General features: G+C 39.5%; 2 protein-coding genes and 1 long non-coding RNA gene across 9 annotated transcripts; 2 read left to right on the top strand and 1 right to left on the bottom strand.

The window, feature by feature from the left end:
- Positions 1 to 93,818: 93,818 nt before the first annotated feature.
- LOC119257973 (uncharacterized) lies at positions 93,819 to 194,080 on the bottom strand. 2 transcript variants are annotated; one of them, XR_008554027.1, is made up of 5 exons: positions 193,576 to 194,080; positions 176,495 to 176,590; positions 164,538 to 164,650; positions 157,616 to 157,815; positions 93,819 to 93,978 (listed from the first exon to the last, which is right to left on the bottom strand). It is a non-coding gene; the product is annotated as an uncharacterized LOC119257973 (long non-coding RNA). The 2 variants fall into 2 exon arrangements; XR_005128147.1 differs by having other exon boundaries at positions 93,819 to 93,982; positions 157,620 to 157,815.
- Positions 146,912 to 166,854, top strand: AADAT (aminoadipate aminotransferase). The gene is made up of 13 exons (XM_037526432.2): positions 146,912 to 147,112; positions 147,731 to 147,899; positions 148,852 to 148,984; positions 152,214 to 152,288; positions 155,637 to 155,846; positions 157,347 to 157,412; positions 159,017 to 159,099; positions 159,550 to 159,646; positions 160,825 to 160,886; positions 161,453 to 161,517; positions 162,715 to 162,821; positions 165,444 to 165,545; positions 166,599 to 166,854. Exons 1-13 carry the CDS (start codon positions 147,046 to 147,048, stop codon positions 166,638 to 166,640), a joined length of 1,278 nt encoding a protein of 425 aa, XP_037382329.1. The 5' UTR covers positions 146,912 to 147,045; the 3' UTR covers positions 166,641 to 166,854.
- Positions 194,081 to 194,884: 804 nt separating the features above from the next.
- Positions 194,885 to 236,910, top strand: MFAP3L (microfibril associated protein 3 like). 6 transcript variants are annotated; one of them, XM_037526437.2, is made up of 3 exons: positions 194,885 to 194,926; positions 215,862 to 216,287; positions 230,493 to 236,909. In XM_037526437.2, exons 2-3 carry the CDS (start codon positions 215,993 to 215,995, stop codon positions 231,422 to 231,424), a joined length of 1,227 nt encoding a protein of 408 aa, XP_037382334.1. In that variant the 5' UTR covers positions 194,885 to 194,926; positions 215,862 to 215,992; the 3' UTR covers positions 231,425 to 236,909. The 6 variants fall into 6 exon arrangements, with proteins under 6 accessions (XP_037382334.1, XP_037382331.1, XP_037382332.1 ...); XM_037526434.2 differs by lacking the exon at positions 194,885 to 194,926 and adding an exon at positions 195,499 to 195,550; XM_037526435.2 differs by lacking the exon at positions 194,885 to 194,926 and adding an exon at positions 196,638 to 197,989.
- The last annotated feature ends 51,448 nt before the right edge of the window (positions 236,911 to 288,358 follow it).

Genomic DNA, 288,358 nt, shown 5'->3' with positions numbered 1-288,358 from the left:
GCCTCAGCCTCCTGGGAGAAGCTATTTTGCACTTTCAGAAATAGGCAACACAAACGCCAGGACTGTAGCAATAGAGACAGCTGGCTCGGAGGTGTCTCACACTACTGATTTGGTCTCATGTTCGATCCAGGGGACCAATGGAGCATAGCTCCTAGATCTTTCCCAAATAGCTGACAGAATTACCAGCCATTAAAAATCCCTTTGTGAGGGTTTGTGGCTTTTGATTCACCTCTTCTAACTACCATCCAAGAAAGAGAACTCTCCTGGGATGGGAAATTGACTTCTTGCTCCACAAGAAAGTAAGCAGATGGGACAACTCAATCTTATCTTCTTCCTAGAAACAAATAGGGCTCTTTATGGCTTCTGTTTGCTTCCCTGCCTATATTTCCAAGTTTAATAAAATAGCAGTCAGTGAGTCCAAGTCCAGTAACAAAGTTAGGAGATAATGAATTACAAATCATGTAGAAAACATGAATTTCAGTCATAAAGAATATAAGGGCAGTAAGAAATTTTCTATAACCTAACTTTGCCATAGCATAATCTTTTTGAAGGATCAGTGAATTCAGAAACAGGAAGATAAAAATACACAAATGTTTCAAATCCCCCAAAATGTGTGGGTACACAGACCTTCTAGGAGAAAAAATTTACCAGAGAGTTTCAAGTGAACCAAAAAGGTTTCATTAGAGGCTCACACATGAGGGCACTGGTGGTGGAAAGCAGAATTTAGCCTGACTCTGTAACAGCACAAATTTAAAAGGGGAGGCTCCATCTTCCTTGCCACAACCTAATGAAGGGTAGAGCTGAGCAGTGAGAAGGAGCTAAAAAGACTTGGGAGAGAAGACTTGGAGAAGGTATGTGGCGCAGGACATGGTCTTGGACTTGCATCAGAGACTTGGGGGACATGAAGGGAGACACTTGGGAAGGCAGATAATGGCCCTTTATCTTGACTTGTACTTTGATGTTGATCCTTTCCTTCCAGACTTGCCTGGTCCTTCTGCCCCTTTTCTCTGTTTCCCGGCCAGAAGGTGCCTTACACTTATGGCAAGTTTATGGGTCTCAGTGGCCCACTTTACGCCAAGACTGACTGGGCATTTACCCATGAAGGTATGGGTAACTTCAGGTGTTTCATTGGGAAACTTTACCCTTTCTCTTCTCTCTCTGCACACTAATTCTATTAAAATTCTTTTCTACTGAAGGTCTTATGCACTAAGAATATGCTTTGTCTTTATGTGGCAAATGGCAGAACCCATTTAGAGCATGCAAGTTTAGGTGTGTTAGCGTGCCCTTCGATCTGCCCTCCAACAACTCCTTGAGGGGAGTTAGGAGAAGGCATTTAAAGGTAGAGCCATGAGACAGGACAGAGGAGAACAGCATTATAGGTTGTTCTGGGTTAAGCATGCACACACAGGTTACATTCCAACTGTGCATATGGAGTTCTTGGTTCTCCCCATCCAGGAAACTGAGATAATCATTAGCCAGGATCTAATGCTTTTGTCTCGCATCACACCTTTGGTCAGTCTGGTGGGCCAAAATGGACAAGATGTTAAGCTAGAACTCTCTAGTCCATAATTTAGCCCACCTGTTCAAACAGGTAGTTGAGCAATTCGGCCTAGGACAGCCCACAATTCAATTTCCTTATTCAAATAGGATGTTGCACTTGCTATTTTTCTTACCTAGACTGTCTGTCACCAAAAGGTCTGTGATCATCATCGCTATCAATCAGCATCTCACTCTGTCAACTCAGTTAAGTATCTTACTCTGCTGGAGACCAGGTAGGAATTGTTGTACTATACTGATACCTCTTACAAAAGGCATCAATATAATACAATTTTTTCCTCCCCTGGTTTTCAAAAGATAGTTTAACTGACCTCTAAAGAATGAACAAAGAAATGTACCCCTAGAAGTCTCCCCTGAACTCCCAAGGCTTGTTACCAGTATTTAAACTTCTCCTTAAATTTACCAGTATTTATACTTCTTCCCTCCCCTGGTGCTGGCCCTTCAGTTCAGATGAAGGGAGAACTTTTCAGCATCTATTCTGAGTATATTCAGCATTTTGCATATGGGGAGGAGAGACACTCAAACTGGAAGGAAAAGGCAGAGACAGGAGAATTCACATGTGGTTTTGGGAGAGAATGGTAATTAAAGAGATGGGGTGAGGTTTGTTGAGGAACAAAAATCTGCCTCCCCAAATTATGTATTTGGCAAAAGGCTGATTTCATAAGAGAGGCTCTGAGACTGGGTGGATATCGCTTTGCAAACTGTCACGTATATGTAAATTATTCTCACTACACTGCAAGACCTAATGTTCTTATCTCTTTTCATGGAGAAAGCAGAACTTAAATCTGCATACCTTTATCTACTATGCTTACCTTGGTAAACTTCCTTTTTTTTTTCTTTTTTTTAAAGATTTGTTTATTTATTTATTTATACAAGCACTGGGTATAATCAGAAGCGCAGGAGGGTGAGAGAATCCACCAGAGCAGAGCTGGGAACAGAACAGGCAGACTGACAAAATACACTGCTAAGGGGAGTAGCGGGCGGCAGGAGAGGTCTATCGCACCATGTGGGACCCTCGCTGGTGGCTGGGGATTGAACCAGTGCTGCAGAGGCTGCGGGCAGCTTCACAGCCCAGCACTCAACTGCTGTGCCACCAGGGGAGGCCCTAAACTTCCTTTTTTTTAAAGATTTACTTATTTATGCATAAAAGAACTGGGGAACAGGCCAGAGGTGTGGGGGTTGAGAGATTCACCAGAGACAGAGTGGGGAGCAGAACAGACGGATCCACTGAAATACACTGATGTGGGGAGCAGCGAGCCAGTCAGCTGAGGTCTGTAAACTTCCTAACAGATCTTCACCTTTCTTCCCTTCAACCACCCTTGTACTAATTAAGGTATTTAACATGGAGTCTGAAGCCATGTGATAAGTACTCAGTTTTTCTGGTACTCTCCCTGTCTCAATATGTAGGAGGAAGACACGTTATATATGATATTTTTTTTTACTCTTTCTCTTATCAATCTATCTAATAATTGTTTGACTATGTGCCAGAGTAGAAGAACATAGAGGGTTACAGGATGATATGTTTTGACCCTGACGGGTTAGAGGTACCACCTATGGAGAAGCTACTGAGAGACAGAGACAGAAAGATTAAAGTAAGTAACAAATGGGGGAGCACAGGTTGCAGAAGTATTCAGGTCTTTTCCATTTGGGCAGCATTTGGTTGGAAATAAAAAGGTGAATAGAAAAATTTGGAGCAGAATTGACGAGTTTCACTTCCATTGGCTTCCTCACTCCAGAATAGATACTGACCCTTCCTCATCTGTCTGTTCCTTGCAACCGAAGATCTGGATATGTTATCAGCAGCCTGTCAAGACATCTAGTTTGGGGTCCAGGCAAACTCACTGAAATTCACTTGTCAAATCCTTGTCCTTAAAACACCCCAACCACAGGGCCTCCCCTGGTGGCGCAGCGGTTGAGCGCTGGGCTGCGAGGCTGCCCGCAGCCTCTGCAGCACCAGCTCGATCCCCGGCCACCGGCGAGGGCCCCACAAAAATAAAAAAAAATTAAAAAAAAACCCACCCCAACCACAGTGTCCTCCCTTCCACCTTGACCAGTGTAATCTCATATGGCCACAAAAGGACACCCCCCATGACAATGTTACCATGTTGGTGCAAGTAACAGAATGTTACAATGACTCAGAATATTACAACGGTAACCTGAGTAATCTCAAATCCAAATATATAAAATGAGAAAATAGACTTAGAGAGGAAAAGTGACTCACATTATGGGAGAATGAGCATTTGAGCTCAGTTTTTAAAAACTCCAACTTCTGTAATTATCTTTGCTACTTTCATCTTTCCACCACCTGGCAGGAAGCATTTTCTTCAATTAGGCCCAATATCAGTATTCTTTTTGTGTGTGCCAATTTTGTCACCACGTCCCAATGAAAAGTAAAGTCAATTTTGACTAAAACCAAACAAAAGCAAGATCTAAACCCTCAAGTCAAAATGCATGTGACAAGATCAGGAGAAGTACTTAAACTCTGGCAACTTCATAGTTGATTTTCCACCTGTTCATCCTAAAATAAAAACCTGCCAACCCAGTTGACAAGCTCTAATCCTTTACCTGGAACTGTTGATATTCCTGGTAACAGCTGGTTCATGCACTCTGCACAAAGCAGAAAACCACACACCACCAGGTACTTGGACAAGGAATGAATTTAATATCTGGAAGACACTCACCAAGAAGGTGGGAGGCAATCCTCAGATCCAGCACCCTAATCATGGACTGAGAGGTTTTCTTTTTAAAGATTTATTTATTCATGCATACAAGAACTGGGGTACAGACCAGATGTGCAGGAGGGTGAGAGGACTCACCAGAGACAGAGTGGGGAACAGAACAGGCAGACTGACTGAAATACACTGCTGAGGGGAGCAGTGGGTAAGATAGGAGAGGTCTGTCGCACCATGTGGGTGTTTCCCCGGCTGGCCAGGATGGAACCCGTGCTGCAGAGGCTGTGGACAGCTTCACAGCACTGTGCTTAGCTGTCTGTGCCACCAGGGGGACCCAGGGACTGAGGGTTTTTAATAGGGAGGTTTACATGCAGCAAAACAGGGAAACTGGGGAGTTGTTTGGGAGGGTGTGGGTACTGGTTTCACTTTTGAAGAGGAAGGGACTCAGTGACTGGCATTTTTGTGGCTTTGTAGATGTGAAAGAGCCATGACCAAGGACTAAGGGACTTGGGTTTTGCCATCTGTATAACAACGTGCTGTAATGGATTGCTGATTTTCTGAAGAACATGGTCTTTATCTCACAACTGTGAGAGAGCAATAGACTGACTAAAACGATGCCCAAGCAAAAAATGCACCAAAGTTAAACAGGAAAGCAGGACTTTATCTAAGGCTATTGCAATGGAAGCAGAGAGGACAGACTTAATTTGAACTCAACTCCACTAAAATCAAGGATCAGAGAGTTTTTAAGAGCTGACAGGAGCACAGGCCATCTGAGCTTGCTCACCAAACTTAAAAAAGAAAAGTAAGCTTTCTCTTATCTATCTTATCTATCTTCAAGACAGTTTCACAACTTGGAGTGTGGTGACCACCCAGAATAAGACTCCTCCCCAGTCACAGTACTAGGAAATGGAACTGCTATCTTTCAAAAAAGGATCCTAGGATACTTGAGAAAGACAATCCTGGTGTAAAACTGGTAGGAGGCTTTTAGGATGATCTACATCTCAAAGATGGAGAAAAAGAATTTACAATTACAAATTTTCTAATTTAAATACTCTAAGAAAAGGGAGGTCCAAGAGCCTAGAGGGAGAATTAAATCTGTCTTAAATTTAGTCATGTTGAAAGGGAACTTAAGTCCCTTGTGGTCACAAGCAGACCAGCAACAGAATGTAACTGACTCAAGGACACGAATAAAACAGAGAAACAACAGGGCAACAATTTCAAAAATTCAAAAGTTTTAAATTGTTTTGCAGAAGAATGTATGAATATACTGCATCTCTGAAACAAAAACAGCAAAGTCAGAGTGCCATTGTCATCTCTTGTTCAAAATAAAAATAATTAACAAATTTATTGTTACAGGAATTCCCCAGCATAAAGAAGGGGCGGGGGAAGAACAATAAGGTAGAAAATGTGAATCTATTATTTACCAGGATCCTTCAAATCCCCAAAAGCTGTAAACACAAAATGTGCTGAGAAGCAGGACACAGAAAGCAAATTTCATTACTAAGGAAAACCTGAGCAATAAAAAGTTTTGGTTATAGTATATGACTTTGTTTTTTTACAATACTTTCTACTGAAATAAAAGGCCATCTTCTTTTACTCTGTCATCAAGGAACAATCTTGAGACAATAGATGTTACAGACACTTAAGATAGGTAGACTTTTTAAGAAGGGGAATGCTTGAGTTTTTCATTAGGTATGTCTGAATTTTTAGACAAACACCAATATTTTTTTATCACATATCACCTGTGACTTGGCCTCTAAAAATTATAGTCATACTGTGGTTCTGTCAAGTTAGAATGAGAAAGCTAAAATCAGGTGTTTAAAAGTCACTGTAAATTTTTAACTTATCAGAAAAACTAGTCATTGGAAATCACACTTTGAAGATATTACAGAAAGGCAAATGCAAAATGTGGTAGAATTCAAACATTCCTTTTTTGCGTGATTTTGTAGATTCAATGACTATGCTGAGCTATAAACTGCTAGGTGGGGCTCCTTAATACTTTTACCAGGGAATGTACTTTCACTTTCTTGAGCTGAATTATTTTAGATAAGATTTAACCTGTGTTAAAATAATGACCAACTGGCTTTACTGTATCAATTTTGTAAAATCTATCCTTGCCTAGAAAAATGATAGAATTTCACACTACCCTCTGATTTACTGGAATTTCTATTTAATGAACACACCTGAGATAGTAAGACCAAACAACACAATCTTTATTATCTACGGTTCAATGGATTTCACCCCCAATGTTCTACCCAACATTCTGTTAGCTGACAAGCCCTTCCTGAGGCTCAGCCTGCACGTGGGAATCAGGCTGAAGCATCAGCTATAGGGCACTTCATAACTACAGAGATGATGACACAGAGAAGAAAACATGGGCCACTTTCCATATCAACTCTGTCATTAGATTTGAAGGAATCAAAAGTACCGAATAACATATTTTAACCCTAACTGCACACTGGAACAACCAGGGTGTTAAGCCAGGCAAGGAAATTTCCCATAGAATCTTAAGAGATTCTTTGTGCAAACAGGCTTGAAGCTACTGTGTTAAGAGGCCATTCTTATATTTTCGGATCAAATTTGTGTTCATATAAGTTTTTGTGACAGGACAGCCCTCATAAGGAAATAAAGACCCAAAGAAATAGTTAAGCCTGGGTGGTTTTGTGCTGCTTTGATGAAGACTGAAAAGTTGTAGAAAGATGATAAGAGAGTAAATTAGGTCTTATAAACGTGGGGAAACATAGCAAGACCTGTTCATTTCAATTCTAATCGGTGTCCCTTAGTCTTCAGAGACAAGGATGCCACTTTCTTCTAGGTACAGGGAAGAAGCTGCTGATTGAAACCCTGAACTATCTTTCTTGAAGTAACCCGTGAGTCTTGGTTTTATTGAAATAGAGTAAAAGCCTAAAAGAGTTCTATAATAATCTGAGTGTAAGACCTTTTGGAAATTTAAAATATTCCCCAATCCTCCATAGTCATCTCATCCATACATAATTCAACAGGATTATTTTTTTACTTGCCTTTATCATCTTTCCAAAGTATTCAATTTAGTCTTCACAGAAACAATATCTTTTTTAAATCCACATTCAATATCATTAACTCCTATTATTTTTACTAATAATATATATAATTATAAAAAAACTGTCATAAATAGTTTTGGGAACCAACAATTCATTCTTAGCAAGTAGTGACTCAGCAGTTATAGAAAGAAGCAAAGAATACTGTGATTGTTCAGTATATCCTGGCCATAAGCTAGTATATGTTTCCAAAGAACTGGGAAACTTAAAAGATTTCAGGAGTTAGTCTAAAAGAAGTGAATTTAAAGGATACCAATTGTAATCTGTCAATATTTTAATGTCAATTTAGTGACCACCTGCCTCTCTTAATTATGAATTCCATGAGGACAAAGCTTCCCAAGAAATTAAGTTATACATCTCCCAAACCAAGCAAAAGCATGCAAACTAATTTTAGTAAAATGTATTTAAAAAGTAAATACATTCAGGGAGTGAGTATACATGACTATAAAGTTCTGGTTCCCATTTTCAAAATCATTTTACGTCTCTGTTTTTAAACTACAAATGATGTTATGTTTAAATATGCTTTAAAATTTATGTTATAATAAGCTTGGACGGTAACTGAACACAGAGTGAAGCAGATGCATGTTTGTAAATGCTCTGGAAACCTTTTAGGACCATTGCAAAGGTAACCAGCAGAGCCGTATTTAATGAGCAAACAATACCTTTATTTTCAAATTAGCAATAGCACACTAAGGTAAAAGAACATTGAAATGAAACCGCAGGGAAGCTGGTGGTGGTGGTGATAAAAATCATAAGGGGATTTGCAGAAAAGAACAAACTACACAATCATTTCTTCCTTCTTCTATGCTATCAGAGAGAAAAGAGGATGAAAAAGAGTTCTCAGAAGACAGCAGAAACCTTCCAGCAGCCGATCAGTAACGCTGAAGCACCTGAGAAGGCCCTGCCTCTGCCAGCGAATGGCCTGGAACAGACAGCGAGCTGTAAATGGGAAACAGCTGCTTGTTATGGGTCCTGGCGAGAAGGACCCCAAATCAGGATGGTTTCAAAAAAGTTAGTTTCACTCAAGTCTGGACAGATGTAGCATGAGACAAATTAGAGAGACAAAACTGGGAGAACTTGGCATTTTCTCACTAATTTTCAACTAGTGTTCACATTTCAGTAAAACTTTGTTTTTAAGCTTCTGGAATTACAAGCTTGCAAGTCAAGGCAAAAACATTAAAAAAAAAAAAAATCACACAGCTCTTTTAATGACTCTCTAGAATTTTTGCTTCCTGTCCACATACTTGGAATTTTCTGACTCATCCTATGATATCACTAACAACTACAATCACCGAGGGAAAATGAGGCTATTTAACAGAAGACAAATGGAACCTGTAATTAAATAACTAATAATAAAAATTGTAAAACAATTTAAGCAAATTTTCTATAAGACATACAGTCAACACCTCTATTAATAAAAGGGTCATTCTTAAAACAGGTTGGTGTCATCAGTTTTCTTATAGAGGCACAGAGAACCGTATGAGAAGAGGCTAAGCATGAAAAATAATGCTGAGTTCTTACTAAAAGAATATCAACTCTCAGGCCTCCCCTGGTGGCGCAGGCGGTTGAGCACAGCACTGTGAAGCTGTCCCCAGACTCTGCAGCACTGGTTCAATCCTGACCGGCCGACGAGGGTCCCACATGGTGCAGCAGACCTCTCCTGTCGCACCCCCTGCTCCCCTCAGCAATGTGTTTCATCAGTCTGCCTGTTCTGTTCCCCGCTCTGTCTCTGGTGAATCCTCTCACCCTCCCGCGCATCTGGCCTGTACCCGGTTCTTGAATAAAATAAATTAATTAAAAAAAAATCAACTCGAGGGGCCTCCCTGGTGGTGCAAGGGGTTAAGACGCAGCACTATGAAGCTATCCGCAGCCACTGAAGCACGAGTTCAATCCCTGGCCAGGGAGGTGACCCACATGGCACAGAAGACCCCTCCTGTCTAGCCCTCTGCTCCCCTCAGCAGTGTATTTCGGTCAATCCTCCTGTTCTGTTCCCCACTTTGTCTCTGGTGAATCCTCTCACCCCCCATACCTCTCATCTGTATTCCAGTTCTTGTATGCATAAATAATCTTTAAAAAAAAAATCAACTCGTGCTGGAAAGGTCATCAGATAGCTACATGAGATGTATAGATACCTCCCACATAAGGAACTACATTTTCCACCCTAAAGCAGCTTTATAGAAATCTCCTCTAGTTTTGTTTGCTTGCTTGCTTGTTTTAATGAAGTACCAATGTTTTATATCCTTGTTGATTTTTTGACAGTACAGGATCTCTCCCCTCATGTGTGGTCACCGTAGCTCTCCCACCACCAAAGCACCCATAGTCTTCCACCACAGTCCATTGAGCAACCCCCCCTCCCCTGTAAACCTCTTCTAGTTTATTAAAAGAATGTCTCAATTAGAATAGGCTTTTGATCCTAATTCTATTTGTTGGATATAAATGGAATATGTACATCTTCCAATATAACCATTTCACCTCCCTAACCACACACACACATTCATTTTCATCAAAATCTATATTGCCAATGCCTGCTAAATTCTTCTAGTGCACAGTGCATCTTCCCCATGACTCTCTTTAAATCTCTTCACCTAGTGCATGTTCCTCCCATCCTGTGGCACTTGGGCTAAAAGCAATCAGTAAAGTGAGGCCTGATATCCAGATTGGAGAAGGGCAAAGTCTCCCTCATTCTCTGAATTACATTTCTATTAATTCAGTCAAAGTTATACCAGCTCTATGACAATCATATCAGAAGATCATGTCAAATGTATTGTCAATTAAAATTTCAATTCCTTGCAAAAGCAAGTTCTGTACCATCTCTGTTCCTACACTCAGTTTGAGACAATAAGATTAGGATCTTCCTTTCATCTTCAATGAAAGCAATCTTATTATGTCTAACACACTATTGCAACTGGATAATTTTTATTTATTTATTTTTTAATAAATTTTATTTTTATATTCCCCATACAATTGCAACCCCCTTATTTTAACCCCAATCCCTCCCCTCCCCACCCCCACCCCCCATACAGTGTCTCTGGTTCATAGTTTTTTGTTGATTTTTTGATTTTCACTTTCTCATAGTTATTCATTTTCCTAGTCCCTTATCTAAGTTTTCTAGATTCCTGCTATGAGTGAGACCATCCGGTATTTTTCTTTTTCTTTCTGGCTTATTTCGCTGAGCATGATCCCTTCCAGCTCTATCCATGTTGCTGCAAATTGCATGTGTTTATCTTTTTTGATTGCTGAGTAATATTCCATGGTGTATATGCACCACATCTTCTTGATCCAGTCATCTATTTTTGGGCATTTGGGTTGTTTCCAAAGCTTAGCTATTGTAAATAGTGCTGCTATAAACATAGGGGTGCAGGTGCTCTTTGGAATTGATGTTTCTGTGTCCTTTGGGTAAATACCTAGGAGTGGAATTGCTGGATCATATGGAAGCTCTATGTTTAGTAGGTCCAGAAATCTCCACACAGCTCTCCATAGTGGTTGTACCAGTTGCAACTGGATAATTTTTACATGGACCCTGAAGCCCCTGTACACCGTGGGCTCATTCTCCTTCCAGGCTGCACATCACATTTAAAAAATAAAGATTTTGAGCAATCCTACATGTGTATTAAACGCATTAATTATAAAAATAGTGTAAGGAAATGCAAGCATGGCTGTAATCTATATGAACAGAATTTTTTTCTTTTTAACAAAAATTCATTCATAGGGGTACTATACACTACAGATATAGACATTTGATTGTTAATCTACCTGGGGTACTGGCATCTAGTTGTATTTTTGTAACTAAGCCACAAATATATCAAAGATGCCTGGCAAAATGTCTTGATGAAGTCAAGATCCAAAGTAAATATATTTTATTGTAATCTATCAGTGTAGTTGTCATGTCAAAGAAAATAATGAGATAAGTGCATCAATTGGTATTCATGAGCCCGCAGGTAATTGCCATTTTCTCTCCAGGGGAGATTAGATTACGATTAGCAAGATACTGAATACCTGAAATGAATAGGGAGGTGGTACTTAATAGTGTAAAATAAAATAAAAAACAAACAAAACAAACAAAAAGAAGTAAATTGGAGCAACTAGTAATCTAACCTACTTTGCCATTCTACTTCAATTAGCCCCACCCACACCCATGTGGACAAATAGGATCCTATACATAGAGAATATTCTGTTCTAAAATGCTAAATACATCCAAAATTTATTAAGGCTGTTGAAACTTTTCATGAATCAATAATTCATATAAATTGTGGAGATAGTTTTTAATAAGGATGTCAACATAAAAACTTTATTGGTATCACTGTTACTGCACATGAACACAGATATACATAGATAATTCTCTTATCTGTAAATGTAAATAATACTAAATTTGGAGTTAATATTTTGATTAACTTTAATCAAATAACATGATATATTTTTAGTATACAGTAAAACATTTATGTAGTTATAATAATAAAGCCTTCAGTTGAGAAGTTGATCTTTCCCTTTTTAAAACCTAAGCCAATAAAAATGAAATAATAAAGAAACAAACTTTTAATGGCCTATAGATAATGACACCCCTGCTAAGATACCAGTTTAGTATCCTGCAGTTTAAACAGCTGCCATTTGTCAGATAATTGCTATGTTATTTCCCATCTTTGCATTAAAAGCAGAATGCTATATTTGCATCTTTGACCCACTTTGTTTTTGTAAGCAAAGTTGGAATATAAGAATCATTGAAATACCCTAACCAATTATATTCAGTAGTTGGAAGACTGGAAAAGAGGTCCAAGGAACACTCAACATCATAAAAAGAGATTGGTTGCATTTATTACCTAATTTTCCATCTCACCTCCTGAAAATATAACTCATCTCCTGCAATATGCAAAGGGATAATTATCTCAACATCCTCCAGTCTCATCTCAAGATTCCATATTTACTTTCTGTCTGCACAGCTAATCATTCTGTCCCAAATAAACTTCATTTTTATACCTTTTTTAATATCTTTTGACCTAGACCAAAAGCCCAGTGGAACACCCTCACAGATTCACTCTGCATGTAGAACTCAAGGAGAGAGAATATGCTCTCTACCTCAATTTTCAAACTCTCCAACAGCAGCCTGAATACTTTGCACCATGGCTTATGTTGCCTTATACCAGACCCTCTATTAGCTGCAGTTCTACATGGCCATCTTTTGGGGTGTCTCTTGGCTCAACCTATGCCAAAAAGCAAGTTCAGCTGAAAAGTTAAACAAATAAGGAAGACTTTCTATTCAAGACAATTGCAATAGGGAAAAGACATCAAAGTTATTTCCACAAAATCAAAAAGCGGGATGATTTTTAAACCTAGGGTAAGATAGTAGCAGAGTGCTGGGGGGAGAGGGGTTCCACAGAGCCTGGGAGTTAGGGACAGGGACTGTCATTGGTTGTGATGATTACTTCTCAAAAAGAATGACTCCCAGGTTCTTGAGAAAGGTATTCCTGCATTGTAAAACTGGCAAGAGGCATTAAAAATATTTTATATTCAAAGGGCAGAGAGAGGGCCTCCCCTGGTGGCGCAGGCGGTTGAGCACCGCGCTGTGAGGCTGTCCGCAGCCTCTGCAGCGCCGGTTCAATCCCGGCTGGCAAGGGTCCCGCACGGTGTAGCAGACCTCTCCTGTCTCGCCCACTGCTCCCCTCAGCAGTGTATTTCATCAGTCTGCCTGTTCTGTGCCCCACTCTGTCTCTGGTGAATCCTCTCACCCTCCTGCACATCTGGCCTGTACCCCGGTTCTTGTATAAAATAAATAAATAAATCTTTTTTTAAATAAAAGGGCAGAGAGAGAGTTTACACTTGCAAGTTTTCTAAGGTATATACTGTAAGAAAAAAGAAATAAGGGACCTAGAATCTAGAAGAAATCCGTTTGAAGTTTAGTTGAGCTGAAGAGAAATTAAGCCATCTTTATTACCTATCACAATTAGATGTGAAGAGCTGATTTGTTTTAGAATCCATCTAAAAGTCAGAAGTAGTGAGCAATGAAGCAAAAAAATAGCCAAGAGCAGAAGCTACCATCCACCCTCAACCATCTTCTGTACATGCCTACCATCTTTCTGGAACCCCCAGTTAAAAGCATCCCTTCACAGAAAACAGGACCTTCTTTGTTACTAATTTTTAGATTTATTTTTATTATATTTACATATAACCACCATTAAATAATGAAAAGTGACAACATGTAATTGAATATACAATTATAGTAACATGTAATTGCTGAAATTGCATCATTCCCAAAGGCAGAAAAATATAACTAAAAAATTCCATTTCCCCAGAAATTACTATTGTTTTATGAAGCTCATGCAAAACGCAAATAGGCCAATATCTGGCTTTTCCAGGAAGACAAAGGCAGGGCCACTACAGGCTGCCATGCAGGTGTCTACTCTACAAATGCAACATGACCCATAAAGTCACCAGCTACACACCAGAGAAAACTATTAAAGGTAATATTCAGCAGATTAGTTCTCATTTCTGCTTTCAACTCACTCATGTCTCAAACTTGCCTCTAATCACTGTATTTCAACCCTCATTTAACTCCCTGCCCTTCCAGCTAGGCAATTCATTCTATGGAACACTCAGTTCTCACTCATCTGTTTCACTTTCACTTTATGACTGGCCCCGCATTTTCTTGGGGCAGCAGTTTCCTGGAGGTATCAGGCTGTTTGATAACTCTGAGCCAATCTGCTGCCGGGATCCTTTTATGCCTCTTCATCTAGCCACCATGAATTCTTTCTTCCAAAATTGAAACTCAAACCTCACAGGATCCACGGAGCCTCCTTTGACCTCCCTTTCTGAATAAATGTCCCTCCTCTCTGATTCTCCAACAATCTGATTTGCTTCTATTATAGCACCTATCACACTATACTGTAATTATAGTTTCATTCATCGTTTTTCTCTCACTAGACTGTGACTACTTATGGAAAAATTACATATTTTATTCATCCTTCTGTCCTTGGTCCCTTAAAGGCATTCAGACACCTGTTGAATTGATTAAAAGTGTATTTTTGAACACATTCATATGCATGAAATCATGATGAGCCCTAAGTAGGAGCAAGTCAATACCCTGAGACCTTTCTCTTTGCTATTTCTGGACATAGAGGGTTAGACCAGCTTTAGAATTTATTGTATTTTTTTCATTTCAAGAAGATATACAGTTAGCACTCCCTTAATCATAAAATAAAGAGAAAATAATTCAATAGTTAATGTGATTTCATTAATATAGTCTATAGAGCTAACAGACCGTTCATCATTTAAATTCCTCTTCCCTTTCAGAACAAATAGTTCAAATATATTTTGACCCATTACAATTTATAACCATGATAACCACTATAGCCAATAAAAAGACAGAAAACTAGAAAAAATAGTAATTAGAATTTATTTAATTTCCATGAAAAGAAATCAGCCTGGGTATTTTCCTTTCTCACTTTCAGCCTAGGCATTTGAGGCTAGCATTTACACTATTTCAAGCACTATAGATATCATCTACTCAGGAAATGTTTCCAAACACACTCTGCTATTCACTCCAAGATATCTTTTTATCTACTCCATTTGGTCTGATATTAAAAAAAAGAAAGATTGTTTCCAGGTTTTAACTATTGTAAATAGTGCTGCAATAAACAACGGTGTACAGGTGTTCTTTTGAATCAATGTTTTGTGTCCTTTGGGTAGATCCCTAGGAGTGGAATTGCCGGGTCGTATGGTAGCTCCATTTTTAGTAGGTTGAGGAACCCCCACACAGCTTTCCATGGTGGCTGGACCAGTTTGCACTCTCACCAGCAGTGTAGGAGAGTTCCATTTTTATCACATCCTCGCCAACATTTGTTGTAGTTTGTTTTTTTTGCTATGTGCCATTCTTACTGGTGAAAGGTAGTATCTCAGTGTGGTTTTGATTTGCATTTCCCTGATTATCAGGGATGTTGAACATTTTTTCATATGCCTATTGGCCATTTGCATTTCCTGAAACAACCCAAATGTCCAAAAATAGATGATTGGATCAAGAAGAGGAGGCATATACACACAATGGAATATTATTCAGCAATCAAAAAAGAGAAATTCATGCCATTTGCCACAACGTGGATGGAGCTAGAAGGAATTATGCTCAGTGAAATAAGCCAGAAGGAAAAAGAAAAATATTGGATGGTTTCACTTATAGCAGGAATATAGGGGAACCAAATAAGACATCGGTGTAAAAAAATAATAACAGTACAAAACACAACAAAGCAAAAACAGACAATTATAAATGAGAGACATCCTGAAGGGGAGGAGGCAGGAGAGGGATCAGAGGGAGGGAGGGAGCAGCACAGGGGACTGAGGTGATGGTGCACGGGTGCCTTGGTGCATGGAGTGGCGTCCATGCAGTCCAGAGGGTGATCGTCCAGAGCCTGCTGTGAACTCCCCCGCCCCCCGCAGTGAGTGTGTCACTCTCCAGAAGGCCCCGCTGCCCCTCACTGTACAGCACCAGTTTGAAACACTGCCAATACTGAAAGGAAGCCGGCTGTGTGGACTCCCAGGCTGAACCCGTTATGTGAAGTCTTCTGTCCTATTGTACTGCCATCCCCCCCCCACCCCGTTCCTGTCCAGCCGCCCACACAGCAAGGAACCCAGACGCCTCTCCATCTTGCCAGTCTCTTCTGGAACATTCTCTATCTTTGTGTTGTTCTTTCCTTGGATTGGTTGGTTGAAATGTTTTTTAATCTGATTCCAACACCTGAATTCTTTCCTTAGCTGCCAATTAAATTAACAGCTTTTGAATCTTCATTAAAAAATTAGAAAAAAAATTTCACAAAAAGAGTGGAAAAATGAAGTGATATCTAACATCCATTCCATGATTAAAAATTTTAAATGACTTATTTCAAGACACAAGTGATTTATATTTTATAAATATAAATGACATATTTCAAGACGCCGTGATTTATATTTTAGGAGGGTTTCTTTGCCTTTTTTCTGCTGTATCTTTTTATCAGCTCATTCTCAATTTAAAAAAAAAAATATTAGCTTCAGAATGAAATTAGTCCATTGGTCAATACTAAACTATTTATTTCATCAGACACACAGGAAAAAGTACCATGAGGCTACTTTTAGAAAGTTGTTGACACTGCTGAACTGCAATTTCTCTTTTCCATGCTTTCATTTCTTTAGCGTAATGGAAGGCATGGCTTCCTTCCTTCTTTTTCTTAAATTTCTTTTTTAGTTTTCATAAGTGATTGGAAATATTATCTTGTTTTTAGGCTTTAGGCTCCAAACTTATCTACATCCACCAGACAACTTCTGCCTATTCAAAAGCAGGTATAGTTTCCCCTCTGAGACTTAATAGCACCACTGGGAAATTTTTTCACTCTATAACCTATACTGACTATGTACTGAGGACTAAAACACCAACCTGTGCCATCTTCCCACTTGTATAGAGCTCTGCTAGAGATTTGAGCAGGCATCATACAAATAGGGAGCAGGGGTCTCAGATTTAACTAGGCATTGCAGAAGACTTCTTAGAACAGACCGATACCGGTCAACTTCTGAGGAAGAAGTAAGAGAGAGAAAGACATGGGGAAGGGGTGACTGAGCAAACCTCTCTTCTGGTCCACTTCCCTACAGAAGACTCTTGGTTTTCAGTTCTTATATTTCCAGAAATAAACAGTGACTTTTCCTATTTTTTATTGGGAATTTAAAACAGGAATTTATTTATGTTTCTTTGTTACAGCAAATGATTTTGACACTCATTAGAAAAATCAACCATAAAATCCACAACACTGAGAAATAAATAGCTTTCTAAAATAACTGACATTTTAAAAACAGATAATAGTGAATGTGTGCACTACTTATTGTCCAGACAGCATGTGTCTATGCCTTATATTGTGAAATAAGCAGAAAGGAATACACATAGATTTTGATGTGTTTTCCTCCTGAAGCTTAATGTCAAGAGTGGAGATTTAACTTTGATAGAATCAAGTAGGGGAAATGTAAGTTTACACAAAGTGTGTTTAAAATATGATCATTGGATATTCACCTACTACACAATTCACTCACTCACACAGGAATATATATCCAAAAAAAGTAAATTTCCTCACTCAAGTCTGAATATTTCATATTACTTGGTAAAAAGACATCCACAGCCCATTCTGTTTCTTTTTCCCATAGTTATCGAAAGGAAATTACAATCCCCACTTGTAGGAAAGTCCAGGATAGAAGTTCATCATTTGCTCATTTTAATATCTTTGGTTCTTGTTTTATTTTTCTTTTAATTTTATCATGGAACGAACAGATGGCATCTACTCTTGAAGTGTAAAGTAGAATTTTGTTCACTATAGGTACAATGTTGTAAGCAGATTTCTAAAGTTTGTTCATCTTACCTGACTGAAATTTTATGCCTGCTGATTAATAATTCCCCATCAGTCTCCTACAGTGCAACCACCTCTCCCCTCTTTGATTCTGTGAATTTTACTGTTTTAGATATCGCATAAAAGGGAACTCATTTGTCCTTCTGTGACTGGCTGATTCCACTTAGCACAGTATCCTCAAGATTCATCCATGAATCTTGGTGGCAGAATAAGTTTTACCTAAACTTTTTATTAAAATATACCATACTTTTAAAAATTATTTTCCTAGAACTTAATAGATGATGCAAAGTAGTCACAAAGTGAACAAAATATCAACTACATAGACCAAGAAGTGAAATTTGATCAGCAACTCTGACCTCCACATCCCCCATTGAAATCACTACTATGTACTACAATAAAACTAACTGGAAAAAAAAAAAAAGGTAAATAGAGCATCCCTTCCCTGCTTGTCTTCACCCAACTCCAAATGGTTACTCACCAAAGCAAAATTCTGGGGTGCTTCAATACCTTCAAACAGTAATTTCAGTGCTTTGAAGAAGTGATTTAAGATCTCATTTTTTAATTCCTTTGCACAATTTACACTTTGACCTTAAATATTGTGGCTGAGTTTCTTTTCTTCATTTATTTTTTGTATTTATTTTTGCTCTTTTGGGGGAGAACATGCAGAGAAGTTGAAAATCCATAGCAACATGAAAGAAAGTATGAGATTGAAGAAAAGAAGACAAATACACTTTTAAGTGTAAAATATACTCCATGTCCTTCAACAATGGAACTTTTCATGGACCAGGGTAATTGGATATCCTGCAGTGCTGGGGTGCTACAGTTCACAAAAGCTGTTTCACCCCAAAAAGAATGTAACTTGTTTCCTTGATATTTTCTATCTGCCTTCATCATGCATGGCTGTGTGATGTTCCAGCAATGAATGTTGTCTTTGTTATAAGGAAAATAATATATATACATACAGATGTCAGGAGCAACAGGAGCAACATATTTGCATTATGATCTTCCTCTGCCTGGCAAATATGGGTTTGAATTGTCAAAAAATAAAACAATATATGTATAGCAATATAGGTAGTACAAGAACCAAAAAAAATGGCATTTATTTTAAGAAAGCTTGATTAAAGAACTTAATTTTTGTATACATTATGTTTTCTTTAGGTCAACACATACTGAGCACTCTATACCAGTTACTGATCAGAGTACTTAAATGAATTATTTTTTTATTTATGCATATAAGAACTGGGGTATAGACCAGAGGTGCAGGTGATGAAAACATTCACCAGAGACAGAGGGGGGAGCAGAACAGGCAGATCTACTGGAAATACACTGCTGAGAGGAGCAGTGGGTGCAGCAGAAGAGGTCTGCTGCACCATGTGGGTCTGCTCCCTGACCTGGGATCAAACTTGTGCTGCAGTGACTGCTGATAGCTTCATAGTGCTGCAACATAACCCCCTGCGCCACCAGGGAGGCCCCCAAATTATTTTATTTATTACCACAACCCTGTGAGATACGTACTATGACCATCATGTCTATACAACATTATCAGTGAAGACTTGCCTAGCATATAGTTCACTGGTTCACACAAAAGTTCATATTTCAGTGCACAATTCACTAACCTCCTCTCTTAATTTCACATAAGCAGTGATGTTTCTTATATGTTGAACAAATGGTTAAAAATAAACTAGTAGTGTAGCTAAATAGTAATGTTGGTCTCCTTCAAACAAATAAAAAATTATATCCCCAAAATATATACCAAATTTGGTGTGTGAATTATTTGCAGATGATAAGAGTCATACAACCCATTATATTTCTTTTTCCCATCATCATCATAAGCTAACTGCAGTACCCAACTGTAGGAAGGAACCATGTTTACAGAGGGAGATAGGTGCAGTAATTAACCCAAGATTATGCACTAGAAAGTAGAGTAACCAAAATTTAACTGAGACTCCAGAACCTGTGGATTTAACTGCTAAGCTATGCCTTTTGTGAGCTTTTATTAGTTGTTAAATGCCCCCCAATTAATTCTTAAGACACTTCCTCAAGTATGTGTATATGTATCTGTGTATATAACACAAAATACATACATTTGATGTCTCCAAACACATCGGCAGTTTTGTAGATATATATTGACCCAGATTTTAAAGTCTGAAACTTCAGAACTGCCAATTAGACAAGTTTCAAAAGTGTTAAATTTATACTATAAAAAGTGGTGGAAAGCCTCAGGATATTCCCCAGAAACTTCCATGCTACAATTCTGTTATTAGAGACTAATTGCAATGGATGAGCAAGCAATTTTTCCAACATGCAAATACCTCAAGAAGAGGTGATATGTCATGCATTCATTCAACAAATATCTATTGAGCATCTGCTATGTGCTAGATGTACTATGAATTTGGGGTACATCAACTAATAAAAGTTCCTCCCTCCGTAGCTTTCTAATAGGCAGTAAGAATGTGAAAGTTACAGTAAATAAAAAGTAAACTAAATAATATTTAAGAAAAAGATATGTGTTGGGGGAGGGGGGCAAAGTAGAGCAAGAAAGGAGATATCCGAATAACGGAGTGGAGACCAGATCAGAATCTTCAAAACCTTGGTCAAGAAAAGCCTTGTTGACAGAGAGATTTTTGAACAAAGATTTGATGCAGAAAGTTAACCAAGAGGATACTTGGGGAGAAGGGGAGTAGGCAGGGATTCAGACAGAGGTACCAATGAGATTGAAGACCCAAAAGACAGAATATGCCTCTCAGCCTAGTATGCTGTCGAAGAAGCAAGTATCTGAATGGAAATTGTGAGGGAGAATAAAAGCCGTGAGTGGTTGGATCAGATTGGAAAGGGGTAGAAATTCCGATCAGATAGGGCTTTGCAGCACATGGAACGGATAATGACTTTATTCAAAGTGAAGTGGGGAGCCCCTACAGAGTTTTAAGTTATGTGAACCAACATTTTTAAATCCTCATTCTGACATCTGTGTTGAAAATAGTCACAGATGGATGAAAGTGGAGGCAGGAGATCCTGTTGGGCTTTAATTGCTTAATCCAATACTCCAGGCAAGTAATGATTTTTTAAAAATCGACAAGATGGTAGCTGTTAGAATGAGCAAGAAAGGATCAAACCTTAGATAAATTCTGAGGTTTAGCCTGATGATTGACAATAGATGGGAGAGAAAGGATTTTAGAAAATGTGGCCAGTAGTATAGAGTTGCCATGATGAGATGAATTATGACTCTTGATGGAATAGGTTTGGATGAGAGGGGAAATCAGAAATTAAGTTTGGACATGTTGAATTTGAGCTAATTATATAGCCAAGCAAAAGTGAAATGTGGAGTATATGAGGCGAATTTGGCAAGTTCAGGTTGGATAATATAATGTTATGAGACTGATCATTTCTATACATATAAAGGCAAAGGAATCAAGAAAGAAAATATTTCCTGCATGGGTGTCCAAGGAAGGTTGGTAATTTTGATAGTTTGGAGTGCAGGAGGGAGAGAAATTAAGAAAGATAGTATGACTTCTGCCCATTCAATCACCCTTGATGCATATCCAAGAGCAAATTGTTTTCCTGTGCCTTTATTTCAGCCCTAAAGGACACATATTATGGCCATTACTGCCATGGTGTGATGGAAGTAAGGGGGGGCTGCAGAGTGAGGTGGCTTGGCAGAGGGCCCAGAGGAGGAGATTGAGCCAGGACTTGCCAATTGTCTATATTCCTACTTCTCTCCACTTTGGTTTCCTTCCTCTAGCCACATACCAGGAAACTAGAAGGCAAGGTACAGGGGACAAACAAAACGGAGAAGAAAGGATGCCTTGGCAAAATGCACATATCTCATTAACTTCCCCAGTGTCAACCTCTGTACACTAGGAGACATCGAATTAGACTGTGATGTTTCCCTTCTCTGTGGATTTATATGATAGGTATCTGTCTAAATCAGTTTCAGCCCATCCTAAATAGAAGAGGGGGAAATATCTAATTAATGGATACAACTAATTTTAATATCTACATGAATCAATGAAAACGTATTGTTCAGCTTTCTTAAGTTGTATTTCCACCAGTAAACTTGCAATTTTAAAAATTCTTTTATGTTTTTAAATTAGGAAATTAATGCCAGTGAGAAAATCATTGTATTTGGATAATGTTTGACCTATGAACTTCCATCATCTATTTAATAGAAATTCTTCCACATTCCTATACAATTTTGTACTAAGCCAGTTCAAAGTGTATACTAAGAATAAAATATATTTTAAGAATAGTATTATATATCATATTTCCATATATTGTTTCTAGGAAATTGTTTATACTGAATATAGATTTTTTGGTATGTTATACCCTTTGGTTTTCATTTATATTTTCCAAAATAACAAGAAGAAAAAGAAGGTTTTTAGGGAGGAAATGGCAAGTGAAGTTTCCTTTAGAAAGCACCCTGATTATGCATATATAATATAACTGGAGGAAAACAATATTCAAAACAAGAAAAAAAATGTTAAATTATGAAATTTTCTTGCTTTCTTGACAAATAATGTCAAGGAAAATTATTTGTCTGTAAATATTCTGACAAAATTATATAGTCATTAGTATCTAGGAATCTATTATGTTTAACTTCACCACTAGATTTGAATAAATATATTTTCTTAATAATCCAGTCAAAAAATGGGCAGAAGAGCTAAAAAGAAACTTCTCTGAAGAGGAAATGCAAATGGCCAACAGGCATATGAAAAAATGTTCAACATCACTTGTCATCAGGGAAATGCAAATCAAAACTACCATGAGATACCATCTCACACCAGTGAGAATGGCACATATTAAAAAAACTAGCAACAACAAATGTTGGCGAGGGTGTGGAGAAAAAGGAACTCTTCTGCACTGTTGGTGGGAGTGCAAACTGGTCCTACCACTATGGAGAGCTGTGTGGAGATTTCCGGACCTACTAAACATAGAGCTTCCATATGATCCAGCAATTCTACTCCTAGGTATTTACCCAAAGGACACAGAAACATCAATTCCAAAGAGCACCTGCACCCCTATGTTTATAGCAGCACTGTTTACAATAGCTAAGCTTTGGAAACAACCCAAATGCCCAAAAATAGATGACTGGATCAAGAAGATGTGGTACATATATACCATGGAATATTACTCAGCATTCAAAAAAGATAAACACATGCAATTTGCAGCAACATGGATGGCGCTGGAAGGGATCATGCTCAGCGAAATAAGCCAAAAAGAAAAAGAAAAATACCGGATGGTCTCACTCATAGCAGGAATCTAGAAAACTTAAATAAGGGACCAGGAAAATGAATATAAGAAAGTGAAAATCAAAATCAACAAAAAACTATGAACCAGAGACACTTTTGGGGGGTGGGGGGCGGGAGGGGAAGGATTGGGGTCAGAATGGGGCGTTTGCAATTGTATGGGGGAATATAAAAATAAAATTTAATATTAAAAAATAAATAAATAAATATATTTTCTTTTTTTTTGAATAAATATATTTTCAAGGTGATCACAGAGGTCTCGTTCAATACCGTCAAGTGCTAACTTCTGCAAACCAAGCAGAGATGAACAAATAGCTTTTCTTTCTATAAAAATATAAAGTGGTACGGAGCTATCATTTCTTTTTCATTACCAAGATTATCAGCTGGTATTCACACAATAACACATGTAACAGAGACTTACCACTGAAAATAATTATGAAATAGAGAAAATAAACTATAAAAACAATGTGGTTGATACACAGGAAAGAAAATAATTTCAGCAAAATCATATGCTTAAAATGTCAGGTTCACATGACAACTATAGAGATGTGTTTGAAGCTGGCTCTTAGGCTGCCTAAAAGTCACATTTAGTTCTTTGCTTTTTGTTCAGCAAATCAATAGAAACTATGCTGGAAGAGGAAAAGCTTTAAAAAATATAGAAAAAGTATCAAATAAAATTGGGAAATTATCTACGCAGACAGGAGGTTGTTATTCCAAAGAATTCAATACAAAGTCATAGAACTGGAAGGAATTTCAGTGGTGCCCTCTGACAGGTAAATCACTAACAATGATAATTTAGAATCCTATAATTAAAACTCTTCAGGGAGTTTCTATACCAGTCCTTACTAATGTTTAAATGCCTTCCTTTTAGCTAAAATCAATAACTTCTTGGAGAATCTGTGAAGAAAAATGTTCCCAAATAAACTTAAATTTTCTCCCAGGATTTACAATATATATCAGCACAGAATCTGCAAAGGCAGGTAATCAGTGTTTGTTAAATGGTTAACTGAAAGAATTCATTTGTACCAGTAATAAGCAAACTGTTGTTAATTATGGAGAAACAGAATATATTAAAAGGCACAGGCTTACTAAATTAATAGGTACTGTTCCAAATGTTGAAATGAAATTATAAAGATAAACATGCAAAAATGTATATTTTCATTCTAGAAATGTTAGCAATAATTAAATGCTATTCATTTTTTTCTGATTTATGTCAGTATGTAACAATTTCATTAATAACTGAGAATTTCTGTTTTCTGTATTTTAAGACAATAATATTTTCCACCAAAATTATGTACTTATAAGAACTTCCATTATACTGCATTTATATTTATATTATATTATCCTTGAGTCAAAAAAACCACACATAAAGCATTATCAACATTAAACTATAAAGGCTGCAACACAGGTGTCCTGTGTTTAATATGGTGAATCTTCATACATGTCAGCACAAAGAAATTTCTAAATGAAATTATTTATGTTAAGAGAACTTTTATAAACATAAAAAAAAACTCTTTAAAAAGACATGCCACAACACAGAGTACTAACTACTATACGAAGATGTGGCATATATACACAATGGAATATTACTCAGCAATCAAAAAACACAAACTCATGCAATTTGCAGCAACATGGATGGAGTTGGAAGGAATCATACTCGGAGAAACAAGCCAGAAAGAAAAAGAAGAATACCAAATGGCCTCACTCATAGCAGGAATATAGAAAACCTAAATAGGGACCAGGAAAAACACTAATTATAATAAAGAAAAAAATCAAAATCAACAAGCAACTATAAACCAGAGACACACTACAGGGGGAGAGGGGACAGGTAGGAAGGATTACGGTCAAAATAAAGGGGATGGGAACTGTATGGGAAATATAACCAAAATCAAAATGCATACACTGTGCAAAAATGAAAAATATTTTAAGAATTATATAAAATAAAATATATTCTTAAAAAAGACATGCCAACTTCTAAAGAAACATTCGTTTATCCTCAAAAAAATAAATGCAGTGCATTTTATTCAGCAAATGCATATTGAGCATTCATTGTAAGTCAGATCCATGCTAGGCAGAGATTATAAGGTCAGAATCAAGGTCAGGGGTTCCCAAGTTTTCTCAGTTCCTAGCTTCATGGCAGCCTTAGTGTCTTAATCATTTTTTCCCATAGTGCCCTTAAGTCAGAAGCAATCTATCAGTGTCCTTCATTAAGTAGTTAGATGCAAACAACCTAAAAAAATTCATGTCTAGCAACTGTCTCAGTTTTAAAAATTAATGTACATAAATTGAGGGAAAAAATGATCTTTTTTACTTCATTTTTTTTAAAGATTTAATTTATGCATACAAGAGCTGGGGTACAGTCCAGAGATGAGGGGGTGGAGGGAGGCTGAGAGGATTCACCAGAGTCAGAGTGGGGAGAAGAACAGGCAGAATGACTGAAATACACTGCTGAGGGGAGCAGCAGGTGAGTCAGGAGAGGTCTGCTGCGCCATGTGGGTTGCTCCCTGGCCAGCTGGGGATAAAACTCATGCTGCCGAGTCTGCAGATTGCTTCATAGTGCGGTGCTTAACCCTTTGTGCCACCAGGGAGGCCCCTTTTTTACTTCATGTTTAAATAAGCTCAATTACCTACTAATAACAGAACTTCTCACACCTTCTGAAACTTTCCAAATAACGTCTCATGTCTTAGAATCAAACCTTGTACACCACCACCTTCACTTCCTGTTCTATGTTAATTTTCATATGGACTATTGCAGAAAACCCAACTTCACAAAGCTATGTATCACCAAAGGAAATTAGGAGCCTCTAGTAATGACACTGCAAATGACTTTGAGCCAGTAGTTCACACAGACCTGACAGACGTCATTGTGTTCCCTCAAAATTTAAAATACCCTGGAATTCACTGTGGTGCCACAGTTGAGGAGCCATAGGTCTAGGTTAATAACTTGTTCCAAATGTTCAGGGGCAAAGACAAAACATAAAAACAAATCATTACAATCCAACAAATGAAATGCCACATTGCAAGATGACAGAAGTGAGAGCAATGTGCAAAGCTGGGCTATGGTTTATAAAATATTAAGTAGCACATGAAAGTCTTCTGTCTTTCTTTAGTTTACCAGTTCAAACGGTTTTTATTTATGGAAAGGGAAAAGTTTTTAAAAATCAGTTGGGGGTAAAAAAAAAAAAAAGAGCGTGTGTGTGGGTTTCTAAAATGAAGGCAATATACAGATAATCATTTGGTCAATTTACAATATCGAAACACCCATGTACAACCACAGGACACTGGATTTGCAGCAAGATAAAAGAGAAGCATTCAATGTCCTCCAATTTCAGCCATCTCTTGTGCATCCTTTGGGCAATGCTTCTCAGTGGCAGGGCTATGAGAATGGTGCTTGGAATACAGTAGGTGCTTCATCAATAATTTTATGGTAATTAGAAGATAAAGAATATATAGGAATAACTTAAGATGTCACTGGTACAAAATATCAACATGTGCATATACTGTTCATTACTTATAATTTACATTCAGCACGTTTCTAAAAAAAGAAGCATAAAATAATATGCCTCACATGTCAATAGGGGGCAGATAATCAAAAGCTCTGCTGTTGGAAAAGTTGGCGAGGATATGGAGAAAAAGGAACACTCTTACACTACTGGTGGGAATGCAAACTGGTCTAGCCACTATGGAAAGCTGTGTGGAGGGACCCTCAAAACACTGAAAATGGACTTATCTTATGATCCAGCAAATCCACTACTAGGAATCTACCCAAAGGTAGATTCAAAACACTAATTTGAAAGAAAACCTGCACTCCTATATTTATTGCTGCACTATTTACAATAGCAAAGACATGGAAACAACCTAAATGCCCCAAAACAGAGGAATGGCTCAAGAAGATGTGGTCTATATACATAATGGAATATTACTCAGCAATCAAAAAGATAAACTCATGCCACCTGCAGCAACATGAATGGAGCAGGAGGGGATGCTAAGCAAAAGGAAAAAGAAAAGTATCAAATGGTTTCACTTATAGGTGGAGTATAGGAAAACCAAAAAAAAAGGGTTAGGAAAAAGACAAAACTTGCACGCTGAACACAGATGAAGCACACAGCAAGGAAGTGGGGGTCAAAAGAGGGCAGGGAAGTACACAAGGGACTATGGTGAGGCTCAGAGATGCCACAGTGGTGGGAGATGTACAGGGACTACACCTGAGGGAAGAACAATGATGTAAGAAAATAAATAAATAAATAAATATTAAAAAAAAAATTTGCTGATGGAAGAATTAGCATCATTGTATATAATACAGATCCAACCAACATCCCCAGTCCCTACTCCCAATCTCAAATCCAAATTCACATTTGGCAACAACAAAACCCATCAGCATGCTCAACGAGAACCAAAAGTGACATTTATAGAATCAGCAACACAGAAGATTGGCAAAGGCCGCTTTGAAAAACAGTTCATATTTTAATATCAATTTTCTTTTTCACAATTTCACAGATTTCAGCATATTAACTTTTTTCTGAAGGCCTGGTTCTGTCAAATGTTAATGTTCTTTCAATCTTTTCTATGAACTACTTTCCAAACTGGCCTGTTTCTCAGCTACCACCCTCCCTCCTCCAAACCCCTGAGGGAACTTCAAGAAACTTAGCCTCATCATTCTTCAAATTCTATCCCAGCTTTTACAAAGAAGAAGGAAAAGAGAAGCAGGGTGAGCAAAGAGGGTGGGAGAGGGGAAACACTGGCTCCTTACATCCTGTAGTCTATTTTTCAAGAGTGAAGGAAATAATATTGGGTTATCTGAATTGCATTTTGATAGAGTCCTTGTCATGATAGGGCATGAAATTATCCCATCAGTCTCTAAAATATCCCGTACACAATTGCCTGCTAGTTTATTTTTCAGTTGGAATGCACAAACAATTCCATCTACTCCCCTACTTCTGAATTAATAAAGATGTATTTTCATCTGCTATAAAGGTCCCATCAGACAAGGTCAGTATTAAATGTAAGTGAGGGGGATCCCCAAACCTGACAGGAGAAAGCTGAGCCTATTAGAAAGTGAAAAAGAAAGGAGGTTGTTGGAAGACAAGTCCCTGCAATCCCCAGTAATCCCCAGTTTGCAGCTAGGTGAGTTAACAGTCACTTCTGATCTCGGCTGGAACCAGCTAGTGCTTGCAATTCATTTTGCAGGCAATTACCAGTAATAAGAAGTTTCGCCAAAAACATAGCAACTGCTTTTCAAGACTATTTTAAATTATCACAGCAATAGTTACCTGTCAGGACATTACGAATAGATGAGTGGCGACAGGAATATATTAACAAGCAGAGTTTAAAGATGAGAGAATTTCATAAAGTTCTTTCTCTGTTACATTCTCAGGGAAAATCAATACACCGTGCAAAGGGAGACAAATGGATCAACAGCGGTGATTATGGTGCGTGCTGTTCTGACTCACATGTTATTAATCCATAGATTTATTAGCGGGATTTGAAATACCATCCACTCCACTGGCAGGAAATGGTTTAATTATAAGGCCAGAGTACAGGAAATCCCTCCAAGTTTTTATGTTTTCTTGCTAATACAATACTGCCCTCCTATGGGAACAGACAAGCCCCCTACCCTTGGATTCTGAATTTCTTTTCACATGCTTCAGGACTGCCACCACATATTTCAAGAAAAGTACAAGAGTTTTAGAAAGCTACGAGAAAACAAATACCGTATACCTCAGTATCATCCTGAAATCCACCATAGTGTCAAACTTAGTCGAGAATGCCATTTAAAAAAAAAAAACTAGCAACAACAAATATTGGCGAGGATGTGGAGAAAAAGGAACTCTCCTGCACTGCTGGTGGGAGTGCAAACTGGTCCAACCACTATGGAGAGCTCTATGGAGATTCCTCAACCTGCTAAAGATGGAGCTTCTATATGATGCAGCAATTCCACTCCTAGGTATTTACCCAAAGGACACAGAAACATTAATTCAAAAGGGTACCTGCACCCCTATGTTTATAGCAGCACTATTTATAATAGCTAAGCTATGGAAACAATGCCTAAAAATAGATGACTGGATCAAGAAGATGTGGTACATATACACCATGGAATATTACACAGCAATCAAAAAAGATAAACTCATGCAATTTGCAGCAACATGGATGGAGCTGGAAGGGATCATGCTCAGCAAAATAAGTCAGAAAGAAAAAGAAAAATACCAGATGGTCTCACTCCTAGCAGGAATTTAGAAAACCTAAATAAGGGACCAGGGAAAAGACTAATTATAATAAAGTAAAATCAACAAGCAACAAGCAACTATAAACCAGAGACACTCTACCTGGGGGGAGGGGGGGGCGGGGCGGGGAAAAGGAAGTAGGATCAAAACAAGGGTGGTGGGAATTGTATGGGGACTATAGCCAAGATGGAAATGCATACATTGTGCAAAAAATGAAAAATGATGTAACAAATATATAAAACTTAAAAAAAAGAAAAAAAATGTGTAGTCACCCGAGGTCTGAAACATGCCAAGATTACTACTATTTTTGAATAAATCTCTGTAACTAGGCTATCATCAACATAAAAAGGCTTTTTAGTGTGCTTCAAAAGCTGATATTGCAATGAGGTGGTTTAAAATATGATGCTATTCCTACCAGATCAATTTCAAAGAGTGTGGAGTAGAAAGCCCATCTCAGTAGACTTCTGAAACAGCAACATTTGGAGTTTGAAATATATAACATTGCAGGCAAGTCGTCAAGTATGTACATCATGTGTAGTTTATATAGATAAAAATCATAATGAAAATAGAGTGAGATGAGTGCATTATAGGACATATCTGTTTTAGTTCTTGTATGATATATGCACTTATTATCATAAGCCATAAGATGCAATGAACACATCCATCACCTAAGCAGCTTCGATATCACACACAAAGTGCTGCTCATGCCATAAAATAAAACAAAGCTATTAATTTCTTTGCCTCAGCCAATGAGCCAAAACCATGAAAATGAATTGTCATTGTAAACACTTGCTAATATCACTCCTTTAATATTTATTAAAATATGTGAGGGTGGCAAGTCTAAACATATGAACCCTTGATTTTCTCTACACAGCAGTTGGCCTCACTCGATTCCCCTTGACTGAGTTTTTTTCTGTCTCATAAATTCTAACATGAGAAGTTTAACTCCGGGAAAAAAAAAAAATCAAAGTCCAGTATCACTATTTATGATGTATATAAATCTAAGTCATTTCACTTGTTCATATAAGAGGAGAACAAGCTCTATTGATTCCCACAGGTCTAACCGAGTGCTATTTCCCTTTGGATCTAATCAAACCCAGGCATTTCCCTGCATTATAATGACTGTCTCCTCAATAGCAGCATATTCATTGCTGTCTCTCAGTAGTCTACTAAAGTTTATGGCTCTTTTACTGATACTGCGATAAATATTTGGTACAGCATAATAAAATAGCCTATAAATTATAATTTTACCTTCTGCTCTGCATAACTGTAGTTACTTCCTTTGGGAACACAGGCTAGTCTTTGGCCAATTTGCTATTCCCTAATATTTTCAATTGAAACAATAAACAGTTTTGCAATGAAGGACGGTGCGTGGAGAGTTTTTGAATCACCAATATGAAGAGGATAAAAAGAGTAAAAATAGCTGTAGCACTTACAATGTAAAGAAATACAGATGGATACTCAGATATCTGTGGTCAGGACACATTTTAAGATAAGCTCAGAGTATACTCCGATATAGATCTAAGTCAAATCGCTTTATTAAATTTTTATTTCAGGGCTTAAAGTTCAATGACAGCAGTGCATATAGCTAATAGTTATTGAGTCAGTTTGTTCCAGGCTCTCTGTTAGGAACTTGATAACATTATCATATTTAATCCTCAAGTAGCCCCACGAGGCAAATATTATTATTGTTACCATGTTCTAGATAAGCAAAATAAAATGATAGCAAAAAGATTTCTGTTATAAAGAAGACGCAATTGTAATTCTCACTCAGCATAGTCCTCCTGTTCAGTTTTTGTGGACCCATGTCTACCTCTTAAAAGAGAACCATAATATAGCAGTAGACGCTAATATTCAAAATATCTGTGAGATACCAAAAGCATATGACTGCAATTCTTTGAAGTCTTTAAAGGAAGAATACAGTCCAGTATTATATATATATATATATATATATATATATATATAGCATTATATATAGCAAGGGGCATGAATAGGTTGTCAGAGCATGAATATTAATAGTCGGGCTATACTTCAGATATCCTACAAGTAGAATAGAGAAGTGGATGCAGTGACATGGGTATACATGAGGCCTTCTCAGATGCACCTACAAAATACCACAACACCAGCCAACTCCGCAAAGTCAGAACAAGTTGGAAGAAAGTTGTCTCCAACAAAGGACAACTGATAAGTCTGCTTAAGAGTATATGAGAGAAACCTTATAAAAGGATTCTCAGAATTCAGGGAAAGAAACTGAGAAGTAGACTTTCTTATGGAACAGGTGTATATAAATAAAAAAGACAGAGGGCCTCCCGTGGTGGTGCAGTGGTTGAGCGCTGGGCTGCAAAGCTGCCCGCAGCCTCTGCAGCGCTGGTTCGATCCCCAGCCACCGGAGAGGGTCGCACATGGTGTGCAGACCTTTCCTGCCGCACCCGCTGCTCCCTTCAGCAGTGCATTTCGTCGGTCTGCCTGTTCTGTTCCCTGCTCTGGCTCTGGTGAACTCTCTCACCTTCCCGTGCTTCTGACTGTACCCAGTGCTTGCATAAATAAATAATCTTAAAAAGAAAACAAGAAAAAAAAAAGAAAAAGAATACTGCTCCTTTTATTGTGATCTGTCCTGGTTACTACTGTTGAAAAACAAATCACCTCAACCTTTTGGCCAGAACCACCATCTTCCAGTAGTTAGTTCATCAAAGTGACAAATCAAAAAGAAAGAGACCCCCTGTATCTTCTCTGGGTCTTCTGGAAAACTTGGAATTTTTCCTTTGTCTATATGCATGTCCATCTACAAGGAAGGTGATGCTGTAGACATTAAGGGATTAGACCCACAACTATTACCTGAGAAAAGCTGGAAGTGTCTATGATGCTACCTATAGCTGTTGGTATTGATGTAAACAAACAGGTTAAGAGCAAGACACTTGCCAAGAAAATTGAAGCAGATATTGAAAACATTACTTGCTCTCAGACCTGAGATAATACCCTGAAAGAGATGAAGGAAAATGACTACAATAGAAATATTCCTAAGAGAAAGGTACCTGGATTCAACCAAAGAGTCAGCCTTTTACCCAAAGGGCCACATTTTGTGAGAACCAAGGAATTGAAGTTGCTAAAAACTACTCCTGATGAATTTATAGCATAAAAGAACTCTGAGTGGTTCTGGCTTTGGGTCCATTATGAAGTGTGAGAGTTGGAACAGAGAGGGTGGGGCTGTGGCAACTGGAGACCTACCAGGCATCTCCATCTTCATGAAGTCTCAGATCCTTTCCAAGTGGCCCTCTCTTGTATTTCCTCTGAGCATGACAGCCTCTGGCATGCAGACTGCCCACACAGAGAGGACTAAAAGCAAATATTCCAGAAATTCATTTATCTATGTGCTTGTCTAGATCATGGTAACAATAACAATATTTGCTTCATGGGGCTTCTTTTTTTTTTTTTTAAATATTAAATTTTATTTTTATATTCCCCCATACAATTGCAAACGCCCCATTCTGACCCCATCTTCCCTCCGCCCCCACCCCCCAAAAAGTGTCTCTGGTCATAGTTTTTTTGTTGATTTTGATTTTCACTTTCTTATATTCATTTCCTGGTCCCTTATTTAAGTTTCTAGATTCCTGCTATGAGTGAGACCATCCGGTATTTTTCTTTTTCTTTTTGGCTTATTTCGCTGAGCATGATCCCTTCCAGCGCCATCCATGTTGCTGCAAATTGCATGTGTTTATCTTTTTTGAATGCTGAGTAATATTCCATGGTATATATGTACCACATCTTCTTGATCCATTCATCTATTTTTGGGCATTTGGGTTGTTTCCAAAGCTTAGCTATTGTAAACAGCGCTGCTATAAACATAGGAGTGCAGGTGCTCTTTGGAATTGATGTTTCTGTGTCCTTTGGGTAAATACCTAGGAGTGGAATTGCTGGATCATATGGAAGCCCTATGTTTAGTAGGTCCAGAAATCTCCACACAGCTCTCCATAGTGGTTGGACCAGTTTGCACTCCCACCAACAGTGCACAAGAGTTCCTTTTTCTCCACATCCTCGCCAACATTTGTTGTTGCTAGTTTTTTTAATATGTGCCATTCTCACTGGTGTGAGATGGTATCTCATGGTAGTTTTGATTTGCATTTCCCTGATTACAAGTGATGTTGAACATTTTTTCATATGTCTGTTGGCCATTTGCATTTCCTCTTCAGAGAAGTTTCTTTTTAGCTCTTCTGCCCATTTTTTGACTGGATTATTTTCTTTGTTGTTGCTGAGTCTCATCAGCTCTTTGCAGATTTTGTGATCAGTCCTTTATCATTAGTGTTGGGTGCAAAAATGTTCTCCCAGTTGGTGGGGTTTCTCTTTGTTTTTGTTATTGTCTCTTTTGCTGTGCAGAAGCTCTTTAATTTGATGTAGTCCCAGCTGTTTATCTTTCTCTTCACTATCACTGCTTTGGGTGATGTGTCTTTAAAGATGTCTTTGATGTGCAAATCCGTAGTGTTTCGCCTATATTCCTTCTATGTATTTTTATGGTTTCAGGTCTTATGTCTAGTTCTTAATCCATTTGAGTTGATATTTTTGTATGGTGTGAGGTAGTGGTCAAGCTTCATTCTTTTGCATGTAGCGACCCAGTTTTCCCAGCACCATTTATTGAAAAACTTCTTTGCTCCAATGCATAGTCTTTGCTCCTTTATCAAAGATTAGTTGACCATAAATCTGTGGGTTTATTTCTGGATTTTCTATTCGATTCCATTGGCCTGTATGTCTGTTCTTGTTCCAATACCATGCAGTTTTGATGATTATGGCTTTGTAGTATAGTTTGAAGTCTGGAGTGTGATGCCTCCATTTCCTTCTTTTTTTTCAGTAGAGATTTGGCTATTCGGGGTTTTTGGTGATTCCATAATGAATTTCATCAATAATTGTTCTATTTCTTTGAAGAATGCCATTGAGATTTTGATTGAATAGCATTGAATCGTATATTGCTTTTGGAAGGATGGCCATTTTAATAATGTTTATTATCCAATCCATGAGCAGGGATGTCTTTCCATTTCTTTGTGTCTTCTTCTACTTCTCTTTAACAGTGTTTTATAGTTTTCTTTGTATAGGTCTTTACCTCTTTGTTAGATTTATTCCCAAATATTTGATTTTTTTTGTTTCGATAATAAAAGGGGTGGTTTTTTTGATTTCTTCTTCTTCAGATTTATTGTTTGTGTATAGGAAGGCTACTGACTTTTGCGTGTTGATTTTGTATCCTGCCACTTTACTGAATTGATTGATGAGTTGAATTAGTTTTTTCTGTGGAGATTTTGGGGTTCTCTATGTATATTATCATATCGTCTGCAAATAGTGATAGTTTGACTTCTTCTTTTCCTATTTGGATTCCTTGGATGTCTTTCTCTTGTCTTATTGCTCTGGCTAGGACTTCCAGTATTATATTGAAAAGCAGTGGTGAGAGTGGACATCCTTGTCTTGTTCCAGATCTTAATGGAATTGCTTTCAGCTTTTCACCATTGAGAATGATACTGGCTGTTGGCTTGTCATAGATGGCCTTTATGATGTTGAGGTATGTTCCTTGTATCCCAAGAATTTCAAGGGCTTTTATCATGAATGGGTGTTGCACTTTGTCGAAAGCTTTCTCAGCATCTATTGATATTATCATATGGTTTTTATATTTCTTTGTTGATGTGTTGGATAACGTTGATTGATTTTCGGATGTTAAACCATCCTTGTGCCCTGGAATGAAATCCAACTTGTCGTGGTGAATTATCTTATGGATACATTGTTGGATTCTGATAGCTAAAATTTTATTGAGGATTTTTGCATCAGTGTTCATTAGGGAGATTGGCCTATAGTTTCCTTTTTTGTGTGTCCTTATTCGTTTTTGGTATTAGTGTAAATTGGCTTCATAGAACGTGTTTGTATTGTCCCTTCCTTCTCAATTTTTTGGAAGAGTTTTGTGAAGGATAGGCACTAATTCGTCTCTGAATGTTTAGTAGAATTCATTTGTAAATCCATCAGGTCCTGGGCTTTTGTTTTTGGGGAGGTTTTTAATTACCATTTCAATTTCGCTGCTTGTAATTGGTCTGTTTAGGTGTTCTATTTCTTCTTTATCTAGCTTTGGGTGATTGTAGAGTTGTAGGAATTTGTCCATCTCCTCTAGATTGTTGAACTTGTTTCCATATAACTGTTCATAGTAGTTACTGATTATTCTTTTGATTTCTGCTGTGTCGTTGTGATTTCTCCTCTTCATTTATGATTCTGTGTATTTGTGCTTTCTCCCCTTTTTCCTTTGTGAGCCTGGCTAGGGGTTTGTCTATTTTATTGATTTTTTCAAAGAACCAGCTCTTGGTTTCATTGATCTTTTGGATTGTTTTTTTAGTTTCAATTTCATTTATTTCTGCTTTGGTTTTTATTATTTCTTTTCTTCTACTGGTTTCTGGGTTTTTTTTTGTTCTTTTTCTAGATCTTTGAGCTTCGAGATTGTTGTTTCTTTGAGTTCTTTCTTGTTTTTGATGTGAGCTTCTATTTGCTATATATTTTCCTCTTATTACTGCTTTTGCTGCATCCCATACATTTAGGATATTGGTGTCCTCCTTGTCATTCAATTCAAAGAATTTTTTATTTCTTCTTTGATCTCCTCGTTAGTCCAGTGGTCTTCCAGTAGTGTGGCTTTTAGTCTCCATGAGGTAGGATAGTTCCTTGCCTTCTTTTTATGATTTATTTCTAGTTTGATGCCTTCGTGGTCAGAAAAGATGGTTGGTATGATTTCAATCTTGGTGTATCTGTTGATGTTTGTCTTGTGCCCCAGTATGTGATCGATCCTGGAGAATGATCCGTGTGCGGTTGAGAAAAATGTGTACTCCGTTTTTTTTGGGTTTAGTGTTCTATAGATGTCTGTTAAGCCCAAATGCTCTAGGTCCTTATTTAGAGCTTTAGTTTCTTTACTTATTTTTTGTCTTGTTGATCTATTCATTGTTGATAGTGGTGTGTTGAAGTTCCACTACATATGTGTTTTCTCTGATGTCTGTTTTCAGAGAGGACAACAGTTGTCTGATATTATTTTGGTGCTCTTTGTTTGTGAGTATATGTTAATGAGTGTTATTCTTCTTGAAGTATTTCCCCTTAATCATAATGTAGTGACCATTGGGGTCTCTTTTTATTTTTTGAGTTGAAGTCTGTTTTATCTGATATAGAGTATAGCTTGTCCTGCTTTCTTTTTTGGCCCATTTGCTTGTAGGATTGTTTTCCATCCTTTGACTTTGAGCCTATATTTTATCTTTTGTAGCTAAATGTGTTTCCTGGAGACAGCAAAAGGTTGGGTTTTGTTTCTTAATCCAGCTGCAACTCTGTGTCTTTTTATTGAAGAGTTTAGTCCATTTACATTTAGAGTTAATATTGATATGTTAGCATCTGTATTTGCCATTATGTTTGTCTTTCCTTTGATTTTTATTTATTTATTCTTTTAATAACTTTTTTTTTTTTTGGTCTTCTTTGTTGTTATTCGTCCCCTGAGGTTCTGGCTTTAGGATTCCTTGTAGTATTTTTTGGAGTGGGGTTTAGTCGCAATGAAATCCGGAGTTTCTCTTTGTCTGGGAAGGTCCATATTCTTTCTTCATGGAGGAAAGAGAGCTTTGCGGATAGAGTATTCTTGGTTGGCATCTGTTTTCTTGGAGTCTGTTGACTATGTCCCTCCACTCTCTCCTTGCCCGTAGTGTTTCTTCGGAGAAGTCTGATGTCAGCCTGATTGGTTTTCCTTTGAATGTTATCTGTTTCTTCCCTCTTGTCAGCTTCATTATTTTTTCCTTGTCCTGGATTCTTGGGAGCTTTACTATTATGTGTCTTGCTGTTTTTTCCTTTCGTCATGGAAGTTTGGTGTTCTTCTTGCTTCTTGTATATCAATTTTCAGCTCCTTCTTCTCATTTGGGAAGTTCTCTTCAATTATATCCATGAATATTTCTCTGTTCCTACATCTCTCCCTCTCTTCTGGAATTCCTATAACTCTTATATTCCTTTCCTCATGGAGTCAGATAGTTCGCGAAGTCTTTCTTCATTCTTTTTCCTTCGTACTTCTCTTTCCTTTTCTGTTTTGGTTCTTTTTATTTCTGTGTCTTCAAGATTACTTATTCGTTCTTCCATTTCATCTATTCTGCTTTCATTGCTTTTCCCAGAGTTCTTTAGTTCCTCCATTAATTCTTTGATCTCCTGCATTTCTCTTACTTCCCTCTTTAGGGACTCAATTTCCTTCTTCTGATCTATCCACTTTTTTAATCATTGGCAATTTTAAATTCTCTTTCTGGAAGGCTCAGAAGTTCTTCCAAGTTGCTGTCGTTGCAATCTGGGGAGTGGTTTTCTTTTTGTGGTGTGCTTCTTTCCTGAGGAGTTTTAGGTTGCGTGTGGTTCTTCTACTCCCTACTGTCTGTTTTCTAATTTGTCGTATGCGTTGGGACACTGTGTTGCTCGGACTGACTGACATCTTGGGTGAACTTCTCCGCTCCCTCTGGCTCTTCCAGGAGCCATCTCTGTCTTCTGGGGGAGCTTTCTGCTGGTTTTTAGGCAGTTTTTACTGAAGAAATGTCCCTGTTCTCAAATGGCGAAGCGGGATGCAGTCCCTGCGCCTCCGTTTCAGGCACACTCTTCTGCGCACCCGGTCTGCCCCGGACGTGGGTGCCTGCTCCCTCTGTGGGCTCAGACTGCTGGTCGAAGGGGCCTGGCGTGGAATAACTTCCCGGTGCCACTGGGTCCTCCAGAAACCTTCTGCCCTTTTCAAGCAGTCTTAAGAAATGTCCTTTTTATAGGGTGTTAGTGACTTTTTTTTCCTGGTCGCTAGGTGGCGCCAGAGATCTCTCCTATTGGCCTTGGGGGGTTTTTTCGCCTCCCCCCACCCCGTGGACAGAGAACAGAGCGGGAATGGTAGGGTACACCTCAACAGCTTTGGGGTGCTGTGTCTGCCTTGTGCCCCACCGTCGTGGAGAAACCACGCCCCGAATTTTCGTGCCCCGGGTCTCAGTTCAAAGCCCTCAGTTCCAGGACGCGGGCTGTAGCCCAGTTCAGTGGCGAGGATATGGCGCCTTTTGCGCAGCTCCCGTGCTGCCTGGGCGCCTGGTTCCTGCTCACTCAGGGAGGGACCTTCACCTCAGTGAGGACCTCCGCGCGTCTCCCCGCAAGCCTAGGTCGTCTCCCCGCAAGCCTAGGTCGCAGGCGCGGACCTGGGCAGCGCGATCCAGGTCTGCACTTGCTTTTCAAGCGCCCGAGGCGCTGCGTTTCCGCGCCAGCTACCGCAGGCCGGGCTGGTGCGCGTCTCCCGGGTCTTGTTCTTCTCTAATGGCGCCCGGAAGCCGGTTCGTCGCCGCTGCGGCGAATCCTGCAGGGTTCGCCTCAGCTCCCGTTCACGGGGTATGGTGGCTGCAATAGTTCCTTTCCACGCACAGTCCGCTTGCTGCGTCCGTTTTTCTTGTTGGCCGTTTTGGTTTGTTGTTTCCTCCCCTCTGCCGGTCGGAGAGTGCCGCCTCTGTGGGCGGGGGAGGGGAGCAGGGTTCTGCGCTTCCCTCCCTTCTGGTCTCTTTTATGGAACTTCTTCTTTGGGCAGTTTGCTGGAGTCACCCGTTTATCTTCCGTGTCCCAGTTCTCACTGGGACCTGCCGCTTTTCCTCTATTCACTTTTTTAATGGGAGATCTTACTCGCAGCGTCTCCTCGCCGCCATGTTGCTCCGCCCCCTCCTTCATGGGGCTGCTTGAGGATTAAATATGGTAATGTTATCAAGCTCCTAAGAGAGAGCATAGTACATACCGACTCAATAACTCACTCAACTTACAATGGTTAAGGAAGGAGTGAGATGAAAGAAGTTAGAGGCATAGGCATGTGAATTAGTTTGCTAAAGTCACCATCCCAAACTACCTCAGTGGGATGACCATGTGAGTGGCTTAGACAAAAGAAATTTATTATCTCACAGTTCTGAAGATGAGAAGTCTGAGATCAAGGTGTCAGACAGGCTGTTGTTTCTTCTGAGCTCCCCTCCTGGGCTTGTAAATGGCCATCTTCTCCCTGGGTCTTCACATGGTCTTCCCTCTGCATATTGCTGTTTCCAAATTTCTTCTTATTGTAAGACACCAGCTATATTATATTAGGTCCTAACCTAAAAACCTCATTTCAATCAAGATACCTCTTTATTACCTCTAAATGTAATCACAATCTAATGAACTAGGGAGTTAGGACTTCAACGTATGAACTTGGGAGAGACACAATTGAGCCTATCACAGTATGCTAAACAGGCTACTAGGAATATTATGTATTTCCTTATGTGTAGGGAATAGATTCTAGAGAGGAAAGAAAGAAACAACAAAGACTAATTAGTAGTCTAATGTAGGCTCCAGATGAGAGTTGATACATGCTAATTTGTCCCAACCCTTATCTTTACTGGCACAATCACGTAATGTTGGCAAAAATACCAGATATATAACACAAGCAGTATTTCTTTTTTCTGAACAATTTTCAAAAATGTGTGCATTATCAAACATGTAGGAACAAATCTCAAGATTAAATAAATAATTGGCACATTAATAAGCATTTTAGTTATTGTGAATACATTTAAACATCTTTAAAAAGAAGCTGAAATTAAATGATTTCACCTGTTCCTTTCAGTTCTACAACTGTATATTTGAAAATCTAAAAAAAAAAAAAAGATAATTCTTGAAATGCCAAGTCCAAAGTATTCGAGATATAGTCTATGAATATTTTAATCAGTTCCCTATCAAATCTAGAAGAATTGGATCCAGAGTTCAGACATAACCTTGAATTAAAATGAATACCTCTCAAGAAATCTAAGAGAATCATTATAAACCATTGTTTCAGCCTCACCAAAAAAAAAAAAAAAGGCTTTTACAGCTTTTTAGTTTATCATTGTTCAGCTACTGAATCTGAAATGGACCCATCAACCTCATCTATGAACATATCAAAGGTGTTTTTAGACTTATTTCTTGTCTTGCAAAATCATATTCACAATCACAGGCTTGAAATCATGAGTTGTCTCACGTCTTTTCAAATCCTCTCATAAAGACCAATTGCATCCTTCTTCCTAGCTTGCACTTCTGTTCACTAATGGTGCTGTGTTCTGAGAAAGTCTGCCTGTTGCAGGTGACTAAATTCAGCCTTATCATTACAACTTCCTCACTTCTGATTTCATTAGTCAACAAAATTATAAGTTTTGTAAGGGAAGTTGACCAAATGCAATTAATAATAGTAAAAGCCGGAGCTTTCTTATTCCTTATCTCATTGAGGTATTTCATAGTTCCTTATTCCTTAATTTAATTGACCTAAGGAATGCAAACAGCCATATAAACTGAGGGAAAAGCAAAGAGTTATCAACTTTCCCCCATTGGATCAGCTAGTTCCGAAAGAAAGAAAACATATTAGTGTATAGATCAGTGTCCTGGGTAGTGACCTCTATCATACATTTATTCCAATACCCCCATGGAAAAAGGGTTAGCCAATTAGGCAAAACCTTTACATAAGAGAAAATGCACAAGAAAACATACAACTAGTCATTTATCCCTTTACTCCACAACCCGTTTATTAGGTGGAGCTATTAGGTAGAATGATAATTCGAGGCTTTTAGTCAACATAAGCTCTTATCTGTTGTTGATTCAACTGTTCACACTGTTTTCTTGCATCATCATTCATTATTATATTTCTTAGAGGACAACCCAGAAAATTTCCCTGTTACATGCATATTGAGTGAGTCCTACTCTGAATTCCTACCCTACTGCCTCTTCTAGTTCAGTCAGTTGCAGTAATCTCTCAGGACAAACTTCTCAAGTCCTGCTACAAGACCTGAGCATCTCACACACTGCTTGTTAGCCTCTAAGCCCTACTTTTTGCAACTCTGCAACATCAGTATGATCTCCAAAAAGAAAAAGACACCTCAAAATTAAATGAAAGAGTAAGAAGGAAACCCTCCCAAAATTCTCCAAGGCACACACCATGTCTTTACTCCAGGCCTCCCAACATTTCTGAGTGAGGGATTCACCCTCACGCTTAGTATCAACACTTGAAAAGAAAAAGTGGAAGTATAGATTTCAGCCTCCCCTCCCCATCACACACACACATAAGGACAGGACATTTTTATCCCTTCCTGCATTTTCCAATTTCTATTATGATAGACATTTTACAATTATTCACTCTTATATAGCTTCTTGCCAACTTCGCCATACCATATTAACTACATGCTTTCCACGTCTAGCACCTCTTTTCCCTGAGTAGGCTGAAAGGTGTATGGTGAAATAGGTCCAACAGTTTTCTAGTCTTTCAAAAACCTATGTCTAGAAAACTTAAGATTCATAAATTCTACTCGTTATAATGCAACTGGTCAATTCAGTGGAGACACAAAGATATCCATTTTACCAGTGGTTTAGCACAATGGACTAAAGGGCTGGGGATATAATGGAGACAAGAAAAGTATCATTAAGTGAGTACTAATCACTTGCCAGAAACTGAGAGAAGTTTTTTATCACCTTATCTTACTTAAACTCAAAAAAAGCCTGGGCAAGGCTATAAAGTAGGGGTTTCTTCACCCCTGTGTTACAAATAAGAAGAATAAGCTTTAGAAACTTGCCCAAGTTCATATAACTAACAAAGAACAGGGGATGAGTAATTCAGTTGCCTTTGCGATATGTAAAGCCATATCTAACAAATAGTGTGGGACATACATTAATATTCTAGAAGTACCCAAAGAGACACTATTCTGACTGTATTTTCTTGCCTCAGTCTTCAGTCTGTCTGCCAATATAGGAACACAATCCTTAATAAGCCCCATTCTAAAGGAGTTAAGATGAACTAAATGTAGCCTCATCCAGACAAGAAAAAACTGCCTAAATATAGGACATCACTGATAAGAGAAGTAATTAATGAGTTATTTCCTTATTGTAAAATTGCTGAATATATGAATGCATGAACTGAATGAAACCAATTGGGATTTTCTGAAACAGTTAATGTTATAAATAAAGTTAAAAATAAAGGTGTAACAAGATTCCTTTTGCATTTTGGAAATACCTGACTGATTAAAGGCAGTGATTTGGAGAGGAAAAAGGGTGAAAATGAAAAAAATCTGACCTATAAAAATCAGGACTTCTGTGCAATGGTTTATTTGAGAGGGAGTATCCCAGGGAATAAGAATTTGGGGCACTGAAAAAAGTGAAAGAAGAAAGTCCATCTATGAAAGCATTACTGAGTAATGCTATAGTGACTCGAGCTTACTGAATGTCCTGAGGAATCGGAGAGCTTCCCCAGAGAGATGTTCTTTCCTTCGTATTTCTAAGTTTGAGAAGCAGCAGTTGACTGAACTCCTGCAGGAATTCAAAACAGCGGCAGCAGGGAAGTTGCAATGTAGAAAAAAAAAAAAAAAAAAAAACTTCCAGGCAACTAGTTGTTCCAGCAATGGTAGAAGCAAACACTTGAGCAGAATGAATCCAAAAACTAATGGTCACTGTAATCTTTCATTCTGCTTTTTGGATTCATTAAGTCCAGTTCATCACAGAACCTGCAAGTTGGTATGTCCACAATTTCTGCAAGACATCCTATAAGAAGTCTTAATGGAACAATTCTTGATGTTTCAACATGGAACCAGCTGCATGCTACCCATTTCAAATTTCCTCTCCCAGCCAACACATTACCTTCAAGCAACTGAAATCCATAATAACTTGACCCTTGTAGCTGCATCTAGCCATACGCAATTATCAATGTGCATGAAGACACAAAAAGACACTGCAGTTAATCCCTTAGCTGCAAAGAATATTCTGTTTTGCTCCTATTGTGTGACCACCAACCTAAATCCTTGTGATAAGCAGGAGCAACTTCTCTCTTTATCTGTAAAAAACGGAGTTAATAATTATAAATTTCAATTCACTTATTACTACCCTAAAATGAGCAAATAGTAATAATACTACAGATTTAGTGAAATTGTCATATCCACCAGTAATCAAGATTTCTAATCCAGCAGAATTTAAGAATGTAATGACCCAAAGGATAAATTCTGAAAGATTATCACTGGATGTGACAGCTGAGAAGCTAAAAATCTCTGTTAGTCCCTTGGATGCAGGACAGAATACCATATATCAAAGATATAATACAATGGAAGATTGCTTTTCCAACACCATATGGCATTGTTTTTGACCTGGTACCTTAATTAAGTCTTTAATAGACCATTCCATCATTTTATTAGGCCAGCTGCCCTGGGCAATGCAGTATATGGTTGGATCATTGAATCTTATGATTATGTACCCATTGTTGTACCTCCTTCAGCCCAAAAGAGGGCTAAAGCATATTAAATGGGATCCCATATCAGTAAATCAGGTATTAAGTCCTGAGATGGTACTTCTTCTAGAGATAATTCAGGCAAGGAAGATAAACTGACAGAAAGAGTAAACATAAATCTTCAGTGAAAAGAAAATGCTGGCTTCTCCAGTGACTTGCTGGCTGAATGGAAGAGAAAGTGGAGATAGAAGACTCAGTGTCAGTCTCTGTCAATAAATCAGAGACGATCTGCTGTAGGCAGCTTGGACATTCACTAAAGGTATAGTTTCAGACACTGTTGGATACATTCATGGCCTGCATTACTGTCACAATCCCATTCCTTGGACTATTGCCCAAGAGCTGGACTGGCTAAGGAGAGACTGGTTGACATCCACATTTATCTGAATGTTGAGTACCTCATCTGCAAAAGATGATTTCCAGTGGCCATTAATGTGAGACACACAAATTAATGTACTTTATTTCCATTCAAATGGCCCATCACCTGTCTCTGCTTTAAAATTCTTTATCTTTGCTCTTCCAATTTACTTATTTCAAGACCTCTGACAAAGCAGGCAAACCACTTGCTAATGTCCTGGCATCTGTGATATCCATCTCTCTTGTCATTTCTCCCTCCAAACAAGGAAAACAACCAAGTACATTACTCACAGCTCAGTTTCCTGGAGGATTTTCCTTCATTACTGTCCAGAGTCACTCCTATGTAGTGACACAAATTTGTAGTGGTACATTTTTAGCTACAGCCAACATAGTAAGCCAATCAATCTATGAACTAGAGCCAATTTTTTTGCTTGTTAGTTGATTATAGGGATTCCACAGGGAATCCTGCATGATTCCATAGGTGACAGCATTAGGCATTAGAGCAACAGAGTTTGGTGACATAGTCTGGGCCACCTGTCAAGCAATTTCCTGCACTTTCAGAACCATCTTGCATGTATTTCTGAATCTACTATGTGTACTAACCCACAAGCTACTGATATATCCACTGAATCTTATGCTACAATAGATCATAAATTACCCAGTTAGTGAAAGACAGCTCCAATTTCTTAGTATTTCACATCCATGATCAGGTGGTCAGTCTATTGGGGCCTAGCAGGATGCTCAGGGATGCTTTTTAAATATCAAGTAGTAAATCTTTGCTACATAACTTACCAGATTAAATCATGACTCATTATTCAGCATCTTTATTCATTTTAAGTGTCTCTAACATGGTCAAATCGATATATGATCTGGTGTGGATGAGTGGACAACCTTTACCCAACCCAGATCTGCTCTAGGGCCCTCTGTTACTCTGGGCCATTCTCAAAATTGATGACCTTCTGAATTCATCAATAATGTGGTAAGAATATTATCCCCAAGTATACCTACATTCAGAATTTCTTTAAAAGTCTGCCAAACACTGTACCTCTTTCTTAGTGGCAAGAAATAAACATTCTAGCAAGTTGTCCTCCAGAGACAATGTCAAGGATGACAAAGACCACTGAACATCTTAAAGTGTTACTACTATAGCCATGTCCTGAATCTTCAGGGGGCATATCTCCTACATTCTGGTATGCATAGATCTTACTGAGGTACTCAAAGTACATTTTATTTCTTGCTCACCAAATTCAATTAGTATGATATTCTTTAACAAAGCAAAGTAATATGATATTTTGCAGAATTTTTAAATGATCAAGGCTACTGAAGACTATATTGTGATGGAATTTTGGGGTAAGACAGTAAATGTGTATTGTCATTCTTCTTATGTAAATACAAGCTTCAAATTGATGAACTGCTATATAACAAGTACCTGATTCTATATTGATTTGCTATACAGTACAGATCTTACATTTGGCATAATGTTTGTGATTGGAACAAACAATGGTTTACATTTACAGTTATCATTGTTATCTGCCACAATCTATTTGCAAAGGCCAACAGATAAACTGAGTGAGGACACAAGAGGCATCTTCTGAGGAACTATGTAAAATGTGCTTTAGAATTTCCTACCAAATCACCAATACTCATCTGTATTGTCAAGGTTTGCACAGAGCATGTCAACTACCTCATACTTCCAGGTGTGCATATTCATCAGAATGAACAAGACTCTAATGGGAACCCCAAATCACAGTGACAGAGAAGACCTAGGGCAGGTATGGGATACCCCCGTGATGGATGCTTGCATCCGAGGCCACAACAGCAGTTGGAGCACAAAGATTTTTCAAAAAAATGTTAATATGGAAAAAAAAATTCATATGACCAATCAATTGGCCAACAAAAGCAATATTACAGGCATGACTCTGTGAGGGTCTGACTAAGGTAATGGTGGTAGATATAATGAAAAGGTAGTAGTTTGACCAATGTTGATTTTTTTCACTAGGCTTATTTTTTAATAATTTTTTAAAAGAGAATGGTTACAGATGTTTTTGAGAATGTTATCAGAGAAGCAAAATTAAAAGTAACTAATATATCATTTCCTACATACTTGCCCTCACATTTCAAGATGCCCTGTGACAAAAACATTCCTTGGAAAACTCAAAAAGTTGAGAAATGCTAGTTTATACACCAGCAGCCTTCCTTCCTATAACATTTCTATCTTAAAATGTAAAATCTTGTAAATAGATAGATATCATCTACACCACTGATTCCAAAGTATCAAGAGGAAATCCATGCCACCATGTTTGGATCTAAATCAATTTAATTTGGCCAATTCTTAAAGCATTCTTGTTGCTACATCATAAGAAAACATTAATTAGCCCAAATAGAACTCAAATCAATGAGTAAACATCACTGTAGATATAAAAGGACATCAAATTTTACTTCAAGTAGATTGTAAAGTAAATGAAAGCACCATGGTAGCTTTTACTTCATGAGACTATTCAGAGCCAGGTTGGGTTTAGGTCTAAGATTCCTTGAACTTGTGGTCTTTTAAAATCTTCTCTCTTTTTTAAAAATTTGTATCTACCTACACTTATTTTCAAGAATAACTTTTGTGGGGGAAAAAAATCCATGCCACAGATTCTTTTTTGGAGTCCCCAAAAGGATTCCCAAGTATATAGTTCAGCAGCATAATAGCAATATAAATTAATGATGGCTAGACACTATCTTTCCTGCTAGAAAAACAATGAAAAAAAATCTCAAGATGTTAAAACTGGGTCATAAACAACATTGGGAAAGGAAACTTCAGTTGTATAGTTGTGAAAATTGGAAGTAATTTTTTTGTGTATAGTCGGAAGAGCTGAGCCAAGGGATGTAATAGCTTGTTTTAACAATGTTCAGGGAAAATTTACTTTACTCCCTAGTCAGCTGTGAACCTATTTGCTTTAAGAGAGTTGAAAACAAACTTTCTGAATAATCTTAAAGTGTTCTTACCAATTTCCTTCAAATAGAACAAATTTAAATCACTAGAGATAGTGACAGGAAGAGACTCAAAAGTCCTAGACAATTCTCCAAGAAACTGTAAAAATCAAAAGCAATCAGAATTTAGTCTTTTTCCCCCAAACCACTGGTGATTTATAACAGTTTTATCAAGCTTTCTATATTAAAGTCGGCCATCATTTCGACTTCTGAAGAAATATTGCTACAACACAATAATAATAGCATTTTTAGTAAATTGCAGAATGCAACTTAACCTTCCAGAAAAGAGTTGAGAAGAAGGGAGGACAGTGTGCTAGGACAAACTTTTCTATTTCATGTCAAGGTGCCAATTATTTTTAATTACAAAAAGGTGTAAGAAAGCAAATACTCTTCCTCTGGACATGTTTTTCTTCTACTAACTTTCCTAATGACAACTGAGAAAAAGATCTAAACTGATTAGATAAAACACCATGAATATTCATTATCTACTATATTTATGATAATCTCAAAACACATTTAATAACGTCTTAATTTTTGCCTCATATTTGTCACAGGAATTCAAAATTCTGTTACACAATTTCTCTAATCAAGACAAAGGATATAACTCATAAAATTGCAAAAGGCTATAATGAATGCCTTCAAACACAAAACATAAGGGTGTTGTGAAGTGACTGTCACCTCATCAGTGACATGCATAAGCTAATTATTCCTGGGTCTGGGATCTATAGTAGAGTTTCCAAGTAAGACTGCCTGGCATTTTGCACACTGGCCAATGGGCAAAGAATTTCCTTAACACTAATCTGTAATATGAAAATAACAGATTAAAGTTAAATTATTAATTAAATAATTATTAATTAAAGTGAAAATACTATTGTAGGAATGAAAAGCAAAAAGTGAAAGTCTTTCTGTTCACTCTGTTTCAGCTGAGGTCACTAGAACTCACACAAATTTATAAGTGTCTCCGCATTCTAAAGAGGATACCGCCCCCTGACATAGTCCCCTAAGGTTCTGGAGCAGGCCCATAGCTTCTACGGTAAAGAACTACTACTTGATACTTTAAAAACATCCTTTGGCATCCTACTAAGCCATGGACTGTGCACCTAACATGAGACATCAAATGAGTAGCTTTAAGATTTACCAAAAGGTAACAAAACCTTAGCATTGTTTGAGTTCCTGCAAAAGGAGAGTCTGAGAAAAGGACTTGGATCAAGGTCATTCATCTCACAGTTTAGATAAGAAAGCAGGAGAGAAGGCACGGGAAATTGAGACAGAGGAGGTGGAAATATCAACTGGCACAGTAGTGAGGCTGTCGCCATGGTGACAAGGCTTGTTTTGCAGGAATCTCCGAGGTACACGTAGAATACTTTCCAGAATGGTCCACCCATAAGAATAATTATTTTAAGTACAACTTTTACTTCCCTTCATAGATGCCTACTAGGATACTAAAGACTGTTCATAGAGCCAAATTACTCTATATACCAATTACCACTTTGCAATTACTACAAGATTGTAAAATCCTTAGCCACAAGGGTTATGTCGTGTTCCTAGCCAGAGATTGTTTATCATTCAACAATTACCAAATGAGATTTTTCTTTGAATAATAGAGAATAATTAACATTTCTACATTTTTATCTATGGGAATCTGAATACCTCAAGGTAATAGCAAAATTATGAGGAGCATCTTTTAGAATTAATGCCCATATTTTCAAATATAGGTATTTAAAATGCTGGTGTGTTGTTTTTTGTTTTGTTTTGTTTTTTAAATCTTGCTTCCATTAAAATTTGGCTTGAAAAAAATCTTTGGATATGCTTCCTATTTTTAAAGAACTTCCTTTTTAAGTTGCATGGTGATTTCTTGCAAACTACCATTATTCACAGAATTGGATATGCTTTCCTTCACTTCCTTATATCCCATTAAACTTTATTAATGTTATTCTTCCTCTGTAAAGTACAGGTAGTAAGGGAGGGTAGAACGAAATATTTAAAGGAAACTCTATGCTCATTTTGCCCTGGGCCCCACCTCAGGGAAACGTAAAAAGCCTAGAAGTATAAGCCATTTCCAGTTTTAATTGAGAACAACGGTAGGCTAAAAAGGACCTTTCTTAAAAAATAAATAAATAAATAAACATCTTTCAAAATTTATATAACTTCAAAATGTCCATTATGAAAACACTTAGATCTCAAAAACTAACAAGTCCAAAGAGATCATTAACAGTAATAACATGATGACCCATATTCTTCCAATTGCCCTGGAGTCTACATTCTCTTCTTCCTGTCAACACTCTGAATGTTGCTTCTCTCTTTCCCAAGATGAGAGACATATCTACCAATCTCCTCCAACTTCCCTGTCGGATGTTAGGAAACTGTCCTCTCTGTGGCAGCTCATAATCCTCCCTCAGCTCTCCCTAGCTTGTCACACACAACACTTTCTCCTAGGACTCCTCTGTCAGGAGGCTGAGATGAAGGAACAGTGTGTACAAGACAACGACCTAAGGAAGGCAGTACAGTTGTGATGATGTATTGGTCAATGTCAGGACAGGGCTCCCAAAATCCCTACTACCATGGACAGTGTAGCCCACACTGCCAGTGTAATGCAGGGCCATAAGATGCCATGGTTGACCCAGCTCTGCATCCAGCATCCCCTCCTGAATTGCTCTGCCAGTGAAATACTGAAGTACTGTTTGGAGACTAACATACACTCATGACACTGACATGTTGATGAATGTGTGGCTTAAGCACACACATCTCAGACTATATTACCACCTTAAGCTGAAACCAAGTCTTATTTGACCCTGAATTCCATAATCCCAGCAGAGCAAATAAAATTAAAAAGGTTTTCATTTCATTTTGCTTGGTTTTACATTAATTGAGTCACTGAATGAAGATAAGAAAATTTATCTTCTCCCAGAACAGACACCATCACTGCATGGGTCTGCGATGTTCATTCTCAGTCAGTGAGACCCCCTGAGAGAAAGTTAAAACACCAACTTTTCCTGCTCTCCCCACCCTCTGCCTGGCCAGCTACCAAGCTTACTTCCCAGTCTCACCATTTGGCTGATCTGGGGCCGCTGAGAAGGGCAGAGACTGAGAGGTCCTTAACCATCTAACTCCTTGTTCAACAGTCCCTTCTGCATGGCTAGATGCCACTGAGAAGCTATCTTGGGTCACTGGATAGACCTGCCATTTTCAAACTAACAGCCTTCCAAAGAGCTCTCATTTAGATGAATGAAGTAATTTATAACCAGATAGGAAAGACAGAAAGAAAGATGGGATAAAGAGTGCTGCTTCAGCCTTTCAGTGAGGTCCAGTCTGAACCCCCGTAGCCAGCCTTGTCAAGTGCTCACTACATTTACTCAGATAAGCTGTTATCCTGCCCCGGAAAGTACTGCAAGTTTTTTTGGCCCATCGCCATTCATTACCAGGAAGAAAAATTACCTTCTTATTTGAAGCTCTTTTTTTTCATCATGGCCCATTGGCCATGACTGATGTTGCTTTAAGTAAAGCAGTTAAAACTGCTTAACCTCGGGAAACCTTATACATAGAAAGTGCTAGCTAGAGTTAAGATAAAATCCCAAGGAGGCAGAACGTGAGAGGACAGTGAGTGCCATTTTCACACTTCCCCTTACCACCCTGATGATAGCTAAAGAGACAAGATCCTACTCTCAACATACAGTTTTTGATTACTCTCATTATTGCAAAAATGCGCAGAAAATAAGAACAGTGATCTCACACTCCCTGAAAAATGCAAAACACTGTTGACTTCAATCTACCTTTTACATTAAAATTATACCAAAAATAAAATACAGAAGTTATTTCCATTATAAATAATGAACACATAATTTTATAGTGCACTAGCTAGAATTCCCATTAAAATATTTCTCAAGAAATCTAACATGTCATTTTATACTTCAATCTCCATTTCCATACTGTTCCAATTATTCTTAAAGTAATTAGAATATAGCTCATCACTTCCCTCAGCAACCATATTCTTTCAAGTCACTTTTTTTAATAAAAAACATTCTGCAATTTTCATCTTAAATAGGATAAGAATTTCTGTTATACCAAAGTCATTCTTTCTTCATACTCAACTTCCTGTGAAGAAGGAATCCATAAAAGGAGGAAAATTCTCAGCAGTTTATTAACATTTAGCATGTTAGCCATCATTTAAAACATGTTCACCTGGTATCGTCCATTAGTTCTGGTACCACATTGCAAAGGCTAGGATAATAGTGGCCCAGCAATGGAAAAAACTTGAAAGGAGACTTACTTAAATATTAGACCAAGGTGCATGAAGTAAACAATTTCAAAAACCCATAAATAGACAGCTAGCTAATAGTTATTACATTCAATAATTTAGCATGATATGCATGATGGTTTTGACCTCCAAAATAATTTAGCGCCTTGAGCCGAGATTAAATGCAGAACATTAATTCTTCCCTCTGGTTGTCAAGCCAACCAAGAGACCCGTCACATCCATTTAAATAAAGCCTGCATCATGTAATAATATTAAAGGGAATAAAATATTAATATGGGCCTGTGGTAGAACATTGGCCAAAAGAGCTGCAGTGAGGTGCCTTTAATTTATTACCCTGATAATCTGTCTTTGTACTGAAACCAGGAGTTAAAGCACCATCGAAGAATTATTTTTTATGCTAGAAGATGGGCCCATTTAAGAAAGGTTACAGGTCCTCCAGCTGCTGAAAATTTTTAATATAAAAGAAACTCGTGAGTTTCATTTTAATTGTATTAATTTGAAGAGATAACAAAGTACAAATGCCAGAGATCCATTTCAATGAAAATGAAAGTTTCAAAGAAAAAAAAGATGCTTTCTCTTATTAAGAAAAAAAGAATATCTGTATCAATGTATTATCTACATGACACATACAGCAAACATAATCAGTGTTTCTTGATTCCAACCCATTCTAACTTTTATCTCTGAAGGTTATGTTTTTCTGGATCGTTTTCCAGTGAGCATGCTTCTGAAGCAAGGACATTCTAAGTATATATTCCCATTCTGAAGGTGATATGTATCCCTGTGAAAACCACCCCTGTTTCTTTCAAACATTTTGTACTGATGGGAATGGAGGTTACTGATAGAAATAACAATGTAAAGAAACACTGACCATTGACTATTCAATGGTCATTTTAGTAAGTGAGAACTATGTATAAAGTTATTAAAATACAGTTTTCCATAAAACTTATCTTAAACAACCAATATATTTCTTTATAGCTAATCATGTTATTTTTCCAGTGAAGTCATCAGTGACAAATGAAAGCCTGAGACTTCATTCTTGCTTCCCCATCCTCCACCCCCTACACAGCAGTCCATCTCTCTTTAAGCTGAGCTTCCGCGGACTTCAAAGAAGCATCTGTATGGGGAAGCCAGGCATAAGACATGGGGAGAAACACAAACCTGACCACAGGAAAAGAACCTTTTAAAAATTGTAATCAAAGCATTGAATACTCCAAATAAGGCAACTGCTCAGTAACAATCAGATGAGACATGCGATCACAAATGTTAAAACTGACATGGGACAGGTTGCCTGCATGTGAAAAAGGAACACAGCCCAGAAATGAGACAAAATCTCAACTGCAGAGCCCTCAGGCTGACGGAGTCACTTGACAAAATGCAATGGGTACCATTCTGATGTCTCAAAGGGTGGTTATAATTTTTTAGGGCGTGGAAAGTCACTTGTATTCAGGGAATCAAAGGGTCAGCTCAGCTCCTTATCTCTGAACTTACTACTTTATTATATTTTAATGTCTAGGAAACAAGCTCCCTGAATTCACTAGAGGTATAGCTGTATTATAACAGCAGGCTAGATAATTAAGCACAACAGAGTTTGAAGAAAACCCAGTTAGCCCCATGAGTGAGATCAAAATTAACCCTAAGGGAAAGACAAAAAGGTGTATTACGTTTACTTGCTCAAATGGAAGCATAAAATTATAGAATAATGTAAAAAGTAGCTCTGTCTCTAAAGGGTTATTAATTTATCTCCTGGAGCAAAGACAAGCATGGAGAGATTTATAATTGTCTTCCTCGGCTAACATTCTGTAGAATTATCAAAGTGAGTGTACTCTTTCTAGTACAGCCTCCCTTAAAAACTTCCAAGAAGTGTTCATTAACAAGTAACTCAGAAAGTCCTTACTGGACTCAAAAAACTCCCAATGGACATTATATTTGAAATATCATATTGTTTGGGGTGCTTCCCAGGAGACTTGCCCATCAATCAATCAATATTACAAGCCTAACACTGCTCTTTGCACAGTAAGGATATAAGTGTAGCAGCATGCACAAGCCTGGAATTCAGAAACCTTGTAATCTAGTGTTTCTAATAATTGAGATAATGTTGGTTCACAGCACTGTATGCATTTCCAGTGCACACCTTCACACCTCCACAACTGTCTATGCCACATCACAGAGACCCTTGTCATCTAAAGTGATGGAAGAAGCAAGGTTGCCACATAAAATACAGACTACCCAGTCAAATCTAAATTTCAAAGAAATTTACACTAGAAGACCCAAATATTTCCTAGGACACACTTAGGTTAAAAATTATTTGTTGCTTATCTGAGATTCCAAGTTAACTAAGCATCCTCTATTTTTATTTTCTTAATCTGGAAATCCTGGAGGGAACTAGGAGGGGAGAGAGAAAAATGAAAAAAGCTTGCAGTAGCTAAACAGGAATAGTACCATTTCTGGAATGCGTATCTGTGCCAAGAAGCAAATTTATTTTTTTAAACTTTATTTATGCATACAAGAACTGGGGTACAAGCCAGAGGTGCAGGGGGTGAGAGGAATCACCAGAGTGGGGAACAGAACAGGCAGACTGACCAAAATACACTGCTGAAGGGAGCAGCGGGCGAGACAGGAGAGGTCTGCTGTGCCATGCGGGTAGCTCCCTGGTCAGGGGGGATCGGGGATCTAACTTGTGTTGCAGTGGCTGCAGATAGCTTCATAGTGCTGCGACTTAACCCCTTGTGCCACCAGGGAGGCCCAGAAGTAAATTTAAACTTACAAAAGAGGAGTGTGTTTAGTGTGTATGGGCAAATACATTTAATCAAGACTTGATAAATGCCAAGGTAAGTTATTTTAAAAGAATAAAGCAGTACTATGGGTAAACTCTATGTGACTTTATTAAGTAATCAAGTTAAGCTGTCAGGCATTTAACACAGCACTATGTGTAACAGACATAGTCTAGTTTAATTATTAAAAATCCTCCTTGCTCACATACCAATAAACATTTCTCACCAGGTAGCTAGAGTACCTTTAAAAATACTATCTATTCAGATATAAAGAGACGGTCATCATGATGATGATGATGAAGGTAATGAAAAGACAGAAAGAGATCTTCCAGATGCATACACATGAAACAACCGTGGAGGGTCTGGGGAGGGATAATGGAGAATTGGGGGATGGCGAGAGAAGAGATGAGCCAGAGGAGGGCATGGAATGGGCTCAATTGAAGTCAGTTTCATGGACACACTGACCTGTGCACTAGTACAGGACCCAAATCTTAGAAGGATCCTGCATTTAGTTTAATGCTCTGCTGATATTGCCTTCAAATTCTGAATAATTTTTTTAACAAAGTTCCCTGTATTTTCATTTTGCACTGGGTCCTATAAACTATGTAGCTGGTCCTAGGAGGGAGTATCTAGATTCTTTAGAAAACAGAGTCTGTAGCAAAACTTATGTGCTATGAATTTACTGAGAAGTGTACCCCAGAGAAACAGGAGTGAGTACAAAGGGAATGATACAGAGAAAGAAGAAGAGGACATACATGAAAATGTTACACAATTGTCTCTATGGTAACAAATGTAGATGATGCCTTAATTTCCCAGGATATCTTTTGAGAGGTACATAAATACTGCATCTCATGTGAGCATGTGTATTCCGGTTGGAAGATAAAAGCACTGTATCGAATGCTGCTAATAAATATATCTCACAGTATTTAAAACCATTAGATTTGAAACTCCAGCGGAGGTCAGTGGCTATCTTGGATTATTTGTAATGAAGTCAAGTGGTATGGAGAAAATAGCTACAGTAGAAAACTATTTCAAGAGGTTTACTTGGAAAGGATAAATGTGGGACTGTAATAGAGAGGATAAGAATTTGGTTGAGATTTTTTTTTTTTAAGTTGGGAAGTGAGAAGTGTGAATCTATTAGAATAGTAAGGGGAATTATCTAGCAGATATGAGAAGGTACTGAAACATTAAAGAGGGAAGGATTTCTAGGACACAATGTCTATGAGGAAGCTAGAGATGATGGGATCTTGTTCGCAAGTGAAGGAATAGGAGAAACTTGAATGATTCACTTGCAGTTTCAAATAGAAAAGATTGAGTGTAAGTGTCCAGACATAGGTAAGTAGGTCCTGTGGTCATGGAAGTCACAGAAGGTCTTTCTTGATTATAAAAATAAAAGCCAAAATAGGGATGAGACTGGGAAAGAAAATGTTGAAGTTGTGAATATAGAAATGAGGTAAAATAGTCATTTGGAAAAAGCAGAAGAAATAAGCACTAAGCAAAAAGGAAAACATCATTGCCATCAGCACTAAGGATCTAACTGAGATTAGTAGTCATGACTTTAAGACCCACAGCAGCTAGCACAAGCAGACAGAAGTAAAGAAGGAAGGCAGACAACCTCTGGAGGGAAAAAAAAAACAGAAAGTGTACAGCATTTTCCCAGAAAATTTCCAAATCAGGAATAGAATTTTGGACTTAACAGTAATTAAAAGTAAAACAAGAAAACAAATCGCTGCCTAAACGAAAATAAAACCAGACCAATAAAAACTCACACCTTAATACTGATCATTTTAATAAGGTAATATAACTTAATGGTATTAAAAACTATTGCAGGATTATTTCTAACAGGAATTAAGAGCTCTAAGAAAGTCTTCTGGGATCTAAGAGTACAGACTATCAATTCTCTCTTTGATTTAATCCATAGTTTTGGTATCTAAGGACAATGTAAAACAGCAGCTATTAAACAGAAGACTAGTAATTGCTCTTATTCAGGTAATTAAAAGGAACAAATAAGGAAATAATAAGGAGTTTGCCATTGCCTGCAATATTATTACAAGGGCTATATTTAATTTAACAAAAGAATATTCACTATTAATAATAATAGTACTTATTTTCTTGAAAAGAAATCACAACTATTTGGGGAGTAGCAAAACCTCCAGATTTCAAATCTGTGTAGAAAAGTTTTCTAATACATCATGAACGTATGTATTTCTTATTCAAAAATTACTCTGAAGTTTCATCTGACCATCTGTTAGAGAAGTGTACTATTCATTGGATCACTATCTTCCCTCACCCAACAGTCATTGGTAAAGATGTAGTGCTTCTCTCTCCCAAAACACAGTGGTTTCAGGACAGACAATCATTGATAGAACAAATGTTTATACTGCCTCAGTTCAAGTTTATGCAATGAATAAAACAAGCTGATAAATGATCTGCTGTCTTGGATCATTATAAAGATTCTGTTGGACCACTGGAGAAAGTGATGTTAATGGTTGTGCAGATTTCAAACAAAGCAAAAGTCAGTCAGAAATTCAATTCACTGATCATACTGGGAATGAGTATAAACCCACAAGACTGTTTCTGCATTGTTTCTTATTTCTTTATAGAAGATATACTTTGTCACCCACTTACTTAGTTGAAGCAAAATGTCAACGAAAATAATACCATGTCAGTAACAACACAATAATATTTGTACGTTCTTGCTATTGTCATTCCCCATTTTCACTCCTTCACATCATCTCATGTCCCTTTAATGTGGTCAATAAACTATGAAGTAGATATTATTATTAGCCCATTTTACAGATATGTCAAAGTGAAATTCAGTGCCTTGTCCAAAAACACTTAGAAGGTTAGAGTTTAGAAACTAGGTGAGACCTCCTCTCTGGCCTGTTCAGAAATGAGACATCTAAGTGGTGTATGTTAGAGTTACATATAATACATGTACTCCTGGCCCCAAACTTAGGGACTTTGAGGCTTAATATCACTATTGTCACTTAATATCAAAACCACAAGCATATGATTTTAAGGTCTTAATATCACTAAATTGAAAGTTAAGTTCTACCAAGACAGATTTTATGCACACTAGCCTACAAAATTCCTAGACTAAAAGTGGTAATATGATTAATGAAGGTCATTTTCAAACAAGTTCCTACTGCTTACATCACAAAGGCAAACTGAACCATTTATATAACAGCTCTTTGATATCCCATGATAATTATTTTGTCTATATGTGTCATTGGGTTGAAGTATTTTCTACACAGCATTTTCAACTAAAAAGGAATATCCCATTTCTTAAAAAGCTAACAAAATCACCTTTATAACCCACTTCTAAAAATGAGCTGAAATTTTATGGTTTAAAAATATTTTTCCGTTGTTCATTTCAAAAATGTAAATATGATTACAGAATCCTGTCAATAGGTGTCTGTTGAGAGTCTGTTTTAAGCTAAATACTGTATAAGGCACTGGGAAAAGTATGAGAAGAAAAGTCCTTTCCCTCACACAGTTTACATTCTAAAAGGAAATGCAGACTAATAAAAGAAGTTAACAACTGGGGCTTCCCCTGGTGGCGCAGGCAGTTGAGTGCAGCACTGTGAAGCTGTCCACAGCCTCTGCAGCACGAGTTTGATCCCAGCCGGCCGGCAAGGGTCCCACATGGCATGGCAGACCTCTCCTGTCTCACCTGCTGCTCCCTCAGCAGTGTATTTCGGTCAGTCTGCCTGTTCTGTCCCCCGCTCTGTCTCTGGTGAATCCTCTCACCCTCCTGCACTTCTGGCCTGTACCCCGTTCTCGTATGCATGAATAAATAAATCTTAAAAAAAAAAGTTAACAACTGAATTAACTAATCAGATGTTATGAATGTCATGGCATTGCTTAGAGAAGAGCAGGGAATGCAGGTTCAAAGGAGACAATTCTGACAAATAGAAATAAATAAGGGATAAAAAAAATACTGGCCATGTGAAGAGAAAGAATTCTAGGGAGAAGAAAGAGGATGTACCAAGATCTCAAGGCAAAAGAAAGATGACCGGTGTTGAGAGCGCACATGAAAGAGCATAACTGAGTTTCCATAGCAATAGACATAATTACTCTATTTGGGCTTCTCTGTACTCTTTCTATTATTTCATTTATCTGCATTGTGAAGTTCTCAATTACTGATATGAGTCAGTTACTATATTTCCATTCCTTGACCAGGGGCTAAGTTACGAATAGTATTCCTCATTAGACAATTTCCTGCAAATTTGCCATCTACAGGCAGCAAGTTATCCACTCAGAATGTGAAGATGCATGTGATTTTGCAGCAGGCCTTTGGAAGGTCAAGTGGAATGTACTAGCAAAAACGCCAATAAACATAGGTGTGAGTGTCAAGTATTCAGAATGTACATGATTGCTCAGAAGAAGGCCATAAAATAATGGAAAACCGAAGTGAGAGCATCTTCCTTTGTGAGTAATGCACAGAGGGGATTTTCAGGGTTTCCTTTCTAAAACACTGTACCCTCATTTAGAAGCACCTGTCACCTCTGTTTACAAGTCCAAACTTACTTCCTAACGAAGACTGTCAGAATGTACAGTGCTTGATTTTACAATGATCTCTGCTAGGGCTGAAAATCTTTCTAAACCATTCTTGGCATTTCTTGCTCTCATAGTTTTAGCAAGTTAATTACTCTTCCATAAGATGTGATTTCCTGGGATTCAGTGATCTGACATTGCTTCACGTTAATTTATTCAAGGCTGAACAGTTACATTGATTAGACAACTCCATAGCACCAGGTCTCAGTGCTTCTGGAGTTGCTCTCTTTGAATTTCAATGCAGTTAATGACAGAGAAGTGAGATTAGTATGTCTACTGTTAGCACCTCTGTAGAAAGTGCAATAGACATTTTTAAGTTTTATATTAGAAATAAATGTTGTCTTTAAGGAGTATTCTGAAGAGGGCCCTCTTGATAACTTTGATAACCAAAGCTCAAGTGGATCAGGCCTATTGTAGGATACAACTTATAACCTTTAAGGGTGCTGTGTGTTATGAAAATATTTCATTAAATATGGCATTTTGAAGAATGATGGTAGCGTGGTATGCACCTACCAAGTGACATGGAAAAAGTACTAAGGTGAATTACTGACATTTCTACTTGAGCTGCAAACAGAGTGATATAATATATAGAGGCTAACTGTAGAGCAGGACAAAACATGAAGGAGCCAAAGAAGGTAAGGTTGCTTACAGTTGATCTGCTCACACCCTGTCCCATTGTATAAGTGTTGCAACTTGGTGATTTCCTTTCTTAACTCTGCACATCTCTATCTCATGTCATGCACAAGAACTGTTTTGATCATTTTAAACACACTTTTTGAAGAGTACAGAGACCTTCAAAACACCACTCCAGCAAAAATTCACTAGGATTTTTTATTCAGAAGGCTCCTGATAAAATAGAAAAGATGCCTAAGAAAGAGCCTGAAGAAGTGATGACCTTTTAGGACTCTAATATCTGAGGTTCCATTTCCAGGAGATACTTACAGTAATTTTTGCTGTTATTCTCCTCCATTACCATAAAACTTCCTTTAAAATCAGCTACTCTCCTAAACTTTGGTTAGTTATACATTATAGGAACAAAGGAAATAGGAAATTGGTGTCCAGTATACAGAAAAAAAAGAAGAGCAGTTAGCAGAAAGGGAATGGAATTTAGTTGAAGCAATCAGAATGAGTGCCAAGAAAATGCAATTCCCAAGAATACTCAGATATATTAAGGATCATTAAATTTTCTACAATATAAAGGCTAGAGTTTTGAGTAATTCTATCAAGATATTAAAAGAAAAGGGACTTCAGAAAGTTGGAGGACTTGAGGTCACTCAGATACATTTGGTTCATTTATAAATGCACAGTATGCAAATTTTGGTCCACCTATTCAAATGTGCAATTTTCTCTTATAACTGAATTTAGTTGCTGTTGTAAGTTTTTGCTCTGCAGTGAAAAAGTAATCATAAGTGCTTGCCAAGATTTATGTATGAATTCCAGGTGAATTTGCAATGCCCATTTGTGAGAGGGACATCATCCTATTCAACATAGTATTGGAAATTCTAGCCACTATAATCAAGCAAGAAAAAGAAAAGAAAAGATATCAGAATTAGAAAAGAACATCTATTTGTTAATAATATGGTTATTTTAAATATAGAAAATCCTAAAGAATCCACCAAAAATCCCCTAAATCTAATCAATAAATTGACTGCAGTTGCAGGATACAAAATTAACATGCAAAAATCATAGAATATCTATACAATTACTTGTAATTATCTGGGAAAGAAATGAAGAAATTACTCTATTTATAATAGCACCAAAAACAATGAAATGCTTAGGAATAAACTTAGCCAAGGAGGTGAATGATCTCTACATTGAAAACTATAAGATATTTATGAGAAAAGTGAAGAAATCACAAGCATGGATTAGAAAAATTAATATTGTTAAAATGCCCATAATGCCCAAAGCTATCTATAAATTCAATGCAATCCTTACCATGGGTCCTGACATGCGTCTTGGCTATAATTTTTACATATCCCACCTAAAACATTAGCAACAAAATAAATAATAAGCAAACTGGAAAGTTTCTAGAATAGCACAAGAAACTATCAACAAAATGAAAAGACAACATACCAGATAAGGATGAAATAGCTGCAAATCATATCTCTGATAAATGGTTAATACCCAAAATATAAAAAGAATTCATGTGACTCAATAGCAAAAAAAAAAAAAAAGACAAATGCTCCAACATGAATAGACATTTTCCAAAAAGGATGTATGAGCAGTCAACAGGTACCTAAAAAGATACACAATATCATCAACCATTAGGAAAATACAAATCAAAGCCAGAATAAGATATCACCCCATGCCTGTTACAATGGCTATCACAAAAAGACAAGAGATAACAAAGGCTGGCAAAGACGTAGATAATAAAAGGAATTCTTGTTATGTTGGTGGGATTGTTAATTAGCACAACCTCCATGAAAACCCATACTGTTTCCTCAAAAAATTAAAGATAGAACTATCATATGATCCAGCAGTTACTCTTCTGGGAATATATCTGAAAGAAGTTAAAACAATATTAAAGAAATATCTGCACCCCCATATTCATAGCAATATTATTTACAGTAACCAAGACATCGAGACAACCTAAATGTACATCTGGATGAACGGATAAAGTAAATGTACTATGCAAATGGAGATTTATTCAACCATAGAGAAAAAGGAAATTCTGCCACTTACGGCAACATGGATATATACCTAGAGGGCATTACACTAAGTGAAATACATCAGAGAAAGGTAAATATGGTGTGACCTCACTTATATACAGAATCTTAAAGAATTCCTAAATGTAGATCTGTATTTCAGATTTGTGACAGCTATAGGGAAATTGATCAGATGCAGATGGTCAAATGGTACAAATCCCAGTTATAAATAAGTACTGGGGATATGAGATGGAGCATAATGACTATAGTTAACACAGCTGTCTGGGATATTTGAAAGTCATTGAGAGAGTACATCCTAAGAATTCTCATCACAAGGAAAAGTCATTTTTCCTTTTTTGTACAACATAATTTACACAGTACTATATGCCAATTATATCTTCATAAATCTAAAGAAAAATATTTTTAATAATATCCTTTATATAAGGAAATTCTTTTTCCATTATTCATTAAATTGTTAGTTTGCCACATGATGCAGAAATATTCCATCATTCCTTGGAAATCTTTGGTTTCTCCCTTGCATACTTAGAATGCATGTCAACAGTCCATTAATTTGATCAGGCCTGAGCACCAGCACACTCCCTGAGTCTGCAAAATTCACTTTTCCTGGAGCAGTCTTTCTTCCGAGGACTTAACAAGGTACTTTAAGCATTATAATTCCTGAATTGGCATTTGTTAAAAACTGAAATTAATATGCTAGTTTTGATATTCATTAATCCATTCAGAAATTGACTGAGAACCTAGTCTCAAAAGTGAAGTGCTGAGGAAATATCAATAAGCAAAACAAAGTACTATCTATAAGGAGCATCCACAATATCCTAATGAACATGAACGTAAGTAAGGTCGCAGGTGGTGAGGCGTGCTCTGGAGAAAAGCAGATTGTAAAGGAGTAGGTAGGTCAAGAGGATGAGGGGGCAGAAGAGGGTTGCCCTTTTATTTAGGATGGATAGTAAAGGCCTTATTGAGAAGGGAGCATTTGAACACGTGGTGACTGACCCAGCAGACAGAGAAGCAAAAGCAAAGGTCCTGAATCGGCAGGCTTAGCAGGCTCGAGAACAGCAGCGAAGCCAGTGTGGGCAGAGCAGGGTGCACAGGAGAGCAGTGGGGGATGAGGGCAGAGAACCTGGCAGAGCCAGACTCTATGGGCTGTGTAGGTCATAGTGGAGATGTCTTCTTTCCCCCTCCCACAATAGTTTAATGGGAGCCATTGCAGGGTTTTGAGAAGAAAAATGACTTAATTTTCCTTTGCATTAACAGGATTTCTGCAGTTTATGAAGAATTAGGAAATAGTGAAGCCTCCCATTCATGTACTAACCAGGTCCCACCCTGCTTAATTTCTGAGATCAGGCATGTTCAGGATGGCTGTAAAGAAAAGATACTCTGGGGCCTCCCCTGGTAGCGCAGCTTTTGAGCGCTGGGCTGCCGGTTCGATCTCCGGCCTTCAACGAGGGTCCCACATGGCGCGCAGACCTCTCCTGCCGCCCGCTGCTCCCCTCAGCAGTGTACTTCGGTCCTTCTGCCTGCTCTGCTCCCCTCTCTGGCTCTGGTGAATTACCTCACCCTCCTGCGCTTCTGACTGTACCCAGTGCTTGTATAAATAAATAAACAAAACTTTAAAAAAAAAGAAAAAGAAAAGATACTCTGGTGGGAATGCTATGATGACTATCCCAGAGGGATAAATCTTATACTGTCAAAACTAGCAAGAATATAAAATAATGGCATTTCAATGGAGAGAAATAAAAAAAAAAATGAGCTCTTGCCATTTGCAGCAACATGGTTGGAGTAGGAGGGGGTTATGCTAAGGGAAGTAAGTCAGAAGGAAAGGACAAATACTGGATGATGTCACTTATAGGTAGAATACAGAGTTACTTATATTCAAAGGGTCAGATAAAGCCAACTCAAAATAAAATCCTAGAAATCTGACTGTAGAATTGAGGCTACCAGAGGGGAATGGAAAATGGGAGGCGAAGTGGGGAGGGGGCACAATGGACTTTGGTAGAGAGCTATGGGTGCCTTGGCGGAGGGAATAGTATGGTAACAACATCTGAAGGGGGGTCCTATACCTCCAAACCACACAGAGAGACCAGTTAAGTATCTCTGCTGTCATCAAAGTGACCAGGTGAGGTATCCTCTTTCAAGGTGACAACAGAGGCAGTGGTGAGATGCAGTGGAATCTGGATGTGCTTTGAAGGTAGCACCCATCTAACTGGCTTTTGATACAACTATTGGGTATCACAGCTTCATGGGTATGTGATTGCACCTTCTCCTACCCAATCATCACCAAGTTCTTAATCCACAAGGGAAATTTTCAATTAGCACTAATTAACTAATGAGTGCTTTAACTGACTTTAACCAGTAAGAACAAACTTTATGGATGTTCCTGACAGCATCATACCAAACATTTCCTCCCCGCCTCTTCCCAGCTTCACTTTCTGGCAACTAATTGTTTCTCTCTTCACTAGAGGCCTCAGGGTAGCAATGCAAGAATTACAGCATTCTCCAAAAGAGAGCAACATCTGTCCCAGAAATTATAAGGCTAGCGGTCTCACTAAGAAAGGCAGAACTTGCAACTGATTCCTATTTCTGTTTGGTAATAAAATTCCTGATCTATGCAATACCTTTTTCCCATTTTTCAAAACTACATGTTAACAAAAGGTCACAAGCTGGCTCCAGCTCCCTGTGTACTTTGCAAGGTAATATAGTTCTGAAAAGAAAAGCTTAACTTAAAGGTCAAGATATGAAATCTATTTTTTCTGCCTATAAAATATTGAACAGGTCCTTAGATTCATTGACCTTGCCTTAGTAGTCTGGATGATATCAACATTCCCTTAAACAAATGAGAATTTTTAAATATCAAAAATCAGGGAATAAAAGAAACAAAGAAAAATACACAAGAGGGAGCTAAGATCCTTACGATTCCACAGTCTTTGAGGCTTACTTATATCTAGCATTCCATTTCACCAAACATACTCACATACAGAACCAAACACAGTTCACATGGCAAACTTTACAATTTTCAGCGTTGCCTTTAAGTATGAATACAGTGAATTCTAGTATCAAAAACTGAATTCTGTTTTACAATTAAAACGTAGTCCCATTGGTCTTCCCAGGGTGGTGCAGCAGTTGAGCACTGGGTTGCGAAGCTGCCTGAAGCCTCTGCACTGCCGGTTCGATCCCCGGCCACCGGCGAGGGTCCCACATGGCACGACAGACCTCTCCTGCTGCGCCTGCTGCTCCCCTCAGCAGTGTACTTCGGTCCTTCTGCCTGTTCTGCTCCCCGCTCTGGCTCTGGTGAATTCTCTCACCCTCCCGTGCTTCTGACTGTACCCAGTGCTTGTATAAATAAATAAATAAATCTTTAAAAAAAAAAACATAGTCCCATTAAGGAAAATAAATCTCAATGAGATGAAGGTGCACGTTTTTAACAAGATTGAAGTTAAATGGCACAGTCCTTAGTATCTCTATCTTACCCTCCCATTTCCCCTCCGTCCCTCTCTTTCCAGACAGACAGACAGAGAGACAGACAGGTAGACAGATAGATATCCACCTCAGCCAGCTCTTTGTGAGTCTAGGTCTGCTCTCTAGACTTCAAGGAGATCCCAAGAATTGTATCCATCTCAGGAAAGTTCACTCAGCCACTGACTTAGACCTAAAAACTTTACAATTGCGTTGGCATTCCCTGGCTCCCCTTCCCACTTTCTAGCACCTTCTTCCCCTTTTCTTGTTTTCTTCTGGCTCTTTCCACAGCTCACATAGCTGCCAGAGCAATACATGTCTTCAATAGGTCATTACTATTTAGCATTCAAGGATACTTTCCTTCCTTGGTTAATTCTCTAAGTTGAAAATTAAGAATATGTAGTTTGCTTCATGTGTTAATTATTCATGCAAAGACATGGCAATAAGCCACCTACAGAATGAAAGGTTTAATCTTCTTTCTTAAGCTTTATCATTTGGGGAGAAAATCATGACAAAGAAGGCAGAAGGAGTGTGACTCATGGAAAGATGAAGTAAGGATAATAAAAATGGTAAAGACATAGATATAATTTCACAGATTATTCGTTTTTCTCTTGTTTTTTCTTTACCAATATTAGGAATGCTATAAGACTCCCTTCTCCTCAGTTCTCACAGAATTTAAGATATCTGGGAAAACTAATAACATTTTAAAAGTGACTCCCCTTGCTTACTCTTATCTCTGTAGTGCAAATAAGATGCATATAATGAAAAATTCTTCTCAAATTATGTATTTTACAATAAAGATCCATCCACCTATGCAGAAAATGACCATTTAACTTAGGACCCTAAACTAAACAAAAACAATTCTTTTTTTTTTCTTCCATTCTCACTGAAAATGGTAAAATGAATTGAATCTATACTTTCATTTCCATTTGAAAAATTGATATTTATCCAAATTATTACATAAATGACTTCTTGGCAATTTGATAGCTATATGTTAGGAATAATATACATACATAATGTAAATGATGTATGCAATCATTTGATACAAATCAAGAACTCTCTTGTCATATTTATGGGGACAAGAATTTATTCAGTTATTTATACCCACTCACACACACAAAAAAAGGCCTACCACTTATTAGTACTCAATAAATACTGGTTTAATGAAATTTCTACATACACTGAATTCAAGTAGTTTATTCCTTTACTAAGACTTGCCCAAAGCAGAACTCTGTATGGTCCTAACACCTGCTTCCAAGTTGAACCTTTATAAGCACGTCCCAGAATAAAAAGTATTTAAAATAAATACTTACAAAAAAAAAGTATTTTCAATATTAAATTAGCGGGAAATGTAGATTGAAAGATACCACTTTACTCTATCTATATATAGAGTGGAAAAAAAAAACTGCAAACTAATCCACAGACTTTTATTTTTTTTTTTTTGGGGGGGTGGGGGTGGAGTCCACAAAGCCTGTATGGAATTTGCTTTGGGACATCCTTTTCACAGACTTTTATTTTGCAAGAAAGAATGGGAAATGATTAAAAGGCAGGCAGGAAAACTGTTGATTGTTTTTCAATTTTCATCATCACTCTGACCACTAACTGTACTTGGTGATAGCTTAAATATTACATGAGTCTAGCAAGTAAATCCTCCAAACAGTAGATATTATAACAATTATTACTTCTTTCATTCAACTGCTTGATACATAGAGTCACTAAGCATCTAAGAACTAAAATCATCCATGGAGAAGCAGTAGATTCAAACAACTTTAAAGGGTGAAAGAATAAGTTTAAGAATTCACTGATCAATTATTCAAGGTGCTTCTGTTGAGATAGATATGAAAACCACATTTTAAATTTTCATTAATAATGGAATTTACCTTACTAGCAGGTAAATTTTTCAAAGGAGTGAACATTTGATCAACAGACTTGAAAAATAATAATTATTATTTTTATAAAAACAGGCTCAATTATAGAAGTTTTCACTCTAATATTTCACAAACATATTATTATTTAAATTATCTTAAACAGAAAATAGTTATCTTAGATATTATTTCAACAATAATTTGATGATGGTTAAGTGTGTTCCACTACCCAGTTTAGATAGCTGCCTTCTATGCCCTTTGAAATACTTTTAAGAGGTGGAATAGTGCAGCAATTAAAAAAAAGCTAGAAACCAGGTAATTATTGCTTTGAAAAACGACAAAAATGCAGTTGATTATGAAAAGAAAACATTGTGTAAGAAAAATGAAGACTAGCTATTATTTATTACCACTTTGAAAGATAAAAACAGCTTTAAAAGATGAATTGGGGGGCCTCCCTGGTAGCGCAAGGGATTAAGACACAATCTATGAAGCTGTTCACAGCCACTGAGGCACGAGTTCGATCTCTGACCAGGGAGCTACACACATGGCACAGCAGACCTCTCCTGCCTCGCCCGCTGCTCCCCTCAGCAGTGTATTTCAGTAGATCTTCTTGTTCTGTTCCCCACTCTGTTTCTGGTGAGTCCTCTCACCACCACCACCCCCCACATCTCTGGCCTGTACCCCAGATCTTATATGTATAAATAAATCTTTTTTTTAAAAAAAAGATGAATTGGGGGATATGTTTTTAAAACTCAGTAAGTCAACCAATCACTTTATTTCTACTGTGAAGATAAATACTTATTGTACAACGAAGGCATGATTTTTGATATAACTATACATAACAACAACAAAATTTTCAGAAATGAGAAAACATGCTCTTTGGGTAAGATCCATTGTTCTGTACCACATGGAGAGCAAATGAAAGGAAGATATTTTCATTACTGTTATAATCTTTACATATGTCATCTCTGTGGTCACCAAAATTAGCACCATGAAATTAAGATAAATGTTGAAATCAGGATTTTTTTATATTATACTTTTGAAATAGCTTGGTAATTAGAACATTTGTAAAAGGGATACCTGCTTTCTAAGACTACAAAAAAAAAGCAAATCATGAAGCACTATTTGTTTAATTTTTTCTTTTCTACCCCTTCTCAAAAATAAATTGAAATAGTATATAAAATGCAGGTTAAAATAGTGGAAAAGCTGCAGTAGCATTTCAGTACCACGAAAATAAAACACAAGCAGACATATCATAGTAAGATCCTGTATCAAAAAGAAAAAATGTTTAACAATGAGTTCCTTGGGGGAAATGAGGTTTTTTTTCCTGGAACCAAATTCTAAAAGAATGTATCATTTGAGGATTTATATAGGACACATTAAATAATGTAATAGAGAGCATTAGAATAAATGAAGGAGCAAATTTCACAGGCCTCTTTTTTGTTGCAACCTCCATAAACTGAGAACATGCCATTACATCACAATGCAGGGAGGGCATCTGGGAAAGGTAAAGCTGATAACCAAGCACATTGCTTCTCAACCACAGAATCTGACTCAAGGACACAACTGAAAGGCTACTGAGGTGTCCATGTCAATTAATTCCCAGGATGGTCTTTTTGAATACATGCGTCTTTCAAAGGGATGTTTTCAAAAGGCTGTAATATGGGTTTATATCCTTGGATGAGAACCTAGTAAATGCCTTCATTGCAGCTTAAGGGCATACCTGTAGATACTGCAAACATCTTAACCAGTCTCGTAACCCTGAGAGTACCTATCCAACTCCTATATGAGCCACAGAGCACAGACGAACCTGCTAAGCTGAACATTCATGACTAATACAGCCCAATCAGAAAATAACTTCTTTGCCCTGACCTTTAAACTTACTCTGTGAACCTAGTTCTTTTCCTGGCCCTGTGTGAAATCTGATAAAGTCCATAACCTCTGCAGTCACCACTAAATAATAAGAGGCCCTCCTTTCTCCTTCAAGCACAAGAAAAGTAATAAATGTCTCCAGCCTGGTGCATTTTTCTAAAAGCCTGAATTATATTTAAAGTTAAAGCATCTTAATTCTCCTAGGTTAGGAAAATAGGGGGTCTCCAAGGGGCTGTATTTGATTCCTTTTCTATTTCCTACTGCACTGCCTCTCTTCCCAACTGATTTTCTAACCAGATTTGGATCCCTCCACGTTTGGAGCAGAGGTAAAAAGAAAGGTGAAGGGCTTCTGATCTCTCCCAGCAGCTGCAGGTGTCTGGAGTGATCTCTCACTGGCAGGAATGACCACAGCCCATTTCTTCCTTGGATGGTAAGTGTGGTTCCTCAGTCTAACATGACAGCACTTACAGAGAGAGTAGCAAAAAATTTCTCCTCCCAACAGGCATGTTTGCTCCTCCTGGCCCTGTACAGCCAAAATTCCACACCCTGTGGCACAGTCCTCTTGAACAGGGTTCAAATGGCTGCAGAGCAGTGCTCTCTCTCTTTGGGGCTCACTTCTAGTCTACAAGAAACACTCTTGAGTATGCTGGTCCCCACTACCAGAACCCAATTCATGCGGTCTGCTCTTTTCTCTGCTGTGCCAAGGATCAGAGCCAGCACCTCTTGTTCTTTTTTTTTTTTTTTTAAGATTTATTTATTTATTTATACAAGCACTGGGTACAGTCAGAAGTGCGGGAGGGTGAGAGAATTCACCAGAGCCAGAGCAGGGAACAGAGCAAGCAGACCGACGAAATATACTGCTGAAGGGAGCAGAGGGCGCGGCAGGAGAGGTCTGCGCTTCATGTGGGACTCTTGCCGGAGGCCGGGAATCGAACTGGAGCTGCAGAGGCTGCGGGCAGCATCGCAGCACAGCGCTCAGCCGCTGTGCCACCAGGGGAGGCCCAGCACCTCTTATTCTTAAAAGTCCTCAGACTTGGCCTCTCCTATTTCCTTGCAGGCCAACTTCATCCACTCACAGCAGGACATCAGGGAGATTGTTTACTCCTCTTTTTCTGATCCTCCAGCACCCTCTTCTGGACCTTCACTGCCCCAACAGCTTTGCAATTGTTTAAGAAACCTCCATCACTCCCTGGTCACTGCTTTCCTGATTGAAGGAAACTTCACTGGCTTAGGTGGTGCTGAACAGCAGCAGAGATACACCTGCTACATCCTATCATTTATCCCTGAAGTTAATTTCAGCTGTAAATCAGTTTACAGTTTGTACAGTTTGCCCCTGACCCAAAAAAGCAGAGATGAGCGGGCACCTGAGGTTTCTGGCATGGCATCAGAATTAAAGGAAAATTTCAATGGTCTCCTTCTTGTGTATTAGAAGCAATGTAATCCGAATACCCTGTGATGGCTCCATCAACACTTCTGGTTAAAAGAATATCTCCTCAATTTCTTTTTTAGTGTTCAATAAACTTGTCAGGTTGGCAGTCTTTCTAGGGAGAAGTTCCAGTTACTTCTACAAAGACTAGGCCAACTAATTACTAAAGCAACCGGGTTTCAATGAAATATCTCCTTAAGGGTGTCTGACAACTTAGTGCTTCCTATTAACCCATGACATAAGTCTGTGCATGATGGATGAAGTTATTCATCACTATGAATATATTTCTTAGAGTCTACCTGTTGATTTCCAATTATTTCCAACAGCTTCAGAGCCACATGAACATATGTGCATGGATTCTAGATAAGCAGACCATGCCACTTGGTATGGGATGCACAAAACTGGCTTTTGGAGAGATTTCTTCTGCTATCTTACTATGTATCATGTAGAGAAAGAAGATTGAATATTTTATGCAGTGTACTCTGAGGGCCTCAAACTATAGAAAAGTCTGCAGCACTGAGCAAACAGGAAGAGTTCCATGTCCACCCTAAAGGTAAAGAATCAGAATTTCTAGGGCTTGAAAGCTAGAAACCATATGTTGAAGAAACACATTAAGGAATCTTGTGCTCACCAAAGTTGAGCAAAGTTGAGAACTGTGAGGTAGAAAATCAAAGAAGTAAAATCACAGAGAACGACAGATCAGAGCAATTACACTGTTTAAAATGGTGGTATTTTCTTTATACCTTTGCTGCCTACATCTTTGCCTGACAACCTTGTGATCGCCTCTTTTATGGTTGAGGTTGACCTTAACAATTAAAAGCAAAAGTTCTGATGAAAAATGTAGAAGAGGGAAAAATAAGGACAACAAACATAATATTACCATTTATAAGGAAGGGTGTTAAAAGATGCCATTTATAGGTGTTTGAAGCAATAAATAAAAGGACAAACGTACAGTCTAAAACAACAAAGGTATTTCAAAGATCTATAAGTAGTGAACAAAATCATATATTGGCAAGAGTAGCAATAGTGTTAAGCAAGCTAAATCTACAGTGGGATTTTTTAAATACAAATGTGTGTTATTTTATAAATGCTTTTAACTATTCTGTATGAAATAAATTTTACTAAACATTTGCTATACAATAAATTCTAACTGTGTTGTTGATATGGAATCACCCTCCTCAGGACCTAACCAATTTGTCCTCGGCCAGTCTGAAATCTTTGTTGAATATTCCAATACCCTGCTTTCCCTTTAAGTCTGGAATGCTTTGAAATATCTGCTTTTGTGCTCATATAGTTAGTTACTTCATCGGTGAAGTCAGCATTCTGCTGTCAGAAAGCAAAGAGAGGAAGAAAATTAAATGTTTTTAGAAAGTAGATGAAAAGGAACTCCCTGTTCTCACGGAACCATGACGCTATCCATGAGGCGCCATTAAACACCCCTATGTTAGCAGCATCACAGAACATAACCATTCCATCATTTCATGCCTAATATAGCAGGAGTTGTGTGTCCCTGGAGCGCTGATCAGGTAAGGTAAGACCCACCATTGATCATAAGCTTTTATTTCTTATTTCCACTGGATTCTTTCCAGTGTGGCCAATGATACATATGTTATGGAAGCTCAGTCCCGAAGAGGCTCTGTGAAAGAAGGACAATTGCCTTATATTTAATGTAAATTAGGAAGAATGTGGAAAAGGAAACATCTATTGAGTTCAGAGAGTAGGCTCAATATTTTAAATTACTTTATTTCATTTAATTTTCACCCTGTGAAGCGGATTATTATTAATTTTCCTAATTTATCAGATTGGGGAGTCTGAATTGAGAGAGGGTAAGTAGTGTGACTAAGATCCATGTAGAAAGCAGGGGAGTAAGAATCAAACCTAGGGCCTCCCCTGTGGTGCAGCGGTTGAGCGCTGGGCTGCGAAGCTGCCTGCAGCCTCTGCAGCGCCGGTTCGACCCCCGGCCGCTGTGAGGGTCCCACATGGCGTGCAGACCTCTTCTGCCACGCCCACTGCTCCCCTCAGTAGTGTATTTTGTCAGTCTGCCTGCTCTGCTCTCCTCTCTGACTCTGGTGAATTCTCTCACACTCCCGCGCTTCTGACTACCCAGTGCTTGCATAAGTAAATAAATTAATCTTTGGAAAAAAAATAAAAAGAATCAAACCTAAGTCTGTCTAAACATCTATTCAGAGCTACTGGCTATGGGTTTATATGGTGTGAGAACTCCCTGTCCCATCATTGGGTCCTTTTGAGGATTAAGTATCATATAGTGAAAGTAAGGCCCCTACTGAAAATTCAGCAAAAGTTACTTCCCTTCATTGTAAGTAAGGCCTCCTGCCGGCATGTCTTGGAGTTAAGCAAGACAAAATTATCTATTTACATCCCCAACTTCAATTCAGACTCCTTGAGACACGGGAATGTATTCATTTGTGAAAGCCATAATGCCTAGAATGGTACACAGACAGTTGATATTCACTATGTATCTGCTAAATATTAAATAATAGCATTAAATAAGAAGACTGAAGAAAATAGTATTATAGAGGGCAAAAAGGATAAAACTGGATGTACAGACTTAAACAACTTGAGAGACACATAATGAATGATAGTACATAGTCAAAGAACTGTGTTGAAATGAAAATCATCTTATTCCTTCTTATTTTTTAACCAAGTAAAGAGAAATTCCCAGTCTCTTTCTCCACCTTTTTGGAGGGGTCCGGTCACCCATATTTTAATTTACAAACTCTATCATCATATCCATGAATCTGTCATAGTGTCTAAAATCTGTAGGGCTATGTGTGACAGTGTGTGTGCAAAAGCCAGGGTACTTGTGCATAACTGGTGAATTCCCAAGAATCCTTGCAAATATTAGAGTCATTATAATGGTCATCAATAGTATTCATGAATGTCCATGGATGCACAAGCTTTGAATTCTGCAAGTTTCAATAGGGATCAGCTTGAGGTGTAGGTATAACTCTGTGCTGTGCTTCATGGACTCCACCAATGACACTCATAAAAGTAACTGTAAAAGGGCCTCCCCTGGTGGCGCAGCAGTTGAGCACTGGGTTGCAAGGCTGCCCGCAGCCTCTGCAGCGCCAGTTCGATCCCCAGCCACTGGCGAGGGTCCCACAAAAAAAAAAAAAAGTAACTATAAAAAACCCTCCAACTAATCATTGTATCTATTATCTCTCTAAGTAAACCTGATTAACTGTACATTCCCATTCACAAGTTCACATTTTCTTTACATGCACTCCAACATACATACATAAATGCATATTGACAACTACAAATGAGTATGGCTGGTCAATGAAAAAGAAAGAAATACCAAACATACTACATCTAAGGTTGGAAGCAAAAAATCAGTTATTAAGGAAGAAATGTTCATATTGTGGTGATTATTCTGCCCATCAGTCTTTAATCAATTAAGACATTCTTTGCCTCAATTTTCTAAAAGTTTCAGTCAGCTGTATGTGAGGTATTTTTATGCTGAAAATTAATCCAAAGTCTCTGCAATGACCAAAAACTTCCCTCATTGCCAAAAGCATCTGACTATTGATTTAATATCTATTCCCATCTGCCATAATAAACCTTAGGGGCTTTCTAAAAATCTTTCTGATATTTACCTTTTCCCCCATGGCTAAAAATGAGTCAAATCTACAATGGTCACAGAATTCAGGTGCAATTTTACTTGTCATTTTGAAAAAGCTCATTTGGTTCCAGACCCCAACTTTCTCTTAAACTGGGATGTCTGTTTTGCCTGGTTTGCTCTTCAGCAAGTTATCATTTCTCTTGCTTTAATGCAAACCCTGCAAAATGCCAACTTAGCTGCACTTTTTACTGACTACATTTGAACAGAAGTCTGTTTTACTACTCTGTCGACTAGCTCAATTTGTCTTCATGACAGCTAGTTAAATAACAGCACTGTTTTTATAGGGTAGAAAAGAAGGGATTTTTTAATGAAAAAAATGAGTAATGTTAAATCCACAAAGGATTGTGGGAAATAGATCCATATTGTTTCTCTAAATTTTAAACACTGAGCACTTCACTCTTTTTATCAGTAGATACTTATCTAAGTTTTTGGAGAATAATCTCTATGCTAGAGTGAACAATTAAAGTTATAGATCTATTGGACTATACAATCCACTCCCTTATAAGACAAGATTTCTTTAAGTAACAGATTTGCAGTATGAGGATTTCATGCTAAAATAGCTGCTTTAACTTCACTTGAAGAAATGAGAATATAAACACTTTAATATCTTTTCCCTTAATTTCCACAACCTCTTAACAAATAATACACAAATGATTTGATTTAAATTTGTGCCTAACCTCCATGAAACTTGAATTGGAAAAAAATCTTTATTATTTTAGCCTCTAGGTGAAATTTAGCATTACATTTAACTATAAATGCAGGGAAGAAGGATTAGTGCTATTGGTCTCAATATTATTTGTGTTTATTCCTAATTTGAAATCATTATAGTTATTAAACCCACTTCCAGATTACATTCAACTTTCTGTCTCAAGTCATTTGTGCAAGATTTAAAGTGGCAGATTAATGTGAGCCTAAAATCTTCATTCTTCACAGATTCATGGACTTATTACAGGATGCATCACCTTGAAATGGGGAGCAGTACAGTGAACAGGTGCCGTTTTCTCCACCCCAACTTAACGTGCAACTGCCTTAGACTACAAGTCCCATTATGCCATACGCCAGACTTCCTGAGTAGCAGAGTTACTGGGAACTAGGAGTGAAGTTTAGCAGCCATGATTCGTGCATAACTGAACACATGTGTGCTCAGCACTCTTGTTTTCCTGGCTTTTACTTGCACCTGGGGACTTTGGAATTTGGAGGAGATATGTGGAAGAGACACATATAGGGACTTGGAAGAGACATGGGTGAGAAGCACACAAGTGGCTGCCTTTGCCAGAGACAATGGCAAACATTATCTTGATGTGGTATCTCCTTTTGTCCCAGCTCTTCAGGACCTGCTAAATACCTCTCCCTGCTATAAGGTATCTTAAACTTGTGGCAAGCTTTTGGGCCTCAATATCCCCACTTCAGGTTGACCCCAAGAGGACGGGTAATTTGGGAGACTTGGGAAACTATTATTAGGAATATCTTTTCATTTCTCTTTAGCTACACCAATTCTATTGAAAGTCTTCATCACACTTAAAGTATCTTCCTTTGCCTTTGTGTGTGGGGACAGTCAGACCCCTTTCTGAGCATTTACCCCTTAACCGTTTGGGATGCCCTGCTATCACGCACTAACAGACTGTCGTAAACAAGGGAGCCACTGTGCTTGGAAGAGAACTGAGGACTTGACGATCAGAGTCTCTATAAAAGATGAAAGAGACACCACTGAAAAGGGTAGGGAAGCCTGAGAAACAGTCCCGCCAGGAACAATATCAGGGCAATGGATAGCACCCACCCCTTTCCTGCTCATATACTCCCAGGGCTTCCTCTGCCTCCTAACCCACTGCAATGAGATGAGTGCTGCTTGACATAAAAACACTAGTTGGTGGGTAGTTGTGGAGCTGACACATCTGGGTCTACTAGTGGCTAACACAGTGGTCCTGAGATGTGCTCACACTTAACCTGCCAAGATTTCCAGGGCTTCCAGTGGCTCCTTGAATACTGTGTCAGGATAAGCACCTGCTTCCCTGAGAGATCATGGATTGCTGGGCAGCAATTGAGCCAATGGCACCTAGGGGTATGGGCAGCTACCTTGGCTGTCCTGAGAAGCAGCAATAGCAAGAAGCACCAGCACTTTCCCCATGTGGGCTTGGCATGCATCTGCACAGCCTAATTACTATACAATCTGTGACTTCCCATGGTGCCTGATTGCAGCCGAAGTCTACAGTCTCCTAGCTACTCTGCTCATGTCTGAGCCTCAGGAAAAAGCACTGCCAGCACAACCTGCTGAGGCCAGAATGATGCTGCCACTGAAGGGTCAATTGAGTTTCAGGCATTTGGAAGAACACATACAATGGAGTACGCCTTAACCTGCCTCATCAGACAGTGATTGTATATCCCTCCCTCAGCTCAAGCAGCTTCAGCACCAAGAACAGCTTAAGCCCTTGACAATCTACTTATGTTCTGGCAATTTACTGCATCAATCTAATACCCCACATTTCCAGCCCTCACCCTGTAGGTTGAGTTCGTGTATTACAACATCACACTGGCTCTTGAGTTCCAATCATACGGATTGATGACAAGGTTTCAACCTACACAACAACAGAAAGCACAGCACCCAAAACCACACACTCAGTCAATATCCTATGACCTGCAATTCTAACATCAGACCATCATAACAGGACTGGGAAGGAAAGCAGTTTAGCTTAATCCCTAGAAAAAATCACAGAGCATCAAACAGAACGAAAAGTCATATTCATGAATTGACTAATCAAGGCAAAACTATGGGCAAAATCCCTAATACAACAAAATTAACAAAACTACCAGAAGAAAACTTCAGAGCATCCATCTTAATCATGCTTACTGAAATTAGAATAATAAGGATGAACAAAATGAGAAATACAAGGACAGAGAAAACAAGTTCAGAAAGATTGAAATCATACCAAGTATATTCTCTGATCACAATGGTATCAAACTAGAAATTAATCACAAAAAGAAAATGGGAAAACCTCAAATATGTGGAGACTAAACAACATGCCACTGAATGACTACTGGGTTAATGAAGAAACCAAAAGAGAAATTTTAAAATACCTATAGACAAAACAATAAGCATAATTTTAAAATATTAACAAATTTGCTTATGCAACACAACTGGCCAACTATTAGATAATTCCTCGTCTCATAGTTATTCAGTCACTAGTGAAATTACGTATGTTTATTTTGGTTTCCAGACATCGACTTTATTTTCCAGTATTTCACATCTACAAGTTTGCTGATCAAACTTGTTGTATGCTTCAAGTCTAGAGCCAGCTTGCAAGTTTTGTCTTTTTCCTGACCCTCTGTTCTGTTTCTCTATATTCTCTATATTGTGAAACTATCCAGTATTTATCTTTTTTCTTCTGACACCTTGGGAGTTATTATCCTTCCTACTACAGTGTTTTTATAACACACACACATAAGTTAAGTACCCCTGTTCTGTTTCCTACTACCCTTTCTTATATTACAAAGATATCAATGGTACCTGCCTACCATAACTCAAAATAATGTGCCATGCTCTTTAATTTTGCTAAAAAATTTATTAAACGAATAACTGCTCTTGAGATTTATAATCACCTTGTAGAGAAAAATGCTGTAAACCCAAAATCTGTGACATAACAAATCCAAACACTCAGTGGAAAATGATTATATACATAGATCTAAGATGTTGAAAAGTCTAGAATTTATACAAGTTTAGAGTGCAATGAATGAGGCAAAATTACTATAAGGAGAACATTCATCTTATATCCCTCTGAGGTATCAGGAACTTCAGTGAATAAGTCAGAAGTCTTTTTCCTCCCAACAAAAAGACCCTAAAAACGATGTCCTTAAATAACATCAAACCTGATTGACAATAGGAGTGTTACAAAAAGCAGCCAACAGAGTTAAATTTCATTTTTTAATTTTATTAAATTTTTCTCTATTTGCCACTTCACACTGGAAACTTTATACAATGATCATTCTCAGAGCACTGAGTGTTTGTAACTCACACACCTACTCTCCCCTACATACCTGAGAATAGAGATTAGTATGTCAGCGATTGATTTTCCAAGAGTCTACCTGATGTGATGGCATGAAACATTTCTTCAGCATTGAACTGATGGTCTCCATTTATGTTTCCTTATAAATACATGATTCTATAATGTGTTTAAAAGTGTAAGTTATATCACATCTTTTTAGACATTTTTGTTGATGATCTTCAAACAATAATCATTCACACAAATTATTTTAACCATGTCATTGGTTCACATGATTTGAAAGTTCTAATTTGTCATATTTTTGTGAAGATCATACTTTTGCTCTTTTATAATAATAGTTTTATTATTATATGCATAGGTACATAGTCACACATATCTATATCACACATGTATACATCACATCAAAAAGGTTAGATGAAAAAAAGAACAAATTGCAGAAATGTCCCTGCACCCGGACATACATGGTTATAATACTGCGGCTCAGGCAGGCAAAGTTTTCAGATACTTTTCACTTTTTGTGACTTTTTTATTATAAGCTACTGCAGAATTCATTTTCCTCTAGAATAAAATTCCCATTATTATTCTCAAAATAAAATAATTTTAGGATGAAATTCAACAGCTATTCTTAAACACTTTTGTAGTCATGGTTTCTTAATCAAACTTGAAGCTTCCTAGAATCCAATGGACTTTAATAACTGATTTTTGTCCTTTTCCTCATTAACATACAAATTCTTTTCTCCTTCTTAAATGCCATCAAGTTATCTTAAATTAGTGATGAGGTGGGAAAATAGGAAAGTAGAATTTTCTAGGAGATAAAATAATTATTGCTGTTGCAATTCAGCACAGCTAATTGTCTTTGGTGCTGTGCTATTTAACAAGAGAAGCTCAGAAGGGGCCCTCTGTCTACCGTCTGTGGGCACAGAGACGCTATTGCCATCTCAAGTAATTCATTTGTAATTCTCTCCTGAGTAACTTTCTAAAGCTAGCATCATAACATGATTATTTTGAACAATTTTGCCCCATTAAGTTAAATATGTGAGTTTTACAGTGTATTTGTTTATTTGCTTTTATTATCCCTTACTAGAAGAAAAGCTAAAAGAATTGAGAGGAGCTAGTCTGAGATGAACAACTACTATAATTGAGAGTCCCAGTCTGAGATGAACAACTACTACGACCCACAGTGGTGGGTACTTGAGTAAACAGTCACCTCTCAAGGTCTCTATAACCTCTTTGAGCCTCTGCTCTCACCTACCTCCCACCTATAACAATGTTCCATGGTTCTAGAAAGCCATAATATGCAGGCTTCTGTCTTTGACGCTAGTTATCAGATATATTGCTTCTCAGACATTTTAATAAATCTTAAAACAAAAATTAGAATAAAGCTTCCGATAGGCCCTCAGTGAGAATGCTTTTTGTTTAAAGATCATTAAAAAATGTGTAATAATATGGGAAATGCAATGCTATTAACAGCTGCAACCAGGTTTCCTCAATGGAAGTAAATGTACCCTGAAAATACAAATAAGTCTCCAAGAGATGTTGTTGTAGACAGGTAGAGCTGTGGTAGACAGGAAGAGACGTTTGCCAGATACTCCAGTCAGGGAGAGAAACAGGCACACAGAGGAGGGGGAAAGGAAGTGTGTGGTGGACTCAGGAGAAAAGGAACAGATCATGACGAAGGTGACCTCCACAAATCACACAAAATGACTAAAATTACTGATGTCTGGGTGGAAGTGCACCCTAGCCCAGAGATCAACAAACTTCTTTTCAAAAGGCTAAACAGCAAAATTTCTCATTTTTGCAGCTCATAGGGTCCGTGTTGCAACAACTGAACTCTGCCATGCCATAAGCCAGTGGGTTGGCTGGTATCAGTTCTAACAAGACTTCATTGGTGGACACTGACATCTGAATTTCATGTAGTTCATAAATGTTTCACAAAATCCATACATAAATAATTCTATCTTTAATAAATAAATAAATATCCCAATAGGTTATCTGGTGCTGTCTCCTTAGCCTAGAGAATAAAGAAAAACTTTCCAGCTTGGCCCTTAGAAAATAATCCACATCTTTTTCCATGGTGTGCCTCAGGGAAAGGCCCTCTAGACACCTACCAGGATGAAAACAGCATCTGTGCTGGCACCGTAAGGATAAAAATAACCAGAACTATCAATCGTCTTCCTTAGATCATAAACTGATTATTAGTTGGAGAGAGGGAGCAGTTTCCGCCCACCTGGGATTATGCAATTAGACACAGTCTGGGAGGTTTTATGCTTTTCTCCCAGGCAGCCACAGGGATGAAGCAGAGAAATGAAAAAGAACGACATGGGACACACTCTGCTCACAGCTCAGCACAGAGTTACTGGCAGGGCACCTTCCTCACTCATGTAGGAATGAGCTCTGAGGTGCTTAGAGACCCAAGAGCATGTGACAGACCAAACTGGTATTCCTGGGAAAGACAAAATACTGAGTACAACTTATGCTCAAGAAGAGAGAGACTGGGCCTCCCTGGTAGCGCAGCGGGTTGAACCCAGCACTGTGAAGCTGTCCGCAGCCTCTGCAGCACTGGTTCGATTCCTGGCCAGCCAGGGAGATTCCCACATGGCGCGCAGACCTCTCCTGCCTCGCCCGCTGCTCCCCTCAGCAGTGTATTTCAGTCCTTCTGCCTGTTCTGCTCCCCACTCTGTCTCTGGTGAATTCTCTCACCCTCCCGTGCCTCTGGCCTGTGCCCCAGTGCTTGTATAAATAAAGAAATCTTTAAAAAAAAAAAAAAAAAAGAAGAAGAGAGAGAGCAACTTCAGTGCTCAGATCTCCCCCATTACATTGTGTGGTATTAGGTGTGGAATAGAAAAGAAAATGCACAAGAAAAAAGTTACAGTGAGCCCTCTGAATGTTTGTTACTCACCGGAAGCCCTAAAGAATAATTACTATGTGAGCTCCACTGCCAGTTCCGGAAGGGATATGTAGGTTATTCTCAGACTGAAATGATCAGAAATGAGCTTTACCAGGGTATCCTTCAGAACAACTTTGAAAGTCATTGGTTCAAGAGCTGTATTAAGGAAGAATGAGGGCCTCCCCGGTGGCGCAGCGGTTGAGCGCTGGGTTGCGAAGCTGCCCGCGGCCTCTGCGGCGCCGGTTCGATCCCCGGTTGCTCCCCGGCCACCGGAGGAGGGTCCCACATGGCGCGCAGACCTCTCCTGCCGCCCGCTGCTCCCCTCAGCAGTGTACTTCGGTCCTTCTGCCTGCTCTGCTCCCCGCTCTGGCTCTGGTGAATTCTCTCACCCTCCCGCGCTTCTGACTGTACCCAGTGCATGTATAAACAAACAAACAAACAAACAAATAAATAAATAAATAAACATGCCTCTATAAAAAAAAAAAAAAAAAAAAGGAAGAATGATGTTTTCTGAGCCTACTGACTGTAGCTTTGTCTCTGGAACTAGGCTGTATATAATTATTATTCAGTGGTCACTCATTGTTCCCAGCCACATTTGGCATGTCTATGTTACATAAATATCCTCTGCTGGACATAAACTGTGTAACATACATGAAGGGGCTCAGAACAGAAGCACGCCAGATTCTCAGGGTTGGTCTTGTCAAGACATCCCGCTCTGGCATGCAGATTACGTTGAGCTGCAAACAATAACAACCCCTGGAGACTGAAAGAGCTCTTGGCTTTCCCTTAACCCTTCTGCCCTACCCCAATCAAAGAAGTTATCACTGCTCCCTAAACCTTGGCTCTACCCTAATTGAAGAAGCCACCACTGCTCCCTTACCTAGAAAAATTACAGTTTGGGGGTATCATCCAGGTGTTGATTATCTGTAGACATGTTCTTTCTACCTGAGAAACCCATCTTTACTTCAATGAGGCCATCCCCTCCTTGTCACATGAAGCATGGGAAGCCCCCTCCTCTCTGCACTGAATCCCCTTACCTCCTCCCTTGGTTTAGGTTCAAACCCTGCTCTCCCTGACAGAAACTGGGACCTGCATAATCATTGTATCTCCCCCATGCACATGTTGTCAAAATTGATTTTGTTCCTCTGCCAAGACATCTGATGCTGTTTTGATGACCTGATCAGACAAAAGAAGAACACAGAAGGATGGGAATGTCTTTCCCTATGCACCAACACACACACACATACACATACACACACACAAACACACACACACACACATACTCTCTCTCTCAGTTCCTTCCTTCCAGGGGTTTACAAGTGGTTAGTGATCATTACTGTCAATTATTCAGTAACATAATACATCATAAGCCACTTCCAAAGTTATTTTTTTAGTCAAATCTCTCAAAAGCTAATTTTAGACATTAAAAAATCAATTTCAGGGAAAAAGTGATTGGGATTTTCTAAAAACACAGAAAGATGATATAAACAACAAGGGAGTCAAGAAGCAATTTAAGTTCTTAGACCCCTTATCACCACTGTAATCCTTCAGATTGGTCAATTTGGGATATAAAATGATTAAACCAAAATCATAACTCAAAAATATTCCTTCAATTACTCTAATAACAAAGTGCCAGTTCTCTTTGTAATCTAACATTACTATCTTATTTCAGAAGGCTACTTGTTTTGTTGAAGACTAATCAGTTGTCTAGTTATGCAACTGAATATTCCTTTTTCTTTTTAATCTGTTGCTATATATTTAGCAAAACTATAAAATTAATTTTAACTTAAGCACCTATGATAAACTCTGAGCCTTGGCAGAAGTGGTTAATCATAATGTGGAGAAAGCAAAAACTATCAACAGCTTTAGAACGACTTGAAAACTAGAGCTCAAGAACACTTAACCATCACATGGGGAATACTACCCAATCTCTTATTCTATTATGCACGTTTATCTTCCAAATTAGGAAAAGAAAAATTATGATCAAATATTTAAGGTTAATACTCATTTTTTTAAGTGATTGGTAGGGGACTGCAAAGAAGAAATGCAAGGGAGGAAAGGTAAAAATAACATATTTCACCGCACATTTATACAGAGTGATGTCCGTGCCAGTCACTATACTAGAAGCACATCAGTGAACAGAACCTGGACCTGTCTCCCAGGGACCAACTGCTTGCTCACTGGAGGAAGCACTTTCTGGTAAGGAGATGCCCATCTCCTCTCTGTCCTTCTTCCCAGGCCACACCTCTAAGTTCCACCTGCTGACTGGATATCAATTAGTAGATCAATTACCAATAATCCTTCTAACTCCATCTATTCAAACTCAACCATGTACCTCATACCTCACCTAACACATCAGTCCTAGTCCTGCGGGCTGGAAGACCCTGGATAACTGCAGTTCTTCACATTTTTTTTTTCTCTTAACCTCTATTACATGTCAAATCCTGCCCATTTTACTGTAATAACAGCTCTTCTGTTCACCTTCTCGTTCATCTCTCTGCCCTTTCCCTACTTAAGTCCTCATGGTCTGGTGACACACTAGTGAAAATGGCCACTGCTTCTTCCAATCGCCACCTCCCTTCCCAGCTCTCTGCACTAACATAAGCACTATCTTCCTAGAACAGATAAATATACAGTCATAACTATACAGTCATGTCTATCTTCCTTGAAACCCACAAGTAAGCTCTTTTGTGTGTGTGGCACTCAAGCCCCCCACAGTCTGGCAAGGCTAAACCTTTAGTATCCATAGCACTACATCCACTCACATAGCTTACCTTATTACATCCTACTCTATCAATAATTAGCTAGTTGTTCATCATTCCAAACCTTTCTTTCACTGGTCCTTCTGCCAAGAATCCTCTCTTGCTTATTTTGATAAACAGGTTGGTTTAAAGTGTTTTTGGTAGCGTTTGTTTCATAATGTTCTCCAAGCACTGGGTACAGTCAGAAGCGTGGGAGGGTGAGAGAATTCACCAGAGACAGAGCAGGGAGCAGAGCAGGCAGAAGGACCGAAGCACACTGCTGAGGGGAGCAGCAGGCGGCAGGAGAGGTCTGTGCGCCATGTGGGACCCTCCTCCGGTGGCCGGGGAGCAGCCGGGGATTGAACCGGTGCTGCAGAGGCTGCGGGCAGCTTCGCAACCCAGCGCTCAACAGCTGCGCCACCAGGGAGGCCCTCTAAGATTATTTTTTAATCAAAAAAAAAGTTATTGCTATGCAAGGAAAAACTAAAAACAGCATATGCAATTTTATATAATCAGGCTCACTCTGGCATGTCAGGTCACCTTAATCCTTCAGTGAATAAGCAAAAGTGGAACCACTGAGACATTTCCATTCCGTTATTATCTCATCTCTTGAATGTCTGAGGCATCTGTAACCAAGAACCAGTTACCATTGTATGCCATTAATCATCAGTGTTTCTTAATGCCAGGAGCAGAAGGGAGGCTGCCTGTGGTCTTTTACTTAAGTTTTCCTCCAAGATGCCAATAAATAAAAAGCTGGCTCTCAAAGGGTAAATCAGCCTCACGTCTAGGCTCCAAGTTAACTGCATATTAGCCTTTAAAAAGTTTCTTCCAACAAAATGTTGTATTTCAAGTAGCCTTTTTTTTAACTTTTCTAAGGTTTAGTAAAAATAAAGCTTAAATTCAGATATCATATATATTTGTATATATATAAAGACTGCTAAAAAATATTCAGTTTTTACTGCATCAAAAGATAGATTATGGAAGTGATTTTTAAATGCCAGTGTGTACTGGACAATTTTTCTTTGAATTTTGGGAGACAGTATGAGCCCAGAATATATCTGGATTACCATTTACTTACCCAAAATTTATTGAGCACCTACTATGTGCCAGCCACTATGGAGGCTTTGTAGATAAGGTACAGTGAGTTGAGTAGAATGACAGGAGTAGAGTAAGTAGGGAAAATCCATAGGTAATGAGGCTGGAGAGCTAACAGGGAAGAAAATAGGGCCCTGCCAGCCAGGAAACCACTTATGGAGTTGAGGAGAGACACCCTGACATGGGAGCCAGGACTGAGGTACAAGTAGAGGAGAAACACAAACTGACTTACATCTTACCAGATCTATGTCCAAAGGGTAAAAATTGTCATGGTCCAGATAATGTTTCAGTCAACAACTGATAGCATATCTGACAGTAGTCCCAATATTACCTAGTGACAGAGCAGCTGTTCCAACCACATAGCATTTTACTCAGGCTGCGGCCTCATGCATTTCGTGTTTACCATGTCTCTTGATAGCTTCATTTCCCCTGTGCTTCATTGAAACTTGTGTTATTTTGTTCCTCATGGCCCCTAAGTGTACAAAACTCACTGCTAATGCCTCCTTCACAAAACACAACACATTTCTCAGAAGGTACCCATGATGCCTGTCTGTAGTCTAAAGGGAGCAAGAGAAGAAACTAGAAGACCTGGCAGCAGTCTTCCAGGTGAGAGAGAGCGGCAGGATGCAGGCTCACAGAGCAGGTAGTGAGAAAGGATGGAGTCTAGAGAGAAAGGCTAAGAGGACAGCACTTGCTAATAAATTGGATCTAGGGCCCAAGAGGAAGAAAAGATTCAGGGTTTTTTAGACTCCGAGGTTTTCAGGCTAAACAGCTGCAGAACTGGAAATCAATTCTGATTTCCTAATCAGGGACTTTTTACTCTGCCTTAAGGTCTAGGGGGAGACAGGATTTAAAATGTACAAGAGGCAACATTAGAATATGCACGGATTTCTCAGGCACAGTAAGCCTGTTTCCTTCCTCCATTCTCATCCTGAAATACAAAGAAAGGCAAGGTTTCTGTGTTTTTATCCTGCTAAGAGTTGAGGCTCCAGAGTTTTTAATAGTATTTGAATTGCAAATGATAACACTTGATGAGTGTTTTCATTAACTATAACTAACATCTTATTTTGATTTGACTGTAAATAAGTTTTGAGCAGATTTGCATTATTTGCCATTTTCTCATTTGGAAGAAAACTGCCTTGATCTATAAACCATCTGTATAAATTTACAAGTTCCTTGGACAGAGATTAAGGTGGCTCTCAAACGTGCCCATAAGTCTGATGCTGCATTAATTCTAGAGTAGAGAGAAAAAAGGAGAGAGGAGAGCAGGCAGCAGGTTATTACAGCTAGTTTGGGTCACGTAAGGCCAAGGCATACTAATCACAGGGTCTGTTTTCTGATTTGTAAACTTAAAGTGGAAAATGTATCACAGGATTAATATGAGGAAGTATCATTTTTTTCAAATAAAAGCATTTAATGGAAGTACTTTGATATGGCCAATGTTTGGAGTATATTTTTACGAAGCAATAAAAGAGCACTGTGGTCAGAGAAACAGTGTGCTGCTTGGCAGCTTCAACCTGAGAAGCCCTAGGATTTGCTTCCTTTTTGAGAAAAGTGGCCATTTTTAGCCATGACTAAATCCACTGGCTCTTGTGGGGAAGGGGGTGCTCTTTCTGGAATCATACAATGCTATGGGCACACACTACTCTGTGATGGGTGCAGGGTTCCCAAAGCCGACTTTAGCCAGCGAGCAACAGACTCACCCCCTGCAAAGGAGACTAAAGGACAGGCCAGTTCCAAACCCTTGTTATTACTGCTCTTGTTTCTATTTCAATGATTGTGTTCCATCCACCACTATTATACAAAACACTTATACTTCCTTTCAACTGCTCTTCAACTTTCTTGTCCTAGGGGACTGTGGGCACTTGAATAGTCTATGGGCCTGTCTCAAAATCTTGTTTTTAAATTCATTAGCATAAAATATGCAGGATTACTGAGGAAGTCAACTGTACTGCAGCAATTCCATCCTCAGTGGAATTGGTGGTCCATGGACAAAGGAATGGTGATTACTTTTTAGTCATCTTGGAAATCTATTTTAAAGTGCTTACATTTGAGCTCTCAGTTTTTATGTCCCAAAAGTGTTGCCCAAAGTAAGATTGTTCATCAGGGGCTTTATAAATGGAAAATTAATATAGATTTTTCCAATTTGGATCATTACACAGGTGAGGCTAAACTGTCCACACGGCGGGCATGGAACATATTTCTCCTGTCAGTCCATGCTCTAGCACTTCTGCCCTCTCACTCTAACCCACACTCACATATGTATAGTGATTTAATAGCAATTTTATTTTTTAAAGATTTATTTATTTATGCATACAAGAACTGGGGTATAGGCCAGAGGTGTGTGGGATGAGAGGATTCACCAGAGACAGAGTGGGGAGCAGAAAAGATGGATCAGGGGCCTCCCTGGTGGCACAGGCAGTTGAGCACAGTGCTATAAAGCTTTCTGAGGCCTCTGCAGAGCAGATTCGATCATGGCCGGCAGGGGAGCTACCCACATGGCGCGGCAGACCTCTCCTGTCTTGCCCGCTGCTCTCCTCAGCAGTGTATTTTAGTCAGTCTGCCTGTTCTGTTCCCTGCTCTGTCTCTGGTGAATCCTCTCACCCTCCCACACATCTGGCCTATACCCCAGTTCTTGTATGTATAAATAAATAAATCTTTTTAAAAAAAAAAAAAGAAAGAAAAGGCAGATTGATTGAAATACACTGCTGAGGGAAGCAGCAGGGAAGACAGGAGAGGTCTGCTGTGCCATGTGGGTCACCTCCCTGGCTGGGAATTGAACTCGTGCTGCAGTGGCTGCAGATAGCTTTATAGTGCTGAGACTCAATCCCTTGAGCCACGGTGGGGTGGGGGGCGGGAGGTGGCGCTAATAATAATTTTAAAGTAACTTAATTTGGAGGAGCAAAAGTATAGCCAGGGGAATGGCGGGAATACCTTTGCCATTTACAAGGAGCTAAAGCCCCCAAAGCTTTTGTAAGTTTGAATGCAGAACAGTTTGAAACACAGAAGTGGTGCAATAATTATGTCTTGAATGATGATGAATGTGTATCCTTTGTTTTATCGATTCATATATTTTACTTTAATTTACAAAAAGTTCTGGCCTCTGTTGTACAAATTCTAATAACCTACTGTTAGAGTTTAAGTACTGCTGGTACTTAAAATTTATACAATTGCCTAATTCATATATATGTGTATATACACACAGACAACCTGTATATAAATATAACCTACGCTGTGTTCCATTTCAAACTAATTTTCTTAAAAACATTACAGAAGGCCTCTGTCTGCAGTTTTCAAGACAAAGAAGATTCACATCCCTGGTCGATACCACAGGGTCCAATAAAATCCAAAAAGATTTCAGATATTCTAGGATGAGTATGTTCAAAAATTGTATATTTCTCTCAACTCTCTGGTCTGTCAGATATAAGCAGGATAAAGGAGAAAAATGATGCCCAATAGCAGAATGGAAATAGAACAGAAATCAGGCTTTTCCTGTGAAGTGAATATTACCTATGTCATTATAAAAGGAGGAATAGAAACGACCTTCATTCATGGAAATTATGAAAATAAAGGACCTAGGCTGAATCTATCCCCCTACATCCATAATTATTAATCCTACTGTGTAATGTACTATGTGAAACGAACAGAATAAACTAGAAATTTTGCTATTTATTGGTTTATTTTCAAAAGATCTCAAAACCCAGTCTATCTTTCTAACAAGAGGCAGGAAGATCACCTAAATTTTAGACTCTTAAATATTTACTAAATTCCCTACCAATGTACAAACACCGTGGCATTCTGCTTTTGGAATAAAATTAAGCTGGTGACCATCAGCTAAATTTTATTAGAAAACATTTTTAATTGCTCAATTTTAAAAGAAATATGCTGAAGAGTATTCTCCATCCAATGAAAAAAGTGGATTAAATATCAGCTTACACCTTTCAAAACAGACCGATTAATATATGACAATAGCATTCTACTTCTTGGGTTGGCTACTTTTGACTACAGAATACAGGAAATCTGACTCTGAGTGCTTTAAAAGTAGGGTATTAATAATTAACTCATAAAAGGCTACATGTAGCCTTGCTCCACGGTTTGCTATGTGGTTGCTCCATCGTGACATGAGGACCCAGATTCCACCTGGAACTCGCATCCTGTCTTGGTTTTTCTTATTCGGTTTTGCCAAAGACAGCTAGCTGCTGGTACACATTGTGAAGTCCAGAAGCAGAGAGAATGTTTCTTCTCCCTTTTTCTTTCCAGGGTGAGCAGTCTCCACTAGAAGTCTCAGATTTCTTCCCCTAATATGTCATTGTCCAGAACTGGATCACATGTTCCCAAATCCTTCACGGCAATGGAAACTGAGATCGCCATGATGGCATTAAAATAATCATGACTGGGCCTCCCCTGGTGGCGCAAGCGGTTGAGCGCCGGGCTGTGAAGCTATCCGCAGGCTCTGCAGCACCGGTTCGATACCCTGTCTCCGGGGAGGGTCCCACATGGCGCTGCAGACCTCTCCTGTCGCGCCCGCTACTCCCCTCAGCAGTGTATTTCATCAGTCTGCCTGTTCTGTTGCCTGCTCTGGCTCTGGTGAATCCTCTCACCCTCCCGCGGATCTGGTCTGTACCCCAGCTCTTGTATAAAATAAATAAATAAAAATAATCATGACTGATCCCCAGACCCTGGGCACATTGTCATTCAAATAGGCTCAGCATTCCCTTGGCAAGGAGTCAGGGAACCCCCATTATGTCTACTTCACACAATAGGTGCTACACACTATATACATAGACACTCTATACCTCTGTGCCTATAGCACATATATTAGAAATACATCATAAATGTAGCAATTAGGACTTCGAGAAATCCACAGATCTGTTCATCAGCAGGCAAGCCCAAACTGAGGTCTGGCTGGCTCTAAAGCCTACTGGAACCAAACAGTCGCTGACACAACACCACCACAAAGAAAACAACGGGCCAGGTTATCTTGGCTTGAAAGCCAGTGATGTGGGGCTGTTTGCCAAATATGATTAGAGCTTTGGAATGTTTCTTAAGATGCTCGAGGTTCTTCAGTATATTGTCCCAACACAAATATGTTCTGACTCTTCCAAAGAAAAATTCTCTCTGAAGTTGAGATGACAGCGACCATCAGTACCAGAGAAGAGAAAATATTACCCCTTCCAGACCCTCCATAAACTGGAGCCGTGTGTCTGGAGACCAAGGCAGGTCATATGTCATCCCAGGCAGCTTTTTGGTGATTTGAGAGCCTCATAATTGTGTATTGACTCGTACCCAGCTTCACTCCACTTCTGCTCTGGGAGAAACTATTTTTCTATAATTTAGTGGTAAATGATTTTTGAATAATGAGAACTTGGAAGGAGGAAAGAGGAAGTTATATGAACTCTGAAAAATAATTGAAGATGTTCATAATGTAAGTCATTTTTCTCCAGATAGCACCTGCTGAATTTCCTCTCTTTTTTTTTCCCCTGGGTGGGGAGACAAAATAACAAAAACCAAGCTCTCTGTTATCTTAGGATATTGATGCTTGGGTATTAAGTGGGATGGCAGAGCAGCTGCTATTAATAAAATTATGCAGTAGCAAAATTTAATGTTCTCAACAAGATGCTAAGTTTTTTCTGTTGATATAATCTTACTAAAATTGCTTATTATATGCCTTATCTTCTGTCTTCAGTCTTCCATCAAAGAAAAATAGATAGCCATCTTTCTATGTTGTTAACATAATGTTTTAGGGTAAATGTTTACTTTAAGAACATTTTTAATCGCAAGTGCTAATGAAACTATAATTATATAGATAAGTGAGTTGAAGTGGAAAAAGATGGCACTGTGGGGCCATATTCCCAGCACTGCTTTGAGCTTGATAATTGACATTCTGTGGTAGCTCTTTATGCTGCATTCCCTTTTTCATGAAGTAAAACTTGTAAAATCTTTTTTAAGAAAAGCGTTTATTTTGGTAGTAGTGGCACAGGAGGTTGGTGAAGGAAATGTGTTACTTATATTTTATTTAAAACAGTCACACAGTGGACCTGTCCCTAATGCCTTCATGTTACTTTTGCCAGCAAAAACACAAAAGCAGCTCCAAGAGACAGAGTTAGGAACATGGTGAACTGAAGAGTCCATGGGAGAGGAAAAAAAAAAAAAAAGAACTAAGCAACCTGCAGTCTGAAGTTACGTAGAAAAATAAATTTCATTTTTCTGTCATTTCTATGTGCCATGCTTTTGCCAATCTAGGCCAAGAAAATCTTTCTCATAATTGATGTAATGTCTAAGGAAATTTGTCAATTCTTCCCAATTTTTATTTTTATTTGTGTGCCATAGCTTAGAACTGTGTTTTGAAGTGCTTTCTGTAGCACTGGTCATCAATCATAGGTAGGTTTGGAAACTAAAATAAATATCAGTTCCTTGAGCACTTAAATAGCCCTTTGAACATTTATAATGAGCACAGAGTTCTGTTTGGGCTATATAAATGCCTTCCCTTTTAGAAGTTAGCAGATGACAAAGTAATGTTGTTGTATGACCCCAACTCTTGGATAGGTGATGAAGATAAGATTCCAAAATACAGGGCCTCCCCTGGTGGTGCAGGAGTTGAGCGCTGGGCTGCGAAGCTGCCCACAGTCTCTGCAGCGCCTGCTCGATCCCTGGCCACCTGCGAGGGTCCCACATGGCACGCAGACCTCTCCTGCCATGCAGGCTGCTCCCCTCAGCAGTGTATTTATAGGTCTACCTGTTCTGTTCCCCGCTCTGGCTCTGGTGAATTCTCTCACCCTCCCGCACTTATGACTGTACCCAGTGCTTGTATAAATAAATAAATAAATAAATAAATAATCATTAAAAAAAAAATCTGTGAACTTCTGGGTTATTATCACATTGAATATTAAAAAGAAAAAAGATTCCAAAATACAGAGTGGTGGGATGTGTTGGAACCTCAAATAGGACACAGGTTTTAAGCCCAAAAATAAGCATTCTTGCCATTATATATTGTATGAAGTTAGAATAAAAGATAGCTGGCAAAATGTCTTATAAATACAGATGAAAAATCATAAGAGCTTCATTATGGTTTGTTTACACATAGACTTACAAAAGTTGCTTCAGACAAATATTTTCTTCAGTATTTTCTCTAATTCATGGAAATTTTTAAGATCACATTTGACTTTGTTTTAAAAACAAATTAGTAGGATTTGGCAATCCCCCAAATATTAAATATTCAAATATTTGGCAATCCCCCAAATATTAAATTTTATGCATTTTATGCAATGCATAAAATCCAATAGTTCTACTCCTGAGCATATTCCCATGAGAAATTAAAATACATGTGCGTGCAAAAACTTGTCTGCAATGTTCACAGCAGTGTTGTTCATAATAGCCAAAAAACAGGAACAACCTCAATGACCATCAGTTCATGACTACATAAATAAATGTGGTATGTACATTCAACTGGAATATTACTTGGGCAGTAAAAAATTACAAAGTGCTAAGTCATGCTACAACATGGATGAAACTTAAACCATTACCACAAGTGGAAGAAGTTATTTAGAAAAGACTACATATTCAGGCCTCCCAGGTGGCCTAGGGATTAAGTCTCAGGGCTATCAGTGCTACACCCTGAGTTCAATCCCTAACCCACATTTGGAGCAGCAGACCTCTCCTGTCTCACATGCTGCTCCCCTTAGCAGTGTATTTCAGTAAATATGCCTTTTCTGATCCCCACTCTATCTCTGGTGAATCTTCTCACTACCTGCCCCCACACACATATCCCACTCTGGCCTATACCCCAGATCTTATACACAAAAATTTTTAAAAAACAACCTACATACTATATTGATTCTGAAGATCCAGAAGAGGCAACACCATAGAGGCAAAAAGTAATTTAGCACTTGCTTAGGATGAGGGGCTGGGGCAGTTGCTTAGGACTGGGGGTGTAAGGGCAGTTGTGGGGTATGGGGAGTAATGGATAATGGGCACAGGTTTCCTTTTGCAGTATTGAAATGTTCTAAGACATGGTCATGAATATGATAAATGCCACAGAATTGTTAACTTTCAATTAGTTAATTTTATGGCATATGAAATAAATGTCAATAAAACAGTAAAAAAAAATGTAGTATCTTAGTCAGCTGCTATAACTGCTGTAGAAAGGGTGGCTTCAACAAGTAACATTTCTCACAGTTCTGGAGGCTGAAAATCCAGGATCAAGGTGCTGCAGATGCAGTATTTGGTGAGGACCTGCTTCCTGGTTTACAGTTAGCTGTGTTCTCTCCATGTCTTCACAAGATAGAAGGGTGTGAAAGCTCTGTGAGATCATTTTCATAAAGACACTAATCCTGATCATGGGGGTTTTACCCTCATGACCTAATCACCTCCAAAAGACCCTACCTCCAAATGCCATTACATTGGGGATTAATTTTCAACACATGAAAATGGGGGGTGGGGTGGAGAACAAATAGTATAGCTAAAGCATCTAGGACACTCATGTCAAATTTTCTGATTTGATACTCAAGACCAACTAAATCAGAAGACCCGGGTTCAAATCCTAGCTTTGTTATTAAATAGGCCATGATCTGGGCTATCATTTCTCTCTGCTGCTGCTACTTCCTCCTTTTATGCCAACTGCAATTTCAGTATTGATGTAAGATTAAGTCAAACTCCACAAAGTTAGTCTTAGGTTGATCTTCACTTTAAGAAAGGAAGAACTTAAAAAATGTTTTGTAAGAAAGACAGAACAGGATGGCTTGCTCTGGCTGCCTTTCTCTGGGTGCCTCGGGCAGTGAGGGGAGGCCACTCTATGGCTGGGTGGCCTCCCAGCTATGGAATATTTGTGTCACACTAACCATATGAGCCAAGATGTGTGCACCAACTGGCTTGCAAGACTTTCAAAATGTGACTGTGATTACTGGCTGATGGGTCTAGCTCCTGGCTGAGGATTGAACTCAGGCCACAGTGGTGACAGCGCTGAGTTCTCGCCACTAGACCACCAGGGGGTTACAAGTTTGTGTCTTAGGAAGCCACAGAAGGAATTTCACCAAAGCTCAAGCAAGCAAGCAAGAGGAAAAGTTTATTTTGAATATAGAAAAGAGATATTTAGAAAATAGACATAAAGTAGGACTTCCAAGCCCATAGTGCCTGCAGAGGGGGGAAAACTGCCCCCCCCAAAATTGGTCCATTTCTAAGGCATATAAACTCTCTTCCTCTAATTATTCAAAAGCCCCATTGATCTCTTTGTGATTGGTTCTTTCTCAGTGGTCTCAAAAACGTCACATTTTAAAATCTACCCTCACTGATGTCTGACATTCTTTACCATAAAGTCATCAAACTTTACAGACTCTGCAGACTTATGGAACTTGAATGGGAAACATTTCATCCTATCATGTAAGTACTGCATGCTAACCAACTGCATTACTGGAGCCCCTATAATTTCATTTGAGATGCCAGTTGCTAATTCTGATTATTTAAGAAGTGAGAGAAAAACACTTTCCACAGCTGTGCAACAACCTGGCTTTTAACTTGTAATAAATTAGCATCCCTTTGTTGCTTGCCTATCCCTATTTCCATCTACTTCCCCCAAAGCAAAAGGAAGTCTAGAAATCAAATAAAAACAGAAAGAGTTTGTTATTTGGTTAGTTCTCTAACCGCCCCCACACACACACACAGAGAGATAAGTAATTAAAATGAGTAATAATAAGTGTGCAGCAATCTGAAAGATATACAGATCTATTAATGACACTAATATTTGCAAATGTTCACAGCAGGTATTTATCCTAATGCATAGGAGACCCCGCTCCACAGGTGGACAAGTTAGATAAGACAATGCAATGCATACTTTTTCTAATCCTCTAGAAGGAATAAATTTACTCACTTGTGAGGGAGGATTATGGCACCGACAGGAAAAGAACCTGCCTTTCCATTGCTCTGAAACCACATCACATGTCTCCCCTTCAAGTCTTCATTATTCAGATGCCCACAACTGAAGCATAAAGCATGTACAAGGAGCCCTGAAGATAGCGTTCTGGAAAGCTCATCTACCTGAGAAAGAGGCAAAGCAGGTTATTAAGGCTCCGGTCCCCAGGACACATTCAATTTGATATATAAAATGAAAAAACAACAACAGGGTAACAGAGATACCGAGAGCATGATTTGATTGTCATCCCGGTAGTAAGCAGGCTCCAGCTCACTGCCACAAGAGGTCCTAGCTCAAAGTGCCAAAGTAATGACTATTTCCTATATTTAAAACTTCATTGTCAAGAAGATGCACATGGGTACCTGCCATAGATCACAGAACAAGACAGAAAATGAACATGGCACACCCTTTCTGCTGCACATAATAAAGACTCCTTTCCTCAAGCTGCAGGAATCGTTGTTTGCAAAGCCCTTCAAGGCAAGCTGGGGAAGCATGTTTGGAAAACAAAGGACTTTTTAATTGCTGCTGACATGAATGAACTCTCTGAAACAACAGCTGTGTCTTGAGATTACATTACAAGGCATGTGAGCAGGATGCAAAGCATCTTCATAAAAAGACAAAGCCAAAAGCGCCCTTTATTGTTTCTGAAAAAAAAAAAAAATTCCCAAATCTGGAATGCCTAATTTCAGTTCCTGCAGGATACAGCAATCACATGTGTACAGAACGATATTGAGAAACAACCTTTGTATTTACTATGGCTGATTAAAAAAAAAAAATCCAGGTAGACAGTTTGGGAAGGAGGAGGCAATCAGCTGTCAAGGTTACCCGTGTGCAAAGCCTAAAACTTGGTTAGTGGTAATGACATCTGGCTATTAAAATATTGTCCCAGGAGATTATTTCCTTTCTCTCTGTCTAGTCACAGAATGTCTGCTGCCAGGTATAAATTATGGACAAAAGAACTCATTTGGAGAAATATTGACCCAGTCATACTTCATAGGTTTATTACTACCCTGAGAGAAATGAACCTTGTGAAATTATAACTGCTGAACTACAACCAAGATCTTTTCAAAGACAGACCTCAAGGGGAAGGGAAGAGAAGGTTAAGGATTGGGGAAGGGGATGAAGAAAGTTTAAAGAGGAAAGAAAAGGATCAAAGTAAGAGGGGTGTGAGGACAGACTAATAGATGTAAGAGTGATTATAATACTTTTCCAAAATTCATCAAACAGCTTAACTTTAGATATTTAAATCTTCAGGGTAAATAGTTCCACCAAAACTGTACACAAAATATGTTAAGAGTGCATTTTTCATGATAACTTTCATGAGATTCTCAGAAAGCCCCAGAAACTAAAATATTCAAAAGTCACTACATGGAGGATTAAAGTTGCAAAGTCATTGACCAGCCTTCCATGGAAAAGTGAGATCCATTTCTGACACAGTGAAATAGGACGGGTCTCTCTTCCTGCCCTGTCAGATAAGCATTCCTAGCTGGTGCACTTAACAAGTTTGTCTTCTTGCATTCTAAGAAAAAGGACATCCCTAAGAGGATAACAAGGAAGCTAAACTTCTAAGAAGTTAAACACCAGGTGTTAACGCTAATCTCCATATGTCTGCATCAAAGGGACACGCTGACCCTCACCCATCTCCCTTCTGCTTTACTCCTTTGTATAAACACCCCTGCCCTCTGCCAAAGAGCAGGACTGTGGTCTTCTAGACACGAGTCTGCTGCCCTCCTCCGTTTGTCAACAAACTAAACTACTTTCCTTGTCCTCAAACTCTATTTCCTTTTATTGGCTGAGGGAAACTGAGGCTGGCGTTCAGTATCATTTCCCCTCCCCTTGAATCTAAACTGAACTGTGACTGCTCTCACCATAAGGGGCATGGTCAGAGGTGATATGACCCAGTACCAGCCTGTAGGACAAGTGATTTGTGATTAATACTCTGAACTCTAAACTGCTAGCTGGAGATTACTGCAAGCAATAAGCCCAGGCCACATATGAAGGTGCTGGGGTTGAGAAGCTGAATGCAAAGGAAGAGAGGTCAAGGAGCACCAGAGCCTCAGATTTGCGGATGGAGAAGCCATCTTTGGGTAGATCCTACAAATTGACCAGTTGACTCTCCCAGACCGACACTTCCAGAATTCCTGACTCACAAAATCATGTACAAAATGACATGGTTGTTTTAAAGTATAGAATGTAAGGGAAAATTGTTTTAGAGCTAGATATAACCATAATACAATGTTACAAAGTCTGTTAGATACAACTCAAAACTCTGGACAATCTGTGAAATTATAAACTAACACATAGTTCTAAGCCCAAAACTTTTCAAAATGTGTTCCTGGATTAAGTTCTGCCCTTCACATTGCTTACTAATGAAGCACTTAACAACTCTTTATGACATATACACACACACATATATATATACACATATATATATATAGGAAAACATTTCAAAAATCAGAACACACCATTTTCAAACTACTTTCTTCCATGCAAAATGATATTTAGTCTTGTTTCATTTTCTTAACTTTATATCATGCCTGTCTTTTTTCCAGTCCTCTATTTAACTTCCTTATATGTCCTGCTCACTTGTTCTTGGTTGACCTTGCTTGTGGATACCTCACCGCATTAATTAGTTCATAATTATAAAATGTTTTTGTTCTCAGAGGACTTTCAGTTAAGGTTCTTTCCTGAATAATCTGCAGATGTTTTAGTCTCAGATATTTCTCATTTTATTTTTGCTAAACACTGGTGTAGGAAATTTACTCAACACAAAAAAGATAGAAAATCCTGATAGTTTTACTTGTTTATGTTTAGATTCTATTGCTTCTCTGTAATTTCACATGACATTTTCCTTATACTTCAAGACAAACAAATATTAACTAAATAATTCCCTACCTAACTAAAGTGAACATAGATATTTACCAATAATGTCCTTTCCTTTCATTTACTCAGAATGAAAATTTAGGAAGTGCCATAACTCTTAGATCAATCTTAAGTACAGTCCTATAACCAACTTAAACTTTAACCAAGTGAGGTGTTCCAAAATGGAAAAATGCAAATAGGACAGCTCCAGGTAGAGGCAGCATCAGGTGGTGGAAAGTGCTAAAGGCCTGAAGTTAGAGAGATACAACTGGAATCATGGTTCTGCTGTAAGTGCTGGGAAAGTCTTTTATTCCACTGAGTTTTATTATCCATAAATGTAAATTTTCATACCCACTTTGCTGGGTTTACATAACGAGTGTAAAGTATTTCAACACATAACTCATTTAGACATATAATTAACTGATGTCGATTTGTTGGTATTTCCATTATTATTTTATTAATTCCTAGCCCTGAATAAAGATCTAGGTGGTAAATATAATTACACCTTCTCAATTCTTCTACAGTCTACCTTGGAAGCATAAAACTAAAAGCAGGGGTCACCATTTTATAACAGGATGCTCCCCAGAAAAAGGGGAGGTTCCAGTTTTCCTGCCCCACCTGAGGAAAGGTAGAGCTGAGTAGGAAGGCAGAGAACTGGAGAGGAGACTGGAGAAGGAAGGAAGCAGAATGGAGAGCTAGAAGGAGATCTAGAGGAGTCACTGGAGCAGAGAGACATGTGAAGATAATGTGCTGGCTTCTTGGCCTTGGACTGGTTGAAACAGATGTGGGTAAAAGACCAATGGGGAGGTTAACAATGTCAGCTTTTTTTTTTTTTTTTTGCATATGATTTTTATTCATTTATTTATTTTGAAGTAGGTTACCTTGTTCATCCCCAGTTTACAGTTGAAGAAACTGAGAGTTTATAAAAATTGCCTAAAGTCACAGAATTAATAAGTAGAGAAGTTGAGATTTGAATCCAGAAAATCTGGTTTCTGAGAGCTTCCTCTTAACAATGGCAACTTCTATCTTGATTCTGATTTTGCTCTTTTCCTTCCAGACTTGTCTGCTTGTTTCTGGCCCTTTCTATGGGGTCCCTGTCAGAATGCGCCTTAGACTTGCGGCAGGCTTTTGGGCCTCAGTGGCCTTGCTTTGGGCCAACCCTGTTTGGCTAGACATTTATCCACGGGAGGATGCATAACTTTGGGTGCTTGATTTAGAAACTATATTCTTCCCCTTCTCTGTATTGCACACTAAGTGTTTTAAAGTTCCTTTCCATTGAAGGTCTTATGCACTAGAGTATGTTTTGTCTTATTGCAGTGGATGGCAGAACCTATTCAGAGTGGGCAGATTTGGGGGTTTTGGGGTACCCTTCTCCCTACCCTGTAACAGTTTGGCTTCAGTTTACAGTTCATGTTTCAGGAGGCTTCAGGACAGGGACCGATACTATTAAATCTCTGGCACGTAGCACAGACTTCGGTACACAGTAGGCAGTCAAAAAATATTTGTTCCATGTTGAATACATGATACATTATAAATTTACTCAAGATTCACAATCAATCAGTCATTATTTAAATTGGTCAAGTTGAAGATTCTTGTCCTAAAGTACTGATTACTTTTACTATTAAGGGGCACCAAGCACAATATCTAAGTTTACCTGCACTCATCCAAAAGTAATTTGCATTAATGACACTTTGCTTTAGTCATATTTTAAAATAAGTCAAAGCCCTTTGGTTGTAGAAGGCTGGGAATGGAATATTCAAAGCATAAATTGTAAAAAAAAAAAAAAATGAAGAATGATGTAAAAATATATAAAAAATAAAATAGTAATTTAAAAAAGGGCTTGCTCGTGTCTTAAATTTACATCCAAAGACTTCCTAATTCATGTTATCCTTCACATAGGCTCATCTGGCTTCTGCTTTTAAGTCTAAAATCTTGAAAGAGGATGGAATGCATTAAAAAATGTGCTACCTGGCAACACAGAATGGAATCAAATTTTAGTCCATGAGTTTTGTTTCCCTTGGTTTTCTAGATTCGACGTGTCCCATGCCTTCTTGTCCCAATAGACAGCCTTAAGATGTGCACCACTCTGTTTTCAACCTATTGCACCTCAGTTATATCAGTGTCCTGGCTTAGACACTCCCACCACCGCTGTGACAAGCAAAACTCCTGCTGGGAAAGCCCTGGAGCATTCTTAATGCGGCTTTCAACTAGTTTTAAAATCCTGTGACTTGACTGCCACCTAGAGAAGATTAGGTAAACTGCAATTTACCAACTCATTTAGTATCTTGATGCGTTTACTTTTCTCTAATTCTTTGACAAAAAAAAAAAAAAAAAAAAACCCGCATAAATACAAGCATTTATTTTAAACAAGACATGAAGGAAACATTAAAATGTTGTATTGTGGCTTGGGTGGCACCATTAATCTGTTTTTTATGAAATAATATACAGCAATTGGATTATTTCTAAGGAGAAATGACACTACTAAGCAATCTGTTTTTGAGTTTATCTTATGGATTCCTTGTGAAAATACACATCAAGATAATGTAATTATCATATCTGCACATTTATAATGCTGTAATTAAAACTGAGCGGTTGTTTTCATTAAATTCTCCAGATTGCTTGTGGTTTATTTCCTACTGGTTTATGAATCCTCATCTTAAACCAAATTCCAGAAAACTCTGTGCTGTGTTTTATTATGTTAATACTGATATTATTAGACAAGAAATTTCTCCAGGTTTATAAAACATCCTTTTAACAACTGTATCTTGAAGTGGTTTCAATAAATTTAAAAATGTTTTCTCTCAGAAAAAACACCTCAAAGTTTCCTCTGCTTACATACAATAAATATTCTGCAGGTTTCTACAATTAGAAATCTAAAAGAACTGGTGGTATTTATTGTCTTTTACATTACCTTTAGAATGATCTGGTAAAGGACCAAGAAGTCAAAACCTGAGCTTATTAAAACCCTCAACCATTTTCACAAGAAGATTTTTGCCACAGTTTGCAAATAATGATAGTAAGATTTTTAAATTCAGGAAACTGGCAAAACCACAGCAGGAGGAATTTCAGTGAATGATGTGTATCTTCAGGCTGTACAATGAAACAAGGAAAGGCCATGACAAGTCCACAAAGCACTAATTTTAAAAACATGGATAAAATGTTGATCCCATCCAAAGTTGTCAGGTATCACAATTTCTGTGCTTTGCACTTTCTTTGAAGATTTCCAACTTAAAAACTGATGCCAGTTGAACTTATTTGAAGGAGAATGTGTACATGGAAGCTTATGGAGGCATTTTTGAGGCAAGAGAACATTCATAAAGCATGCATATTCCATTCCTATTCTTTTATTTCCAAAGGATTTTTATTTATTTTTAAATATGATAATATCATTAATGCAACATTAGTTTTGGAAAACTCTAGTGTAATGTAATTTATTTTTGCAAAATTCAGGTACAGTTAGATGAACTCTAGGTTCTACCAACATGGGTCCACCAAACTTATTCAGGTAGCAAAAATATTTACTTTCCAGGTCATAAGGCCACAATTAATCAACTACGATTGTGGCAGAAAAGCAGCCACAGACAATGTCAACCAACTGGTGGGTGTGGCCATGTTCCAATAAAACTCTATTGCAAACAGGGGGCTATTGTTTGCCAAGCACTTTGTTAGAACAAGAATCTTAACTTGCCCATTAAATGACTCCAACTGAGTCTAGGAATTACCAGTTACTCAAATGTACAAGGAATCAAAATTTAATATAGAAGAGTTGGCACAGCTTACATCAGTTTCAACCTACTAGAAACTAGCTCCATTCCTACATGCATGAAACAATAGGATAAATAACTTTATCAGATAATGAAGAATTCAACACACAAACTCAAGCAAGCGCATGTATACACACGCAAAAATACTCTCCTTGGAGGAGTAATGGCAGCAGAAAGTAAAAGACAATTAAATTTGGGTTAAACAAATATTTATGTGTATCTGCAAGCCTGTTTTAGGTTACTATTATTATCTTTACTGGGAATGTGAATGAGCTACCATATACATTTTTATTTTAAAACTTGGCTTCTATATCATTATTGGTATTCTCCCATAATCACATCTATACAAAAGGACAACAGGAAAGAACCTTTGTATAATATACAAATGTTGAAGTAACTGCACTGGGAACTTTCTTATGACAATATATCATCCTTCTACCATAACAGTGTGGATATTAGATGGAGCACGTATGAAGCTCAGCTTGCAGAGAAGCAAAAACAAGCAGGGTCTGATAAGTACATCAAGTAAAAATGTTTTTCAGGGTTCTTCAGTCTGTTTTACCCTCCCTGTTTTACACTCTCATCAATGCTGATGAGAGAAAGCTTAAGCTCCATTTTAATGAATTACCAGTTTCACCTTTATTTTTGTGTGTATTGTCATCATTGCTTCTTCTTCCCTGAAGAAATGTACTATGAATTCCCATGATCATTTACTTCTGTGCTACTTTATTCTTTCAGTCTGTTCATGTAGAGTACCAAAAGAATTCAGACTATAAGAAAGACAAGCCTGAGTGGAAATCCTTGTTCTTATTCATATCGACCCTGTGACCATGGGGATGCTACTGAACAGCCCTGAGACACAGTTTTCTCTAACTAAAATAAAGATAATATTAGGTATATCTCAATATTGTTATCAATATTAAATGCCAACATTTGTAAGAGATATTGCACAAGGTTCAATAAATATTAGCTTATCGCTTCTCGCTCCTCCAATCTTACCTCTAAAACATTGACAGCTGAAGTCGGGAATTGCTTCATATCTACCTTCCTACAAGTGTCTGCTGCTAGATTAAACATAGAGTAGGTGCTTCATAAATGAATGAACATGGGTTCTCATATTTTCCTTTGTTACTGAAGATCTGACAATTTTAAACTGCTATGAAGATGAATCAAAAAATATGAGTTATGAAAAATATTTCATAAATTGAAAAACAAAAGAACCCACTCATCACACTGGAATAATATGTAGAGAGTACACACTCAAATACATGTTGCAAAATGATGGCACATAAGGCTTTAGACTGTATCTAGAGATAGATTTGTGATATTTCACTCTGTTCTTGAGGAAAAAGATTTGACTCACAATATTATCAAAACTATGGAATAACAAGGTATTTCATCATGAGGTTTTATTACCTATTATTAACTTATGTTCTCATCATTATTCATTGGTCAAATTTACACCCCACCTAGCATTGCTCGGGGAAGAATCTTTATTTTATCCTTCCTGTCAAACCTCACATTTTAGTTGTTTTAACCATAAAAAGTGCTACATGCTGAGATTTTGGAAATGTCATTCAGGAAATCAGCAAGATAAGATGTCATTAATTTAGAGTCACTCAGGCAAAGGAGTCTTGATCAGAATAGGAAATTAAACTACAGGATCATCCGTGGGTGATAAAAGTAGAAAAATAGGACTATGCATTATTTAAGGGCAAGAGAAAAATACATAGAGCTAGAGTTATTTAGAATGTCTTTAAAAATCACAGCTGTAGGGGACATGAACAGAGGAGTAATATGTCAATAAACAGAAACTGGGATTTATGAAATACAAAAAGAGTATATGAAAAGAAGCAATTAAATTGAAAGTTCTCCTTTCTTTTATTTTATCTTTTATCTCCTTTCTTTTACTTTCTTTTACTTTATTCTGACTCTAAGGAATAGGGATTACAAATTTGTTCCTTCTCTTCAGTTTTTTAATTCTATAAGACATAAAGAAGTAGTTGCACTGATTCAGAATTAAATTTTTACTGCTCACTTTTAAAATCTGTAGTTTTAAAAAAAAATATATATATATATATATAACCACAGCATACATAATTTTCTAGAATATCAGCATGACAATAAAGCATGCAAGTGTTCCAATTATGTTAATGAACTTTTAGAATTTGTATAGTTCATGCTGATTAACATCCTTGATAAGTTATCAGTCCATCCATGAAAGTCAGAAGATATCTGCAAGAGTGATTTTTACTTATCATTAACTACATACAATTGGATCCATTGGTAAAAATCAATATGCTGTTTCAAAAGAATAAAATTAGACCATTATCTTACACCATTCACAAAAATAGACTAACAATTTGAATATAAATCCTGAAACTACACAATACATAGAAGAAAAAGATAATAAGTTCTTTAAAATTAAACTTAGTGACGTCTTTGTAGATACATAACCAATGACTAGGGAAACAAAAGCAAAAATGAACAAATTTTAATTTGACTACATCAAATTAAAAATATTCTAGATACCAATAGAATGATCATTAAACAAAAAGGCAGCCTACTGAATGGGAGTAGATATTTACATATATCAGACAAAGGGTTACTGTTCAAAATTTATAAAGAACTCATAAAACTCAACAACAACAAAAAACCTGGAAACAACCCAACAAAAAATGGGCACAAAATTTAAATACACAGTTCTCCAAAGAAGACACAAACAGATGGCACATGACAGACATTCAGCATCCCTTATATTGGAGAAATCCAAAATAATGCAAAAACTACAATGAGTGCATACATCCTTCAGTCTTATGTTCAATGTAGCATTATTTATAACAGCCAAGTTATGAAAATAACCTAAGTGCACAATGACAGATGAGTAGATTAAGAATATGAGGTATATATACACAATGAATATTATTCAGTTATTAAAAAATGATGATACCTTGTCATTTACAACAACTGGGATGGAACTGAGAGGATTGTGCTAAATAAAATAAGGATAATTTCACTCATATGTGGTAAAGAAACAAATTAACAAAACAAAAACAATCTCTCAGACTTTGAGAACAAAATAGTGATTACCAAAAATAGAAGGAGCAATAAACTAGGTAAATTGATAAAAGGGGGCAATTGTATGGTGATAAATGGAAACTAGAATTTTGGTGGAAAGCATAAGCAATATACACAAGCATATTAATAGTGTATACCTGAAACCTATATAATGTTCTAAACCAATGTTACTTTAATGGGGAAAAAAATTAAGACATTTGTAATGATATTGACGTATACAAAAAAATAAACCCACAATCACCATCTAGCCTGGCAAATATATTAGTTGTTCACATATCTCCCAATATATCTACAAGTCACTGTACAGTTTATATCTGAAGGACTCTAAAATCCTGTCTCCTTCCATTACATTAAAACTAATTACACATTGCTTCTTTGATGAATCTTTCCCAAATTAGACAATAACTAGATATCTAAAAGAGAGTACCCAAGGAAGAGAAAATTACAGCTTTGTCCACTCACAATTTAGCTGAGGAGCAATGGTTTTCTAGAGAAGTAACATTCCAAAGATGCAAATGACAATTATTCATTATTTGATAATGGTACTAGATTTTTCAGAATATATCTGATATGACCTCATCAGTTCTCATCTAAAATAATAGGAGCTGGGCCACCCTGGTGGCGCAGGGGTTGAACGGTGGGTTGCGAAGCTGCCCGCAGCCTCTGCAGCACTGGTTCGATCCCCGGCTGCTTCCCGGCCACCGGAGGAGGGTCCCACATGGCGTGCAGACCTCTCCTGCCGCCCAGACCTCTCCTGCCGCCCTCTGCTTCCCTCAGCAGTATACTTCGGTCCTTCTACCTGTTCTGCTCCCCGCTCTGGCTCTGGTGAATTCTCTCACCCTCTCGCGCTTCTGACTGTACCCAGTGCTTGTATAAATAAATAAATAAATAAATAAATAAATAAAATAATAAATCTTTAAAAAAATAATAATAATAATAGGAGCTAACACTTATGGAGTGCGCTGTGTGTACACTCCATACACATGCATGAACAGATCAACCAAACAGAAAATCAGTAATGAAACAACAGCATTCAACAAGGAAGTAGACCAGATGGGCTTAAAAATCAATTATAGGGCACTGCACTTCAAAATGGCTGAGTACACATTCTTCTCAAGTGCACACAGAACATTCTCAAGGATAGACCACGTGGAAGATCACAAAACAAGTGTCATAAAACTCAGAAAAACTGAAATCCTATCAAGTATCATCTCTGGTCCCAGTGGTATCTAATTAGAAATCAAGCACAAGAGAAAGCAGAGAAAACTTCAAATAGGATTTGAATGCAAGAAGACAAATAAGAATCAAAATATTAACTATTTTCCACCTAAGAAGACTAACTACTATTAAGTTTAACTTAACTCCTATAAAAGTTTAAAGTGTTGTTGGTGTTGTCACACAGCCAAATTAAATAGTTAATATCAACATTTGTTAGAAGTATGGCTATTGAATTGTTAAAAAATGTCTAACTTTTAAGATGTCTGAGCACAAACAAAGCCAGGTACAAAGCTGAAATCTTTTGATAAAAGTCAAGTTGCCATTAGAATGCTGTTTGTGGAATTTAGCATATAGTCAATGTCATCATTTTCACCTAAGAAGCAATTGCTTCCTCTCAATGCCTTGACAGATTTGCAAGAGTCTGTAGATTATCTGTCTTCAGAAGTCTTTATCATGTTTTAAAGTTATTGAACTACGAAAAATTCAAGTGTGCTTCACAAAAAAAAAAAAGAATCATAAAAATGAACTTGGCGAGAGCTGTCTTTGATGAAAGATTTTGAATCATGCTCTAAACAAATAAAAAAAATTTTAAAAAATTGTGGAAGTCAGCTGAGACTTGCCCCATGCAGAAATGCTAAATACAGACAGGATTTAAATGCAAGAAGACATGACGCTCAGTAAAGGGCAAATGAGAGTTAACACAAAATGAAACCGATCTATTGAGAAAACTGAAATACAGATGTCTGCATAAGTTAATCCATTATTTGAGCACCCACTCAGTTTAGATGAATGAATATAAAAATAAATGATTACATACTTACTTTAATTCCATATACCAAAAGAGCTTTCATAACTACCTTCTACTTTATCCACATACTTAAATATCTTAAGCTTTATTTTCCTCTCTAAAACACTCCAACTTCCCATAGCACTAGAATGCTTCTCGCCTGCATTCTGGTACAGAAACTTTAACTTTTTACAAAAGTTACAAAAGGTACAAAAACTGAAACTTTTTCTTTCATCTACTACTGCTGTCCAATTTTGTTTGTTTGCAAAATTGTATGTCACAAGACCTTGTTATAACTACCGTTTTATTAAATTCAGTAAACTGATGAAAATGTAAAAGGAACAGGACTGTTTATCAATGAGGGTCAAGTACAACAAAAGAAAAATCAATGGAATTATGTCACTAAGAAAATGTGATGAGTGATTAACACCATTGTGCAGTAATATATATACATATATATATTTCTTTTAATTCAGCTGTTACATTACTTCAACACTAATAAAATAACAAGACAAGCAAATCAGTGTTGCCAAGCTGCAAAAAGGGTCAGAAAGGACATCTGGAATTCCCTTTGTGTCTTTACTCAAGGTGCTGTAATGCTAAGGTATGAAGTCAACCCCAAAGCCTTTTTTTCTGTCATATTTCAGGCTTGTCGAGCTGTTCATGACTGATACTAATGAGAAACATGCCTTTTCGGTGGTTACCTCAAAAATATGCAGAAATTGCTCTGATGTGCGAGCTCTACAGCCGAGCCTAATTTCCCATCAAAGAAATAGAACTCCAGCTACTTGACTGACTTTTCATATTGAATCTCAAGAAACCCGAGATGCTTCATGCACCTGCAACACTCAAGGAAATAAAATAGTTTTCACTGGGTCTTATTTGATGCCTGAATTCATAGCCCTTTCATTTTTAACATGATACATGACTTTACTTTCTATTTATTTCATCTGGTCTTGATTCAGGGAACCGGAACTCCTGTCTTGGCTATGACAATTGCAAATATATTACAGCATAAAATTAATGTCAACTTAATTTATCGGGGGAGGGGTGTTTGTATTATGTTTTGGTTTGGTTCTATTTGCATTTTGGTGGGTATTGTTTGACAGTTGTAGAATGTGTGTGTGTGCTTTTTCAATGAAATGATTTCTATGTAATTATGCTTATGAAAAAAAGAAAAAAACAACACAGATCAATCATCATAGATCCTATTATTTCTGAAATGGGAGAAACTTGCTATACTTGTGTAGAAAAGTGACCAAGTGGAACTTTAGTTAGTATACATGACAAAAGTGAGCTTGGCCTCCCTCCATCCCTTCATGTAACATATACGCATACAAAATTAGATAATAAACAAAGAAACACAGATGGAGAACAGAAGTGCTGATAACTTGTAATAGCTAATCCTCCAGAGCAGCAAGAAAAAGAACTGTGTTGTGCAGTTTAAAAGGCTTGATTTCCTGCATTACCTGTCACATAAAGAATGGGGAAAAAGCCAGCAGCATGGATATGGGGCCAAGAAAGCCAAAAGGAACAGAAGCTTAAACGAGAAAACAGGCACTGACAAAACAATAGTGAGAACATTTAGGTATGTTTAAGGCTGAGATCACTGACTTATTCTTTCATTAAACCACATTCATGGATAATGCTGTTAGGGAGCTGGAAACTACAAACAAGACAAACTCTGTCTTCAAAGATTTCATAGTCTAAGAAAGAGATAGAGGAGTAAACCAAATAGAACATTACAGCACAGGGCTGCAATCCAATAGAGAGGCATAGCCCAGCAAGGCCCCAAAAGCAAGTTCAAGTGTTCTCCTGGCTGGTGCCAAATGTTTCTTCATATTACCTACCTGTTTAGAGAGAAGTGAGTCTATGGACTGAATTATGTCCCCCTAAAATGTGTATGTAGGATCCCTAATCTTTCTTGTGATGGTATTGGGAGTTGAGTTTTTAGGAGATAATTAGGGTCATATGAGGTCATTGGTGGGGGGGGGGGCTTCATGATGGGATTAGAGCCCTTGTAAAAAGAGACACCAAAGAGTATACTCACTCTCTCTTGCTCTCTTGCTCATTCTCTCTTTCCACTCCCCTTCACCCCACCACGTGAGGACACAGCCAGAATGCAGGTGTCCACAAATTAGGAAGAGAGCTTGCACTAGATGCTAACCAAGCTGGCACTTTAATCTCAGACTTGTAGTCACAATAACTGGAGAAAATACATTTCTATTGTTTCAGCCCACATTGGCTAAGACAATGAGCATTCTTTCAAAATTAGAAACAAAAACACGGGAAGAAACAGAAAATATTCTGAAGGGTGAATAGAAATCAGTATCAATCCAGAAGGCAAGGGAAAGAATATGATATAGTGAATAGAGGAGAAGGTATAGTATAGGGAAGAGATTCAGATTCCCTGAAAGAATCCATCTCATGCTCCACAGACCTCTAAGAAATCTCAAGGAGAGAAGGGCTTCAGGCTAGCTGGTTACTTCTCACCATTAAGCATGAAGCTGCCCCAAAGAATACTGGAGAAAATGAAAAGGCATACTATCTTCCCAGGGAAGGAGGTAGGAAACAGATCCACCAAGTCAAGGCCACCGTGATTTGCACTCCTAGAAGACAATCCCCAGTTTCAAGCAGACACAAGCTCTCCAGGCCCTGCTACAGATCATCAGACCCACAATCACTGCTGTCCCACACCTACTGACATGGAGATGAAGGAAATCTGGAAAATGAGAAGCATCTCTAGACATTTTGACACTCAAGAGTAGGACACAAAGACTCATGAATGTAGCTAGTGTTGTTTTTCAGTTCTGTTACCTGATGACTGTGACTGAAAAAGAATAAAGGTGGCAAGAAGGAAATAATGCTCTATAGGCCTGATATCCAAAGAAACAAGCTCATCTTCATGAACTTTGGTCTATAAAACAATACACATTCCTGATAAGGAGGGGAGGTACATTTTACAAAAATTAAAAGAGTGGATTTGTCCAGAAATACAATGGTCTAATCATAGAACTCAAAGTGGATTTTAATGTGAAGAAGGAGAAACACAGATTGGGTCAGAAAAGCGTAGCAGAATAGTATTGAGCTTATCATCATGTGGGGTAAGGAAGCATCAAAATGCAAATATTACCTAATATACTTCACATGAAACCTAATCAAAACCAATGTGGTACCGGATAATTTCCTTACACAGAATAACATTGAAGCAAACTGCTTTCTCCTAATGTTAGATTATCTAGCCACACCCAGGAAGACACATTCAGAATCCAAACTCCCCCAGAAAGGAGTTCAGAAAAGCAGGTCTATAATCACAGCTCTGGTGGAAGTCCCATTTCACATACATCATGTGAGTCATCACCGAGGAGCACAAGTAGGGACAGTTAAAATACAGAATGATGGATTCAGTGCAATTAAATTCCAGTTTAGTAAAATAACCTGAATATTCTCTCCATGGAAATGGTAACAGGGTACAGGAAAGACAATCTACCAGAAACTCCAAATTTAGTGTAATCTCAAGTGAAAAAAGTTCTCTCTTAACAGTCACTATTTGCTGAGTGTGCTTTCAATATAGAAAGACAATCCTAAGACTAAATAAATTTGGGTGATTAAGCATAATAATTATACCATATTAGAGATCTCACTTGAAATAGAGTCACATAAATTATTTCATTGCTGTAATTTAAAATGATACATTACTAAACTAGTCCAGCCACAATAGAAATCTGTATGGATGTTCCTCAAAACACTAGAAATGGATCTACCATATGACCCAGCTATTCCACTCCTAGGAATCTACCCAAAGAACACAAAAACACTAATTTAAAGGAAACCTGCAGTCCTGTGTTTATTGCACTAGTATTTATAATAGCGAAGATATGGAAACAACAATAAATGCCCAAAACCAGATAAATGGATCAAGAAGATGTGGTATATACACAATGGAATACTCCTGAGTAATCAAAAAAGATAAACTCATGATGCCATTTGCAGCAACATGGATGGAGCTGGAAGGGATCATGCTCAGCGAAATAAGTTAGAAGGAAAAAAATATCAAACGGTTTCACTTTATGCGGAATACGGAAAAATCAAACAAAGGGTCAGAAAAAGACAACCTTGGAAGCTGACCATAGATATGAGCCATCCATAAGCAGGGCAGGGTGGGGAGGTGAGAGGGTTTGACAACAATGGGAGTAATAGCACAAAGGAATGTGGTGATAGACTGTGGATGATTTTGGTGGTGGGAGAACTTTAGTGGCCACACCTGAGGGGAGAAATCATACATTGTCCAAAATTTGAATTAGATAATAAAATAAAATGATACATTATTAATTTCAGAATTCATCCATTTAAACCTAATGTACATGTGCTGTGCATGAAGATGATGTTTGTGGATAAACTTAAAAGGCATTTTAACTGACACCAAAATATACACTAAATTTAATTAGTAAAAACATTAAGAAAGGAAACATTCATTAAAGTGTGGAATTATGATGGCATTCCTACTTCAGGTAAGTAACAGGAAAAACATTTGAAAATGACAGTATCATTTTAAGTCTGCAAGATGAATATATAAGACATCACTGTTCATCTGCAAATGGCCCAATCTCAATACACCTAAGCAGACAAATGGGAATAGTATTGTATAATTCATTTAATTTTAGTAACCTCATAATTTAGATATAATTACTATTACTGTTTTATAGATGAGGAAAACAATGATCAGAGAGGGAACAAATCTCACCAGCAACGAAAAAAAAAAAAAAAAGGAAAGAAAGGAAAGAGAAAAGGAGGGAAAGAGAAAAAGGAAGGAAATTATTCATGGCACCTTCATCTAAACTGCTTCCTACATACATATGCCTACCCAAACCTCAAATATAGTTTCAAATACTACCTCATCTTGCAGTTTTCTATGACAATTCTGGAAATAATTTCTCCCTCCTATAGACTTAATCAAACAAGTGATTAAACATATCTGAATTTATAGTTCATATCTGACCTTTAATTATGTCCTTCACAAAGTATTAGTAAAAAGCAAATTTGAGAGTTAAAAATAATCAATGTAAAGGGCTTAGCACAGTTTGTGACAAAAAGTATTTGGTATTAGTCATCATTATTATTTGTATTTAATGTTATTACATAATTTTATGCTATTATTAAACTGTAGCATTTCACATAATTTCAGTATATATATTCTTTGTCTTTCCAACAGGGATAAAGGCATTATTATACCTAGTTTTCCCAAAATTCTCAAAACTCTAAGCATTGAAATGAACACAGAATACATTTCCAGTAAATACTTAAATGGTTATAAACAAAGACTTAAATTGTTGGCAAATACTACCTTTTTCCAGTCTGCAATAACTGAACTGTGTTTGGGTAGTAAAGCAGGTGGTACCATTTTTATTAAAAGATTTACAGAACAAAACAGTAGTTAAAATCTCTGTCAAGGCAATAAACTGTCATTCCAAGAAATCACTAGATGGTCTTGACCCCAAGATCTTATGCAAGCTGTAAATTCTAGGGAGAAGATGGTTTATAGTCAACCATCAATCTGCAGACATGTTTCCATATAAATTTCAGAAGGCTTGTGTTGGCTCACAAATTTCAGTGTGAGAGGTAGACCACAAGATTTTAAAACCTTGAGAAGGCAGACAGATTTGACAATATACATAGTGTTTTAGAAATATCATAAGGGTTTCTAAACAAATGTGCTTTAGAAATATCATTCAGGAAGCTGTTTTGAGAAAATGGAAATAAAAATAGGATTGGAGGCTACTACAAGGGGCCAGAGGAAGGATGAGCTATATTAAAGATCTGACCTGATGCAGTTCTAAGCCAGGATCTGAATAACCCCTTGTGTGCCTTTCCAAATGTTACTTTCTCTATGCCCAAGTCCTCTTCCTTCATGATGTAGTCCAGAAATCTGGATACTGTGAGCGTAAAGAATTCTAGCAAGGCAAAGGTCATGTCTGCAATCACAGATCTCAGAATTTATCTCAGAATTCACAAATTAACCCCCAGAGTCACAGTTCATTGATATCACTTAAAGATAATTCAGTACTCTGAGAATTTCCAGTTGATCTTTTCTCTCTTTATGGTTTTACTGGAGATTTTTTACTTTGAATTTATTCTTTCTCAGAAGGAACAATTAATTAATGAATAAATATATGAAGAATATACCCATTCTGCTAATAATCAATGTGAGTTTTCATTATTCAGCAGTTTAACAAACATATAAATAGTTTCCAAATGAAAACCCAATACTTCTAAAGCTGGTAAGTTCATACCTGCTGAAGGGAGTGCAAATTAATACAAACATTTTAGGAAAAAAGTCATAAAAAAATACTATGTTTGTTGCAACAATGTTTAAAATATGCAAAAATTGGGAGCAAATCTAATGATTAGTTTATGATGACATTTGGCCAATATCACTGATGAATGTGATGCAAAATTTCTTAATAAATACTAGAAAGCTGAATCCAACAACACATTAAAAGGACATACAAGGAGAGTCATATATCCACAAATCAATGAATGTGATATGTTACATTCATAGAATGAAAGATAAAAATTGTAAGATCAACTAGATAGATGCAGGAGAAACATTTGACAAAATTCAATATCTCTACACAATAAAAGCTGTTAACATTGGATATAGATGGAAGTTACCTCAATATAACAAAGGTCCTATATGTCAAGCCCACAGTTGACATAATATTTAATGGTAAAAGATTGAAAGTTTTTCCTCTAAGATCAAAAAACAAGACAAGACTTCTCACTCTTGTCTCACTCATTATTCCTATTCATCAGAATACTGGAATTCTTAGCCAGAGCAATCAGGCAATAAAAAGAATTAAAAGACAGCTAAATCAGAAAGAAAAAAGTTAAATTCCCTCTGTTTGAAGTTATGATCTTATATTTAGAGAATCCCAAGGACTCCACAAAAAAGCTCTCAAAACATTATTAATAAGTCAGTAAATGCATGACACAAAATCAACATATATCAGTATTTCTATAAACAGTGAAATATCTGAAAAAGAAGTAAAGAAAACAATTTCAGTAACAATACCATCCCAATAATGAAATGCTTTTTTAAAAATATGAAATAGTTAATAAATTTAACCATGAAGGTGAAAGATCTGTACTTTAGAAACTCTGAGACTCTGAAGAAAGAGATTGAAGAAGACAAAAGTAAATGGAAAGATATCCTGTATCCAATAAGGATTACTGGAAAAACAAATATTGTTAAAATGGCCATACTATCCAGCGTCATCTACAGATTCAGTCCCTGTCAAAATTCCAATGACATTTTTATAGAAAAAAAAATACAAATATTTGTAAAGAACCACAAAAGTTCACAAATAGTCAAAGCAATCTGAGAAGTAATAACAAAAATGGATACATTCTGCTTTCTAATTTCAAACTCTGCTACAAAGCTATAACAATCAAAGCAGCATGGTATTGGCATTAAAAACAGACACATAGACCAATGGAATTGAGAGTCCAGAGGAAAAAAAGGACATTTTATCAACTAATTTTTGACAAGGGAGCCAAGAATAGTAAATGGGAAAAATATGGTCCCTTCAATAAGCAGTGCTGGGAAAATTTGATAATTATATGCAAAAATAAAGTCCAATCCCTGTCTTACTGCCATTCACAAAAATAACTTGAAAAGGATGAGAGGCTTAAATGTAAGACCTGAAACTATAAAATTTCTATGATTTCTAGGCGGGAACTATGTTTTAATAGGGGAAAGCACATGGGCAGTATTCTTGCCAATACTTTTTGGGATATGACAGCAAAAGCACAAGCAACAAGACCACAAATTAACAAGTGGGACTACATCAAACTAAAAAGGTTCTCATAGCAAAAGAAACAATAACAAAGTAAAAATGGCAGCCTATGGAATGGAAGAAAATATTGAAAACTGTATCTGGTAAGGGGTAGATCTCTAATAAACAATGATCTCACTTACATGGAATCTAAAAACACTAGACTCACAGAGAGTAAGTTGGTGGTTTCTGGGGGCAGGGCTGGGAGAAATGATGTAGATGGAGTCAGAAGGTACAAACTTCTAGAAACAAGGTGAATAAGTTTTCAGGATCTAATGTACAGCACAGGGATTATAGTTAACAATAATGTACTGTGTACTTGAAAGTTGCTAAGTGAACAGACTTTAAATTCCTACCACAACAAAACTAGTAAAGGTAAAGTGATGAATGTGTAACCAATCCTCCTGCGATTATCATTCATGTGTATCAAATCACCTTAAATTTACATGGCATTATGCCCAAAAACTAGAAAATAAGTAAATAGAGAGGTTAATCAATAAGCAGATCTCTCTCTTACGATGGGGAGAAAACAGGCTGAAGGCTTAGTATTGACAAAAGATGATTATGAATTTTGTACCATTTAAAAATTCCCAGTCCAAAATCTAGGTCTTTCAAATTCATTTGTATTCATTACAATATCAAGTGGAAGTTTCTTGCCAGGAGCTGGGTGACTGAGCACATGTGATGTCATGTTCCCAGAATAAATAGCACACAACAGATACTCTGCATATCTGCATGCCTGGAAATTTACTTCCAGAATATCTGGATATTTTCTAAATGCTGCATTCATCCTTTGCCTTAAACAGGATGAAAAATAGGAAAACCATTGTCCCAAATGATTCTATGCCCTTTGCACATGTGAACTCAGCCAAATTTTGTTTAAAGTCTGATCTCAAAGAGTAGCTTCAATAAGAGTGTGGACTTTTAAAACATGTCCATGCTAGTTGTTATATACTTCACACTCTGTCTTCATCAAATTGAAACAGTTCCTTACATTCCAGGGCCTTGACTCCCTGGAACATGTCCAAGTTATGTCCCCAAACCATTTGGAATCACTACAGATGTATGCAAAAATCATTCTTATCTTTCTTGATTTCTTCGTTATAATCATTTCTTTATTCTTGGAATTGGTCCCCCAAACCATAATATCCATATGCTTTTTTTCTCACCTGCCTTAGAAAAATTCTTATTAAATAAATTCTGATCTGTAAAGAAAACTTCCATTTCTCTTTAGCAGGTAACTATTGACTGGTGATACACATTACATTACAATTGTGCATATCTCTGAAGGATGAAACTCTAATTTACTTAATGAACTGCTGTCCATCAAACTTCTTTTAGTCATCTGTATCAAACAGAGCACAAAAATGTATATATTTTGCCATAAGGCTTCAGGTTGAATAATTGCATTTTGTGGGTGGCATTTTCAAATTCTATCTTGAAATCTTTCCATATAAAAAGGGAAAACAGGATCCCTCCAAAAAAATCCCCATCTAATTATGATTAATCTTGCAAGTAAAAATGAAAATTCTAAAATTCTTAAAATAAATATCTTTTTTAGTTCCATTGCATGATTTATGGGGGGGGGGAAGAAACATGTCTGAATCAGCAAATGAGTCAGAAATTCTCAGAAATATACTTCAATTCATTATCCCACAGTCCTCTAGAAATCATATTAGTGAATACCTGTTGCATGGAAGACTTAAATATTAGAGTACATGCTGCAATTTGTTTCCTACAGTATCTATTTCAAATGAAAACCTGAGGTTTTTTGCAACAGCGTTTGTCAGAAGAACTCATCTCATTTCTTATTATTCATTTCATTTATACTGCAGTGTATTAGCTAGACATCTTACTGATTCTGCTCTAATACTGGCTTTCACAACACAGGCAAAAACTTGGCTTGAAAGATAAGTCTATATTATAATCTACTCACTGATAATGTAGTGATAATGAATTACGGCTGGATAGGCTGCAATATTGAGGTGAGTTGAAAAGAATTCCTGTTTCAGAATAAAACAGGTATATGTATATACCTGTTTATGTATATACCTTTTATGTATATTCCTATGCTTAGACTGTATTAGTAGATGATTAGGAGATTATATAAACTGCTCCACAAATCAGGATAAATATACAGCCACATCTTATTTTTAAAATTAATGAATAACTTGAGCACCACTTGTCATATTTGCGGGAAATATAATATCCATTTATTCGATGAATCTATTTTGAATGACCTATGTTCCAGTCATTATTCTCTGCTCAGAACATAGACTAAACATGTGTTCACCATGAAGTGTAAGTATATTTCTCAATAAATATGTAGGAACCACTATCTATTGGTAGCTTACATTCTATTGGCTCTTTCTTAAATTACCTAAACCCTAACAGTTTTCTCTGTCCAAGTGTGAGAAGGGCAGTCCAACTTCTACACCCAAGCAAAGAGAATCTGTATTTGTCTGCAGTTCTATTATTGTCATTGCTTCTTGCTGGCACAGAGTGGCTGATATTCCTGGTACCAGCAACAGATGATACTGAGGTTGATTATTATTTTGATGTTGGTTAGCTAGGTTGACAAGCATTCAGTTCCCGCACAGGCCCCCAGTGTATCTTAATGAAAAGACAACCCAGCTCCTTCCAAATAAGAACAAGATCTCTTATTCCCTGAACTCCCTTGCTTACCAATCTTCAGCCTGCCCCAAGGGGTCATGTCCAGAGGGAATATGCTTAGGTACCATCCCTTTGAAGCCCTTCCACCACTAAACAACCCTCTTTTCAAGAAATCCACATCCTCAGACATCAGATTGGTCCTCCCTTTCCATTCTGGAAACCCAAAGAGTACAATGACACCAATCAGAAAATAGAAGTATCCTCTTTAACTGCCAGAAGGCACTACACCATTCATTTACTCACAAATATTTGCTGACCATGTAATCTGCGTCAGCCCCAAATGCCTCTGGGAAGAGCCTTTGGGGCAGAAACTGTACTTATCTGTGTGTACATATAAACCTGAAAGGACATATAACAAAATATTAACAAATTCTCTCTAATAATGGGATTATAGATGGCTTTCATTTGATGGATTTTCTGTACTTTCTAGATTTCATGTAGTAAAAATGTACATTACTTTGTAATGATTTTTTGCACTGCTAGAAACGGAAAGGTGTGGCCTGAGCAACTCAGTGGAAGTGGATTAGCTCTCACTCTAATCCACTTCCACTAATACTGCATAACATGTGCACTGCAGAGTTGGTTGATTTTATGATTCTTCTTTATGGCCTCTAAAAACATTTTCACAACTATTCCTGCAAAGTTTCCGTCATCCTGTTCTTGAACATTAGTTGGCTTTTGATTTAGTTTTGTTTAATCTGTAAAATTTTCATTCTTAAATGGTTTCCATTATAGCCACCTTGCATGCCCACCATACAACCTATCAAAGTTTCTTTAAAGTTTGGCTCATCTCTCTAGCTTATTAAGACATCCTTTGTCTGATTGTATCACTGAATTATTTTTTCTAATGAATCTTCTTAACTCTGAATCACTCACAGATTTGACAAATGTGTCCTCGTATCCAAATCCCTGATGAACAAACATATGGAACATAATATGGGCCAGGATTAGGCCATGATACATCCCAGAAGGAAGGAAGTGGTCATCATATTAACGCCTCTAGATGCAGGCACTCAAACATCCCAACACAAGTCCAGGTCACCTGACCTTATATTTCCCATGATATTACACAGAGAGTCATATGTATAGGTTAGCCAAGTATGCCTCAGGCTCAAGGCATGGGGCATAACACTGATTCCCCACTTAACGGATGATGAGTTAACTGGCAAAAAAATATCTCTAGGTGTAGGCAGGGAGATGTTGCTACTAATATGTTGGCATTAGCCATAAAGGACTTTTTATGAAGCCAAAAAATACATCAATAATGACCTCTAACCTGAGACAGTGGACCCAGCTAGGCCATCCCAGAGCCACAGAATTTGGATACACAGTTGTTATGTCCATTCCAGGTAATCAATCACTATCAAACCTGCAGGATTTGGATCTGGTACTGCCTAGCCTAACATGGCCTTTTGCTTACTTCCCCTTCCTCCTCTTCGATGGTCATTTCCTGCCCTGGCCTAGCTCTCACTGCCCCTCCCACATAAAAGTCTTCATTCTGAGTCTTTTATTCTCATAACAGAACTCAGTGTGTTCCCACTCCCCAAAGCATTTGCACACAAAACATACTTATTCTTGCTTAAGATAGAGAAAGCTTATTTTTTATAAAAATTGTCCAGCCTACACACTCTGATTGATAAAGAGACCTTTTATCACGTCTTAAGGAATTTCCATTTTCCCCAAAGTTTCTTCTAAATACATCAGAATCAAAACTTTGTATTTTCATATCAAAAATTAAGATGAGCTTATGCAGCACATAAGATGCAAACTCAATAAATGTTTGCTCAGGGCATGGATTAATGTCTCAACTTATGTCAGATACTTGGGTCTAGTAAGTCAAAGGAACTGTGATGGAAGTCTAGGCACATTACACTGCAGGACACTTCTTATAAAAGAAGAGAAAAAATGGTGGGACCTAGAACACAGAGAAATGGAGAGAAACAAAGATTCCTCTCCTTCAATAGACCTGGAGTTGAGGTTAGAAAATGAGGCTTAAGCAGAGATGATGGATTAGTAGGAGACTTGCACAAACATCAGAGAACAATGTTTAAATAGGGGAAAGATGCAGAAGGATTTTAAATCCAGAGCTAGATCTAAGTCAAAACAACCTAGCTGAATCGCTGGGTAAAAACAAGTGCAGGGGAGACATCTAGTGTTCCAGCACATAAATGCCACTCACATCCAGGCTCCCTTTCCCCGCCAGCCTGCTCCCCACCAGAGGGGATCAAAATTGCTATTTCTTGAAGGAAATATAGGCGAAACACTACGTGATTTGCACATCAAAGACATCTTTACAGACACATCACCCAAAGCAGTGATAGTGAAGGCAAAGATAAACAGCTGGGACTACATCAAATTAAAGAGCTTTTGCACAGCAAAAGAGACAATAACAAAAACAAAGAGAAACCCCACCAACTGGGAGAACATTTTTGCACCCAACACTAATGATAAAGGACTGATCACAAAAATCTGCAAAGAGCTGATGAGACTCAACAACAACAAAGAAAATAATCCAGTCAAAAAATGGGCAGAAGAGCTTAAAAGAAACTTCTCCGAAGAGGAAATGCAAATGGCCAACAGGCATATGAAAAAATGTTCAACATCACTTGTCATCAGGGAAATGCAAATCAAAACTACCATGAGATACCATCTCACACCAGTGAGAATGGCACATATTAAAAAAACTAGCAACAACAAATGTTGGCGAGGGTGTGGAGAAAAAGGAACTCTTCTGCACTGTTGGTGGGAGTGCAAACTGGTCCAACCACTGTGGAAAGCTGTATGGAGATTTCTGGACCTACTAAACATAGAGCTTCCATATGATCCAGCAATTCCACTCCTAGGTATTTACCCAAAGGACACAGAAACATCAATTCCAAAGAACACCTGCACCCCTATGTTTATAGCAGCACTGTTTACAATAGCTAAGCTTTGGAAACAACCCAAATGCCCAAAAATAGATGACTGGATCAAGAAGATGTGGTACATATATACCATGGAATATTACTCAGCATTCAAAAAAGATAAACACATGCAATTTGCAGCAACATGGATGGCGCTGGAAGGGATCATGCTCAGCGAAATAAGCCAAAAAGACAAAGAAAAATACCGGATGGTCTCACTCATAGCAGGAATCTAGAAAACTTAAATAAGGGACCAGGAAAATGAATAACTATAAGAAAGTGAAAATCAAAATCAACAAAAAACTATGAACCAGAGACACTTTTAGGGGTGCGGGGGTGGGAGGGGAGGGATTGGGGTCAGAATGGGGGGATTGCAATTGTATGGGGAATATAACAATAAAATTTATTAAAAAAAAAAAATATATGCTGAAGAACCTTCAAAAAAAAATAAAATAAAATACATTATAATGTATTAAAATATATAATGCATATATTTAATGTATAATGTATATTTTAATGTATACATTAAAATATATACAATGTAAAAAAAAAAAAAACAAAATTGCTATTTCTTGACTAACAGTGTTTGTGGGAAAGTTATCATTATCCTTTCACCTCTATAAATTGGGATCAGTTAATATGTCCCTCCACCGTGATGCTAAATATGAGTGACATTTAAAAATTGAATAAGTTCCTGAAGGAAAAAAGCTGTAGATCAGGAGGACTGCTTTCTGACTTCTCACAATATCTACCAGCTATTGAACATGCCACTTGCATGTGCTTTATACTGTCTCGAAGGCTGCGATAAGTGTAATCTCAAATCCTTATGGCAGCCCTAAATTTGGGATGTTCTTATTCAGCAATTCTTATGTGAGGAAACTGAAGCTGAGAGATTATGAGTCATTTACCACATAGCTAAACTGCAGACTTAATCCTAGGTTGGCCTCCAAAGACTCAGTGCTTCCAGTGATGCCCTGCATCTCTGGATCTATTCTGCCTGGGAAAATTGATGCCAAAGAAATCGTTCATCGTGAACATTTCATTATCTCTTCATTAGAGAGGCTTGTTGCTCTCAGACTAATTCCACTTATTTCATATGCTCCAATCAGTAGATACCAAACATCATTTTAGCAACTGTTACAATTTTATTAGCATTTAATTTTATACTCACTTTCAAATAAAATATTTAGTATTTCCTATCAAGGAAGGTTCCCTAACTTTCCAAAGAGGAATTAATGAACTTACATCCCCCAAACCCTCAAAACCTAGTAGTGGTGCAACTACGCCAAGAATACATATTTACTCTCTGCTTCTCCACTGACTTCTTACCACTCACCATGACTCCTGGGGGACCTTCTGTCTTGGCTCTCACTGTCTCTGTGCTGGGGTTCTGCCCTACCTATGTTATCCACATACCAAACATGGTATCAAATAAGTGAAGGATTCATTTATTCCAGAAATATGTACATATTATCTCAGATGTTCCAAGACTAAGCAAAACTGTAATGCTAGAAACAAGAAGAAAGGGTGGCAGCCTGCAAGAAATTTACCACTATGGGAGGCAGGACAGACAGGGACACAATGTCACAGATAATGCAATGTATCTGCAAAGGGGGATGGTGGGAAGTAGTGAATTCAATCCAGGAAGGACACTTTTGCTAAGTTTCAAAGTGATAGGTGACCTTTGAGATAAATTATTATGTCCTTTGCTCCTTAAGTCATTTTTCTGAATCCCCTCCTCACACACACTTCTTTCCTACCTTCTCAAGTATACCATCCCCTCTGCCTTTCTCCTGCTCACTCATAGCCTACCCATTCATGCACAACAAACTGCCTCAGTGATCTTCTATAGGCTTTTAAGATGTTCTCTAGTAAATCTGATCTCCATTGTCGATACGAGACAACCTACAGCAGAGCTTCTGAAAGTAACTGCTGTAAACTGCATGGATTTCTAACAGATAGACTACAGAATCCAGTAAACCCACACTGAAGAGCCCCAGACAGAGTTACCCTGCAAAGTGGACACTGCTGATCACAGGATCTCTGTGCCCTGGCACATCACAGTTCAGATCCAGGCTTCCAGGAAAGACTCCCTTTGCTTTTCCAAATAAAAAAAGACACATCTAGGCATTTTCTCTTCACACGGAGCACGGCTGCCATAGAGACCAGCATGGAGCAGCTAAAAAACAAAGGAAAACCCAAACACCCTGCCAGTAGAGTCCACCAAGTCAAGCATGGAAATCCACATAATGTGCGGATGAAGTGATTCCTGCCAGCACCCACACATCCAACAAAAACAGCCCCAACAAAACCCTACAACTGTCAAGTGAGGATATTTTCCTATTGTCCAATAAATCCCACTTTGTCTGGGTGCAAGCTGTTCACATGGATTAATGCCATGCTTGTGCTCCAGATTTCATTTCTACTACTGTCTACCTGCAAATTCACTGAGGAAACAATATACAAATAGATCATCCTGCATTTTTTATTTTATAATGATAAAATTCACAATATGCATTTGTCTCCTCCTTCACACAGGTGTTGTTAAAGCATACCCTTTCTAAATATTTTAGATTATTTAGTTTTAGTTTTAGTTTTTCTTGATTTAGTTTTTAACATTTTTCTCACATCAGCAAAGCAAGTTGCTGCCCTGCATCAAATCTGAGACTTCGAACACTATGAACCCACATGATTAAGTCTGATACTTTGCAAAATAACAGCAACTTAAAATGTTAACTCAAATATTAGCCACATAATCCTAATCATTATATAACATGTTCATTCTCTTGGTAAAAATAATAATAATTACATGCCTTACAAATATCTTTTGCACATATATCTATTTTTTCCAGGTTCACTGACATAAAATTCTCATGTTAACATTATATAAATGTAAGAGCTACAACATGATGATTTCATATAGGTATATATTATAAAAATGATTAGTTAAGGTTAGTTAAGGTATCCATCATTTCAATTGGTTACCTTTTGGGTAGTTGTTTTTTTCTTTTTTATGTGGTAATAACTTTAAAGATCTACTCTTTCAGCAACTTCCTATTAAACCATAGTCTTGTTATAGCTACCATGCTGCACATTAGATCCCAGACTTACTCATCTCATGACAAGCAATTTGTACCTTTAACCATCTTAACTCATATCCCTAAATCTCACCCCTGGCAACCACCAATCTAATCTCTGGTTCTATGAAGTTAATGTTTTTAAATTCTACATATAAATGAGGTTAACATTTGTCTTTCTCTATCTGACTTATTTCATTTAGCACAATGCTCTCAAGATTTACCCATATTGTTGCAAATGGTTAAGATTTTCTTCTCTTTATGGCTGAATGACACTCTATTGCATGTGTACAACACATTTTCTTTTTCCATTCACCCAGCAGTGGGCACAGGTTGTTTCCATGTATTCCCTATTATATATAATCTTGCTGTAAAATGTAACAGCAACTCCCTAAAATGTGAAGGAGGAAGAAGTAAAAGTATAAAGTTTCTGCATATTGTCAAAGTGAAATTATCAATTTAAGATAGGATGTTACAACTGTAAGATGTTTTATGTAAACCTCATGGTAACTGCAAAGGGAAAATCTGTAGTAGATACACAAAATATTTCACTCATGGAGTCAAAGCACAAAGTTAGACTGTGAAAGAGGGAGTAAAGAACAAAGGAACTATAGTTACAGATCAATGAACAAAAATGACAACAGTAAGTGCTTACCTATCAATAATTATTTGTAATATAAATTGATTATTTTCTTCCATACAAAATGCATAGAGTGACTGATTGAATAATTTTTAAAAAGATCCAATTATATGCTGCCTATAGGAAACTCACTTTTACTTATAGACTATATAGACTGAGAATAAGGAAATGGCAAAAGGCATTTCAAATAAATGGCAGACAAAAGACTTATTTCAGTGGGGGACTCTGAGAGTATTGACACATTCTGTGTATCCAGAACAAACCACTATCAAATAGATATTTTTAATACATTTGTTTTTTAACCTTTAAAATTGTAAACTAATTATGTACCATGATGACAATATTACAGCATCTGACTCTAATTATATCTTTGTCATTGCCATTATTACACATTTGTATGTTTTTGTGATGTTAATTAGCATCCTTGTATTTCTACTTAAAAAACACCCTTTACCATTCCCTACAAGGTAGATCCAGTGGTGATGAACTACCTGAGCTTGGGTGTGTCCAGCAGAGTCTTTATCTCTCTCACTTCTGAATAACAACTTTGCTAGATTAATAATTTCTATTGCTGATGGATGCTCTGTGGCCCTCAGTGAGTTTCTGACTCTATCAAGCCCAACATCCATCTTTGTACATCTCTTATCAAGCCTTAACTTCACCAAAACTAGGTACTGAATGCTTCCATACGTGCACATCACCTTATATATGCTGAACACAAGTCCATGCCGTCCACCCTCACTCAAAGAACTGTTTCTGGGGCAGGTGCAACGAAGAATAGCAATTTCAAGTTACTGTGCATGTGATCTCACAATTACTCCCAGATTAGGTATGAGACTAACACAAGAATACAGATAGTCTGATGGCAATTTGGATTTACTCTTACTGGTTAGTGGGAAAAGGTTAAAGCATTCATTAAGAAGGTTATTAAGAGTGCCTTGAGGGCCTCCCTGGTGGCACAGGTGGTTGAGCGCAGTGCTGTGAGGCTGTCCACAGCCTCTGCAGCATGGGTTCGATCCCCGCGGGCCTCAGAGCAACCCACATGGCGAGCAGACCTCTCCTGTCTCGCCCATTACTCTCCTCAGCAGTGTATTTCATCAGTCTGCCTGTTCTGCTCCCCGCTCTGTCTCTGGTGAATCCTCTCACCCTACCACACATCTGGTCTGTACCCGGTTCTTATATAAATAAAATAAATCTTTAAAAAAAAAAAAGAGTGCCGTGCTGTAAGTCATCTCTTGGCTAGACTAGCACTGGCTACTCCCATTTACAGCACTTTGTCATATTATTTTTTTAATTTATTTATGCATACAAGAACTGGGGTAGAGGCCCGAGGTGTGAGGGGTGAGAGGATTCACCAGAGACAGAGTGGGGAGCAGAACAGGCAGATGTGCTGAAATACACTGCTGAGGGGAGCAGCAGGCGAGTCTAGAGAGGTCTGCTACACCATGTGGGTCACCTCCCTGGCAGGCTGGGGGATTGAGCTTGTGCTACAGAGGCTGCAGATAGCTTCACACTATTGTGCTCAACCCCTTGCACCACCAGGGAGGCCTCACTTTGTCATATTATAAATACACATCATAGTCCAGGAGTTGACATTATAAACACAAAAGCAGTTTATGGAATAGTCCATTCCAGTTTTTGATCTGCTGCTCATATATTTCCCTGACATCTCTTTGCCCTGTTACAAAGGCAAGGTGGATGCGCCAACTTTAGCATAAAGGGTAGCTGCCAAATTCTTGGGGAATGTTTAGGTGGGTGCCAAGCACAGGAAACAGGGTAGACTGGTCATTTGCATTTAGTGGTTGTGTGGGTGGTTTCATTCCCACATATGTTACTATCTCCGAAAGTTATGAGAAGTATATGGACTCGTGGCCCAAATAATAAAGATGCAACTTCTTTTGGGCTGAAGCAGATCTCTGAGCAACCGTGGTCAGGTTTTTTATAGCTTAGAGGTTAGTATCAGTGAACTGATGAAGAACTGCCATATGATAATAGGATGAACGTTTTCTTGAGCGGTGATATGGCTCTACCATAAAACTCTACTTCTGGGCTCATCTGCATGATCTGCCCTGACCGTGGCAGGGCTGCGCTTTGTTATCTGATACATACCAGTTATAGTGTTTGCTATTTTTACACTAAATCGAGTTAAACTAAGTTGGCACTGAGTAAGTCATGTGTCCAGTTTTCAGACCCAGACCAGATTTTCTGGTTGGTTTAACTCAGTTACAACAGTGATGTGAGAATGAAGTTGTCGGGTTCTCATATGAAACAGACTGAGAGTCTAATCCCAGCTCTGTTATTTACTACTTGTGTTTCATGTCAAAGTATTTCACTTCATAAACCTGAGTTTTCTCATCTATGAGAGTATCGACATGATAGCATAAACTGTGTTTAAAGCACTGAGCACAGCACCTGGCATATTTAAGTGTTTCATATAGATGAGTGATTATTGTTATTACATTATAATGCCTGGCAAGAACTGTAAGGCCAGAGATCCGGTGTAAAGGAGTGATTTTCAATTAGAAATACAGTAGATAACAAGAAGAACCTTGAAAAAATTCTTTGACACTTTAAACCTGTACCAACATAAGTGAGGATCATGAGATCAATTTTATATAGTCTTCCACAAAATTCCCCAGCAAGGCAGCAAAGTTCACCTTACGCACTAGAATTGAATATCTGTGCTGATTACACTAGAGCATCGGATAACGGATTTCAGAAAATAAGTGGAAAAGCCAGAACCCAAAGAAACAGTCCTCATCAGAGAGAGGTTTATTTTAACCCTTAGATGAAAACAAAAATTAAACCTCCACTATTTGTAAAAGCATTAAAGTGGGCCTCCCCGGTGGCGCAGCAGTTGAGCGCTGGGTTGCAAAGCTGCCCGCAGCCTCTGCAGCGCCGGTTCGATCCCTGGCTGCTCCTCGGCCACCGGAGGAGGGTCCCACATGGCGCGCAGACCTCTCCTGCCGCCCGCTGCTCCCCTCAGCAGTGTACTTCGGTCCTTCTGCCTGCTCTGCTCCCTGCTCTGGCTCTGGTGAATTCTCTCACCCTCCTGTACTTCTGGCTGTACCCAGTGCTTGTATAAATAAATAAATAAATCTTTTAAAAAAAAAAAAAGCATTAAAGTCCTTGATACTTATCTGTACTGTCCAAATTTCCTTCAAAGAAAAAAAATATATATTTTTTTAATCATAAGCCATGAAGAATATTATTTGCTGATCTACACAGCTCTCTGAACATGCAGGAAGCATGGACAAACTGTGGCAATGAGCACTATCTAAGTCAATCCTTACCTCTTCACAGTATAACTCATGAAAAGAAATCAGGGCACTGAGAGAATTGACTCATCCTAGTTCAAGGACAACCCAAATGCCCAAAAACAGATGACTGGATCAAGAAGATGTGGTACATATACAACATGGAATATTACTCAGCAATCAAAAAAGATAAACACATGCAATTTGCAGCAACATGGATGGAGCTGGAAGGAATCATGCTCAGCGAAATAAGCCAGAAAGAAAAAGAAAAATACCGGATGGTCTCACTCATTGCAGGAATCTAGAAAACTTAAATAAGGGACCAGGAAAATGAATAACTATGAGAAAGAAAAAATCAAAATCAACAAACAACTATAAACCAGAGACACATGACGGCGGGCAGGGAAAGGAGGGATTGGGGTCAAAATAGGGGGGTGCAATTGTATTGGGAATATAAAAATTTAAAAATATATATTAAAAAAAAAGAAAAGAAAAGAAATCAGGGCACTGAGAGAACTGACTCACCCTAGTTCCAGGACAGGAAATATTGGAGATGAGCCTGCACCTTTTGTAGTACCAGAAGGCACAGAGGCTCTCAAAATGGAACCACATCAAAAGATCACAGAGGGGCCTCCCTGGTGGTCCAGCGGGTTGAGCTCAGTGCTATGAAGCTGTCCACAGCCTCTGCAGCACAGGTCAATTTCCAGCCAGCCAGGGAGATACCCACATGGCAGGGCAGACCTCTCCTGTCTTGCCTGCTGCTCCCCTCAGCAGTGCTTTCAATCCGTCTGCCTGTTCTGCTCCCAGCTCTGTCTCTGGTGAATCCTCTGACCCTCCAGTGCCTCTGGCTTGTACCCCAGCTCTTGTATAAATAAAATAAAAATCTTAAAAAAAAAAAAAGGTCACAGAGGCCAACAGGGAAGACGTCTATTGGAGAAAGAGATCAGCATAAAAAATAGTGGCTACAAGTGATTGAAAGCATGGCCTATGTAAAAGTTGCATTAGCTTATCATTCCTGCTCTATCACCACAACACCACACACTTAGGAGCTCTTCTCAAATCAAGTAGCAGCTGGCTGTGCTGCATGGGAGACTCACTTCCTTGCCTTTTCCAGCTTCAGGAGGTAGCTTCTTTTTTGGTTCATGATTTCTTCCTCCATCTTCCAAGCCAGCAGCTAAGCATCTTCCTATCTCACTTTCTACAGCTCCCCTCATATCTCTCTTTCTCTGTCACACCTGCCTCCCTCTCTCAAGGACCACTGTGATTACATGACTCCCACCCAGATAATCCAGGATAATTTCCCCACCTCCAGTTCTAAACTTACTCCCATCTACAAGGTCCCCTTTTGCCAAGTATGGTTAACACTTCCCCAGGTTCCTGGGCATGGATGCCTTTAAGGGGGAAGGGCATTATTCTGTCTTTCACGTGATACACAACACAAAGGGGGAGGGGATAGGAATCCTTCAGTGAAGCATCAAACCCTTAGTCTGAAAATGGCAGTTAAAGAAAAAGAATAAATTGCTATTTGTCTGCAAACTGTATTTCAGAGTAGCCAAATATCGGTATCTTGAGGTGATGAACTAAAGTGCTCCATTACAGACTAATTCCTTCTAACCAATGGAAAGAAATGACAGAAATAGAAAAATCACCTTTTTGTGAGATTGCTACTGTAATCCTTATTTCAGACAACAGACAAAAATAGATAAAACCATTAGCTGGAAGGGTGGCAGGAAACTTCACAATGGAAGAATAATGCTATCATTATTGGTTGTTGAGTCACTAAAATCTGGAAAAAATCAGACATCATATGCCTGTTGTGAAGCCATGGAAGGTATTAGTGCCAAAGAAAGAGAAACCTAAGTCTGACTAAATGTTTAAAACGAACTTCCAATCTGCAGGAAAGGTGAAAAACAAGTTCAATTGCATGATAAGTAAAAACTAACACTATGATTTACAATAAATATATATTAGGTCATCTGAATCATATATGTGTGGTCTTTATGAGGAATTCCTGGCTCACAATGCCCCAAACCCTTGAAATATCCTGAGCAATAAGAGCAATGGGATCATCTTTGTTATATATAGTAATTGGTCTCTTGTGCTCCATTCCCGAAATTGCTTGAGTGATAAAGGTGAAATGGGACCTTCTTACTCTGAGTCTCTTTCCTCCACAATTGGGATTATGTTAATGAGGTGACCTTGGGAAGAGCCTAAGGATGGGGGTTGGTTGTTAGGGGAACCAACGTGAATAGAGGGTCAAAACTTACAGCATCACCCCATGACTTCTGAGGAGGGAAGAGAGGCTGGAGGTTGAATTTAATCAATCACACCTAAGTAATGAAGACTCCATAAAAACCCAAAAGAAGGGGTTCACAGAGTTTCCAAGTTGGTAAACCATAACACTTCCATGTGCCACCATTCTGGGTCCCAAACTCAAGGGGACAGAAGCCCAGGACAGCTTCACACCTTTGTTCACACCTTCATCCTATGTGTCTCTCTATCTGGCTATTGAGTTGTGTGTTGTTATTTTTTTTAAAGATTTATTCACTTATACAAGACCTGGGGTACAGGCCAGATGCACTGGAGGGTGAGAGAATTCACCAAAGACAGAGTGGGGAGCAGAATAGGCAGATGGACAGAAAACACTGCTGAGGGGAGCAGCGGGCGAGACAGGAGAGATCTGCCGCGCCATGTGGGTGTCTCCCTGGCCAGCGGGGAATCGAACCTGAGCTGCAGAGGCTGTGGACAGCCCCACAGTGCTGCACTCAACCTGCTGCACCACTGGGGAGTTGTGTTTTAAGACCCTTGGTAATAAACTAGAAATCCGGTGAGTTAAAGGGTTTCCTGACTTCAATGAGCCACTGTAGCAAATTAATCAAATCCAAGGAGAGGCATCTTTGATTAATGACCAGTTGAACAGAAGCACAGATAAGAGATGGGCATCTGCAATCTCTTGAGACTGAGCCCTTAACCACTGGAATCTAATGCTATCTCTAGGTAGATAGTGTCAGAACTGACACCCAGCTGGGTTGCAGCAGTTCTTATTGAAGTAGGGAACTCCCCCGCCCTCTGCGCCACCATCACTGCACACACACTTACATAGGAATTGGTGCTCAGAACCCCTTAAGTAAACAACCAGACAAATCCAAAATGTAGAACCTTGTACAGTACATACCCACTTTTTTAATAATTTCAGGTAGCAATTGTTCATTTTGAAGGTGTGATAATTGGCAATAGTCATAAGCTAGTTAAATAATATCCTTGTCTTTTTAGCATAATAAGATGTGTAAGAGTGAAGTGACATTGAAGCTATTTAAAAATATTTTAGCAAAAAAAGAAACTTCTCTAAAGAGGAAATGAAAATGGCCAACAGACATATGAAAAAATGTTCAACATCACTTGTAATCAGGGAAATGCAAATCAAAACTACCATGAGATACCATCTCACACCAGTGAGAATGGCACATATTAAAAAAACTAGCAACAACAAATGTTGGCGAGGATGTGGAGAAAAAGGAACTCTTGTGCACTGTTGGTGGGAGTGCAAACTGGTCCAACCACTATGGAGAGCTGTGTGGAGATTTCTGGACCTACTAAACATAGAGCTTCCATATGATCCAGCAATTCCACTCCTAGGTATTTACCCAAAGGACACAGAAACATCAATTCCAAAGAGCACCTGCACTCCTATGTTTATAGCAGCACTGTTTACAATAGGTAAGCTTTGGAAACAACCCAAATGCCCAAAAATAGATGACTGGATCAAGAAGATGTGGTACATATATACCATGGAATATTACTCAGCATTCAAAAAAGATAAACACATGCAATTTGCAGCAACATGGATGGCGCTGGAAGGGATCATGCTCAGCGAAATAAGCCAAAAAGAAAAAGAAAAATACCGGATGGTCTCACTCATAGCAGGAATCTAGAAAACTTAAATAAGGGACCAGGAAAATGAATATAAGAAAGTGAAAATCAAAATCAACAAAAAAACTATGAACCAGAGACACTTTTTGGGGGGTGGGGGGCGGGAGGGGAAGGATTGGGGTCAGAATGGGGCGTTTGCAATTGTATGGGGGAATATAAAAATAAAATTTAATATTTAAAAAAAATAAATAAATAAATAAACAAGTAAATAAAAAAAAAAAAAAATAAAAAAAAATAAAAATATTTTAGCAAAAGAAAATAGCAAAGTGAAACTATATGTAACAACCTGGGAAAATTATCTCTGACATGAAAGGTGCCTTCTCCCATAGTAAAAAACTTTAAATTTTTTTTAATTTTTGGTTTGATTATTTTTTTAATTTATTTATTTTCTTACATTGTTGTTCATTTTTGTACAGTAATCACTTTCTCCTCTTAGGTGTAGTTCCAGTACTTCACCCAGCACCATATCACCCATGAGCCATCCCATAGTCCCTTGTGCTCTCTCCGCCCCTGTTTTGACCCTGTTTTGACCCTCTCCTCCCCCCTCCCCTGCTATATTTTAACACTTCACTTATAAGAGGCATAATTTTCTCAAAATTATGAAGGTGTGGAACTACCAAAAGAAAACACGTAACTGCTCAGATGCTTCTGAATTTAATGGATCTTCATGTGAGTTTAAATTTGATACCCAATTTATTAACACTGTAGCAATTAGTAGAGAGAACTTCACAGGAGGGTGCCTGAGATGTACTGTTCTCTAGACCAACATCTCCCTTTAAAGCTTTCTGCTAATTGACATTTAATCTGCTGCCAAAAGCAAGATGTGGTGGGTTCCTTCTGGAGTCCAAAATGCCCATCCTCCACCTCCCTCTTTCTTCACCTTTCAGTGGAAGACTATTGGGAAGCAGTGGAATAAATCATATAGGAGCTTGGATTTATCAGATAAAAATAAAAGTAAGTGTTTTTATGTTCTTGGACAAGCCCCATAATAAATAATTGCAAAACATTATAGCCAACTATGAGAAGGAGTCCCATGAGGAGTCCCATGAGCGCATCCAGGGGCTGAGGTGACTTTTTCGAACAAGTCAAAGGAAATTTCTCACAATGAAGAAGTCAATAAATTCACTGAATAAAGTTGTACATTTAGACAGCCTCCAAGAGAAAGGCATTGTTTTTAAGGTCACTGCATATAATGAAGTAAAATCTTTAACGTGTGTTCATGGGTGTCATGATTCTTACTTTTTTGAAAACTACATTTTAACAATTGCAAATCCTGTGGGTCCCCTAGAGTATGATCTTTACTTAGACTTGTTGTGTGCATCCAAGGACTGCTAAGCCTATTGTCCTCCCTGATCCTAGTTTGGCCCTGGGGAGTCCACACTGTTGCTTGTGATCCATAGCTACATCTGAGGTGGTATTAGAGTGGCTGTTCTCCCCACTGCTGTGGCCTTTATAGTCTACTCACACTGTGTTCAGATCAGCCCCCAGGGCCTGTGTAGCCTTGACCTGTGGGGTTTTGTGGCAATAAAATTCCCTCTGGGACTTTGTAAGCTTTGTCTGTCAGCTTCTATACAGTTTTAGGTGTATATGACCTTGACTACAGTTACTTTCTAAAGCTAATGCTTACACTTGACTTATATTTATTGGCTTTGCATTCTGCCCAAACACTTCTCCCTCATTTTATTGCAGACTATCTTGAGGACCCAATATTATCTGAGACAATAGGCAAATGATGAAACAGGTTCCTAGATAGCAGGAACCTTCTATTTAGCTAATAAAGACAGTGAACAAATTTTGCTTCCATTTCCAACGTTTGAATGTAGGAGAATTTGGGTTTCCCAACTTAAGCCTATTTGCTTTGAGCTCTATTTGCAAGATAGCCATTCCTGCCTGAGCACATTCCATTTTTGCAACACCTTGTTAAAAGCAGCAAGGAGCAGCCAATATTCCAACTCCTGGCAAACCCTTCCCTAAAGCAACAATCTCAAGACTTCTCACCATCACGGGGTGAGGTGAGTGAAGGATTTGTCAGCGCAAGACAAGAATCACCTGCTTGCAATTTTCCAGAAATATTCCTCACCAGGGCCTCCCCTGGTGGCACAGCGGTTGAGTGCTGGGCTGCAAGGCTGCCCACAGCCTCTGCAGCGCCATTTCATTCCCCGGCTGCCCGCAAGGGTCCCACAAAAAAAAAAAAAAAAAGAAAGAAATATTCCTCACCAACTGCCACCCAAACACCAAGTCAGCATGGCCTATCTTAGATTTTTGTTATAGCAACACTCCACTTTCAGTATTAATTAGGGAAGAGACCTTTATTTTTTTTATAAATTAGTGGCTTAAAGAAGACAATTACCTGATCATTCTTAAGTGTGGCCATTTTACTCCCTAAGGACTTCCAGGATCCCACATTCATTTTATTTCATCTTTAATCATGTGCCATAGCAGAGTTAAACAAGCTTTTTCTGTATATAGCAAGGTAATAAATATTTTAAACATTGTAGGCCATGTAGCCTCTGTTGTATCCATTTGACCCCCTACTATGATATACAAGTAGCCAGAGTTTTAAAAGTGTTCCAACATAGTTGATTTATGGATACTGAAATGTACATTTTTATAATTTTCACATATCATTAAATTTTGAATTTTTCAAGCATTTAAAAACATAAAAACAGAGCATCCCTGGTGGCGCAAGACGTTAAGCACAGCACTATGAAGCTATCCGCAGCTGACCTGTCAGGGAACTACCCACATGGCGCAGCAGACCTCTCCTGGCTCACCCGCTGCTCCCCTCAGCAGTGTACTTCAATCAGTCTGCCAGTTCTGCTCCCCACTCTGTCTCTGGTGAATCTTCTCATCACCCACACCTCTGGCATATACCCCAGTTCTTGTATGCATAAATAAATCTTAAAAAAAAAAGTTCCGGGCTCCCCTGGTGGCACAGTGGTTGAGCGCTGGGCTGCGAAGCTGCCCGCGGCCTCTGCAGCGCCAGTTTGATCCCCAGCCGCCAGGGAGGGTCCCACACTGCACAGACCTCTCCTGCCGTGCCCGCTGCTCCCCTCAGCAGCGTATTTCGCCACTCTGCCTGTTCTGTTCCCCGCTCTGGCTCTGTTGAATTCTCTCACCCTCCCGCGCTTCTGACTGTACCCAGTGCTTGTATAAATAAATAAATAAATCTTAAAAAAAAAAAAGTGCCTTTAAAAAAATAAAATAAAAATATAAAAACAATTAAAAAATAAAGAGGAGGGCCCAATTTGGCCCATGGGCTGGAGTTTGCTGATGGATGTGTGAGAGGGCTGGTCTCCCCTGCATGGCTGAAGTGAGACACGGGCATATCTATGACCCAGCTCACGTGATGGGAGGAGTCCAGAACAAGCAATTCTGTCTTAAGCATATCACTTTTTGTCCACTCCCTTAATTCTATAATCCCTCACTCTAATTTTTCTTTAATGTGTCTTACAGTCTCCTAGTTAAGAGATGACATTAAGGAAGCCGAAATGTTCTCTCTGTGGTGTTCTTCTAGCACTTATGTCCATCTAGAGAAGTTAAACAAATAATTGTGGCTCTGGTCTGTCTGCAATGCTCATGATGCAGTTACTACTCTACAGGCTGACAAATGTTTAATGTCCTAGGTCAGTCACCACATAAAACAGCTATAATATAACTTGCCCCAGTCCAGTGAACTCTGACTTAGCCTCCCCAAATACAGTTGAATTTTTTCTGCCACCACCTATGGGGAATCTTATCATCCTTCTCAAACTCTGGACTTAGAGTATCCAGGGACAGTGTAACAGGCAAGAGTGGTGAGTTTGTACACAGAGGTGAAAGGAAATAGGCCTCATTATATTCATTTCCATACATGACCACAAAAAGTGTCAGATTTTCCCACAAATAGCTGAGATGTGGGTGCAGATGGAGCAAAATTCTCCAGACCTCCTTGAACTTCTGGCACCCTGAGTTCAGGTAGCAGGAGATGGTCAGAACTCAGAAAAATCACTTTCTACCAAGGAAGAGGCAGCATGAGTCAGCTGAACTGACGTCAGTCTATCAATTCCGGAAGTTAGATAGGATGTAAAAGGCTGGGCTTTGATTCTCTGGAAAGGTCATGAATGAGACAATATCTTTCATGTGGCAACAGAACTACAGGTCAAAACTTAATTGGGACCTTGAAGGAAAAAAATATAACTACAGTTGATCCCTGAACAATATGGGGGTGAGGAGCACTGACCCCTCATGCAGTTGGAAATCCATGTCTGACTTGTAACCCCCACCCCGAACTTAACTACTATTGTAAGAGGGACAGGGACAAGAGCCTGCTATTGACCAGAAGCCTTTCCAATCACATACACAGTCAACGGACACATAGTTTGTAAGTTACATGTATTATATGCTCTACTCATAATAAAAAAGAGAAAAGCAAATGTCACTAAGAAAATCATAACAGAAAATATATTTACAATACTGTACTGTATTTGCTCCGCTGTCTACATCATCTGCTTATAAGAAAGTCTACATAAGTGGACCCACACAATTCAAATCCAGTTATTCAAGAGTTAACTACAGTTTATTGAAGGGGCTAAAGTTAATGGGATTACATTTAAGGAGCAAATTTATTTTTCTCCCTCCAAGGTTACAGATAGATTCCATGAGAGATTCTCTCCTCACTTCCTCCTCCACCGCCAACCGTATCTGTGGAGTCACCCCAAAATTTTTGGTCATTTTCAGTTCTAAAGACAGTCTTACTATCAGCTATGAAAAGTTCACTCTAGTATAACTAATAACAGTGTAACTAATAATAGTTAAGAATTACCACCAAGACACATATGCAAATCATTTTCCTTGTCCATAATTCCTGTACAAATTAAAACCTTTGGGTTATTTACACATTCCAACACTCTCATCAGTCACTCTATATGACCTCTTCCTTGAGCAAGCAACCCCTCTCCCTAGCCACTGGAATAACCAGGTTATAGTTAACTCTTTTAGACCCTGTGGTATGATTACAGTAGTTGTGGGGAGGCTATGATACTGGCTAAAAGAGAAAGGTATGATAGTGATATGTAGACTGCTCGTAGAAGCTTGAGAAAAGTAGACATTTTCAAGATATAATTTTAGGATGATCTCATTAGAATGTTCTGGTTTGATCAACTGGCTACACAGTGGTTCTGTTTTCTAAGATGCGAAACATAGAGAGAAGCAGGTTTGGGGAAAACAGCACGGTTTCATCTCCCAATATGTTGAATTTGAGATGCCCGAAAAACATCCTAGAGGAGAAGTTGAACAGCGACTGGCTAGACGACTGTGGAGTTGTGAGGTTAGAGATTAAGTTTGCCTTTTGGCAGTACTCGGTCCCTCTTAAAATATTCTCTTTCTCTATTGTCTTTCTCACAGAAAACCACTGGCTGTCCTCTTATCTCTCAGACTGTATATTTTAGGCTCTATCAGTGAATTGAATAGCATCCCCCCAAAATCAGATCTACAAAGAACCTATGAAAGCAACCCCATGTATTTGTAAATGAGGTGATTATAGATGCAAACAATGCTAGATGGGTTAGGGTGGGTTCTAAATCCAGTGACTGGTATCCATAAAAGAAGAGTGAGACACAGAGACCTATATAGAGAGAGAGAAGACCATGGGAAGACAGAGGCAGAAATCAGAGCTTCTGCTGCAAGGAGTTAGCCAAGGATCACAATCATGAGAGCAAACACAGCACAGATTCTCTCCTAAAGATTTGGGAAGTAATCTAACTCTCCTAACCTCTTGATTTCACAACTCTTGCCTCTGAAACTGAGAGACAATAAATAACACAAACACCTACTTTGTGCTATTTGTAATGGCAGTTCTAGGAAATTAATACACTGACTCATTGTTGGCATCGCTCTCTCCACATCAATCCAACACAAATCTTGATTCTGTCCATGGAGTGTCTCTCATACCATCACTACAAGAAAGCACCTAACTGACTCATGTTCCTTTTTCCCTTCTTCAATATTTTCCCTACTTAGTAGCTAGAGTGCCCTCTAAAAATGCCCATGTGCACATATAACTCTTGATTACAACATATCTAGTGCAATAAAAGAAAAAGTCTTACATTTTCAATATGGATTAACAAGCCCACCTGTGATCTTGCCAATGGGCCGCCTAAAGTCAACCCTTGCACCTTATTCATTGCTCTTTCAGCTTCAGCCACTGGACTTCTATAGGTTCCTCAACCTTGTCATGCTTCCTCACTTCTTCTCATTCAGCTTCTATTGCTCAACACACTTTTAGTCAAGTATTTGACATATGAACTCCACAAGAGCATGGACTACATCTGTCACGTTCATTAGTATATACCTAGAGCCTAACAGTGACCTAGAGAATATAAAGGGCTCAGACACTTTTTGGAAAATGATACAAAAGATAAGCAAACTTTCTCCATGTCAAACCTGATCAGAAATATTTTTGCCAGAAATCTAAGTTACAACCTAGAATATATTTTAGTAGAAGTCATCTTTGAAAATTTCAATTACCATTTATAACATTGTTTCTGGGGGTGGGAGGGCAATAGTATTTCATTCAACCAACCCAAAAATGAACTTTTGCCCATCAGGTGTTCAAAAATTAGTAACTCTATTTACAGTGTGCTCATTAATCATTATCATCTTACCTTATCATCAAACCAGATCTCCAAGCTAAATATGTACACACGCTTGGTCTCAGAATGCCAAGTGGAGCTATTGGTCTTAACCTTTTCTGATAAATGTAAAACTACCCTGGAGAATTTGAAGACAAAGAAGAAGGACATGGAAGAGAAGACACTATGTCTCGGCCTGATTAGAGATCACATTGCTCAAATTCGCCTTCCTTCCATTTAGCCAAGTGCTCCACAGAAACATCAATGTCAGCTGATAGTCTGGAGAAGTTCACTCTGCAAAGATGGTTAAGTGTCTCCTCTTCCCCCCTTCTGTTACCATTCTATTTCTTTTCCAAAACAGAAAGAATAATTAATACAAATCCTGCACTACATTTCTTGCCCAATCCAGTCAATATATCTTGTGATTAAATGTCCACCATTCTTCACTCCAGTGGTCTGCAACCACAAATCTAGCAATTATTCTTGCTCATTTAGCCCAGTTCTACCTTCTACCTTTAGCCCATTTCTAATCCATCAAGTGCTGTCAATTTTACTTCCTAAGCTGTCCTCTTTTCTCAATTCCTAATCAATACTCAGCAAAAATAAAGTCAATTCTCATCTGGATCAAAATAGGGATCTCCTGGTTGACCTCCTTTCATCCACTTTTTCTTCCTCTGATCCATCTTGCATGTTGAAGACAAAATGTACTTATCCTGTTGCCCCCCTCAACCTTCGTGTACCTCCCACACCACCTCTACCCCTATTTTTATTCTCTGACCTCAACTCTTCTGTGTTTTCCCTTACTCTTGGAAGAAGAACTAAATAGTTGACCATTGCCTACAAGACTCAGTATGATGAGTCTTGTTTCATCTCTTAAAACTCAATGTTTCACTTTCTAGTCTCCATCCTTAATTATACACCCAGGAAAACTTTGTACACCCTGTTTCTCTTACTGGGAGTGCTTTCTCTCCTCATCCACTCCAATCTTTGCCTACTTCTACTCAACCTTTGGATCTCATTGGGAAATCATTTCCCAAGAACCCTCTCCCTTCAACAATCAAAACTACATTAACCCAATACCAAAGATTATATCATTATACTCTTACGTATTATTATAGCATTATGTACTTTTCCATCCTTCCCAGAATCTGTTAAAGTGTTGCCACATAGTAAACGTCAAACAAATATTTTTCAAATTAATCCTTGTCCTAGGTGCTTCAACTTGCCAAAGGGAACATTACCTTTAAGCCTCTTTTGAATCTTGTTTCTGCTGCCACCTACATACTTCTTTTTTGACCAAAAAAAAAAAAGTCAAATGGACAAAACTTCCTATTTCTTTTCCATAAGTCCATACCGTATAGTTAGTAGTTGCGTAAGTGAAATATTTTATACACATCTCTTTACTACAGATTTTAAACTCACCAGTAAACTAAATCTGAAAAATAAATCTCTCTTGGATCATGAACAGGTTCTGTGGTAAATGTACTGATGGGAGACAAGTATCTCCTTTAAAGTAAATCACTATCATCTCTGATTTACAGCTGGACTATACTTGGGTGTTTCACATCTTCACATTGTTCAAATATTATTGTTGGCTTTCAGAACACTAGCCTTACCCATACTTACTTCCTCCTCAATAGGTACTGTGTGTTGTTTTAGTAAAATCAGTTTGTAGACGGTAAACATTTAAAAATGACTTTATATAATCATCTTAATCCCCTTAAGCTTGAGATAAATCTTTCCTAAGTAGAATTTCTCAGAATATTCTGAGTAGTTTCTTTGATCATTATTAACATTGCTGATAATAAAAATGAAAACAGCTGACATTTACTAGAAACTATGTCAGACTCTACAGAGCAAATGATATACATTTAATATTCATAGTAATCCCATTATTGATAGATAAGTAACATTTGTATCCTATTTTACAGGCTATATGACTTAGGTATAAAGATTAGGTGACTTGGTTATCCCTGGTGGCGCAAGCGTTAATGTTAAGTCTCAGCACTATCAAGCTGTTACCCCACCAGGGAGCTACCCACATGGCACAGCAGACATCTCCTATCTCACTTGCTGCTCCCCTCAGCAGTGTATTTCAGTAGATCTACCTGTTCTGCTCCCTACTCTGTTTCTGTGAATCCTCCCACCCCCTGCAACTCTGGCCTACACCCCAGTTTTGCATGCATAAATAAAATAAATAAATAAATAAATATTTAAAAAAAAGATTAGGTGACTTTCCCTTCTAAACTAATAATAGTACCACCCAAATCTAAACCTCTTTCTGTGGTACCTAACTCAATTCACAGTGTCCACTCACCTCTGCCAACGACAAAACTAGAAATCATTTCTGGCTACTTCCTTCTCCCTTTAATCCATTTCCAATCTATCAAATGCTGTCAATTCTACTTCCTACTCTGTCTGATTCTCTCAATTTCCACCATCATACTCAATTCTCAGCCAAAATAAAGTCACCAAAGAGTGGAAGTGGAGAGGCTAAGGTTTGAAACCAAGGCTGTCTGATTCCCAAGCCATGATCACCGGCCACACTACACTCCCTCCCAACTCTTTAAACAGATTTCTACTTTGGATGTAACCAAGTATTGCTCCTAGTGGACCCAGACCTCTTGCAGATGACAGATATAAGTTCTGTATAGGACACAGGAGGGGAGAAAAGGGAAGGCATAGAGGGATGGGAGGAAGGATTGAGGAGGAGGAGAAAAAGACTGAAGTCTTTGGGAGAGTAAACAAAAGCCCTCAAAATCTAGAGGGAATCTATAACAAGGCAGACAGAAACATTTTACATCATCCACTTCAAGAACCCCAAAATCAGAACATTGCAGGGCAGCTAACACCAGTGTGAAACCTGCAGTCTTTCTGGTCTACAGAACAAGAGACAACCACAGGTCCTGATGAAATCCTAGAAAGGTACAAACTTGAGGGAGAGCCTCCCAACTTCTGTGTATAAACTCTGCCCAAGTTCCTGACCAATCCTTTAGTTGTGCATGCACAGACAAAACTCAAAGATCAGCAGCTTTGATTTGAGATTTGCTCCATTGCATATTCTTTGCTCCTTTGTCAAAGATTAGTTGACCATAAATCTGTGGGTTTATTTCTGAATTTTCTATTTGGTTCCATTGGTCTGTATGTCTGTTCTTGTTCCAATACCATGCAGTTTTGATTATTATGGCTTTGTAGTATAGCTTGAAGTCTGGGAGTGTGATACCTCCATTCCTTCTTTTTTTTTTTTTTTTCAGGAGAGCTTTGGCTATTCGGAGTTTTTGGTAGCTCCATATGAATTTCATCAGTATTTGTTCTATCTCTTTGAAGACTGTCATTGAAATTTTTATTGGAATAGCATTGAATCTGTAAAGTGCTTTTGGTAGGATGACCATTTTGATAATGTTTATTCTTCCAATCCATGGGTAGGGGATGTATTTCCATTTCTTTGTGTCTTCTTCTAATTTCTTTTAACAGTGTTTTACAGTTTATTTTTGTATAGGTCCTTTACCTCTTTTGTTAAGTTTATTTCCAAGTTTTTGATTTTTTTTGTTTCAATAATAAAAGGGATGGTTTTCCTGATTTCTTCTTCTTCAGATTTATTGTTTGTATATAGGAAGGCTACTGATTTTTGTGTGTTGATTTTGTATCCTGCTACTTTACTAAACTGATTGATTAGTTTGATTAGTTTTTCTGTGGAGTTTTTGGGGTTCTCTATGTATATTATTATAACATCTGCGAATAGTGATAGTTTTACTTCTTCCTTCCCTATTCAGATTTCTTGTATGTCTTTCTCTTGTCGTATTGCTCTGGCTAGCACTTTCAGTATTATATTGAAAAGCAGTGGTGAGAATGGACATCCTTGTCTTATTCCAGATCTTAATGGAAATGCTTCCCACTTTTCACCATTGAGAATGATATTGGCTATGGGCTTGTCATATCTGGTCTGTATGATGTTGAGGTATGTTCCTTGTATCCCGAGAATTTCAAGGGCCTTTATTATAAATGGGTGTTGCACTTTGTCGAAAGCTTTGTCAGCATCTATTGAGATTTGAACTGGTACCCAAAAGATAGAAATTACAATTAAATCTCAACCAAATTAAGTGCTGGCTGAAACAAAAATCTCAACATTCTTGGATGAGTAGAACACAAGTCAGAGCCCCTAAAGCAGACATTCACAATGCCAAGGAAAATCAAAATTAGTCAACATATAAAACACCCAGAAAATATGCCTTAGTCTCAGAGGAAAAAAAAATACCAAGGAAATTAACTCTGAGTTGACCCAGACACCTGATTTAGCAGTTCTGGAGTTGAAAGCAACCATTTTAACCATATTTAGCAAACTCTTATAACTAACACAAAGCTTTCCTTTAGTGTTTTTCTTGGCCTGGAATATCCCAGGAAAGATTGCTCATAGTGAATGAAAAAGTAATAAATTTCAACAGAAAAGCAGAAACTTCACAAAAGACCAAAAGTAATTTGAGAACTGAAAAATATAATACTTGAAATTTAAAAAGAAGCCTTGCTGGTGTGACTTAAAGGCTCTTGTTTGATGTAATCATTTCTTTTGTTCAGGTTCCCAGGTTGATAATCAACCTTAGCCACCTAACTACTCAGTTCTTCCTTTCTTGTGTGTTCAAGGCTTGACCCTTGCATTTATGAAAGGCAAAGTCTCTATGACTTGGTTAATGCCTTAATTTTATACCACATAGATGACCAATTTAACAGTCTAATTAGATCTAACCCTGCCTCCCTTTAAAAATATGTTCAAATTATATAATATTCCTTCCAAAGGTAGGTCTTTCCTTCAAAGTGGCTGGTCTTAAAGATTTACTTCTGATGACTAGAATGTGTCTGAAGTGGCAGTATGATTTTCAAGAGTAGGCCATAGGGCCTCCCTGGTGGCGTAAGGGGTTAAGCATAGTACTATGAAGCTATCCATGGTCACTGAATCAAGAGTTCGATCCCTGGCCGGCCAGGGAGATACCCACATGGCACAGCAGACCTCTCCTGTCTCACCCGCTGCTCCCCTCAGCAGTGTATTTCAGTCAGTCTGCCTGTTCTGCTCCCCACTCTGTCTCTGGTGAATCCTCTCAACCCCCGCACCTCTGGCCTGTACCCCAGTTCTTGTATGCATAAATTTTTTTAAAAAAAAGTAGGCCATAAAAATCCTCTTGTTGTCTCTCTTGGGTCACTTAATCCAAGAGAAGTTCTCTCTGTTCATGTCATGGGGACATTCATGCAACTCTCTGGAGAGGGTCACAGAGAAATGCTTACGGAGAGAACACCACATGCAGATATCAGACAGACATCAGAATGATGCAACTTTGAAAAATGACAAAGATTGCCAGGATGCCATCAAAATCTAGGTGGCTGGAGTAGTTTCTTCCTCACACCTGTTAGCAAAAACTAGTCCCATCAACCAGTACCTTAATCTTGTACTTTTAGCCTTCTGAAGTGTGAAACAGTACATCTCTGTTGTTCTAAGACAACTACTTTTTGGCACCTTGTCACAACATTTCTGAAAATTAACACATCTTGTGAATAAACAACTTCGGACTCAATCAGCCAGTGCCAGTCAAGCTGCCACATACTGCATCCTGTTATCTTGATGGCGATTACTGAGATACCCTGAGCCAGAACACCCAGCTAAGCTGCTCCTGAATTCTCAACCCTTAGCTATTAGGTGATAAACGCTGGATATTTTAACTGTCATCACCGACAGAATTGTATCTCCCTCCAAGTTCATTATGTGGAAGCCCTGAGCCCTAGTGGGACTGTATTTGAAGGTAGAGTCTTAAAAAGGATAACTAATATTAATTAAGGTCATTAGGATATAACCATCCTAAAAGGAAGATGAACTGACAGCAAAGACATGCACATGGAGGGAAAGAAGCCAGGACAGGACTTGACAAGTGAGAAGGTGGCTGACTGCAGGCCAAGGCGAGAGTCCTAAGCAGAAAGCAAACATACCAGTGCCTTGACCTTGGGTTTTCAGCCTCCAGAACTGTGAGAAAATAAAGCAGCAAGAAAAATATGACTTAGTCTCAGTAAAAAAGCCCAAGGAAATTAACTGTGTATGACCCATATACCTGATTTCCGTGTTTAAGTCAGTCTGTGGTTTTCTGTATGGCTGCCTCAGCAGAATAATCCAGCTGCTAAGTTTCGTAGTATCTTGTCACAAAACAAGAGGTAATAGGGTCTCCCTTGTGGCGGAGGGGTTAAGTCTCAGCGCTACCACTTCTAAGGTTTGAGTTTACCATCTCACCATCGAGCTAAACCCCATGGCAAGGCAGACCTCTCCTGTCTCGCTTGCTGCTTCCCTCAGCAGTGTATTTCAGTCAATCTGCCTGTTCTGTTCCCCACTGTCTCTGGTGAATCCTCTCATCCCTTGTACCTCTGGCTTCACCCCAGTTTTTCTACCCAAAAAATAAAAAAAAATTTTAAAACCAAAACACATTTTCCATATCTGTTCACAACCCAAAACTGCCTGAATATTCTAGCTCACAAAGCATGCAAACTAGGAACTTCAGCAAAATGTCTTTGAACAAATTTGGTGTCTGAAGCTTGACGTCCTTGCAGGTTATGAAAGAAGCTCTGTGATAAATCTGTCACAGGAGGAACAAGTGTCCCCATGAGTGACCTCTCAGTTTTAAATGAAAGTAGTAGGGGAAGGCAATTAGCCTTTGTGTGATCCTGTTTGATTTTTGATCCTGAGCATAACCAAGATCACAAGAGGAAAATGGGAGACGAGTATGTTTCTAGCCCAACTGAGAACTTCTGTCCACTAGAAACAACCATTACTGTACTGCTCCATGAAGGAGAGGTGCCATTTTTCCTATCCACAATTATTTAAAGTATCCTTGGATTACATGTCCCAGTTTCCCATGGACCAGACTTCCAGAGCCTGGGAGCTAGAATTAGGGGAGCAGCAGAGCAGCAAGGTGAAGTCACAAAACACAGAAGGCAGGTAAGCTCTCAGGGGCTTCTGATTCCCTTGTTGTGACTTGCACCCAGGGGTTTGGGGGAACTTGGAAGGACACATGTGGAAAAGAGACACGTAGAGAGACTTGAAGAGACGTGGATGAGAGACACGTGGGAAGGCTGTCCTAGGCCGAGACAATGGCCGTCACTACCTTGATTTGTAATTTGATTTTGCTGCTTTTATCCCAGACCTGCTTTGCCCCTTTTCTTGCTGTCCCCCACCAGAAGGCACCTTAGAGGACTGGCAAGATTTCAGGCCTCAGCAGCCCTGCTTTGGGCCAACCCTGTTTGGGCATTTGCCCCCTGAAGCAATGGGTAATTTGGGGTGTTTTATTGGAAAACTTTTATTAGGAATATCCTCTCTTCTTTTCTCTATGCACCCTAATTCTATTAAAAATCTATCATGCTGTGAGTATGCTTCCTTTGTCTTTGTGAGCATGGATGACTGGATCCCTTTAGATCACGTTCCCCTTAAAAGGTTGGGGTCCCCGGGTACCCCTCAGTCATGTGCTAACACTACCATTCCTCTGCCTTCCCTGACAGTTTGCACCCACCTCTCTACAAACATGCAATGACATGAAATTAAGCCCCCAAAAGACAAACACTTGCTCTTCCTGAACAATAAATGGTTTCAGCTATCTGTTAAATTTTGATTATATTTCCCAGAACAGAGTAAGCATTAAATAAATATTTGCAAATGATTGAATCCAGAAGATCTGGCCTGTTTAACTCTATACTCAGACGGTCCTAAACCAAGTCTTTCAAAAGGCAGCACTGAGCTGTGAAGTTTGCTTACTCATCTTAATTCCTTAGGAGAACTCTTTCTGCAGTAGCTCCTCACCAGTTCAGTCTTGTCTGTTTGATTTCTCTGATAATCAATTTATTCTACAGTTTCCAGTTTCTTGTTGATAGGTAAGCTCTCCCTAGTTTAACTCTTTCTGGTTCTTTCCCCATGCCAATGGCCTGTTGTTTTTCCTGTGCATTTTTCAAACATAACCGAGTATACCATTAGCCTGCCCTATTGGACCACTTCCCTACCCCTCTCTCTGGCCTAAATCATCACACAACTTACAATCAATCAGCTCTTTCAACCGTCTCACCTACCCCATTTTAGGGAAGGCCAAAGAGAAAATTCACCAAACTGTTTAAGGTTGAGAACCTGTATTTTATGATTTAATGACTTAAGTCTGTTTAGTTTTGGTTCCTTGGATTTTGTCACCACTGATTTGAAAGAGGAGGAAAGAACTGTTTCACATTCAAAAAACAAATGTCTATACATAATATATATTTAAAAGGTCACAGATCTGTGCATGAATATGGTTATAAAGGGTAATCTTTAGTGTTTTATTTGGCCCACAACTCCTTTCACGGAACCATTTGCTGCAACCAAAGGGAAGGTAGAGTTTGTGCTAAGTATCTAGGGGTACCATGCTTATCAAAGCCAAAAAGGCAGCTAAAATACCAGTAGTTCTAGTCACATTTCATTATTAAATCTGGTCTATACTTCATTTATATGTGTGTATAGTTTATTAAGCTAATTTCTAGAAACATTCAGAAAACACAACCCTTTCTAAAATGGAAAATTCTCCAAAAGATCTTTAATTGCATTGATAACGTTAACTAAGGAGACACTTGCCTTCAAAGTTGTCAAATCCTTTCTCTAGCTAAAACCATTTGAAAGTTGATCCTTAAGGTTTGCAAAAAGCATTGCTCTAACTCATGCTAACAGCTAACACTTAGCATGTCCTTACCAGGTGCAGGCCATTGTGCTCATGTGCTTAGTATCTATCATTTAATCCTGCAACAGCCTTGTGAGAGAAGTGATGCACAGGAAGATTATTGCATAGGAAAATCCTGATGCATAGCAAGTAATTCTCCATAGACACCCAGGTGATAGATGATCGAGCAGGATTTAACCCACGGTGAAATCTCTGATTCCAGAACTTTCTTGCCTCTTGGGTTTCTAGCAGCTTCACTAATGATATTCTCTTCAGTTACCTAAGTGCTGGCATCAAGATTTCATTGCGTGACCACAAACCTTTGTTGCCAGGACCTAGACCAGAGCAGAAATGTCTCCTCCTTTATCGAGAAGACAGCCCTCTGGCAGTGAGCGAATATTCTCCAAGGAAGTCCTCAGTTAACGTTTCCTGAATGAATAGATCTAGTTTGGAATTTTTAAAAATAAGTAAATATATAAAAATGATTTATATCCATTGCAGAATCAAAACAGAGAGACTGTCTCAAAATCTCCTCTCACTAAGTGCTCTCCTGAAAGCCTGTGTGATCCACTCTGATGATTCAGGAAGGAGAATTCACAGAAATAAATAAAAAAAAAATCTAACAATGGGAGATGAGAGTTGGGGGCTGTGGGGATTATTCCGTGAGAAAAGAGAACAAGGTGCTAGACCTAAAGAGATGAGTCTCTTTGGATATATACCTCCAACCTAAGTCCATAATGGGTGGTCAGAAAAGCCAAGGGGAGGGGAGACTAAAATGTCAGGACTCCAGCGTGGTTCTATATAAAATTCGTATCAACACTCCACCGCCCTCGCAAGTGCTCAGATCTGGAAGAAAGTGCCGTTGGAGTGAAGCAGGGAGGCCTAGATGACTTCCCAAGATAGCTATATATTTTTTAAATAAATTTTATTTTTATATTCCCCATACAATTGCAACCCCCTTATTTTGACCCCAATCCCTCCCCTCCTGCCCCCCAACTCCCATAGAGTGTCTCTGGTTCATAGTTTTTTGTTGATTTTGATTTTCACTTTCTTATAGTTATTCATTTTCCTGGTCCCTTATTTAAGTTTTCTAGATTCCTGCTATGAGTGAGACCATCCGGTATTTTTCTTTTTCTTTCTGGCTTATTTCGCTGAGCATGATCCCTTCCAGCGCCATCCATGTTGCTGCAAATTGCATGTGTTTCAAGATAGCTGTATTTTTGAAAGGTCGGTATTGAACGCAGCAGGGCTCGGAGGGGGCGAACCAGCACCTGCCGCGGGCAGGGCGGCCCCGCGACAGCGCGTCCGAGCGCGCAGCCCCGAGCCGGGCCCGGGCGGGCGGGCGGCCGCCGGGGGCGCGCGAGGATCGTCCGGGGCGCGGGGTGGAGCCCGGGGCGCGGGGCTGGACTTCGGGGCAAGATCAGACGCGCGTCGGGGCCGAGCCGGACGCTGTCTGGCGGCGTCTCCCAGCCGCGGGGTCAGGCCCCGCGCTGCGGCTCTGGCCCGGGGCTCCTGGCGCGCGGCCGGCCGCACCCCGCGCCCCCCGCCGAGGTCGGTGACCCGGGGCAGGCGCCGGCGGCCCGCGGCTATAGGCCGCGTGGCGGGGCGGGAGGGGGCGCGGCCGGGGCGAGGCCCGGGGCGGGCTCTCCCCCTGCAGGTGGACTTTGCCGGACTCGCCCCGAGACCCAGCGCGGCCTGCAGGCGGGAACCCCAGCGGAGCTCCCGGCCCCCGCGCGTGGACCTGCTGGATCTCGCGGGCAGCCGCCGGGGTCTCTCCGGAGAGAGCAGCGGTGACTGGACGTGGCCGGCTTTTCCAGTCCTCAGCAGCTGAAGAAGGCGCCGGGCACCAGAGGCATGAATTACTCACGGTTCCTCACGGCCACCAGCAAGGCCAGGAAGCCCTCCACCCTCCGAGTCCTAAGTGAGTCCTGGGCCCGTGGCTCCTCGCCCTCCCGGGGAGGGGGCCTTGCTTGGTTGCATTCATTCATTCCGCTGGGGAAGCTCTCCTCGAGGCAGCGCCGGTTCGATCCCCGGCCACTGGGGAGGGTCCCACATGGCGCGCAGACCCCTCCTGCCGCCCGCTGCTCCCCTCAGCAGTGTACTTCGGTCCTTCTGCTTGCTCTGCTCCCCGCTCTGGCTCTGGTGAATTCTCTCACCCTCCCGCGCTTCTGACTGTACCCAGTGCTTGTATAAATAAATAAATCTTTTTTAAAAATCTTAATTTAAAAAAAAAAAGAAAGCTCTCCTCGAGACAGCTGAGCTGGGCGAGCAGACCCTTGAGTTTGGCCGCAGGTGGGGGCTAAAAGGAGGGTGTTTGTCACCTTCTTTCCTTCGTGCTCGCTCTGACTTTGAGTTGGAGATCTCTACCACTGAGAAGGGTTCAGGAAAAGCTGTTCCAGATGTTTACTTTAGACTAACATTCTGTCACCAGAAATTGTTCAGTTTTTAGTTAGGCTGTAATTAATGCGGCAGACAGAACTCTCTCAGTTGGTGAAGGTCTTCAGTGACCGTGTCTGCTTCTCTTGCATGTTCATTGTAGCTGACTTACTGATCGCCTCGCCCAAATCAGTCATCTCCTTAGCTACCGGAGCGCCAAATGAGAAAACGTTCCCGTTTAAGAGCGCGACGATCACCGTGGAAAATGGAGAGACCATCCAATTTGAAGCCGAGATGATGAAGAGAGCTCTTCAGTATTCTCAAAGTGCTGGGTAGTTACCATAGATAATATCACTTGGCTTGCTTATTGTCATGAGCTGTATTCTAAGGGCTCCTGGTAAAAATGACGGGTGTCTTTTTTTTTTTTTTTAAATGGGTACTCGACAGTTAGGAAGGTTTGGGGAAGAGTTTTCAAATAGTAAGAGCAGTGAGGATAGTCAATGCTTATCCTTCATCGGCTGCTGCTTGACCTTAATCGACTTGGGGAGTCAGAGAAGGCTTCTGGGAGAAAGTACCATTTGAGCTGAGTCTGCAAAAAGTGAGAGGGTTAGGTGAGGAGATAGGTGTGGAGAAAAGAGGAAAAGCCTGCCCCAGGAAGCAGCAAATTTAAGTCCTGGGGCATTTTCTAATCATTGTGTTTTGCTTTAAGCAAGCAGCTGGGTAAATATGTTGCTCTCAGATAAGATGTCCTTAATTTCTTAAAGGCAAGATGGAACACATTCCTTAGGGCCTTCCTTAGCTTGTCTTCTTCCAATGATTACAAATTATACTTTATTAAAGGCTACTTTGCACTGCCACAAAAAAAATTACATTCAAATGAATTATATGTAATAATATATACAAAGGTGTTTGTTTCCATGCTATAGGGACTATATGGACCCTGAACTTCTAGGTATCCTATGGAAATGTCCCTAAGAACAAAGACTTGACTATGCAGTGAGTGATCTAGTGGAAAAGAAAAAAATGAAGACTTTGGAATAAAAAAGATGTAGATTCAAACCTCAGTTCATTTAAGCTACTGTTTGGATTTTGTGACGGTCACAAAACCTCTAATCTGTTGCCTTCTCTTTTTAAATAGGGATATTATTAATATTGACAAAAAGGCATTTCAGGATTTTTTAATTGAATGTGTAAAATGCCTCATATAAAGCTACCCTTTAACTCCTGTCTACTATTATTATGACTTTTACTGCTATAAATTTGAAAATTCATTTTATGCTTTAGAATCCCAGAGCTGGTATCCTGGCTAAAACAGCTTCAAGTAAAATTGCACAATCCTCCCACCATCAATCATCCCTCCAATCAAGGAAAATTGGACTTATGCGTCACAAATGGCAGCCAAGAAGGCCTTTGTAAGGTAAGACTGACAGGGAAGGCTACCCCACATTAAGAACCATGTAAGTCCGTCAATACTGTCATCTCTCACTTAACCACAAGAGGATCATGTTTTGTGAGTTACTGTGGTCTTCTTGTCATTATCTAGAATTATAAATAGGAAACTTAAAGACATTCACCAACCTGATTTTTGTAAAGTACAGGTCATGTGATCAATGACCCAGAGGTTGGCGTCATTAAAACAAGGTTCCTATTAAGGGAGTACCCAACTCCTACAATTTTTAAAATGCTCTGCTCCTCTGACTATGTCATTTCCACACTGGGCAGCTGTCCTCTGGCCTACTCCCTCCCTCCTTTGCTTCCCCTCCTCTACGCAACCATTACTTATTGGCATCCCATAAGGCTCAGTCCTTGAACCTCTTGCCCCTTAATCTATATGCTTTCCCCAGTACCTCCATTCACACCCATGTGGCCAGTCATATGCCAGTGACTCCAAAGCTCCATCCAAATTCATTTATTCATCTGTCCACCCAACACTTGATACTTCAGAGGCACCTCAAACCAAGACACTCGTCATCTTCTCCCTCAAATGGCCAATTTTGAGTTCTGTTTAGTTTGGTTGAATGATACTATTCCCACCATCCCCATGATTTCACAACCAGAAGTCTAGGAGTCACCATCAACACCTCTTCCTCACTCCCTTACAATCCATAGTTGTTTTGATTTCCCTAAGACCTCTTAGCTGTCCTCTCCAATTAAAGCATCAGTCTCCTGATCCAAAGTACCCTCTACTGTCCACAGGGTGGCAGCAAAAACTTCCCTAAAATCCTAAAAACTTTCCACATGTAATCTCACTCCACTTATTCTGTCATATTACAGCCAAACTGATGTCAAAATGCTTAGCTGAGCACCTTCCTGGCTTCACTAGGCCCAAATGCCCACTTCTGTCTCGCCTCATTCCACTCCTCTTTACAATCCCCTCAAGTCACAGAATTCTTGGGGTTATTCAAAATGTAACTTGCCACCCATACACCTACACATCACTTCCTCAGGAGGCCTCCCTGAATGTCTTGAATTCCAGGACACTTGAGTTTTTATAGCATCAAGCATCCATACCTAATAGCAAAGGTGTTCACTTCATCTTCACTAGGAGTGGATTCCATCTCAAAAATCCACTTTCTTTGCTCATCCATAAGAAGCAACTCTTCATCCATTAAAGTTTTATTATTAGAGAGTGGCAAATAAGTCACATCTTCAGGCTCTATTTCTAATTCTAGTTCTCTTGCTATTTCCACCACATCCTCCACTACAGGCCTGAACCCCTCAAAGTCATCCATGGTAGCTGGAATCGGCTTCTTCCAAACTCCTGTTAATGCTGATAATTTTGACCTCCTCCCATCATGAATGTTCTTAATGGCATCTAGAATAGTGAATTCCTTCCAGAAGATTTTCAATTTACATTGTTCACATCCTCAGAGGAATCATTACTTATAGAACCTATAGCTTTGTGAAGTGCATTTCTTACATAAGACTTGAAAGTCAAAATGACTCCTTGTCCTTAGGCTGCAGGATGGATGTTGTGTTAGAAGGTATGACATCAGAACAGATCACCGCTCCATCTCCATTAAAGCTTGTGGGTGACCAGGTGCATTGTCAAAGAGCAGCAATATTTTAAAAGAAATATTTTTCCTGAGGAATTGCTATTGGTCTCAACAGTTCGCTTAAAACATTCAAAAACAGATGTGCTGTCATCCAGATAGCACTTTATTATTCCATATACAGAGCACAGAGTAGAGTCAGAATAATTCCTAAGCCCTCTAGGATTTTCAGAATGGTAAATAAAAATCATAAAGTCACCAGCTATATTAGCCCTTAACAAGAGTCAGCCTGTCCTCTGAAGCTAAGGATTGACTTCTCTCCAGCTTAGACATTCTTTAGCATCTTCCAAAACAAGGCTATTTTGTGTACTTTGAAAATCTGTTGTTTGGTGTAGCCACCATCATCAATAATCTAGTTACATCTTCTAGATATCTGGCTGCAGCTGCTACATCAGCGCTTGTTGCTTCATCTCATACTTTTATGTTACAAAGACGGCTTCTTTCCTTAAGCCTCATGAACCAACCTCTGCTGGCTTCAAACTTTTCTTCTGCAGTTTCATCATCTCTCTCAGGCTTCACAGAATTGAAGAGTTAGGTGCTTGCTCTGGATTAGGCTTTGGTTTAAGGAAATGTAGTGGCTAGTCTGATCTTCTATCTGGACCACTAAAACTTTCCCCACATCAACAGTAAGTGTGTTTGTCTTCTTGACATTTATATGTTCACTTTTCATTTCCTTCAAGAACTTTTCCTTTGCATTCACAGCTTGGCTAACTGTTGGGCACAGAGGTCTAGCTTCCCAGCCTATCTCAGCTTTCAACATGCCTTCCTCACTAAGCTTACTCATTTCTAGCTTTTGAGTTAAAATGAGAGAGACATGCAACTCTTCCTTTCACTTGGACACCTAGAAGCCAGGGTAAGTTATTAACTGGTCTAATTTCAGTATTTTTCTATCTCAGGGAATAGGAAAACCCAAAGAGAGCTAGACATGGGGAACTGCTGGAGCAGTTCAGTGCTCAGTGGAGCAGTCAGAATAAACACATTTTTTAATTAAGTTTGCCATCTTATATGGGTGCAGTTCATAGCTCTCCAAAACAGTAACAACAATGACATTGAGGTCTGTGATTATAGATCATCATAATAGATATAACAGGGCCTCCCTGATGGCACAGGGGTTAAAGTCTCAGTGCTATCAAGCTATCACCAGCCACTGAGGCATGAGTTCGATCCCGGCCAGCAACCTAACCCACAGAGTGCAGCAAACCTCTCCTGTCTCTCTCCTAATGCTCCCCTCAGCAGTGTATTTGGATCTGCCTGTTCTGCTCCTCACTCTTGTCTCTGGTGAATCCTCTCATCCCCAGCACCTCTGGCCTACACCCCAGTTAGTGTATGCATAAATAAATAAAAATAACTATTTAAAAATAATAGATATAATAATGAAAAAGTTTGAAATATTGTGAGAATTACCAAAATGTGACACAGAGATACAAAGTAAGCACATGATGTTGGAAAAATGGCATCCAAAGACTGCTGGAGGCAGGATTGCCATAAGCTCCACTTTGTAAAAGATACAGTATCTGTGGGGTACAATAGGATGATGTGCAATAAAATGAGACATGTCTGTATATCCAAGCTAATCAATGCTGCTTTTTTTAGGTGTTCGAAATGATCCTTAACCCTGGAGATAATATCCTCCTAAATGAGCCTACTTATTCAGGAACACTTCATGCTGTGAGTACACATTTTTTAAAAAGCCACCTCTCATAACAAATACAAGAAATCATTGAATCTTTAGAATTATCTCTCCACCGAAAAATAAAATAGCATCTTTCCTCTGTAAACAGAATCTAAAATTACATATGCAAATAAAGTCCCTCTGCTTTATATATTACTTTTTGCAAAATGCATCTAAATGTATAGAAGCTAAAATAAGGTGGTATAAAATTATGTCCAGTTTTCTTAAAACCAGTATTCACTTGAAAAGTGACTTAATTTATGAAAAGTTATTTTTTCAGTACTATTTTTTATTGCCATATGCCTAAGTATAATCATTGTTATATGTTGATTTAATATAACTGTAAACTACTATGGTATAATTAGGACTTTTCATTCCAGTGTTAACTTAATGAGATTTTAATATGTTGAATGAAGAAGCTGACTGTCCAGCTCTGCTGCGTGCTGGTTAGAACATACCACTGAGTATTAGGTTTGCTTGGAGCACAATACTTTAGAGTGGGTGTGGGGGGGGTGTTTTGGGGGGGTTGTGTGTGGGAGTGTGGGTGTGTGTGTGTACACAAACTGGAGCACACTCAGAGAAGAATAATCAGAGTGAGTAGGAAATTGGAAGCCTATCAGATGAATAATGATTATAGGAACTGTGGATGTTTTCCCCCAAAAGAGAAGATTCAACAAAGACATGAAAATTGTCCCCAAATATATCAAAGTTAACCATGGACTTATTTGTGCATGTCCTAAGGTTGATAGGACTGGAACTAAAAGGATAGAAATTACCTGAAAGTAATTTCTCACCATCTTACCTAACTTCTCACCATCTTACCTAACTCCCTGAGAGGTAAAACATTGCCCCAGCTAAAGTGCTCAACTTTTCCCTAGATTGCCACATAACAAATGTTTCCTTAGAACAGAGAAATTGAATTAGATGCCCTTTATGCTCTATTGATTTTAAATTCATGGGTTCTCTTTTTTTTTTCCAAATTTAATATTACCTTTACAAGAATCAATATATAAAGCATTAACTATTCTTAGAAAAGGCAGATTTTCTCAATACTCTTAAGGAAGGATAGAAATGGTATTGTAAAAATTACTTTTTTCCAATGAATAATCTGAAAAATAAATTAAGGAAACAATTCCATTTGTAATAGTATTCAAAAGCATCAAATATTTGGGGAAAAATCTAAGAAGGTGAGTGGCATGTACATAAAAACTATAGCACGGTGCAGAAAGAAATTAAAGACCTAAATAAATGGAAAGACATCACCTATTCATGTACTGTAAGACTTAATATTGTTAAGATGTCAGTACTACCAAAGCAATCTACAGATTCAATGCAATTCCTATAAAAATCCCATTATTCTTTTTTTTTTAATAGAGGCATGTTTTATTTATTTATTTGTTTGTTTGTTTTGTTTATACATGCACTGGGTACAGTCAAAAGCGCGGGAGGGTGAGAGAATTCACCAGAGCCAGAGCAGGGAGCAGAGCAGGTAGAAGGACCGAAGTACACTGCTGAGGGGAGCAGCAGGCAGCAGGAGAAGTCTGCGCACCGTGCGGAACCCTCCTCTGGTGGCCGGGGAGCAGCCGGGGATCGAACCGGCGCTGCAGAGGCCGCGGGCAGCTTCGCTACCCAGCGCTCAACCGCTGCGCCACCAGGGAGGCCCCCATTATTCTTTTTTGCAGAAATAAAACAGTCCATTCTCAAAGCCAAGCACAAAAGACCAAATACTATATGACTCCATGTGTGTGATCCATGTATAACAGGCAAATTCATGGAAATGGAACATAGATTAGCGGTTACCAGGACTAAAGGAAGGGGCAAACACCATTATTACTTAATGGGTACAGAGTTTCTGTTTGGGGTTATGAAAAGATTTTGTAAATTGATAGTGATGTTGATAGATACACACACTGTAAATGGAAATATTGCCAGTGTTGTGTACTTTAAAAAAGCAAATTTTTGTTACATAAATTTTATTTTCAAAAACTAAAGTAAAATCACTGTTTTGCTGAATGATTGAATAATTATTATTTTCCTAAACTCCCAACACTTAAGACTCCATAATGCTATAAATATAAAATTGTGTCTATATAAACCACATGCATACACACGCACAAGTGTTCTCACATATCCAGACACAAACCGTGTGCCAAGCTATGAAGACAGATGCTAAAAAGCAAGATGCGTCTATTTCAGATTGGTTTGTTGTACTCATACTAGATGTGCTTCTTAAATATAAAACCTTTAGATATATCCTAAGTAGGGTCTGGATTATTCTTACTTAGTGCATAATTCTACATTTAACTGCTCAAACGAATGCTTGAAAATTGTTTGTCAGAGAACCTCAGTCAGTTATTATTTCTTAAAGTATGGGTTTTTTCTTTATGTTCATCCAAGAATAAGATTCCACAAGATTTTTATTAAGTTACGTCTATAAGCCAGGCCACTCCTTGCCAGGCCAGCCTTAGCAAATGGTAAGATCTTGAAATACTTCCATACTCCTTGACAAGTTGTTCCCTGATCCCCCTCAAGACCCCAACACCAATCTGGTTCCTCTCCTAAGACCAGCCTGAACACCTCCCCTGATACAAAGTTAATGCCATTGTTGGTGGGGGAGAGGGGTCTCCAGGGCTCAGGTCCAGTGCTTACCACTTGTTAAATATTCTTAATATCACCTCTGCTTGTAACTTCCAAATGTCTGAGCATAACAAATGCTTCAGATGAGTAATTTACTTTGTCAAAAATATTCCTTAATAAACACTTTATGAACCAGTTCTAATTATAATTATAAATACAATTCAGTCAGAAGAGACTAGGTTATGCTATATCACAATGACCCAATTTCTCAGTGGCTTACAGCTACAAACGTTTATTTCTCTCTCACACTACATGGCAAGGCAGCTGCAGCTCTGCTCCAGGTCATCTCCATCCCAAGCCCCGCACTGAGAGAATCAGCCTCTGTCTGGAACACTGTCACTCACAGAGCAAAGGGAAGAAACAGAACCACAAGCTGGACTTGAAAGTGTCTGCTTAGAAGGACACACATCACCCCACTCAGAAATTATTGACCAGAGCTAGACATGTGGGCAACAGTGACATAGAGGAGCAGTATAATCCTTCCTCTGGGAATAGATGGGGTAATTTTGAATAAAAATGGAACCTACCCATGGCAACAACACAATTATAATACACTCCCTCAATCCTGTGGAGTGTGGAGCTAAGTAGGTTCAGACGTTTAAGGAGACGGACGGTAACACGGTGTCATTCTTGGTTAGCGTGAAGGGCACTAACGTTCTGGAATGGTGTCTGAATGTGGGCTTTGTTTCTTCACTTGTGCTCAACAGCTACAACCCCTGGGCTGCAACATTCTTAATGTTCCCAGTGATGAACATGGAATGATTCCAGAGTCCCTCAAGGATATACTTTCCAAATGGAAACCCGAAGATTCTAAGGACCCCAAAAAAAACACCCCCAAATTACTTTATACTGTCCCAAATGGCAACAACCCTACTGGAAACTCATTACCAGGCAACCGCAAAAAGGATATCTATGAGGTATTTTTCAAGAATGTGGTATGTGGCTAAGTGCTCATTTCTTTTTCACTTTAAAGTGTACAATGCTAGTTCCCTTTCTTATCAGCCTCTTGCCTTCAAGGAAGATGATCTGTTATAAAGGGAAGTCATCTGTGCCAAGGGTCCTAATTGATTTAAACTCAAGAAATTACTACATCCTTTGTTAACTATGAGATTTTTTTCTTTAATAATTTTATAGAAAGAAATAGCACCTTTGACCTGACATTAAGTTGTATGAGACTATTTAATATTCTACCCCAAATTTTATTTTCATCATTTTATATTTGTGTTTTCAACTTGTCTCTTCACTTTCCTACTCCTTGTCATTTTGGTTTGCAAAGAAATTCTTTAAAAATAAGAGGCATCCTCCTTTTGTAAGGTTTCTTTAGGTACCTGGTTCTGACACCTAAGCTTTTCACTATAAACATTTTTTTAAGTATCAAACACATATTGAGCTATACAGAAGTCTATGAAAAAGAAGAGAAATGTGCCTTTTTATAAAGTCTCTTTCATGTGCCTGACAATGCTACCTAGCCTTCCACTACAAATAACTTTTTAAATAAGTACCAAACCCTTGTTAAATATTTAATTCAATCATGTGCAATGATATCATAAGATTTTCAAGCAGTTCCTTTTTACTTATCATATATACTTTTTTATTTCAAAATAATGTCTTAGTCTTATTTTTCCCCTATCCTGAACTCTGTCCTAAATTCCTCTTCTTATTTACACACCCCCATCCCTTGACAGCCTCATCTAGTTCTATGCCTATACCTGCTACTCTGAATGGAATGCCTTTCCCTGAACTACAGACTTTGTATCCAACCTCACTATCCAATTATTGTATCAAACATCCAACATAAATGTCTAGTGGGCATTTCAAAGTTGACATGGCCAAACAGAACTCCTGATTTTCTCCATTCACACCCCAAACCTCCAATCCAGGCCCTTCACATTCTCCAATTCCATAAACTGTGCCACCATCAACAAAGACCTTTTATTCCCCGTTCCCTCCTCCCTCCTCCACTTCCTTCCATCCTGTGAATTCTACCACCAGATTCATCCATGTCTCTCCACTGCCACTACTATCACAGTCTTTTCAGTCACCACCTTCTCTCTGGTCTTCCACAGTGGCGCCTGCGCATTAGGGCTGCCCAGTGAGTCAGCCTGAAACAGCTACCATGTCACTGTCTCGCTCTCAAATGTCACCCTGTTTAATGGTCTACTTAGTTCTCAACTCCTCCCCACCTAATATTCTATTTGTTATGCATTGCCTTATATTCTACCATGGGATAGAAGTTCCATGAGAGCAAGAGCCTTTAGTGCCTTTTCCACCTCTTTAGCTTCACTGTCTAGGACAATAGGTACTTAACAGCTTATTGAATGAATGAATGATGGATGAGTGCTAAGAATTATGACTCCAAATGATGCAATTTTAGACAGCTCTTAAGATATAAAATATACTACTTTAACCTTTTTTAGCTTGCAAGAAAATATGACTTCCTCATAATAGAAGATGATCCATATTATTTTCTCCAGTTCAACAAGGTAAGCGACAATGTCAATTAGAAGATCAAACTGTAAGTTATTTCCCTGCATTTGATTTTGGCCTGTTCTGTTGAGTCAGAGATAATCCAGACTTATATTGAAATAAAAAATTAACTTGCTCCCACTTCCACCTTTAATCTTTCAATTTTGTCCTGGAATTGTTACTTTCCATTTCTGGTATAAACAGTCTTTCCAGAAATTACTTACCTTCAGAGTGGTAGCTGGCTCTCTGTATCAGGCATTTGGACAAGCAGAGTGAGTCAGGGCTATGGTCTTGAACTCCAAAATCCTAGTTCCCGGCTCCTTCAACACTGTGAGATATGTGTAATGGGTTTTATCTTGAGGAGTCAACTTCAGCATTAGTATGACTGACTGGAATGATGTCTCAGAAGCTATGTTCAAGCTGAAGGAGAAAGAGTTGTGCTCAGTTAGTGAGGTACACTATGGACATAAGAGAAACATTACTTGTAAGCAAGCCATATATTTGCCATTTGTCATTTAGGTCCTGGATCTTTGCTGCAGAATAATGAATTTTAGATTCTTTCTCACTAAATCTCAAAGGCACATTTTAGGATCACTGTTTCCTAATAGACAATAATAATGATACAGATTACAATGCTTAATTCCAGGGCCTCCCTGGTGGCCTAAGTTTCAACACTACCACAGAGATGGCCCTCCAAGGTACCTGAGTTCAATCCCTGGCAAGGGAGATGCTACATGGTGCAGCAGACCTCTCCCAACTCGCCCGCTGCTCCCCTCAGCAGTGTATTTCAGTCAATCTGCCTGTTCTGTTCCCTGCTCTGTCTCTGGTGAATCCTCCTGATCACCCTCTGCACCTCTGGCCTGAACCCCAGTACTTGTACACAAAAATAAATAAAATATTTAATAAATAAAAATGCTTAATTCCTCAAACTCACACACTATGTGTATTTGTTCTCCAGCCTGCAGAGACTAAATACACGGGTCCAGTCTCCCATTTAAGTCTACAGAAAAGAAACAAAAACTCTTGACTCTTCTATCTAGTTTGCCTGAATATCACCTAGCTAGCTGCCTACCTGCCCTCCACCCTCAATGTGACCAAAGTCCCCTTTCTTTGTGCCTCCTTGTGAAGTATATGTTGAAGTCAGTATTTCAGATTGGCTATATTTCTCATCTTTCTTCTCACTTTTTTTTTTTGTCTTTGTAGTTGTTCTAAGAATCTATTCTCTCACCAAGCAAACCTCAACACAGCTGGCAATCTTTGTTTTGATCTTGTCTGAACCTATTTTCCTTGAGTTTTCTGAATCTGTTAATCTTGGATTTCAAATCTTGGGGCATGGAGCACCTATATGAGTTTTCCTAAATTCAAAATAATGGCATCTTATGCAAATGAGAAAAACTTTGTATGTGTTTTTGGCAGAAGAGCCATGTGAAGACAGGAGACACTAATAAATGCATATGCATCTCTGTTTCCTTTGGTGTTATAAAGGGTTGAGACAAAGACAAAGGTAATGGTTGCCTGATGAGAACTGAATCCACACCCTCTCCGTTCTCTATGTAAATCAGACAGTCAGTAGCTCTGTTTTCAAACCAACAGTTTTGTTTTGTTTTTTTTCCATTTCAAGCCCTGGGCACCAACATTTCTTTCCATGGACACTGATGGGCGTGTCATCAGGGCTGACTCTTTCTCAAAAGTCCTCTCCTCTGGGTAAGGCTCTGTCTCTAGATAGAGTTTAGCTCTAAATATTGCTCCTCAGTATCTTTTAGTTCAAATGATTGTTTTCATTTAAATGCTTGTATTCCACTTGTCTTAAAATACCAGTTTAATTATTACTATGAACGTTGATTTTTTTCTCTTTGTCTCCAGTAATCAAAGGCCATGTGTCCTTTTAATCTAAAGGTATAAAAGGACTGGCCAGCGTTTTGGTTTCACATATGAAAGAGCATATGTAGATATAGTGGTCAGATTGGCATTCTATTTTAACCATACATTTAAACTTCAATTTGTATTTTAAATAAAAAATGCTTTTAAGACAATGTTTCCATTGTCTAGGTTCATCTGTCCCCAGGTCACAACCCTCTCCCTGATGAAGTCAGTAAAATGATATATTCGTTGTTAATACAGGGTTGGTATGATGCCTTTTCTCTCTTTGTGTAGGCTGAGAATAGGATTTATAACTGGACCAAAACTCTTGATAGAGAGAATCGTTTTACACACACAAGTTTCAACAATGCACCCCAGCACTTTTGCACAGGTAAGGACAATTTACGAAATAGGGGTTTTTTTTTTTAAATCAGATCAGAAGAGAGAATAGATGTTGGCAAGTAAGACTGAGTTAAGGTAACAGGGTGGGAAATCACTGATATCGATTTTTCTAGTTCCAATATGGACTGAATTAGAAGACCATATACCACAGATGCTTACTCTAAAGGAAAATGAGGATTGAATTAACCTGGTATTATTTTGTGACATAGGCCACATGCTTCTTGAGAGTCGGGGTGTCTTATTCATCTTGGATCCTTAGCATCTTGCCGAGATGCAAGGATCTTTAAAAAAAAAGAAAAAAAAAAAAAACTTTGTTGAGCAGAGCAAAATGGAACTTGTCTTGGACCATGTAATAAGAACAATGATTTCAAACCTTAGTGACTCGTTATTTGCCTTCATTATGCATGTGTGCTAACTTCTCCTAAAGACACTTTTGGAATATATTTTCATTAAAGTAGAATTATTTTAGAGAATGTATCAATTTCCTCAAAAGCTTTGAGAAAGTACTGAATCCATCCCTAAGGTGACAGGAGAACCGAATCTCAGGGATAGATTATTACGTAAGAACTAAAAAAATGCCTTGTAAAGTTGGTTTGATAGTGCACATCCCACAAAGTGCAGATGTGGGGGGGTCTCAACAGGCTGAGTACTTCTTATATATTTTTTGTATCTGTTAGTAACAGAACTTCACTATCCATTTATAACATTTAGAACTTCTATTTTAGTGAGAAAAACTTCCCAAGATATTATGTAACTTAATACATCTTCTACATATTGTTTATGTGTCTAGAGGGATGATAGTATTGTAATTAATGACTTGGACTGGAGCTGAACAACTAGACTTGATTCCAAATTCTGTATCTGTCTGTTTAGCCTCAGTAAAATTAATTTAACCCTCACCTCAGCTTCCTCATCAGTGAAATAGATATAATAAGCTCCTTAATAAGATCATTACTTAGATTGAATTAGGTAAACTATATTAATAAATATATATTTTTATTGTCATTGTTTTAATAAACATTTATTCTAAATCACTGTATAAAACTAGGTCCCACTTGCTCTATCTTATGGTCATTTACACATCATTGAGAATAATTTGCTTTCATGTTTGACAAAAAACGTATCTCATCGTGAACCATAACATTTGTTATTGTTTTATCTCTTTAGCTTCTTGTATCACAACTTCTACACCAATGGGGGGAAGAGGGCTTCCTGGCTCATGTACAGAGGTATTTAATTCATTTGTTAAAAAGTAAACAAGATAGGAGCTCAGTGAGCATAATATAGAGCATTGGCTCAAATACAAATGAGAAAATATTTACCTAAGTAATCAGAATATTGGTGTACCTTATGAATTACTTTACTTATGTAAACAGGGTACTTCTGAGGCCATAAAGAAATAAAGAAAAAACAGATTGTCTTTACCCCCAGCGATTCATCATTTCAATAGTATCTTCTTTGATCCTTAGAGTTCTCCCACCCCATAAATGACAACCAAAGACAGCGATTAAGGCTACTACTTATGTTGATATTGAAATTTAGGTTCAATATGTTACACAGAAATGGACTTTGCTGTATTAATTTTCATTTTCAAAGTATTCCAAAACAAAGGAAAAAGCACATTGATTAAATGTTTACCATCAGATAGATCAAATAAATATGTTCTATTCCCTTAGCAAGCATTCAACATTTTAATCAAGAAACAAAACAAATTCTTATAGACTGGACTTCAGAGTGTTTTCATTTCTGCAGTTAATGTACTAAACACATCCATTTCATTTATTTCTTCTTCTAGGGTTATTGACTTCTACAGTTCCCAGAAGGATGCATTATTGGCAGCTGCAGACAAGTGGTTAAGCGGTGAGGGTTAAGTAAATTCTATTTGCAATACACAGTAACAACTATATAAGTGGACAGTAAACACTGTGTAGTTTTGTTAATAACCTTGCGGGTAAGAAATGAGTCCAGGAGTATTCTTGTCAAGGTATTCTTGTTACCTACAAATAATCTCAGAAGTAACAGGCTGCACAATTAGTCTAAAATCAATCTCCAATAATTTATTTAAAACTTTAGCTATTTCAAAATTTTACCCAAAATATAAGAGGAATTGTCAAACAAACAATATATTCCTTTTCTATCTAGATTATATCATAATAAAAAGTACAATGTAATGAATCTAAGGTAGATCTCTCATTACAAATTATTTACTTCCTAGTCATTAATTTCATTTATCTAATATGAACAATTGTTTATTTGATTACAGGATAGTTTAGATTTAATATTCTATTAAGGAAGAAAGTCAAATAAATCATGTGACTTTAATTATATCATTTAAAATGCTTCCATTATGAAAGATAGTAAACCAAAACTATGAAGTCCATATTTCTGTTATATCTTGTGCCTTATGAAGTCTTTGTAAAAGCAATTATCTTATTGATAAGAGTATTCACCTACCACACTTATAGTGAACTTGAAGAAAAGGTTTTAATCAATGGCAATTATTTTAAACAGATAATAGAGTAAATCAAAATAATTTTCCTGCCTTCTTGATTTCTCTATCCTATTAGTCAATGAAACATAAAGCCTACAAATATACCTGGAAAACTTGAATTATAAAGTAACTCTTCATAAATGAATACATTCTGATAAAAACTCTAATCCCATTAGATTTCTAAGCTGTTATATAAATGATAGGATACATTGCAACGCTGGAAGAATCTAGAAAGAGTTAAAGAAACCTTCTAAGGTTGAAAGAGCCATGTTTGCCATGGGTAGATCCACCTAAAAGAGGTAGACATAGATACTAGATTTCTTACACTACTCCACAACTGACTAAAATTGTAAATACATACATATCCACTCCCTCCCTTTCACCCCTCACCTTTTAAAATAAAACTCAGAACATCAAATTTCAGGACTCACAAAATCATATTTTTAAAAAATGCTATCACTGAAGGACCTTTTTTGAAAATACTGGTTTACAATTACTGCAACCATATCACTAAGCAATATATCTATCAAAATGGCTTTAAAAGATATTTGTTCTCTTGTTCGTAGGTTTGGCAGAATGGCATGTTCCTACTGCTGGAATGTTTTTATGGGTTAAAATTAAGGGCATCTCTGATACAAAACAACTGATTGAAGAAAAAGCCATAAAAAGAGAGGTAAAAGGGGAGGGGGGAGTTTTAGTTTTTCTTTAATTTTTAGTTGAATAAAAATGGCATTTTTAGACATTTATTATTGCTCACCACCCAACTCATGATATTTTAATATCAAAATATAATCTCATTATTAAAATCATAATAGAATTTGTATTCTTCTGGTCTAAATAGAAAATACAGTCACTCATCTGAGCTGCTGGTTAGTTTAGTGGTTAAGAGAAATGTCAGGAACTATACTTCTTGGGTTAAATCCTTTTCCACCCTTTTCTGGGTGTGTGACTTTGGGTAAGTAACCTTCCCTTTGTATGCAAAACAGAGATAATAAGAATCCTCCTTCCTTCTCCCACAGAGGGTTACTATACTCATTAATTGAGCTAATCTCTATGAAGCACTTCAACTAACCCCTGATACATAGTTGTAAATATTTGATAAGTACTAGCCATTAGTATTTAAAATAGAAGGATTTTTTTCCTGATTATGAAACATACTCACAGTAGCAAACTTGGAAAATGCACATTAGTGTAATGAAAATAGAAAGTATAATGAAAAATTATTAAATAGAGCATAACTTTACCACCTGATTTTGTGAACATCTGTGGTGTGTTTTCTTGAAGAGCTTTTATCTATGTAGTGTTTAGGCTGTGTAATTATTTTACATGGTTAAAATAAAACAGAAAAGTTCATATCCTGCTTTTTTATTGTTTAAAAATAGCCCAAGAAGATTTCTTCTAGGTTATTTTTCTCCTTTTGTTCTTAAATCATAAGTCTACTTAAATTTCATTTGAGGATTGAAAACTCAAGAAATTCAAATATTTTTCTGTGTAGTTTCTAACTTACAAATAAATTATCCTTCCTCTATTCATTAATTCCTTTATCATTTTTGTCTGTATTTTCTAAACACTAGATCTGTTTCTAGGATCACTTTAGTCTTAAAGCAGTAAGCACAAAAGAACAGATTGTGCTGGTGTTGGCAAAGTACCATGCTAGTGCATTTGAGACCAGGTAGTCTAGAGGATAGACATGGAAACTGACTCAGTAGCCCTGAGGGCAGCTCTGCCATCTTGGGAAGTCCACTCATTCTCTCCAATCATCTTACTTGAAGGCAGAATATATGCTTTATGGATTATCCTAACCCCAGTAATGGCCATAGCAGCTACTTAATAAATACTAAGCTGATTTATTTCAAAGAAATATATTTTAGTATAATAAAACAATTTAGTATTTTCTTTGCTTTTATACCTATGCCCTTATCATTCAAAGCATTTGCTAAGTGCCTAGTTGTCTTTCTGAGACAGAGGCTAATGATACAGACTTCATATTTTGTTGTAGTTTTTTCAGTCCTCTTCATTTATTCCATTTATCCAGCAAGAATCTTTACTTTTCCTCAATAATCTCCATATTATATCCAGATTTTGGCCATCTTGTCAAAGAGATTATTGTCACTCCTTCATCCCTTGCAGCAATTCGATTCTAGCACATCCCAAAATTTTTCCACTATGTAAAAATACATTACTTTCATCTTATTGTTAAGCAGGACACAGAAAACATCTGCCTTGAAATCTTCCCACAGTGCCCCATTTTACTCCCAACTCATCTTATTTTAGCAAACAGTGCCCAGATTTATACCATATAACTAGCAGTTAATGAATGCTTTTTAAAAATCATGGTCATACTAGTTCACTATCTCAAAAATTTAATCAAAGTTTATTTCGGACTCACATAAAATTTTCAGAGATGTGTTTCGCAGGCAACACTGTTCCAACCAGGGGTTCAGAGATCTTGGTTCCTTCACCTATCGCTCTTCAGGCTTCAACAGGTGGATTTCCCAGTGGCTACAAAATGGAAAAGACAAGGGGGATCACATATGGGAAGTTTCATGTATCACTTTACATCTGTTGACTGGGATTCAGCCACATGGCCACACAAAGCTAGAAGAGGGTGGCAAATAGAGTATATTGATATGCCCAATAAATAGAAGAAAAGGGTTTCACGCCAGTGTTCTGTCTGCCACCGTGGTCATCAAGAATAAGAGTTGCTCCCAACTCCTTGATACAAACACTTCACTTTGTGTATTAACTTTTTACTTCCTTTCCGTTCTTTGAGGGGACCCCAGTTTTTTCACTGGGGCATTTGCATTCTGAATCTCCTCCCTAAAATACTCATCCCTTTTTGCTATCTGACACATTCTTACCTTTGAGTTTCCAAATGTGATAACTTAAGAATGGTTATCTCATTGTTTCAACTTACATGAATTTTTTAATTTGGTGAAACATGTACACATGTTTACTACCATTTCTATTTTTTTCATTTCTATTTGTTTTATAAGCTGTCCTTTGGCGATTAAAGAAACAATTTTGGTGTTTGGTTTTTTTTCTCAGTTACTGTGGAGTTTTTGTATATGGAGAAGAGGTAATATTTGGCATGTTCGTTGTAAACATTATTCCAGTCTCTATGCTTTCATTTGTGTTTGTTGTATGACATATAGAATTTTCATACAAATTGTTTCTCTTGCAATTTCTTTAATTGCTTTCAAAGTTAGAAAGACCTTCCCCACTCTTAGTTTTCCCTGTATTTTCTTTCACTATTTCCTTAATAGTAATTCACTTTTTTTATAAATTATCTTAGATATTAATGGTTCCTGGAAATTCTTTCTTCATTGATAGTTCAGCTCCCAGCCCTTACTTTAGAGCATCCTTCTCCTTTGCAACTCCAGAACAGATGGATGTGGTAAGTACAATATTCTCCTCAGAGTAACACTAGGTATCAATTCCGGTTTTGGGCACATGTGTTTGTTTGTGAGTTACAACATTAATGTGTTAAGTTTCTTAAAAAACAGGTATTAATTGAAAAAAATCACAAATTACCATTAAAAGACACATTTTAGGGCCTCCCCTGGTGGCACAGTGGTTGAGCACTGGGCTGCGAGGCTGCCCATCAGCCTCTGCAGCACCAGTTCATTCCCCGGCTGCCAGCGAGGGTCCCACAAAAAAAAAAAAAAAAAAAGACACATTTTAATGGTTGCAAAAAAGACAAGTGCATGAACCAAGTTAGAATTAAATTTTATTGTCTTCATGGTTTTCAGACCTACTACTCAATGTTGGTAGGCTATCAACATGTTATGAGGAAACTCTCTTACCTTCCTTCAAGGAATTAACGAAACGAAAACTACAAATTCGTAACAGCCACTAGTGCCTTTCTTTGTAGAAAAAAATATGATGAACAGGAATCAAATTAAGTATTTTTCTTAAATAATCAAAAAATGTTTGTTTAACCAAAATAGCAAGAAGCAAGAAATAGGTAGCTAAGGACTGTGTGTCTGGGAATCCAGACAGAAGAGCCATAAATTGAACAGGGTCATTAACCTTGGGAAGAATTTATACTCTTCCTTGGGGATGGACTGGTTCTTGGTGTATTCTTACTTCCTTGCTTTCTTGTGTCATTTGTATCCTTTTCATTTGCTATCTTGACTTTCATGTATAAATAGAGTTAGACAATTGAATCTGTAGAATGCATGTGCAGTTGTAAAACACAATAATGACAATAATGTGTATTAGAGTGAAATAGAGAAATGACTGCTGGAGGATTATAAGAACAAAGGCAATCCTAGAAATCTGATATGCTTTGTGTACATATATGAGTGGCATTGATAGTATCCTACCCTTAAGCCTGACTTTTCGTTACCTTTTCTCAACCTAAGATGGATAGTCTCTGAATTTTTTAAACTGATAGACTTTTCCTAAGTAGTAGCCTAATTATTAATTTTTATCTTTTTTATTTTAGGCCTTCCAGAGATTAGCCCAACTTATAAAAGAATCTTTATGAAGAAATCCAAGTCATCAGAGTATTCATGGATTTTTTCAGATAAATTATTCACTATGTTTTAGCAGGAAGACATCATCATTGCTGTAGACATATAGTTGAATTTCATCAAATTTTCTGTAGTAATTTAACTAGGAAAATTATAAATATTTTCAAAATTAACTTATACCATTTGATACTCAACCTGCTTTTATCCCGGACTTCATAATAAAGAACTCTGTAGTTGCTTTATAATTTCCCATATGTTTTCCTTGAAGCTAACATTTTACAATTAATTATTAAGCAAATAAATTCAACATGGTACATAATATGAACTTTTTCCACTTTTAGAAAAATTTAATGAAATCTTGTTGCAAAAATTGTTAGCATTTGACCATTATGAATGATTTTCAGGAACAGTATCCCAGATATTAAGTCACAACACAAAAATCCCTTTTAAAAAATTCTGAAACTAAACATGGGTAAAGGTATCAGGCCTACTAAAGGTAAGGAAGGAGCAGGGATCAAGGACTTAGTAAATTTGCTATATTGTATTTTCATACTACTACACAATTTACAAAATGATATTCTCTGCATTTATGCAATCAAATCTACTCTACCTCTTGAGGGCACAGCAGGTACTCAAATAACACTTCATTCAATGACATTTCACTACACTGTTGATGAGAAATTGGAGCCCCTGTGTTATGTGGAGTTTAATGTTCTCTCCCTATCTGTGTGGATTTTCTTCCCAGACTCCAGTTTCTTCCCATATCCCAAAGATGTGCATGTGAGGCTGCTCACTGTCGTATACCAATTGTCCCAGTGTGAGGGACTGGATGTGGGTGTGAGTGCATCCTGTGAAGGGAGGGTGACCTGTCAAGGGTTGACCCCCAGAGTTAGAACAAGTGGGTTGGAAAATGAACAAATGAATACAAATGATTGTTGACCATCAACAGTGTTCTGGAGCTTTGGTGATACTTTTGTGACCAAAAGTATGCTGAGATACACTGCTAAGGGGAGCAGTGGGTGAAACAGGAGAGGTCTGCTGCACCATATGTGGGTCAGCTCCCTGGCCAGGGATCGAACTCAGGCCATGGCTGTGATAGCACTGAGACTAACCCCTAGACCACCAGGGAGGCCCTTACTGTATTTAAAATGTAAATTTTTAATAATTTTCTTTATTACCTTTTAATATCTTTATTTTCCCATATGATTAGTAATGTAACATATGTTAAAATTTTCAAACAATCCCGAAAGTATAAGGAATAAAATAAATGCCTCAATAGCTCACCCCCCAAGTGATAACTACCATGCACATTTATCATTCTTTCTTTTAGATGGTTTTCTACATATACACATGTAATATGTAAATGTATCGGATCTCATTATAACTGTATCATAAACATCCCTCATGGATTTTGTATTGCTGGGTAAAAATTACCACAGTGTTCCAAAAGCCCTAATTGTGAAGTTATAAGTTTCCTTAAGGAATGAGGAAGCTTATGTCATTGTCATTTATAGTTCTTATTTTCCTGGTCTTGATAAGATGTTACTCTGTCCAGCAGCTAAAGTTCCTAAGCAAAAGTCTCACCTCAAAGCTTAAATCAGCTCCAAACCAAAATCCCTATTGTTTAAATTAGTAGTAGTTATTTCAGAGAATTTAGAGCTGCAGGGCCTTAAAAGAGGATTGAGACAAGGAACCAAACATCCCACTAAGTGAGAAGAAACAGGAAAGTGTACTTCAGAGAAATTTATGAAAGTGTAAGTAAAGTAAAATAAGTCTCCCACTTTTTCAATAGCTTTCAATAATAAACCAGAATTGCCAGACCAGCACTATCTAAATGAGTGCCTCGTTTTTTTGTGTTTGTTTTTAAATCCCCAGTGTTCAGCAGTTGGATTATAAGTTGATTTAGAGTACCCAGCTTTCAAGCAGGGGGTTACCCCAACCCAATCTATAGGAAGATGTTTGTTCAAAGGAAAACAAAGACTGAGAAAGGTAGACAGAGGGACAGAACACATTTTGGATAAGTAGGATGCCCTTGAAACTCAATATTCACTTTTGTCCAGTAAAATTATTTTTCCTCAGATGTTGAAGGAAAACCTCATAATAATTTATTAGAAAACCCGAGTCCTACTTGTTACCACTGTGAGTTTTTCCAACTTTGGGCAAGCTGTTTGGCAGTGTGTATCAGGAGCGGTACTGTCTTTATACCTTCTAAACACAAAGCATAAATCCTGAGGATTAGCAGAAATTCTAACTTCCCCTTAGTGGCGGTAGAAGTAAAATGCAACATTTCCAGATGCCCTCCAGCTCCATTTTCAGGAGCTGGATGTTGTCATGCAAATGTTGTCATGCAAATGCCTAGATTCAGAACCAGGTTCACAGGAGAGCAAGGTGAGGTGCCAGGTGCCCATCCACTGCCAGCACAGCTAAGGCAGCACGACTTTTTCACCAGAAGGGTTTTTGATTTGATGGTTTATGGCAGAAGCAGTGAAATATGGGGCTAGAAATGGTTCCTGGAAGTCCCGCCTGCTTTTTCTTCCATCCCCACAATTTTGGAAACCACAAAAGAGTTGATAGTAAACACTTTTTGCTAAAAATCAGTAAAGTTTCCATTTTAGAGTAGTTTCCATTATCTGCAACCGAAGCTAACCAGGCCAGGGGTGTCAGGTCTCCAAGACCACACTCAGGATACATGGGTCTCTCGCAGGACTTAAGGGAGCCCAGAAGTTGTATTCACAGAAGTAATTTATTACAGCAAAGGAAGACAGTATCTCAAGGGAGAAATGTGCGTGGGGCAAAATCTGGAGGATATCAGGCACAAACTTCCACTAAAATATCAATATGAAACAGTATCATTCATTTCATGAAGCATTATGGCAAAAGGACTAGAATCCGAAGTGAAAAGTCAGGGTGTAAAAATGTACACATACTCTTCTAGTATGTGTAGTATTAACTACAACTATGTCATGACTAAGATATCTACTAAAAAGGCAATAATTGGACAATTTTTTCTTCATTTTCAAAATATTCTGTAATGTGATTCATCATTAGAAAAATACATTTATTTTTAATACTATTAGCAAACTAGAAACACTTTTCAGCTGGACAAGCAGAGGTTCCTAGAGGCAATGGTAATGTGTGTATATATACACATGTATAATGACTCTAGTATATAATTACATATCTATATATGTGATTTCCCATTACATGGCAGTTGTCCCCCTGCCATGGGAAATCAAATGGAAACTTATATTCAGCCACATCCAAACACTGATAATCAATTTGACCTGATCAAATACTGCACAGGTTCAATTTCCTATGGTTTGTCTGTGTATCTTCAGTGGCAGCAAGGTCACCACTCATGTGTGATGACGCATCTGGAGCATTTGTCCTGTTGGGACTCCATATGGATATTTCAACTTGTCCTAGAATGGAATAGTTCTCACTTGGCATGGTCTTCTTTTGATTTAAATGTGAAAAATTGCACTTGGGGAATTTCCTGCCCTCCTTAGAAGAGTCTTTCATGCTTTCCCTATAAAGCTCCTTTGGTATGGTACCTCTTCACATTGCTTTTCAAATGCTAATTAAATCTTCAGTGGGTAGCAATTTTTTTAAATCAAAAATGGGTTTAATTAAAATTTTTGGAGAATCTAAACATCTTAATGAAAATCAAATATCTACCAAATATCTAATTTTAACAGGTGATACATGTTTGTTAAGATTTTTTTTGCTTTACTTTTTTTTAATCTATTTATTTATTTTTTTCTTACAATGTTTGCTTTCTTTTCTCAGGTGTAGTCCCCATAGAATTCCCACCACCAATTCACCTGTGCACCATCACCCTAGTCCCTTGTGTTCTTCCCTCCCCTGTTGTGATCCCTCTCCCTCCCCCTCCCCTGCAGAATGTCTCTGATTTATAGTTGCCTGTTTATTTTGTTTTGTTTTGTTTTGTTTTGTTTTGTTTTGTTGTGGGGTTTTTTGTTATCATTATTTTTTTCCTTGATCCCCTATATTCCCACTGTACATGAAACCATCCGGTATTTTTCTTTTTTCCTTCTGACTTATTTCACTGAGCATTATATCTGCTAAGATTTTAAGTTCCCAAAGCCAAGAGCCCTAACTCCTTTCCTGGAACCCAGCTGTAACTATAAAAGAATGCCATTTTTCAAAAGCCATGCATTGATTAGCATACCCTTACAGTTACCCTACTTTTATGTTTCAGGATTTCAAGTTTCATTTATCCATTTTACTCATTCAGTAAGCAAATATTTATTGAGTGCTCACTACCTTCAGCTCTCAACATATAGCTCTCAACAACAAAAATTCTTAGCCTCATGAAGCTTTCACATGAGATAAAGGATAAAGGAAGACAGCCAATAAAGAAATATATTAACTAAGCTATTTACTTAGTGATAATGAGACACAGGGCAAGCTAGGGTTATTAGGCAGTTTTAGGGACAGTGCAGGAGGGGACCTCTGAAGAATTTAGGGAGGCTTCAGAGATAAGGACAACCAAGGGAATGTAACCAATTCCACTGGGAAAAACAAACATCCCAGGACCATTGTTAACAATAGGGGGAAAACAAACATCCTAGGATCCTAGGACCACGGACAATATTGTTAAGGATGGTCCTGGTTTTCTTCAGGTGATAAGATAAAGTGTAGAGATGCTCACCTGGAGGACTAGACCATAAAGATAAAGTGATAAGCAAAACAAATGGGGAAAGAAAAAAGCTGTCAGATAAGGAATGTGAAATTCCCCCACTTAGTACCCTCTGGGAGTTAGCCAATCAGGAAGAGAGACTGAAATTTTAACATAATGAGAGAGAGAAAGTATATATTCCTAAACTAATATCCCGTACCGGCTCATCTCGGCCCCTCCCAGGTACCTTATACCTGGGAGTCCTTCTTCTTTGTCTCTTTTCTTCCTAAATAAACTCTTCTTTCAAAGACAAGATTTGTCTCTCTCTGCTTACTTACTCCAAAAAGTCTGTGAATTCCTTTCCACGGTTTCGCGAGACAAGAACTCGTGGTAAAGCGGCAGCAGTTGTTACACACGCCGGCATCAATATGAGCTACAAAGAAAATAATACAGCATAGGAGAAGAAATGATAGAGAAGGGGTGCTATTTTCCATAGAGGGCTCTGAGAAACCCCCTAGCTGGTGACATGTGAGCAGAGAGCAGAATTCAGCGGTGAGGGACGCAGCCCCTGACAAGGAGCACACCTGGCCTGTGTGAAGAACTGTAGAGTGGTGAGAGAGTAAACAAAGGTGCATTAGATTGCTCAGGTGCCATGACAAAGCACCTCAGCCTGTGTGACTTAAGCAACCGGAATGTATTTTCTCACAGCTCTGGAGGCTGGAAGCAGAGACCCAGGTGTCAGAGCCGGTTTCTCCTGGGGCGTCTCTCCTTGTTTGGGAGATGGTTACCTTCTCCCGTGTCTTTACATGGATTTCCTCTGATATTGCTGAGTCCTGATTTCTTTGCCTTGTAAGAACACAGTCACTCCAAGCGAGTTGGATAAAGTTCTGCCCTAATGACTTCATTTTACTTCACTCCCTCCTTAAAGACCGTGTCTCCGAATGCAGCCACACTCTGAGGATCTGGGGGAGAGGACCTCAACATATGAATGTGGGGGAGAGAGAATTCAGTCTATATACAACTAAAGGAAAGTGGTAAAGGCCAAAAAAGTCAGAGAGGTGGGGTGAGGGGAAGGTCTCACAGGCCACGTGAGACTGATTTATTCTGATTGAAACCGGAAGGTATTTGAAGGGTTTTAAGCAGAAGAGCAGCAAGAATTGACTTGGTTACTCTGACACTGATGGAACCTTAGAGTAGAAAAATTTGGGTGGACGATCTCATAAGGACAGAGGTGAGGGTAGGGATGATTAATGAATCTTAAACTAAACTGGGCTATGGAAGTTTCCAGGAATCGGAGGTGAGGTCGGAAAAGATTATCAGCCAGAGGTGGGGGCAGAGAGGATTATCAATCATGGAAGACCAACCCAATCTAACCCCAAGGCGATAATTTCCACAATAATTGCATCCAAAACTATTATCAAAGAATAACCCTTGCTTGGGCAAAATACCGTTCTTGACTTTTAAGTGCCCACCTATGCAGGTGTCTCTTTTTCCTTTTTCTCTTCTCCTTAATAAACTTGCCATGTGCTGATGAATGGGAAGTTCTGCTGAGCCCTTTCTCAGAGGGACCCAAGAATCCCACGTACAAAACTCCATCATCTGAACCCCAACAACACCAGCATGGAAAAGGAATCAGAATAGAATAAAGGCAGATTCCGGGAGACCACTTGGAAGTCTGGAGACAGGACCTTCTATTTTGATGGGAGTGATCAGGAAAGCATGAAAAAAGTGAGGGATAATTTGTGCAGGTATTTAAGGAAAGAAAACAAAACCACTTTTAAATGAAAACTGCCTATAAGAACACTACTTACTAAATCCAAGGTGAAAAAAGCATTCCATGACTCCTATTCTCTAATTCGCATATGTAACTCTTGTCTTTTTTTAGCTTGACCTGGTGTCCTGGTATCATTACTCAATTTAAGAAGCAAGCCACCATTCGTTGCTTAGCAGGCAGTTTTGGAAGGTTTAAATGGATAAAGGAAGTAAATGGCACTGCCCTGGAAAACTTGGGCCATTAAGCCGTCCACGATCTTTTAATCTGATGACCCATTATGCAAATTCAGATCATCAGTGGGGACCCACCTGAGACTAGCAATCCTTACCAAATCCGTGAATATAAATAGAACCTCGGGACCCTCCCTGAATGCAGCAGTCCTCTCTGCCTTGCCTGCTGCTTCCCTTAGCAGTATATTTCAGTAAACCCACCTCTTCTGTTCTCCACTGTCTCTGGCGAATTCTTTCACCCCTGCACCTCCAGCCTGCACCCAACTCTGTCCCACAACACTTGGCTAATCTGCTTTTCTCTCCTATTCCTACTTTCAGATTTTTTTTTTACTCCCATTTATTTCATGTACAATTTATAAATTGTGTCATGTCTTTTTATCTGGAACTTATAACTGAAATTGAAAACGTAAGAGCTAACAGAAAATCTGGTCATAATTGCAGTAACACGTATTTAAATCGCTAGATTGCCTGGACACTTCAATAAAGTGTTCACTGGAGTCACTGAAATAGCAATCAAAATTAGAAGCTAATTACTTCTAATGGAGTTCTTAATGATTTTACATTTAAAGGAGAAACTAAGTAAAGAAAAAATAAACACACTTCGCGCTACATTTCAGAAATATTGGAACTGGATTTGAAGTTCAGATCTTTTGATGCTTTCCATGCTCATGGCACTGACGCCATCTGGCAGCCTCAGCCCAAAGAGATTTCCTACAGGGTTTTCTTTTCCAAGGTTCCTTGAACCCCATCTGAACCATCTGGGGAGGCAGCAGTGAAATAGCAGGGCGTCTGGAATTCCCTAGATGCCTAACCACCACCCTTCCAAAAACACAATACACAGCAAAAATAATCTGTGAAAGAAAGAAGAAAAGAAGGTAAGGATGAAGACTGGACCGGCACACATATAGACTTGGCAAATTTAGTTCCAAGAATTTACCTTCAAGAAATACTCTAAGTGTTAGACAAGACCGAGGGCCTGATGTTTGACAGTGCAGAGTTTGGTTAGACATCTGAAAAAATTTAGGACATTATGTATAACATGCTTTTACAACACACGCAAGAATGTTAACAACTTCATTAAGACAAGATGCTTTAAGTAAAGTGTTTTTTAAGTTGATTAAAAAAAGAAAGAAATATTCTTAAATGTTAGAGAGTAATCTCCATAAATGGGGGAGTGTCGTGCCAGGAAGGGCACAGAGCTGGTTCTATGATTCCAGAAGAGCAGGTAAAGGAGAGTCCTGGAGCTCTCGATGGCTTTCTCAGGCTTTTGTTGAGCTTCTGGATGTAGTGCAGCAACCAGGTACATGGCAGAGGGGTGCCCTTGGGGAGAAGTGGGGGTGGTGATGGGGGGAAGAGGGGGTTTGGGGAGAGGGGGTTTGGGGGGAGGGGGGGCAGGAGGCGGATAGGCCTCCAAGCCCCCAAGCCCCAGCAAGTCTTCACTCTGGGCGTCTTTCTCCCCTTCTCTCTCCTGCCTCTCTCTCTTGCCTCTGCCTCTCTTGGCTAATAGCCCAATACTGCATTCATGGCCCACAGAAGCAAACAACACAACTTATAACAATGTAATAAATGATGCCCTATCAGGCAGGACAAGCCCAATGGCAGAGGGCAGAAAAGCCTAAAAATCATTTACCCTACAGGGAGGTTCTGTGCTCCCTGGCCCACCTTAGGAGGGGCAGAGCTGAGGGGCCAGCTGGAGATTTAGAGCACTTGGAGGACAGACCCTTGCAGAGACACTTGGAAGAAAAACAGAGCAGAGGGGCAAACACACCAGAGGGACACACAGAGCAGGGACATGCAGGAGGGCACACTTGCTCTCCTCAGCCTTGGACATGCTCCAGGGAATACGGGGATATGGAAGAAGTACATGGGTGAGAGACTTGTGGGGAGCCTGACAATGGCAGCCTTTACTGATTTGCATTTTGATTTTCCTCCTTTCTTTCCAGACTTGCCTGGCCCCTCCGTCCCTTTCCTATGGTTCCCACCGAAGGTACCTTAGACTGTGGCAAGCTTTTGGGCTCAGTGACCCCTCTTTGGGCTGACCCTGTTTACCCATGAGAAGATGAGTAACTTTTGATGGGACGAGTAGTTTTCACGGGGAAAATATAATGTTTCTCTTTTTCTCTCTATGCACACTCATATATTAAAATTCTTACACACTAAGAGCATGCTTTGTCTTTATGCAGTGGATAGCAGAACCCCTTTAAGATGTGCAAGTTTGGGGGTCCCAGCATCTACACACTGACGTAAAGACCTTCATCACAGCAGATATTATGGGTCAATTAGGCGAGAGTTGAGAATTACCCCTTGGATTATGCCAAGTAGAGGTCATGGGTGGCCTGGACAAGAGCAGTTTTGTGGAATAGAGGTAGCTTGTGAAGCTTATTGGAGTGGATTTAAGAGAGAGTAGGAGGAAAAGAATTGCTCACAGCTATATTCATTGTAAAAAGTCTGCTGATGTACATGAAACTACCACTATGCAGTATCTTTGGGGGCATGAGATTATAGGGGAGGTTTTATCCCCTATATCTTAGCATTGATTAAAAATGAACACGTGGGCCTCCCCTGGTGGCGCAGCGGTTGAGTGCTGGGTTGCGAAGCTGCCAGCAGCCTCTGCAGCACCGGTTCGATCCCCGGCTGCTCCCCGGCCACCAGAGGAGGGTCCCGCATGGCGCACAGACCTCTCCTGCCGCCCGCTGCTCCCCTCAGCAGTGTACTTCGGTCCTTCTGCCTGCTCTGCTCCCCGCTCTGGCTCTGGTGAATTCTCTCACCCTCCCGCGCTTCTGACTGTACCCAGTGCTTTTGTAAATAAATAAATCTTTTTTTAAAAAAATGAACACATGTACTCTTTCTATAATAAATAAAAATTAAATTATTATAAATAAATAATAAATAAAAATTAAATTATTATTATAAATGTTTCAGCCACCAAGCTGAACACTGTCTTGCCCTGAGACTGATTCTGAGTTCCCAATGACTAGAACATTCTCAGGTATCAGTCTCAGTTCCCAGGCATGGCTCCTCCTTATTCCCAGGGATACCAGATGCACATCCATCTGCTGCACCCAAACCTCAATTTCTGAGTATTTTGAAATTGAATGGTACCCTAACGACTTGAAAATTCTTTTCAATAATTAAATGTTTATGGAACACTTTTCATATAGCAAGAAGTTGCTAAACACTGCATTTAAAAAGATGCTTGACAAATGCTTCATTTACTCTACTTACACCATATATTCAGGCCCATCCAGCACATAAACTGTCAGCCGTACTGAACACAGAAGGCAACCATGAGGCATTTCAGGCACCTGCAGCTTGTAAGACCTGAAAAGGAGAAGAAATGGTGGCATAAATGTGACGTGCTTTCACAGAAAAGGTCTTTGGTGTCAACAGGACAGTTTTGTGAACTGCTTCTGGACAAGGGCCTGTGTTCCCAGGCCTCTCCCAGGAGCTGCACATGGTTAGTGCTTAATGAACAGTTATTGAACTAATTACCTCACTCACTCTTCTTTACTGACATAGTCATGATGATCCCCTCTTTCCAAGAAATACAAAGTTAAGCTTAATGAGTACAGATTAATTAGCAGACAAGTAAAGCGGAAGGAGTTCCTTCCTCAGAGGACTCATGGGGCCATTTCTATCCAATCTTCAGAAGATTCTGTCATGTTAATGGTGATGTGCTAAATTTCTAGTCCCTATGATGGCAACGTGTCTACCAATAAAGGGCTCTTAGAAAACGAGGATTAAGGAATAAAGTTAGCAATATAGATGAGGAAGAAATTCATCTTGTCAGATCTTGGTGAACCTTCTCACTAGACAGATGATAGATAGGCATAGTGGAATCTTATGAAGTCAATGAATAACAATTATAAAACTAATGCTTTCCACCTGTCACCTAAGTTAATTTTCAAAACAACTGGAAGCAGGATTATCTGGTCCAGTTTACAAATGAGGAAACAAATTTTGGGGGTGACTAGATGAAAGATGATGCTAGGGCTGAGCTCAGAGCCAGGTTGAAGAGTGGGAGGCAGTAAAGGGGACAGTAGCAACCCCCACGTATTTGAAATTGTGGTCAGAAAGAGAAAAGCAAAGGAGAGCATTTCTGCAGGAGATTTAGCAGCACTGTAGGACCTCTCACCTACAGATAGATTCTTGGCTCACAATCATTCAAGAAGTCTAAATTGAACTCAGGCTCTATATTAAAGACTAAGAAATACACAGTCATAAAGTTATAATTGACAGTCATCAAGAGGGAAGAATAAATATGAAAAATTTGTGGGAATCACAACTCTTAGAATGTTCACACTTTGGCAATTTATGGCAACCTAAGAAATCCAAAAAGCCTTTGCAGGAGTGCTTCAAATTGGACTCCATTCCTGTGCTATAAAGAGAAATAAATGCAAAATTCACTTGAAATATAAACTGAAGTAACAAACTTTGACCAGCAGATGTCAGGCTTATCTCATGATTATTTCTTTAACATTCTAGAAAGGATTACAGTAAAATTTTAATTCTTAGGGATATCATTACAAATATGCAAATATTTGTATATTGGACAATATAATACAACTATGTTGTCCTTTTCCTTTTTACATCTCACATGTAGGAGAAATTATTAACGCAAAATTATTCAATCATACTATGGCCTTGAGTTTTCATTCAATTAACTATAACAATACAATATATGTGTATATTACGTGAACTCATCATCAAGCATGCTTCTGCATAATTAAGCATAGTATCTACACCATTCTAAATCATAGGGAAAATAATAAATCTATTTATTGAATTTCCCATTAAAATATTTAATATACTTTGCTTTCCTGTACTAGACCTGTATAATTTTATTGCATACCCCTTGAAGTCTCATTTTTTTTTTTTTTTTTTGGTGGGACCCTTGCCGGTGGCCAGGGATCAAACTGGCGCTGCAGAGGCTGCGGGCAGCCTGGCAACCCAGCACTCAACCGCTGTGCCACCAAGGGAGGCCCTGAAGTCTCATTTTTAAGAAAATATTTGTTCACTAGTTCTAAAGTAATATTAAGATTTATGTTCAACTTTTTAGAAAAGTTCATACATAGTTCCAATTTTTACAATATTTCACATATTCAGAATTGTTATTTATTCAGAATTGTAATGTCAAATCCTACTAGATAATCATGGTAAATTTGTGTTTACTCTCAAAACAATTGCTGCATCTGTCATAGGAAGATAACACATTTTCTTCATTTTTTTTTAAATTGTATAGTTTTTAATTGAGGTAATGTTGGTTTGTAACACTGTATATGATACAGGAGTATAAGTTCACTCTTCTTTAGATATGTTGTCATATCACGTCTGCTACCAAAGCAACAAAAATCCTCTACCATAGTCCAGCTATGTTGTCTCTGTTCCTTTTTAGTGGGCCAGTCTCACAAGAATGAGGCAGTATCTCACTGTAGTTTTGATTTGCATTTCCTGAATGACAAGTGATAACCAGTTTTTCATGTGCCTGTTGGTCATCTATATGTTTGTTCATTTGTTTTATTTGTTTGTTTGTTTGTTTTAATGGAGACATGCCTATTTAGTTCTTCTGCCCATTTTTTTTTAATTGGGTTATTTTTGCTTTCTTTTCGTTGAATTGTATGAGTTCTTTGTAGATCTTGGATATAGACCCTAGTCAGAAGTATGGTTCACAAATCTTTTTTCACATTTAGCAGGATGTCTTTTTTTCTAGTTATAGGTTTTTCACTCTACAGAGGTTTTTTAATTGGATATAGTCCCAGTTGTTTATATTCCTTTTCATTTCTGACTGTTGGAGATGAATCCACAAGATTACTGTCAAAGCCTATGTCATGGAGTGTTTTACCTGTTTTCTTCTGTGTGTTTTATGGTTTCAGGTCTTACAATCAAGTCTTTTATCCATTTTGACTTGATTTTTGCATATGATGTGAAATAGCGGTCTAGTTTCAGTCTTTTGCATGTGGTTGTCCAGTTTTCCCACCACCATTTATTGAATAGGCTTTCCTTTCTCCAGTGCATACTCTTGGATCCTTTGTTGTAGACTAACTGTCCATATAGGTGTGGGTTTGTTTCTGGGCTCTCAATTCTAGTCCATTGTTCAGTGTGTCTGTATTGTTCTAGTAACACACCAGTTGATTATTATAGCTTTGTAGTATAGTTTGAAATCTGGAAGTGTGAAATGGGTACTCTTCCTCTTTTTTGCCAGAATTACTTTGTTCAGGTATTTTGTGATTCCATATGAATTTCAGTAATGTTTGTTCTATTTCTTTGAAGAATACCATTGAAACTTTCATAGGGATTACATTGAATCTGTATATTGCTTCTGGTTAGATAGCTATTTTAATAATGCTAATTCTTCCAACCAGTGAACAGGGAATATCTTTTCATTTCTTTATATCTTTGATTTCTTGTGAAATGCCTTCTAGTTTTTATTATATATGTCTTTTATTTCCTTTGTCAAGTTTGCTCTTAGGTTGTTAATCTTTATTGATGCGATTATAAGTGGGATTTTTTTTCTTAATATCTTCCTCTTCTACTTCACTGTTTGCATAAAGGAAGACAACTCATTTTTTGTATATTGATTTTGTACCCTGACACTTTGCTGAATTCTACTTTGGAGTTTTTAAGGTGTTCTATGTTCATTATCAAGTCATCTATGAATGATAGGAAAGTTTGATATGATTCATCATCCATGATAGGGGAGATTCAGAGAAAGAAGAGAGGGATCATTTAGGTTGGGAGAGAAACACGAGAAAACATAAAAGAGCTTCATGTAGAACATTTGGAGGATTGCATCCAATGATCTTCTAATACTCCATAAGTTGACTGCCATGTCAATTAAACTGTTGTGGGTTGAACTGTGATCCCTTCCCACCCCCCCACCCCCCACAATTCATAACTTGGAGTACGAACCCTAAGTTCCCAAGTTCCTCAGAATGTGATTTCTTTGGAAATACATTGTTGCCAATGTAATTAGTTAAGATGAAGTCACACTATAATGTGGCTGGATGGACCCCTAACCCAAAATGACTTGTGTCCTTAAAAGGAAGGTGAGGGGAATTTGGACAGAGACACATATACAGAGAAAAGGTCATGGGAAGATTAGACTTTCACTGACACAAGCCAGTGAACTACCAGAAGCTCAAAGAAAGCTTGGAACAGATCCTGCCCTGGAGACTTCATGGGGAACCTGCCCCTGCCAACAATGTGATCTTGGAATTCTAACCTCCGGAACTATGAGACAAGTTTCTGTTTAAGCCATGCAGCTTGCAGTATTGAGTTATGGCCACCTTAGCAAGGTAATAACATACATCAACTAAAATTCACTACCTTTATATCAGTATTTTGTATGCATAAACACATAGGGTAAAATCCAACATACATATTCAGACATAGTCCACTGAAATTGACTAACATCTTAACTAATTACATGGGGGGAGGTGGTTACTATTTAATGTGCAGGCTGTATACATTCAAAAAGACCTTCGGTACACCTTCTTTCACCAATTTAAAAATGAGTCTTAACTAAACCAAAGCAAACCCTAGAATTCTGACTGCAGAACTGCAGCTATCAAAGGGGGAAGATGGGAAATGTGGAATGGGGCCCAATGGACTGTGGTGGAGGATTATGGGTGCTTTGGTGATGAGTTGAAGAGGTGTAAACCTATACCTTCAAGCCATATAGTGTCGTAAACTAATGCTACTTCAAAAAAATTAAATTAATTGTGGCTGCTAGGAGAGATGAGTAAAGTAGCAAAACAGGCCAGACCAGGCAACTCCCTACGTTCCACCTCCTGTGGGTGCTGGTTACACCATGGCACTGTGCATCATCAGCTTGTTTGGGTGCCGCCCCACTCTTGGTATTCACACTGTTTTCCTTGAGCCCCTCTTCTTAGTCAAATGATGCATCAGTTTATAGCACATGGAGCACCCAGTGGGGCAGAACTGGGCTTTCAGCTGTCAGCCTGAGAGATGGTCCAGAATGCTGATCCTCACACCCACCACTCTCCACCTTCAATAGCAGAAGATTCTGATTCTGAAATAACTATCCATATCTCTTTGGTTCTTTGGTTTTTTATTCATTGGCATCCCTATTTCCAAAAAAGTCTTAAGGTCACTTAAAACAAGAACACCCAGCCAAAATGTACATTATAAATTAAGTGGTCTGGAGTGGACAGGGTAGGTACCCATTGCATAAAGCTGCTTTTATGGACTTGGATGGTCTTCTCATATACCTAGGAGAAATGCATGCCTGCCTGTGCTGTCAAAACATATACTTTCAAGTTCTGAAATAAGTTTTATCTGCCATGAAATTACCCTTTACGTAAAGCAAATATCAAAGGTAAACTGATCAGTGTAAATGGCCAAAAAAAGGGGGGTAGGAGTTCACATTTCTCATTCTTGTTATATACTGATCAGATTTCCGAGTTACAAGCTTGTAACTCAATCTAACTCCTTATTCAGGAAAGCTCCCTCTGAAAAATGTTGCTTTCTTTCTTATGTTTCTGACCTGCTCTTGCACATACTGTGCAGGTGAGGACTTCCAAAAAATAAAACAGACAGGGAAAAAAAAAACTATAATAAGAGCCGAATAAGTAACAGGAAAACAAGGAATGTAAAACATAGAAATAAAAACATATTAGGTGAACAAATAATTTTTTGAGTGAAATAACCCAATCTTACACCTCCTGACAAGTCTTTGGTACACAGAGAAATTCAATCCAAGAAAAGAGCGAGGAGTAAGGAATGACTTACACACTTTAAATTTTTTAAGAAACTTTCAAAGGGAAAAAAAAATCACAGAATTTAAGAACTTCAGTAAGAACAATCAGAAATTTTTTTCCTCTAAGAGATTTTCTGAACTATCTTAAAGTGACTCAAAACGAACAAAATAAGCCCAGAATCATCTCTTTAGAGACTATACGGTACAGTTGCATGCTGGTCACAACCCCACATAAGCACGTACAAGCGCCTCCATGGCAACCCGGCTCACCCTATTCTGAAAGCTTCACTAAAGTGCATCCTTACAGCAAAGAAAAACTTCTCAGTCTCTTATCATGGCAATGCATTGCACTCCCAAGGATAATGTTGGTTCCTTCTAAAATTGTTTCTCATTTGTCTTGCTGTAAGCAGATTCCTCTAGCTGGGAGGCATGAGTCAGCTAAGACTATTACCCTGAAGCAGCACACTATGTTCTAGACCAGTGTTTTCTGGAAGCATACTATCTTAGTCATCTGGGGCTGCTATAATGAAGTACCAGAGACTGGGTGGCTTAGAATACAGACATTCATGTCTCACAGTTCTGATGGCTGGGAGGTTCGGGTGCCGGTGCCAGCATGGCGGGGTTCTGGTGAGAGCTCTCCTTCATTTACAGAAGGCTGTCTTCTTAGCTGTGTCCCAACACGGCCCGAGAGGCTCTCACCCATACTCCGTCATTAGAACTTTAACTTTATAACCTCGTCACTTCCCAACCCCACCTCCACTGGGTGGAGGGGATTAGGATTTGAACATATGGCTTTTGAAGGTCACAACTTAGTCCATATTATATATCACAGGATTTGCCCACTTTTGAGGTTTATTCCCAAATAAATTACTCACCTGTGCACCACTGGCACATAAACCCAGCAGGACTCAACCCAATGGGTCTTAAGTCTGCAGCTCTGGCCAGCTGCATGTGCCATCTTCAAAGCGATGGTTTGGCTTTGGAGCAACCAGGAACAGGGTGGTTAGGCTGGGGCACCGTGAGGCTGGCAAGCTCCTCAGCCCCCAGAGAATCTTTATACCTTTTATCTGGGTTCTCGGGCATCATCTCATGGTCTCGCCTCTTCTGTAGTCACTGCTCATCCTCCCGAAGCCGTCTTCTGTCTCTAAGTGACGCTGCTCCTATAGCCTCAGCCTCCAGGCTCAGGTGTGCACACTTACACATGCGCCTACCCTTCCCCTGTACTCCAGGTGTCCACAATCATGCACATGTGCCCCGTGACCACGTTCCCAAGCTCCTCCTGTGTTAGTACAATCAAGGCCGCAGGTGATAGCCACAGAGGCCAAAGGCATAAAAACTGATCAGTTTCATTTACCCTATAGCATGTATCCCTGTCCTTGTGACCCCCAGGCAATGTTCTGTAGCTAAGGCTCACTACTGTGTTGTCAGGAAGTCTGACTGCTAAGATAGGCCATTATGGCCACTGATATTTGGAACCTGAACATAAGTGAGCATTCCTGGTATCTAAGCTGGTGAGTTATTTCAGGATAAATCTTTACCAGTTTTGATGCCCCAAGTTTCTTAAGCAGGGCCCTGGATGGCACTTAAATTAGTAAGGAGATCATCAAAGGAAAGGCTGAGATATGGACAGTGCACTCAGGCAAATGGAGCAGAAATATGATACTCTCTGTTCAAAAACATTATTCATGGTGAACTTCAGAAATGAAATCAACCTCTGACTTACCACTAGATTTTACATTTTTTGTAATAATGGTAACAAGCTGCCATTTTTCAAGCAAACTGCTTTGTGAACATCTTACAACTGTCAGAGGCTTCCTAAGACCTACAAAGAGTGAGATTAAATTTCAAATATAAATGATACCATGGTTGAGCTGTCACCTGAGTGTACTGGCATCTGTGGGCAGTAACCCGCAGAACAGACATTCATTGGACAGTTCAAAACCACTCTGTGCCAACCATGCTCCAGAATGGCTATGGTCTGGAGCTACAGCAAGTTTAAAATAATTTAATTGAATCCAAGTATTTTCATGGACTTCCAGTTTCCCTTCATATCAGAAAAAAACCCATTAATAAAACAAAAGTCCGTGGAGTCTCTGACTTCAGCATCTGACCTTTCCCTGTATAAGCTACAGAAAGAAATGACTCATTATCATGTTTAATCCTCACAGTGTGTGCTGAAGTTAGAAAAGGTTTAATATTAAGAAAAAATGCAGTAAATCCTGTGGGCTAGCAGGAACCCTTGAATCTCTCTCCCTAGCCTCCATCTTTGGGAATTCGGTTGATGGATCTGTCCAGAAGTCTGTACAGAGACTGTCTTCCTCTTGAAAACTGAATAGATATTCAAATGTCTATGTGACATTTTATAGTCAATTTAAGAAATTTTCAGTTTAACTTTTACTATATACTAACTTTAGAACCTAACCCTGCATGAGAAGCCACTACCCCAAATGCCAACTTGCTTCTAACCAAATATTATTTTAGTAAACAACTATTCTAAATGAAATCATCACCTTTCGTCCAGATACCACCTTTCCTAATATAAACTAGTTTATTTGAAAACTGTGTGACTCATTCATAAGTCCATATTTTATTCAATAGGGATTTAGCAAGTATCTACTGTGTATGTGATAATACTGGGATGCAAAAATGAGACATGGCCTTTATTCTCAAGGAGCTGCAAGTAGTTTGGGAAGATAGGCAATGTATATTACATATAGTTTGCATAATAAAGTGGTTTCAATGTTGAATCAGGTACAAATCAGACCATTCAATTTGCTGTTCAATAAAATTCATTAGACTGATTAAAAATGCAAAATTCATGCTTCTATTATTGCTAATATTTGTTCTTGCTGTAATGTTGCCACTGAAAATGCATTCATCATGCTTAATGTTTTTATTAATCTTCCACCATAAATAACTCATGGGATAAGAGTCACTCTACAATTTGTTTTATAGCTTAAAAAACAGGCATCCTAGTTATTTCATAAATGAACTGTCACTATAAATTATGCAATGTTCCTAAATTATTAGACAAATCTGGCATATTTATTTTGTAATAAATTAAATGTATGCATTAGACTTGATTTTTCCACTTATCTGCAATATTAGTCTCACTGGTCCAAAATAGTACATCTAATCCATTTTAAAACTCATGAATTACATGGCTATTCTCTTGTGATGACATTATGAGCAAATTGTACTGAAGCTGATATAACAATGCCTGATTTACCACTTCACAGAAGTGCTGTGATCTATAGTCGTCCTAATGTTTCGGATGATATAGTTTGAAGCTCATGTCATGCATGAAAAATATTCTTACCCTAAACTATCAATATGTACTTATTAATGTTCAATGATATTGATTCCATTTTATAAAACTGCACTCAGTTGACAAGAAAGTGACAAGAGTATAAAGTGTCCCCTGTCACCCCGGTCCCACTTCCAGGCCTCTCTCAACCACAACTCCAGATTGAGCTGTCACCTGAGAGGCCCACTGGCCTTTGAGAGGAAACCCTCGGGCCTGGGCCACAGGGCAGCAGGTATCTTTGGCAGGCCCGAGGCAGATATAAGAGTGCCACAACATGGAGGAGAGCTGGTCATCAACCTGTGCTGGTGCAGCAAGCATGCTAAGAGGACAGTGGAAAGTCATTTCAGCCCCACCCCAGGCTTTGTCCCAGTACCACCATGAGGGGCTGACAGGAGGCAATAGCCAAGAGCAGTGGCAAATGACCATGACGTTTTCCATCACCCCCAATCCTAACAATAAAAGATAGGGCCCGGGAAACAACTGCAGCAGGAAGCAGATGGGACACAATCCACCCTTGAGCACCAAAGTTCTTTTTTTCCACACACCCCCAAGATTTATTTATTTATGCATACAAGAGCTGGGGTGCAGGCCAGAGATGGGGGGGCGGTGAGAGGATTCACCAGAGACAGAGTGAGGAGCAGAACAGGCAGATGTACAGAAATACACTGCTGAGGGGAGCAGCAGGAGAGAGAGGAGAGGTCTGCTGCACCATGTGGGTCAGCGCCCTGGTGGTTAGCTTCAAAGTGCTGCATCTTAACCCCTTGCGCCACCAAGGAGGTCCCCAAAGTTTTTTTATGCCCTACACTTTGTAGCTTCAGAGCATGGCCTGTTCACCACTTGCAGAAAGTGCCCTTGGACCATACCCGCTCCTAGAGAAGTGAGACCCTAGTAGACTCAGGGCCCTTCACTCAGGGAAAGCTGGGGCGGTGGAGCAAGGGAACGGGAAAAGGGATTTGATAATACAGCAGCCTCTTTGAAGCTGGCATTCCTGCTTTCTTAAGGTGTTTCCTTACCAATTAAATTTATCTGTAAGTAGGTTTCATTCTATGGAAAGGTGTACTTTCTAATGTGGGTCCAAAAGTTAGTGATCCTAATTAGGGTAACTTCTATGTTCCAGACTTGCCTATCCAATCACATTTTTAACATTTCAGCTTAGGTAACAATTACTTTTAAAAGGAAACCTATGTCTGAGTCAGGATCTTGTAAGAAATAAATCAATTCGAGCATCACAGCACGTGGTCTTTGGGAGACTGCCCTGGAAGTTGGGTCGTTGGAGGCCATCAGCGGGCTATAGCCTGGCTGCGTCTGAGAAGCCTCTCACATTCTTCCAGTAATGACTTTGGATCCTCATTTCCCAATTACTCTTCCCATGAGTCTTCCCAGAACATTTATGCGAGCAAAGTAAATAACACTCGAGAAAAATAGCATGAGAATAAATATGAGTGAAAACAAGAGAAAAGCAGATTGAGGCCTTTTGAACCCTAAGCCCTGAGGCACTGAAATAGTACATAGAAACTTTAAAATGCTCACACCACCAGGCTGTAAAATGAGAGCAAGCAGAGGGAGGGAGTGTGACTTTGCCATGAGTAACCCTTTGCAGGCTCTTTCGTAATACTAACACCTTCAGAAATGTCTTCGGTTCCCAGGTTTTTGAGGGGTCTCAGGCATTGGGGGTGCAGTGCTATGTGAGTTATGGGTTGGTAAATGACTGAGAAATGACAGGCAGCTCTGCTCTGAGGGAACTCCCTACCTACCATGTGTCTTATGGGCAAATGGTGGACTTTTAAAGTAATTAAATGTAATATTCACGCGATAGTCAAAGATTCTTGAAGACAGGTTGGGTAGTCCCCTTTCAAGCTTAGTTCATTTTCAGTAATTCGTACTAAAAGCCAAAGCACACCTAGAATTAGAAATCCCCGAAATCAATCATTTCAACAGAGCTGCAGTCTTATACTCCACTCGGGTTTCTCCCTGTCAGTGCTAGCAAAGTCGTGATGCCAAGTAGCAATTCTTAGCTACATTTCCAAGGCCCCTTACCCTAAGTTCCATACTTGCCAGCAGCAAATTCTAATTTCTATTCACCAGAAGGAAACTGGCCTATTCCCTTCGTAAATGCGATCGCAACATGCCTTAAGTTTTAGGGCTAGTAGTGTTCAAGACACCTTTAAAGTTTCTATGAGAGCAATTTTTTTTTTCCTGCTGAAATCAATAGCAAAAAATGCTGCTGCATAAAATTAACAGCAGAAATGCTCTATTATAGGGAGCCCATGGATCATGACACTAAAAATTCAGCCATTAAGTATTCCTTAGAAACCTTCTCCTTCAAAATGTGTCCTGCTCATCCAGGATTTATTAGCAGCCTTTTTGCCAGCTGACCCAGATCAGGGAGAAACATGCTGGTAACAGATCTGAAACACTTCATCAGAAAGAAAAGCAGAATCAATACCACGCAGACTGAGGCCAAAATCTGAATGGTGTTTCAAACCAACCAAATGACGGGAGGCATTTGTATTTTAAAATGCATGCATCCAAGATATTCCAACATGGTTCTGACACCAATTTCCTGTATGTAAGTCAACAAAATTTACTGACAGCTATTATGTGCCAAAGCTGCATTACGTTATATTGAAAAGATTACTGAAGAGAAGCTGCATAAAAGCGGGTGTCTGAAAAGCAGGTGCCAATGAAGAAGCCTGTTCTCTCAACTTGATAACTGCAATGATGTCACTGCCACCATACTGCCCAACAGGGATGAAAAACATAAGCACACTCACTCATGATGGGGAAAAAGCCAAACACAAGCACTGCTGAGATTGCCAGTGGAAACCACATTTATTATTTGGGAAGGAGGCTAGGGGTCCTACTGAAGGTCAGTGCATTTGGACTGTGTCTTTTGTGATCAGGAAGAAGTGTCTCCGTTGGTTAGGAAACTTCCTTCCTAGGCTAGGGTTGGCTCAAGCCGCAATTGTAACATCCTCAACAGTAAGCTTCAGTGCCCTCACAGTCCTTTCCCATGGTGATAATTCAGGGCCTTCCTAGTCTCCATCATAGAGCCTCTCAGGCAGGGCTTTCGACAGCAGGCTGCCCACTCTTCTGGCCTTGGGGAAGGGAAGGAAGATCTGAGAAAGAAAGGCAGATATTCACACTGGGCAGGATTTCTTCACCTTCCAGTGTCCTGCAAATTCTGCCAAATGAAAACCAGATCTTTCTTCCTAACTACTGGGCTAGTATATTATTCTCCCAAGAATTGCTTCCATAAGTCCCCTAAGTCCCCCGAAAGAGCTTGTCAGACTCCTTTGTCATTCACCTGGGCTTCTGCCCTCCCTACTCTGACCACAGCTTAGGGACTTCTTCCCAGCCTTTGCCTCCACAGGAGACCCCATATCCACCCTAAGACATCTGGTGTCACATTTATCCACAGATAAAATATAGAATTTCCTTTCCTCTTCATGCTATAAAGATAGAGGCATGAAAGTCACCAGCACAAGTACAATTCAACTTTCTGAGTTTATCTTTGGATTTCTCAAGCTGAAGCAATAAAGGCAAGACAGTCCTGCCGAGGTTCCGGGAACCCAGGCTTCAGAAGTGGGTGCTGTGAACTCCCTGTCAAGTCTCAGGACAAAGGATTGCCACTGTGGACACATTCTTGGAGAACATGTTCTTGGAGAACATGTTGGCTGATGTGGGTGCTTGGTTTTCTATTTGTCAATGACTGGTTTGTCAGTTTGATTACACAGGTCATCCAACTTTGACCTTCTCTATCCTTTGCTGGGAAAGTAGACCCTGGGCCACCCCTCCTTCCTAAGGAAAGTATGATCTAGAAGAACAAAGCTATTTCAGCATACAACTTTCCTATAATCCAAGAGAAAACATCTATTTTGATGAAGGGGGTCCCCTTTTGGATTTACCCCCTGTAAGGGGCAGGAAGGGCCACAGGGCAGGTTTTCTATGATCCCAAGCAGACAGGGTAAAGGAGGAGAGAGTCCTGGAGCCCTCAGTGGCTTTTGCAGACTTTTATTGGGATTTAGCAGGCATATGGCAGGCAGGAGTGATGGGGCGCCAGCCCCCAGCAAGTCTTCACTCTATCTGTGCTCTCCGGCGTTCTCCTGCATTCTCTCTGCTTCTCTCGTGTTTCTGCTTCTGCTTCTGCTTGTCTGCTTCTCTTCTTCTCGTCCATTTGTTCCCGTGATGCCGCCCTTAGAAGCCCAGTCTCAGCCCAGGTGAATCCCATCTACATAGGCCCACACCCTACTCCAGGTGCCTGCCATCAGGCATGCATTCGGGACCCCAGGGTTCCGTCATCCATCCTAATGGCGGGAGGGCAGAAAAGCCTGATACTTTTTACCCTACCCTACACCCCAGCACCCCAGGCAGCCTTTCCTATTCTAAACCTTCTCTGCAAATAGCCACCCACCTTTCAGGAAGCCCTGCCCCTGCACAAAGGAAGGAATTCCAGGATCCATCCCTTCTCCTGCCAATAATTCATACCCTGAGTCATTGGAAAGAAGTTGTTCAGTGAGTCATTATAATGGCAAATCTGAGCTTTGTCTGGAAGGAAGCCAGGGGGGTGGGCTGGGAGACTCTGCTGTGATTGCCATTAATGTCCCAGGTCTGCAAATTGTCCTTGGGGACAGGGCTGTGATGTGGTCTCAAAGGGAGGGCAAGGAAAGGTCTGACCCTTCCTGTGAAATCTCCTGCCCCATGGGACTTGCAGGGAGTCACTCACTCTGGTTTTTACAGCTGACTAACTGGATAGACCACCCATGTAGCAGACACACCTCCATAGGACCAACATCTGTGCTCAGTTTACACCCACAATAAGGGAGGGAATATTTTCCTAATACTGACTCAGGCTTTTCAAGATGCTTCCTGCTCCTTGGCCAGCAAGTCACGAGATTATAGAGAGAAGTGTTTGTTTCCTTTTGTGCTCTATCCCCCTTCCTAACCTCCATCTTTTGGACTCCCAGGGACAAGGGAAAACACTAATCTGTCAAGTCATATACCTGTTATTGTCCTCTTCCAGGAAGGGGCTAAGTCAAAACTTCCTTGTTCCAGTCACCCTGTCAAAGGAGGCCGGATATAGAAAGAGGTGCTGTAAAATAATAAGCTAGCAGAGAAGCAAATACAGCTCTTGAGTTCTGTTTAGAACACCCTGGATTCAAGTTTCCCAAGTGTCCCAGCAGTTAAGATATTTAGTAGATTACATGCACAGAGCCAAAATCAGGTAACTATAAAGACTATATGGTTTCAGGCAAATGTAATATTCTATATTTACTTGGGTCACCAAGTAAAATCCCTGAGTATTTCCATAAATGCAAAAACAAGCAGCTACCTTGCTATGTACTCTTCTACTTTCTCCAGCTTCTCTAAGGTTGACCTCAAACAAAAGCAATCAATTATTCTAACAACAAACAGGATTTATTTGAAAACAAAACAATAAAAGAGAGGTAAATTGAAGAGTGTGTTCACCCACAGGAGGGGAAAATGGCACCATTCTTTGTGGGAGAGGCAAAACATTCTGGGTGCTGTAGTTTGCTGATTTATGAATGTCTAGGCACTCTCTAGCCTCCCTACCTCTTTTAAATGGGGTCCTGAATATTAATGTTGACAGTAATATAAGCCAAAGCTGCATAATAAACACAAACAAGGATAAAACCTACTACCCACATACATATCTCTGCCAAAAACCAACATAGGGACTACTCAAAGTTCTCTGGGCTAACAGTTATTTTTCTTTTTATCCATTTGACTTAGTGGTATGTCTCTCAAAGATAGTATGCAGAATCATCTGGAAGGCTTGTTAAAATTGTTGCCCCATGGACCACTCTGCTCAAGAGATCTAGAGTGATTCTGAAGTAAATGGTGAGTCCCTTCATAGTTAACCGTGGGTGCCTTCAGAATTAACCCTAGTTAATCCTAGTTAACCCCAGGTGCTCTTCATAGTTAGCCCTAGACAATGTGAGCTGGTAGAACTGTAAAAAAAAAAAAAAAAAAAAAATTTATTCCTAAATGGTTAATCTGCCCTCCTGGGGTGCCAAACTTTCAACAGAAAAAAAAAAAAAAACAGACAAAATCTATTCTAAGGAGTAACCATATAACTAGAAGATTAGGACTATACCATAGAAGGAAACACAATGCCAGAGAGCAATGCAATCCAATGCTGTGCTTTGTGCAGGTACAGACTGATAAAGTAAGTACATTAGACTGGCTCACAAGATACTTCCTGATTTTCTGAAGTTGAAGAAAATTCAGTGGGCTTTAGGTCAAGTCTGAGACCTTGCTTATATTACTCAAAGGAACATATTCATTCAGCAGGTTGTAAATGATGCCTTTGTCCTGCCTTTTTTTTTCTTTGCATTCTATTTACAATTCTCAAGAAGAATTTTAATAATTCATGAACTTTAAATATTCTATGGGTACATCTGTTTATCATTCACTTATTAAGTAAAATTTTATTGTGGACAATGAACAAAGACACAAAGATGGTTGAGACAAACCCTTGCTCTCACATTCCTGCAAGGTAATAGAGATGAAAGAAAATTAATCAAGATTAGGTCTCAAAGTATTCAAGAGGAAGTCACCTTGGGGAGGCAGGGAGAGCCAGTCTGAACTGGGTCTTGAAAGCTTAGTCGTTTGCCAAGAAGCCATCAAGAAGAAAGGAGAGACAAAAGACTAAAGAAACTTGGAGACACGAACTCACATGGCAAGTAACCAGGATATGGGACATTAGGAGACACTGACTGAGAGAAAGATTTAGACTTCATCCTAAAGGCATTATGTATCCATTTGAGGATTTTTAGCAGATGTATTGCAATATAATTTGCTTAAAGATAAAAGGGTGAGGGGGCATGACATGTCCAAGGAGGGCAGTGCAAGTGACGGGTCTATATTCAGAAACATTCAAGGGCAGGCTGGACAGTATCAATGACTACCTAGATGATAGCAGATACACAGATAAGTGAATCCATGATAACCTCCGTATGTGTGATGTACATAGCTGAGAATATGGGTTACGAGTAACCAAGCTAGCAGAGAAGCAAATATATTTCTTGAATTCTGTTTAGGACAACTTGGGTTCAAGTTTTCTGGGGACCCCAGCAGTTAAGATATTTAGTAGACTACATGCATGGGTGCAAAATCAGAGAGATATGAAGAAAATATGGATTCCAGCCAATATAATATTCCAATATTAATAACCAGTAGGGATAATCTGACAGACATTGAGCAGTCAAAACAGGTGCCTGATGACCACAAAGGATTACAGCAATAAACAACTAGTACGGCCCTGTGTGTGCACCCAACCAAATGCCACCTTGGCACTGAAATCATCGGAAGAGGATAAGACCCCTCAAGGTAAGCAGAGGAGCGCAGTCACCTACAATGGGGTGGCCCCAAAGGAAAAGAACCTGGAGGAGGACAAGAAGAATAGTCAGGTGGGAAAAAACAAGAAAGGTGTCTTATCTACAATATCTTTTTCCAGGATGCTGTTGGTGTGAGTGTCTATCTACAAGGAACTGTGACAGTGTGCAAACAGTGCTGGGTGGTCCCAGCAACAACACAGTCTCATAGCTCACGGGTGGGGTGACCCTGCACGAATTAGGAACCCAGAAAGAAGTTAAGTACTTCAGTAAACTGATTCTTCCCAGCAGCAACCTTCCGCTGAAGATGGCGACCCCAATCATGCAGAAACCCACTGGGGCTGCAGAAAGGGAGGGACTGGAGGTGTTACAGGGCAAATCCCGACATAAAACTGGTTGCCTGACTGTGGGTTGTCACCGGAGCACTTAAAGGGCACTTATGAATGCTAAACTGCAGACATACACAAAAGGTTGATAAAAAGTTTATTTACAAGGGAAGGGGAAATGAATAACTCAGGGAGAAAAAGAGACAGATACGTTCATAAATGCGTCCTACCTGGGCCGCTGACCTGGAATCTCAATGACCCGCCCAGGCGGCAAGAAAACTAGCACACCAGTGGCCAAGAGGGTGAGCCCCGACCACATGGCCAATTAAATACTCAAACCAGAGCCTAGCTGCTTAACTCCGCCCTCAGGTCCTGCAACCTTCCCTCTGGTGATCATGGGATTTGTAGTTCCCAGTGTCGTGGGGGGTGGCGTCCACAAAGCCTCTATGGCGTTTGCTCAGGACATCCTTTCCCCCTAACAGAGGGAATACAAGCCCCACGGAGGGTATTTCCCACGTGGCATCACCTCACTGGGCAGCTCGTCCATCAACCATCTTCTTCCTCCTCTGGCAGAAAACACAGAAGGACACACTCACCCGCCTGGACCCAAAGGAAGACTCTCCGATTTCCCGACTATAGAAACATCAGGCCTGTGCACTCTCTTCCTGTCACCTTTCTCCACTTCAGTGTCGGTGACACAGGAATAAAAGCAAATCCCCGACACCTGCCTCGAATGCAGCTCCCATCGCACTGGGCAGTCTGCAGGTTCGCTGAGAATTTGAAAGAGAGGCAGACACGGAATCGGGCTTGATAGTGACTGAGAATTGCCTGCAGAAACAAAAAGGAGTATCAGTCACACTGTGCGATTATCAGGGGGCGAAGATTTCGTCTTTTTAAAAGAGGTAAAAAAAAAAATGTAGTGTTCTAGGTAATGGGAAAGAACGCTTGTTCAACGCTGGGAAAGAATGCAGGGTTTAGGTTTCCTGAATCTTTCAAGAGGGGCGTAAAAGTTCTGAGCGCTAAAATTCATGGTTATTCGCGATGCGATGGCACTAATGTTAAAATAGGACTTTTAATTTCAATCTTATCGGGAAAAATCGGGCTTTGATTCCCTTTAAACCAGATACCCACCCCCCAGCCACCCCCCAACACGCGCCTCGGCGGGGCGCGGCCCACGTGGCGGGCTGCCTCGCGCGTCCCGCCCGCGTGTCCTGACCTTCGCGGCCGTGAGGCGTGACCGCGGCTCCATCCATCTCGGGCAACCAGATGCGGCCGCGTGCGGCCGCCTGGCACTGCCCGGAGCATGCTCAGTCGGGTCCTGACCCACTTCTGCGGGTCCGAGCTGCGGGGACCGGGTCGGGGGCGCGACCCTGTCTCCGTGCGCGGGCCCGACCGCGGCAGCGCCGGCGCAGGGCCAGAGCAAAGCCTCCCTCCCCCCGGCGCGCGCCTGGCGCCTCGGCGGGACGTGCCCGCTGGGCTGCAGCAGCCCCGGGAGCGTCGCCGTGTGAAACTCCATCACTCCGCGTTTTCGGAGCACCCGAGGAGGAGCGGGCGGGCCGGGAGCAGGAGCCTGGAGGGGCGTGTCCAGGGGCGGCGAGGGGGGCCCGGGAGGAGGGGCCTGGTCCCGCCCCAGAAATTGACGGCCTCGCTCCTCTTTTTCTTTTTTCAAGGGGCGCTTCCACTGCAGGGGTGCTGCTGCCAAAATCCTCCAGGCGCCTTGTTTCTGTGTCCTCGTAGCATAACCTGCCGTTTTCATTTTCAAAGCAACACAGTGCGCATTCGGGAAAACTCACACACACAGCCAGACGCGCGCGGAGCCTCCCCCCGGAGCCGCGCCGCCGGGTCCCCGCGCAGCCCCCCGCGGGGCGTCGGGACCGACAGCGGAGCCCCGGGAAGGCAGCGAAGCTTTGGGCTGCCCAGTGGCTTGACAGTGACCTTGGAGACGGGGTAGGTGCGGCGGCAGGTTGGCCGGTTCCCTCGCGCGTCCCAGGCTGGGGTCCCGGGAAGCCGCTTCCCGGGTGTCCCCAAGCGACCGGGCGACGCGACGCCGGGAAAGTTGGGGGAAGCCGGGCCGGGCGCCCCGCCCCGACAATGATCAGCCGCGCTTCCCCAGCCCGGCCGCGTCGGAAGCGAGCGGCCTCCGCGGGGACAATGACCCCCGCGTGCTCCGCGCAGCCCGGGGCTGCCGAGTCCCGCCCCGGGGGCGGAGCGCCCGGCCGCGGCCCCCCGCGGGCTCCGGCGCACCCGCCGCTCCCACGGGCTCGCCCGGCGCCGCCCGCTCCGCCCCGCGCGCGGCCGCCGCGAAAACCCGGTGCCGCCGCCCGCGCCTCCGCGCCCGGAGAGCCGCACTGGGCATGCTCGGCGCCGGCCGGCTCGGGCTCGGGCTCCCGGAGGTGGGAAGCCCCGCGCGCCCCGCAGCCCCGCAGCCCGCAGCCCCGCAGCGCCGGCGGAGGCGGCTCCCCCGCGGCAGGCGCCGCCGGGCGTCGGGCGCGGAGCTCCGCGCGGCGCGGCGCCCGGGCTGGAAATGGCGAGGGGCGCACGGCGGGCACCTGAGCGGCGCGGCGGTGTCAGGTTAGCGGGGGCGCGCGGCGAGCCGGGGCGCCGGGGGCGGGCGGGCGGCCGCGGAACTTTCGGGCGCCTGGGCTGGCGGCGCCCGCGGAGGCGGCCGTGCGCTGGGGGCGCCGCGGGTCCCGGCAGGGTCCCAGCAGGGGCTCCTGGGGCTCGCCGGAGGCGTCCAGATCCGCGTGGCTCGGGGTCTGCCACGTCTCGGGCTGTGCCTTAACCTCCCCGCGGCGAGGAGCGCTGCGCCCACCGCGCCGCCGAGGACGCCGCCCGGGCTGGCAGCCGCGGTGGCCGTCGCCGGAGCCCAGCTCGCTCGCATCCCCGTGCCTCGCTTTCCCCGGCACCCGGGAGGGTGTTCGGGCCCGGGCCCCAAGGGCCTGGGTGCGGGGTCCGCGTTCCTGGCGGGTGGAGCCCCGCGTCTGGATGCTGCAGGAGTGCGGGAAGCTGCGGGCGCCGCGAGCCGCCGCCTCGCGACTGGAGCTGTTGGAGTTTGTCGCATTTGACTCCATAGCAAGTTGGCATCGAATTGCTTCGTGGTGTGAAATGGGGAAACGTGCTTCATAGGTTTAAAAAACAAAGTAATTGCAAGGCCCATTTATGTTAAGCTTAGCCATTTACAGCCAATATTCCCCTCCATAAACAAAAACAAAACAAAACCCAAAAACCTTGAGATTGCAAGTTGCAAGATTTATAAATGCAGCAAGCAAGCAAAAAAAAAAAAAGAAAAAAGAAAAAAGAAAAGAAATGAGTGTCTGCAGGTCCATTATCTGCTCACGTTGTAGAAATTATCCGCTGTGGTTGAATTGCCATTGTTTTTAAGGATACTGGTTAACAAAAGTTTGGTTACTGTAGCAGTCTTTGTTTTGCGTTATTTTAGCTTTATATTCAAAACTTGGAAACCTAGCCTCGCTGTTGCTCAGGCACAATGTTTTTTATAAAGTTTCTCACTTTCGTTTCTACATGAAACACATTTTTTTTTTCAGTTGCTACTATGCTGAACGTAGTAAAATTGCACAGGGTGAAATGCAAAATGGAAGATTTATTTCCAGACGAGTAACTTAGAACAGTGTTCTTCTAGCATTTTACTTTTACAGAAAATACAGTTTGTAGGTCCCACTGTGGCCTCTCCTATCTGTTCTTAAAATATTCGGTACCATTACTGCTCTTAGGATTATTGGATCCTACAGAAACAAAGCAAACAATGCTTGTTCTAGTGGGAACTAGTTCTACCTCTAACTAAAGCAAAATTCCCAAGCTCGCTTCTATAAGTACCACTTAGTGGGTTCAGTTATTTCATTTATCAACCTCATTACCAAATTTCTTGTTTGCCTTCTTGATAGCCCTTAATAGACTTTCAGGTGCATTGACTTTTCACTGGGCTGTGAATAGCTTTTAACGTTTGTTCTTGCCAGGGATGGCTCCAGCTCTCATTCCAAATGCCCTGGGTGATTTTCCCAAGTAGATTAGATGCTATGCTTGTATGGAGCTGAGATTTAATAACAAGGAAGACTTGAAATGTCCCGATGACATCATCAGCGTGTTTACAATGTCTGCACATTAAACCTGCAGTCCCCATTTTAGCCAAATAGTTTGGTTGGTGGCATTTGTTGCTCCCCCTGAATGTATTTCTAAGTACTTTCATAGAAAAATGAAGAAGTCTGAGGAAACCCAACAGAGATATTGAGAAATTGTGGTTCTATAAAAATGCCTCAAGTTTAAAATCTGCATGAAGTCACATGACTGTGCACCACTTGTCCTGGTCACCAGGCCCTGTGCTCTCAGGCTGCAGCCATAAGTGGAAGTCAGCATGTTTTCCCCGAAACCTTGAGTTCTTCCTGCCCTAGAGGAAGCAGGGACGTCTTAGTTTCCCCTTCAAGAATGTGAGCTTGAGTGTAGATCAAAAGGCTCCCTTCTGGATCTAAAAATCCTATTATTTCAGTATTAGAAAAGATCATGAAACTTAACAAAAGACATATTCAAATACTGAAGAACACCACTTTCTCCTAATCTAAACTAATAAAACTATTGAAGAGGGGCTTATTATTGCTAATGAAAAAAAAAAAGTAGCAAAGTACACCTTGAAATTCAGATTAGGAAGCAGCAGTAACCTTCCTTTTGTACCTGTGAGTGCTTACAACTCAACTGCTAGGCATGTAATTGTTAGTTTTATTTCCATGTCTTTAGATTTCTATACTGTATGACATTAGATATTCATAGAAAACTACAACCTTTAAAAATAGAGCTTCCCCATCCGTGTGACCATAATTTATTCAACTCTTTGACTCTGCAATTTAAATACTGGAGGCTATTTAAACTTTGCTTAATATGAACTTTTCTCCTTTTTTTTTTTTTTTCCCAAACAAGAACTTCCAGATGCTGAAATTCCAAATATATACTGTGGCAAAACTGATTTAACCTCTAAGGCAGCCCATCAGATTTGTTACATGAGTGAGTGTCTTTTTTTTTTAAATTCAGAAATAGTGCAGATATTATCACCTACCTAATTAAACTTCGAATCAAGTACTTGGGGTGCAGCCTGCCCTTTTCTAGCCAAGCCCAGGAAACTTGGCAATGTTCTATGATCCATGGTGAATCTCATTAATGATAGAAATAGCCTTAGAAGCAAATGGTTGATTTTAAATTAGCTGTATTACCTTCCTGGAATTGTTAAAGGATTAAAGAGATTTCGTTGATTATACAATAATATCCAGTTAAGAGCTGTCAGAACTGGTTTCTGAGTTATACTCCAAATAGAAGTAGTATGAATTTATGGGTCATGCTTCTCCCCCCACCCCCAGCCCCCAGACTTTACTCATTAAAATATAACATTCATTTTTTTCCCCACAATCTTTTATAGTTAGGCCCCAGAGGCTGTAAAAGTGACTAAGACGTATGAGTCACTATCTAGTCAGAGAGACATGCTTGAGGACAAATAAACTGCAGGCCAGAGTAAGTCCCGGGAGAGGTGTATGTACATGACACGGGAGACAGAAAAGAAGGGTCCCTTAAGTTGGAGAGGGAGGGGATTGCCCTGAAAATACCGACATTTCTGTGGGATCTTAAAGAATGCTGAAGAATTGAGTGGCCATCTTCTGAGCAGAGAAGTGGACTCCCCAGGCAAAAGGAACACTGTGATGGTAGTAAAACAGTAAGGATCCCCCAGAAATGTCCAATTTAGGATTTGCAGATGAGGTTCTTGAGAGAGATTCTTTGGGATTATCCACTGGCCCAGTGTAACACAAGAGCCCTTGTAAATGAAAGGGAAGCAGAAGGCCATGTCACTATGAGGCCTGTGAGAAGGACTCGACTGACTGTGCTGAAATGGAAGGGGGGACCAAACCAAAGAATGCAGCCTCTAGAAGTTGCAAAGGCAAGGACACGATGTTCCCCTAGAGCTTCTAGAAAGAACACAGACATGCCAGCTCCTTGATTAGTCCATTATGACCCATGTTGGACTTCTAACCCACGGATCTGAAAGGTGATGAGTTTGCAACAGAGCAGTAGAAAGGATCCAGAGAAGCTATGCAACCATATACTGGTATTTCAGAATAATGGGCAGGGGCAAAAGGGGGACAAAGTGGTCTGCATTGTGATGAATGCGGTGTCATGCAAAGGCATTTGGATTTTATCCTATTGTAGATAAACAATGGGGAACCAGCTAAGGATTTTTAAACAGGAACATGCAATGAACAGACAACTTGCCAGATTTATCTTCCTAAAAAAGCCATGCGTAGCTAAACCCAAGTTTCATTGGGCAGCTTGACAAAAGTTGTATAACCAGAGGTGGTCAGCGGCAGAGAGAGATCTGGAACCAGTATGTTATTACATAAGTCAGTTCTCTGAATTGATATGAAGTGACATTTGTTTGCATGTGTGAAATTAATAGCCTCAAAAAACAGTCACAATTCTTCAGAAGGACAGAGAAAGTAAAGCAGAAGAGCCAAGTTTATGTGACCACTTTGTATCTGCTCATTATCCTCTTCATAGGCAGCTGCTCTGCTGGCTCCCTACTGTGCAGAGCAGAGCCGTGAAAGCTCAAATTTGACATAGTTAACTTGAGAGAAATGTGCTGTCACCTGGAACAACACTGACCATTTGGTCAGTGCTACTGCAGAGTTGTGGGCTTCCCAGTTCAACTGGGGAATTGCCACAGTCAGTTGGCAATGCTTGCAGTGGGCTCCATATTTCCCCAGGGATGGGGAACAGCTATAACTTTTTGTTTAAATAGAAAAAATTGAGTCACTTCTTCCTGACATAGTTATTCAGCCCTTTTATGCACAGGGCTTAATGTCTGTCCTAGGAAAACTTTAGTCTGGTTGAATTGACATCTCTGTCTGGAAAACCCAAACTGAAGAAATCACCTACCTTTAGGAGAGTGACTCTGGATTGAAGCTGAACCATGTATTAGAAGGAAAAATAATTTTTCCATAAAAGCAGCTCTTGGCTGGCAAAATCTGATCCTGCAGACAACAGTAAGTCTTGATTAAGACATAATCAAAACAAAACTGTACTTTCTGTCTATATCCTGTAGCTCCCATTTGCATAACTTTGTAAGGTTTGTACGCGGACTTCCTTATGTAATGACGCAGTAATTATTATTTTCCACTGTAAAGGAGGTGCTCCATGTAAACTGTTCTGTCTTCCTAGAATATCTGCCTTGGTCTCTGGGACATGTGCCCTCAGTTCACCCCATGTTTTTTCTTTATGACTCTTTCTCCGAGAGTTTGTCTTTGCCTGGGTTCTAACCTTAACTTGTGGCCCACTGGGCTATGGAGTTTTTCTCATGACCCTGTCACTCACCCATATACTATGTCTCCAAATCCTTATCTTCAGATAAGCCCCTAATCCATTCATCCAGTAACTCACTGATTCATTGAATGACTAGTGATAACCCGAGAGTTTATATTCTCTTGGAGGGACAGATGTGCAAAAAGACAATTGCAATGAAACAATGAACTTATGGGTAGAGGACAGAGAGAAAAGGAACGTCTGGGCTACAGGGAATCCTGGAGGCTTTTGAACCAAGACCTAAAGGCTGAGTAAGGGTTTGCCAGCTGTGCCAGTTTGTGGAAGGCATCAGGGCTGGAGGCATGGAGGGCTTTGGGGGTTACAAGGAGTGCAGGAAAGGTACTTGAAGGGGGAGGAGAAGGCAGCACTCCAGAAATGAGGGCAAAGAGGTGGGTAGGAGCCAGACCATGAAGGATTGAGTGTGTCCCCACAAGGATTTGGCTTTATCATACTGACAAAGTGAAGACATGGAGTATGTTTTAACTCAGAACTTTTAGAATCAGCTGATTCAGCAACAACACAGTATGTGGATTGGAGGCAGGTGAGACTAGAGGCAGGCTGACTAGGAAGGTGTCTGTCATGAAGGGGGTCAGAGAGGAAGCGCATGTAAACCAGGGACAAACCAGGAACTCGGCAGTTCGTGGGCAGGGTAGAAAGGAAGCATCTTAAACAGTTCCCATGTAGTGGATTATCTGTCAGGCACTGCAGAAGGGCAGAAGCTTTCCCCCGTTCAAGGGATTACATGCCAAGCACAGCTCTCAAGGACTTTCCTACTGAGTACAAAACTGCAACAGCAGAGACCAACCTCCACCTCATGTGCTTAATCAGAAGGACTGAAAGCAGAGAAGGGGCAGGCAAGCCCATCCACGGAGCTGTGTGTGAGATAGGAAGTCAGCATTTGATCATCACAGGCCACAGACTTTTAAGAGATCTTCAAAGAAAGAAGGAATTAATTCCCCACAGGTTCTCCAGTTTTTGGACAGAAGCTTTTGCTAATGAGACTGAAAGGAAATTGGTGTAGGGCAGACGACTTCCCTAATTCTAGGGCTAGAAGGTCATTCTTTTAGAGGCTGAGCTGAAGTTGATTCTTTGTAATCAGTGGGAAAAAGGAAGCTTGCTGAACAGATGTTTAAACATAATCCCAACATTTTCCTTCCATGGAGAATTTGAGTTGGCTGATGGTGTCAGGAAGAGAGTAAGGGAAGGCTTTACTCCCTAAGGAAAAAAAATGGGTTGGAGTAAAGTGCTCCTGAATTACCCATCCATGGAGCCCACCCCGTTCAGACAGGGCTGTAGGGCACAGGCTGGGAGAATATCAAATCACTCTCATTGGTTCGTTAAAGCAGCACCTCTTTAAGATGGGATGCACCTGTTCCTGGTTCTGCACCTCTTAAAACTGGCAAGAGCGTGTACTATTTGTGGCAGTGTGGCCCATCTGAAATTGACCAACTAACTCCTTTCTTCCCAGAGCGCAGACTCCCCTGTAAAGAAGTAGGTAGGTGCATAGCAGCTGTGCTTTCTTACAGATGTGAAACCCACTTTCCCTGATCATGGCAGGGGGGCGGGAGAAGAGATCTTAGGTGAGGAGGGGGGAGGAGAAGAAGCAGGTATTTGACTGAAAACTGATTATTGTTTGGGTTTTTTTGTTTTTTTTTGTTTTTTTTTGTTTTTTTGTGGGACCCTCGCCAGTGCCCAGGGAACAAACTGGCGCTGCAGAGGCTGCAGGCAGCCTCACAGCCCAGCACTCAACCGCTGCACCACCAGGGGGGGGCCCAGAAAACTGATTAGTGTTTGATTCCAATCTATACCATGGACATTCTTCCAGGTCTTTTCAGCCCAAGATACCTGGGGTGCTTAAACTTACTATAACCTTTGAGCCTCCTTACAGCAGCTATTGTCAAATTCCTTCAGTAAATTTCTGCCAGCCTACTAAAGCCATGCACTGGGCTGCATTGCCCTGTCACTGGTCATGCCTGTACTTCTGCTCTTACCCTGTTCTGTTCTTTTCCTTCACTATCTTCCCCAAGTTGGAGGGATGGCCTAGGTTTGGACCCTAGATTCCATGGTCTCTGAGTGGGTCTATCTGTTAGTAGATTTCCTAAAGGTAACTTGTTATTCTTCACCTTAAAACCCTTTTGAGGAGACACTTGAAATGAATTTCCAGAAAACATTTGAGTATTACCAGTCCTTTGCTTGAGGTTGTCTCCCTGGACCTGGAGATTTTTGACTCCGTCTTGCCTTTGTAAAGCATCTCATCCCTACATCCAGGTATGGCCAACCCCCCTTCTTTTACTGGGGCTTGAGTTAGTAGATCATTCAACTCAAAGTCCTCATTATCATTTCTCTAAAAGGCCATTATAGAAAACAGCATTTGTGGGGAATGACTTAATATCCCAGAGTTCTAGAAATGGGTATGCACAGCAGAACCTCTGCAAGAGCTTGCGAAAACATGCAGTCACTTGTCACTCAACTTGTTCAGACAACAATGGCCGCCTGTAGGACGGTGGTCCCAGTAGGTTACAGCTGAGAGCGAGGTGTGTGGTCGCCTCTGCCATCGAGATGTGTGTCATTACAGGAAATTGCAGAAGACAAGATGTCTTGGCAAAGTGTGTGTCAGAATGTTACCATCCTAAAGCCACAAATGAATATGCTATAACAGATTTTCACTTTTAGCTGGCAGGCAATGTCTATTCCCACCCTGGTAACCTAAACTGAGCCATTTACTACAGCTGGGAAAACTGCCCTGTCTCTTTTACTCATCCTCTAGGACTTGGCCAAGCCCTGGGAAAATGACCTTTCCAGCCAGCACGTCTCTGAATTCTTTGGTATTTACTCTCTTCAGCGCCAAATTGTATATTGCTTTGTATGCAGCTATCACAAGATTCTAAAGACCCTATGGGTTAATACCTGGTCTTACTTTTTTTAATTCCCACAGCAATTGATACTAAACTGATAATAGTGGCCTCACAAATACTTTGCATTCAGTTTAATTGATGTGCTTGGCTCCTAATTGTTTTTTTGTCACTGGACTGAATCTCACTGCCCAGCTGAGAAATCGTTAAGAACATCTGCAAAGTGGGCCTCCCTGGTGGCGCAGGGATTAAAGACAGTGCTATCAGGCTATTGCTAGCCACTTTAGCACGAGTTCGATCCCCAGCCAGCCAGGGAGCAACCCACATGGTGCAGCAGCCCTCTCCTGCCTCGCCCGCTGTTCCCCTCAGCAGTGTATTTCAGTAGATCTGCCTGTTCTGCTCCCCACTCTGTCTGGTGAAACCTCTCCCTGCAACTCTGGCCTACACCCCAATTCTTGTATGAATAAATAAATAAATATTTAAAAAAAAACAGGGTACCTGCAAAGTGTGCTCAGCCTGGCAGGGCTGTTACAAAAATTGTGTGGAAACCATTGAATCCGTATGTTCATCATCATCTGTTGTTTTTGTTTAGTGAAGATAATTTTCCATATTGTCAAACTAAAACCCCTTCATTTTAGGGGGAGATCATCTCAGGATAGTCCCCGAAGTCAGCTGGAACATTATCCAGATCCAATCCAATTCTAATAAGAAGTTCTTGTAGGTAGAAAATGTGTAAATAATAACTTTTAAAATAATAGCAATATTTTTAAATTATTCTATACAAGTAATAACGATGATCATTTGGATGTTTTTGGCGGTTAGATGATATGCCCAGGCTGTGGTGTTCACCTCTGATGACCGAGGACAGTCCTCAAGAGTCCCACTGGGCAGTCAGAAGACTGGGTTCTGCAAGGGACTTGTACTCATGTGCCTCTCTTCTTTCACTCAACATGGACAGAACCACACGGGCCTGCGAGTATCACAGGGCGGTGTGAGGCTCGGGGATCAGTCTCTAGACACCTTTTGTAATCGATAGCGTGAGGGACACTATTGTACTCTTAATGAAATTAAATCAGGTTGTATTTAAATTACAAGATCTCTTCTGATCTGTTTTTCACTGACATGCAGTTCTTAGTGAGAGTCTATTAAAAACAGGCAGCACATGTGCTGCAGAGAAATGTTCATTACCCAGTTCCACTGGGCTCATAAATGAGGAAGGAGGGAAAGCTTTTTAACTGCCCTCTCCAGTTAGTGAACATATTTTTTCAAATAGATGAAATTGTATTCTGATGAAAGAAACCCTGGGTGATCTGGTCCCTGCCCTGTGAGTCTGAATGGCCTTAATCAGACAACCAGAGAAGGCGTGAGGGATGGTTTCAACATTTTGAAGCACCAACGAAGTAGGCAACTGCTGTTCATTTCAGCCATAAGAATGTAGAGAAAAGTGTCTCCGTGAACTTCATTCATCTCACACACAGCCTGACTCTCTGATAGACCAGATTTCTGCTATCTCCTTCCCTGTCCCCCTGTCCCCTCTGCCACCAGGGCTGTGTGGAGAGCACACCAGCCTCTCAGGCTTCCTGTAGGAAAGGCTGCATTTCTGAAGACTGGCCTTTAAAGACTTCTTTGTTGTGTTTTAAAGTTAGTCTTGTGGTAAGATATATTTACCTAGAGTTTCTAGGTAAGAATATCTCTGAAATGGGTAGGATTGGTAGAGACATGCAGGTTAGTAATACGTCTAAGGGAAAGAAGCTAAGAGTAGTATAAGTTCGTTCAGTGGGTATTCAGATGCTTGTGATGAGCAGGACCCCGGAGATACAGCAGTGAACAAGGTTAACAGCAGAAGCCCCTCAGGCCCAGCTCAATTCTCAGTGTGGGTGATGGTGCAGTGAAGGAGAAGGTAGAGGAAGGTGACCACAGAGGTGGGGAGCACGCTGTCTTTCACTGGCTGACTAGAGAGCCTGCTGATGAGAGTCACAAAGGAAGTTTCCTTGGGACTCATTCTAGAAGGAATGGTAAGCAAAGGTTCCAGTGCACCTGGCCTATTCCGAATTAGCAGAGCCCAGAGTGTAGGTTGCAGGAGGAACAAGGCCTGGAGAGATCAGAAATGACGACCTGGAGGCAGCCTGATAGAGGCTATATGGAAAGGCCTTTTCAGAAGCGCTGGAACAGTACATTGGAATAGCCTAACTTTTAGTATTTTAATCTTATTTTAGGTGTTCCCCATGCACACAATATAACTAATTTTTTTTTTAAGCAGCAAATGTCGGGGACCTAGGACAGTCACTCATCTTTGAGTGTCAGCCACTATTTTGTTATACAAGAAACGTGTTAATGATCAAAGTTAGACCCATAAATTGCAGGGGCTGACCTCTCTGTAGTGAGTTGTCAAGAGAAATGAAGATTCCAAGTCCCCAGTTGGGGGTGTTGATGTGCCTCTAGCCCTGTGGCAGTGCAGTGAGGATTTGTAGTCATTGGTCTTTGGTTTAAAGAGAAAGGGTAGTAGCCATCCACTGCCCCATCACATAACTACCAACTACCCTTTATAAGATTGTTCTATGAAAAACTGCCCTCCCATCCCTTCCAGACCAGTGTGTTACATTGACCAGTGGAAAATGAGTACAGTCAAGCAGGGACTGAGAAGGACTCATTCCCTATCGAGACCTTACGAGTTTAGAGTGTGCCAGAATCTGCAGGAAAATGTAAATTCACAGTAGCTTTAGGCCTGGAATCATATTTAGGAAAGCTTGGTGAGAACAAGCTCTGATTTATAGACCACTGGGCCTGTGGACTGCGCAGGAACGTGTCTGCTTCTCCTTCCTGCACAGTGCCTGCCAACCAGCCCAGACTTACAGGCAGGCAGCTGGGGGTCAGCACCTCAATAAAACATCTCCCTCCCTGATAGATGGGCTCTTTTGGCCATGTTTCCAGACCAGAGGAGAGTGGTAGCTCATTCCTGTGTCCAGGCTTCTGGAGAGACTCAGCTCCTGCCAGCTTCACTCTGGGCTTTAGGCACTTAGGTACTAAGTACATCAAGAACTTCCCAGGTAGTGTGCCTGAGATGAAATAAAAACAGGAAAAATTGAGATTTGGTGGTCATCGTAAATTAGCAGGTAGCATAACAAATTAAGTGGAGTAGAATGAATATTTGAATCTCCCTATACTCCCTATACATATACATATGAGTAGGGGGAAAGGATATAGTTTCTTTAAAGATGGAGAGAAATGCTGGAAGAAAATATCCATAGTGGAAGAAACAAACAGAGAAAGACTTAAGCAGCTAAGGCTTCAGCTTTAGGTTGAATATAATGAAAGTATCAGAGATTAAAGAAAATGCAAGCAGCATCCTAAGCCTTTTATTTGCACTGTGAGATTAACTCATTGTTAGCATAGAGGCCCCATCCACCCATATATGAATCCTGTTTGTATTCACTTCTCAGTGAATTTATTCCCTGGACCATCAGATTTCTGATGAAATATTTTCTGATCACTGAAGGATTTACATTAATTGGACCCCAAACTATTTTAATCTTAATTTAGAATGAGAATTTGAAGAAGTAAAATACATGCCAAAACATAGATGAACTCTTCTAGAAAATAGATCTATAATTAGAATAACCCTCATTGTCTGTCTCAACCAGTTTTTTCCTGGCCATATCCACTAGATTGTGTGACTCTGGATGATCACTTACTTTCTGAGCCTCCCTTTCTCATCTTGTATAAAGAAGAATGTTTACCAAAAAAAAACATGGGGGTCTTCCCAGATCTAACATTCCAGTCTGTAAACACATATATAGGACAGACTAGAGGTAATCATGTCTGTGGGGGGGAAACCTTAAGGTAATTCTTTTTCTCTGCTTCTTTTTTAAAACCTGTTTCTGAGAGCTTTAGTTTGTATCATTTTTTAACATACCATGTGGAAAATATAAGATGAAGATCCAAGAATGAGTTCTTAAAATTATGGACCAAAAATAAAGTATTACAGAGATGACATCTCTGGGCCTACTGTTCATTTTTAGGTTCGAAGAACAGTGACTCAAAACAGATCAGGGTTGGAAAAGTGTGTCCCTTTTGTGTAGCAAAAGAAAACAACAGCATCAAATTCTGTAGAGGCCTTCACTTTCGTGTAGCTGATAGAATAGGAATGAGACCTTTTGTTCTAGCTCTTCTTAAATTATTCGGTGAGCTTAAAGAACTCATCTGGTGGTCACACAGAGACCACCAGATTTGAGGTGGCAACAAATTCTGTCCTGCCCATTAAGTAGCTAGGAATTGCCATATAGTTAATAAAGAGTGGGTACCTTCACGTCTCTTCCCCTTCATCTCTTTTTTCCCCTCTAAGGCTACTTTCCAAAGCCAGGCTTATAATTTTCACCAATTTCTCAATTTGTGACCATTGATAAATTTCAGTGGCACAGCTGCTGCTCATCATGACACCATCTTCCTCCATCTTCCAGGCCTTGCAGAGAGAGGAGGGAGAAGCTAGGAGGCCAAGCAGGCGCCACCATGGACTCTGCTGGGCAACTGCCCTAGACAGGCCTTCTTCCAAATGCAGCAGCGAGTGGGCAGAGCTGCCCAAGGGAGCTACCAGTTAAAATTCCTAAATCATGTATTCATGTGGATTCCTCTTATAGAGCCAGGCCTTGCTTCTTGGCACAGGTTCCCTGCTTTGCTCGGAGCTGTGGGTATAACCAGAGGCACTGCTGCTTGTGAGCCTGGGATAACTTTAACCTGCTGTAGAGTCAGTCAAATTACTGTGCCCATATTTGTCCTTCTTCTCTGCCTTATCTCATCCCCTGTCTTTTTTTCCTTCCCGGATGTCATAGTTGGTTTCTAGTCACCTCCACATCCTCACCACCCTATGCACAAGGAGATCTTGCTAAATACAAAACAGGCCCTATCACCACCCATTTGCAGAACCTCTGAGCACGCCCCATCCTTGGTATTCCATTCCCTGGACCAGCCTACCAGTCCAGTCTCCTTCCCCACCATCCTCCTACACACCCCCTCTCGGTGCTAAAGTGCATACTTTCCGCCTGTTGTATCAGATTCTCTTTATTCATCATTTCTTTGAATATGTTTTTCCTCTTTTAGGGTCCACTTGTCTCTTCTAATCCACTTGGCAAACTTCTTTAAAATTAAAGTAATTGGTCACTTCTTTTAGAAAGTTCTTCCTGGCCCTTTCAGACCACTTAGGTCTCCTCTCTTGTACCCCCTTGGGTCCTTGACACCTCTCTGAGGGGGCACTTATCAGGCTGTCTTATAATTGTTGATTGACTTTTCTCTTTCCCCGTGCTGGATTCTTGGATGATCCAGGTCTTACTCACTGTCGTACTCACATCTGGCTGTATGCCCAGGATGGAGTAATTTCTCAGTTAATGCCTATTGATTTAGATTGAATTGATCTGTTTGGGTACTTCTAAAAGTCAACTAAAAATGGTCTTTCATACTTTCATATAATTACAGATCACGTTTGCATCTGTATTGGGCATTATTTTTATCTAATTAGAGGCATCAAGAATCTCTATATAATAAACTCTGGAACATGCAAAGGGAAGGAGGAAAGAAATATGACTGGATGTTGGGATAAACTGTAACTGATTTAACAGTTAAATGATTTGATTCTTGACTGTAACCATTGCCCAGGAACAGTCTTGTTCTAGAGATTTCTTGACCTTTTGACTTTGGATTCCTGTAGTCTGTATTCAGACATCACCCTTAACTACATAAAACTCAGTATATTATAATCCTGGAAAAAAAAGTTAGGGGAGAAAAATGTACCGGTGAGAATTTTGTTATACTATTTCTTAAAAATTACAAAAGAAAACCATTTTAAAATTCTGCTAAAAAAGGCTGGAATGGATATTTTTAATTGATTATAAGGGAAAGGGAATTGCAAAAATATATACAAAATGGCCTCAGCTGGCTACCAATTACAAAAATATAATGAGTATTTTGGAGCCTCTCTCCATGTCACCAGAAGTTGGGATTTCTGCACTTTCCTTCCTTAGCAAAAACCTATAAAGCATGTGTCTTAAACCAAAGACAGCCTTGTACCATTAGCATCATTTATCCCCATGAACTAGTGGTGACTCCCAATAGATGTGGCAAAATCCAGTGGTGTGACTATGCAAATTATTCCTCAGAGTTGATGAGAAAATGCCAGCGTGAACACTGCCAAGAAGGAACAATAATACATATTCATTTAGTTCAAAACACCCTTAAACAAGAGGCCCTTTTCCTCCCAACTCCAGAACTACATAGTCAGGATCATGTTTTATTATAGGTGGAGAAACATAGTAAAACTCAGCAATGCATTTTATTAAACATTTTTAGATAAAATGCAACTGTTGGGAGGTAGGGTAGGGGTCGAGTTGAAGAAAGAACATTTGACATTTGCTAAATATTTCCCCTTTTGTTTTATTTATAGAAAATAAAGCATATTCTATGAAAGTTTTCCCAAAGGTCATGGGCAAGCACATGAAGTTTACCAGTGTTCCATTGTAGCTTTTGTGAAATCCTGGTTTGGAATCTGTGGCCTTTGTTCTTATATTTTTGAAGGAGTGCATTTTAAACTGCTGGATTATAGCACTTAGGTTGATTCTTTAGTGGCTGAAATGTCTTTCACAATGTTACGATGTTATTAACTGGACTTCTCAGGATGCTGTCTGTAAAATCTAACAAGCTGAACAAAGTACATTTGTAGAATATTCCCCCCATGTCCAAAGTGACATGATGCCTTGTTCTTCTGGCAACTCATTGTGGGTTTACTCTTAAACAGCCGCCATTGAATTCCACAGACGAGTGGCTTCAACATCACTATAGCTGCCCAGTGTTCAGGAAAATCTACAGAATTATATGCTACTGGGCCTGCTATCAAGGAGCTCCCCTTGTAATTGAGAGGTTGTTTTCTCAACACAAAACAGAAAGAAGTGTACAATCTTATGCCAAGGAAAGTGTCAGGTGTTGGGTACAAGCTGCAGGAGCCCTGGGACAAGGAGGAGGGTCTCCATGAATAGGGGAGTTCTTGCAAAGGAATCTAGGCAGGTAGACTCAAGAATGGAAACCGAGTAGGCAATCAACAAACATCTACTCTAAACATCATCTGACCCTCTAGTGCTCCTTTGCTCCACTTACTCCTAAACTCAGAGCCCCTACAGAAAGTGTTGAAATTATCTGCATATCTTTCCCAACTAGACTGTAAATGGACTTGGGTTATGGCTCATTGAGATTCTGTAGCATTCCCAACTCCCTTCCCCCAGTGCCAGCCCCTGGCAGACATAATAAATGCTTTTCTAAAGCATGTAAAGGAAAAAAGGAAAGGGCATGGTATGAGAGATGGTGAAGTCTTGTTAAAAACTCTTAATTCATTAGTGTTAATCTGGGCAGTAATTTATTTTAAAAATAAATATTCACAGAATTTCAGAGTAAAAGTGCTTTGATACTAATACCCTATATATTATTCATTAGGTTTTCTGTTCCTTCATAATTTTTTTTTTTTTAATGGAAAGGGTAGGAGTAGAATGGGGGCAGGGAGGAATCAGCTTGCTAACTGAAATTCCTATACAAAAAATGAACATTTCTGCCTGTACATTGTAGGGTCTCTAAGAGAACTACATGCAGTTTCAGACAGTTGTTATCTGGCCAGCCCAAAGCCCCTCCTGACGTTATTAAACTGTAATAGAACAGCAGTACCCCCTTCTCTTCATTCTTGTTAGCACAGTGTGTTTGAAAGTAGAAAACCAATGCAGTTAGGCTTTGTTTGAAAACAACTCAATTTATGGATGTTAAAACCCAGTTTGATCTTCATTTTGCTGCAATCTCCCTAACTGTAGGAAGGAGAAGTTTTGGTGTATTTACTGTGTGAATTTATTAGAACCGATCTCCCATTTTGTCCTTTCTCTTACTCCCCCTCTATCCCCAAAGATACTTAGTCAGGCATTTGCTTACCCTAGGCTTCAGGGAGTTAAGATGAGTGATTATCTATCTATCTATCTATCCATCCATCCATCCATCCATCCATCCTTCTGTCTATCCACAAACAATGAAATACTACTCAGCTATTAAAAAGACAAAATTTTGCCATTTGCAACAACATGGGTAGAACTGGAGGGCATTATGCGAGCTAAGTCCAAAGGAGAAAGACAAATACCAGATGATTTCACTTACATGTGGAATATGCAGAAACAAAACAAAGGAACAAAAAAATAAACCAAAACAAACCCTAGAGGGCCTCCCCTGGTGGCACAGGAGGTTGAGCGCTGTGCTATGAAGCTGTCCGCAGCCTCTGCAGCGCTGGTTCAATGCCATCCGGCCAGTGAGAGTCCCACATGGCACGCAGACCTCTCCTGCCGTGCACGCTGCTCCCCTCAGCAGTGTATTTCATCAGTCTGCCTGTTCTGTTCCCCGCTCTGTCTCGGGTGAATCCTCTCACTCTCCCGTCAATCTGGCCTGTACCCTGGATCTTGTATAAATAAATAAATAAATCTTAAAAAAAAAAAAAAAGAAAAGAAAAACCCTAGAAATCTAACTGTGGAACTGGAGCTACCTGAGGGGAGGCAGGAGGAAAGGGTCCAGTTGACTACGGTGGAGGATTATGGGACTTTGGCTGCCACCTGTTGGAAGAGGTGTGAACCTATAACTCCAAATTATATACAGTGTCATAAATCATTGTTTCCACAATAAAAATAATATAACTGAAGCAAAAAGATGAGTGTTGCCAGCTCTGCCCTCAGGTTGCAGCGACAGTGCCTGCTGCGTGTTCAGACTCAAGTCCATGCCATGGGGCCCTGTGCTGAAAATCATTTGCAGTGACTTCTGGCAGAGGGAGGGCAGTCAATAATGCATTAAACAAACCTAGAGCAAGGTATGTCTTCTAAATGATTTAACTTAAAAACAAACTTGAGAAGCAAAATTTCAGTGAAAGATGCTTTTATACATCAGTTGATAATTCTTCTCTCTCAGGCTGAACTATATGTCAGGACATTTGATCATGAATCTTTAATAAATGTCCTGTAATTCGTAGGCACAGAAATACTCACCCCTAAGGTGGTTAGATCTAGGAGCCTGGCCCAGTCCATCTAAAACCTGAGGCCCTTCTGGTAATAGCCATTCTGTATTGAAAAGATGAGCTCTACAAATTCCCTCTCACAGGTTTGGCCAAGTAACGAAGAACAGAAAAAGTCAGGGAGGAGTCTGTGTCATGCCTGGCTGGCTGCACTTTCTCCACAGCCACGCCATTCCTGCTGCCCACTGATGCCAGGGTCTTCCTGGGCAGGAAGGCAACCGGCACTGAGGGGCATGGGGAAGTCTGGGTACTAAGAAAGCTCTTCTCTCCCTCTGATAAAACATATGGTCTGAAACTAATTTATCACCCCTGGTACCTCTTCAGTTCTGTCATCTACAGAATTAGAATAACTTCTGCTTTTGGAAAGAGAATCATTCATTCAGCAGACAATTTGTTGAGCATCTAACATGTCAGGGACAACTTCAGAAACTAGATCAAGATAAGTGAGGCAGGCAGGGCAGTCAGGATGGGAGTGACATACAGATAGACATCAGCGGGAAAGAATAAAGAATTTACAAGTAAACACTTCATTTTTTACAAGCATGCAAGAGTAATCCATTGTAGAAAGGATGGTCTTTTCTGCAGATGGTGCTGAAACAACTGAATATCCATATTGCAAAAATATGAGTCCCAATCCTGTCCTCATGCCAGACACAAGGCCAGAGCAAGGCCACAGGCAATTTCTTGTGGTGATGGAAACATTCTAGATCTTGCTGATCATGGTAGCCACTTGGGTATACAAATTTGTCAAAACCCATTCAAATCTAAACCTACGGTAGGCACTTTTTACTGCTTGTGAATTAGAATACAGTAAAGCTGCTTTAAAAAAAAATAACTCTGATCACTACCTTGCTTAAATCTCTCTAGTGAATGTCAGATGAAATCCAAACCTGTTGCTCTGTCCTGCAAAGCCCTCAGGGATGTGGGTCTGTCTACTTCTCTTCCCCGTCTGTGTCTTCCCTCCCCTGCATCCTCAACCTGGTTGTTTGCTTTTGTTGTTCCTTCTTCTCCCTGAAATGCACTTATCCCAATCTAGTGAAGGCTGATTTCTAAAGAGCCCCCAGTTTGAGAGCCATCTCCTCAATGAAATTCCTCCATAACTGCCTACCTCATCATTCCAGCACATCATGGTGTGGTTTTCAAAACATGTATCATGACTTGGAAATATCATTTCCTGGGTATTATTTATTGCCTGCCTTTTCTGTGAGAATATAATCTCTACATAACAGCAACAATCTGCCTTGTCAGCTTTTCTCTCTCTTGGTCTTAGAACAGTATCTTCTTAATAGAAGATGGTCAGTAATTTATTCCTTGAGTGAATAAAAGGGGAAGAAATTCTGACACTGTAATGTAAGCAGTGCACTGAAGGTTGATAAGTAAAGGAACAGCAACATGTAATTTGTGTTGTAGAATGGTGATCGGGATTCTATCTGGACCTGGGGAAAGACTCAAGGCAGACAGGTCATGTGGGAGGCGACCACATCACTTCTGGCAGGGAAAAGATACGGAGGCCTAGCCGAGTCTTGCTCAGAGAAGTTAGACAGGATGGAACAATCCAAGCAATATTTAAGAGGTAGAATCCACGTAACATGTAGTTTCATGGATGTTCTGAAGGCACAAGAGCAGCATTGGAGTTGAGCATTATACCCAACCATGACTGCATAGATGGTGGTGTCTGCAAGTAAAATAAAGGATCTAGGAAATGAAGCATGTTCAGCAGATGACTTTGGTTTGGGGATGTTAATTTTGAGTAATTGCAGAATATCCTGGTCAGGATGGCCAGAGGACAGTTGGTAACACCAGTTGGCTGAAGTTCAGGAGAGAGTTAGGGCTGAAGATATGGTTTGGGTGTTGTTTTACTGAGATGGTTATAGTAAGAACTGCAGGGGAAAAGGGGTGCAGTGATGAGATACTGGGGGTTAGTTAACTTTTAAGGAGTAGGGGAGATATATCGGAACTAATAGGAATAATGAGAGCAGATAGCAGGAGCAGACTGAGGAAGACTTTTGAGAAAGACCAATTCATGCTGGCAACCACCACAGAGATTAAGTAAGAGAAAGACTGAAAACGGGAAGAAGGGTTGGTGACCAGAGCAAGAGTCATTTCAATCAAGAGCAAAAAAAATACAGATGTGGTAGCCTGGGGAGGAAATGGTAGGCATGGAATTTCCGATATGATCCGGGGTACTTCAGAAAAAGTGGGAATGTGGACACAGGGAATTGATGCTGGTGAGCCCTAGTAGGAGAAACGCAACTTTTCAGAGGAGGAGACATACCCCTGGGCCAAGGTGCTTGATTCAAGAGCTGAATGTTTCAAAGCAACTGTGGAAAGAGAACACCAAATCCACTTGCACTGATACACAGATTACCAGCTGTCCCCAAGGGCCTGGGCAGAGTTGGGAGTGCATATCCTTCATCCTAGCAGGTATGATGTGGTTTTAGGATTCTGTCCAGAGCTCTCCAGCCTCCTGGGGGTAGGAACCAGAATGACAGTGATGGGCTTCATGACTGTGTACTGGCAGAGTAACCGTGCAGAAGGACCAGGGTTGAGGACATTGGCGTTGTGGTCTATGTGATTAGGTCTTGATTAACACAGAAATAAAGCTTGCAGGTGGGATTGAGAAGGGAGATAGAAACTGAGAAAAATCAGTAATGGCTAGAAAGCCCATTGAGGGCAGTAAGAGATCCAGAAGCATGCAAGGGTGTGGATCAAAGTGGTTATTTAGAACTTCTAATACTTGGAGCTCTAGAATTTAGAATTTGGAGACATGAAAGTTCCAGGTTGTGGTAGTGCCATTAGTGGTTGAAACACAGGATAGAGGCCTGGGTGAAGGTTAGATCTATGGACATAGAACCACCACGACCCATAATGTCACCCTATATACCATGAGGTTCCCCTACCTCTGGGAGGCAGATTAAGATTGAAACCAGGGAATTGAGTAATCAGAAGTCATAGATAACAACTGCAATGAGCAGAAGAGCTAGGTAGAGTGCAACTCAAAAAGCAGGACAGTTTTGCACAAAAGGGGAAAGGCGTGTCTGGAAGGGATAATAGGGAGTTAGGAGAATGCTGGACTGGCTGTGGTGCAGCCCTTCTAAATGCCTGCAGGCACCACACTGCAGTCTCACATATAGACTGGAAGTCGTATTGATGGAAAAGGTTGAAGAACAGCCCAGGTAAATGATGAGGTCATCCACAACGAAGATGGGCAATGGGGTGGAAAGACACCTTTTCATCTGGCATGAAAAACAACCTAATCAGGTTTTGAATCCCCAAAGTAATGTGAGATCAACTTAACATAAGAGATGTAATTGTTTCTGCTAAGAGTGATATGCTTCACTTGCAAAAATTAAAAAATTATGTTGTCTATAATTTACAGCCTTCTAAATTATAAATACATTTTGTATGGTTTTATAAATTATGATTCCTGTGAAAAATCTCATGTCGCACTTAAAACATCTGAATTTAATGTTTTAAAGTTATGTAGGTTTGCATTTTGCTTGAGTTTCTAACATTTTATAAATGACACTACCATATGAATATTAATATTTACGTACCTGTGCTTTTCTGTTTTTTTTGTTTGTTTGTTTGTTTTTTTGTTTTCTTAACACAGGTTCTTAAGCAAGAACTATCTCTCTGGATCCATGACAGGTTTGACCCATGGCCTGCCTTGAACAGCGTATTGTCCGATAGAAGCTTCCATTGGCAAACCATCTCTGTTGCCTTACAGAGCAAGCAAAGAAGATGGATGGACTGAAGAGCCATCTGCCTGTGTGCTTTCTACCTTCTGTGCCCTTTTTAATCCTAGTATCCTCTCTAGCAACTGCTAAGAGTGTAACGAACAGCACTTTAAATAGCACGGACATGGCCCTGGGCTCTGCGCCCACAATCATTGCCAGAACTGACCATATCATAGTCAAGGAAGGGAACAGTGCCTTGATTAACTGTAGTGTTTATGGCATCCCTGACCCACAATTCAAGTGGTTTAATTCCATTGGCAAGCTGCTGAAAGAGGAGGAGGAAGAGGAACAAGGAGAAGGTAAGTAACTTTCAGCTTGTGTCAGATGTCATACAGTAACAACCTGGACCTTGGAGTCAGCCTCAGTGTTAGCTGTTTTTTTTTATTATTATTATTTATACAAGAGCCAGGGCACAGGAGGGTGAGAGGACTCACCAGAGACAGAGCAGGGAACAGAAGAGGAAGACTGATGAAATACACTGCTGAGGGGAGCAGCAGGCGAGACAGGACAGCTAGCCATGTGGGTTACTCCGAGGCCAGCGGGGATCGAACCGGCACTGCAGAGGCTGCGGACAGCCTCACAGTGCTGTGCTCAACTGCTTGCACCACAAGGGAGGCCCAAGTGTTAGCTGTTCTTACGCAAAATTCAATTCATAAGTTGAGTAAACCATTGAAAATTCAGATCATTTAAAGAGCTCCTTTTGTTTTCCAAAGGCAAGAGAGAAATACAGAACCTTAAGGATTCGAAGAAGTGATTGATTCATTCTGTCTCACTCTTTGACTCAAAAGACAAAGGGCAAACACTGAAGCCTTTTAAAAGGCCTCTTGAAGTTTTGTAATAGAATGCATACAGAATTTTATAGAGATGAATATGAAATGGATTCTCACTAAATGTTTGTTGTACCGGGGAGTTTTATTTTGTTTCATGGAGCTCGCTCCTATAAATAGTACAGTTGTTTTTATCAGTTTAATTCATTGGCTGTGGATTTAAAGACCACACTTCTTAAAAGAAGTGTCTGTGCAAGTTCTCAGCCATCAGCTACCAATCTCTCTGTGCTGAAATTTCCAGACTGTTGGCTGCAGCTGAGCCCAAGGAGGAAGGGGGATGCAAAAGCAAGAAGTAACATGTGGCAGAAGGGGGGAAATGCTAGGTTTTCAATGAATGAGTTTCTGGCCAAAAAGTGTGAATCACCTTATTAAACACCCACTGAGCTCACTTCACAAAAGACTCCAGTTAGAGTTAGGAATGATAGGGTACCATCAGTCAATACATTTCTTTCATTCATTCATTCATTCATTCATTCATTCATTCATTTATACAAGCACTGAGTATAGTCAGAAGCACGGGAGGGTGAGAGAATTCACCAGAGCCATAGCGGGGAGCAGAGCAGGCAGAAGGACCAAAATACACTGCTGAGGGGAGCAGCGGGCGGCAGGAGAGGTCTGCGCGCCATGTGGGACCCTCCTCCCGTGGCCTGGGAGCAGCCGGGGATCGAACCGGCGCTGCAGAGGCTGCAGGCAGCTTCGCAACCCAGCGCTCAACCGCTGCGCTACTGGGGAGGCCCTACATTTCTTTCTTTAAAAAAAAAAAAGATTTTATTTATGCATACAAGAGCTGGGGTACAGGCCAGAGATACAAGGGGTGAGAGCACTCACCAGGGAACAGAACAGGCAGACTGACTGAAATACACTGCTGAGGGGTGCAGCAGGCAAGTCAGGAGAGGTCTGCTGCACCATGTGGATTTCTCCCTGGCGGGCCGGTGATCAAACTAGTGCTGCAGAGGCCACGGATTGCTTCTTAGTGCAGTGCTTAACCCCTTGCGCCACCAGGGAGGCCCATCAGTCAGTACATTTCTTGTTTCAGATGTGAGAAGCAATTTCCTGAAAACCCAAGTCTGATTTGATGGATGTCAAGGAGCTCATGTACATTCCTAAGTATTTACCATATGATAAAGTAGGGGGTGTGGGCAAGGGTTAAAAAAGAACATCATTCTGACATAGCACCTTCCTCATTTCTGCCATCCTTCCATGCATATTGTCCTGCTCATTGCACAAGCCCTTTAACCAATGAACCATCCCTAGAAGAGTTTCTGCTCCAAAGAAACCTACATTTTTAATCTCTTTCCCTCCTTTAATCTTAATTGCTCTGGGAAAAAAACAAGAGGCGAATGCTTTATGTGTCACCCTAGGAGCTAAATGAGTGGAGTTTTCTTGCAATTGCATATCTCTGGTTCACAGGTGTGTTCCTAATGCTTAAGGCTGCTGGAAGCCTCCCTACCTGCGATGTGGGATCTCGCCTTTGTGTGCTGTCACTTGCATTGCCTTTGGTTAGCCAGGCAAGGGTGGGTAGCATAACAAATCTTTCCCCTTTGTCAAAAATAGTACATATCATGGATAGATGTTTGTATGTTCAATGTAGGAGAGTAAAAGTCATTCCCTAGAAGGTAAAATTAGGGGGCCACGGAAATTTTCGAATTAGAAGGGACATTAGAGACAGTCTTCCCCTGTCTAGTCCAAACCTCTCTTTTACTCATTGTTCCCAAGGTCCTGTTATTATTAAGTGGCTGTGGCTAGAACCCTTACTCATGATGGTGGAAAGATGAGAGAAGACCACCCCTAGCCCACAGCTGGTTTCCATTCCTACAGCTCCTTCCTCCCAGACTGCAAATCAGAAGGAAGTGACATCACACTTGTGAAGGGGGGCAGTAACTATGGTAACATCTTTACGCTCAGGTCCCTGTATTTCACCAGGTCTTTCTCCAGGGCTGGGCCACTGCGAGGACTACCAAGGTGACTGAATTGAAGGGAGGGAGGCCTCCTGTCCTGAACCTGCCTGTCACATAGCCCCTCATGCAAAGGTTATCACCAGGTATTAAGGAGGTGTGGCAGGGACACTGAGCCCCTGATTCTAAAGAGGAAGCAACGCATGGAAACAGCGTGTTGCTGGGGCATGAATTTCAAACATCTAGAATGTTGTCCTGAAGTAGTACTCTACTGCTTCAAAGGGATCATGTGATGTCTTATTTGACAAGGTTGTTTTAACTATTGACTGAGTCTTGGCAAGCCAACTCTGTGCTTTGCCTTCTTCACCTGTCTAGTAGAAGGGTGAACTAGATAGAAGTCACATTTGGCTGAGTTCTCTTGTTTTGTGGGTGCTCAGTTGGTCTGGAGTAGTGCCTGTCGTTAACACCTGAACCAATGGTAGCAAGTCAGAGAGGCCTTTGGCACAGAGAACTTCTCCATCAGAACTTGACACTCACCATGTTCGCAGCCAGCAGCCTGATAAATCAGCTGTTTTAAAATCCCATAAGATGCACTGTATATTTTTAAAAAGAACTCTTTATACTAGTACTTGATGTTCCAGCTCGGCTTTCGTAATTGCAATGTATAATAATAGTAACTTCAGAAGAAATGCAGGGTAATATAGAAAACACTACCTAACAACTAAGCAAAACATAGGGAACAGCAAAAATAAGCGACTCATCATAAAGCATTAGAATTTTAGTGCCAGAACTGAGAAGATCCCTAGTCATTAACTCTTCATTTCTGTTGGGAGAAAAGCCCCAAGTCTTAATAGAACCTAAGACTTAGATTTCAGTTTTCAGGCTGATAGGCTAGAAGTTTAAATGGAGCAGTGTTTCAGTTATAACTGAACAAAGAGGTGATTGAATATAGTATGAAAAAACGCTAATATCCTGAAACGTTACCTAGATACAGTAGGACTACTGTTAAAAGCAAACTGAAAAATTAGTGTAATTTCATACAGACAACCCCTACTGTTTAGTAAGCCCCTGTGCCAAGTTACTACATTATTTCTAATCCCTACAATAAGCACAGCGGTTAGGTATTATTAATCCTTATGCCTACAGGTGAGAATTCAGGTAAGTAGAGAGGATACTACACAACCAGAGGGGCCAAGCTGGTATTTCTCTGTGCCTCACCCACATCTGGTCACCTTTTAGCTCTTGGAGGCGATAATATTATAGATCATCTAACCCAGACCGAGTGAAGGAGAGACTAACTGGATGGAAGAGGCATTGGAACGCCCCCATAGCACAGACATGTCGGGGTGTGTGTAGCCACGTGTTACATGGCACAGACACCACAGATGTCTTCCAGAACATCTGGTGAGTTTATCTAGGACAATACCACCACCAGCTTTGTGATTTGCCTGGAAAGGGACAATTCCATTTCTTGTTTGTGCTGAAAAAGTGAAGTGACATTGCTTTTCTTCCCGCCAGCTCTGCTGGTCCTAGAAAGAACGAGGTTATTTCCTTCAGTGGCAGGAGCAGGCCTTGGTTTGCTTTGCTTCCCTGGCGCTTTTCACTTGAATGCTACAGGATCAGGAGAGGCTAATGTATAATCTATTTCTGGAGGGATTTTTTTTTTTTTTGGTAGCTCACCACCCAGATTACAGAAATAACTCAAATTCAAATAGCACAAGTAACCACAAATGGCCACAGAATATGCTGTTTTCCATTTTCCTTTTTTTGGAGGTGAGTAGAAATACGTAGTAGTTGCCAGAAAATATTATGGAAAAGCCCCACTTGTTCAGATACTAATTATCTAGGGTACTATTGCTGTGGCATTTTACTCTGACTTTAAACCATTTAAATACACATTAGCACCTTGATCAGAAGATAAATAATCAGCATGTCCCCTAAGTCAGCTGATGTAGACCTTTGTAAACATGCCGGACTTGTTAGCAATTATGCTTTAAATTCTAAAGTTAAGTTTTGGACTTTTCTGGGATTTGTTTTCCATATCGTGGTAGCATTCTGTCACCAAAACCATGAAGAATTATCTACAGAATGAACATGCGCAGAGTAAACTTAGCTGCACTGCAGAAAGTCACAATTATCACAACTAGTGCTCTAGGTTTGTGCACTTCATTTTCAATTTTGGGTTTCATTTATATGGCTCCATTGTTTTTATCTCTCTACTTTTCACAAAAATTTTTAATAGACCATGAAGTGCCTTTTAACTATGGTGCAGAGGATGACAACAAGCAATGACAACCAAGTATTCAGGTTGTCCTAATTCAGGTGTATCCTAATACAAAAAGGTGGGGGGTGGGGGATGAGTTGTAAATCATCCTTTGCCTCTAAGATGAAAGGCAAAGTAGTATGTCACCTATGCAAATATTATACCAAATCCCTCTTCTAGTACATTGTATTTTTTAGAAATTTAAAAAACCAATTCATCAAAAGGCTTCAGACAAAAATGTATGGAATTATGAATGTATTACTGGAAATTCATAAGAATCCCATGACAGTCTTTCTCTGAGCAAGTTTGTTAAATTTTCTGAGCTTCCGTTTTCCCATCTAGAAAATAAGAGATAACCCTTTCTTGTTACCTTTTTGACTACCCCGTTTATTACAAACTATCGTGTGCTATGTTACATGATCTGTATATTACCTGGAACATACCAAGCTGTCAGTAAATGGCAATGGCTCTTGGTAACATGGTTCCTTGTCATCACAATCATAAATTCCAAGTGCTTAAATCTGTTTTATTAATACAGTATGTCTCATAGTTTTTTACTGTCTTAATTATCTCAATGTTTTAAAAGACTTTTAATAATTACAAAGTATATACTTTTTCCTTATATATTATATGAAATTTCAAAATAATGTTGTTGCTCTGATGGCAGATGTGGACTATCTCCTCTGCCTGAGAACTCGCCCTTTTCCTTGTCTATACAGGGACCCAGTGATACCCAATGTCTATACAGGGACCCAGTTGTGCTCCATTTGGGATGTGAGCCTAGAATGCTCGTGAGAAAACCCTGCCAGATGCAACCTCTGGAGAAGAGGTTGTAGTTTGAAATACTAAGTGTATTGTGTACAGGATGAGGTTTGTGTTTGCCTAACCCACTGGTTCTCATCAGGGGCCTACTTTCCCTCACATGACCAGTGGGAAGGTCTGAAGACATTTTGCCATAGCTGGGGGGTGAGGTGGAGTAAGGGGAGGCAGGGGGGAGGTTATGTTGCTGGCATTGAGTGGGTGGAAGCCACTCAGGGGTTACTAAACATCCTAGAGTGCACAGGCCAGCCCGCTACAAAGATCTCCCTGATGCTCAGATTCAGTAATGTCAACGTTGAGAAGCCCTGTGTAACCCAAAACAGCAGCCCTCAGGTAGCTGAGGATCCACTCCACAGTGAACCTTCATGTCAGTTGTTTGAACCCATAACATGTTTTCCCATAAGAGTGGTTTAATGTATTATACTTTGGTTCATTTTCCAAATTGAGTCAAACTAGGGTGAACCTGATAACTAGCCACTCACAGTGTTTCTCAGTGAGTTGTGCTCCATTTGGGATGTGAGCCTAGAATGCTCATGAGAAGACCCTGCCAGATGCACCTCAGGTAAGGATGATAGCTGACATTCCCAAAGTGGAGGTTGGTTATATGAACCCAGCCAAGGGTACTTGTCTGAGAAGATCATCTTTGGCTACCCTCAGAAGAGATTATTTCTAACCCACAGGGAATTACATGCTTGGCCCTTTAAAAAAAATTTAAATTACCTGATCATATTTGCAGAGGGTCAGATGTTTCCTTGGCCAAGAAATGAAGAGACATTAGGTTCTTGGCAGATATTTAGTTATAACTCTTAAGCAGAGCAGAACTGTGACTCTGAACAGCACAGTCCTCGCACCCCCACCCTCCTGAGCTGAAAGCTGAGCTATGCCGGTATTATCCTGAGCCACCTTGGCTCCACATGATGGAGGAAATAGCTTGTTAGAGCTGCCCCAGTACTCTCTGAAGAGGACTCTTGGGAGAATTAGGGGGAGATGGGGGTATAAGAGCCCTTGCAACTTGTGATGTTTATACCCTGACTCTGCAGTGGCTTCAAGGATCTGTCGTCGATCACAGAAGCCCTGTAACAGGTGCAGCCACACAGGGCTAAATTTGTTTTCAATTACGTTTTGTAAAGAGGCATGGATCCTTGCTCTTCATGGCCTCTATTTCACATCTTGGAGAGTAAGCACCACATTTATAGACACAAACATGCATACATGTTGTTCTTATTGGAAGAGGGTCATTTAGGTGAATGTTATACTCGTTTGCATAAACATTGGAACTCTCACCACCTGAACATTCTTATTCAAGTCATTTTAAAGGAAAAAACCTACCCATTTTGAGCAGATTTAGCTCTCCTAGAAATGTATGGGTGTGTGATGCTTAAGAGCAAGACAGGATTGGGAACAGTTTTCCCTTTATACCACTCATTGGCGATGTAGACAGATCACAGGTCGGTTTCTTTACACATTCACACAAAGGCATCTCCAAAGAAAGAGAAATCCTTTTCTTCTAATAAGTAACTTGAGGGAAATTGGAAGAACTTACTGGCATTTAGATATAATGTTAATTTCTAAGGCTTAGTGATCTGAGCCTCAGAAGCTGGAAAGTAAAGATTTAGGATTTTAGGAGACATGGTATTGGGAGAAAATCTGTAATCACGGTATCTGTAGGTTGTGTGCTCACCTCCCTTAATGGTTGTGCAGGTCCAGAAGGTGGTGTTGCTGCTCATTTCTATGCAGCGATAAGGTGACTGGAAGATGTTGGTCTGAGCCACAGTTCTGATTTGAGTGCCATTGGGATATTGCACACAATCATTTGTGGGCTGGAGAACTTCTTGATGCTTCCAGGCTTAATAGTAGCCATACAACGCTGTTGATCCACTTTTTTCCTCGCTAGACCGTCTCCCTGGCACTGGCCTATGACAGTGACCTCACTGATATCCGCCTCTGCATGCCCAAGGTGAGCACAGTGGCTCCCAGTCAGCTGCCTCCCTCACCCCAGACCAAGTTTTCAGGCTGTTGGCAGAGGAGGAAAGGCTAGAACATATCCCTGGGAAGGAAAACTATTCAAAATGGACTTACTTTGCATTCACTTATTTTCTTACACTCATAGTCAATCTAGGTTTGCCTGATTTGAAGAATTCCAGTCTGAAAGTGGGTTGTAAGTTATATTCATTAAAAATTTTGATAGCTGCCTCCACATCAATCTTCCAAAGACTTTACCAACCGAACTCCAGTCAGCCTTGTCAGGGAGCATCCTTCCCGATCCCCGAGGAACATAATAAGTAATCAGTGACCATTTTCTCTGGCACTCTGAAAGGTAAAAAGTTACCTGAAGTCTCTTCTTTCTTTTTAATACTTTAACCTCTTTCAATTTAATTATAGTTCACTCACTAGTGGCTTGGTATGCTTGGACACTCATGCATTTGTTTTTTCTGTGACATCTTTTTTTTCCCCCTTTAGGTTATTTGTCTTGATTTACATAAGTTCTTTACAGTCTACAGTTCATACGCATATGTCAGAAATTCTAGAATTTTCTGTCTTTTGCTTTTTAGTGTGTATATTTTATAGTGCACACATTTTTAATTGGAGAGAAATATGATCTATCAATGTTTTCCCTCACAATTTTGTTTTCAAGATTCTTGAAATGCTTAAAGGATAGAAAATATTTCAAAATGCTCAAGGATACAAAAATGTTCTTATAGCCACTATAAATTTTATACTTACAGTTTTACATATAGATTTTCAGAGTTTGGGAATTTATTTTTGTGTATCACATAAAATAGAAATTTAACTTTTTCTTTCAGATAAACTGTAATTCCAATATTCTTTCCCCACTTACTTGAAATGACATCTTTTTTTTTTAAATTCCCATGTATTCCAGCATCTGCTTCTTATTTAATTAGGAATCAGCAAAGGCTTTCTTAGGGAGCACAGTGACATGTGAGGGTAGTGTCTACCTGAGCTAGAAATGTGCCAGGTAGGGAGGAGAGCTTTCAGGCCGAGAGGAAGCATGTGGGAAGATCCTGTGGCATCTTTAGGAAAGAAATCAAGGGTAAAATCCTAGAAAATGAGGTTCAAAAGAAGGAGGGGCTCCTGTTCTCCACAGGATAAACATAAAGCTCTTGAACATTCAGACCCTGCCTCCAGCTCCAGTCCTGTCCCCACGCTGACCCTGGTTGGCTTTTTGCATGGTTTGTCAGCTGCGGCAACGCACAGTAGCTCCCCTTTTTGCTCATATGCTTCCCCAACCCCCTCTGTCCATAAGGTTCCAAGTCTTGCTCCTATGCTTCCTCCAGCCTGAACCACCCCAGCCTGACCTGGCTCAGGGCTGCGGCGCTCTCAGAAGCCTGCCTCGCCGCTCGCCGCCATCCTCCCCCTTGGAGGCCCTGTGCCCATTCACATGTGCCCGTCCCTGTGCCATGTGATGCTGCAGGTGTTAGAGTCTCTGTCCCTCTTTAGACTGGGTGATTTTTGCAGTCAGTGATCTCATCTTATTCATCTTAGTATTCCACTTGTTTAGCACGGAATCCTGTACATGGACAATTTATTCAATGATATTTGTTCACTGAATGCATGAACAAGATTATTAAAAAAAAGATCACTGCCCTTCTGAAAACATCAGCTTTGTTTTCAGCATAGCACACACACCACAGCACAGCTGAACATAACATCTGGTAGCTTTTCTCTTTGCAAAGGAGAGATTGTCAACCACCATGTTATTCTAATACTTACTTGGAAGCTGTTCACATTAGAATTTTTTTTCATTTTTTAAATTGAAGTAACATTTTTTTATAACTATGTTTCTGGTGTGCATCATTAAAAGCTCATTGTGTGTATATACTACATTAAGCTCACCACTGAAAGTCCAATTACTCTTCACCGTATAATTGACCCCTTTTACCCAGCCTACCCAAGACCCTACCCCTTCCCTTTGGTAGTCAGTAATTGGTCTAAAAGCGTTTTTTGTTTTGTTTTGTTTTCTTTTATTTAGTTCATCTGTTTGCTTTGAGTGATATCATACCGTGTTTGTCTTTCTCCATCTCACTTATTTCACTAAGCATAATGTCCCCTAGATTCATCTTTGTTGCAAATGGCAAAATTTCATCTTTTTTAAATAACTAAGTCGTATTCCATTGTGTTCATCCTATCTTTACCAAGTCCACTGTCAGTGGGTACTTAGGTTGTTTCTAGCTCTTGGCTATTGTAAATAATGCTATAGTGAACATGGGGGCACATACAGCTCTTGAGTTAGTGTTTTATCATATTTGGGGGGTAAATATCCAGAAGTGGGGTAACTGGCTCATAACAGGTGTGATTCTTGGGCTGAAGTTTCTTGGGGAAGGATGACAGATCTCAGGACTATAACAAAGTGGAGCCTACAGTTGTCAGTATTTAAGCCCAAAGCCTTCAGGTGTGTTTCCACCTTATAGGGCCAAGGAGGGAAGAGGAGGTGGAGAAGGACATTCCAAGGTTGGGGGGACACTAGGGGAGAGGATGCAGTCTTAGCAAGGCATAGGATATGAATAAGCGAATGGTCATCAAGAGTGTGAGGGACTGTTTTACACGTCATCTTTCCTCTTATATTCAGAAAGTAATGGTTAATTATCTGCCTTTTTTCGTTCCCAAATCACTGCATGTTGAATTGACTTGGCACCAGCTGCTGACATTTTAGATTTTTATTTGTGCTGAACTAAAGCAGCTTAATGAAAATTCAACACATAATTCTGACATTCCCACTCCTGGTACAAAATACATGGGAGCAGAAGTGTGTGTCTCCGCTTCATGTGTGACACTGGAGGTTTCCTGTGATGGTCTTTGAAGGTATTTTTATATACCTTTAATACAATATTTTTGTTCCTTTAACTTTCTGACAGCTAAAGTGGGGACCCTACCAAATGAGTCTAGGGGCAAGGTATTTATAGACGGGTGAATGGTGACATGCAGCTCAGAAAATGTTCTCAGGTTGGTCCCAGTTGGGCAGCAGGTACCGTATGGAGAATACTCACGAGCTTGGGCCTTACGCAGATGGGGAAGGACCAATTCTGAAGTAGAATCTGTGCCATCTTTATGGTTTTTCAAGTCTGCATGTTGTGGTAGAACATGCACTAAATTTTATTTTTCCCTGATCAAAGGTCAAGCTGAGACTGAGAGGAAATAAAAGCTTGATTCCTGGGGAGGAATGAATATATATATCATCCTTTTAAAAACAAGAGATATGGATGTACAATCACCCTTGCCATTTGAATCTTAGCTCTTCTGACATTCTCTATGTGTGTTTGTGTGTGTGTGTGTTAGCTTAGCTTAGCTTCCAAAGACTTGCTTTATGATTTTGTAGTAGAATGTTTAATCCAGGTCATATCTTACATCATACCAGAGAAAAAACCCAAATGCCATTAATCTTACCTTAATGCATAAAATAAATATGATGTTTGTTTCAAGAAGAATCTAGGAAAGGACTGGGGAAAAAAGATGTCTTGCTGTCCTGGTCATAGACCAGAAACAGGAAATTGCTGACAACTGAGATGTGGCCTTAGTCATTTAACTTGGATATTGCAGCTCATGTTATAAGTGAAAACTCATCTGCTTTAGGATCATCATCTACAGATTCCTATTTGTCATGTTTGTAGTTAAGCAAACATAGTCACTTTGCAGATACTTGGTGAGCTTCAGACTTCTTCAGTTAAAAGAACACACTAGGTAATTATTGGGTAAAGTATACAAAACAATGTTAGTCTGAGGAACCACTGCCCTGGGCTAAGAAGCACAACATGCTCCTAAGTTCTCATTTATCTGCAGCACACGTTACATGTATCCCCCAAGCGAACCACAAATGTCACCTGATTAGATGGTGTCTGATTCCAGACTCTGCCCCTTTTGACAGTATAGGGTCTTACTCTGAAATGTCTTAAGTTATCTGAATTGAATTGTTTGGGTCCAGGATATCTGTATATCTCAACAGAAAATTTCAGGTATTCCTGAAAATAACCGTAATATTCAAGTTCAGAAACATTTTTAAATAGTCAATAAAGCATTGATATGTTGTAAAGGTATTTCATATTTCTCTAACTATTATAGGAGTGAGGAGAAAGCTGTTTATATCATCGGATGCCTGCCTTCTTAGTTTAGTTCTCCTTTTCTTTATACCCAGGTTCAGACTACTCTGTCCTGTATTTATAGATAATTCCTCACAAAAGGAGTGGCAGTGGGGGATTAGGAGGTGAACAAATTGATCCTAACCATTTCTCAGACAGATAAGCTCACTTTCTCACCCTCTTCCATTCTATTTCCTGCTATATTTTCCAAGATAAGAAGGAGGGTAAATATAATCACAGACTATAAGTCTTAAGAACCTAGTACCGGGCCTCCCTGGTGGCACAGCGGTTGAGCGCTGGGTTGCGAAGCTGCCCGCAGCCTCTGCAGCACCGGTTTAATCCCCAGCCGCTGGGCGAGGGTCCCCACATGGCACGCAGACCTCTCCTGCCGCCCACTGCTCCCCTCAGCAGTGTACTTCGGTCCTTCTGCCTGTTTTGCTCCCCGCTCTGGCTCTGGTGAATTCTCTCACCCTCCCGCGCTTCTGACTGTACCCAGTGCTTGTCTAAATAAATAAAATAAATCTTTAAAAAAAAAAAAACCTAGTACTATAGATAGATAGATAGATATAGATAGATAGATATGCTTTCAACTAGAATTTTTTTCCCTTTGCCTGCTATAGTCCACTTTTATGCAGCACCTAAATTTTAAAAAAAGTAAATTGATAATTTCCCTTGCCTCACATCATTATGTCTTCAAATAAATCTGCAGCTGAAGTATCAAAATTCATGTCCAGGAGGTAAAAGGGGTGGAAGGCTTGCCCCTATCCCATTTGAATAAGAGAACATTTCACACACCTGTGGTAGGCTTGTCCATTCATACACATTCACAAGAGACTGAAAACTCACTAGATTTTTTCCAAACCAGTGTTTTCAGCTCTTTGGGAAAAGACACTGACTGAATTGTTAGACAAAGGTTACTTAGGGACACCAGGAACCTCTCTTCACAGATGTTCTTTCAGAAGGCCAAATAATGTGACAGCGTACAAGAGGCATCCTGCCAGACTCGCCATGGCAGCAAGGAGGAACTACAGCCCTGAGAAGGCACCTCACTACTCCATCTAGTTTCCTTAGGAACCTTCCTCGGAGCAGAGGACTCTGGAATAAAGAAGGGCCATCTGTTGCCTCATTCCACTGTCCACTGAGATCCTGTTCACTTATGTGCCCAGATTTTTTAAGATGGTGCTTGTTGCTCAGGGAAGTACCAGACTTTTAATTTTAATTAAGTCACTGCCAGAAAGGGGCAGCAGGGAAAACAATGCAAGAATAGTTACTTAAAAGGGAACGAATGACATGCTGCATTGCCCCAGCTCTCAGAAGAGGTTTCTCTACTTGGCTTAGGGAACTGGAGTGCTTTGATGGAAAAATATCCCTACACTCCCTGGAGGCCTGCACCTTCCTTCCCCTTCAAAAGTCTAGGAGGTAGTAGGATTTCAGAAGAGCTTGGATCCAAGACCTGGAAGTCAAACCTGGTCTGTTTCCCAGGGACCCTCTGACCTGTGAGTAGACAGGCAAATGAAAAAATCCAATCAGGGGCCTCCCCAGTGGCAGCGCGGGTTGAGCGCCGCACTGTGAAGCTGTCCGCTGCCTCTGCAGCTTGGGTTCAATTCCCAGCCAGCCAGGGAGCTACTCACATGGTGCAGCAGACCTCTCCTGTCTCGCCCACTGCTCCCCTCAGCAGTGTACTTTGGTCTGTCTGCCTGTTCTGCTCCCTGCTCTGTCTCTGGTGAATCCTCTCACCCTCCTGCGCCTCTGGCCTGGACCCCAGCTCTTGTGTAAATAAATCTTTAAAAAAGAAATCCAGAGATTTACCAGTTTCAGAACCTCATTCCCAGGGCACTGCTAAGTCCCACCATGCTCCAGGTTCTAAAGGGAGGGAAGGGCTGAATTTCTCAGCATGCATTCCCATCCTGTGATCCTTATTTCCTACTTGGTGCATTTTGCTACTAATCTGCAAGGCTAAAGCAAAGTGATATCTATTCAAACTGAGCCTCAGAATCTTCACGTTGCTTGCTGGTAACTTCAGTATGGGTAGTTCATTGTAGATTCTCAAAACTAGTGCATAAATTATGTTTTCATTAACAGAGCATACAAGCATAACTTCAATCACAAATATGAGAAGCCCAAGTAAACAATTATAATTTGATTTACTACAGATTTTGTGTTGATCCTAAAATAGCTTATATCAGCTTCCCTGGAAACACAGGTACCACAGAGTCATGCTCAAGGACAGATTAGGAAGTCATGTTGCAGTTAAGGAATTCTTTAGTAAGAACACAGTAGTTTCCAGATGACTGTTATTCACTGGGATGTGCAATTATTCCAGAGGGTTTGGTGGCTGAAAATACAACCTCGCGAGCTTAAGCTCATCTTCTGTCTCTGCTACTTGGAACTGGTGACCATGGGGAGGTAGTTTAATCTGTGCCTCAGTTTCCTCACTCTGTAAAATGGGGCAGGTATTATTACCCACCTCAGGGTAGTGAAGACTCACTGAGTTAACGCGCGTCACTGGCATGTAGCAAGCACACTGAGGACGTGTTCTCAGTCTCAGCAGCAGCAGCAGCCCAGTTTGTAGTGTAGTGCTTGAATTCTCTCCTCTCCTGTCCCACAGGAAAATGGCAGATGCATGCCAGCGGCCTCCTGAACATTACCACAGTGTCTTTCTCAGACCGAGGTAAATACACGTGCGTGGCTTCTAACGCCTATGGCAGCGTGAACAACACGGTGACCCTGCGCGTCATCTTCACCTCGGGAGACATGGGCGTCTACTACATGGTGGTCTGCCTCGTGGCCTTCACCGTGGTCATGGTCCTCAACATCACACGCCTGTGCATGATGAGCAGCCACCTGAAGAAGACTGAGAAAGCCATCAACGAGTTCTTTAGGACAGAAGGCGCCGAGAAGCTGCAAAAGGCCTTTGAGATCGCCAAGCGCATCCCCATCATCACCTCAGCCAAAACTCTAGAGCTTGCCAAAGTCACTCAGTTCAAAACCATGGAGTTTGCCCGCTATATCGAAGAGCTTGCCCGGAGCGTGCCGCTGCCGCCCCTCATTATGAACTGTAGGACCATCATGGAGGAGATCATGGAGGTGGTGGGGCTGGAGGAGCAGGGCCAGAACTTTGTGCGGCACACGCCGGAAGGCCAGGAGGCCACCGACCGGGACGAGGTTTACACCATCCCCAATTCCCTGCAGCGCAGTGACTCCCCCACCGCTGACTCCGACACCTCGTCGCTGCACGAACAGCCGCAACAGATTGCCATCAAGGTGTCCGTTCACCCCCAGGCCAAAAAGGAGAACGTGGACGACCAGGCGGCTGTTCAACCTGAAGTCAAAGATGGAGAGGACACAGAACCCTCTGCTGAGCAGTCCCACGACTCTGGGGAGCCCTCCACCGACGTGACATCCACCGAGCTGACGTCTGAAGAGCCCACACCGGTGGAGGGGTCAGCGAGAGACCTGCCGCCCACCCCCCTGGAAACTCCAGACCCGGCGGTGGCCCCGGACAAAAACACCTGCATTACTTATGAAAGCCATGTCTAATATCGACTCCGAAAAGCTATGCATATCAAGAAAATCAGGGGCTGCTCCTTGTAGTACCGATGTAGTCCGCACTTGCCGCTAAGCCTTACCAGGAGACGCTCATCCCTTAGGCTGGAGTGATGCCATCCTAAGAGGGGAAACACCGCCTGCAGTGTATGTGACTGGAAGGTTCCCAGTAGAGAAGGAGGCAGCAACAGCAGGGTGCAGAATCGATAAGAAAGGACAGAAGGTGTCTGTCCAGGTGATACGAATTTTAGAGGCTATTCTCTGCCAAATACCTTAATTGGTGATGCCCTTTTGGCAAAGAATACACCACTGTAAGACATTCTGAGCCCACGAGCCCTGTCCAATGCACACTGCATTGCTTTTCCTTTTAACAATTATAGGTCCACTGAAATAGCAAATGCACGTACATGGGTTTATTGCACTTTCTTCTCACTTTTTATTACTTGTCACTGTTCTTTTACAATGGAGTATGTTTGAATTAATACTAATTGCTCTTTCTGGTTTAGTCCTCTTTGCTACTTTGTCCTTATTTTCCCCTAGAACATTTACCTCTCAGGCTTTGGTATCAGCCACCCATACCATGGCTGACATCTACAAGTCATTTGTGATGTTCCAGAGTAGTTAATAGACTCATTATTTTTTCACTTCCCAAACCTACTTTCCTACACTGCTTTTGTTGTTTCCAATAAAGCTGCTATTGTGAAATTGAGAAAAATTTTGCCCAGGAATAGCACTTTAATAGCCAAATAAAAATGTGTTTACCTGTCTGATTCTGGGAACCTTTTGGTGAGCTCAGCCAAGGTATGGAGGGAGATTGTAAAAGGCTGAATAAGCCCTTCCCTATGAAAACTTGTTTACGTTTGAGTAACATCACCCTCCAAAGAATGTTGCTCTATCTGGAAAACCATAGCTTCCAAAGAAAGAAGCATCTGATGAATTCTTACAGGTAGAATATTATTATCCCAGAGGGTTTGCAGGGACCATAAGCCTTCAAGTGATTCACGCACTTGATTTGGGGCAGCAAATATGAAGATCTGTGAAGTCACGTAACCAGGTCCTCTTTTGTATACTGCATAGCCAACTTGTAAGTCATAGGAGAGAATGAAAAGTTAGAATAATGGCAAGGGGAGCTGTACTGCCAAATTCCATGCCAAAATCACTGAATTATTGTTTAGTCCCACAAAAAAAGGCAGTTAATGCACTGCAGAATAATGTTATAGAAAGAAGATAAAACTAGTCGTCCAAAGCCCAGCACCTTACCTTACTGTGCCAATAGCCAGCTGCCTGGTTGGGGCACATCTGGGTCTCAGTTTCCTTATCTGTCATGGGGAGCAGACTAGATGAGTCTCACTCTCTCATGAAACCAAACCTATATTATCACCCCAGCTCTTCTCAGTCACTCTAAAGATTTTCACTGTCACCTCTGGGTTCACCTGGCATGTGTATGCTATGTCACTGACCCAAATAAAGAGGATTCATTTTGAAAAATCATAGCATTTTAAGTTATGGTTCTTCTCCCCCAGTACATCATTAGGATCATTTCTACATTTTAGATTTCATTGTGGTGAGAGAGTGTATTGTTTTCTTTGTACTTATGAGCAGGGGAGACAGTAGCCTGAAGTAGTTACAAGGGTCATGGCCATATCACATGAGGTGGTCATCACATGGGAGGTTACCTGGGCCATGTCGTTGATGAGACAGCTGACCTAGATATTTAGTCCTCACTCTGTCACTGTCTGGACAAGTCACCTTGAACAACTCCCACCCAAGTTGAATCTTTTTCACCTGCAAAATATCAGAATTTTACTTGGTGGATCACAAGATCCTTTCTAGATCCAGTATGTATAGTTTTATGGAAAGTTTGTAATCTCCCATGACGGCCCCATTGCATGAGATAAGCAATATTGGAAGCAAACATGGGCACATGAAATTAGAAGCTTAGCTGTCCAAACTTGACAGCAATGCATATGACTCCATTGCTGAGGGCTATGGCTTCACTTTAGGGGTGGCTTTGTTTCTAGATAGCTGGGATGGAGAGCATCCTGATAAGAGCTGGAGTTTGATTAGTCATCTCTTGTACAGGCACACCTCATTCAGTTCCAGACTACCACTCAAAAGAAAAATTCACAATAAAGCTGATCACAGAAATATTCAGTTTCCTGGTGCATTAAAAAGTATGTTTTCATAATTGAGGTCTGCTTTAAATGTGCTGTAGCATCATGTCTAAAAACTAAAGACCTTAACTTAAAAATATTGCTTAAAAATGTGACAGACATGAGTGAGGGTATAATATTGGGAAGATGGCATCAATAGATGCTGGAGGAAGGGGTGCCACAAACCTTCATTTAAAAAAAAATGCCATTATCTGTGAAGCACAATAGAGCTGTGCTTGTATAAGAATGAACTGCCAGCATCTAGTTAGAGGTGTCTTGGGTGGCCACATAAAGAAATTAATAGTGAGCAATCAAGAGAAACCGTGACTCCTATTTGGGTCTCTGGATTAGGATTTCTGTATTTGAGTTGCAGAAAAGTTTTATCTCCAACTCTTAGATTGTAAACATTTTCCACTTGTCACAGGGGTCAACAAATTCTTACCATGGGTTTATATATCTAAAGCAACAAATGAGATGTAAGTTTATTTTGTGATAGTGTGGAGTTTTCCCCATTCTGTTCAGTTCTTCTACTCGCACCCATGTACAGAACTACAGGAGAAGACATCTATCTAGACACGGATTAGGAATTAAAGTTTAAGATGGCAGGTTTTTTTTAAGAAGCAGAAGCAGAAATGTGTGACCAAAGAGTGTTTCTGGATTGGTTTTGACTTCTTTAGACTATAGTGGGGAGGGATTATATAGATTTTCAAAACGTTTTCCCTAATGAAGGCATCAAAAAACTCCTGATATTATAATACCCAACCCAAAAGGTTGACTTAAAATAGGGTTCTCCTTCAAAATTCTATATTCTTCTTATCCCTCCTACTGCTTCTTTACTAACTATGAGAGGTTCTCCTGCTAGAATAGAAAATGCAAAAGACCTTGTGACTTTCAGCTGATTTTTCAAAGGTGAACTATTCAGCTTCATAGAAATTCATAGGCATGTGGCTGAACGTGTGTGTGCATGCACACACATCAGACTCATTTGGACAGTTTTAAAAGCTTAACACTAAATCCCAAGCCTTGTCCTTTGGGGTTTATATAGTCACACTCAAAATCGAAACACTTTCTGGTTTCTGAGTTATCTGGTCATACCTCTAGCAAATTGTTTTTCTTGAAATTATGAAAATGATTTAGTTATCCATGTGTACATATTTAAGTCACTTAGATGATCTGTAAACTTGGATGGTATTTATTCTAAAAGGAAAAAACAATTTTATACTAAAAAGCTATGTAATTTATAACAGTTTTGTTTTATATATTATATTTTCATATCTTTAGGGCACATCTATTCTCATCTTTTTGTAGATCATACTTGGCAAAAAGAAATACTAATACTTGACTAAAATATCTAGGAACCAAATGTGATATATAATGTATAGAATTTGCTCTAGAAATACCCGAATGTTCTCACCCATCCCAGCCATTGTTGTGCTGTGTCCTCTCATCCAGAATGACATGTCTCAGATGCTTATGAGATGTCCTTTTCTCGAAACTAAGCTGAAATGACCTGACATCCCACACCATGAGTTCTGGAATCCCCTTCTTTACATATATTTTTTATTATTTGTTTCATTTTTAATTGTAGATGTTCGTGTTGTTTAGTCATCACTTTGAAGGGCAAATGTGAGATAAAGTAACTTGATAGAATGACAGAACAGAACTACACTATGTAAATTATCTAATGGACTGATATGTTTTAAATGTAATGTTTGGCTTGTTATTTATTGGGGGGCTAGGATTTGCTCAGGTCTGTAGCACATGAAGAGAATGTAAGGCACAGAATATTTGCATGTTTTGAAAAGTCGCTCTCTAATTACAGAGAAAATGTAGCCAGCACAAATCAGCTGAACTACAGAAACACACATCCCAGCCACTGGAGGAACTGTATCAGAAAGGCAGGTCAGACACCTTTTCTTCACAAATTGAAATGCAGTATTGTGGCAGTGCTAAAACTCTTAAGATGACAGCACCTATGGTTCTGTCACAGATTTCCTCACAGTGTTTCCTTTGGAGCATTTAACTCACCTTCCAGACACTGTTTCATACTCTGCACCTTTCAATTTCTACCCTATATCTATCTCCACATGCCCATTGGCAGTCCCTAAAGATGATAACCCCTGTTTCTGTTCTTGCTTTTGAACTAACTTGCTGGTACTCTTTAAACATCTACCTAATTTCTTGTATATTTACACACATATTTTAAGCACCAATTATCTTCCAGATAATTTTTACATTCACCTATTCATTTAAAACTCCTTCAGTAGGTAGTAAGTTCACTTTCTTTCTCTTTCCTAATGACTTTTTTTTGTTTTTTTACAGTGATTAATCAGGTTTGGATTAAGCAAATCAGTAGTGGGCAAAAAATAAGACTGAATTACTTAATATGTTTTCCAACAAACCAAGTGTTTGTCTGTTCTACAAGAAAATATCATATGGTGATAATGATATGTAAGAACTTTTTCAGACATGTCATTTTAAAGGAGCTAATGATAGAGAATGTAAAAATAGAAAGCAAATAGTTCTAAGAATATTCCAGCATAAATTATTTTTATTTAACCAGTAATAAAAAACTGCAAATGTATCTCTCAGACACCACAGAGCTGCTTACAGTGAGTTAGGATCAAAGAAGCTGCTTGTACTTATGTTTGGTTCGCTGTATCCCTAGCTCTGGATGTCCTTTGTTAAAATCGGAAAATACTACAGAAAATAAAGTATCTGGGTACAAATGGCAGGCTGGTGATTTTGTGAACTATAATTGTTCACTTTTTAAAATTTGAAGATGTAAACATGACTATCTTTAAGTTAATGTTGTAGCAAAAAGCAAAAGAAAACATGTGATCCATCCTGTATTCCAAATGTTGCTTTAATAAAGAGTGTACGGAACGTTTATCATGACCCACCTGCAGAGTATGTCACTGTGAACTGATTTACTCCTTCCAATTCTTAATCCTACTTTTTTGCATCTGCAGCATATCTTTGGGATGGGGGGAAGGGAAATAATTCTTATGTAAAACTACAAAATTTATCCCAATACTGATATTTACCTTTGTCCTCACAAACTTTACAACAGCTTATTTTTATCTATATCAAATAATTTTTAAAATATAGCATCAAGCTTACAGAAGAGGAAAACAAAGACCAAGAAATACACACCCCCAGAACATTCCAGAGGGAGAAGCCTTAAGTAATAGATCTGCCATGAAATGCCTAGACAGCACCAAATTTAGACCAAATCCAAGAAATGGCTATGTAATTCCTTTGACCATCAGTCAAGTTTGGAAACTGAAATCTCACAGAAAATGAGATGTGAGGCATGTAAGTGAAACCAGGCTACTTCCAAATGGGAGAGTAAGATGAATGATGCTTGCAGAAAGGGTTTTACTGGAGCCCACAAACAAAATACTGTGTTTCCTAGCCTATAGCTAATCTTCATTGGTCTTCTGAAGCAAAAGGGGTATTAAAGAGAATTATATTGGCTTTAAGGGAAAAGTTAATGATTGTGTCATCTGAAAGAGCAAATAGGAAAGTTCTGTCCCAACAAGGTAATTTTGACTTGTACATAGTTTCAGATCCAGAACACACAGTTGCTAATTTTTTTGCAAATTTTGGAATGCTGTATTCGCATGGACTTTAATCAGAGGAGTTAGGTAAAGTTTATACTAGTCTGAGTGATTTTCAAAGAAGCATCCAGTCACAGATTTGGAAAATAAATGTGAGATTATCTGACATATGTGTCTTTTCTACAATGTCCCTGACAAGTAGTAGTTCAGCTTTGCTTGAAAATCTTTAAGAAATGGTAGGCTCATTTTCACAGGCAGTAGCATATTTGCTTATTGATAGTTCTGAGTACTGAGTCAAAAATCTTAAAAGTAGTACACCCTGGTCCTTGTTGAGCAATCTGTAGCTAAAAGCATGAGTTAGTTCTGCAGTGATAAGCTGTTTTTATTGTCAATGCAAAGCTAAAATTATAAAAGTATTCATACAAAAGAGGATTATTTTAAAATTTGGAAAATGCTAAGCCAAATAAGTCAGAAGCAGAAAGAGGAATACCAGATGGTTTCACTTAAATGTGGAATATGTAGAAACAAAACAAAGGGTCAGTCAAAACCAAACCAATAACAAACCTTGGAAATCTGTCTGTGGAATTAAGGATATCTGAGTGGGAGAGCAAAGTGTCAATGGGGGCCAGTCTACTATGTTGGAAGAAGATGTGTACCTTGGTGGTGGGAGGAGTGTGGAGACATAGATAATAATAGGTGTGATCCTATATCTCTGATCACATACAGTATTAAAAACTAATGTTGCCCCAATATTTTTTAGTGAATGTTCCTGATACTACTATCTTAATTACACACCATATGGCTAACACCCTTTTGAGCAAATGGTTTATGTCAATGGATGTTAGAAGCAGAAGTCAGGAGAATCAGATCTATAGCCCCCCTATCTTCTGAGATGCCCAAAGGGCTTCATTAATAAAGGATAGTCCAACAGCAGTAAAAAGATGAATAAACTGTCGGATTAGTTGTCTCACTAAATGGTTTTGAAAGACCATTAGAAGTGACAAACTGAAAAGAAGTGCATATATGTGTTAAGTAGCATATGGAAGTATTTTTATTTAGCACATGAATTAGAGCCGGCACCAACTTCATTTACACTATTAGGCAAAATGAAGACACAAAGGGAAAAATAATTTTCCCAAAGATATTAAGTAATAAATAAGCCAAAAATGTAAAAGTTGATACAGTAACATGAATTAAAAAAAACTTTCCCTACCACTGGAATGGGTTTCCTTAACATTGAGACCTTTAAAGTTTATTATGAACTAGGAATCCCGGTGGCATGCAAAAAATCACCAAAGCTTAGAACTTTTAACAAAATTAGGGTTGGGGTGGGGGGGGAGAGAGGGCTATAGCACAGTAGTAGAGCATTACTGCAAAATCAGAGAGGGCTTTCTGTTGTTGCATTTAAGAAAATGCCGTGCAGTATGTATTTCTTAAAGATTCTCATGATGACAATGAAGTCATCGTACACTGGTGAGCTCTAAAAGCATCAGTGCCCGTGGTGGAGATGATTATGTCTGCTGGTGCCGCAGACCTCTTCCACCTAGCCATTTAGTGAGGTGAACAAAGTTGTCTGAAAGTTTCAAAAAGATTCATAATTCTAACCATCAAGGTTTCCTTTTCCTTCTCTGCTAGCATTAGGTCAGCTGTTAGGCCAATACACCAAGTTATTATGCATGAAGTAAAATGCCTGATGAAAGGATAGATTGTGTGAGAAAATTCATCTACTACATACTAGACACTCTATCTGTTGAACATAAAAATGAATTTTAGTGTTTATCATGTTTGAACTTATTTTAAAACTGAAATGTTACAAAAAAATTGGACTGGCATTACCTTATAGAAATGTCTTCAACATGATATTAGCAAATTTTAGGAACTCAAAAATTGCAGAAAATTAAATACATTCTAATACAGGTTATTGGTGATTGTTAAGTTTTTCAATATGCAGAATATGTTTTAAATTTTTTGTCATCATAGTAATTATTGAGATATAAGATTTCTAACTTTGCCAGATCCTAAAAAAAAAAAATTAACCCAAATTTAAAAATATATATGTGTTATTCTTGTATCATGCCAATTTTTTGTTACCTTCTCTCCTTCCATAGTGGATTAGAGGTGACTGAGTTAAATGTATTTCATTTTCTGTGAATCATTTGAAATTGGTGAGTTATATTTCATACAAGCTCATTAAGTTTCCTTAGCCAAACTACCCATTGGTCAAACATTTTATTCTCAATCATTTTAAAGCAATGAGTGTTACTGAATGATTATAAAAGCAGAAAAGCTGGATGATCTATTTTTCTTTGTCTTTAGGTAAAATTTCTTTATAAAGATAAAATTTTTTTATAGTTAAAATTTCTTTGTAGCAGGGCCTCCCTGGTGGCACAAGGGGGTAAGCACAGAACTATGAAGCTGTCCGCAGCCACTGCAGCACAAGTTCGATTCCCGGCCAGGGAGCTTACCCACATGGCACAGCAGACCTCTCCTGTCTTACCCGCTGCTCCCCTCAGCAGTGTATTTCACTCATTCTGCCTGTTCTATTCCCCACTGTCTCTGGTGAATCTTCTCACCCCTGTACCTCTGGCCTGTACCGGGGTTCTTGTATGCATAAATAAATAAATCTTTAAAAAAATTTCTTTGTAGCTAAAATGTAGCTATACCTGAAAGACTTTCTGCTATAAGAATAACGTGTTTTTATTCTATATTCACAAATAGACTTAAAGGGTTTTTCTGAGAGGATGGTAGATTCACACTCAGTTCTAAAAACTGGTACAGGGATATCCTCTGCACCCTTACCCAGCTCCCCTCAATGGTACCATCTTGAAAACCTATAGTACACTATTGCAATCACAGTACCAACATTGATACAATTCCCCAATATTAATCGGATTTCCCCAGTTTTACCATATTCAGTTGTATTTGTGTGTGTAATTCTATACAATTTTATCAAGTGTAGGGTTGCGTATCCACCACCACAGTCAAGATACAGAACAATTCTATCATCACACATGAGTTTCCCCCACCTCCTCCCTCCCTCTCACCCCATTTTTTCAAATTAGTAAACTCTATTTGATAGCCAAAGCTGTCTGGAGCCCATTGTTGCTTTTTGTCCATAGAAATATATTCAAATGTATCATTTGATATCTGAATTCCTGTTGCTTTAGAAGAATTTGCACAATGAAGACAGAGAGTTGGTTGCTGAAACAGGAAGGAAGCCACAGCTGTGCATTTGAAATCCTACAAAACCCTTGAGGAAGACGAGGTAAAGAGCCATGGGCACAGTGTCTGAGCAGAGGAATGCTTGAACCTCAGCTCACACCCTCAGCTGCTCTTGCGGCCAAGGGATGCACAACACAGAACACAGGAACGGTTTCTACGTGCCTCTAAAAATCTCATGGCAGGAGATGTTCCCTCCAGTGTCTAAAATATCTCATCCTTACCACCTCTTCAGAAGTCCCAAAATGAAGGGCACAGAGTGGTAGATGGAAAATGAGTCAAGACAAACCAGCTCTGTGACACTGGTGGTCCTGGCAGTCTGACCTTTCTCTTCCTTGGAGAAGAAAGGAGTTAATAGCAGGTGCCCAGCACCTGGGCCGTCATGAGACACCCGTCCATTCTGATGTCAACACATCAAAGGCAAATGCCACCGTGTTAAGGGCAAGAGCCTCAGCTCAAACAAGGGAAGATGCTGGAGGCAGATTCCTAAACAGGATCACTTGAGCAGTCTTGAAAGGTCCCCATTCAAAGATACTGACGTGCTGCCATGAAAGATTCATTCCTGCAGAGGAACATTCTGCTCTCAGTATGCAAACGTCGTAGAGTCCCAATTTGCGTGACAAGGCATTATGAATGCATCATCTGAACTCAACCTAACAAGCAGCTGAACTCTGAGCACAAGGGGGCTGGGAGTGTTAATGAGGGTGGGGGAGAAGAGGGATATGGACTCCAAGGAGAACTGCAGTCAGCCCGCATGGTCGTGCTGAGTGGCCAGAAAGCATCGTGAATGCCTAAGATGAGTTGCCTGAGAGAAACATGAGAAAATCAAAGAGTTACTTCCTCTTCATGCTGCTATCCAGGCCAGCCTTACCCAGGTATCAGTGGATTTTTAAAATATGGCCAATAGTATTTATATATATATATATATACACACACACACATATATATATTAGTTTGTATGAAATGATATATATTAATATATTAATATATATAACTAATATATATTAGTTATATATAAACTAATATATATAAACTAATACATATATATGTTTGTATGAAATGATACTTAAAACCGCAGACTAGAATACCTAATTAATACTGAAGAAATACTCCCCTTTTTAGTCCTGGTAGTTTCATCAGAGACAACCTCAGTACTTAAAGTTTTTGGGCTGAAGATCTACAGTGTCCTGCTATAATCATCCAGTTATTAAATCATTTCTAAGAAATTACTTGCAGTGAAAAGGGTAGACTTTCAATTAAGTAGTCACTTTAAGCACTTTTCAAATACTTGTTTTGAATGTGATACATTAATTAGGATACTTTATTTCCATCAAGAGTTCTTTACAGAATCCCTGTTCTTCCATTTACTGGCTATGGCACTAAAACTACTTAATTAACTTTTCTGTCTCAGTTTCTTTATATTGTAATCATACTACTAATAGTACCATACATAGAATTACTATTAAGATTAAATGGTTTAATTAAAAAAAGATTTCTTTATAATTGCCACATCAGTAACACCCCTGTTCTGTATTTTCCACACCTCTGGCCTGTACCCCAGTTCTTACATGCATAAATAAATCTTTTAAAAAAAAAGTCATGACCTAAGCATAAAATTTACACACCATTACTCTATAATGTTCCATTTTATCTGAACTACCTAAGCTTTGCCCTACTTTCTCTGCACATACTGCATTTTACAGCTTTACATTTGTTTATACTCCTTTAACAATGGGGGGGGGTGTAAAATTTCCTGTCACTTTTATCAACAAGTATTTAGATAAAACTAGGTATGCCCTTAAGTCATTTCTTTGGTCTCCCCTCCTGGAGAGTACACACCCTTCTTGCTCCCCATCTCGCAGGGAGTTTAGGCTAATAGAGGGTCACAGATTTTGTTCCCCTAACATAGCAAACCTGTCTGAGGGGCCTCAAGCTCATGGCCTGAAGCCACCTTTTCCTGTGACAAACTACTCTTGTACTTCTGTGCCCTCCTTCCTCGGTGCACTGGCGCCACTGGCACCAGCGGAGGCGAAGAGGAGGAGGCCCTGCTAAGAGGGTTATGAGTCATCCTGACCGTTTTCAGTAATGATGGTAAATCAGGAGGACAGGTCTTCTAATGACCGAATGGGGCCACCATAGAACACACAAGCAGTCTTGCAAAAGTGGGCCTGATGTCTGTGACCAGGCCAATCTCCTTATCCTTGTCACATCCTCCAGACGCCCTGTCCAGAGAGACGCATACTCCCAACCTAAGCCACCACTCCCTTGTCCTGGTTCTAATGCTCCCCTCCCATCTTAAAATACAATGTTCTAGAGGCAGTAGTAAGGGTGGAATCCGGAGCCAGATTTCAAACTTGTTTCTGCTAAACTCTGTCACACGCCACTGAAGAGCCTCCTTTAGTCACTGTGCCACGAATCTGAGAAGGAACTTGGATCTCAGAGTTGCCTGTGGACCTGACATCTGGCAGTGTGACTGGGCTGCCGGTTTCTTACGTAACATCTGCTCTGCCCAGCCTTGCTGTAAATCCTCTTTTCTAGCATTTGCAGTCAGGAGAGGCTGAACCCTAGGTATTATTTAACTGCACAGTAGAAATTCTTTTGAACTCTCTTTCTAAATCACTTCTCTCTGCTTATTTGCTGCATTTCTCTCAGTTCCCTTTGACCTCTTCATCACCACCAGATAAGGGAATGATTAGACCCAGATATGGCTCAAGGTGGGTCTCATTGTTTTTCACTTTTATGAGACTATTGCACAAATAATATTTTAATCGCTCTTGCCAAAAATCAGGAATTTAATTTTACCAATTTTCAAGTGCTTTCTTTGTAATCCATCCTTAAACTGAGTCAGAACAAATTCTACTGTGATGTTGAGTTATATTAGCTTCTTACTCAATAAGTTATAAATTCATGGAAATGAATTGGGTCTATTTACTATGCAGTTTTCCTGATCTAATAACGTCTGGATCTTTTATTTACAGTGTGTGTTAAATTTAAGCTAAATAGCAGGGGGTGGGGGTGGAAATAAGGGTTTTTAAAAATGTGAAGAATAACCCTAGTTATTTCTCAGAAATCCCCCATGCATGGGTGCATGTTACATGGTTTTTCTGCAGACCAGTTGATTGGAGATTCCTGAGGTTTAACAGGATCTCCCACATGTTAATTGGTAACCAGGCCACTATGCATCTCATCGTAACCCCCTACAAGTGAGCAGCAAGGCACTAACCTTCATAAGTAGAGAAGTCTGTCTGGGAAAACACAGGCATTGGCTTATAGGTATTGTGATACTGATTGATGCCTGTGACTTCTTACCTCACTGAAAACTACTTTTCAGTAAAGCAAAATAATCATTCTTTTGCTTTGGCTTCCAGATGAAAGGTCAAAATGATGGAAGCTTAGAGTAGGAAAATTGAGGATGGAAGGTTTCACAAGGACAGACACCAGAGGTGGGGGTAGGAATGATTAATCTTAAACTGGCTAGGGCTACGGAAGTTTCCAGGAACCTAAGACAGGGTCAGAAAAGATCATCAGCCAGAAGTGGGGGACAGAAAGGATTATCAATCACAGAAGAACAAACCAATCTGACACCAAGGCATTAATTTCCATAATAATCTCATCAAAGACCACTATAAAAGAACACCCCCTGCTCTAGCAAAATGCAGCTCTCCTGCCTGCCTGTGTCTACATAGGCATGTGCTTTTCTTAAATCTAAATTTTCTTCAACCTATGCCTCTCAAATGCAACTCATTGCCCACTTGTGTCTATGAAGGCATCTCTCTTTCCTCTGTGCCTCTCCTCAATAAACTTGCCATGTGCTAATGAATGGAAACATTGCTAAATTCTTTTTCAGAGGGGCCCAAGAATCTCACACACCGAACCCCACCATCTGAACCCCAACAAAAAAGCACTTATAAATTTGGAGAATAACCCTGTTGAAGTATGTTATTCAAACTCTCAGATGCAGTAGCTATGATACTGAATTCATGGCATCTTCAGGAATTCTCCTTCATGTGTTCAATTACTAACCAGCTGAGTCAAATAATTTTCCTTTTTTTCCCCCAAATTTCACCATTTCTTAATTGATCAGACAATGATAAGGTTTGAGCACATAACACAGGATTAAAAAACCAGTCACTCCATAATTATTCAACTTTACTTATCAGACGTTAATAGTCAAGGAAATGTTAAACCCCAAGGAGGAGACAAATATGATTACAACCTGATTCCTGTCCTCAAGAACTTCACTTTTCTAGAAAGTGCTGAAGATATGTAGTAACTAGCTATACAGGAGGGTTTTTTTTTAAGTTTCATATGTAGCATTTTAGTTACTAATGTCCTCATGGAATTGTAAGTAATAAAATTGCCTTCGCTGCTAGTAAAATTCAATGAAGGCATAAATAGCATACTTTTGACTGAGAGAAGTCAGGAGAGCTTTCTTAAGAGAAAGATAATTTCAACTCATCTGTGAAAGGTAGTCCTTGGAAGACTTTCCAGGAAAAAGACCCAATGTGAAATGAGGGGTCGAGGCATCAAAGGACAATAAGGGACGTCTCTTTGGTTGGCACACAGAACACAGGCAAGCAGCAGAGAGGAAGGTGGAGAGTTCTGGGGCCAGTTCTTGGGACCTTGAATACCAGCACGCAGAGCCGGGGCTTCATCTTCAGAGGCCCTCGACTCATTAAGAAGACAGTAAGAGGACAGATTTCTACTTCAAAGGGTGAATGGAGAGTAAGTGGAAACTCCCTGTTGAACAGTTCAGAAGGATTTGGATGAGGACCTGAACTAGGAGAGTGGCAGAGAGGGTGGAAAACAGAGGATATAAGAGGTATTTCGAGGATGGCATCATGGAGAGCCAGGCAACAGATTCCAGAGTAAGAGAGCCAGAGGAGTCATGAATAAATTGAGATTTAAGTCTGGGTGACTAAGAGAATGACAGAGCCATTAACAGAAACAGGGAGGAAAACATAAAGAAAATGGAGCATTAGGAGCAAGTTTAATTACCAGTGTTACAGTTTATGAAATTCCTCGTTAAGGCTGACATCTATGTGTATATAAGAAGGACATTTGACAGAAATGTCTTTTGCTCTTTTCCCTGGACTCTCTCATGGGCCAGGACTTTAAGAGCTGCTGTAACAAAAAGGAAAAAGACAAATGCTGGATGATTTCACTGAAATGTGGAATACAGGAAACAAAATCAAAGAAGAGACAAAACTAAACCACAACAAACCCTAGAAATTTGACTGTCGAAATGAGGGGCAAGAGGGAGGAGGGGCAAGAGAGGAAGGGGGCAGTGGACTATGGTGGAGACTGTGGTGGTGGTGGGGTGTGGGGACATACAGCTGAAGAGGTATGAACCTGCACCCCTCAATCATATATAGTGACATAAGCCAGTGTGACCTCAATTAAAAATAATACAATCTGGGCCTCCCTAGTGGCGCAAGGGGTTAAGCGTCAGCACTATGAAGCTATCAGCAACTAGTGCAGCAGGAGAGTTGGATCCCCAGCCAGGGAGCTGACCCACATAGCGCAGCAGACCTCTCCTGACTCGCCCGCTGCTCCCCTCTGCAGTGTATTTCAGTCAGTCTGCCTGTTCTGCTCCCCACTCTGTCTCGGGTGAATCCTCTCACCCCTCCACCCCCCTGCACCCCTGGCCTGCACCCCAGTTCTTGTATGCATAAATAAATCTTTAAAAATAATGATAATACAACCAGAAGGAAAGAAAAGCTATGTACGAAAAAAGAACTGCTGGTGGGAATTTCACAGGGACTACACTGCTGTGGTAGAAGAATAAGCAATGGCACTTTGTATATTGAAAATAAGCACTGAATTTTCTAGCACTTGAAAAATAAAATCAATAAATTCTCTTGTACATGAAACAGACTCACTGTATTTGATATCTTGACTTACTAATTACTAGAAAATCTTATTATTCAAAGGCCCCCAAAACAATGAAGAGAGAAGAGTTATAAAGGTATTTGTGACCAACTAGAAATGAAATGGCTTAGTTAGGGCACTTAGGATTGCCGGTAGGAGAAAAACCCACGTCAAAATAAAACATTTGGGTATTTTTCTCACATAGCAAGAACTGTGGCGAGGTGAAGAGCTTCCCAGATTGATTAAATCTTCGACATCACTGGCGCTACGGTTCTCCCCAGCCCTCCACAGGCCCACTCTCTCCCTGGCCCTCGCTGGGCTCCCTTGTGGTCTCCGGACGGCTACAGCAACTGCAGGCATGTCTGCTTCCACTTGCTATTTGGGCAGAGTGCATGTGAAAGGGTAATCTTTCTGCTTCTTGTGTGTCTGTTTTTTATTTTACTTGACTTTAAGGAAGGGAAGTCTTTCTCACAAGTACACACGCCCAGCAGACTTCCTCTCACATCTTATTGCCCCAAACTGAGTGAAATGCCCATCCCTAAATCAGTCACAGGCGGATATGAATCATAAGCATGCTGTCCGCAGCGCCATATCCCCAGAAATCTGTAACTATGACCAGGGGTGAATAGTCAGGGTTATATCAGAAAGGAGGACAATAGAGATGGGCGGTAGTTGGGGGTCAACCAGTGTTATTTGCTACAATTCCACTGATGGGGACGAGGAGAGAAATAAAAGGCAGGAGCAGAGTGGGAGGAGAGGAAAGGAGAGGGGCGATTAGAGGAACAAGAGCAGAGGAGAGTAAGAGGGAAGGAAAGAGCAGGAGAAGATGTGGGGAGAGAGAGCAGGGAAGCGCTGAGGGAGGCAAGAAAGAGGAAGAGGGAGAGAGAGGTGGGCAGTGGGGAGGGCAGTGACCCCAAGAAATAGCAGAGGGAGACTGGGAATGAATAATCACCCCATGAATGGATTTAGGGGGTGGGTTATTACTGGTTTTTGTAAACATAGCAATGAATTCAGAAATTGAGAACAATCTGCCCTTATTCTTTGCTACCGTTTTGGGAACTTTCGTAGCCATAGAAACCAGGACTGATTAGGATAAAGTTCTTGGCCTCTCCAGCCACAATCGTTGTTCAGAAGGAAATTCTAAGTCGCCAGAGAGCTAGCTCTTATTCTTGGGAGAGTGTGAGAGAGAAGCCTCCTCACACTGCCAAGCTGGCACGGGATACCGCAGCCACTCTGCAAATGAACAGCACACAATAAACAAGCGAGGGAAAGAGCTTCGAGCTCTAAATGCCCCCTTGAGAGAAGAGAGAAGGCAGTTCCTGGGAACAGTGAACAAACGCTGTCAGAAAAGTGGAATCATTGATTTCTATCATGAATGACTCATGATCGTTACAGTGTGGTTTAGAATAGAAACACAACTTGTGCAGCCTAAAGAACAACTGGCCACATCGTCCGCGATGTTCCACTTATACTCACTTGATAAAAGCTTCCTGGTAAATTTAGATGGTCTTGAGTTTGTTTAAATCCATTCATCTCAGATTCATGAAAGTATTTGCCCATGAATCCGATTTTCATTTCCATTTATGGTACCTCCAGGACTTTTTTTTACTTGACTGGGGATGACTGATAAAGGGCTGAGGCTTGGGGAAGATAAATACGACCTCCACAGGTGAGCTCTGGGTATCTCTATGGTACCAAGGCACATGGTACGTTGAGCATGTCAGTCTGATTGGTTTGTGCATTTGCCATCTTTTGGCCATATGAGAGTCTTAGACATTCACACCCAAGTGCCTGAATCCACCTGAGTAGACACCTACCTTACTAGTGAGTTAATAAACTACACAGTCTGGACTCACTGGGTCATATACAAGCACTCCCATCACCACGTGGTCAAGAACACCCTGGCTGATTTGCTGATTATGCTATTGTCCATTTCCTCTATTCATGTTCTTATAAATCAATCTGATGGATATAAATATGCTGAGATCAAAATATGATACCACAGCAAGTGATGAGGATAATTATCATTCATTTAGCAGTGGTTATTAATTGCCTATTAAGGTATATTTACTCTGGGTGTTGAAAGCACTACAGTGAACAAGGCAAAGTCCCTGCCCTTATGGGGCTTACACTCTAGTAGACACAGTCTTCATGTGACCAACTGGATAAGACAATTTTAGAAAATGTTAAGCCCTATGAAGAAAATAAGCCAGTATCATCATGTAGAAAATTATAGCAGCCTAACTTGTCGCATGCGTGTGTCTGACACACACAGGCACATACACATTGAGAAGGGATTACTAAAACCCTTGCACAGAAGTGCAAAGGCACCCACAACAGACACCTCCTTTTCACTGGCCAAAGGTCAACATTTTGTTTTATAATAATAACAAGTTGCATCAGAACAAAGGCATCAAGTCTGACAACTCTTTCACTTATCCAACAAATGTTTACCGAGTGCCTGCTAAGTATCAGGTGCTCCCAGCACTGAAGATACAGCATTTAAGGAAAACCTAGTCCCTTGTCCCATGTCACTCATGTTGCACAGAAAGGAAACAGACAATACACCAGCAAACATGTTAGGCTATCAGATGTGATAGGTGCTAAGGTGAAAGTAAGATAGGGTAGAGAGAAACAAAGTGAGTTAGGTGGGGACAGATCGCTATTCCATGGGGAATAGGGTCTTTTGAGGACAGTCTCCATAATAAAGTAACATTTGAGCAGAACGCTGAGGCCAAAGTGGGTGTCTGAGGGAGGAACTTTATAAGTAGAAGAAAGAACGGGTACAAAATCTGCAGAGAAGAGAGTGATTGGTGTGTTGCTGGAGCCTCAAGGACCTGGTGTGAGTTAGTAATGGGGATTACAGCAGTTCAGACAGGGGGATGGGAGTTTGAGAGGCAGATTCCACAGCCCCGTGTCAGCAAAGCTAGAAATGATGACTTTCATTTGAGACAGGATGCCTTGGAGGACTCTAATTATGGAAATCTGCAGTAACTTAAGTTTCAAGTTGAAGTTCAATGATTAAAATGAAGTCATGTGGTGTAAAGAGTGACCCCCACGCCTTGCCCTCATTAAATGGACTCCAGTATATAACACTCTCAACCACAATTGTGGCCACTAATATAAAATTCTGGGAAACATGTTTATGATGTCTTTTCTGTTTCTGTGTGCCAATGAATTATATAAGTCAATTATCAGGGGAGACATGTACTGATTTACCAGGTTGAAATCTCTCAGAGGCTGAGACACATTTCCAATGGTTTCCCACATAACTATTTTAGATCATAGTATTTCTACAGATTGGACTTGAGCCTAATCATACAATCAGATTGTTTCAACCACCCAGATGCTTATGGGCAAAAATAGTAATTCCACACTAAGTTATTATTAGCTTTTGCTGCCTGAATCATGGCTAAGATCTATTTGTTTTTAGAAGTGATATTGACATAATCAAATTACAAGCAATTTGAATATTCTATCCCTAGCTTGTGCCCCTAAGCAGCTCCCAGTTGTAAATCTTCTCATAATCAACGAAGTCTCCCTCCTTAAGCATTCTAAGTTTACCCATAAAACTTGAACCTTTAAGGAAGTTTCTGACCTAAAACATTGTTAGTAGATGTAGTTATGATTATTTTAAGTCTAGGACTCTTAATTGAAGCCAATTACCCAACAGAATAAGAGCTGCTGAAACAGTGAGAATTACACATTACACAGAGTACTAGAATGACAATGGTCAAGTCCCTGGTGTAATATGACAATGCCCTTTGTCTAACAGGGAGAATGAAATATACTAATCACTATATAAATGTGAGGTGAATGTGAGCATTTAATTGGAGTGATCATTGGAGAAGTTTTATTTCACTTGGTTTTATATAAGCTTCAATTCTTAAGGCCACCTATTTCTAAGCCACCTAAACTCTATAAGTAGACATAATGCAAAAATATTGATGTGAAATATAGCTATAATAACAAATGATGTTTCATTACTCAGCAGGTATAACTTGGGTGTCTCTAAAAAGATAGCAGTTAGTGTTTTTCCAGGCCAGCTGTTCAAGTTAAAATTAGTTACTGGTCATTAACCCTTTTATGAAGTGGCTCATTGAAGAAATCAGACAAATTGAACTTGTATGGGGGTGGGAAGTGGAATATGTGATCATGGCTTATCAGTTTCCCATCTCCCATCTCATCATCCTTTTCCCTCCTTCTCAGTACCTCTGCTTTCACCAATTTCCTATATCATGCCCCATTTCCACTAGGTCTTTTGCTCATCCAGCTGTTCAGCAGATCCCCAAGTAAGTTGGAAGCTAATCTTTTTAAAAAAGAAGAAAGAAATATTGAAAATTATGGAATTACAGGCAGATGGTGATAAGCAGTTGGACCCAGCAAGGGTAATTAGAAGGAATTTAAAATGGGGATTTTGAAACCCTGATCTGCCTATTCTTAGGTTCTAAGGATCAGAGATAAAGAAGTTAAGAACACCCCATCATTCCTGTTTCTGCCTAGCACAAACTTTTGCCTGACCAATCCCTTTATAATAGATAAGCCAGAGATATTGGCTCACCCTGATCTATCATTCTCCTCTCAATAAAATGTTAATAAATATAAATAACTTAAAATGTAATTACTGGAAAAATAGAACAGCAAAAAGCTCATTCTACAGTAGTGACAGATAAAAGTAACATTTTAAATCAGATAAGATTGAAGCACTGACAATATTTAATAAAATGTTTCTAAGCAACAGGGTAGAAAACCAAAAAGCTTCAATAGAACTGACATTAATAGAATAAAAGGGAGTCCAAAAATAGCTTCATTTTCTTATAAGCAATTCAATCTGGAAAATAAAACAAACTCCTGCCCAAAACTCTGCCTATTGAATAATAATCTCTTTTAAATGTCCTGTGTATGGTCTCAACATGGACTAACCATGTTTTTGCCAAGTTTTAATAGGCATGAAAAACTTGGAGGGTAAGCACTGGGGAACAGCATTGATTTAAATGCCCTGACCGCTTGATACACCCTTCTTCAACCCTTGGTGATTGAGATAATCTACAAATAAAAAAGAATCCTCAACATTCCCTTTTATGTATGCTTTACATAAAGTAAATCAATATTATCATGTAGAAAATTATAATGACAAAATAAGATATTGTATGTGTATCTCCCACACACATACATGCACAATCAAATATGTTTACATATTATTATTAAAACCCTTGTTATAGATGTACATGAACGCACACCCTTTTCATTGGATAGCTAAGTGGAAGATTTGATATTTCATTGCTAGTGACACCCTAGCTATAGTGGCAAAAATGGTCTTCTAAAGAGAAATTAAAATGTTTACAATAGACTCAAATAAGTACTCAGCCAATTTTAATCTAAAGAGACTATGTGATCTTTTGTGTCACCTTATTGCCACAAAACCAATAATGCTTTAATATTTGTGGATCAATTTTCCCACCACTATGCCTTTGAAATGACAATTGAGAAATTAGTGAGCGTACTCATTAGCTTTCCCCAGAGATGAATAACATACGTGACTGTCTTGATTAAGTAACAGTCTATAGAGAAAGACCGTGGCATATAAATGCGTCTTCTTGGCTCTTGTTGACTCTGCATAAGAAACTTGTATAATGGGTTCAAGAAAGAACAAAAGGTGGTCCCTGTGCTGGCCACTGGTCTGACTGACAAACCAGTACTGGATACTTTGATTTCTCCATTTCTGCTGCTGGCTGGAGATGGAATAGAGGCTCAGGGGAAGAAACCATGCAGACTATTTATTGGAGAAGAAGACATTGTGTGGCAAACAAAAACTGCATGCATGCATACCTACGTCCAGGATGCACCATTTTTAGAGTTGTTTATCTGATGATTAATGACTTTTTAGAAAATTCATCAAAATATGTATTTTGTTTACAATAACCAAGATACGGACAGAATCTAAGTGCCCATCAGACTGATGAATGGATAAAGAAGATGTGGTATGTGTATACACACACACATACACAGAGTGGAGTACTAAGCTACTTAAAGTTAAAGATGAAATTCTGCCATGAGACAACATGGATGGCCATTGAGGAGATTATGCTGAATGAAATTAGTCAGATAAAGAAAGACAAATACCATATGATGTCACTCATACATGGAAGATGAAGAATGAAAGCAAGCAAACAAAGAAAATGAAACAGAAATAATCCCTTAGATTCTGACAATAGGATGGTAGTGATCATAGGAAAAGTTGGGGATAGGAATGGGTGGAATTGGTGGAGGGACTGGATGGGATGGTGGCAGAGGGAGACTTTGGTGTTGGTCATGGTGTGGTATCCAGCTTGAAATACAGATATCCGGTTTGAAATCTGTACAGTGTTGTAAATTAATGTCACCTCAATTTAAAAAATACATATACAGTGTCCACTTTAGCTCACCAGAGATGACTTGTAAGAGTGAAGGCACATGATTTTTGTGCCACCAAGTTCCAGCCCAGTGTTTACACACCTCCTTCACAAATATCCTTCCAAAAAGACTACTTTTGTCCCATTTCATGTATTTTTCCACATGCATATTCTAGAACTATTGCTTTGTTCTTTTAAAACCAACTTCAACTTCAAGATGATCAACTTAACCTACTCCAGTCTTTTTTTCATGAGCCTTGTTGATGGACATTTTTGACACAGAGGCTTGATGTCATGCATTCATTGTTTTTAGTCCACCTATCACTAATGTATCTCAATGAAACTGTAAAGTCATCAAAGTAAATCTTTAAATTTTTTACAGAGAATGATAGCATAATGTCCACTTAAAATCACTTCTACAAAATCTGAAATTAAGCTGTCAACTGCTCCTACCATTTTTTGAGGTAGCCATTAGCCATTATAGTGTGCCTCTGCCCACTTTTTAACTATCATTCATGCATCTTGGGTTGTATAATAAGTGCACGTGGGAGTCAGAGATGTAGAACTAAAATTGACTGCAAGGTTAATGTTCTTTTACAAAGCCTCATCCTAACACTCAGCTGATAAAGCCATTTTTCATTTTGATAATACAATGGTGTTTTCATTCAGACATATTGCCTACATTAATGCTGTGTGTCCTGATGTCAGCATGTATATTTCAGTGGCACTACACCATGTGGCAAAATATTAGATCAGCCACCACTCACGGCAGTAAAACACAGTGCTAAATTGATGGTGAAATTAAACTCCTAATTACATACTGCATTTTATCTGTGAGAGTGAAACTACAGAAACATGTTGGGCATTGTTCTAGATTAGCCTTAAAACATAACATGTAGATAAGTCAACTAATATGATCCACCTTAGGAAGTACCCTGCAGTTAAAATCTAAACAGCAGGGCATGAGTTATGCCCATTCCTTGCTTCTTTAAGAATCTGGGTTCTTAAATCATCTTTCAAGACACTCAGAAGTGATGCTAAACCATAAAATACCCTCTTCACATAAAGGCTTTAGGGGAGAACAAAGAACTTTGAGCTAAGAAGCAAGAGACTTGTTTTCTTATCTGGCTCAGCCAATGACTAGCTGTGGGAACACAATTTAGATCATGTTTCATGCCATTCAGAAAAGCCCTGGGTCCCTTCCTGTTGCCACACATATCAAATCCGAGTTCCCAGTGTGACCTTCAGCCTCAGCAGCTGTTCTTCTCCAGCTGTCTGTGGGGTGCTTTTGTGAGCAGGAGAGGTGTCCAGACTCTGCAGTCAGACCGTCTGCTCTGAATCCTAGGTCTGCCACAGGTCAGCTGTGTGTGACCTTGAGAAATCTACTAAAGCTCTCTGCATCCCCATTTTCTAATATGTGAGAGAGATAACAACAATAGGTACTCTGTAGGGCTGTAGTGAAGATTAAATATGCAGTAAATTTACTCAAAACTGACTTCACAGCTCTAAGATTGAGATTTATGGGGGGATGCCAGCCTACGAACCCTGAAAGTGGAAGGTGAGACCTTCTGGGGTAGGGTGCCCGTAGACCTCATAATGGAAATGGGGGTGGGGGGGCATGGAAAGAGCAAGCATATATTGGCAGAGTGGCCACTAACCTGGGGCTCTGGCCTGAAAAGAATCCATATTCAGGGGCCTGTATGTTGCATAAAGGAAAATAAAAGAGGGCTCAAGCATTTACTGAGCAGCAATTAACTGCATGCCAGGAATTTTTCTCAGTGCTTCTCTTGGTTCATGTACTCTGAACCATCCCCATGATGAGCATTTGCTGCCTCTGAGTTTGCTCCCCTCTGTGGTGATGGGTCTCCCTCCCAAGGCACAACTCCGAGCATTTGCTCACATTTCTCCAAGACCTTTGCTCTTCATTGGCTACAAGGCCAAAGTTCTAACAGGTTACAATTTCAAGGAAATGTCCAAATATCCTCCTAGCTTCTAGTATCTTAGCAAGAAGGATTGATGAAAACTAATTTCAGTGGACTTCCAATTCAATGAGATAAGTTACTTGGAGCACTGACACTCACCTAAATCTTACTTTGCTTCCATGCTCACAACTCAAGAACTAAAAAGGCCATGGTAACATGTAAAATGAATAAAGAGGTACTATTTTGCTATATTTTGGTTGTAACAGCAAACATTATTTTCTCCTATATCCCAATCTATACAGTAAATTTGGATTCTCACTCCACTACTCAACTGAAGTTGTTCTCAATATGGTCATCTAAACACTGATTACAGCAAAATATCTGAGACAGCAGAAAGAGACTTTCACAGTCTTATCCTAGAGTCAGTTCACTTTTGTTTACAGTCATTCAAGCTTTGCCCTTTATATTCTCGTCACACTGAACTATTCCCCAAATGACATATTCCCCAACATCTCTCCTATCTACAAACCCTTGCACGTGACATCCCCTTTACCTGACATTCTCTTCCCTTGTTGGTCTAACTGTTGAACTTGGCCTTATGTACCAGTGGCAATGTTATTTTCTTTTTGTGCCTTTCCTTATGATTGGTCATTATTTATTATTTTTCATTGTTCAGTGTATTATTTTATATACATCCTTAAGTCACATTGTATTTCAGCTACTTATATGTGTTTCTCTTCTCTCACTGCAGGGCACACAAAATGATAATGACTAATATTTGTTGAGTTTGTGCCTCTGAATTTTCCTTTGAGTCAGAGTAACTGTCATGACTTTTTACTCATCACTCCTTCATACTCAGTCTCAATAAGGAGATTTAATGTGAGCCCGGAAGCTTACACACAGACACATCTTCATCTCCAGTTGTGTGGGAGATGAATTTCTCCTAGAAATTCCGGGAGAAAGGTTGCTCCGGAGCTCAGAGGAAACCCAAAAACTTAAAAGGGAACTGAGGTTCTTTTATCTTGTGCATGATTGTGGTGACTGTAAAAGAGAAGTGGAATGATTTTTATAGCTTACACTAGAAAAATAATGACAGAGAATCAAGACTTGGGATGGTGAAGGTGAAAGTTATTGAGTAGGCAGACACCCCCTGCTCTGCTTTAAGCACTCCCTGGAATTTTCTGAACCAGATTGTATTCCACTTCAAGAATCTTGGTGGCACCATGGTGTTTTCTCAGGCCACCATTCAATGTTCTAAAGATAAGCCCTTCTTCATCATTACTTGACTCTAACCTCTAAAGCCATTTCAGTAGTAAGCCTTTTGAAAGAAGATGACAGAAAATTAATCATAAGCACGTATCATTTGCAATTACTAAATTACTCATGCAAAACCCCAGCCCCGTCTGCTGCTCAAACTCTCACTTGAATCAGTAGCACATGAACACACAGACTGGTCACCCCATTCCCAGAGATTTAGTAGTTCTGAATTGGAACCAGATAATTTTTATTTCCAGGTGATGGTGATGCTGCTTGTTTTGGACCTCACTTTGGGAACCACTGCCTTTACCTCTCTCACATGCCTGTCTCCAGGCAGAATCATATAAGCTGCATGCCTTTTCTAGCCTTTCCTACCATTCCTGACTAGTGGGATGTGATCCCAGGCAACAAATGTCAACAGTACCCAGGCATGCTGCATCTGAAATAACAAGGGATGAAGTTATGAAAAAAGGGAAGACTAGACATATTATTTAGTTGATTAAAAAAAACAAATAATAGACATTCTATACATCCTATAACACCCAAATTTATACTCTGTCAAGGGTAGAGCAAACCTTCCTTTCAGATCCTCTACAAAAATATTTTTTAAATTATCTCATCCACAGAAGTTCTTTTGATTCTTCTCAAATTTACTCAAGCATGTCTTTACTCTAATGTTTGATGATTCTCCTTTCCCGTCTTTTCTTTTGTTCCATATAAAGACAATGCTGAATGGTTTGCAGTCAAATCATTAATGATAAGAATAATCATACATACATTTGATTTCAAAACTTGGCATCAACTGGGTTTACATTGTGCTTTGAGAGTCAAATAAAATTGGCTCATAGAGTATACAATGGAGAAAGAAAATTTCTTCAACAAATAGTGTTAGAAAAACTGGACAACCACTTATAAATAAATGAAGCTAGATTACTATCTCTCACCAAAGAAAAATTAACTTAAAATGGATTAAAAACTTGGATATAAGACCTAAAATCATAAAATACATAGAAGAAAACATAGGTGAAACACTCCACAACACTGGCTTCAGGGATGTTTGGGGCCTCAACTCCAACAGAAAGGAAAACAAAAGCAAAAATTAACTAATGGGGCTACACCAAGCAAAAAATTTTCACAGTGAAAGAAACTATCATTAATATGAAAAAAGACACACTACTGAATGGGATAAAATATTTGCAAATCATAGGCATAACAAAAAGTGGCTAATACCCAAGATCTACAGAGAACTCATAAAACTCAACAACAACAAAACAAATAAAAAAATGGGCAAAAGAGCTAAACAGTCACATCTCCAAAGAAGACACACAAATGGACAATAGGCACATTCCAAAAATGCTCATGATCATTTTAATCAGGGAAATGCAAGTCAAAACCTCAGAGATACCATCTCATACCTGTGAGATATCTAAAAGACCAGAAGCAAGTGTTGGCAAGGATGTGGAGAAAAAGGAACCCCACTACACCATTGGTAGGATGTAGATTCATCCAGACCCTATGGAAAACAAGATGTATGTTTCTTAAAATAGCAATAATAGACCTGTCATACAATCCAGCAATTCCACTCGTACACATCCACCCAAAGAATGCAAAAACATTTATTCAAAGGGATATATGCTCTCCTATGTTCACCATAGCAGTATTTACAACAGTCAAGTTTTGGAAACAACCTAAGAGCCCAAGGAAAGATGTATGGATAAGTAAATGTGGCATATACATACAAGGGTACCTCTAGGGAAAAAAAAAGAGAGAGAGATCTTGCCATTTGTGATATCATGGAAGGATCTTGAAGCCATTGAGATAAGTCATACAAAGAAAGACAAGCCTTGTGTTATGTCACTGACTTGTAGAATTTCAAAAAGCTGAACTTGTAAAAACAGAGTAGAATGGTGGTTACCAGGAGCTGTAGGGTAGGGGAATTAGAGAGATGTTGCTTAAGGTTATAAACTTGTAACTTGTAGATAAATAAGTTCTGAGGATTCTAATGCATGGCATAGTGATTACAGTCAACAGTCCATATTATAAGCTTCAAAGTTGCTGAAAGATTAGATCTTAATTGTTCTCACCACAAAATAAAGATAATGATGTGACATGATGGAAGTATTAGCTAATACTACTATTAAATTACAATTAAATTACATATATATTGCATATATACATTAGTATATTACAATGTAAATATACTAGTCTATTACAATATTTTCATAATATACTAGTATATTCATAATATACTAGTATTATTATGAAAATACATCATCAAAAAATTTTAGGGTAATGATCCAGTAGGAAACATCAATCTACATAACCAAGGAGTATTTGAATCTATATCTCTTCACAAAAATAACTACTATTGAATTCTTGTCCAAGATGCAACACAGAGAATAAAAGCTGAGGCATTCCACAATTCTCTAAGAACTCACCACAGAAACCGGCTCATTGGTTGTTTATTAACTTCCCAGGACTGGCCAAGTCATCTTGGAAGAGGCTATGGATGCTCCTGTGTGAAAGGCCCTATTACTCTAATAATGGAAGTAATTGAAGAGCCTCTCCGTACCTCTCCTAATTGTGAATGAAGAAGAATTTATGATATCTCATAGATATCTCATAAATATCTCATAAATATTTATGATATCTCATAGATATTTAGTCAAAATAACTCAGTGCTATAGTGATAATCAGAAAGACCTGGAGACACACATATTTAGAATAATGCTTGGAAATGTAGACCCTTCTTTTGATGAGTAAATTTTAAGGTAACTCTCCTAGACATTCAGTTAATGTAGAATGACTCATAAAGTCATGTGGTTTGCCTTAGGACCCAGCAGTCATCACTGGCTACCTAAGCTGGCCAACCATTACTTCCATCATGCAGTAGAAGTTTCCAGAGAGGTTGGGGGGACATGTAAGGGACCTGCCATGGAAGGAACTTTATCATACAACTATCCAGGGGTAAAGAGTGCAGGATTTCAACTTTGGCATTATGAAATGACACTCTGAATCTAGGTTTAAGCCACATGCACCATCTTCCTAAGAAAGATCACATAATAAGGGATTCTACTTTGCTTCTAAGATCAAAAGAATACTATCCTAGAGAGCCAGTTTTATCCCTCTGTCTTAGCCAATGACTATATAGTCCATTCTTTGTATGCAGCATAGTACAGGAAGAAGCTGGAAAATATTCATTGGTCATACTGTTCTCTGTTGAGGTTTGTTTTAATGTTTTCTCATTCCCAGAGCCCAGAGCCCACAGCCTTGGAACTGCCTATAACAATTTCTTTGATTAGACCCTAAAAGTCTCTTGAGTCCTTTGTACTGGTTTGCTAAAGAACTTCCCATTTGGTGAAACTATTCATGTTGGGGGAGTGGGTGGCTCCCAGGAGAACCTCATAGGAAGAGACATCCTCTAGCTAAATACCATCAAATAATATCCAGTTCCTAGCTTCCCCTAAGAAAAGCTGACATTATTTTCATATAAAATTGCACTATATTCCTTAGCCTATATCATAGCTAAAAAGTCAGCCGAAAACAAAGTATTAAATTTTGCCTATCATGAAACTATTTGCAAAACAATTTTAAAGGAACTTTAGGACTTTTTTAATCACCTGGCAATTAATCTAGACTATAGATAATAAACACAAGCATAATTGTCTTTGATAGATATTCCAACTACACTTTGTAAAAACATCAACCATTAATTCACCAAGGGAATAGACTGAGAACAGAAATGGCAAAGCAAGCGCACACCATCACCTCTTGGTTACTGAAGGACATTAGGGATGGTCAATGTTTACATGGATCCCATACATGGATATTCCTAAATAAAAACCTGTGTCAATATTTTTAATAGCCACTGGAAGCAAAGACTTATTTAAAAGACACTTAAATTTTCTTTATCTTTCCCTGGGGTCTGGAAGCTAAAGCCATGGTTTAGTCGACCCGATGAACATAATACCCACGGAAAAAAATATTAGGCCATCCCTTTCCATCTCATAAGAAATAGATCAAAATAGTCTTCCCCAAAGGAAATCCAGCACCGCCCTCAGCAAGAAGAATCTCGTTCTTTTCCTGCTATTAGGAGTGGCAAAGAACTCTACATTGTATCTCAGGAAACTAGGGACTTTTTTGTTTAAAGGCCTGAGGATAATATATTTTTCATGAAAGACTATATGGATGAGAAATGTCTTTCATCTTGGCCTGGCTTATCTGGTTCTTCTACTAAAATATCCCAGACACAAGGCAGCACTTCCTTACAATCAGGAAGCTGATGCTGCCACCTGGTACCCAGAGGCTCAGCAAAGATTTGAGGACTTTGCAGGATTAGTCTTTGTAGCTTACATCAACCCAGCCTGATGTTGAGCTACCTTTCCTGCTTCACTGAGATTTTTCTCCTTTTTTCTATTATCAATCATTGTTTCAAGTGTTTTAAATCCTTTGTTTTGTCATTAAACATGGCATCCCCCCATCAGCATTTAAATTGAGGAATAAAAACTTGAAGCATCGATACTAGAAGACACTTCTTGTTCCCGCCCACCCCCTATCCCACCCCCACACCCTGCTACTGAGTGCTCTCTCTGCACCTAACCAGATTTTTTCCAAAGACATTATTTCTGAGATCTTGTGCGGCTTTCAAATGAAAGCCTAATACAGTGGAAAGAAGAGAAGCTTTACTGTGTTTGTGGTTTGAATATTTGTAACTCAGTGGTGCAGCATGAAGGGGTGGGTATAAACCAGAAAGCAAAGGGGGGCTGGCCCCTATTTTTCCTCAGTGTTCTACAGCTGATTGGGAGGCACTTGCACGTGCTGTGCCATCTCTATTCCTTTCCACCCTCTCAACTAAAAATAACTTCTCTAAAAGCCAGCTCTGTCTTGCAGGTGTTACACAATGTTGTTTTTATGTAATTCCTGTGGAAGTATAATTATGCAGTAGCCATCAACTTGACTTCACGGTCATTCATCATGACCCATTATTTGTTGGGGATAATGAAGCACTGGAGACATGTGGGATTTTATTTCAATAAAGAAGAAGAATTTATGAAAGTTTGTCCCTGATGTTGATGAAGCAGAGGTCTAAATGCCATCATAACAGAGAGGCAAGTCACATTTTTTAAAGCTAACCCGGGGTGGGGGGAAACAAAACAAACACACAATAGCAACTCTAAAAATCTCTTAGCATTTAAGCTATAAATATTAATAATATCTTCTACTTGGATAAACACTTTAGAGTTCCAAAGAAATTTCTCATTTATCTTTTCATTAATTCCCCACAGCACCCTGATGATAAAGAAAGAAGAGATTTTTGGTTTTTGTTTTTGTTTTTTTTAATGTTTTCCCAGTGGCACAACCATAGTTGAAAGACTAAAGGTCATAAGGATGATAAGTGGCTTGGTGCACAGGTCTACCCTAGGTCTAGCAGTTTCTCACTATATTGTTAATAATGTTCTTCAAATATGAAGCCAAGGTCTTTGGGTTACTTTCCCAGTAATTATGATAGGCAGATATGCCATAAACATTACATAGCCTGTTGATCTTCTATCTAGTGATGCATGTTGCTTAAAAGGCCAGTCCCAGTTGGGGGTTCCTTCTATAAATGTGAACTAGCCTATTTTATTTAATTGGCCCATGTGGAGATCAAAACTGTAACCTTGACTACAGTTCTTTGACCAGAATATTCTTCCAATTGCTAAAAGCACTTCATAGATATCTATCTACACTCTTCCTATGATGCAAATTTTTGACAACAACAAAACGCCAGATTTGACCAGAATGGAGACACATAGCATTTCACTGATCACAGTAATTATTAAATATTTGTTATGTTCTATCGAGATTGAGGTCCTTAATAGCACTACACCCTCCTCTTATAATTTATATTAGCCAAAGAAGCATTTTTCAACTAGTCTGTCCATTTGAATGATTCACATGTAGAGGATGTGTTGGCTTGTAGTGCTCTTAAAAAGATGGTAAGTAATGGAGTTGGGATGAACTATGTTCATCAGATTACAGAGCAGAATTACCTCCCTTGATGGCGCTTTTAATATTTTTTTAATGCTGTCATTTCTTCTTACCAGATATGATAGCAGGTTATCAATTGCATTATCATTAACTCAGAATATTATTGATCTTCAACACTTCCCTATTTGACATATAAGCTCTATATGAGTTTGGTATTCTTCCCCCATACTGAGCTGAGTACTAGAGAGATCTATGGATCCAAAAGATACCCTCGAAAGCAACATGGTTGTTGTAAAGAGCCAGTGAGAGCTTATCATATTGGTGACTAAGCTTAGCTTTGAAAACTACAAGGTTTCATCAAATGTATTATTAGCATGAGAATCAGAGAGGACTTAGGGGCCTTCATCTATTTGAGTTACCTCACCCATGGGTGGATGATTTCTAGCTATTTTAAAAGGTTTAAAATAAAGGTTGATTAGGGAACAGTGTTAGAACGCTAATGTGCCCAAGTCACTCATCTTTGTTTTCTTCTTTAATCTCTAATGAAGAAAACTGGTTGAAAATAGTAATGCTAGATTTGACAGTTGTCTTGATTCTCACTTAGCCTCTCTCTTGATATCTTTATCTGCCAAATAAGCATGATTTGTACTGTACAATAAAGAACACTAGCCACGTGTGGCTATTTAATGTAAAATTTACATTCAATTAAACATTTAGTTCCTCAGAACTAGGTCCATACTAGCCACATTTCAAGTGATTACATGAGACCAGTGGTTACCATCTTGGTAGTGTGGATGTATAACATACTGTCATCTCAAAAAGCTGTAGAAAAAGCACTGGTCTGATCATGTGTAGAGGGTATTACAGCTCTAAGACCTACTGAATTGGTCATGACCACTAATCGCTTCTTTTATGTGTTGAGTTAAATGCTCTCGCCCTTGATATGTAAATACACATGTACAGCATGTTAAAGAAGTGCTGGTGTTTTAGTCAAAAAAATATATAACAACCTTGGTACATTATCTATGTTATATATTTTTAAATTTCTAATTTAGCATTTCCTAGAAAACAAACAAACAGAGGAAATAAAACAAAAATGAACTTTTGGACCATAAGACCAGGTAGCGATGAGCAGAAAGGAAGGAGAAAGGGAGCAAGGTGAATTGGGAAAAGCAGTCTGGTGAAGGAAAGACTTAGACTTTAGCAGAGCCAGTAATGTAGCAGATACACGTTGGTGCTCAGTGTGAACATGAACATCTGAACCGTGAACACCTGAACTTACATGATGTCACAACGTGATGCTACTTCAATCAGGTAGATAAGTGACCCCTAACTCATCTTCAGTGTCATGAGCCAATGTTACCTCAATTAAAATCATGCAATTTTTTAAACAATCCAGTCAAGAAATGGGCAGAAGAACTTAAAAGACATTTCTCCAAAGAGGAAATGCAAATGGCCAACAGGCATATGAAAAAATGTTCAACATCCCTTTATCATCAGGGAAATGCAAATCAAAACCACACTGAGATACCACCTTACACCAGTAAGAATGTCACATATTAAAAAAAAAAAGCAACAACAAATGCTGGCGAGGATGCGGTGAAAAAGGAACTCTCCTATATTGCTGGTGGGAGTGCAAACTGGTCCAACCACCATGGAAAGCTGTCTGGAGGTTCCTCAGTCTACTAAAAATGGAGCTACCATACGACCCGGCAATTCCACTCCTAGGGATCTACCCAAAGGACACAAAAACATTGATTCAAAAGAACACCTGTACCCCTATGTTTACTGCAGCACTATTTACAATAGGTAAAACCTGGAAACAACCCAAATGCCCAAAAACAGATGACTGGATCAAGAAGATGTGGTATATATACACAATGGAATATTATTCAGCAATCAAAAAAAGATAAACTGATGGCATTCACAGCAACGTGGATGGAGCTAGAAGGAATTATGCTCCATGAAATAAGCCAGAAGGAAAAAGAAAAATATCGGATGGTTTCACTTATAACAAGAATATAAGGGAACCAAATAAGACATCAGTGTAAAAAAAAATAATAACAGTACAAAACACAACAAAGCAAAAATAGACAATTACAAATCAGAGACATACTGCAGGGGAGGAGGAGGGAGAGGGATCAGAGGGAGGGAGGGAGGTGTATAGAGGACTGTGGTGCCTTAGGGGTGCCTTGGGGAAGGAAATTCTACAGGGACTCAACCTGAGGGGGTGAAGGGAAGCAAATTGTTTAAAAAATAAATAAAAATTAAAAAATAAATAAAGATAAAAAAATAACTGTACTTAAAAAATAAAACATTAAACAGTGGAAAAAGACACATATTTTTTAAAACATAATAAAATTAAAATAAATAAAAATAAACCATTTCTTGAGGTGGCCTATTTGCATTAAAATTCCTCAACGTGTGATCCTTCAATGTGCTTTAAAAAGGTTTCTTATTAATATCAATTTATTTTCTTACTTTTAAATCTAGAAGGAGGTTTGTCTTATGTATCTTTGTTGGTGGTGTAACCTAGTTCTATTTTAAACAAATAGATAAAGGGGACAACTGCTAAATAACCTTGTAACCTAAAACCTCTAGCAGTCCTCTGAGAAGCAGCTGCTTGGTCTCCAGGGGTATCAGGCATTTCAAACAGTAACACCAAAGAGAAAATTACAATATAGTTTCTATTCCATTTTTTTTCTATTCCATTTTTTTTCTATTCCATTTTTTAATGCTGACAAAAGCAACAATCCATCTTTCATAAACTGAAAATAAACACAAAAATCTCTTAATATTTCAAGCACAAAAGTCAAAATTTAAAGTTTTTCAGCACTGTTTTACCAGATTTTTTTCTGACAATGTTTCCAAATGTCTAATTCTCCTTCCTTCCTTCTTTCCTCTCTCTTTTTTATTTTAAAGTGGACTCAGTGCATTTATTTATTTTCCCTGCTTCCCATGGTGTTTTTTTTTTAATGTAATTCCTTTTTTTATGGAGGTAACACTAGTTTATAACATTGTATTAGTTTCAGATGTCCAACTTCATACTTGGCTATTTGCAATGTGCCCCATGGTGATTACCAAAAGTTATTTTAAATACAATAAATGGTGATTACCCATTTATTGTATTTAAAATATTATTTTAAAATTTAAAATATTATTTAAAAGTTATTTTAAATACAATAAATGGTGATTACCCATGGTGATTACCAAAAGTTATTTTAAATACAACGACACCACATTATGGGAAGTTAGGAAAATTGGAGAAAGCAGTGAGATGATAGCATCAGTAGTTCTGTTAACTCCTTCAAAATCATTTATTAGCACCTTGATCTAGTTCCTTTTAAATCTTCTTGCATAAATATTTGGTTTTATGTTTATTGGTCTCCATACAACATACATACAAATATAAACTCCATTTAAAAAAAAATAACAATTCTGTATTTTACATTTACCAATATGTAACTAATGCTTTAAACAGAGTCCTTGGTTTCACTCTTTCCTTCTAAAAATGGCACTAGTGGCTAGGGGAGGGAAGAAACACTGCTCTCCTTTAAAAATGACATCAAGTCAGATAAAGTTGGTCGGTCCAGCCTAATGTGGTCAAGCCAAGAGAAGCTCTCTCAGCGAGCTCAGGGCCCTGCACCCGGGAAAATCCTGTGGCAGTTGGGAGTGGTGGAAAGAACGCACATCCACCTCTAAGAACACATCCACATCCACCTCCACATCCACCTCTAAGAACACACATTTACTCACATCCTATGTAAGTATTTATTCAGTTAGTCTAAAACCCAGAAATTCCTAATGCTCATGTGGGCTGCTACTCCCAAATTTAAAGATCCCTAAAATCTTTACTGCATTTAACTTCAAGTCCTAAGTAGCAGAGCCCACTTCCCTGCCCCACATACTTATATAATTAATGTTCTTTATCTCACAGGTAACAGAACCTACTTGTGTTAAGGGGGAAGAAATGGGAGTCATTGGGAAGAAACTGGAGTAGTTCCTGAAGTCAAGGATAGGTTAAGGTCCCTGGCCTCCTCGTTAGAAAGTTGCTGTTAATATGACTCAGGTCTAAAAATTCCCAGATTCTGTGCCTCTCAGACCCAATTTTCAAATTCTCAGGTAAGAAAATGAGAACAGTGCATTTGGAGTCAAGCAGGTGTGTGATAGCATCCAGCTTATGGCAAGAGACAGCATCACATGCAGCTGCCAGGGACATTAGACCGTTCCCATGGTGACCTGGACAGTTGACCCCAAGGTATCAACTACTCACCTCACAGAAAAAGCTCCATCATGCCCTGAGCAACACATTTGCTATAGGGTTCTTCTTAGAAATATGATAGAAATAGAAATATGATGATGGGAGTAGCTGGCGGGGGAGGGGGAAGAGTGGCTGTGTCAAAGAGTCAGGAAGCCAACATTGAGTGGAAATTCTGTTTAGGGTGAGATGAGTCTCAACACAGCCTTCCCTCGGCATCTGGCTAATGTGCTCTCCTGCCTGACAACCTGCAGGAGTGGCCGTCTGTGATGCCTGACGTGACTGCAAACTGGCCAAGCACTACAGGCTCCCCAACCGTTATCACTATGCCAAATAAATGTTATGTCTCACCCACATCATTTCTACTACTTTCAAAAATGTGTCACTGTTGTAATCCAGAAAAAGCATTCTTAAACCTCAGAACTGAGATTACCAGAGGGGAGGGGAAGGTGGAGAGCAAACAGGTGCGGGTCCAGTGGACTGGTGGACGAGTGTGGGTGCCTTGGGGGTGGTGTGGTACATACAGCTGAATAGGTGTGAGCCTGCACCTCTGAATGACAGTGTTGTAAACCAATGTGAACTCAAAAAAATTTATCATAATATTAAGAGAGTATAAAAAAAGAAGAGCATATCTGAGCTTTACATATGTATGTACGTGTGTGTGTATATATATATTTTTTTTTCCTCAGTCAACTAATAATTAAGTAACTATTGCATGTTGGGATTCTCTCCAATCACCCAAGATGTGACAGGGAATAATATAAAGATCCATAAATGTCACAGTCCCAGATGGACAAAAGGAACAGAGCGCCCAAACAGCACCATGATGGAGGGGTTTTCTTAGAAGCACCTGGTGATGGCTATAGTGAGGCGCCATTAGAAAACAATTCCAGACCATTCTGGAGTCAACTGCACTTTTGCACTTCATGATAAATGAAATTATGTCATCTAAAAGCTACGTTCAAATTAATGCCTTCTTAAATATATGTGTGTGTACATTTACTTAATAATATGTATTTACATAGGTAACTTACCTTTATAAATTAAAATTAAATAATGCATTCAATAAATTCCACAATAAAGTCAAATTCAGTAGGGGCTAAAAAACGTGACTCATAGTCAAAAAAGCTGTGAATCACTTTGGTTGGTCCCCTTCCTGTGAAAAAAACGTGACCTTCCAAGTGGCTGTCATTAAGTCCTTATTTTCTCTTTTGATTCTTTGTTCCTCTCTGTCTGTCGCGATTTTGCATAAAGAAGGGCTAGATAAATATTTGTTTCTGAAAACTTATACCTCCCTGGGGCAAAGTGAAATTGTCAGGCAGAGCATTGCAGACTCAAGGTCTGACTGGGTTCTTCTTCCCAGGCCTAGGCACCCCCACAGTAGGGGTGGAAGCAAGTGGGTTTTCTGCCCCGAGCCACGCCCCCCTTCCAACTCCCTCTCCCTCTCCCCACCCTGCCAAGGGAGAGGGCTAGCTTCTTCCTCCTCCCCCTAACCAGAACTTCATTCTTCCCCCTAGGACTCTTAAAACAGTGTTTTTCTGCATCCAGCTACAGGAAACATCTAAACTAGTAGCTCATCTCTATTTATAAAAACACAGTCTGTAGGGGCCTCCCTGGTGGCGCAAGGGGTTAAGTGTCAGCACCATGAAGCTGTCCATGGCCACTGCAGCACAAGTTCCATCCCAGGCCAGGGAACTGGCCCACATGGCACAGCAGACCTCCCCTGTCTATCCTGCTGTTCCCCTCAGCAGCGTATTTCAGTGGATCAGCCTGTTCTGCTCCCACCCACCACAAGTCTCTGGTGAATCCTCTCACCCCCCACATCTCCTACCTGTACCCCAGTTCTTGTACGCATAAACAAATAAATCTTAAAAAAAAAACCACACAGTTTGTAAAGAAAGAAATAAATCTAACAAGGCAAGACCTTTCGCTAACCACTTCATTTTAGATTTGACAAAGGAGATGATTAAATGATCATGAATTAGAGATTAAAAGTGGTCTAAGGTCCAATATTTAGCTTTGCGGGTGAATTTCAGTTTTGTGCTCTCTTTGGCTGATTTTCCCTATAATCACTAATGCCGACTTGAAACTTGGTTTTGCTAAGTAATTTATATTTTTTAGCAGATTTCTTGATGGTTAGGTATAAATTTTACCTAAATGCTCCTACTGTTGAAGCATAAAGCCAGTACAGTGCTAAGCTTTTTTTTTTTTTTTTTAGACACATGACCATGCAGAGCAATAATATTTAGCTGTCATTGTCTGGAGTCTGGATGGCAGGAGAAGGAGTCTGAGGCTGTGGTGGAGTCTTGCCAGCCGAAACACTGCCCCTAGCCTGTGCTGAGCTCAGCAGCCGTGTTCTCAGGGGGAGTCACAATTACATTTCAGGAACAAGTCCAGTCCCCAACAGCAACACCAGCATCTCTCTTCCTGTTTCTTAACTCACGGACCTGCAGTGCTGTGCAAGCCTTCACTTCCTCTTGTGCTTCAAAAGAGAAATTATAGCCTGCTGTCAGCAGGGCGATCGCCTAGCCAAAGTGGGATTACACTGTCAACCGGGAAAGTGGGACATTCTGATTCCAGATGATTTCAGTTCCTTTTCTCCTGGCCTCCCCATCATGCTGTATTTTCTGCAATCTGAGACCCTCTCTCTCTTCACCGCTCCCTCCCCCTGTTGCTAATGCAATCCACATCCGCAAGTTCTGCAGGCTCCCCGGACCCTAGGACGGGAAGTAAATCACCAGAAGAGTTTTGACGCACCACTCAGAATCAGGCAGTTCTATTTGTATGCAGCATCACCGTTTCCCACCATTCAGGGACATTTGGAGGGAAAATGAAAGGATTTTGTGGGTTTTTTTTCCCCTGGGGGGGTATGAATATTGTCTTCAAACATAACCTTCTTTGGTGTTTGATATTTTAGGTCTAAAATGTCTTGCCTAGCCTGTTGAAATATTAAGTCAACAGTTCGAAGACAATACAGTTTATGTATACACACACACACACATACACACATATAATAATAGATAACACATAATAATCATATAATAAATGGTGATTATAACAACTAAGTTTCCCATTTATTCTTCATATGGTGTGGTGCACACTATAACTCTCCTCCCTGACCCCATAGAACATCTATTGTCTCTCATGCTGCCTGGAGAGCAAGAAAATTCACTCCATCCTCTTAGCATGTTTATGTGGTACAAGGAGAGAGAGGGAAAAACACACATAGAGAAAGAATAAAAGGGGCAGAAGAGCAGAGAAATGTGTGTACACAAATATAATTTGGACTTCTGAAAGATGGAGATGCATTTGCCTTTATACTAAATATGAGCTTTGGAATCCAAACTCATTCTTTTGATTAATACTTTGGCAAGTCCTCAGTTTAGGAGTCTAAACAGTATGTGAGGGGGCAATAACATAATCAAGGTAAAAGGAAAACATTTCTTTCCTCACTAGTTGATTTTTATTCTGCTCAGGTAACAGACTAACCAGAAGTCACCATGGCTGTCTCTTTCATCTTCATAGCATTTACCATTAAACATACCCAAGCAGGAAGAAGTATGTCATTGTAATTGCTGTTAAATGTAATCAGAGACTATCTTTGTGACCATTCTAGATCATTATCATTAGCATAATGATTGCTTTAAGGAACTATAATCATGCATGTGTGTAGTATAGATTTGCAGAGAATCAATTGCAGAAATGTGGAAAAGCAAGAAGTCCAGGTAAAGATTTTACAGAAGCTATAAGAAATGTTGAAAATTAACTAATTTACATATAGGAGGAACAACTTTATAGAAAGTATCATTAGCTCAATGGGTTCTGCAAAGAAAAAAAGTGATAGAGAAAATAAAAAGCCTTACCCATACATTAATTCTTGAAATACCATAATGAAAAGTAATCTGTATTATTTGGGCTTAAGACTCATCTCCAGTTAAAATGAAAGTATCTTGGATGAGGGTGCAGTCAATCTCTGTGTAAGCAGCAATGGGTGTACATTTATGTTGCAAAAGAGAGATAATCTGTTGAAACATGTTCTGATTCCTTTTTCTTCCTCACTTTCTTGCCTATGACATTTACCCTCTTCAACCAAGAGTTTCCATCTACCTTAAGGAGAATTAGAATTGTTACTGTTGAAATGCAAAAAAAGGAGAAAGCTTTTGGCTTCCAGAAGAGGATTTTGAAACCCATAGAAACATAAAAGCCTAGATTTTGAAGAGAAAAAAGTGACTTCTAAAACCTGAAACACTTCCTTTACATCTCACAAGTAAAACTTATAGGACTTATCATAAATTTATTCTAAGTCACTGGCAGGAAGCACTTAGGATGTGCTGTAAAGGAAGTTCCAACAAAAAGAAAAGTTTGCACTTTGCAATTGTAAGCTTATGATCGAGGAGGATTTGTGCGACGGAACGCTGCTAATGCCTGAAGCATTAGCACAATTCCCAATATAAGATAAAAATGTTTATTTTAAACATTATTGCACTTACAGTACCACCTCAGAAGCAATACCTCCCAATTTCTCACTCCCCTCCCACCAGACTAGACATGGATTGAAGGCAGGGATTCAATTTTAGTCCCTGTTACATCCTCAGTTCTTATCACAGGGCTTGATGCTTAAGAAATGTCTGTAGCATGAATGAATGCCACTGCTCCAGACAAGGAATGTGAGCAGTAAGAAGGGAAAGTTGGGCTTGCTCTTGGTCATATATGTGCAAAACATACCACCCCAAGCACTAGGAAAGAAAATGTAAATCTAAATTAATCATCTGAGCTTTAGGTCAGATAAGGATGAGGATAATCATACGGGCTACCAAAATCTGTGGAAGCCTCTCTTTCCGCAGAGAGTCCTTTGCAAATAACATCTGTTCCTGATGACATTCCCTTAACTGAAGGCAGAGGGCTGGATCTGGTCGTGTTTGAAGTGTCTTTAACTCTATTATTCAGTTAATATTTTCCTGGAATTTACTCTTATAATGTCCTAATAACAAAAATAATACAGAATAACAATGCAATGATGTGACATTTATATAAGACATGTAACAGCTTGCCTGTTGCACCAATGTCACCTTATTCTGTGACTCTAAAGAATGATTGAAGGACACCTTTCCTTTTCTTGAACTAAACAATGATCATCCATTGGCCATATCTTCAATACTTACTTAAAATCTACCTGGAGATTCTTTGTTCACCAGCCCCTACATCCCTCTGTTCCCTACTCTTATCCCATCCCAACTATATTCTTTTCTTGCTGTGATGAATGAAATCAGTTGGTAACCATAATGAACGGATTGAGAATCTAAGTTATGTCACACCCAAAGTGTCTGAAAATTCTCAGCCCTCACTGTTAGCTGGTAGCACAGGCTGATATCATCAAACCCACCAGAGAGAATCTCTGGGATCAAAGGATTAGGAGACAAGATAGCAAGTTCCCTCTCCACCTCCCAATCTCATATCACATGAAAGAGAAATTAGAACTGATCATTTAAAGGAAATTTATGGAGACAATAAATGTCATCGCCTCACAAAACAGTTGACTTGTCCCTAAGAAAAATTACTATCTCTGTGACGCCTGAGCTAAAGGTAGCTCTTTTGCTGCCAACAACTTCTACACTGTTCAACTTTGCCTCTGCTTTACACCTCAAAACTCAAGTGACAGCAAGAATAACTGCCATGGACTGAGTGCCTTCTATGTTCCAGACCCACCAACTTGACAGTGCTATTATGCACATGGTAGTGCACATGGATGTAGCTCTGAGCATGTAGCACATCACACATGATACTATTCAGTCCTGGACCTGCATGGAGTAGCATGATCGTTCCCATCTACAGATGACAAAACATGCTCTTTGTGGGATCTACAGTGACCAGACTCACATAAGAAATAAGGAACAAGTCCTCCCTCAGGGCACAAGGGTTAAGTCTCAGCACTGTGAAGCTGTCCACAGCCACTGAAGCACGAGTTCGATCCCCAGCCAGGGAGCTACCCACATGGTGCAGCAGACCTCTCCTGTCTCACCCGCTGCTCCCCTCAGCAGTGCATTTCAGTCAGTCTGCCTGTTCTGCTCCCCACTCTGTCTCTGGTGAATCCTCTCACCCTCCTCCCCCACACCTCTGGCCTGCACCCCAGCTCTTGTATTTATAAAATAAATCTTAAAAAAAAATTTAAAAAGAAATAAGGAACAGAACTGGGTTTGAAAATCACTCTGATACCAAAGAGCCTGCTGTTATCAGGTTCTGCTCCATCGGATTCAAACATAATAAAGGGACCTGAGCTTTAAGGACTTGAAATTCCATTAGAGAAAACAAGACTTGTTCATGTAAAATTTAAAAGCAATGAAATAATGGTTCAAGTCAAACAAGAAAATTTGTCACAAGGCAGAACATGATTCACTGCTAAATGGGCCATCGGGCAATAATTGTTACAAGTGTTTAGAGGAAAGGAAGATAGTTAAATATTTACAAGATTTGGTAAACATACTCCATGTATTGGAAATTTCTAAATAAGTCCCCTTGACCTGGAGACGGGACAAAGGCAAAGGATAAGAGAAAAATATGACCTTGTTACTATCACAAAAAGGCCAGGGTGGAGGGAGAGCCTGTAAAGATGTGTAGAGAAGGAAGAAGATAGAGTCCATGGAAAACATTTTAGAACTTTGAGAGAATGATTCGCTGTGATTCCTTTTCCTTTGGAAAATTTTAATTTCAGATTTAGCTTATGACCTTGGGAGCTGGGTATTAAAAATGTGTGAAAGATATTATTTGAAGTAAAGCTTGCGGTATGTACTTTGGGGTTTGTTTTTGATTTAATGTAAAATTAGCTTAAAGAACTACATTTTTAAAAAGGAGATTTGAGGGTTGTTTTTTTTTTTAAGTTTAAAACTGATAAATTGGAGTTGCTCTGGCAAAATCTAAATAGTAACTTTCAATTTAATTCAGATTGTGAAGGGCATGACAATTAAAGCACTGTGTTCTTCCACAACCCAATTATGTGGGTAAAGAGATGCTGAATAATACTACAGTTTTTTCTTTTAAATCTACACTGTAGATAGTGGCCATGTGCATTGCTGGCAAAGATCAGGTAAACTAGGGTTTATATGTCTAGACAGAGAGTGCCACGTTTACTACTGGGAACCAAATAAGACATCAGTGTAAAAAAAAATAATAACAGTACAAAACACAACAAAGCAAAAACAGACAATTATAAATCAGAGACATCCAGCAGGGGAGGAGGAGGGAGAGGGATCAGAGGGAGGGAGGAGCACAGAGGACTGAGGTGATGGTGCACGGGTGCATTGGAGAAGGAAACTCTATGGGGACTCCACCTGAGGGGGTGGGGGTGGAAGCAAATATTGTTTAAAAATAAAATTAAAAAAATTAAAACTAAAAAAAAAATTAAATAGTACAAACACACACACACATACACACACACACACAGAATAGCTAACACTACTGGAGCACTTTCCGGAGACATGTGTTGTGTCAGACATGGATTCAGACACAATCTAATAAAAATCTTCACAGCATTCTGTTTTTTAAAAAAAACTACTGGGCTCTAATTCCTTCTGTGTCAGAAAAGCAGGTGCTGATGGGCCTCCCTGGTGGTGCAGGCAGTTGAGCGCCGCACTGTGAAGCTGTCCGCAGCCTCTGCAGCGCGGGTTTGATCCTGGCCGGCCGGCTGGCGAGAATCCCACATGGCGCGGCAGACCTCTCCTGTCTTGCCTGCTGCTCCCCTCAACAGTGTATTTTGTCAGTCTGCCTTTTCTGTTCCCCACTCTGTCTCTGTTGAGTCCTCTCACTCTCCCACACATCTGGCCTGTATCCCGGTTCTTGTATAAAAAATAAATAAATCTTTAAAAAAAAAAAAAAGAAAAGTAGGTGCTGCTTCCTTTCAATTGTTACCCAAATGGTTTGTTAAGCAGAACATATTATAGTAGTAGCCAAAAGTGTGAGAGCATTAAAAGCATGCCCCTACACAGTTATATTATTTTATAGACCTTCATATGTAGTCATTTTCACATGCATTTAATTCTCAAAATCACCTCTAGGGTAAACATTACTAGCCCCAATTTATAGGTGAGAAAATAACTCATAGAAGTTAAAATGATTTATCTAGTAAACTGCAGAAACCATACTCACATGTCCTAATTCTAACTTCAAAAACTCACAATAAACCACTGAGAGTGACTCATCCTACTAGAAATGGACATGCTCCTTCTTCATATCCATTGACAGTTCTGGAAAACTCCATTAACCATCCTGAATGATGAAGTCAATATGACCTCATCACTTAAGACATGAAGAGTTCCAAAATGTGATTGTATCCTGATGGCAGAATCAAAGTTGCAAATTAGACAAAAACCATTGGTGGAGTCAGACAGATAGCTAAACTTGGCCTTCACCTTTTACTAGCAATGTGAACTTCCAGAAATTGGTTAAGTTTTCTGGGTCTCAGTTTCCTCATCTGTAAGATAAGTGTAATAGGACCTAGTTCATAGGACCAGCTGTGATCAATAAAGTAAATATTTTATACCAAGAGCTTAGGCAATGCCTGGAATATAATCAGCACCCAATGAGTGATAGACCTGCTACAATTATTTATTTTAAAAATAGAATATTGAATGTGTATTACATGACAGAAATATGGAAGAGATGTGATTCCTCCCTTCATAAATTATATTTTAGTACCAATTGCCTCCATTAGTTTTATCATACATTTATTACTAAAAAATTTCTGAACACCGTTCCCAATGTAAATATATCATATTAATTTATATTTTATATGCATATATTGCTATATTAAGATTATGTACTTTATGAAACATCTATAATAAATAACTGCAAAAGAATAAAAAATTAAGATTATTTATTCATTGTGGACTATCTTGCACGCTTCTTGGAATGTACACGTTTCACTTTGGAGACCCATATTTTAGACTAAGAGCCAGCAAAATTTTCTGTAAAGGACAGATAGTAAATATTTCAGGTTTTGCAACAGTCTTTGTTGTATTTTTTTTCCTTGCTTTAAATTTAAAAAAAAAAAAAACAGGTTTTAAAAATGTAAAGCTATTCTTAGCTCTAGGGCCATATAAAAACAGAATTAGACCACAGACTATTCTAGACTAGATGATTCCAGACACTGAACTAGTTCTATGAATGAAATCAATTGTCTGCTGCAATGAAGAGTAAAGGAGAAGAGGCCCACTTTAGCTCAGATTATGGGTGAGCAAACACTGTCACCCCAAAATGTTTCACTCTGGCATAAGGACTGTTTCATTGGAGGAGCTCTGAGAACTGGGTGGAGGTTGCCCTTTTGTAAGAGATATTTGCTTGTAGAAAGGAAAATCTCGATTTGTGTTTCTCTAGCTATAACAAGAAGACCAAAGCCCTTGAAGGTTTATCAGTGGAGAAGAAAGCAACTGAAATCTGTTTAATAGTCATACCTTTGTTCACTGTGTCTTTCCTAATAACCTGACTTTCTCCTTGGCTCCCCACCCAACAAAGACCTAGTCTTTACTTACTTAAAATGACTTAAGTTTTAAGTGTTTTATGCCCCCTCAGTCACTCAGTTTTACTAGGTTTCTCCCACATATACAAAGGGTATACATCTTACGACATTTCTTTTTGGCTTTTCTCCTATCAATCTGTCTAATGCTTACTTGATTATTTGCCAGCTTAAAAAAACCAAGAGGAGTACAAGATGATTCTTTGGCTCCCCAACAGTTATAACATTAATGGGAAGAAATCCAATAGTGAGGGAAATGATGTTATCTAAGGGTCTGCTCTCATTGTCTGTCATCTTACTTAAAAATCACAGTTTTCAAGAAACTATTGTTAAAAAAACAAAATTCACAAATTCAAAGACCTAATTTTTATTAAATAATTCATGAATCAGATAGCATCCTATCTAAATCCTACAAGGGATCATACAAAATGGAGGATATTTCACACAGAAAGAAGGTGGAACAAGGTAATCAGCAAAAGAAAAGATTCTTTTAGGTCAAGCCACCTTCCCTAAGAGGAAAGCAGGACAGAGTCTTATCATGCAGATTACCTTATTGGTGCTGATTAGAAACCTCCAGATTAATTGGTTTGGGATTATACTTTTGGGAGTGGTTAACACTATAACAGGTATTAAGTATGGGAGGAGACCTAGCACACAGGACTCCATCTTGAAAACCTGTTTATTTTTATTAGACACACCTTCATTGGGGGTTTACTAGGTATGGGGGTCTACATGTTATTGTTAAATTTTAATTTTCTTCCTCCTGTCAATCTAGTTAACGTTAATTTGATCATTTGCCAGCCTAGAAGCACCAAAAAGAGGAGGGGGGAATCCTTCCTCTCCCCACCCCAACAATGGTCAGAGAAGACCACATTTAAACAGAGATCTGAGGATAGGCGATAATTACTCCTGGCAGCAAGAACCTGTAAGTACCAGGAACTGGGGTGAAAAGTGTGCTTGTTCAAGAACTGAAAGGAAGTCTGAGTGCTTGGAACTCTGCGAGAGGAGAAAAGAACAAGGCGTGAAGTGTGATTTAGGAGTCAGGTGGGAGCCAGCTTTGCAGACCTTCAGAGATGACTTCCACAAAGTAAAAGCATTTGAAGCAGAAACAGAATTAGAGAAGATGAAATCAACAGATTATAAAGCTGGGGAATATAGAAAAAGCGCAATCTAACCAGAAGGTGGTGGATCATGGGTTGGGTGCTAGTGCAAAAACAAAGGTTAAAGAGAAGTAAACTGCTTTTATTATGTCCTCGAGCTATTTAAGACAATTATTAAACTTGGACGTTCTTTATTGCTATTCAGCCTTGAAATAAAGTCATCACTTTAGCATATGCTGTTCTTTCATTAACCAAACCAACCAAGTTTAGAACAAAATTCTTCCATTCTCACACACTTATTTTTTAAGTTTATTCTTTTCAAATTAAAATTGCATTAGAATGCCTTCCTTGGAAAACTACACAAAAAGTAGATAATACAGTCACCCCCAGGGACAGAAAAGAGCCATCTGTAGTGCAGGGGTGGGAGGAAGACAATGTAGCATGTATCTTATTGGACCTCCAGAATTTTGAACCATGGGGCTCTAGGACCTATGCAAAAAGCAAATAAATCAAATTAAAGCAAATAAATCAAATTCAGCAAATAAATCAAATTAAAGCAAATAAATCAAATTAAGATGCAGGACTCCATATTGAAAGCCTGTTTATTTTTATTATACACACCTTCAGTGGGGGTTTACTGGGTATCGGAGTATACATTATTGTTAAATTTTAACATTTAACCACTCTAATTTTCACTCTAGTTTTGTGCAGCCCCAGAAAAATGAAACAGTTCTCTAAACATTTATTTGGGAAAAAGGCAATTTTTGCCATGCCAATAGTTTCAAAACATGATTGAGGAAACAACTTTACAAAGCTTTTGTAGACATAGAACAACAATATGATACCTAGGAAATGTAAAAATTAATGAAAAACATTAAGAGAGAATGGAAATAGTATAGGTTGTACCTTTAAAGGCCAGTTTAGACTTTGGAAAACAGCATGGTAGGTCCTCAAAAAGTTAGAGTTACCACATGACCCAGGATTTCTACTCCTAGGTATCTACCCAAAAGAAATGAAAACATCCATCCATGTGAAAACTGATACACAAATGCTTACAATAGCCAAAAAGTGGGAAAAGCTTAGTTGTCCATCCATCCACTGATGGCTGGATAAACAAATGTGGTGTCTTCAGGCATGGATGTCATTGGCAATAAAATGAAAACAAGTACTAAGACATTCTACCACATGGATCAACCTTGAAAGCATGATGCTAAGTGAAAAGAAAAAAAAGGTAATTACAAAAGACCACATATCGTATGATTATGTTTACAGGAAACACACAAACTAGGCAAATTCATCGAGACACAAAGTAGATCAAGCACTGGTGGGGGAGGAAGTTAGATAGGAATGACTGCTTGAAGGGGAGATAAAATTGTCCTAAAATTAACCTGGGGAGGGTTGATTACTTCTGTGAATATACTATTAACTAGTGAATTTTACTCTCTAAATAGATAACTTGTCTGCCATGCAAATTCTCTCTCAATATAGCTATTTTTCAAAAAGAGTGACATATAAAGAACTACTCAAACACCATATTGTAATGGAAGGTATAAGTTAATAGACACAACAAAAGACTAACAATGTCAGTATATGAACACTTGGATTTATAAAAGTGGAAACCGATGGGACATTTCTTGCTACAAAAAATTTTAGTTTGGATTTCTTAGTGATTATGCTGAAAGTATGACTGACCTCCATGGAGTTTTTTTCCAGAACACATCAAGCTGCCTGCAACGGTCCACTTCCCTGACTGCCTTTGATCTTATAAGATAGTGGGCTAAAGAGGTGAACACATTACAAAACTATAAATAGTCCCAAAATCAATAAGAATGGCCTTTAGAAGCACTTTGATACACACAGACACTTAACCTTCATGTGCTGGGACAGCAATTCCCTATTGCCTGTGAGAGAGGGACACGGGTCATGAAACTGCAGAAAATCAGCAAATAGATAATCTACTTAGGGATAGTGGGGAGTTGGCAGTGCTGCATATTTAGATCTAATTCCTGTAAATTGTCCTCCATTCCTGACAGGTTGTTTTACTGACAAAAATGAGCAATCATTTCCTTTGGGTTGTAAAATATTCCTGCTATTTTACTTTACATAGTTTTGTTTCACCAGTTTTATAAATTCCTATAAGTAGTAGAGAGATTCATGGCGGGTAGCTGATAACACCTGAGACTGATCCTAGTGACTTTTATTTTTGCCATATAAAGCCAGTCCAAACAAGTTATCCTATAGGGTCAAATTCAAATTCCCTAGAAGAAAACAGCGTAGTTATCAAGGAGTCTACTATTTAATCTTCTCTCTAAAGATAAGTTTTTTAAAAACCTGACTCAGTTATAGCTTTGTACTTTTGTGAAAGCAGATACTTTTAATTATAACTTGTTCAAAGCATGTAACAAGCTTTTCAGGAAGAAAGGCAGAACTGCCAGCTTAAACACATGTACTTATTCAGTTCTAATTATAAGGTAGAGAAGTGTAAAATGGGGGGTAACTTGTTACAACGTTAAGTAGAAATCAGGTTTACTAATATCATAAGCCTTAGGAGTTCTCATGAAAAAACAGAATTTATAACTTCGATCTTTAGTCTAGGTCTTTTTTGCATTCCAGACCCATCAATCCAACTGCCCATGTGATATCTACGTGAGACTAGTAGACATCTCAGCATTCACATGGTGAATTCACATTCAACAAAGCACAATCACCAAACCAGCTCTTCCTGAACTCTTCTCCACCTCATTTAAAGGCAGTCAATTCTTCTAGTTGCTTAGGCCAAACATCCTGGCAGCAATCTTTGTTTTTTCCCTCGTATCACTCCGCCAGTGCATATTAAATTCTTTCAGTTCTATTTGAATTTGGCCACAGAATTTGCTAGAATTTTCCACCTTCCTAACCTAAGCCACCATCAAAGCTTATCTGAGTGGGCAATAACCTTCAAATAAGCTCAGTCATGACTAACAGGGCTGCCTCTAGCCCATACATCACCTTTCTGCAAATTAGAAAAAGACATCATTCCCCAAGACACCCATTTCCATCTGCCAGAATACCATAGATATAAAAATATAAAGGCATGATTTGTACAATGTCATGGCCTTCCCTGAGATGTGGCACCATTGTGCAGTGCACAAGCTACAAAATTGTACAAGATTCCTTGCTTCTTAACATATTATATTTTTACTTATTTTTTTAATGTATTGTCTGTTCCCCAATAGAATTCAATTGTTGTGAGGGCAGGAATTTTTGTGTCTTGCTCGTTGTTGTGTTCCCAGTGCCTAAACAATGTTTAGTATATAATAAGTAATCAATAGACAGTGAGCAAAAATATCCAAAAAGCAAAAAGATCCGATCCCCAACACACCTGGGAAGAAGCTACCAATAGGATAACCTAAATATTCTTCTGAAATCATGTGAGTAGATGCAATCTCTGAATATTGTTTATGTAAACCAGGTTTATGGAAAGACTTTGAAAACAGAATTCTCTGAGCTGTTAGTTCTATTGTTACAGTGGCTTGAAGAAATTCTTTATGTTCTTAGTAATTTGTAAGCCCCAACTTTAGAAACTTGCTTCCCCAATAAGAAGCAAAGTATAATGAAGGAGAATTGGATAGGAAACTGAAAGAGAAGTCCTCTGTATTAGTCAGGCTTCTCCAGAGAAATTGAACCAAGAAGCTGTGTGTATATGTAGAGAGATTTATTTCAAGAAATTGGCTCAACATGATTGGGGAGTTGACAAGTTGGAAGCTTGCAGAGCAGGATGGCAAACTGGAGAGCCAAGGGATAGCTGCATTGTTGCTCCAGTCTGAAAACAGAATTCACTCTTCCTCAGAAGACTTTTTCTCTTTTCTCTTCAGGCCTTCAACTGATTAGATGAGGCCCACCCATGTTATAGAGAGTAATCTGCTTTACTCAGTCTACTGATTTAAATGTTAATGTCATTTTTTAAAAAAAATACTTTCATAGTGACACTTAGACTGTTGTTTGACCAGACATCTGGGTACTATGGCCTAGCCAAGTTGATACATAAAATTTACTACCACAGTCTTTATATCTAACATGAGAAAAAAGCATGGAGGCCTGAAAGTATATGCTGAGTTTGGTGGAAATACAATTGGTCCATATGGAGAAGAGCCGAGAAATATAAGGATGGACAGATGGAGCCTTTGCCATACTTCTGTGATATTGAAAAGAGTCACAATACCCAATTATGACCCTTAACAAAACCTTAATGAAATTTTGGAGATTAAAAGAAAAAGTGCAATAAACAGATTTTCTACGGAAAGAAAAGTTGATCTTAGGGCCCAGAAGTCAAACACAATCCTTAAATCTCTACTGAATTCTAAAGCTAATCTAACTTCCACTAAAGAGATACACCCCAAGATTATCACATATTAGCCTGGCTCGAACTCTGAAATAACCCCAAAATAAAAATTTTCTCTAGCAATTCAAATGCCTATTTGGGAATTATCGTCCCCCAGATGATTGACAGAAGGTACTGTCAACAATTCCAAATAAAACCCCGACTTTTACTCTCAAAAGCGTGCATAGGAAGGATCATATAAAATAAAAACAAGTATCTGCTGGATATTTCAGTGATTCATTCGTCTGAGTGAGTCATTCCAAGTGATTCATTTTTAAGCTACACCAATGTGGGACACCAACATCCAGTCCTGCCTGCGTTGCACTTTTCCAGTCCTTCCCCAACATGGCTTAAAGAGATTATAAAAACAGATTTCTCTAGCTATGATCTAGCTGTAGCTCCTATTTTTCATGTACGAATGCTTAAAAAGGGATTCATCAAATACCTAGATTGGTGGGTGGATGATTCGCTCAAATTCTGCAGGGGTACAATTCTGCTCATGTAATGGAGACTATAGAACATAGTGCCTGAGAGAGAGGACTTTGGAATTAGAATATCTGCATTGATATCCCAGTTCTACCAGTTACTTATCTATGTGACCTGGGGCATATTACTCAACCTCTCTGTGTCTGAGTTCATCAATAGTAAAGAGTTATTATAAGTATTATAAAAGAGTTATCATAAGTATTAAATCAATTCATATACAGAAAAAGCTTAGAAGAGTATTTGGCACATAGGATTTGGATCAATAAATTTCAGTTATAAGTATTACATTATTAAGTAGGGCATTTAACATCTCACTCTCTGCAGTTTTACTTGAGATAGCTCATCAGTTTCAGTCATGCACAAAAATAATATTTAAGTCTTTATTACTTCTGTATAACTGAAGGTAACTGTCAGATGGGTCTTTCTGAACAGAGAGGATTTCCCAAAGATCAATTTCAATTTCAATTCTTAGAAGGAAGACAAACATGACGCACACACATACACACTGTTGGTAACCTTCCCAATGACATCTTCCAAGTTCAAACCAATTTTTATAGACCAGTCCTCATCAAACACCTCATTAAGGAATTTGGATTTCACTCAGATGGCAATGAGGATTGAGGGCAGAATTGTAAATGAAGTGTGATTTGATCAAGCATTTGAGAAGACAGCGCTGGTGGCAGTGTGGAAGACAGGGCCATGGAGAAAGAGGTCTGGTGCAAGGCTATTGCAAGTATCCACAGGAAGTAAGAACAAAACCCAAGACGATGATGCAGGAATTGTGCCAAATGATTACAATGGCCATCATACCTCCAAAATAACACATTTAGTAATTATCTGCTTTTTAGTTTATTCTAATAATATATGACTTGTACTGTATTAAAAACTAATGTCCTTTGTATGGGCTTTCAGATCTCATAGAGAAAAATATGGGCAAATGTCATCTATTACTTTATCTGGGGCTTCATGCTTGTGAGTTTCTTTGACTTTGCACAATGATGATTCCGCTAGAATATAAGTTAGCATAGAAAACTGTCAATTTTTGTCATGAGAACTTTCTACAGCCTAACAGACCCACAAGGCTTAGGTTCTGCCTAGAATCAGGCACATCTTCCCCAGGGGACCGGTGGAGAGAAGGGTGAGGACTAAAGGCCTCTATCAGAAAACAGCACTGTGGCAGTACCCACAGCAGACCTTTTATTAATCTTTTGAGGACACCGAGGGTTAGCCCAACAGCAGCCCTTCTGTTGCAGAATAAAATACAAGTCCAAATTTTTCTTTTATCCTTAGTTTCCTAAAACAAGTTGAAAATCAAGAATTATCTCTTCAATAAGGTGCTGTATTAGTGTTTCTTTTTTTAGTTATTCAAGTACATTTTAATGAAAATTTTATTAACCATAATCTTATCCCTAAGGAATAAATAATGCAAACATGGAGAAGAACAATGGCTTACCCTGAGTCACCCAATGAATCAGCATCCAAGCTACCCAAACCCACCATTGCAGCTAGTACAATTAGTACATGTTTGGTGAGCCCTTTAATTTGAGTGTAGGACTCTATCAGATCTTGTTTTCATAAACAAGACAAGTCAATTCTATCTTTTGGGAGATAGGAAGCAGGGATGGGGAAATAAATATTAAAGTTAAATAATATGAGAAATGAAATACAAGTAAAAATATTTTATTATCAATGTCAGAAAAACTATCCTTTCACATTCACATATTCATAGAAATTAATTCTCTCACTCATGTTTCATGAAACTCCATATACAATATTTCTCGTTTCAAGAAATTGAGTAGATCAATTATTGATAGGTCAATGTTTCCTACAGCAAGCCTGATGTAAAAAGTAAAATTTTCTTTTTATCTCTTATGCCAAAAGAAAGATGTAACTCTTGTGATTAATGTCCTAAGATATAAATTCTCAAATAAACAAACATAAACTAGGTAGCTCTCCATGACAAAAAACATTTTTCAGGAAACAAAATAATCTTATCTGGCATGTGCTAGTATACTCTGAGTCATAAATCCTGTCTTACTCACCCATTAGATTTTTTTTCATGAGTTTCTTTTTTAAAATAGACTAATAGTCGTTTGAATAAATAAGCCAGGTCTCTGCAATCACTTTCTTTTTTTTTTTAAAGATTTATTTATTTATTTATACAAGCACTGGATACAGTCAGAAGCGCGGGAGGGTGAGAGAATTCACCAGAGCCAGAGCGGGGAGCAGAGCAGGCAGAAGGACCGAAGTACACTGCTGAGGGGAGCAGCGGGTGGCAGGAGAGGTCTGCGCGCCATGTGGGACCCTCCTCCGGTGGCCGGGGAGCAGCGGGGATCGAACCAGCGCCGCAGAGGCTGTGGGCAGCTTCGCAACCCAGCGCTCAACCGCTGCGCCACCGGGGAGGCCCTCTGCAATCACTTTCAAGTATGTCTGCCTCTTTAGAAAAAGTGCACTGATGAGACTGATCTAGCTCTTTCTAAGATTTCTTTCTTTTACACTTTCCAACTGTCACCAGCCTCCAACACAACCAAGACTCAAACAAAACAGAATAAATACATGTTCCAAGGGCATTTACCTGGGAAGGGTTTGGTTGTCAGAAGGACAGAGTATCTCACAAATCCTGCATCCCCCAGGGACCCATTAGAAATGAGCTTGCAAGTCTCTCTCTCCCCCTCTCTCTCTCCTGTATTCTTCCCATAAACTGAAACAATAGGGAAGGTCAAACCTCTCCCCTACCCTGAGAAAAAGATGGTGTGTTTTCTGAGAAAAAGAGAAGTTTGTGAGGTTTTATTTGTCCTTTGAACATTTCACTATGTTGGTCTCTCCATCATACTTGGAAATGAGATTCACCATTGCCCGGTATGCCTGACAAGAAAAATCACAGAACAGGATGTAGGCTAGAAAACCCTCTAGAGTTGGAAATAGTAAAGCTCAGGTTAAGATCCAATACGGAGCTGAAAATCATAGCCATCATCTACTGGGCCTTTGCTGTGTACCAGGCACAGTACTAGAGACTTGTAAGAACTATAATCAGACCACGATGTGCTCAGATGGGTGTAATCAACATGGGTTACAGCTAACAGAAGTTGGGTAAGGAAGTTAAGTACAGTCATGCAGTTTTCAGTCAATATACAACACATGTAGACCACATATATAGAGGTGGTCCCAGATAGCCCAGGCGAGTCGTAGCATGTACCACCCAGGTAATTACACTCTATGATGTTCACACGGCAATGAAGTCACCTAACGACCAAAACACTTGACATATGGATGCCATCCATGTCATCATCTTATGCTTCCCCTATGGGGGTGCCCTGGATCCAGGAGTACAAGTGATCCCCCGGCTTTCTCCTGAGAGAAATAGGACCAAGAGGAGGGTAGCCAAGATGGTCAAAGGTCAGAGTGATGTGGAGAAAGAGGTTTAATTTGGGACATTTTTATCCTTCAACTGCTGGATGTGAAAACATTCCACTCCCTCCCAGAACAGGTGAGGCATTTCATAAGCAAATGGTCAGCTGGGCAATTTCAGGCTGTTTTCCACCCCCACCACATTCCTTCACCCCCCTTCTCATCTTTCTGGCAGTAAATACCTAGCCTCATTGTTCTCTCTGATTCACATTTTTTACAAATATTTATTGAGGCGCCCACCGGGATAAAGATACTGTCCCAGACGTGAAATTGTTTAATTTCAGCTGCAACATGGAGAACAAGAACAGATAAGAATAAAAGAAGAAAACAGAGGTTTATGTCCACATCTCATCTCATTTGGGAATCTTGGGGGTTTGGTTGCATTTTGGCCCTGCATAAAAATGGGGTGCTGGGGCAGAGGTGTAATGTCTGTGCAATGGATGGACATGAAGAAATACAGGGATTTCAACTAAAAAACAAGATATAAAAGCGTCTACAGAGTCTGTGTACTAGAGACCCACAGGAGTCTGCAGTTGAACTTGGAAGGACTGGTGTTGTTTGTGCACAGATGTGGCTCCAAAGGCCATTCCCCAAAAAGACAAAAGAGGAGCATGAACAAGATGTGTGGGGAGGTGAGAGAGCCCCGCCTGGTCCCACCAGAGCTGACGACAGCAACATTCACTTGAGTCCAAGTTGTGATGCCTGGATATTATTCAATTTACTCCCTTCTCTCAAGGGTAGATGAATGGAAACACACAAAGCAGAAAGAGCCATGTTGTCTCAAGCAGAAGCTGGCATCGTTTCACATGAGGAGAGATCCCAATTGTATCATACCCCAGAGAAAAAACACAGAAACTCTTCAAAGTAATTGACAAATGGAACCAGAAGTATATTTCAACCGGTTTATACTCCCATTTGGGCATGTATTTGTGCATGCCACGCTGCCCACAAAGCAACAGGAGGGAATGCTCCAGAAGCTAACATCCCTTCCCTTACGTCCCCTGGAGAGTAGGCTGACGGCTCTTTGAGCCTGCTCTTGCTTTTTGCTCTTGGCACCACCTACTCCTACAGTGTTTCAGTGAATACACATAAACTCTGGATCACAGACTGAAATGAGCACCGTTCCAAGAATGCGAATGTGCCTTGGAGTGTCACAGGCAGGACATGTGGGCTGAGCTGAGAGGGAGAACAGGTTCTTTTGTGATCATGTTTAACACCTACCTCTTCCCACTGTCGTGAAGGACTATTGTGCTCCGTGACTCACAGTGCTTGCATATAGATGGATGGAACGTCTTCATTTTAAAGATTTGTTTTGTGGTTTTTTTTTTTTTTGGAAGGGGAGGTAGTGGATCTGGAAACCCCACAATAAGGAACCTCTGAAGCTGTACAGTTTTCCAAAGGAGAAAGCAGTTGCCCCCTAATATTTTATCCTAAAATTAGCTGCTTTGTTTTATAGTAAATCACGGTTGGCTCAGTCATGGCTTTTGCCTCCCTCACTGTAATCAGTTCAAAGCTGAGAGAGGAGGAATTATGCTTGAAAATAATTAAGAAAACTGAAAGGAAATAGCATTTGGCCTCTTTGAAGGTGAACTACACTATGTAAAAGATCATCTAAATCTAATTTACCGGGCCTCCCCGGTGGCGCAGCGGTTGAGCGCTGGATTGCGAAGCTGCCCGCAGCCTCTGCGGTGCTGGTTTGATCCCCGGCTGCTCCCCAGCCACCGGAGGAGGGTCCCACATGGCGCACAGACCTCTCCTGCCGCCCGCTGCTCCCCTCAGCAGTGTACTTCGATCCTTCTGCCTGCTCTGCTCCCTGCTCTGGCTCTGGTGAATTCTCTCACCCTCCCGCGCTTCTGACTGTACCCAGTGCTTGTGTAAAATAAATAAATAAATAAATAAATAATTTAAAAAATAAATTAATAAATAAATAAATAAATAAATCTAATTTACCAAAACCCCAGATGGCAAAGCTATGAGCAGCACTCCCTCTGCACTGGGTTGATATTAAATTAATCCTTCTTTACCTTTCACTCTTAAATGTTAACTTTAACATGGAAGGGAAGGGCTAACACTGCACAGCCAACACCTGGAGAACAGCAGGTTCTGGTGTAGAGACATAGATTGAGAAGGCAGAAGCCTGGGCTGGGATTGAGACTGCACTGACCACTGTCAAAAAAATGAATGTCATTCATGGAGTGGAAAATGAAGGAAAAAAGCAACATGCACTAATTTTTCCACAGTAGGGAAAGGAAATCTCTGTTGAGAATCTACCCTCCCCTCAAATAAGGGGAAAGAAACCAAGTACTGATTCCATCTGCCAACTCCCATGAGGAGTTGTTTTCTGCTTTTACTTTTGCTGCTTAGCATAAAAAGTACCAAATGCTGAGCTGTGTGGAGAGACTTAATTCTCAAAAGTTGGGCTTCTGTGTAACTATGGGGATTGTACAGCTCAGATCTTCTGGAAAAGCATCAATTTCAAATATTCAGGCTGGGTCCAGGCTAGGGGTGGGAAGGCATTATCATTACTAATAACCTGTCTTCCCACCCGGGTTAGGGCACAACCTGGATCTCCCTTTTGTTATGTCCTGCTTTCCCTCCACACAAATGACTTTTTGCCCACATGCAATGTCCAGAAGAGACTCACAGTTTGAGGTTCTTGAGAACTAAGGATAAAGATCAGCTCTGGCTGTCCTCCATTGCTTGGTCTGCAAAGACAGGAGAAGAGAATGACTATTATTCCTAAGACCTTTGGGCATTATTTCCTAGTAAATAAGGAAGCAAAAAAGACAACTAATATCTCACATTGTTATCTCTGTCCATTCCAGGAATTTTATACCAAACCCAATTAATTAATGCTGTGCTCCCAACTCAGGAAAATTACCAGAGTAATTTCCAAGAGGACAACTGTATATTACAACAGACATACTTCACAAAAAATTACATTTTTTTTCTTGTGACACCTTTGCAGGAGAGCCAGATGCCAGCAGGATTTGGGAGGTGGTCTTCCAAGTGTTCTTCTCCACATCACTCTTTGGGAGCATTAAGTCAGGTAATGAACAGTTCTTCATTTTAATGTCCTGGTGATGGGAGTTATCCATTTGTCACCTTCTCCCTTCAGAAGACGAATGTGTGGTACTAAGTCCAAGCCCACCACACCGCCAGGCCCGTAGGCCTCAAGGGATCACAATCCCTTCAAATCACTAACATCTTCATAGAAAAGCAAACAGGTCAGCAGGTAAGAGAAAAGAAGCAACTCAGAAGCACTTTCTGTCTCTTCTAACTCATAGAAGGTGACTCTGAGGGCCATGCCAGACTCTCTTCATACACAAGTGGTAGATAGGATTTCCTGACTCCAGAATGTAATAGCCAATTACCTATGATTGCACCATTAAACTTTCCTTCAAGTAAATCTCCGCCTTTTAGAACTCTCCATTTAAAACTCAGCCCCTTAGGAAAGGTGACAT

The sequence above is a fragment of the Talpa occidentalis genome, unplaced genomic scaffold (genome assembly GCF_014898055.3).
Source record: "Talpa occidentalis isolate TD23 unplaced genomic scaffold, MPIMG_talOcc4v2.1 talOcc4.4, whole genome shotgun sequence".
NCBI classification, from domain to species: Eukaryota; Metazoa; Chordata; class Mammalia; order Eulipotyphla; family Talpidae; genus Talpa; species Talpa occidentalis.
The sequence above is the reverse complement of the archived record's forward strand: the minus strand, read 5'-3'. Positions and strand labels throughout refer to the sequence as shown.

Excerpts from the sequence above, each read along its gene's own strand:
- AADAT (XM_037526432.2), top strand. The coding sequence starts at position 147,046 with ATGAATTACTCACGGTTCCTCACGGCCACCAGCAAGGCCAGGAAGCCC. Across the intron at positions 160,887-161,452 it reads TTCCTGGCTCATGTACAGAG|GGTTATTGACTTCTACAGTT; the intron begins GTATTTAATTCA and ends TTCTTCTTCTAG. Across the intron at positions 161,518-162,714 it reads TGCAGACAAGTGGTTAAGCG|GTTTGGCAGAATGGCATGTT; the intron begins GTGAGGGTTAAG and ends TCTTGTTCGTAG.
- MFAP3L (XM_037526437.2), top strand. The coding sequence starts at position 215,993 with ATGGATGGACTGAAGAGCCATCTGCCTGTGTGCTTTCTACCTTCTGTG. Across the intron at positions 216,288-230,492 it reads GGAAGAGGAACAAGGAGAAG|GAAAATGGCAGATGCATGCC; the intron begins GTAAGTAACTTT and ends CCTGTCCCACAG.